The 288,358-nt window shown below is 44.1% G+C and overlaps 1 protein-coding gene across 1 annotated transcript; it reads right to left on the bottom strand.

The window, feature by feature from the left end:
- Positions 1-65,823: 65,823 nt before the first annotated feature.
- FGF5 (fibroblast growth factor 5) lies at positions 65,824-248,806 on the bottom strand. Its single transcript, XM_077274569.1, has 3 exons — positions 248,235-248,806; positions 215,927-216,030; positions 65,824-66,512 (listed from the first exon to the last, which is right to left on the bottom strand). The coding sequence occupies exons 1-3, from the start codon at positions 248,527-248,529 to the stop codon at positions 66,162-66,164; spliced, it is 750 nt and encodes a 249-aa protein (XP_077130684.1). The 5' UTR covers positions 248,530-248,806; the 3' UTR covers positions 65,824-66,161.
- Positions 248,807-288,358: the final 39,552 nt, after the last annotated feature.

Below are 288,358 nucleotides of genomic sequence, written 5' to 3'. Positions count from 1 at the left end.
CGTGCCATACTCCCTGCCTTCTTCATCTTGGTAGACTGATAAAGATAGGCAGAAAAGTACTAAGGGCTTGATGTGCTTATTCCTGAACAGCTGCTAACAGGTATAAGAAACATTAATTTTATAAAGTGTGGACTAGACTTTCATATGAGCTAATGTGGCCTACACAACTGTAAAGTGGAGTGTTTGGTGAACTTTATTAACTTTTTGTTTTTTTCACAAAAAGACATTGGATGTGCCCAAAGATGTAAAACCGATAGTATCACAAACTTTTTTGTAGCGATTACAATGCAGGAAGGTAACCTACAATGCAATAGATGAGCCTCCAAAAAATAGGCTAATACTAATCTGGCTGGGGCTGCAGGGCACAAGGCTGCAAAAAGGCTCCTCTATGTAATCCTGTATACTGTTTTTCCACAATCTAACAGGATACAGATGGAAACCTACTAATAGGATAAATCAGAAACAACATGCAGCAGGCAGCACTAATTGAAAAAGGACAATGGAACAGTATGAGGCAGTGAAGCACGCCGAGCTGACTACAACCAGCTGTGGCTGCAGAACAGACTACAGAGTGAGCTGCACTCATACAGAGACCTTGCAGACAGCCGTTAACAGCGCTGCAAGGCCAAAAAAAGCTCCTCTATATACTCCTATATAGTGTTTTTCCACAATCTAGCAGGATATGGATGGAAACCCACTAATAGGATAAATCAGGAAAAATGTGCAGCAGGCAGCACTAATTGGAAAAATGACAATGGAACAGTATGAGGCAGTGAAGCACGCCGAGCTGACTACAACCAGCTGTGGCTGCAGAACAGACTACAGTGTGAGCTGCACTCACACAGAGACCTTGCAGACAGCCACAAACAGCACTGCAAGGCAAAAAAAGCTCCTCTATGTACTCCTATATAGTGTTTTTCCACAATCTAGCAGGATACGGATGGAAACCCACTAATAGGATAAATCAGGAAAAATGTGCAGCAGGCAGCACTAATTGAAAAAATGACAATGGAACAGTATGAGGCAGTGACGCACGCCGAGCTGACTACAACCAGCTGTGGCTGCAGAACAGACTACAGTGTGAGCTGCACTCACACAGAGACCTTGCAGACAGCCGTGAACAGCGCTGCAAGGCCAAAAAAAGCTCCTCTATGTACTCCTATATAGTAGTTTTCCACAATCTAGCAGGATACGGATGGAAACCCACTAATAGGATAAATCAGGAAAAATGTGCAGCAGGCAGCACTAATTGGAAAAATGACAATGGAACAGTATGAAGCAGTGACGCACGCTGAGCTGACTACAACCAGCTGTGGCTGCAGAACAGACTACAGCGTGAGCTGCACTCACACAGAGACCTTGCAGACAGCCGCAAACAGCACTGCAAGGCAAAAAAAGCTCCTCTATGTATTCCTATATAGTGTTTTTCCACAATCTAGCAGGATACGGATGGAAACCCACTAATAGGATAAATCAGTAAAAATGTGCAGCAGGCAGCACTAATTGAAAAAATGACAATGGAACAGTATGAGGCAGTGATGCACGCCGAGCTGACTACAACCAGCTGTGGCTGCAGAACAGACTACAGTGTGAGCTGCACTCACACAGAGACCTTGCAGACAGCCACAAACAGCACTGCAAGGCAAAAAAAGCTCCTCTATGTACTCCTATATAGTGTTTTTCCACAATCTAGCAGGATACGGATGGAAACCCACTAATAGGATAAATCAGGAAAAATGTGCAGCAGGCAGCACTAATTGAAAAAATGACAATGGAACAGTATGAGGCAGTGACGCACGCCGAGCTGACTACAACCAGCTGTGGCTGCAGAACAGACTACAGTGTGAGCTGCACTCACACAGAGACCTTGCAGACAGCCGCAAACAGCACTGCAAGGCAAAAAAAGCTCCTCTATGTACTCCTATATAGTGTTTTTCCACAATCTAGCAGGATACGGATGGAAACCCACTAATAGGATAAATCAGGAAAAATGTGCAGCAGGCAGCACTAATTGAAAAAATGACAATGGAACAGTATGAGGCAGTGACGCACGCCGAGCTGACTACAACCAGCTGTGGCTGCAGAACAGACTACAGTGTGAGCTGCACTCACACAGAGACCTTGCAGACAGCCGTGAACAGCGCTGCAAGGCCAAAAAAAGCTTCTCTATGTACTCCTATATAGTGTTTTTTCACAATCTAGCAGGATACAGATGGAAACCCACTAATAGGATAAATCAGGAAAAATGTGCAGCAGGCAGCACTAATTGAAAAAAGGACAGTGGAACAGTATGAGGTAGTGATGCACGCTGAGCTGACTACAACCAGCTGTGGCTGCAGAACAGACTACAGCGTGAGCTGCACTCACACAGAGACCTTGCAGACAGCCGTGAACAGCGCTGCAAGGCCAAAAAAAGAACAAGGTTCTCACACAGCGGTTGCTAAATTAGCCTGGGTAAAGCACAATGAAGCAAATCGCCATCTCAAACTATCCCTCAGTCAGAACAGCAACATCCTGTCCCTAACTGAATTCACAGCAGAGTGAACCCAAATGGCGGCGGCGGCTTTTATAGTGCATCATGACATCATTTCAGCAGCCAATCACAGCCATGCCAGTAGTTACATGCCTAACATGCATAACAGGACATGCCCACACTTCTTAGGATTCCTCATTGGCTGAAATAAATCAAACTGGCTCATAGCATTATGGGAACTTCCGATTCCAGTATTCGATATTGCAAAAGTATCGGAACTCAGTATCGGAATTCCGATACCGCGAATATTGGCCGATACCCAATATTTGCAGTATCGGAATGCTCAACACTAGTGGCCATTATACAATATGGAGCACTATGAGTGGCCATTATACAGTATGGAGCATCATATGTGGCCATTACACACTATGGAGCACTGTGTGGTCATTATACAGTATGGAGCACTGTGTGGCTATATTTTTTTGTTTATAATTATTGTTTATGAAACAGTGTGATCAGCAGTGCTAAATAGGCATGGTTGGGGCGTGGATATGGGTGTGACTAGTTGTGAAATGGCTGTGGTCAGAGGTATGGCCCAAAATTTGCAATGGCGCACTGCCAATTTGTCCCTCTTTCCCTTCTTCAAAAGTTGGGAGGTACGCTACTGTGTCATTAAAATATACCTTTTTAATTATTACATATTTTTAGGTGGTTGCTATGCTCCATTTTCTTATGTTGTAATGTTATTTGGGAGCTCCATAGGATTATAGCCCATACAATTCCCGGTTGACAACCGCAGGACTATTTTGCATAATATGGTTCATGTATCTGAGATCTTGTATCATATTAGCTTCAGTGATGTAAAACCAGAATCGTTTTCCTCCAGCACGCTATGCACTGAGAGGGTTAAGTTATATTATGGGCTGGTTTTAGTGGACCTTCATAGAGCGGGTGGGAGGAGGTGCACCTTATCTCCACTTGCAGAGTCCTGACAGGACCTGTGTGAGGTAAAGGTCATGTGATCATCACATGCGTTGTTAAACACCTGGACATGAGAGTCAGTCTGGGTGGTGTATTTGGGAGAGGTGGAACTCCCACATGGCTCCCGTAAGAGCTAAGGGCACTGTGTGTGTTACCTGCAGTGAAGTCTGCAGGGAAAGGATGGACATTATCTTTTTTTTGTTTTACCTTTATGCCAGAAAGGCTCTGTTTTGCTGAACGCTGCTACTGTTTATGCTGTCTATAATAAACCAGCAGGTGAACTATTTCCAGGACTGTTCCTGAGTCTACCTCGTATATATACTTATCTATTTTTAAATATTGTTTAGAACATTTTTCAATTTCTTCTTTTTGGTCCCTTTAAGGGACTGCATACTGTATACTGCAATGCTACAGGGCTTTATATTAGGACAAAGATGACAGCCAAAGGGCCTTCAGCAGCATGTAGAGACTAATGAGAGCCAGTGCATAAGCACATTAGCAACCAGGCAAAATGCTTCTTTTGGTGACTTATAGTGATCAAGGTGTTAAAGGGGTTATCTGGTAATATCCTGTAGTATCCTATTTCAAAGCTACAATAACAGATGTCTACACATGTGTGGAGGTGTGTTACTGTCTCCTTAACAACATTTAGAGGACTATGTATAAATGATCCATCAATCGCAGGAGCCGCCTTGTTATAGTGAAAATGATTATCCTGGAACTAGCAATCTACTTTAAAGAAAGGCGTTTGGTGAAAATTCCCAGAAAACTAGTTTGAAATTTTATCTTGTTGAACATTAACTTACATCAACATTTTCTTCCTTCTCACATAACGCTTTTGCTATTATGTAAGAACAGATGGACAATGAAGTATACATATAGTACAATTTAAGATTATTATTATGAATGAATAGATAAAGAAGCCCTTCGGTGTTATTATTTTCTCTTTCACTGCTAGAGTGGAATCACTAATGTCTGTTTCCTGCCCCAGTAATATACTTACCAGCTACTGTCTTCTACACTTCCCAGCGCCGCACCTGTCCCATTCAGCCTTCTTGTGACCATGAGCTAACAGTCACAAGCACTCAATGAAAGTCTATGACAGCTTTGTTCTGACTCTTATTGACACATTGAGGAGTGATTTCCATTCCAACCAGCAAACCCTGGAGCAATCAGACTAGTCACAACTAGTAGAAGAAAACCGGTAAAGAAGACGCAGGCCGGTAAGTACAGGTCCTTCTCAAAAAATTAGCATATAGTGTTAAATTTCATTATTTACCATAATGTAATGATTACAATTAAACTTTCATATATTATAGATTCATTATCCACCAACTGAAATTTGTCAGGTCTTTTATTGTTTTAATACTGATGATTTTGGCATACAACTCCTGATAACCCAAAAAACCTGTCTCAATAAATTAGCATATTTCACCCGTCCAATCAAATAAAAGTGTTTTTTAATAACAAACAAAAAAACCATCAAATAATAATGTTCAGTTATGCACTCAATACTTGGTCGGGAATCCTTTGGCAGAAATGACTGCTTCAATGCGGCGTGGCATGGAGGCAATCAGCCTGTGACACTGCTGAGATGTTATGGAGGCCCAGGATGCTTCAATAGCGGCCTTAAGCTCATCCAGAGTGTTGGGTCTTGCGTCTCTCAACGTTCTCTTCACAATATCCCACAGATTCTCTATGGGGTTCAGGTCAGGAGAGTTGGCAGGCCAATTGAGCACAGTAATACCATGGTCAGTAAACCATTTACCAGTGGTTTTGGCACTGTGAGCAGGTGCCAGATCGTGCTGAAAAATGAAATCTTCATCTCCATAAAGCATTTCAGCTGATGGAAGCATGAAGTGCTCCAAAATCTCCTGATAGCTAGCTGCATTGACCCTGCCCTTGATGAAACACAGTGGACCAACACCAGCAGCTGACATGGCACCCCACACCATCACTGACTGTGGGTACTTGACACTGGACTTCAGGCATTTTGGCATTTCCTTCTCCCCAGTCTACCTCCAGACTCTGGCACCTTGATTTCCGAATGACATGCAAAATTTGCTTTCATCAGAAAAAAGTACTTGGGACCACTTAGCAACAGTCCAGTGCTGCTTCTCTGTAGCCCAGGTCAGGCGCTTCTGCCGCTGTTTATGGTTCAAAAGTGGCTTTACCTGGGGAATGCGGCACCTGTAGCCCATTTCCTGCACATGCCTGTGCACGGTGGCTCTGGATGTTTCCACACCAGACTCAGTCCACTGCTTCCTCAGGTTCCCCAAGGTCTGGAATCGGTCCTTCTCCACAATCTTCCTCAGGGTCCGGTCACCTCTTCTCATTGTACAGCGTTTTCTGCCACATTGTTTCCTTCCAACAGACTTACCATTGAGGTGCCTTGATACAGCACTCTGGGAACAGCCTATTTGTTGAGAAATTTCTTTCTGGGTCTTACCCTCTTGCTTGAGGGTGTCAATGATGGCCTTCTTGACATCTGTCAGGTCGCTAGTCTTACCCATGATGGGGGTTTTGAGTAGGGTTGAGCGAAACGGGTCGATCATTTTCAAAAGTCGCCGACTTTTGGCTAAGTCGGAGTCTCATGAAACCCGATCCGACCCCTGTGCTTGTCGGCCATGCGGTACGCGACTTTCGCGCCAAAGTCGCGTTTCAATGACGCGAAAAGCGCCATTTCTCAGCCAATGAAGGTGAACGCAGAGTGTGGGCAGCGTGATGACATAGATCCTGGTCCCCACCATCTTAGAGAAGGGCATTGCAGTGATTGGCTTGCTGTCTGCGGCGTCACAGGGGCTATAAAGGGGCGTTCCCGCCGACCGCCATCTTACTGCTGCTGATCTGAGCTTAGGGACAGGTTGCTGCCGCTTCGTCAGAAGCAGGGAGAGCGTTAGGCAGGGTCCACTAACCACCAAACCGCTTGTGCTGCAGCGATTTCCACTGTCCAACACCACCTTCGGTGTGCAGGGACTGTGGAAGCTATTTTTTTTTTTTTTTCCCCTCAGCGCTGTAGCTCATTGGGCTGCCCTAGAAGGCTCCGTGATAGCTGTATTGCTGTGTGTACGCCACTGTGGAAACCAACTGCTTTTTTCAAAGCACATATCCTCTTGTTCCTTCCTTTCTGCACAGCTATCTTTTTTGTTTGTCCACACTTTTTATTTAATTTGTGCATCAGTCCACTCCTATTGCTGCCTGCCATACCTGGCTTACATTACTGCAGGGAGATAGTAATTGTAGGACAGTTTTTTTTTTTGTTTTGTTTTTTTTTGTGGGAGATTAAGATTGGCATTTCTGCTACAGTGCCATCCCTGTGTGTGCCATCTCTCACTGAGTGGGCCATAGAAAGCCTATTTATTTTTTCCGTGATTTGTGTTCTAAAATCTACCTCAACACAAAAACACTACATCAATCAGTGGGAGAAAAATATTGGCCTCAGTCAGGGCTTGTGTGCCACTGCTGTGTGTGCTATCTCTCATTCAGTGGGCTATAGCAAGCCTATTTTTTTATTTTTTTTTTTAATATTATTTGGTTTCTAAAGTCTCCCTGAAAAAAAAAAAAAAACCTAAAAAAACAGTGGGAGAGTAATATTGCCCTTTCAGCTTGTGTGCCAGTCTTGACTCCTGGGTGTGCCACCTCTCTCTCTCATTCAGTGGGCTATAGCAAGCCTATTTTTTTTTTTTTTTTTTTAATATTATTTGGTTTCTAAAGTCTCCCTAAAAAAAAAAAAAAAACCTAAAAAAACAGTGGGAGAGTAATATTGCCCTTTCAGCTTGTGTGCCAGTCTTGACTCCTGGGTGTGCCACCTCTCTCATTCAGTGGGCCATAGAAAGCCTATTTATTTTTTTTTTAAATATTATTTGGTTTCTAAAGTCTCCCTGAAAAAAAAAAAAACATAAAAAAACAGTGGGAGAGTAATATTGCCCTTTCAGCTTGTGTGCCAGTCTTGACTCCTGGGTGTGCCACCTCTCTCCCTCTCATTCAGTGGGCCATAGAAAGCCTATTTATTTTTTTTTTTAAATATTATTGGGTTTCTAAAGTCTCCCTTAAAAAACAAAAAATACATAAAAAAACAGTGGGAGAGTAATATTGCCCTTTCAGCTTGTGTGCCAGTCTTGACTCCTGGGTGTGCCACCTCTCTCATTCAGTGGGCCATAGAAAGCCTATTTATTTTTTCCGTGATTTGTGTTCTAAATTCTACCTCAACACAAAAACACTACATCAATCAGTGGGAGAAAAATATTGGCCTCAGTCAGGGCTTGTGTGCCACTGCTGTGTGTGCTATCTCTCATTCAGTGGGCTATAGCAAGCCTATTTTTTTTTTTTTTTTTTAATATTATTTGGTTTCTAAAGTCTCCCTGAAAAAAAAAAAAACCTAAAAAAAACAGTGGGAGAGTAATATTGCCCTTTCAGCTTGTGTGCCAGTCTTGACTCCTGGGTGTGCCACCTCTCTCCCTCTCATTCAGTGGGCCATAGAAAGCCTATTTATTTTTTTTTTTAAATATTATTGGGTTTCTAAAGTCTCCCTTAAAAAACAAAAAATACATAAAAAAACAGTGGGAGAGTAATATTGCCCTTTCAGCTTGTGTGCCAGTCTTGACTCCTGGGTGTGCCACCTCTCTCATTCAGTGGGCCATGGAAAGCCTATTTATTTTTTCCGTGATTTGTGTTCTAAATTCTACCTCAACACAAAAACACTACATCAATCAGTGGGAGAAAAATATTGGCCTCAGTCAGGGCTTGTGTGCCACTGCTGTGTGTGCTATCTCTCATTCAGTGGGCTATAGCAAGCCTATTTTTTTTTTTTTTTTTTAATATTATTTGGTTTCTAAAGTCTCCCTGAAAAAAAAAAAAAAACCTAAAAAAACAGTGGGAGAGTAATATTGCCCTTTCAGCTTGTGTGCCAGTCTTGACTCCTGGGTGTGCCACCTCTCTCCCTCTCATTCAGTGGGCCATAGAAAGCCTATTTATTTATTTTTTTAAATATTATTGGGTTTCTAAAGTCTCCCTTAAAAAACAAAAAATACATAAAAAAACAGTGGGAGAGTAATATTGCCCTTTCAGCTTGTGTGCCAGTCTTGACTCCTGGGTGTGCCACCTCTCTCATTCAGTGGGCCATAGAAAGCCTATTTATTTTTTCCGTGATTTGTGTTCTAAATTCTACCTCAACAAAAAAAACACTACATCAATCAGTGGGAGAAAAATATTGGCCTCAGTCAGGGCTTGTGTGCCACTGCTGTGTGTGCTATCTCTCATTCAGTGGGCTATAGCAAGCCTATTTTTTTTTTTTTTTTAATATTATTTGGTTTCTAAAGTCTCCCTGAAAAAAAAAAAAAAACCTAAAAAAACAGTGGGAGAGTAATATTGCCCTTTCAGCTTGTGTGCCAGTCTTGACTCCTGGGTGTGCCACCTCTCTCCCTCTCATTCAGTGGGCCATAGAAAGCCTATTTATTTTTTTTTTTAAATATTATTGGGTTTCTAAAGTCTCCCTTAAAAAACAAAAAATACATAAAAAAACAGTGGGAGAGTAATATTGCCCTTTCAGCTTGTGTGCCAGTCTTGACTCCTGGGTGTGCCACCTCTCTCTCTCATTCAGTGGGCCATAGAAAGGCTATTTTTTTTTGTTTTTTTTAATATTATTTGGTTTCTAAAGTCTCCCTGAAAAAAAAAAAAAAAACCTAAAAAAACAGTGGGAGAGTAATATTGCCCTTTCAGCTTGTGTGCCAGTCTTGACTCCTGGGTGTGCCACCTCTCTCATTCAGTGGGCCATAGAAAGCCTATTTATTTTTTTTTTTAAATATTATTTGGTTTCTAAAGTCTCCCTGAAAAAAAAAAAAACATAAAAAAACAGTGGGAGAGTAATATTGCCCTTTCAGCTTGTGTGCCAGTCTTGACTCCTGGGTGTGCCACCTCTCTCTCTCTAATTGTGGGCCATAGAAAGCCTTTTTTTTTTTTTTTTTTTTTTTTAATATTATTTGGTTTCTAAAGTCTCCCTGAAAAAAAAAAAAACATAAATTAGGTGGGAGATTAATATTGACATTAGTGCTTGAGTGACAGTCCTGCGTGTGTGTCATCTCTGTGATTTTGTGCCACAGAAAACAGAGTGTGTAACATTGTGCCTGATTTTCCTTGTGGTCTCACCAACCTGTTAAGGGATATTGAAATCATACTGAAGTTATAGCTCACCGTGTAAGTTGTTTGACAGCAACAAATAAAGTTACTTTGGTTAAGATTTTAAAACAATGAGGAAGTCTGGTGCAAGAGGTCGTCGTGGGCGTTCATTGTCAGCTGGTAATGATGGTAGTGGTAGTGGAGCATCAGGTGGTCGTGGGGATAAAAATATTCCACCTAAGTCTGGAGCTGTGGAGCCAGTTTCGTCGTCAGGCTACACAAGGCCTCGAACGCTCTCTTTTCTGGGAGTAGGAAAACCGCTTTTAAAGGCGGAGCAGCAACAGCAAGTTTTGGCTTACATTGCAGACTCAGCCTCTAGCTCTTTTGCCTCCTCTTCCGAAACTTGTTAATTTTAAATTGTGGATGTTCACGGTCAGGGACAAGTCGCTTCCTTGTCCTCCTCAGCAAAAACTACAACAAGAGAGAAGGATGCAGCAGGCGACACAACGGGTCACTCCATGGAGCTCTTTACACATACCGTCCCTGGCTTAGAAAGTGAAACATTTAACAGGCCATGCCCATTACAAGTATATTCTGACATGGAGTGCACTGATGCACAGCCACAGCCAGAGTACTATGCTGCTCCTTTGACTCAGACCACCACATTGCCCTCTCAGGGTACAGATCCACAATCAGACCCTGATGAGACTATGTTGCCCCGCCACGAACGCTATACCACCGACCGACACAGTGACACAGACGAAGTTGCACACGAGCTCGAAGAGGAGGTAATAGATGACCCAGTTATTGACCCCGATTGGCAGCCATTGGGGGAACAGGGTGCAGGCGGCAGTAGTTCAGAAGCGGAGGTGGAGGAGGGGCCGCAGCAGGCATCAACATCGCAACAGGTTCCATCTGCCGGGCCCGTATCTGGCCCAAAACGCGTGTCAAAGCCAAAACCTGTTGGAGCACAGCGTTGCCATCCGGTTAAAGCTCAGTCTGCAATCCCTGAAAAGGGATCCGAGTCTAGGAAGAGTGCAGTCTGGCATTTTTTTAAACAACATCCAACTGATCAGCGCAAAGTCATCTGTCAAAAATGTTCAACTAGCTTAAGCAGAGGTCAGAATCTGAAAAGTCTAAATACTAGTTGCATGCATAGACACTTAACCACCATGCATTTTCAAGCCTGGACTAACTACCAAACGTCCCTCAAGGTTGTAGCACCCTCGGCCAATGAAGCTAGTCAGCAACGCAACATCCCTTCCGTCACTGTAAGGCCACCATTTTCCGCACCACCGGCAGTATCTGTGCAGGTTTCTTTGCCAGCCAAAAGCAGTCAGGGTCAGGGAATCACCAGTTTTGTAGGAGGAAATATTGCATCTAGGGCACCGGCGGAAACAATACCGTCTCCAACCGTCTCTCAGTCTGCCATGTACACCGGCACACCCGAAAGTTCCACGATCTCCAGCTCTCCAGTCCAGCTCACCCTACATGAGACTCTGGTTAGAAAAAGGAAGTACTTATCCTCGCATCCGCGTACACAGGGTTTTAACGCCCACATAGCTAGACTAATCTCGTTAGAGATGATGCCCTACCGGTTAGTTGAAAGCGAAGCTTTCAAAGCCCTGATGGAGTACGCTGAACCACGATACGAGCTACCCAGTCGACACTTTTTTTCCAGAAAAGCCATCCCAGCCCTGCACCAGCATGTTAAACAGCGCATCGTCCATGCACTCAGGCAATCTGTGAGTACAAAGGTGCACCTGACTACAGATGCATGGACCAGTAGGCATGGCCAGGGACGTTATGTGTCCATCACGGCACACTGGGTGAATGTGGTGGATGCAGGGTCCACAGGCGACATCAATTTAGGGACAGTTGTGCCTAGCCCACGGTCTAGGAAACAGTTGGCTGTAGGCGTTCGCACCCCTTCCTCCTCCTCCTCCTCGTCCTCCTGCAGAACCTACAGCTCTTCCACAGAACGCAGTCTGCCAACCACTCCATCGGCAGATGACACTGTTGCACACCAGTTGTCCCATTATGGGCCAGCTACTGCCAAGCGTCAGCAGGCTGTATTGGCTATGAAGTGCTTGGGCGACAACAGACACACCGCGGAAGTTCTGTCCGAGTTCTTGCAAAAAGAAACACAGTCGTGGCTGGGCACAGTAGATCTTGAGGCAGGCAAGGTAGTGAGTGATAACGGAAGGAATTTCATGGCTGCCATCTCCCTTTCCCAACTGAAACACATTCCTTGCCTGGCTCACACCTTAAACCTGGTGGTGCAGTGCTTATTGAAAACTTATCCTGGGTTCTCCGACCTGCTCCTCAAAGTGCGTGCACTTTGCTCACATATCCGACGTTCGCCTGTACACGCCAGCCGTATGCAGACCTATCAGCGGTCTTTGAACCTTCCCCAGCATCGCCTAATCATAGACGTTGCAACAAGGTGGAACTCAACACTGCACATGCTTCAGAGACTGTGCGAACAGAGGCGTGCTGTTATTTATTTGTGGGAGGATACACGGGCAGGCAGTAGGATGGCAGACATGGAGTTGTCAGGTGTGCAGTGGTCTAAGATACAAGACATGTGTCAAGTCCTTCAGTGTTTTGAGGAATGCACACGGCTGGTTAGTGCAGACAACGCCGTAATAAGCATGAGCATCCCCCTAATGCGTCTGCTGATGCAAAGTTTGACGCACATAAAGGAGCAGGCGTCTGCACCAGAGGAAGAGGAAAGCCTTGATGACAGTCAGCCATTGTCTGGTCAGGGCAGTGTACAGGACGAGGTAGCGGGCGAAGAGGAGGTGGAGGACGAGGAGGATGATGGGGATGAGTATATTTTTAATGCCGAACCTTTCCCGGGGGCACAGGAAATTGGTTGCGTGTCACGGCCGGGTTCTGGTTTTTTGAGGGACACAAGTGACGTAGATTTGCCTGCAACTGCCCCTCAACCAATCACAACCGGAGATTTGACAACTGGAACTTTGGCCCACATGGCGGATTATGCCTTACGTATCCTAAAAAGGGACACACGCATTACGAAAATGATGAACGATGACGATTACTGGTTGGCCTGCCTCCTTGATCCACGCTATAAAGGCAAATTGCAAAATATTATGCCACATGAGAACTTGGAACTAATATTAGCAACCAAACAATCAACTCTTGTTGACCGTTTGCTTCAGGCATTCCCAGCACACAGCGCACGTGATCGTTCTCACACGAGCTCCAGGGGGCAGCAGACTAGGAGTGTTAGGGGTGCACACATCAGAAGTGGCGTTGGACAGAGGGGTTTTCTGACCAGGTTGTGGAGTGATTTTGCTATGACCGCAGACAGGACAGGTACTGCTGCATCAATTGAAAGTGACAGGAGACAACATTTGTCCAGTATGGTTACTAACTATTTTTCATCCCTTATCGATGTTCTCCCTCAACCGTCATTCCCATTTGATTACTGGGCCTCCAAATTAGACACCTGGCCAGAATTGGCAGAATATGCATTGCAGGAGCTTGCTTGCCCGGCAGCAAGTGTCCTATCAGAAAGAGTATTCAGTGCTGCAGGTTCAATATTAACCGAAAAAAGGACTCGTCTGGCTACCCAAAATGTTGACGATCTAACATTCATTAAAATGAACCACAACTGGATTTCGAAATCTTTTGCCCCACCTTGCCCGGCCGACACCTAGCTTTCCTATGAAAAGCTCTTGCCTGTGAATTACTTTTCTAATGTCTAATTTGCTGCAGCTGATTGTACAGCATACGACATGTTTACACCTCCCTAAATGGCAAAACTCCCCACACGGGGCCGTGGTATCGCGACTTGGCGCAAGCACCCGTGAGACTGCTGTTTGTCTGAAGAGGTGGGTGTGCTCGCTTTTGGTTGACGGCATTGCTACTGGGTCCCTCATAGTACAATGTAGTGTCTCTGGCGGTGGTGGTGCGCACCCAACGTCAGACACACCGTTGTAACATGAGGGGCCCTGGGGCGGTCCCGCCGGCCTCAAGAGAGTTCCCCCCTACCCCAGCTCAAAATGTGCTCTACCACGTCCAAAATTATGTCGCACAGCTCCACCAATCTTTAGTCTATTCGCTGACATCATTCAATGTCTGGCACTGACAATACAAATTTGTAGACATCTATGATGCAACTTAAAGTAGTCTGTGTCTGTGTCCTATATTGGCACCATTAAATAGTTACTGCCAAATTACTATGTCAGAAACTCAGTAGATGAGCCCACCCCGGTACCTAAGTATGCCACCTTTTTTTTTGTTGTGGTTGTTTTGCGAGACATTAACATCTATTTATATTTTGGGAGTACTGGGACAGACACTCCTTGCACTACTCCTCCACTCACCACCAAGCTGCCTGTGTATCCATGTAACCGCTGTAAAGCTGCCATGAGCCTATTGTTTGTTATTTTAGGCCTTTGATAGCCTGTCTGCGGTCCCTACTTTAAATACTCCTCCACTGACCACCAAGCTGCCTGCCCGTGTATCCATGTAACCGCTGTAAAACTGCCATAAGCCTATTGTTTGTTATTTTAGGCCTTTGATAGCCTGTCTGCGGTCCCTACTTTAAATACTCCTCCACTCACCACCACCAAGCTGCCTGCCCGTGTATCCATGTAACCGCTGTAAAACTGCCATGAGCCTATTGTTTGTTATTTTAGGCCTTTGAAGCCTGTCTGCGGTCCCTCCTTCCACTAGTCCTCCACTGACCAGACCACTGCTGCCCGTGTACCCCTGGAACCAATTATTAAGTGCCTACAGCCAGCCCATTTTCTTATGTTAGGCCTTTGAAGCCTGTCTGCGGTCCCTACTTTAAATACTCCTCCACTGACCACCAAGCTGCCTGCCCGTGTATCCATGTAACCGCTGTAAAACTGCCATGAGCCTATTGTTTGTTATGTTAGGCCTTTGATAGCCTGTCTGCGGTCCCTACTTTAAATACTCCTCCACTCACCACCAAGCTGCCTGCCCGTCTATCCATGTAACCGCTGTAAAACTGCAATGAGCCTATTGTTTGTTATTTTAGGCCTTTGATAGCCTGTCTGCGGCCCCTACTTGCAATACTCCTCCACTGACCACAATGCTGCCTGGAGTGCCTGCCTGTGTATCCATGTAACCGATGTAAAACTGCCATGACTGCCTACTGTTTGTTATTTTAGGCCTTTGATAGCCTGTCTGCAGCCCCTACTTGCAATACTCCTCCACTGACCACACCAATGCTGCCCGTGTACCCCTGGAACCTATTTAAAAGTTCATAGAGCCTAGTTATATATTTTATTTACTATTAATAAGGCCATGATGGACTACGCTGTACCACGCTACAAGCTAACCAGTCGACACTTCTTTTGCGAGAAAAGCCATCCCAACCCTCCACCAGCATGTAGAAGACCGCATTGTCCATGCACTCTGGCAATCTGTGAGTACAAAGGTGCACCTGACAACAGACGCATGGACCTGTAGGCATGGCCACGGAAGATTACGTGTCCATTACGGCGCAATGGGTTAATGTGGTGGATGCATGGTCCACAGGGGACAGCCTACTAAGTCTGTCTGCAGTCCCTAATTCAAATTGTCCTCCACTGTCTAAATCGGAGCTTCCACCTTCTGGCTTTCGGCCTATAGTATCAGAAATTAAACTGCATTTGGCCTTCAACTTTGGTTAGGGCCTACTAACGGCTTCTGCCCCTCCCTGGTGTTGCCCTCAACTAAATAAAGCTGAGCTTCAACCTTCTGCTCCAAATTACCATTTTGAAAAATGCAATAGGCTTTTCCGGCCTACTAAAGGTGTCTGTCTGTGTGCCCCTGCCTGGTGTTGCCCTCAACTAAATAAAGCTGAGCTTCAACCTTCTGCTCCAAATTACCATTTTGAAAAATGCAATAGGCTTTTCCGGCCTACTAAAGGTGTCTGTCTGTGTGCCCCTGCCTGGTGTTGTCCTCAACTAAATAAAGCTGAGCTTCAACCTTCCGGCTCTCATTAAGTGGTTTTAAAAAAAAAAATGGTGGTTAGGGCCTACTAACGGCTTCTGCCCCTCCCTGGTGTTGTCCTCAACTAAATAAAGCTGAGCTTCAACCTTCCGGCTCTCATTAAGTGGTTTTAAAAAAAAAAAATGGTGGTTAGGGCCTACTAACGGCTTCTGCCCCTCCCTGGTGTTGCCCTCAACTAAATAAAGCTGAGCTTCAACCTTCTGCTCCAAATTACCATTTTGAAAAATGCAATAGGCTTTTCCGGCCTACTAAAGGTGTCTGTCTGTTTGCCCCTGCCTGGTGTTGCCCTCAACTAAATAAAGCTGAGCTTCAACCTTCTGCTCCAAATTACCATTTTTAAAAATGCAATAGGCTTTTCCGGCCTACTAAAGGTGTCTGTCTGTGTGCCCCTGCCTGGTGTTGTCCTCAACTAAATAAAGCTGAGCTTCAACCTTCCGGCTCTCATTAAGTGGTTTTAAAAAAAAAAATGGTGGTTAGGGCCTACTAACGGCTTCTGCCCCTCCCTGGTGTTGCCCTCAACTAAATAAAGCTGAGCTTCAACCTTCTGCTCCAAATTACCATTTTAAAAAATGCAATAGGCTTTTCCGGCCTACTAAAGGTGTCTGCCCCTCCCTGGTGTTGTCCTCAACTGAACAAAGCTGAGCTTCCACATTCTGGCTTTCGCCCTATACTATCAGATATTAAACTGCATTTGGCCTACTAGTGTGGTTAGGCCCTTGAAACAGTGTCTGCTGCTCTTGGGTTTGCTACTCCACTGAACAAAGCAATGCCGCCTGTTTAGTCCTGTTACCAATTTTGAACTGCATGTAGCCTACTTTATTCTTTGGCCCTATATCTGTTTCCTCCTCATCCTGCCCATTGCCCAGCCACTGCTAAATGAGTCTGCTGGTACATTGACCTAGACCACTACATTCCCCTTGTACTCTACACAGCCAGAATCTGTCCCTGCTGAAAGTAAGGTTCCCCTTCCCGCATGTTATACCACCTTACACAGGGACAAAGAGGAAGGTGCAGATGAAAGTGCAGGTTCCTTCATCAGGTGGGGGGGCATACTCGTTGGCGACGTCACTGGCACAGGGCCCCTCAGAGTACGCAAAAGTGTCGCTGCTGGTGGGAGGCGCCCCCGCCATGCAAACACACCGCCGTACTTTGAGGGGCCCTGTGCCAGTGGCAATGCGAACGAGTGGGCCCCCCCCCTGCTTGCTCAGGATCACAGCACTTGCAACTTTTAAATACTTACCTTTCCCTGCAACACCGCCGTGACGTAGTCCGCATTTCCTGGGCCCACGAAAAACTTGAGCCAGCCCTACTCCCCCCACAACTTTCCCCCAATTCCCTATGCCCAACTATTATTATACAGTTAATTAAGATTGGCAAGCTTCAGAAACAAGAATGGATGTTTTTGGCATTAAAATGGGCACTGTAGGTGTTTTCCTGGCCTCCACTCACTGCCGACTATGCTTCCCCATTGACTTGCATTGGGTTTCGTGTTTCGGTCGATCCCCGACTTTTAGCGATAATCGGACTGCACTCGACTCGACTCTGGACAAAATCGGGTTTCCCAAAACCCTACTCGATCTTAAAAAAATGAAAGTCGCTCAACCCTAGTTTTGAGTAATGAACCAGGCAGGGAGTTTTTAAAAGCCTCAGGTATCTTTTGCATGTGTTTAGAGTTAATTAGTTGATTCAGAAGATTAGGGTAATAGGTCGTTTAGAGAACCTTTTCTTGATATGCTAATTTATTGAGACAGGTTTTTGGGGTTATCAGGAGTTGTATGCCAAAATCATCAGTATTAAAACAATAAAAGACCTGACAAATTTCAGTTGGTGGATAATGAATCTATAATATATGAAAGTTTAATTGTAATCATTACATTATGGTAAATAATGAAATTTAACACTATATGCTAATTTTTTGAGAAGGACCTGTATATTACTATGGGCAGGGAATAAGAATTAGTGACACCACTCTGCAAGAAAAATAAAGAACTTGCCAGAGTGATGCTTTAAAGTTAGCATATTTCAATGGGGTAATCATGATTAGAGCTAGACTGGCCTTCTGGGAAATTCTGGCAAATGCAAGATAGGCCAGTGCCATAGAAATTATGGGGCATCACAACCTAATTGGGCTTTACCTCTTATAATAATAAATATTTGGTGGAGTTGATGGGGTCACGATCCATAATCCCAGTCACAAAAGGGCATACCTCCAAACCATTAAAGACAGGGAGGTGTATTGTGTTACACAGTAATTTGCATCTATTGAAGACGCTAATAATAATAATGTTATTTACAGTATAAGGCACCAACATATCCTGCAGCAATTTACTATTAAGCAGAGGCAAGTACAGACAATAAATACATCATAAAGTAACACATAGTTCAAGAGTAACAGGAGGAGGGAGGACTCTGCTCGCAAGCTTACAATCCATATGGAAATAAGGGGGACACAATAGGTAGAAAGTGAAGTATTTGTCACGTATGGTTCGGCCATCATTATAATAAATATGGCATTTCAAATAATGTGTATGATCCGGTCTTCAGTAGAGATGAGTGAACTTGTTCAGAAAAAATTTGCCAATTTCAAATACGGCACGAACGTAGCACATTCAGATTCGTGTTCTTGCTTTCATGAGAATTTTTACTCAAAGTTGGCAAAATTCAGTCACAGTTCGGTAAATCATTGCGTCTCCCCTGATGCTTTTGTTATTACTTTGGCTAGCATCGTGGTGCTGTACGATGAGTGGGAGGGATATGTTTGATGAGGGGAGTGGGTGTGGAGAGATTAGAGGAGCAGAGCGCTTTTTTTTTCCCCTTACATTCATGTGTGTCAATTCCTGCAGCTAATGAGGGATTAGAAACCTTCCACAATGTCATGACACAAGGTGTTCTGTGACTGGCTGCTGAAATCACATGTCCCTGTACATATAAAAGTGGATATCTTGTTTTGCTGGTGCCATTGTCTCAGTTTCACAGTGCAAAGAGGTCGCTTTTGTGCTAGTGCTGCTACTGAAACTGAACTTGTCGGTTAACTAGACCGATTTCTAAAATTGTTAGGCCTAATATAGTGTTGCAGCCACGAGGCCAAATTAGCTACTCCAAATCGTTTGTGATAAAACTGTGTTTCAGTGGCAAATCAGAAGGCTAGATTTCCACTTAATTATCGTTAAGCCTAATATTGGGGTGCAGCCTAGAGGGCCAATTAGCTAATCCAAATTGTTTGTAATAAAACTGTGTTTCTGTCACGATTCCCCTGCTCAGTGCCTGGGACAGTTTCAGCAAAAACATATGGCAGATAGGAATGTTTCGGCGGGTTCCACTTTCAAAGTTTGGGATAAGGTTTGGTTATCATCCAAGAATATAAGGTTAAAAGTACCTTTAGCAAAGTTGGGTCTGAAATTAATTGGCCTGTACGAGATTCTGAAGGTAGTAATTCCAGTTGCCTTTAGATTAAAGCTTCCGCAGACCCAGTGTTTTTCACAAATACCTGTTAGAAAAGTTTGTTCCTTCTGTGTTGTCTGTCTCTTCCCCTACTCCTCCAGTCTCTGATGATGGAGGTTTGGAGGTGCAGAGGTTTGTGGATTCTTGGAGGGTCTGAAATTCCCGCGAGCAGGTTGTTGGAGGGAATAATGCACTCTCCATTGCCCTCCATATGGTATAATGCACATTCCTTCATACAGTATTATGGTCACCACAATGTACTCACTCATTTAAAAATAAAATAAAACAATATGCACCTCTCCTCCTCGTTACCCCATTGCTTGGTCTCTGCGAGTGTTCTGAAGCTCCGCACATCTCAGCAGAACAGGCGCCATGTATTGACATAATCGTGCCCGCTGTGCTAAGAAGTCAGAATGAAGGAGGAAGAAGTGCATTGCCTGCCGCCATCAGCAATACATCACTGCTGGTGATCCACAGAGTCAAGTATCAAATGCTTCAGAAAGATCCAGGAGAATTAGCAAGGAGTAGTGGCCATTAGATTTTGCTATTAGTAAACTGATAGAGACTTTAGTTAGGGCAGTTTCAGTTGAGGGTAAAGAGTAGAAACCAGATTGCAAAGGGTAAAGAAGAAAGTGATATGAGAGATGATTAGAGGGGAGTGAACCAAGATTTTGAAATTAACGGCGTGAGTATAGGTCACCACCCTCATCACATCACAAGCTAACAATCCAAAACAACTCTTCAAAACTTTCAACTCCTTCCAGATCTCTAATGATAAGGCCCTGGTCATTAACTTTAACGCTTATGATCTGGCCACTTATTTCTTATAAAAAATAAACTACATCTACCATGACATTTTTGCACAATCCCCTCAGAGCCTGGATCCCTTCCCGTACCTCAAGCTCACTTTACACCCCCAAGCCCGAAGTTGCCAGGCTCCTTGCTTCTTCTTGCCCTACAACTTGCACCAGTGACCCTTTTCCCTCACATCTCTTCCAGTATCTTTCCCCAGTTGTCACTACCTACCTAACTAAAATATTTAACCCTTCTCTTTCTTCCGGTGCCTTTCCCTCTTCATTCAAAATCGTTGTCATAACCCCTGTACTTATAAATATATATCTCGACCAGAATTGCACTAACTATAGTTCTATTTCTTTAGTACAGGGGTTATGACAACAGAACAGATGCTCTGAGCAAAATACCCTGACTAGGGATAAGCTTGCTCTGAAACTCTACTGTGCTATCCGCACACAGGTAGGTAACAGATTCTAAGCCAAACGGTTAATTGCCCCATCTGATGCTAGCTGCCTGCCTATGTGTACAGTCCCAAAGGTTAGACAGACATACGACACTTGCAGACAAAGTGGGCACCATTGGGGATCTTTTATACAAAAAGCTTCTCACCACACACTCCAGAGCCTCTGAATTCAGCTGCCTATCACAGATTGCCATAGACTTGGCTGGAGAGCCAGCAGTAACCAAACGAGCACTGTGAACCTAAGCAAGATGCTGTGACCGATGTCTATGCTGAGCAGCACCCACAGTGGCCGAGTCCGAATGGGAGACCGCAGAGGCAGATAAGTCTTGGGATCTATCCTGTGCAGCGGGAGAATCCCGATGCTTAACATTACCCCCCCAGCGAGCTTCGCCGCAATAAGTTGGGGGGGAACGAATGTGCTTAATAGGCTCCTAGGTCCTATTCTCCAGGCCATGACCCCTCCAGTTAACACCTAGTTTTTCTTGCCGCGCACCACCTTGGACCCGACACTCGCATTGACTTCAAAATCATCCGAAGCTGTATCTGGACCCCCAACAGAGGTCTCAGAAAAGCGAGTCATATGCACAGGTTTTAGAAGTGACACATGGAAAGTATTGGTGATGTTTAAGTGAGGTGGTAGACGGAGGCGGTACACTACAGGATTTAACTGCTCAAGAACCTTGAAAGGACCTAAATATCGAGGAGCAAATTTAGTGGACTCCGCAGTCAGCTTGATAGTATAAGCAGACAGCCACACTAAATCTCTTGGGGCAAAGACTGGACCTGGACGAGGATGCATGCAAGCGGTAGCCCCCATTCTCTCCTTAGACAACCTAATTGCATCCTGCGTGCGATCCCAGATATCATGGGCCTCCACTGCCCAGTCCACCACCTTCGGATCAGAAGACAAGACGTGCATAAGCACAGGGAACATAATTCAAGAGAAAAGAAGTCTGCCCATGGAATCAGCAATGGCATTATTTAAGACAAACTCCGCCCCAAGGCAACAAGGAAGACCAGTTGTCATGACTGACAGGCACAAAAGTGCCATAAATAGGTGACTAATGACTGATTAGTCCTCTCCACCAGCCCATTCGTTTCAGGATGATATGCAGATGACAAATTGAGCTCTATACTGAGTAAGTGACAAAGTTCCCTCCAAAAACGAGATGAGAACTGGGAACCCCGGTCACTGACAATCTTCTCAGGCATCCCACGAAGACTGAATATAAGTTTAATAAATAAGACTGCCAGCGCCCGTGTAGAAGGTATATGGGGCAGAGGAACCAAGTGCACCATTTTGGGGAAATGGTCAGTAACAACCCAAATGACCTGGTTGTTACGAGACTTAGGCAAACCCACAATAAATTCCATCTCCCATAGCCTGTCTGCCACCGGCAAAGGATAGAGCTGCAGATCTCTGTCGATTCCTGGCACATGAGATACAGGCTTGGACATACTCTCTGATATTCCATGGCCACCAATAAGACCTCCCTAGGAGCTCAGTGGTTCTTTTAATGCCAAAATGACCACCCAATTTGGAGGTGTGTTCCCACGAGAGAACCTCTGACCACAAATTAGGTGGCACAAAAGACTTGCCTGGAGGCACCTGCTCTAAGGACACTGGGGCCACCGTTCGAAGACTCTCAGAAGGGACTATCAGACATGGTTTGTCCCCATTCTCGGAAGAGACTACCGAAAGAGACAGGGCATCAGCACGAGAATTCTTCTCCCTCAGGAGAAGAATAAGGACTACCTAGCCTGGCAAGAATTCAACCACTGGGCTGTCTGGAGGTAAAGCAAATTTTTTTTGGTCCATAAAGATCTTAAAAGGATGCTGTGTTCCCTCCAGGAGATGTCTCCACTCCACCAAGGCAAACCTCATGGCAACCAGTTCCCTGTCCCTGATGGAATAATTCCTCTCAGCTGGAGAAAAGGTCTTGGAGAAAAAGAAACATGGATGTTTCTGACCTTGAGCATCCTTTTGATATAGGACTGTTCCAGCCCTAATGAAGGAGGCATCCACCTCAAAGATAAAACAACATCAGGGCAATGCAGAACTGGCACCTTAGCGAAATAGGTCTACAGGGAGGTAAAAGCCTTGGAGACATCTACAGACCACTGCTTAGTATTAGCTCCCATCTTGGTGAGTGCTGCCAAGGGAGCCGCCAGAGTGTAAAAGTGGGGAATGAACTAGCAGTAATAGTTAATGAATCCCATAAAGCGCTGTACCGCTTTAAGAGATTAAGGCTCCTGCCAGTTCAATACCGACTCCAGCTTGGCAGGATCCATAGCTAGGCCCTGGGCAGAGATGATATACCCCAGGAATGGTAGGGACTCCTGCTCAAACATACACTTCTTGAGTTTGGCATAAAGGGAATTTGTGCATAGCAGCTCAAAAACCCTACATACATCTCTCCGGTGAGAGTCAATATCTGGAGAATAGATTAAAATGTCATCCAGATATACCACCACAGATGTGGTGAACAACTCCTGAAAGATGTCATTCACGAAATCCTGAAAGACTCCGGGAGCATTACCGAGACCGAAAGGCATTACTATGTACTCATAATGACCATCCCGAGTATTAAAAGCGGTCTTCCATTTGTCCCTTTCACGTATACGAATTCGACAATAGGCCCCTTGCAAGCTTAACTTGGTAAATATCCTAGCTCCTCGCAGTCTGTCGAAGAGCTCGGAGATTAAAGGCAAAGGATACTTATTCTTAATTGTGATAGCATTCAAACCCCTACAATCTATACAAGGGTGTAATTCTCCATTCTTCTTCTGGACAAAGAAGAGCCCTGCCCCAGCAGGAGACACCGATTTCCTAATAAAGCTCCTCACCAAATTCTCCCTGATGTACTCAGACATAGCCTCAGTCTCCAAGAGAGACAAAGGGTAAACATGCCCGCATGGAGGCTCTGCCTCAGTCAGAGGTCTATGGGGCAATCATAGGGGCAATGAAGAGGAAGAGTCTCTGCGGCCTTTTTAGAGAACATGTCAGCATACTGCCAGTAGTGCCTAGATAGGGACATTAGGTCAGTAGTGACCTCAGAGAACCCGATTGAAACTTGGGTCTCAAGACATTGTCCCTCACAAGAATTACTCCAGCCCAGTATGATCCCTGTTGCCCAATCGATACGGGTAAACCCAGAAGTACCTCATCTATGCCCTCAGAGAGTACTAAAAAAGAGATAGTCTCCTGATGTTTGGGGGACACCATGAGGGTAAAGGATATGGTCTGATGTGTAACTTGATTAGGAAGAGCGGACCCGTTAACCACCTGAATGGTGACTGGGCTATAGAGCCTGACCAAGGGAACTGTGTTCCGCAGGATGAAGGCAGAAGACAAAAAATTACCCTTGGCCCCAGAATCCACACAGGCCTACGCGGCAAGGGTAGTCGACCCATAAGATAAGGATACCTTAAAAGTCAACTTGGGAGACACAACTGCTGTGTCAAGTGAACCTCCCCCGACAGCCACTAGATGTGGATGTCTTCCCTGACACCTGGGACACTTATTGGCGTAATGTCCATCCTGCTCACAAAGAAAGCAGGCTGGCTGTGAACGTACAGGATGGGATTTAGATTCCACCTGAGAGAAGCCCTTGGACTCCACCAGATCGCCTGTCTGAGCAAGAGATCCCAAAGGATTGGTAAAATTTGGAGCTTTGTCTACACTGGGCTCGCTCCAATCTTCATTCAGCATGCCAAAGATCAATGTGAGTGGACACAGAAATTAAATCCTCCATTGTAGTTGGGATTTCTCTAGTGGTCAAAGCATCCTTTACGTGGTCTACAAGGCTCCTCCAGAAAACGGGAATGAGGACCTGATCGGGCCACTCCAACTCGGAAGCTAAAGTCCGGAATCGGATAGCAAACTGGCTGGCCGTGGAAGAGCCCTGAGTTAACGCCAAGAGTTGGAGTGTGACTTCATGGGTAACCTGGAGTCCTAAAAAGACATGCTTTAGTGCGCCCAGAAAGCGATAGACGCTCCGGACCAACTGGTCCTTACGCTCCCAGAGCGGTGTAGCTCAATCCAACGCTCTGTCTGTCAACAAAGACACCAAAATCCCACCTTGGCCCATTCAGATAATAAACGAGAGGCCAATAGCTCCAGCTGAATCGAGCACTGGTTCACGAATCCCTTGCAGGCCTGGCTGTCTCCTGAGAACTTATCGGGAAGCGGGAGGTATGGGAGAAACGGTACAGGAGTCACAGCAGAAACCTTAGTAGCGGCTTCTCTGGCTGCCTGCGCCGCTATTGCGGATGGATCCACATCTGAAGTCGCCCGCTCAAGCGTGGACATCGTGCCCTCCAGCTGCTGGATATTCCGCTGAAGCTGCTGCTCCACCATTACTAGACAGACCCTGATGCTAGTATACTGTTAGGGTTGGCAGATTGCGCTAAATAAAATAAACAATGAAGCGCAATTGCAACCCGGGGTCCACTGTGCAGAGATGGAAAGCTGCTGCTAGTGTACAATGACGGAACACACGGTGAGCGATTACCTGTGCACACTGGGTAAAACGTCACTCAGTGTGAACAGGATGCTGAGTTCCAAACTCTGTTACTCCACAGGTAGGAACAGTGCTATGAGTACAAAGTGCTTTGTCCTGTTAACCGGCACAGGATAAGCAAGAAAACTGAACTCCCACACAGAAACAAAGCAGATGCTCTGCAACTGAGCTGCATCACTTGCACACAGAAACAAAACAGATGCTCTGCTACTGAGCTGTATTGCTCACACAGAGAAACAAAACTGATGCTCTAAAAGTTAGCTGAGCTGTGTCACTCGCACTCAGAAACAAAACCGATGCTCTGCAATTGAGCTGTGTCATTCACACACAGAAACAAAACAGATGCTCTCAGCAAAATATCCTGATATCCTGGCTAGGGATGAGCTTGTTCTGAAACTCTACTGTGCTAACAGCACACATGTAGGTAACAAATGCTAAGCCAAATGGCTAATTGCACCCACAGATGCTAGTTGCCTGCCTACATGTACAGTCCTGATGGTTTGACAGACATGCGACACTTGCAGACAGAGAGGAAGGGTCTAGACTCACTTAGACACACACAAATGATACTAACATGACTGTGGGTGCAATTGGAGATCTTTTATACAAAAGGCTCCACCCCAAACACTTACGCACAGTCGGCCGAGACATCGCTCGAGGGCCAATCCGGGGCTGCCACATCAGCAGCACAGGAAGCGTCCGACCACCAATAGGAAGACGCCACATCATGGACATGCTTATTAAGGTGATTTCTGAACTTAGCCTCCAGAGCATCAGAATTCAGCTGCCTATCACAGATTGCCATAGGCTTCGCTGGAGAGCCAGCAGTAACCAATTGAACACTGTGAGCCTGAGCAAGACGCTTATGTCTATGCTGAGTAGCACAGGCAGCGGCTGAGTCTGAATGGGAGACTGTGGAGGCAGAAAAGGATTGGTATCTATTCCGTGCAGTGGGATAATCATGATGCCTAACATTGGTATAGTTATGTTTGTCAATTAAAAAAATGAAAAGTATAGTGGCGTTATTCCCTCACTATGTGGTGGTATTATATGATCACAACTTGAGTCTATTATTTATCTTTATATAGGAGTATTACCTGTATTGGTAATATTGGTGTTTCAATAATTGTTCATATTTTTGTTGATTTCATATTTGTAATAGAGACCCCCATCTTGAAAACTGTGTGTATACATCGGGGTGGGTGGGGTAGAAAGGGTAAATATTGAGGAGGGAGTACAGCATGTGCCTGTGTACTTTCAAATTTGCCTGGGCTGAATTTCGGTCCCAATTCAGCCCTGAACAACTATTTTCTGATACACTAGGTCAATTATAGGGTACAAGGCTATGAGTTGTTGAAAGTTGGGATACCTGCACAGTTTCCAATTATCACATCTTCTTTCAGCACACAGCATGTTACTGACACTCAGAGGTACGTCTGTGCATTATGTCTCGCACACTATCCCAAGAGATGAGATTCCTGGGAATATGCGTGGACATACTTGTCAATTTTCTTTGACACTGATGAACGATATATGACATAACCTACAAATTGATTATACTTCTCTCAATTTTTCAGGTTCACTTCTACCACATAATAAATCTACATTAGCAAAAATGTATTAAAGAGACTGGGGTCTCGATGAGAAGATAACAGGTTATGTCTATAACATTTTAATTGCATAACTCTGCTTTATACTTTTGGGAAATTAAAAGCTCGTTATCATAATATTGACCATGTCTAGCATTATATAGATTTTTAAATTGCCTAAAATAAAAGAAAAACAAAAAAATTACAAAACGTGTGAGAAGAGTTGTCTAACATATTTGCCATTTGGGGACCTTGTGTGGTGATGTCATCTTTTTAAACTGTGCAATGTTTGTCTATAGATTCGCTCTGCTTGCCATCTGCTTGCCCTGAGCATTTTTACAATGACCACTAACTCAGGGCACTTTAATACTGTGAACTGCAGCACTATGATGCTAGTATAGTATAGGAAAGATGAGCAATATTATATTTTCCGTTAAGGGAGCTCTGGCATATATGTGAAAGAGTTCCTTTGTAACCATTAATTATATCTTTCAAATAGCTCATTAGAGCAAATTAGACATTAGTGATGCACCATGTATGAAGCAGCAGTGGGTAGTGAGAGGCTTCATTCAGGATACAACTTTTCCAGATTGCAAACATTTGGGCAAATATATGGTCCAATACAGTATTTTCCTGTCTTCAATTTGGGGAATTAGGTTCACAATTTTACTTACTTAGTCTTCAAAAGTGCTAGAAGCTCCTTCAGAATGTAATGCTGAAAAGAATTATTAAAAGTGTAATTTTACAATACACATAAAATGAAATCAAGCACAGTTGAACTGCTGGCAGAGTGATAATATGCATTGACAAATTGCAGGAGCAAAATTAGGCATATTGTGAGCCAGCAGCAGGAGAGATAAACGAGGAAAGAAACGCTGAAAAGCTGGATATCTTAGTTTTTGTTACCATGTATTCTAGGTCTTGATTTTTAAGGATGCCAAATACTTTGCATCGAGGACTGGATGGGTGACACAGAGGAAGGGAGGGTGGAGAGGTGATTAGTATATTGTCTAAAAAGACAGAAGCAAATTATAAAAATCCACATTTTGGTTAATGCACATATTTGTTAAATCAATATAATCACTCATCTCTAGTTATAGGTAATGGTGATCATGGTACATGCAGTAGATACGGGGCTACTGTAGCATACTGAATCTTTTTTTCATTGTCGATAGAAAACCTACAAATGGCTATATAAGTCATGACAAAATCAAATGATTGTTGTCCAAAATAATGAAATGATCACTTCAAACTATTTAGAGTAATCTAAAAGACTACAGCTCTACTTGGTATAGTAACTATCAGGTGCCCAGCATGTGTTTGATGGGTCTGCTTATATGTTAAGGCTGGCCTTCATGAGTTTGGGATGCTCTGCTTGCCAATTCCTCCCTTAATTTGCTCTTTTGATCCAGTTTTATCCCATATTCAGAAACTATGAAAAAGCAAACATTTATTTAAGGCCCTGGAGTTTAGCCACCCATAGCCTCCTACTCCCCCTCATCAAAATCCTATGCTGGCTACAGAAGGAACTGTCTCACCTGATACATTGTCAAGCCACATTTGGTCTAGCCTTCTTTTCAAAATAGTTTACCTCTGTGGAGGACACCTTGGAACATAACACTTGCTAAGCAGATGCAAGAAGTATCCAGTAGGTATGAGCGACCCCTAACGGTAAAGCTCAAAGTTTGTACTAGATGCCTAGTGTCTGGTGCCAAACCCTGAACATGGACTTATTACTGTATGTCCATAATCCTGTTCAGTTTCGGCACCTAATAAAGCTTGTTGATAGACTGCAGAGCAGCTAATAAACAAGGTTTAAGGCTGTGGGTACTTGCGGCCCCATCACAGCCATGTCTAGTAGTACCTTGGCTGTGATTGGCCGAAGCACAATGTGACCCTGCTTGACAGTGTAAACTAAATAAATAAATAAATAATTTTAAGAAAAGATGTTCAGTTCCCCCTATTTTTAATAACCAACCAATGGAAAGCAGACAGCTGTTAGTCGGTCTTATAATAACTAGAAGAAGAGGGGACGGGAAGAAAAACATTAGACTCGAACAAAGAAGACCCAGGAAAACATACTCAGAAGGGAGGTAAGAACATTTTTAAAACAATCCACAGCGAGGAGATTGGAACAAAACAAAATCCTCTAAACTGCATGCTCGCAAATGCCAGAAGCCTGACAAACAAGATGGAAGAACTAGAAGCAGAAATATCTACAGGTAACTTTGACATAGTGGGAATAACCGAGACATGGTTAGATGAAAGCTATGACTGGGCAGTTAACTTACAGGGTTACAGTCTGTTTAGAAAGGATCGTAAAAATCGGAGAGGAGGAGGGGTTTGTCTCTATGTAAAGTCTTGTCTAAAGTCCACTTTAAGGGAGGATATTAGCGAAGGGAATGAGGATGTCGAGTCCATATGGGTCGAAATTCATGGAGGGAAAAATGGTAACAAAATTCTCATTGGGGTCTGTTACAAACCCCCAAATATAACAGAAATCATGGAAAGTCTACTTCTAAAGCAGATAGATGAAGCTGCAACCCATAATGAGGTCCTGCTTATGGGGGACTTTAACTACCCGGATATTAACTGGGAAACAGAAACCTGTGAAACCCATAAAGGCAACAGGTTTCTGCTAATAACCAAGAAAAATTATCTTTCATAATTGGTGCAGAATCCAACCAGAGGAGCAGCACTTTTAGACCTAATACTATCTAATAGACCTGACAGAATAACAAATCTGCAGGTGGTCGGGCATCTAGGAAATAGCGACCACAATATTGTACAGTTTCACCTGTCTTTCACTAGGGGGACTTGTCAGGGAGTCACAAAAACACTGAACTTTAGGAAGGCAAAGTTTGACCAGCTTAGAGATGCCCTTAATCTGGTAGACTGGGACTATATCCTCAGAAATAAGAATACAGATAATAAATGGAAAATGTTTAAGAACATCCTAAATAGGCACTGTAAGCGGTTTATACCTTGTGGGAATAAAAGGACTAGAAATAGGAAAAACCCAATGTGGCTAAACAAAGAAGTAAGACAGGCAATTAACAGTAAAAAGAAAGCATTTGCACTACTAAAGCAGGATGGCACCATTGAAGCTCTAAAAAACTATAGGGAGAAAAATACTTTATCTAAAAAACTAATTAAAGCTGCCAAAAAGCAAACAGAGAAGCACTTTGCTAAGGAGAGTAAAACTAATCCCAAACTGTTCTTCAACTATATCAATAGTAAAAGAATAAAAACTGAAAATGTAGGCCCCTTAAAAAATAGTGAGGAAAGAATGGTTGTAGATGACGAGGAAAAGGCTAACATATTAAACACCTTCTTCTCCACGGTATTCACGGTGGAAAATGAAATGCTAGGTGAAATCCCAAGAAACAATGAAAACCCTATATTAAGGGTCACCAATAGTGTTGAGCGATACCGTCCGATACTTGAAAGTATCGGTATCGGAAAGTATCGGCCGATACCGGCAAAGTATCGGATCCAATCCGATACCGATACCCGATACCAATACAAGTCAATGGGACTCAAGTATCGGACGGTATTCCTGATGGTTCCCAGGGTCTGAAGGAGAGGAAACTCTCCTTCAGGCCCTGGGATCCATATAAATGTGTAAAAGAAAGAATTAAAATTAAAAATATCGCTATACTCACCCTCCGACGCAGCCTGGACCTCAGCGAGGGAACCGGCAGCGTTGTTTGTTTAAAATTCGCGCTTTTACTTGGTTACGTGAAGTCCCGGCTTGTGATTGGTCAGGGCGGCCATGTTGCCGGGACGCGGACCAATCACAGCAAGCCGTGACGAAATTACGTCACGGCTTGCTGTGATTGGTCTGCGTCCCGGCAACATGGCCGCCATTAACCAATCACAAGCCGGGACGTCACGGGAGGCTGGACACGCGCCCATTTTAAAAAGCGCGCGTGTCCAGCCTCCAGTGACGTCCCAGCTTATGATTGGTCACGGCGCCATGTTGCCGGGACGCGGACCAATCACAGCAAGCCGTGACGAAATTACGTCACGGCTTGCTGTGATTGGTCCGCGTCCCGGCAACATGGCCGCCATTAACCAATCACAAGCCGTGACGTCACGGGAGGCTGGACACGCGCGCTTTTTAAAATGGGCGTGTGTCCAGCCTCCCGTGACGTCCCGGCTTGTGATTGGTTGCGCCGCGGTCAACCAATCACAAGCCGGGAGGCTGGACACGCGCGCATTTTAAAATTTTAAAATGCGCGCGTGTCCAGCCTCCCGGCTTGTGATTGGTTGATCGCGGCGCAACCAATCACAAGCCGGGACGTCACGGGAGGCTGGACACGCGCCCATTTTAAAATGCGCGCGTGTCCAGCCTCCCGTGACGTCACGGCTTGTGATTGGTTGCGTCTCCCATGTGACTGCGACGCAACCAATCACAAAGCCGGGACGTAATTTTAAAATCCTTAAGGACCTGAAATTACGTCACGGCTTGCTGTGATTGGTTGCGTCGCCCATGTGACTGCGACGCAACCAATCACAACGCCGGAACGTAATTTTAAAATCCTGAAGGACCTGAAATTACGTCACGGCTTGCTGTGATTGGTTGCGTCCCGGTCACATGGGCGGCACGCAACCAATCACAAGCCGGGACTCACGTAAAGGAAAGAAAAGCGCGAATTTTAAACAAAGAACGCTGCCGCTTCCCTCGGTAAGGTGCAGGCTGCGTCGGAGAGGTGAGTATAGCAATATTTTTTATTTTAATTCTCTCTTTTACACATTTTTACATTAATGTTGTTTCGATACCGATACCCGATATCACAAAAATATCGGATCTCGGTATCGGAATTCCGATACAGCAAGTATCGGCCGATACCCGATACTTGCAGTATCGGAATGCTCAACACTAGTCACCAATCTAACCCAAGAAGAGGTGCGAAACCGGCTAAATAAGATTAAAATAGATAAATCTCCGGGTCCGGATGGCATACACCCACGAGTACTAAGAGAACTAAATAATGTAATAGATAAACCATTATTTCTTATTTTTAGGGACTCTATAGCGACGGGGTCTGTTCCGCAGGACTGGCGCATAGCAAATGTGGTGCCAATATTCAAAAAGGGCTCTAAAAGTGAACCTGGAAATTATAGGCCAGTAAGTCTAACCTCTACTGTTGGTAAAATATTTGAAGGGTTTCTGAAGGATGTTATTCTGGATTATCTCAATGAGAATAACTGTTTAACTCCATATCAGCATGGGATTATGAGAATTCGCTCATGTCAAACCAATCTAATCAGTTTTTATGAAGAGGTAAGCTATAGGCTAGACCACGGTGAGTCATTGGACGTGGTATATCTCGATTTTTCCAAAGCGTTTGATACCGTGCCGCACAAAAGGTTGGTACACAAAATGAGAATGCTTGGTCTGGGGGAAAATGTGTGTAAATGGGTTAGTAACTGGCTTAGTGATAGAAAGCAGAGGGTGGTTATAAATGGTATAGTCTCTAACTGGGTCACTGTGACTAGTGGGGTACCGCAGGGGTCGGTATTGGGACCTGTTCTCTTCAACATATTCATTAATGATCTGGTAGAAGGTTTACACAGTAAAATATTGATATTTGCAGATGATACAAAACTATGTAAAGCAGTTAATACAAGAGAAGATAGTATTCTGCTACAGATGGATCTGGATAAGTTGGAAACTTGGGCTGAAAGGTGGCAGATGAGGTTTAACAATGATAAATGTAAGGGTATATACATGGGAAGAAGGAATCAATATCACCATTACACACTGAACGGGAAACCACTGGGTAAATCTGACAGGGAGAAGGACTTGGGGATCCTAGTTAATGATAAACTTACCTGGAGCAGCCAGTGCCAGGCAGCAGCTGCCAAGGCAAACAGGATCATGGGGTGCATTAAAAGAGGTCTGGATACACATGATGAGAGCATTATACTGCCTCTGTACAAATCCCTAGTTAGACCGCACATGGAGTACTGTGTCCAGTTTTGGGCACCGGTGCTCAGGAAGGATATAATGGAACTAGAGAGAGTACAAAGGAGGGCAACAAAGTTAATAAAGGGGATGGGAGAACTACAATACCCAGATAGATTAGCGAAATTAGGATTATTTAGTCTAGAAAAAAGACGACTGAGGGGCGATCTAATAACCATGTATAAGTATATAAGGGGACAATACAAATATCTCGCTGAGGATCTGTTTATACCAAGGAAGGTGACGGGCACAAGGGGGCATTCTTTGCGTCTGGAGGATAGAAGGTTTTTCCATCAACATAGAAGAGGATTCTTTACTGTTAGGGCAGTGAGAATCTGGAATTGCTTGCCTGAGGAGGTGGTGATGGCGAACTCAGTCGAGGGGTTCAAGAGAGGCCTGGATGTCTTCCTGGAGCAGAACAATATTGTATCATACAAGTATTAGGTTCTCTAGAAGGATGTAGATCTGGGGATTTATTATGATGGAATATAGGAATATAGGCTGAACTGGATGGACAAATGTCTTTTTTCGGCCTTACTAACTATGTTACTATGTTACTATGTTACTATAATGCTGGGAAGAGGCCCAGCCTATTACTATCAGACTCAATTTTCTGCTTTCCCTTAGCAGAGGAGAGTGATGGGGTGCTATGCCAGATGACTGGCCTCCACAGTCACCAAACCTGAACCCAATCGAGATGGTTTGGGGTGAGCAGCAGAGTGAAGGCAAAAAGGCCAACAAGTGCTAAGCATCTCTGGGAACTATTTCAAGATTGTTGGAAGACCATTTCCGGTGACTACCTCTTGAAGCTCATCAAGAGAATGCCAAGAGTGTGCAAAGCAGTCATCAAAGCAAAAGGTGGCTACTTAGAAGAACCTAGAATATAAGACATATTTTCAGTTGTTTCACACTTTTTTGTTAAGTATATAATTCCACATGTTTTAATTCATAGTTTTGATGCCTTCAGTGTGAATTTACAATTTTCATAGTCATGAAAATACAGAAAAATCTTTAAATGAGGTGTGCCCAAACTTTTGGTCTCTTCTGTATATTACATGTTGGTCTCCAATATCATTGATGTGAGAGTCACTTGAAATTGGAAAGGAGGCATGTTAGTTTTATAAACCACTAAATCTGAATTCCCAAGATCAATTTCCCCAAATATGATTTCGATAGGCTAATGTCATTAATGCTAGAAGGTGAAATGTTATCTTCTGCCCTCATTTAAGATTATGGCCTGTCATACTAATAGGGTCATCTTTACAATATTTGAACCACATCAAATTGGCTTAATGTCTGACAAACAAATTATCTATTATATGAGATGTCTCCCAGATTTATTATACTCTAATTATTGGTGTGTAATGACCAGGCCAAGCATTCCCTGCTTTCCTCCCCCACACGGTGTCAACAGCCGAAGGAATTATTACACACACCAGTCTCGGGGATAACAGTTGCATTTACTTCAGCAGGAATGGGAAATATAACTTGGAACAAATAAGGAACAGTCTCTTGTGGATAGTACAGGGCAAATACAGTTCACACTTAGATGCTGACACAGAATTTAATTCTGGAGCTTTACGAACCTGCATTAATTAGAAGCTGTACTTGCAGGTAGCTAAAATAGGGTTCAAATTCTTTGGGGGCATATAAGTAGAAAAGGAGATATATAGTCAGGGTATTTACAGACCTGGTGTCCTGTATGCATTTCACAGCTTGTCGTGGTATGTGCAGAAATATACTTGAAGTGAATAACAGATAATTTGCAGTGAAGCGGGAGACCCTCAATTTCCTCAACAAGCGGGGCAATAGGTTCTTCTGTGCACTTCAGTGCGACCTAATGCTGGAGAAGCATGGGTAAATCCGGGCAAAGCAAGACCCAAGGTTAAAAGAAAAATTTAAAAGTCTTTAGCCATCTTGGCTGTAGAAGCCAAGGGAAAAAGCCTATGCATTAGGCCTGGCTGTAAGTCATTAGATGGATAACTAGTGTTGAGCATTCCGATACCGCAAGTATCAGGTATCGGCCGATACTTGCGGGTATCGGAATTCCGATACCGAGATCCGATACTTTTGTGGTATCGGGTATCGGTATCGAAACAACATTAATGTGTAAAATTAAGAATTAAAATAAAAAATATTGCTATACTCACCTCTCCGACGCAGCCTGGACCTCACCGAGGGACCCGGCAGCGTTCTTTGCTTAAAATGCGCGCTTTTACTTCCTTCCGTGACGTCACGGCTTGTGATTGGTTGCGTGCCGCCCATGTGGCCGCGACGCGACCAATCACAGCAAGCCGTGACGTAATTTTCAGGTCCTCAATGCCTAATTCTAGGCATTCAGGAATTTAAAATTTCGTTCCAGCTTGTGATTGGTCGCGTCGCGGTCACATGGGCGACGCGACCAATCACAAGCCGTGACGTCACGGGAGGCAGGAGACGCTCGCATTTTTAAAATTACGTCACGGCTTGTGATTGGTTGCGTGCCGCCCATGTGACCGCGATGCGACCAATCACAGCAAGCCGTGACGTAATTTCAGGTCCTCAATCCAGAAATAGGCATCAGGACCTGAAATTACATCACGGCTTGCTGTGATTGGTCGCGTCGCGGTCACATGGGCGGCACGCAACCAATCACAAGCCGTGACGTAATTTTAAAAATGCACGCGTCTCCTGCCCCCCGTGACGTCACGGCTTGTGATTGGTTGCGTCGCCCATGTGACCGCGACGCGACCAATCACAAGCCGGAACGTAATTTTAAATTCCTGAATGCCTAGAATTAGGCATTGAGGACCTGAAAATTACGTCACGGCTTGCTGTGATTGGTCGCGTCGCGGCCACATGGGCGGCACGCGACCAATCACAAGCCGTGACGTCACGGAAGTAAAAGCGCGCATTTTAAGCAAAGAACGCTGCCGGTTCCCTCGGTGAGGTCCAGGCTGCGTCGGAGAGGTGAGTATAGCAATATTTTTTATTTTAATTCTTTATTTTACACATTAATATGGATCCCAGGGCCTGAAGGAGAGTTTCCTCTCCTTCAGACCCTGGGAACCATCAGGAATACCGTCCGATACTTGAGTCCCATTGACTTGTATTGGTATCGGGTATCGGTATCGGATTAGATCCGATACTTTGCCGGTATCGGCCGATACTTTCCGATACCGATACTTTCAAGTATCGGACGGTATCGCTCAACACTATGGATAACATGAAAAGAAGGATGACTCTCTAGTCATAAGAGCCTGGAGGGGGTGAAGAGACCCCTCAACTGAGGTCTGTTCTGGGTCACATCTTGTATCAGACTCCCTGGGGACTTTCCAGATCTCTGTCTTGTCTAGACAGAGACTGGAGGTAGCTCGTCCTATTGGATCTTGGTGACAGGGTCACTGACCAATAGGATCTATACCCAATTCTGTGTGAGATCCTACATTGAGAATAATATAAATCATGCATTTCACCAGCAAATGGTGCTGGAACCCACCAAATGAAAGTGCACTTAATAGAACACTGAAACACTTACCTGAGGAATACAGTGCCTACAAGTAGTATTCAACCCCCTGCAGATTTAGCAGGTTTACACATTTGGAATTAACTTGGCATTGTGACATTTGGACTGCAGATCAGCCTGGAAGTGTGAAATGCACTGCAGCAAAAAAGAATGTTATTTCTTTGTTTATTTTTTTTTAAATTGTGAAAAGTCTTTTCAGAGGGTCATTTATTATTCAACCCCTCAACCCACCAGAATTCTGTTTGGTTCCCCTAAAGTATTAAGAAGTAGTTCAGGCACAAAGAACAATGAGCTTCACATGTTTGGATTAATTATCTCTTTTTCCAGCCTTTTCTGACTATTTAAGACCCTCCCCAAACTTGTGAACAGCACTCATACATGGTCAACATGGGAAAGACAAAGGAGCATTCCAAGGCCATCAGAGACAAGATCGTGGAGGGTCACAAGGCTGGCAAGGGGTACAAAACCCTTTCCAAGGAGTTGGGCCTACCTGTCTCCACTGTTGGGAGCATCATCCGGAAGTGGAAGGCTTATGGAACTACTGTTAGCCTTCCACGGCCAGGACAGCCTTTGAAAGTTTCCTCCCGTGCCGAGGCCAGGCTTGTCCGAAGAGTCAAGGCTAACCCAAGGACAACAAGGAAGGTTGCTCCGGGAAGATCTCATGGCAGTGGGGACATTGGTTTCAGTCAATACCATAAGTAACGTACTCCACCGCAATGGTCTCCGTTCCAGACGAGCCCGTAAGGTACCTTTACTTTCAAAGCGTCATGTCAAGGCTCGTCTACAGTTTGCTCATGATCACTTGGAGGACTCTGAGACTGACTGGTTCAAGGTTTTCTGGTCTGATGAGACCAAGATCGAGATCTTTGGTGCCAACCACACACGTGACGTTTGGAGACTGGATGGCACTGCATACGACCCCAAGAATACCATCCCTACAGTCAAGCATGGTGGTGGCAGCATCATGCTGTGGGGCTGTTTCTCAGCAAGGGGCCTGGCCATCTGGTCCGCATCCATGGGAAGATGGATAGCATGGCCTACCTGGAGATTTTGGCCAAGAACCTCCGCTCCTCCATCAAGGATCTTCAGATGGGTCGTCATTTCATCTTCCAACAAGACAACGACCCAAAGCACACAGCCAAGAAAACCAAGGCCTGGTTCAAGAGGCAAAAAATCAAGGTGTTGCAGTGGCCTAGTCAGTCTCCTGACCTTAACCCAATTGAAAACTTGTGGAAGGAGCTCAAGATTAAAGTCCACATGAGACACCCAAAGAACCTAGATAACTTGGAGAAGATCTGCATGGAGGAGTGGGCCAAGATAACTCCAGAGACCTGTGCCGGCCTGATCAGGTCTTATAAAAGACGATTATTAGCTGTAATTGCAAACAAAGGTTATTCCACAAAATATTAAACCTAGGGGTTGAATAATAATTGACCCACACTTTTATGTTTAAAATTTATAAAAATTTAACTGAGCAACAAAACTTTTTGGTTTGTAAGATTTATGCATCTGTTAATAAATCCTGCTCTTGTTTGAAGTTTGAAGGCTCTAACTTATTTGCATCTTATTAAACCTGCTAAATCTGCAGGGGGTTGAATACTACTTGTAGGCATTGTATATGAGATTAGTGAGTTTTGGATTCATTTAAACCTTATAACAGTGAAAGATAACTTAGGAGTGAGTTGCAGTGTAAAGAAGCTACTCACAGTCCAGGGTTACTTAAAGGGACATACACAGTCTGGACCGGGTCACTACAGGTGTCCCTGAATACCACAGTCACAGAATCTTGAAAGCTAAATGCCTTGGTAGCCATGCTGTTCAAATTTGTATCCACACCCACATAATCATAAATTATCACCAAATGAAACAAATGATAGAAATCACATGGGTACAAAGAACAAATTCTTCATGTTCTTTGTAACTACATTTACTTTTATCTTTTCTTAAGCTGCCACATTGTTTAGATGGTTTAATTTGGATTTATTTCACCCGATACTACCATACACAAGAGCTTGCGCTATACCAAGCGCTTCTGTGCTCTCTATGAGAGAACTGCTGCCAGATATCTCTTGCGGCTTCTCTTGAAGGGATCAGCAGAAGTTCAGAATCAGATATGCTGGATCCTTCTGTCCCCAAATATCATCTGTCAGGAACCCCATACACTTTAGACTGTTGGCTGAACCCATTGATATTGGTGGGTTCAGCCGATGTTAATCTAATGTGTATCCAGCCTCAAGTGGTATATTGGCAGATATACTATCATGGAGGCTTGACATGAGGTACATTAAACTAAATGAATGGCAGCAAGAAAGCAACCTCTACATGCTTTCCGATCAGCAGCTGTTTATTAACATGTTTAGACTCTGTTTTCTATAGACATAAAGTGCATATATAGTTCTTTCTGTGCACATAGGATGCCAATGTTCTTGAAAGCAGATCTTCTGTTTATACAGAATAATGTGGTGTTGAGAACGGTGATTTTTAAGCAAGCTTACAAATGTTTAGCTTTTGCTCATTTTTCGAGTGATGGTAGCCATTTTATTATTATTATTATTATTATTTATTGTTATAGCGCCATTTATTCCATGGCGCTTTACAAGTGAGGAGGGGTATACATAATAAAAACAAGTACAATAGTCTTGAACAATACAAGTCATAACTGGTACAGGAGGAGTGAGGACCCTGCCCGCGAGGGCTCACAATCTACAAGGGATGGGTGAGAATACAGTAGGTGAGGATAGAGCTGATCGTGCAGCGGTTGGTTGATCGGTGGTTACTGCAGGTTGTAGGCTTGTCGGAAGAGGTGGGTCTTCAGATTCTTTTTGAAGGTTTCGATGGTGGGCGAGAGTCTGATGTGTTGTGGTAGAGGGTTCCAGAGTAGGGGTGATACGCGAGAGAAATCTTGTATACGATTGTGGGAAGAGGAGATAAGAGGGGAGTAGAGAAGGAGATCTTGTGAGGATCGGAGGTTGCGTGTAGGAAAGTACCGGGAGATGAGGTCACAGATGTAAGGAGGAGACAGGTTGTGGATGGCTTTGTACGTCATGGTTAGGGTTTTGTACTGGAGTCTCTGGGCAATGGGGAGCCAGTGAAGGGATTGACAGAGGGGAGAGGCCGGAGAATAGCGGGGGGACAGGTGGATTAGTCGGGCAGCAGAGTTTAGAATAGATTGGAGGGGTGCGAGAGTGTTTGAGGGCAGGCCACAGAGCAGGAGGTTGCAGTAGTCAAGACGAGAGATGATGAGGGCATGGACTAGGGTTTTTGCAGATTCTTGGTTGAGGAATGAACGGATTCGTGCAATATTTTTGAGTTGAAGTCGGCAGGAAGTGGAAAGGGCTTGGATATGTGGTTTGAAGGAGAGATCAGCGTCCAGGATAACCCCGAGGCAGCGAGCTTGTGGGACTGGGGAGAGTGGGCAGCCATTTACTGTAATGGATAGGTTCGTTGGGGGGGTCACGTGAGATGGGGGAAAGATGATGAATTCTGTTTTGTCCATGTTAAGTTTCAGAAATTTAGCGGAGAAGAAGGATGAAATAGTGGACAGACATTGAGGGATTCTGGTTAGTAGGGAGGTGATATCTGGTCCAGAGATGTAGATCTGTGTGTCATCAGCATAGAGGTGATACTGAAAGCCATGAGATTCTATGAGCTGTCCCAGGCCAAAGGTGTAAATGGAGAAGAGCAGGGGCCCAAGGACTGAACCTTGTGGGACTCCGACAGAGAGGGGGCGAGGTGAGGAGGTGGTGTGTGAGTGGGAGACGCTGAATGTCCGGTCTGTTAGGTATGATGAGATCCAGGATAGGGCCAAGTCTGTGATGCCAAGGGATGAGAGGGTCTGTAATAATAGGGAATGGTCCACTGTGTCAAAGGCAGCCGACAGGTCGAGGAGGAGGAGAACAGAGTAGTGTCGCTTGCTCTTGGCGGTTAAAAGGTCAGTGGTGACCTTAGTTAGGGCAGTTTCAGTGGAATGGTGTGGCCGGAAGCCAGATTGTAAGCGGTCAAAGAGGGAGCAAGAAGAGAGATGGGAGGACAGTTCAAGGTAGACGTGTTGTTCCAGTAGTTTTGAGGCATAGGGGAGAAGTGATATAGGGCGATAGCTAGATACAGAGGATGGGTCAAGAGAGGGCTTTTTGAGGATAGGTGTGATGGAGGCATGTTTAAAGCTTGAGGGGAAAACACCATTTGTTAGTGATAGGTTGAAGAGATGGGTTAGGGTTGGGATGAAGATTGTGGTGAGGTTTGGGATGAGGTGGGTTGGGAGCGGGTCAAGTGCACAGGTGGTGAGATGCGATCTTGAGAGTAGAGTGGCGAGTTGATCTTCTGTAATGGTGGAGTAGTTGGTTTTGGAGGTGGAGGGTAGGGAAGTTGGGAGGAAGGGCTCTGGGGCTTGTTGACCAAAACTGTCTCTGATGTTATCAATCTTCTGCTTGAAGAATGAGGCAAAGTCTTCAGCAGAGATAAGTGAGGAGGGAGGAGGTGCTGGGGGACGGAGGAGAGAATTGAAGGTGTTGAATAACTGTTTAGGGTTGTGAGACAGGGAGGATATGAGAGATGAGAAGTAGGTTTGTTTAGCTGTGGCGAGTGCGGTCTTGAAAGTAGTGAGGGACTGTTTGAATGCGATTAAGTGGTCGTTGGAGTGGGATCTTTTCCATCTGCGCTCAGCAGCCCTGGAAGCTCGCCTCAGTTCTTTGGTCAGGCTGGTGTGCCAGGGCTGTCTGTTGATTTTGCGAGCTTTGGTATGTGTAAGTGGGGCAGCAGATTCCAAAGCTACAGCTATTGTGGTGTTATATAGAGCGGCAGCGTCATCCGCATTGTGTATGGAAATTATGTCTGTGAGAGGGAGGAGGGATTCAGAGAATGAATGTAGGTCAAGATGTTTAAGATTTCTGCGAGGGTGTGAAAGTTTGTGGGGTGGGGACTCTAGACATGGAGTGGAGAGAGATGAGAATGTGAGAAGGTTGTGGTCAGAGAGAGGAAGAGGCGAGTTAGAGAGGTTAGATAGGGAGCAGAGGCGGGTGAAGATGAGGTCCAGTGTGTGACCATCTTTGTGAGTGGCTGCAGAAGACCATTGAGTGAGGCCGAAGGAGGAAGAGAGAGATAGAAGTTTAGTGGCAGCTGAGAGGGAAGTGTCAATGGGTATGTTGAAATCGCCCATGATACTGTTTTCATGGCATGAGTGACAAGAAAAGAGTATTCCCAGTAATCGTGCCATGTAAATTCAACTCTTACACAGTCCTCTGAGAAGTTGGTTTGGAGATGTATCTACCACTTGAACTTAGTAAAGCATTTCATTGATCTTCAATACGAAGTTCTATTAAAACACAGCTTATAAATATCCTGTGCAGAATAAGTTTTGATAAATAAACCAATTTATTACCCACCCTGATTTGTTATATCAAAATAAGAACTAATTGACATTAGACACTAACAAACAAAGCAATTCGACAAATTAATATTTAGTAGATGCATATTTATTATACTGTATATACCTTTTTTAAGATAATTTATTTTACATTCTGTCTTGGGGACATGTAAAGCTTATATTATGTGATTTTCACATTTTTAAAAATTCTTCCATAGGTATCATTTTGTTTGTATAAACAATTAGATCAAAATGATTTACTGGTAAACGCCATGAAAATTTTTGCTTCCAATTTAGTGACACTCTACTATCCCCTTATAAGTTGATGAACATATAACCCAGGCCCATTCTCCTACACGTAGGGTGAGCTACACTTCATTAAATATTCAAACATACTGACCATTTGGCTATTAAGCCAAATTAAATCAAGAAGTGTCGCTTATTTTTTCTTTTTAAAAAAGATAAACTTTTATTTACAAATGTATTAAAAGATTTACACATAACAATAAAATAGTGCCTCCAAACCAATAGCTACATGTAAGGTCAGCTGAACCATATGCACATCAAATCAGGAAAAATATGGGGCAAAAAAAATCTCTTATACCACTCATAATTCTGTGATGCTGACATGTGGATGCCTGTGGCACGCTGTCTCTCCTGACCCCGACGCGCGTTTTGCTCAAGCTTCTTCCTGGGCGCACCAGGGATCATCTGGTTAATTCCTTATACCTCTTTATTCAAATTGTCTAAGGAAGGTTATTCCCCATTGTGAGGACTGCAAATGCTCACCCCCACATGCTCACATTGATGTCTGGCAATATTTGTCTCCATACAGATATCAGGATATTACTGTGCAATATGGTTATATAATTATGTGCATGTTATGATTATTTCTGTGCATGACAGCTGGACACTGATTCAATTAGGAGTCTTGCCTAGCTACATATAAGGCATATATTTATTAATATGTATTTACATATTGCTGCAGCTGCTCTCTTTGTGTTTTTTTGTTTGAGGCACCCTTTTATATCATTACTGTATTGTCTTTCATGTATTTTAATATTTTTGAAATAAAGTGTTTTAATTTTATCTTGTTGCTATTAACACTTCTTAACCTCTATGCTGCATATCTGCTGCATGATCAGTATGGTTCTGTATAAATTATTATTATTATTTATTGTTATAGCGCCATTTATTCCATGGCGCTTTACATGTAAGGAGGGGTATACATAATAAAAACAAGTACAATAATCTTAAACAATACAAGCCATAACTGGTACAGGAGGAGGACCCTGCCCGCGAAGGCTCACAATCTACAAGGGATGGGTAAGAATACAGTAGGTGAGGATAGAGCTGGTCATGCAGCGGTTTGGTCGATCGGTGGTTAAGGTGTATTGATAAATGTTACAGAAGCTAACCTTAGTGGCTGATCTTGGCAGCTCCTTTCAAAACTTTTTAATCATTCTGTCAGGCTGGAGGAGCATGGAACAAAGAAAGCAAAGTAGAGGTGAAACACAAAGACAAGGAAGGAGGAGTGAGGGAACAGTTGCCAGCCTATGGAGCAAAAAGTTTCAGAAACCAACATGGAAAACTGCTTCCCATGGCATACAGCTTCTCTATCTGCATTATCTATGAGGAATATGATGTTGAAAGCATGGGCCCAGATTAATTAAACCCAGCGATTTTCTAGCCAGTCTTGATGAACGGGTGTGGTGAAGTCAGATGTTCATGATTCATGAAGAGGTGTATGGAATACCACATCACAACTCATCAGAAATTAGACAAGATGTGATGTCATGTCCCACTGCACCCTTGTCCCACACCAGCTTTGACCATTTTGGCGGAGCAGGGAGAAACTGGCATAAAAATGTCAAAATTTGCAAAAACTTTTTCAAACTTTTCAAAATTTTGCAACTTTTCCAGAATTCTGGCAAAATTGCTTTGATGAATTGCGGCCATCATGTTCACAATGAACACATTGCCTATGTATACTTTTACTTAGGTTTCCATAAAGTGTGTGCAGATGCCCTATAGCAGCCCTGCCTGCTGGGTTGCCAACCAGTTATAAATTTAAGGACATTCTACAAAATAATTTGGTTTTTTTTCTGCTGCCCATAGTCTCTGTCTGTAGTTTTTACTGTGCATGTGTTTTTATTGACATGTGCAATGCAAACAAGACCTGACATCAGAAGGAAGAGGCAGAAAGACTAGCATGGAGGAGGAACTTTATTATACACAAAACACTGCTTAACACTATGTGGACTCCTACATTTCAAAACTCTGCCTCAGTTCAGCAGAACTGCAGGTGATTGTGACTTACTGACTTTTTGTGTGTCCTTTATATGAAATGATATATTAGAAATGATGGAACCACTTGAAACTCACCCCCCAAAAAAATGTTTGCAATTTTACCGTAGGCATGCTTCAACTGTGAGAGACAGAATCTAAAGAAACATTTCTGAAAATCGCAATGTGTGATTTTTACATAATTAATTTTCATTTTATTGCATGAAATAAATATTTGATACAATAGAAAAATAGAACTCAATATTTGCAATTACAGAGGTCAGATATTTCCTGTAGTTCTGAAACAAAGATTTTAGCCCACTCCTCCATACAAATCTTTTCCAGATCTTTCAGGTTTCGGTGATGTCACTGGGAAACATTGAGTTTCCGCTCCCTCCCAAAAAATTTTATTGGGTTCATTGCTGGAGACTGACTAGGCCACTCCAGGACCTTGAAATTCTTATGGAGCCACTCCTTAGTTGCCCAGGCTCTCTGTTTCTGGTCATTATCATGCTGGAAGACCCAGCCGCAACCCGTCTTCAATGCTCTTACTGAAGGAAGGAGGTTGCTGGCAAAAATCTCGCGAAACATGACCCCATCCATCCTCCCTTCAATACGGAGCCAGTCGTCCAGTCCCCTATGCAGAAGAGCAACCCCAAAATATGATGTTTCCCCCGACCATTCTTCATGGCCGGGACAGTGTTTTGGGGATTTTAATCATCCTTCTTCCTCCAAACACGGCAAGTGGAGTTGATATACCAAAAGATTTTATTTTGGTTTCATCTGACCACATGACCTTCTCCCATGCCTCCTCTGGCTCATCCAGATGGTCATTGGTGAACTTCAAATGGGCCTGAACATGTGCTGGTATGAGCAGGGAGATAGGGATTTTAATCCATGAAGGCACAGTGTGTTACTAATGGTAATGTTTGAGACTGTGATCCCAGCTCTCTTGAGGTTATTGATATGGTCCTCCCGGGTAATTGTGGCCTGATTCCTAACCTTGTTCAGAATTATCCTTACTTCACGATGTGACATCTTGCATGGAGCTTCAGACTGAGGAATATTGACTGTCATATTGTGTTTCTTCCATTTTCAAATAATTGCGCCAACTGTTGCTGCCTTCTATCAATCAGGAGACGGATACTAAAATATTTTCAAGGCATTTATTATACTATGCCACAATTTGAAGACAGTTATCAGGAAGTGGTTTAAAGTTGGTACATTAGTGTCAATACTTTGAACTGGATGTCCCACAATCACTGATTAAAAGTCAAGAAGAAAATTGGTCCAGGGAGGCTGTCAAGAGGCCAACAGTAACATTAAATGTGTTGATGGAAGGTCTGGAAAATACTGGTTGTGTATTGCATGTGACAAGGATTTGCCATATTCTCAATATGTCTTGCCTGTGGGGTAGGGAGGTAAGAAGCCTTTTAGTAAAAATAAAAACATTCAAACATCCAAGGATATGTTTTGCCAAAACCTACTTTCATGATCCAGGTCGGGGTTTGCTTCTTGCTTCTATTTCCCCAGCCTGGTCATGGAGGGGTTAAGCTTTCCTGCCCCTCTTTGGTACTCGGGTGGCTATTAGTGATGAGCGAACGTGCTCGCCACTACTTGGCACTTGCCCGAGTATCACTATGCTCGGTGTGCTCGGCGAGCACCGAGTATTTCCGGGATTATTCGGCGGGAAGTTGGGTCTCCTCCTTTTAATTTTGGTGCTTTTGAGAGCGCCAATCAGTGTGCAGGGATTGTCTGCCATGCACTGTAATACCGCAGCCATATTTGTTGTGGTATTACAGTGATTGGCTGGCCACACAGCGTCATCAGGTCTATAAGAGACCTGGCGCCGCCCTGCTTGGCGCATTGGCGGACTCAGCTAGTGTATGGAGAGCTGCTGCTGAGATAGGGTCAGATTCATTCTTTTAATAGTTAGTGTGGGTCTGCTAATGTTCAGTCCACAAATCCTGATAAACCAACAGTCCTTTTTAGGTCTAATTCGGGGGTCCAGAGATTGCAGTGCTAGGTAGCCAGGTGAGTCTATGTGCACATATCCACATCAGTGCAAGGCCTGCAGGCACTGTATGTGAGTACATAGATCTCACTGCATACATATAAAGGCTCCATTACTGTCTGCTGCTGCGTATTTTGTATATACCTAGCTGCAGTTATCCATGGCAATTTTTTTTTTTTTGCAGCTTATACCTGCTCATTTTATTAGAATGCAATCCATAGCCCCCTTTTTTCTACATTTATTTGCTTGGTCATGCTGCAGAATACAGCCAGGTCATTGCAATACAAGAGCATCAAAATATAAATTTTTAAAAAAAAAAAATTGTTGTCTCAGGCATCAGATGTAAGTGTGCAGAAAAATCTGGCCTTTTTTTGGTACTATATAATTTTTTGTAGCATCTTACAACATTTTTGGACACCATTTTGCTGCCCAAAAAATGTGTACCTGGCCCAAAAATATTTAGCTACAGTTCTTATATTTATCACTGTGATTTGTGCACCACAAGCATTGCATCTTACAATTTTAGTACTCCAGTTTCTTTTTTAGTGTCATAGCCAACTTATTGACACAATTTTGGTGGCCACAAAAAAAACCAAGGCCACGTTTTGATCAGTCTGTTGTGTCTGGCTGATGCCTGGTGTATCTGTAGTGTCAAAATCCTTGCTTTGCAGGCATACATTGCATTGTTTTGTCTGCTAGCCTTGGTCTACTTAGCATTTAGTGTTTTCAAAAAAAGAAAAAAATGTATGCAGTCTGTTATCTCCGTCAGACGCCTGGTGTATCTGTGGTGTCAAAAACTTCACTTTGCTGGCATACCAGGTGTGCCATACTGGCATTACACCAACACGTGTCCCACAACATTACCTGTGCCCTCAACAATGCTGTCACTGGGAAAGTCCACCTAACCACAGACACGTGGACCAGTGCTTGTGGGCAGAAACTGTACATCTCACTGACGGCACACTGGGTTAACATAGTGGAAGCCAGGACCTAGTCGGACATTGGGATGGAACACATCCTCCCCATGCTGAGGATTGCGGGCCCTATGTCAATCAGGGTTGCCCCCACAGTCTACAGCTCCTGCACCTCCTCCTCCTCTTCAGCCTCCATCACTGAAATGAACACATCAGTCAGAAGCTGGAAGCACTGCAGCACTGCCTCAGGCAAGTGGCAACAGGCAGTCCTGAAGCTAATCTGCTTAGGTGACAAACCGCACAATGCTAAAGAGTTGTGGACAGCGATGAAAGGGCAGTCAGATATTTGGATGACACCGCTAAACCTACAGCCAGGCATGGTCATGTGTGACAATGGCCATAACCTGGTGGTGGCTCTGAGGCAAGGTGAGCTCACACACATACCGTGCCTGGCCCATGTGATAAACCTCTGTAAGAGTCATGTCGGTCTGGTAGTCGGGGGCAGGTATATCTCGCCCAGGTATTTGTCCTATGTGAATTAGGCCGCTCAGTATCTTCAGGATACCGAGGGGTTAATAAGTGCAGGAATAAAGGCTGACCAGCTGGAGGTTTCAGGTGTCAGCCTGGGGCACACAGAATGCCTGTCTGTGTGAGACAAAAGTGAGTGAGAGCTCTGCTCATGATCTGTGTAATGTTAGCTGGGAGGGAGAAGCCCCCCCAGTTGTTAGATAGCAACGTATTTGTTTAGTTAGCGCCGGACAGGCTAGGATTTATTTTTATGTTTTGTTTTCTGTATTTGCTTTCACTTTAATAAACCTGACCTGAGGTCAGTTAACTTGGAAACCTGCTGTCGCCTCAGAGTTCAATGCACAAACCACGTGACCTTTGACCCCAGCAAAGGCGATCCCGGAGTGTTTTGTCACATTGTGGTGGAGAATGCGGGCATCGCATGGCACAGGCGACAGTATGGAAGACGTGGTGAAAGCCCTAGTACAGTCCACTGCCGTACAGCAGCAGGCCACTGCCGCACAGCATGAAGCTAATCGCTTGATGGCCGCACAGCTAAAGGAGTTATTGGACATGACGGTTGCAGACCGCCAGCTTCTCCAACAGGTGGCGCAGCGCCTGGTGAGCATGCCTGAGGTAGACCCGGAAGCAGAGTCCAGAAGGATCCATGTGAGTCGGTACTGGCAAAAGTTGACTGCAGAAGATGACGTCGAAGCATACCTGACAACGTTCGAGCGGACGGCGTTGAGGGAGAAGTGGCCGAAGGCACGATGGGCCGATTTGATTGCTCCGTTTCTCTCCGGCGAGGCCCAAAAAGCTTACCATGACTTGGACCCGGAAGTCGCTCAGGACTTTGAGAAGCTGAAAGTTGAGATCCTGGCCCGGCTAGGTGTGACGACGGCTGTCCGTGCACAGAGGGTACACCAGTGGACATACCAGCCTGATAAACCGCCGCGGTCTCAGATGTTCAACATGATCTACTTGACAAAGAAATGGCTGCAACCCGAGGTACTGACAACCCCAGAAATAATCCAGCGGGTTGTCCTGGACAAGTACCTGAGAGTGCTACCTCCAGCACTGAAAAGGTGGGTAAGACAAGGAAATCCCATGACAGTGGATCAACTTGTGGAGTTGGTCGAGCGTTATTCCGTGGCAGAAGGACTTCCCGATGAAACCGCTAGCACCCGGTCTGTGCCTTCTCCTCGTGGAACCGGTAAGACTGTTCCAGCGACTGCGGGTGAAGGAAAATTGCCAAAAACTGTGGGGGAGGAACCCGGGACTGCTCGCACTCCGAGACCGAGAGTATGGGACGGTGGTCTCAGTAGGGGGCCTGTTAGGTGTTTCCGTTGCCGTGAGAAGGGCCATGTTTCTGCGAACTGTCCTGTTACCACTGAACCCATGCAGTGCGATGTTATAGACTCTAAGAAACGCATGTCTTTGGTTACACGGCTGGTGAATGTGAATGCGGGCCAAAATGATATAGCAAAACACCTGTGTGAATTATCTGTTGATGGGAAAAGTGTTGTGGCGTTACTAGACTCTGGAAGTGTGGTGACTCTGGTGAAAGCTAGTCTGGTGGCACTTCCGTCTGGTTCGTCTGACAAATTCTCTGTAACGTGTGTGCATGGTGACACCTGCTCGTACCTAACAGCGGTCATACCGATTTCCACTCCCTATGGGTCTGTGCAACACAAAGTGGGACTCGTTCCCACATTGTTACATGATATAATCCTGGGTAGGGATTTCCCCCATTTCTGGCAGTTATGGGAGAATCAGTTGCTCCTTCACGGTAGCTGTGAACCTTCCCCCATGCCATCTGGAGGTCCCGAGTTCCTAGACGGGACCCCACAGGAAGATGTTGCTGGGGAGGTTATTGAATCTAACCTTCAGTTCCCCTTCTCAGTTATGGCGGGGGAAACTGAGGAAACTGAGGAAACTCAGCGAGAGGCGGAGGCAGACAGCCATCCAGCACCCTGCCTACCCGATTTGGAAGTCCAGTTGGATGACTTCCACAGCGAGCAAATGAGAGATCCTACCCTGACTCCGGCTAGGAAAAATGTAAAAATGATAGATGGGGTACCCGTAGAACCTGACACTAGGCTAGCGTACCCGTACATGGTTCTTGAAAATGATTTACTCTACCAGGTAGAGAAAAAAGGGGAAGATATTGTGCAACAGTTAGTGGTACCCAAACCTTATCGGCGGAAGGTACTGGACCTGGCCCACGGACATATAATGGGGGGACATCTGGGGGTACAGAAAACCACAGAAAGGATATCGCATTGTTTTGTGTGGCCCGGAATATATAATGATGTGCGTAATTATTGTGAGTCCTGTCCAGAGTGCCAAGTCTCTGTGCCTAAAACTCGGTTCTGTAGCCCTTTGGTACCCCTCCCTATCATTGGGGTCCCTTTTGAGGGAATTGGGATGGATCTGGTTGGGCCCCTTCCCCGGTCCGCACGTGGGCACCAACATATCCTCGTCATCATGGACTATGCCACTCATTACCCAGAAGCCATCCCTTTGCATAACACTGCTACCAAAACGATCGCCAAAGAGTTGGTACAAGTGTTTAGTCGGGTGGGAATTCCAAAACAGATACTCACCGACCAGGGGACTCCCTTTATGTCAAGGGTGATGAAGGAGCTCTGCAGGCTCTTACAAATAGACCAGTTGCATACGTCTGTCTATCACCCTCAAACAGATGGGTTGGTTGAGCGGTTGAATAAAACCTTAAAACAGATGCTCCGGAAGGCGATAGACAAAGATGGGAAGAACTGGGATTACTTGTTACCCTATTTGCTGTTTGCCATTAGGGAAGTTCCCCAGTCTTCCACAGGGTTCTCGCCTTTCGAGCTATTATACGCCTGTCGTCCCCGTGGACTGTTGGACGTCGCAAAAGAAACCTGGGAAGGTCAAGTCACTCCCTTTAAAACGGTGATAGACCATGTAACGCAAATGCAGGACCGTATTGCTGCTGTCATGCCCGTTGTTAGGGAACATATGTTACAGGCCCAGGGAGCCCAGAGGCTAAGTTATGATAGAGGCGCCAAGGTCCGTACGTTTGCACCCGGGGATATGGTGTTGATCCTAATCCCTACAGTGGATAGTAAATTTCTGGCGAAATGGCAGGGCCCCTTTGAGGTCATGGAATGAGTTGGAGAAGTGAACTATAAAGTGCACCAGCCTGGTAAGAGAAAACCAGAACAGATTTATCATGTGAATCTGATAAAACCCTGGAAAGACCGCGCTGCCCTAACAGCGGATCTGCCCCGTCCGGTTTGCTCACCTACCATACCGGAGGTGCAGATTGCCGAGACTCTCTCTGAACGACAAAAATCTGAGGTTAAGCAGTTTTTGTTACAGAACCAACAGTTTTTCTCGGAAAAACCTGGCCAGACTAGGCTAGTGAAACATGAGATTGTCACAGATCCTGGTGTCACAGTTCATGTGAAGCCATACCGGATTCCAGAAGCACGCCGTGAAGCCATCTCCCGGGAGGTGAAGGCAATGTTGGACTTAGGAGTCATTGAAGAGTCGCACAGCGCCTGGTCCAGTCCAATTGTGTTGATACCTAAGCCTGATGGCTCTATACGGTTTTGCAATGACTTTAGGAAACTGAATGCGGTTTCTAAATTTGATGCCTACCCTATGCCCCGGGTCGATGAGTTGATCGATCGGCTGGGTAAAGCCCGATACATTACGACCCTGGACCTAACAAAGGGGTACTGGCAGATCCCTCTGGCCGAGGCGGCCAGAGAGAAGACGGCATTTGCTACACCGGTAGGGCTGTTCCAGTATATCTACATGCCATTTGGACTTCACGGAGCCCCAGCAACGTTCCAGAGATTGATGGATCGAGTCTTGAGGCCCCACAGGCAGTACTCTTCTGCCTACCTAGACGACATCATAATTTACAGCGTGGACTGGGAAGCTCACCTCCGGAAGGTACAGGCGGTGATTGATGACCTGAGAGACGCAGGCTTAACGGCGAATCCCAAGAAATGTCACATCGGCCTTGAAGAAGCCCGATACTTGGGCTACGTGATTGGCAGAGGAGTGGTTAAACCCCAGATCGACAAAATACAGGCAATTCAGGGCTGGCCGCAACCAGTGAACAAGAAACAAGTTCAAGCTTTCCTGGGCATTGCCGGCTATTATCGCCGGTTCATACCCAACTTTGCGGCCATGGCTACCCCCTTGACGGATCTTACCAAAGGAAGGGATTCCGTCATGGTAAAATGGTCCTCAGCGGCTGAAGAGGCCTTCCACAGTCTGAAACGGGCTTTGTGTTCTCAGCCCGTACTAGTGACTCCTGATTTCAGCAGCGAGTTTGTGGTGCAAACTGATGCTTCCGATACTGGTGTCGGAGCTGTACTTTCCCAGGTAAGGGACGGAGTCGAACACCCGGTCCTCTACCTCAGTCGGAAACTGAATGTACATGAGCAGAGGTATGCCGTGATTGAAAAAGAGTGCCTAGCCATCAAATGGGCTCTCGACTCCCTCAAATATTACCTGGCAGGTAGGACGTTTAGGCTGGTCACGGACCATGCCCCTCTCAAGTGGATGCATCTCCACAAGGACCGTAATAGTCAGGTAACCCGGTGGTTACTTGCCCTGCAGGCTTACTCTTTCACGGTGGAGCACCGCCCCGGGGTGCAGATGGGGAACGCTGATGCCCTGTCTCGAGTACATTGTTTGGAGAGTATTCTTGCTCGACCTGAGTGGTCTGAGCAGGGGGGGAGGATATGTAAGAGTCATGTCGGTCTGGTAGTCGGGGGCAGGTATATCTCGCCCAGGTATTTGTCCTATGTGAATTAGGCCGCTCAGTATCTTCAGGATACCGAGGGGTTAATAAGTGCAGGAATAAAGGCTGACCAGCTGGAGGTTTCAGGTGTCAGCCTGGGGCACACAGAATGCCTGTCTGTGTGAGACAAGCGTGAGTGAGAGCTCTGCTCATGATCTGTGTAATGTTAGCTGGGAGGGAGAAGCCCCCCCAGTTGTTAGATAGCAACGTATTTGTTTAGTTAGCGCCGGACAGGCTAGGATTTATTTTTATGTTTGGTTTTCTGTATTTGCTTTCACTTTAATAAACCTGACCTGAGGTCAGTTAACTTGGAAACCTGCTGTCGCCTCAGAGTTCAATGCACAAACCACGTGACCATTGACCCCAGCAAAGGCGATCCCGGAGTGTTTTGTCACACCTCGTTGTTCAAAGTTTTCTCAAAAGCTACCCGGAGCTGCCATATCTGCTAGTGACAGTACGCTGCCTGTCTGCCCATTTTAGAAAGTCAGCTACTGCTTCAGCCGCCCTTGCCATGCTTCAGCAGCATTTGCAGCTTCCAGCTCACTGACTGGTGTGTAATGTCCCCACGCGTTGGTACTCTACACTGCATATGTTGGAAAGGATTTGTGAGCAGAAGAGGGCAGTTGGTGACTACCAGAATCAACAAGGCCGTCGATATTCAGTTCAGACTCGACACATAAGACCTCAGGAGTGGACATGGATGTCAGACATATGTACCATCCTCCAAAACTTTGAGGACTGCACCAAAATGGTGAGCAGCGATGATGCCATAATTAGCATCACCATTAGTGTTGAGCGATACCGTCCGATTCTTGAACGTATCGGTATCGGAAAGTATCGGCCGATACCGGCAAAGTATCGGATCTAATCCGATACCGATACCCGATACCAATACAAGTCAATGGGACTCAAGTATCGGACGGTATCCCTGATGGATCCCAGGGTCTGAAGGAGAGGAAACTCTCCTTCAGGCCCTGGGATCCATATTACTGTGTAAAATAAAGAATTAAAATAAAAAATATTGCTATACTCACCTCTCCGACGCATCCTGGACCTTACCGAGGGAACCGGGAGCCTTCTTTGCTTAAAATGCGCGCGTTTACTGCCTTCCGTGACGTCACGGCTTCTGATCGGTCGCGTGCCGCCCATGTGGCGGTGACGCGACCAATCACAACAAGCCGTGACGTAATTTCAGGTCCTGAATGCCTAATTCTAGGCATTCAGGATTTGAAAATTAGGCACGCGACCGTAATTTCAGGTCCTGAATGCCTAATTCTAGGCATTCAGGATTTGAAAATTACGTCACGGCTTGTGATTGGTCGCGTCGCGGTCACATGGGCGGCACGCAACCAATCACAAGCCGTGACGTAATTTTCAAATCCTGAATGCCTAGAATTAGGCATTCAGGACCTGAAATTACGTCACGGCTTGTTGTGATTGGTCGCGTCGCCGTCACATGGGCGGCACGCGACCAATCACAAGCCGTGACGTAATTTTCAAATCCTGAATGCCTAGAATTAGGCATTCAGGACCTGAAATTATGTCACGGCTTGTTGTGATTGGTCGCGTCGCCGTCACATGGGCGGCATGCGACCAATCAGAAGCCGTGATATCACGGAAGGCAGTAAACGCGCGCATTTTAAGCAAAGAAGGCTCCCGGTTCCCTCGGTAAGGTGCAGGCTGCGTCGGAGAGGTGAGTATAGCAATATTTTTTATTTTAATTCTTTATTTTACACATTGATATTAATCCCGATACCGATTCCCGATATCACAAAAGTATCGGATCTCGGTATCGGAATTCCGATACCCGCAAGTATCGGCCGATACTTGCGGTATCGGAATGCTCAACACTAATCACCATCCAGCTTCTTAGCATTCTGAAAACCTCTCTGCTCACAATTAAAGAGGACGCATTGCAGGCAGAGCAGGAGGACATGGAGCAAGGAACTATACAGGGTGATTAAACAAAGATAACACAAGTAAACACAAAATGCAGTTTTTAATTGAAGGTTTTTATTATTAAAGGAAAAAGAAATCCAAACCTACAGAGTTCTGCATGAAAAAGTGATTGTCTCCCACCTTAAAGCATAAATTAACAGTGGCTTATCACATCTATGGGAAGCTGAGTTCAAATTCCCTAGCCACATGCATGCCTGATTACTGCCATACCTGATTTAAATCAAGAAATCACTTACGTAAGACCTGCCAGACAAAGTGAAGTAGACCAAAAATGTCTGCAAAAGCTAGAACACAGCAACGACTCATCCAAGAGGTCACAAAAGACCCCCACAACAACATCCAAACAACTACAGGCCTCACTTGCCTCAGTTAAGGTCAGGGTTAATGATTACACCATAAGAAAGACTGGGCAAAAATGGCCTGCATGGCAGAGTTCGAGGACAAAAACTACTGCTGAGCAATAATAACACAAAGACTCATCTCAGTTTTGTCAGAAAACATCTTGCTGATCCCCAAGACTTCTGGGAGAAAACTATGTGGACTGGCAAGACAAAAGTCTAACTTTTTAGAAAGTGTATATCCCATTGCATCTGGCATTGAAGTAACACAGCATGTCATAAAAGTAACATCATACCAAGAGTAAAATATGTTGGTGGTAGTTTGATGGTCTGAGGCTGTTTTGCTGTTTTAGGACCTGGAAGATTTGCAGTGGTAAATGGAACCATGAATTCTACTGTCTGCCAAAAAATCCTCAAGGAGAATGGCCAGCTATCTGTTTGTAACCTCAAGCTGAAGCGTACTTAGGTTATAAAAGAAAAGAATGTCCAGCTTCACCGAATCCGTAAAAAAGAGTTTTCTTTATTCACATACTATTGAGCATAGAGGATACAGACTTCAGCACAAGCCATATGGGTAAGAATCTCAACGCGTTTCTGGAGACTGAGCTCCCTTAATCATGACCATGGTCATGATTAAGGGAGCTTAGTCTCCAGAAACGCGTTGAGATTCTTACCCATATGGCTTGTGCTGAAGTCTGTATCCTCTATGCTCAATAGTATGTGAATAAAGAAAACTCTTTTTTACGGATTCGGTGAAGCTGGACATTCTTTTCTTTTTGGACTCTATACGCCTGAACACAGCGGGTCCGTGCTCCCGAGGATTGGTTTATGCATCACGGGTGAGCTGGTTTATATTTGTACTTAGGTTATGCAGCAGAACAATCATCTAAAAGACATCAGTAATTCCACCTGTGATTGGCTTAAAAAAATCAAAATTAAGACTTTGGAGTGGTCTATTCAAAGTCCTGACCTCAAACCAATTGAGATGCTGTGGCATGACCATAAAAAGGAGGTTCATGCTCAGAAACCCTCCAATGTGGCTGAATTACCACAATTCTGCAAATATGAGTGGGACAAAATTCTTGCAGGGCATTGTAAAAGACTCATTTCCAGTTATCACAAATGCTTGATTGCAGTTGTAGCTGCTAAGGGTGGCTCAACCAATTATTAGGTTTAGGGGGCTGTAGCATCCACACGGTGTAAGGAATTTAAGAGAGAGTAAGCTTTAACTGTATTTTATTCTTCTCCTCTTTTCCTCCAGCACACAACATAACATCTCCTCCTCAGGCTATAACAGAAACTGAAACTAAACTCAACTCCCGCCTTCACTTTCTTAAAGAGACAGATCTAATTCTTATACATTACATCATCCCCTTTTTTTTTTAAAATATATATATTAACAACCTAAAACAAATATTGACAATGCAACAACACGAAAATGTCCAAGAAAACCCATATGTCTGTATTGTCTAATTCCCCCCCTTTTTTTTAAATTATATCTCTTCAATAAGTCTCGATGGAGCCCTTCTTTCCCATGTAGGGTAATGTCTGGGTTCATTGGGGGTGTCCAGTGCTGACGGATCAGCCACCTCTTGTTGGACCTCTCCACCGTCAGGTATCAAATCTTCCACTGGTGGGAGTTCATTACCATTGTTCTGCGGTATGATTTTAAAATGTGAGGAATTTCGAGTGATGGAGTGTCCGTCTCGTTCAGCTGTGACCATATTGCCTTTTCTCTCAGTAACACTATATTTTGCAGGATTATATACAGCTGAGGTTTTGTTGGTTGATTTTTGACGCACAACAACCATATCACCTCTTTTGATGGCACATGGCTGTGCCCCTCGCCTTCTGTCTGCATAATGTTCCATGGCTTGCTTGTTAAAGAAATCTGTTGATCGCACTGAAGAGTCATTTGGTAAGGGATGACTGGTCACATCAGGGATCCATGTACGAAGAGTTCTGCTGAACATTAGATGAGATGGAGCAGCATTAGTGGTGGAATGTGGCGTGTTGCGGTAATTGCGCAGGGATTTGTATAGTGACTGTTTCAGTGGGGTGTGCTCCAGGCTAGCTGCCTTGATTCGTTTCCCCATGGTGCGCATGAAACGTTCTACAATTCCATTAGCTTGCGGCCAGCAAGGTGTGATCTTTCTGTGGTTGAACCCCAAGTATTCAGAAAACTGTGCAAACACATGTCCATTGAATGGAGGTCCATTATCTGTTTTGACCACTCTTGGGATGCCATATGCAGAGAATATGTCGTCCAGTTCTGGTATGACACTATTAGCAGACGTTAAAGAGATGAATGAAATGACAGGGTATCTAGAATATTCATCAATTGTTACTAGAATGTATTGGCCATTTGGTAATGGTCCATATATGTCGACTGCCACTTCCTCCCATACAGCAGTGGGTAACGGAGACATTTGTAATGGCTCTAGAGTTGACGATGGAGTAATTAATTGACAAGTGGAGCAATGTCTAATCTTCTCTTTCACCAATTTATCCATATTTGGGAACCACACTTTTTCTCTGAGTAACTTTTTTGTGCCAAACAATTCCTAGATGACCTTCGTGTGCTATCTGTATGACTAGGTTGCACAAGGCCTTAGGTACAACCAGTTTGGTACCACGAAGGATGAGTTGGTCTTCAGTGACTGATAATTCCTCACGTACATTTGAAAATAGTTTTAACTCCTTCAGATCAATCCCATCTTCAGGAAATTTTTTCTTTTGACTTGCATGCCACCTTCTGTTTTGGATAATTTGTATTAAGGCACAGAGTGTCTTGTCACTTGTTGTTGTATTCACAAACTGATCAACAGAAAGTGCTTTTGGCATGGCATGAGCTGTAACAAAGTGGATGTATTCTTCAATGGAGGAATGCACAGGTAAATCATCATTCGTAGGATGTCTTGAGAGATAATCAGCCGGATTGCTGTATTTTCCAGGTTTGTGAATAATTTTGTAATTGTAGTCCTGTAGACGTAGACCCCATCGTTCAATCCGTGCCGGCATTTTAGCTCTGGGATTTCCAAAAATTGTAAGGAGAGCTTGATCTGTGACAATAGTGAAGGGAGCTCCATAGAGAAATAAGTGAAAGTGTCCACATCCCCAGACGACTGCCAAGCTTTCTTTTTCAGGTTGCGAATACTTTCTTTCAGTACTTGTTAAGCTTTTACTTGCATAAGAAATGATGTGGGGACTTTGACTGTCATCCTTGTATTGTGCTAAAATTGCACCCAGTCCCACGGGACTGGCGTCCACAATCAGTTCGGTTCAAAGAGCTGGATCAAAATAGGCCATGGTGGTTGTTGAGCAGAGTTCATTTTTAATTGTTTCAAAAGAGGCCTGACAGTCTTGGAACCATTGAAAAACGCAATTTTGTTTCGTGAGTTCCCTTAATGGAGTGCTGATTGTCGAAAAATTTGGAATATATCTAGCACAGTAGCTTGCCATTCCAAGAAAAGAGCGCACTTCACTGGCATCCTGTGGAATTGAAGCTGCTCTGATGGATTCCACCTTCTTGGGATCAGGTCGTACTCCATCCGCTGAGAAAATGTGACCATAGAACTCCAATGAATTTTTATCAAAGTCACATTTTTCTTTGTTTAATGTGAGTCCAGCAGAGAGCAGACATTCAAAGATAGCATATAGAGCACGATTATGCTCAGATTGAGTTTTCCCAAAAACCAGTATGTCATCACTGTAATTAAAGGCATTTGGAATATGTTGAATGAAGCTCCTTATCGTATCTTGAAAAATTTCCGCTGCTGAGCAGACCCCAAATGTCAATCTTTTGTATCTTCTGAGACCCACATGGGTGGAAAACGTTGTTAAGTATCTGGATTCTGGACTCAATTCTAGTTGATGATAGCTCTTATTGAGGTCGAGCTTTGAAAAAACGGTTGCTCCATTTAATAAATGAATAATGTCATCAATTGTGGGTGAGATGTGTCTTTCCTTTTGAAAAGCAGTGTTGGGCAGGCGCATGTCAACACACAGTCTCACCTGCTCTGGAGTCTTTGGTTTTGGAACTACCACAAGTGGAGAGACCCACGGAGTGGGACCAGAAACAGTTTCAATGACATCATCATCCATGAGTAATTGGAGTTCCTTTTCTACCTTCTTTCTTAGGTGAAATGGAATATGCCTGTGAGCCTGGGCTACTGGACGAACACTGTCATCCACATGAAGATGCACTTGAGAGTCCTTTAATTTTCCTAATCCACTAAATAGGGAGGGAAAACTGTTCACCATGGCTTGTACATCCAGGTCCGCAGGGTCGGTTATGGTATGAACAATCTGGATGAGTCCTAGCTTCAAGGCAGTGTGATAGCTGAGAGGACAGCCTCCTGATCCTTGTAATGTGTGAAAAGTGGTTTTCTGCCTATTTTCTTTATAGCTAAGTTCAGCATCAAATTGTCCCATTGTAACTAGAGGTGTTTTAGATCCATATGGAAAGATTTTAGTATGCACTTGCTGTAAGACTGGCTTTGTTTTCAACTGTTCATAAGCATTGCTGTCTATGATATCCACCGAAGCTCCTGTATCTATTGTAAAGGTGACATCCGTGTTGCAGATGGTGAGTGTAACACATGGAGACTGTACTGAGCCAGTGACAGAAGTTGTGAACACATAGTTCTCAGCCACAGACATTTCTTCAATGTCCTGATTTACCATTTTTATATTTGCAGGCTTTGTCATTGGCAGAGGAGACTTTTGGGGTGCTGATTTGCAGACAACTGCAAAATGGTTCCCTTTTCCACATTTAGTGCAAGTTTGTCCTATAGCTGGACACTTGTTCATGTGGTGAGGGAAATCTTGTCCACATCTATAACATTTCTTCTGTTGCAGGGCCTGCTTGCCTTGTGCACTGTTATGTTTGAGATTATGCACATGTAAATTATCCCCATTCTCCATTTCAGTTGCCTGATGATCTGCTATCTCTATAGCACGGGCCATCTTGAGTAAATCATGCAGAGAGAGATCCTGCTGCAGAGCTTTACGCCTTATGTTATTAGACGAGCAGGTGACAATTACTTGAGTTAGGATTTCATCATCTACGTCAGTAAATGCACACCCATGTGCTAGTTCTTTTAGCCGGGTGACATAGGTGTCTATGGATTCTTCTGGAAGCTGCTTAGCAATCCTGAACTTGTATCTTTCATATCTGATGTTTTGTTTAGGGTTGAAGTAGTCAGTGAGAGCTTTGGAGCATTTGCTGTACGTGTCTGTCTCCGCTGCCGGTAATGTGCTGTATATGTCATAGACTCCTGTGCCCGCACAATGCAGGAACACGGCTCGCTTTCTTTTATCATCCTTTATATCTATTGCTTCCAGGAAATTCTCAAACCGATTTAACCATTTCTCCAGTTATGAGAGAGATTAGTAACATCAGTCATATCAAACTGTGGGAACGTGTGCAAGTATTCAGCCATGATGGAGTCTCTTAGTGGTGCTGGCGTGTGAAGCAGTAAAGCAGAGGTCAGTACTCACAGTAGCAAGTGATTGCATCCCATCCTCGTCGCCAGTTGTAACGTCCACACGGTGTAAGGAATTTAAGAGACAGTAAGCTTTAACTGTATTTTATTCTTCTCCTCTTTTCCTCCAGCACACAACATAACATCTCCTCCTCAGGCTATAACATAAACTGAAACTAAACTCAACTCCCGCCTTCACTTTCTTAAAGAGACAGATCTAATTCTTATACATTACAGGGCGATCACTTTTTCACAAAGGGCCCTGTAGGTTTGGATTTCTATTCCTCTTAATAAAGATCTTCATTTAAAAACTGCATTTTGTGTATAAACATATATAGGAAATCAGGAAGGGAAAAACACTTTTTCACACAACTGTACATGGAAAGTAATTTTTGGCAAAAGGCAGCAGTATTGAGAAGTACTGTTCAGCTATATAAAACATTGCAAGATCTCAACTTTAGTTTTAGCTATCTTTTCCTTCATCAAAAATGCAACGTAGCCCAAAATATTCCGTTGCAAAGTAGGTATATTTAAATTTCAATGAAAATGAAAATATGGCAAGATTGTGCACTATGGTTATAGACTAGTAGACTATTAAAACAGGTATTATAAAAATTAAAATGTGTCCGTTATAAAAGCTTTTAAAAAAAATGGAACTTCTGGTACTTTCCAATAAAAAGAATAAGGGCAAGAAAAGCTTGTTGGTTTCACATCTCAAAAGCATGAACCTACAACAGGCTGCTGTATTTGGGTTGCATAAACTGTTATAAAATTAGACTGCAACGATAAAAAAGTGTGTAAAAAATAAAAATAAAGACATTGCTTCTCTGTCTGTGACAAACAAGCTTAGATTTCATGATTCTTTATTAATATTAAAATTAAGACAGGATATTATTAAATGTCCCCCCCCCCCCGGTTTGTAATTTCAGTGTATTAACAATAAAAAGAAATGCTCTTAATAATGTGTTGCTCTGTTACTGGATTACATTATTTACATAATGACCACCACTCCCATTTTAATTAGTGACGGAGCCAAATTTGTGAAATCTCACCAGTATCAATTTATGTGGCAATAAATCTGGAACGCTTCAACAAATCCTAGTGATTTTGAGATTGTTTTCAATTTAATGCTGATGGTAAATTAAAGGTCAATATGTTTTGTGTTTATTCATAAAAAATATCCGAAATTTGAGAAAAATGTAAAAAAAATTAGCAATTTTCAAACTTTGACTGATTATCCCTTTAATCCAGATAGTCATACCACAGGAAAACATTAATAAATAACATTTCCCTCTTGTCTGCTTTACATCAGCACCATTTGTAAAATGTTACTTTATTTGGTTAGCATTTTAGGAGGTTTAAAAATGTAACAGTAATTTTTTATTTTTTCAAGGAAATTTACAAATTTTATTTTTTTAGGGACCTATCCATGTTTGAAGTGCCTTTAGGGTTCCTATATATTGGGAAACCCCCAAAAGTTATACCATTTTAGAAACAGCACCCCCTGACATATTTAAAACTGTAGTCAGGTAGTGTATTAACCCTTCAGTTGATTTTCAGGAATTAATGCAAACTGGCATGACAGAAATGAAAATGTGTATTTTTACCACCTAAATGCCGCTAACTTCTGAACAGGTTACAACAGCCTTCAGACTCTAAGGCCGCAAATTGGTCATGAATTGCCATGGCAAACATCAGGACCACACAATCATGATCTGAGGGCACCAATTGGGATAAAGAGGAAGCCCCCACACTCTGTTAACCATTCATATGATGTAGTCATTATTGACAGCAGCATCTCAGGGGTTAAACAGATTTGGACAGTGCCAACACTGATCATGGCTGATACAGCAAGCTGTCAGCTATAGTGTACAGCCGACAGCTAGCAAATTAGTACAGCACACTTCAATTTTGGACTTTTTCTGGAATGAATTGTGTGTTTTATCCTCTATCCCTTCACTGTAAAAGCATACAATGGTGCTGCTTGGCCAACTCTTATTTTTTACATTGGGTGTGACAGTCTATCCTGATTGGCTGTGATTTGATAGCTACAGGGCATTACGGGGAAGCTTGCTTGACCACACCTGATGTCATAGACCACTGACACCAGGCATTCTTTTGGAGGGTGATGATCAGCACAAATTGATTAGCAAACTGAATTCATGAAATTCGACTCCAAGTAGATTCTCCGCAAATCCACTCAATCATCTCTAATATATGTATATATACAGTACAGACCAAAAGTTTGGACACGCCTTCTCATTTAAAGATTTTTCTGTATTTTCATGACTATGAAAATTGTACATTCACACTGAAGGCATAAAAACTATGAATTAACACATGTGGAATTATATACTTAACAAAAAAGTGTGAAACAACTGAAAACATGTCTTATATTCTAGGTTCTTCAAAGTAGCCACCGTTTGCTTTGATGACTGCTTTGCACACTCTTGGCATTCCCTTGATGAGCTTCAATAGGTAGTCACCGGGAATGGTTTTCACTTCACAGGTGTGCCCTCTCAGGTTTAATAAGTGGGATTTCTTGCCTTATAAATGGGGTGGGACCATCAGTGGTGTTGTGCAGAAGTCTGGTGGATACACAGCTGATAGTCCTACTGAATAGACTGTTAGAATTTGTATTATGGCAAGAAAAAAGCAGCTAAGTAAAGAAAAATGAGTGGTCATCATTACTTTAAGAAATGAAGGTCAATCAGTCCGAAAAATTGGGCAAACTTTGAAAGTGCCCCTAAGTGATGTGGCAAAACCATCAAGCGCTACAAAGAAACTGGCTCACATGAGGACCGCCCCAGGAAAGGAAGACCGAGAGTCACATCTGCTTCTGAGGATAAGTTTATCTGAGTCACCAGCCTCAGAAATCGCAGGCTAACAGCAGCTCAGATTAGAGACCAGGTCAATGCCACACAGAGTTCTAGCAGTAGACACATCTCTACAACAACTGTTAAGAGGAGACTTTGTGCAGCAGGCCTTCATGGTAAAATAGCTGTTAGGAAACCACTGCTAAGGACAGGCAACAAGCAGAAGAGACTTGTTTGGGCTAAAGAACACAAGGAATGGAAATTAGACCAGTGTAAATCTGTGCTTTGGTTTCATGAGTCGAAATTTGAGATCTTTGGTTCCAACCACCATGTCTTAAAAGTCATAAAAGCAAAAGGTGGCTACTTTGAAGAACCTAGAATATAAAACATGATTTCAGTTGTTTAAAACTTTTTTGTATAGTATATAATTCCACATGTTAATTTATAGTTTTAATGCCTTCAGTGTGAATGTACAATTTTCGCAGTCATAAAAATACAGAAAAATCTTTAAATGAGAAGGTGTGTCCAAACTTTTGGTCTGTACTGTACAGTATTTTGCAAACGTTTTAGACAGGTGTGAAAGATGTGTTGCACAGCAAGAATGCTTTAGAAAATAGAAGTGTAAACTGCTTAACTTTTATCAGTTAATAAAATGCAATATGAATAGCCAAACTAAATCAAATCAATATTTGATGTGACCACCCTTTGGTTTCAAAAGAGCACAAATTATTTTAGGTATGCTTGCACAGTTTTTGGAGGTACTTGGTGGGAAGGTTGCTCCAAACATCTTTGAGAATTATCCACAGATCTGTGGATTCTGATTTGTGAAATTCCTTCTGTCTTTTCAGGAATTTTTCATATTTCCAGTGAAGAGAATTCTTTATATCATTGGCTGTATGTTGGGGATAATTACCCTACTGCACAATAAATTGTGCGCCAATCAGACACGTCCCTGATGGTATTGCATGTATCTGTCCTGGTATCTGCCTGTATTTCTCAGCATTGAGGACACCATTGATATTTGCAGAAATGCAGCCACAATCTTGCAAAGACCCTCCACCATGCTTCACTGCTGCCTCTAGATATTCATTGTTGCACTGCTCTCCAGCCTTCTGGTGAACAAACTTCCTTCATTTAATGGTAAATATTTCACATTTAAATGGGTTAGCTGGGATTTTTTTGTTATTGGGCTAAGAACTTACTGGCAGATAGTTGCTAACTGCCTACCTATTCTGCAATGTAATGATCTAATCAGGTTCAGAGGACATTTCCTACTGGTGATTCTCCTTCCAGTAATGTCAAGATGACAGAGCAGTACCTGTTATGATCCTAGTGGCAAGGATCGCAAGTTTGACTAGCTAAGTAACTAAACCGACGACCAGCTCTGGGGAAGTGGTATCTGGATTGACCGCAACCTGATCCTATCCGCAAACAACTATAGGCAGCCGTGGAACGTTACCTGAAAATCCTAGACGTCTCTTCACGGCCTGAGAAACTACCTATTCCTAGAGGGAAAGTAAAGTCCTTACTTGCCTCAGAGAAATGACCCCAAAGATATAGAAAAGCCCCCCACAAATATTAACGGTGAGTTAAGGGGAAAGCAGAAACGCAGAGATGAAATAGATTTAGCAAATGAGGCCCGCTAACACTAGATAGCAGAAAATAGGAAGGGAGCTGTGCGGTCAATAGAGAACCCTAAGCAAAATATCCACGCAGAGATTGCTCGAGCCCCCGCAACAAACTAACGGTGCGGGGGAAGCAACTCCGTACCCCAGAGCTTACCAGCAGCAAGAACTCACATATTAGCAAGCTGGACTAAACTCATCATACACTGAAATCATATTGCAGACTGATAAGGAAAAAATAATCAAACAGAAACTTAGCTTCTCCAGAAGAGACTGGAAACGAAGATAATCAGGGGAGATCAGAATAGCACTGAATACATCGACAGCCGGCAACAAGTGGAGGTGAAGCAGAGCTAAATAGGAAACTCCCTAGTGCATAACGAGGCAGCTGATTCAGCCACAGATCCGCAGGATAACAAACAAAGCCACCCGGGGGAGCCCAAAAACAAAACTCACACAATACCACCTGTGACCACAAGAGGGAGCCCGAAAACAGAGTTCACAACAAGTACCCTTCTTCCACTCTGATGGACATAGCTTGACTTCTGATATCATGCTGACAGCTGACTCACTGCTGCTTAACAATCAGCATGACATCAGCAATGATAACAGAGGATGTCAACATGATGTTAACAAATGAGACCAAAATAGAAGGTGCTGTTCTGTTTACCTGAGTTCAGAAGATCAAAAGAAACAGGGCAATCACTGCCTGAGGTGAGAGAGATCTCCACACACAAACATGTAACTAGCAACTCCCTGCCTTTGAGTTATTAGCCAAATAGAGAAAAAGCCCTATCCTGGAAAACCACTTGGAGAACTATCTTCAATGTAGAAAAGAACCAGGAGTCTTGCAAGTGATTATATGGCTGTCACAGAGATCCAATTTCAACATCGACAAGGTTATGTTGAATTACAAGAAGAATAAGAAGAATTTGCAGATGTCTAGATCCACAGAAGATCAGCAGTTAGCTCTCCAATCTGGTTGGAACAGCCTCCCTATCGATTTCCTATAAAAACTGTGTGAAAGTATATCTAGAAGAAATAATGCTCCTATGAAGCCAAAGGGTGGTCACACCGAATATTGATTTGATTTAGATTTCTCTTTTGTGGATCCACTTTACATTTTGTGCATTTTGTTAATTGATAAGTGCTTTCCCCAAGTGCATTGGGGACTGCTCATTTGTGTCCAGCATCCAATATAATAATAGACAAAGAAGTTGAATGCCGAGGAGATGGAGAGAGATGCTGGCAGCTTGCATCCCTTATGTGTGAGGTGTAATGTTGTCATAGTCGGGTGCATACTCCTGCTTACCTCTTGTCCTGGCACTGCATACCAGTGCCGCCTGGCTTTCATGTTTCCATATTCAGCACACACTTCAACAGATACTTTATAAAGAAGATCATGTTATCCATATCTTCACCAGTCTCATTTTTCATGTGTTAATATAGAGATCCATTAGAGGTCATATATTGCTCAAATATACCACAAAATGGCCATTTCTGTGAGGTATGATGGGATGTTTCTGTAATCTTTAGAATGATAAACTCTGAATAGTAAACTGAGGAAATGTAGGACTCCAAGGGACTTTATCGGATAAGGTAAATTTCATTTGTGGCTGGAGACTAAGTCCAAACTTTTAAGAAAACTTTATTCATGAGTGACATTTTTTGATAATTCTCAGATTTACCAGCAGTCTTGTGGCAAACTACACATTGAGGTACCCTTATGAGTTGTGTCCTATAACTAAGTTTGCTCTTTGACCTTTCTTGCAAATAAACACATATACAGGTGTAAATAGGTAAAAAAGAATTTGCAGTTGCAAATGTATATTTAACTAATGTTTTTATTTTTTTATTGTCAAGTGCACTGCATATAAAGCAAATGTGTGCTAGGAAATTAACTCCATTTGTAGCCTTTTATAAGGACTGTCATAGTCAAAGTAGTCCTTTTGCATTGTTGCGATAAATACTTTCTTAAATTATCTAATATATATGGGCTTAAGCCTTACAAAACCATAGTGCGCTACCGCCGCTCTGAATGCACATTTGCATTATTATATCATAGCCACCTTTGATATCAGCAGTTGATATTGGACCTTCTCACTGGTTAGAGGAATGTAGTGCAGAACACAACCTTCGTCTTGTGCTGTGTTGTCTAGTACGATATCTCCTCTCTATTATGAGATCATCACAATTTATCCAAATCTGAACTTCAGCCTATATCTGACAGGACTTGTTTTCTTCTTTGGAGGGGGCACCACAGGTTTCGGTTTGACAGGTGCTTGTGGAGTCTTTTTCTTTTCAGGTTTCGTAACTGTGAATGAGAAATCAGGTGGCTCTACGTGTTTGATCCTAGGAAGGAAGTGCGTTGATATGTGTTGTGGTTTCACTCGAGGGCTGGAACCTTTTTTGGCTTTTCCTCTTTTATTCAATGCCACATACCATCTTCTGCCTGTCTTTTCATTTCTATAGGTAGCTGAGGCATAAGTGTTATAGCTGTTTTCCTGATACCTTTCCATAAATTTGCAATCTTCTGAAAATTTAGACTGCAAAAGAAAAAAAAAAGAGTTTTACTTATGAATGGAGTTAAAAAATTGATTATATTCATTACTAAGTGCATGTAAATAAAAATGCATCTGCAATCTGCATAATGGCCATTAAACCCCACCAGGCCTGAATGGCAAATTTTCATTTTTGCATTTTCATTTTCTCCACGAATTTTTCCAAGAGCCATAACTTTTATATTTTTCCATTGATATAGCCATATGACAGCTTGTTTTTTTGTGTGAGGACTAGAACATTTGAATACAGAGATAGGGAAAGGAAGAAGGAGAGTCAGCTCACTGAAAAAGCAGAAGCACTAGAACTAGCTGTGAGTCTAGCATGGAATCACCCGGGATCGGGCCGAGTCATCAAACAAAAAGAAGGCACTCCAGCGAAGCAGCAGGTAAGTATGTATAAAATCCGCAATTTATTAGGGTACTTTAAAAATCAATAGTGGTCCCTCTAGTGGCACATAAACCTATGTGTTTCAGTTAAAGCAAACCTTACTAACTGATGGCTACCTGCTGCTTTGCTGGATTTCCTTCTTTTCGTTTGAGAACATTTGAATAACTCCATGCATTTTAACAATCAATGTACTGGAAAACAGGAAAGAAAATCCAAATGGTGGAATTGAAAAAAAAAGCAATTTCATAATTATTTTTAGGGTACTGTATTTCCAGCATTCAATACTGGCAGTACGATTCTCCAGATCAGTATGACTACAGCGATAAAAAACAGGCACAGTTTTTTTTTATTTAAGCAGTGAAAACAAATTTGGAAATTCAAAAGAAATGAAAAAAAAGTTGCTTACTTGTGTTCTGAGAACTGTAAAGCTCTACTTTTTTGACAATTTATAGTGTACTGTATACACATGGTCAATGAAATATATGGACAGAATATACTACAATATTTTGCTGACTATGAAGGCAGACTATGAGACCCAATTTTAGGACATCATTCGTCGGTCATTGCAAAGGGAGCAGCTAGCATTCGATCTTAACGACTTAGGTGCCCAAGTACACTAAGCATGGCAAAACATTCCTCATATAACCAATAATAATTTGATTTATAGCATGCCAAGACATGAGGAGGTGACAATACTACTGAAAAACCCCGGCACTGTGTCTCATTGGTGCAAGAAGACTGTCCCTGGCTGTTTGACTTGACCATGCGGAACGATCCAAAATATGAAGAGTTGCAGGGGGGACGAGATTGAATGCAAAATCTAGTAAGGTGCCATTGATGATGGAGTTCCTGAATTCATCGGGTCTGCACGCCAAACCATAGAATGTTTTGGCACCAAAGGAGAGAGCAGTAAAGATGCGCTCAGGAAGTGACGCTGCAGCCGGAGTGAAAGGCCAGGATGAGAAGTGGCCCCTGACCGGTTATATACAGGGCCCCAATGGCACCAAGTGAGACCCAGAGTTCTGACTGCGCCAGTCAAGATGCGAATCCCAGACCTGCACCAGACAAGACCCTGAGTCCAGACGACACCAATCAAGAGCCAGAGTCCAGCCCTCTTTTTCTCATATCTGGAAGACACCTGACTAGGGTTGAGCGAAACGGGTCGGCCATTTTCAGAAGTCGCCGACTTTTGGCAAAGTCGGGTTTCATGAAACCCGACCCCTGCGTGGGGTCGGCCATGAGGTCGGCGATCTTCTGAATCTGGTATCGGAATTCCGATACCTAGTTCCGATATGTTTGCGATATCGGGAATCGGTATCAGAATCCATATTTAAGTGTTAAATAAAGAATCAAAATAAAAAATATTGATATGCTCACCCTCGGACGCGCCCTGGTACTAACCGGCAGGCTTCCTTCCTAAGAATGAGAGCGTGAATGACCTGCGGTGACGTCGCGGCTTGTGATTGGTCGCGAGCGGTCACATGGACAAGCCGCGACGTCATCTAAGGTCCTTCACGCGCTCATTCTTAGGAAGGAAGGCTGCCGGAAAGAAGCAGGGCGCGTCCGAGGGTGAGTATATACCTAATAGGTCATTCACACGCTCATTCTTAGGAAGTAAGCCTGCCGGTTAGTACCAGGGCGCGTCCGAGGGTGAGCATATCAATATTTTTTATTTTGATTCTTTATTTTACACATTAATATGGATCCCAGGGCCTGAAGGAGAGTTTCCTCTCCTTCAGATCCTGGGAACCATAGTATCCCATGGCACTGCATTGGGTTTCGTGTTTCGGCTGACCCCGACCCCAACTTTTTTATAGGATCGGCCGATTTCACTCGACCCGACTTTTGAGAAAGTCGGGTTTCGTGAAACCCGACCCGATCCTATAAAAATAAAAGTCGCTCAACCCTACACCTGACATTTGTCAAGCACTGAAGATCCATGAGGAAACTCAGCCTAGAAGAGGACGCTTGCGATGGTGTACGTGAGACACGAGTGAGACGAGCCGCAGCTTCCAGCATCGATGTATGGTACAGAGGGTGGCTTTGGCTTCTTAAGTGAGAGAACTTGCACATTTGGTCACTGACTAAATACTTTTTTCCCCACTGTACCTGCTTACGTATGTGTCTGTGCTTAATGTTCATACTCAATATTGAATAAATTGAGATGTGTAGAAAATGTTTTTTTTTCATTGCTTGTACTGCTGACAGTGTTGGGAGGTGCAAGCATAGTCTTATTTTACATTATTTTTGTCTGCAATTTGTGGTCCTGCCCAGACAGGGTGTTTATGTCTTGATGTAAAGTGCTGATTATTTGTTGTAATCAGCTCCCTGTTATGAGCCACTCCGAATTTAAACCCTCAGTAGCTACTTCTAGCTGCCAGTTATAAGTTATACTTTCCCTGGTTCATACTTCTGTTAATCTGTACTTGCTCACCTTTTTTTATTCCTCTTACTGTGCCTAATATTCTTCTTACCATGTCCCTGATATTGTCAATGACTTTAATGTCTTGCATACGACTCGGCTGTCTGTGTGTGGAAGCTGTATTGGGAGCTGTCTGCCTTCCTTGGACTGTTCACTCTTGCACACACAATCTCTGATTTGTACACAGTTTATCATATATACACAAAACTTTCGCTATTTTACATGTAATGTTTGCTACGTACACATGCTATACTACAGTACTGTATATACACAATGAGAAGATAGAGGGCCCATCAGTCTCTCTCCTCCTGTTTTATTCCTCCAGATACCAACAGAATGAAGAACCTTTGGATATGTGACCAAGATGTTACCAGAAGCCCTTCTACCATTTTACCTCTGAAAAATCAGAAATTGCACTGAACGCAGGACAAGCTATTATCAGTGGAGTTTCTGATGTTTGAAGGCAGGTGGTCTATGGACTGAGTGGCCCACTGAATAACAAGTATAAACAATAGCCTGGTTTCAATTCATTTAATTTAAATTTGAAGACTAACATATACTGGTTTGCGAAAACATGCCATATTAACAATGTCGCTGTCTAAGAAGATATTCCTGCCATACAATTATATGGTGCTAATTGCACAGATATTCACACTAGCATTAGGTTGTTTTTATTGAAAATCCTGAGGATTACACATTTTCAGAAGTGTAAGGGGATACTTTCCCTAATTTGTAATCATTAAATGAGAAAATATAGTACGGTCTCCAGACTCATCTGTATCAAGTTACGCCTTTGTGCGTTCTGTGGCTATAGGCCAAAAGACATCTGCCTTCTAGTTTTCGAAAAATGGTAATGTGTATAAGTGATGACCTTTGTTCAATTCATACCTGACATTTGTGGGAAATGTATAATTATAAAAAAAAAAAAAAAAAATTTAAAACTGATTCCAATTCTGGTAACTAGCCAAAAATACACTTTTACATTTGTGCAGTTTATATAATATGAGCTGTCATAAGGAAGGTCTGTATAAAAGAAGTATGCATAAACTTGGTATACTGATGTCCTGTCACATTGATTTTAGAATAATAAAAAACTGAAAACATTCATGGACCAAAATCAGCATTAGTCATTTGCACACTAATGCCAATATGTTTTGTACAGCACTTAACCTGTGAAAATGAAGCATACTCTGTCTCCAGTATTATAAATATAATTAGCTAAAAACAATTTCTTATGTAAATTAACATCAGTTCGTTGATATGATAAGTTAATAACATTTCAATGGAAAACAGCGGATACAAGTTATCAGTTTGTAAAGTTACAACTTTTCTACAGTTTGTATTTATCATCATTATTGGGGTTTTTCCTTTCAGAAAACTTTCTATCCAAGGCTATGGTAGTTCTAAAGGAACAAACCAAGCATTACTTACCCACCCCAGATAGAACATTGTCTTTCCGCAGCTGCCTCCATCTCTGTTACTTGTCTGAAGTGCTGATGTTACATTCACAGTGCTGCAGCCAATCAGTGGGGTTAACAGCTTGTGCTGTCTATATGGGCAGAACCACTGAATTGATTGACAGAGACCATGGCAGAGATTGAAGGGTAATAAATACTTGGTTTGAGTTTTTATAGTACTGCAGCATAAGAAAAATAAAGTTTTCTGAAAGGTGAGAACACCTTAAAGGCAAAGATCTCACAAGCATACTGTCATGGCCTCGGATACTTACCTGCCTTCTCCCATCCCTCGGCGCTCTCCCGACTCGGTCCCTCGCCGCTCCTCCTCCGTCTTCTCTGGATCCCAGTGCGTCGTTCCCTCGTGCATGAGCGGTCGCATCTCCTCCATCGCTGGATTCTCTGGGAGGTCGCGACCTGGTGGCTCCTCCCCAACATGGCGGCGTCCATCGGTTATTTCTTCCCGGCGTCTTCCTAGGTAAGTTGCCTGTGCTTCTTAGGGAATATGTTGTGTTTCTTGCCAGCACCTTCTTTATCCTCAGGCCCCCTTTTGTCTCTTCTCTTCTAGCCCTGTATCTTTGCCGTGCATGCCTAGTGTCTCTACCATTCCTGCCCTGTGTCTCTGCCGTGCCTGCCTAGTGTCTCTGCCATTCCAGTCCTGTGTCTCTGCCGTTCCTGCCCCATGTCTCTGCCATTCCTGCCCTGTCTCTCTGCTGAGCCTGCCTTGTGCCTCTGCCTAAGTCACCCTAGTGCCTCTGCCGCACTAGCCCTGTGTCTCAGCCATACCAATCCCTTGTCTCTGTCGTGCTTGCCTCGTGTCTCTCCCACACCAGTCCTGTGTCTCTGCTGAGCCTGCCCTGTGTCTCTGCAGTGCCACCTCCGTGTCTCTACTGTACCAGTCTGGCATCAAGTCTCGTCTCCCAGTTCTCCCTGCATCTGTCCGTTTCCTTCAGTCCTCAGTCTCTTTTCCTCTCCTCCTTGTAGTCACCCCTTTGGCTCTAGCAGTTGTGTCTCCATCCCTCTTGGGCCTGCTCCTAATGCTCCCTGTATAGGGGGTGGTTCCATTTGGTCCGATCACCCTTGGGGGCTCTAAAGCCATGACCCAGAGGGTCCACTTTCGGATTCTTATTCTGAATCCTAATACATATAACAAGGCTGAGCGCTATGTGATAAAACATTGCATAGTACGCCGACTAGTGTTTTTCTATGGGCAAGTGCACACATGCGATTAGTTTCTGTTAGGGTTACTAAATAAAATGTTAAATAAGGAACGTTCACAACCTGGGGTGTACCGTGCAGAGATGGAAAACTGCAGCTAGCGTAAACAATGGCGAACAGAAAGTAGCTGAATGGCGACAGCCGCACACGGTGTTAACAGTCACACTGTGTGCACAGCAAACATATACAGTAAGCCAGCTCTGTTACTCCACAGAGCTGCGGCTTCGCTGTGTAAAACTGAGGACTGTATCCTGTTAAAGTATAATAAAGCAGCAACCAACAGCACCAGATTACCCGGATGCACGCTCCAACGTCCAGGGATCCAACTGGACCAATACTCACAAATATAGAAAAAGAAGCAGCATCCGTTCCAGGTGAAGAAAGTATCAAAAACAGTCTTTATTCTGCCATCATAACATACAACGTTTCGGCCATGTTGGCCTTTATCAAGTATACAACACAGATCACCTGGCCACCTTAAATAGTGTGGAGCCAAAAAAGGCCCCAATCACCAGCAAGGGGCGGCCTTTGTTTCTTTATACAAATAGGTGCAAAAAAATACAAAAAAAGCATAATTAAAAATCACGATACAATCAATATCTTGGTACCACATCATATAGTATAAAAAACTATCTACAGCAGACAATGGATATTACACTGTTACAGCCGTGAACCAATCCCAGCATTGTTATTTCGGCTGTCATGGCAACTGTCCGCCAATCGATTATTCCATCGTCGCTGTCTGATATAGCCTCTGATCACACGTGATCTCCCTGTTGGTACACCACCTATAATCAACAAATCACCCCATATCTTAAAAGAGCTTGAATACATACCACTAGGGTTGAGCGAAACGGGTCGGCAATTTTCAGAAGTCGCCGACTTTTGGCAAAGTCGGGTTTCATGAAACCCGACCCGACCCCTGTGTGGGGTCGGCCATGAAGTCGGCGATCTTCTGAATCTGGAATCGGAATTCCGATACCGATTCCCGATATGTTTAAGATATCGGGAATTGGTATCGGAATTCAGATTTAAGTGTAAAATAAAGAATTAAAATAAAAAATATCGCTATACTTACCCTCTGACGGGCCCTGGTACTAACCGGGAACCTTCCTTCCTTAGAATCAGCCTTCCAGGACCTTGCGGTGACATTGCGGTGACGTCGCGGCTTGTGATTGGTCGCGCGGCCGCCCATGTGACCGCTCGCGCGACCAATCACAAGCCACGACGTCACCGTGACGTCACCGAAGGTCCTGGAAGGGCTGATTCTTAGGAAGGAAGGCTGCCGGAACGAAGCCGAGGGTGAGTATATTCCTATTAGGTATATACTCACCCTCGGACACGCCCTGCTTCTTTCCGGCAGCCTTCCTTCCTAAGAATCAGCCCTTCCAGGACCTTCGGTGACGTCACAGTGACGTCGCGGCTTGTGATTGGTCGCGCGAGCGGTCACATGGGTGGCCGCGCGACCAATCACAAGCCGCGACGTCACCGCAAGGTCCTGGAAGGCTGATTCTAAGGAAGGAAGGTTCCCGGTTAGTACCAGGGCCCGTCAGAGGGTAAGTATAGCGATATTTTTTATTTTAATTCTTTATTTTACACTTAAATATGGATCCCAGGGCCTGAAGGAGAGTTTCCGCTCCTTCAGACCCTGGGAACCATTGGAAACCCAATGCACTGCATTGGGTTTCGAGTTTCGGCCGACACCGACCCCGACTTTTTTATAGGATCGGCCGATTTCACTCGACCCGACTTTTGAAAAAGTCGGGTTTCGTGAAACCCGACCCGATCCTATAAAAGTAAAGGTCGCTCAACCCTACATACCACTAGATCCGCCGATCCGACACCGCCAGAGCAAGCGCACAGGCACATCACGTGCACGCGGTCACATGACCGCAGCACCGACATATCCCACGGCGCATGCGCTAGCAGCATCGAAGCGGACAACACTCCCAGCAGTGCTGGGCATCGCACGCAACCACGTCAGAGCCAGGGAGGAGCCAAGGCAAAACGCCCTATCACACCCCCCGACATCCACATGACGCAGCGATCCCGCTTCTGCACGGTAGGTCCAGACTCAGCCAATTCCATGGCAACTAGCGTGTAAGCATACATGTCATACGTATAGCGATTTGGCACACAAGGGGAGGAGGAAGAGAAAGGCATATCATAACAAACCAAAACAAAAGAAAAAGCCACTCCAGTGTCTTCCAAGTCTCCCTGGATGTCTAATCCAAAACGCACTACAATAAAAGAAAAATAAAAACACAGCATTAAAATCAAATATACAGATTCAGGCGCCACCTGTAGAGAGAGGAATTAGGAAATACATATCTGTAAATTATATTCAATGTTCAACCCTTTCGGTTGTAGAGTCTCCAATGTGGAGATCCATCTTAGTTCTTTTTGTTTCAAAAGCTGCATCCTATTCCCTCCCCTTCTCAGTATAGGGACCCCATCAATCACTCTGAATCTGAGTTGATTAACAGAGTGCCGACACTCATCAAAATGTTTGGGGACTGGCAATTCAAGTAGTTTGGTTCTTATTGTGCTCTTGTGCTTATACGAGCTCGGATCTCCATCGTAGTTTCCCCTACATACATCAGTCCACAGGGACATACTATTAAGTAGATGACGAAACTAGAAGAGCACGTATATCGATCTTTAATCAAAAACTTTTTCCCAGTCTGGGGGTGATAGAAACTATCCCCCTTCAACATGTTACTACAACAAGCACAATTGAGACAAGGAAAATTGCCCATCCTAGGTGGACATAGAGTCCGTTGGAGGGCAACTCTCCTAGTCCCCATATCCGACCTTACCAGTCTGTCTTTCAAGTTCCGTCCCCGTCTATAAGAAAGAATAGGCCGTGAGTGAAATTCATAGATTTGTGGTAACCCTCTATTTAAGAGACCCCAATGCTTATTCAAAATATTAGCAATTCCACCACTCGCTGGACAATAAGTTGACACAAAAGGGACACGTTTCTGTTTTACCCTATTCTTTTGAGTTTGTAACTCACCAACTGTTAATTTGGTCACTCGATTCTTATGGGAAATGACCTTCTTTTTAGGATAACCTCTGCAAATAAATTTATTACACATTTCGTCCAACCTAACATCACATATGTCATCATCGGAGACAATGCCTCGTACTCGTAGCAGTTGACTCCAAGGAAGCGAATCCATCATCCTCCTTGGATGGTAGCTCCCATATTCCAAAAGACTATTCCTATCGGTCGTTTTTACAAACAAATCTGTATACAGCTTCTCATCCTGCTTGTATACCATAGTATCTAGGAACTGTACCCTGTCCATAGAGTGTGTGACAGTAAATTTCAATTGTGGATGTACATTATTCAACTCAGATATGAAGTCAAAGAGGTCAGTCTGAGTCCCTTCCCATATACAAAAAATGTCGTCGATGTAGCGCCACCAGGCTGGCTCGGACGTGGTGCCAGTAGCTGGAATTGTACACAAATTGGTCCTTGAGGACAATTCCAGCTACTGGCACCACGTCCGAGCCTGGTGGCGCTACATCGACGACATTTTTTGTATATGGGAAGGGACTCAGACTGACCTCTTTGACTTCCTATCTGAGTTGAATAATGTACATCCACAATTGAAATTTACTGTCACACACTCTATGGACAGGGTACAGTTCCTAGATACTATGGTATACAAGCAGGATGAGAAGCTGTATACAGATTTGTTTGTAAAAACGACCGATAGGAATAGTCTTTTGGAATATGGGAGCTACCATCCAAGGAGGATGATGGATTCGCTTCCTTGGAGTCAACTGCTACGAGTACGACGCATTGTCTCCGATGATGACATATGTGATGTTAGGTTGGACGAAATGTGTAATAAATTTATTTGCAGAGGTTATCCTAAAAAGAAGGTCATTTCCCATAAGAATCGAGTGACCAAATTAACAGTTGGTGAGTTACAAACTCAAAAGAATAGGGTAAAACAGAAACGTGTCCCTTTTGTGTCAACTTATTGTCCAGCGAGTGATGGAATTGCTAATATTTTGAATAAGCATTGGGGTCTCTTAAATAGAGGGTTACCACAAATCTATGATTTTCACTCACGGCCTATTTTTTCTTATAGACGGGGACGGAACTTGAAAGACAGACTGGTAAGGTCGGATATGGGGACTAGGAGAGTTGCCCTCCAACGGATTCTATGTCCACCTAGGATGGGCAATTTTCCTTGTCTCAATTGTGCTTGTTGTAGTAACATGTTGAAGGGGGATAGTTTCTATCACCCCCAGACTGGGAAAAAGTTTTTGATTAAAGATCGATATACGTGCTCTTCTAGTTTCATCATCTACTTAATAGTATGTCCCTGTGGACTGATGTATGTAGGGGAAACTACGATGGAGATCCGAGCTCGTATAAGTAAGCACAAGAGCACAATAAGAACCAAACTACTTGAATTGCCAGTCCCCAAACATTTTGATGAGTGTCGGCACTCTGTTAATCAACTCAGATTCAGAGTGATTGATGGGGTCCCTATACTGAGAAGGGGAGGGAATAGGATGCAGCTTTTGAAACAAAAAGAACTAAGATGGATCTCCACATTGGAGACTCTACAACCGAAAGGGTTGAACATTGAATATAATTTACAGATATGTATTTCCCAATTCCTCTCTCTACAGGTGGCGCCTGAATCTGTATATTTGATTTTAATGCTGTGTTTTTATTTTTATTTTATTGTAGTGCGTTTTGGATTTGACATCCAGGGAGACTTGGAAGACACTGGAGTGGCTTTTTCTTTTGTTTTGGTTTGTTATGATATGCCTTTCTCTTCCTCCTCCCCTTGTGTGCCAAATTGCTATACGTATGACATGTATGCTTACACGCTAGTTGCCATGGAATTGGCTGAGTCTGGACCTTCCGTGCAGAAGCGGGATCGCTGCGTCATGTGGATGTCGGGGGGTGTGATAGGGCGTTTTGCCTTGGCCCCTCCCTGGCTCTGACGTGGTTGCGTGCGATGCCCAGCACTGCTGGGAGTGTTGTCCGCTTCGATGCTGCTAGCGCATGCGCCGTGGGATATGTCGGTGCTGCGGTCATGTGACCGCGTGCACGTGATGTGCCTGTGCGCTTGCTCTGGCAGTGTCGGATCGGCAGATCTAGTGGTATGTATTCAAGCTCTTTTAAGATATGGGGTGATTTGTTGATTATAGGTGGTGTACCAACAGGGAGATCACGTGTGATCAGAGGTTATATCAGACAGCGACGAAAGAGTAATCGATTGGTGGACAGTTGCCATGACAGCCGAAATAACAATGCTGGGATTGGTTCACGGCTGTAACAGTGTAATATCCCTTGTCTGCTGTAGATAGTTTTTTATACTATATGATGTGGTACCAAGATATTGATTGTATCGTGATTTTTAATTATGCTTTTTTTGTATTTTTTTGCACCTATTTGCATAAAGAAATAAAAGCCGCCCCTTGCTGGTGATTGGGGCCTTTTTTGGCTCCACACTATTTAAGGTGGCCAGGTGATCTGTGTTGTATACTGGATAAAGGCCAACATGGCCGAAACGTTGTATGTTATGATGGCAGAATAAAGACTGTTTTTGATACTTTCTTCACCTGGAACGGATGCTGCTTCTTTTTCTATATTTGTATCCTGTTAAAGGTCACAGGCATACAACAGAATAGATGCTAGTTGGGGTCTCTATAACTCACCCCCCACTATGCTTGTGATTGAGCTTGCCCGGACGCGCGATCTGTGCAAATGGCACTTGCGACATCAGCCACCCGATGCAGGTGCTAAGCTCAAGCGAGACTTCCCACCCTACACTGCCTGAAGAAAACCAGCAGTAGCAGCACACATGCATACGGGGTGGTAACTGTCCCAGCAACACACACACACAGCATCAAACGTGATCTTAGCGCACCGCTGGGTGCCCCAAAGATCCTTTTATAGTCCACACTCAAGTCCAGTCAGAAAGGAGCTTGGCTGCGGACCAATCCGAAGTCAGCACTGGACTTTAGCAGCTGAGGACCGACTACCAATGAGAGTTTGCCACCTCATGAGCATGCTCAGTAGAGCAAGTCCTGGACTTAGCCTCATTAAGGGCTGCTCGCCACTGTCTATTGTTAGTTACCAGAGCTCAACCTGGAGAAGCAGCGGTAACACACACAGCCTGAGTCTGAGCAAGACGCCGGGATCAATGTCTTTGCTGAGCAGCATCTACTGTGGTTGAGGCTGAATGGGAGACCACAGGAGAAGATAAAGCTTGGGAACTACCCTGAGCAGAGGAAGAATCCCAACACCTAACAGTTTCTCATGCCGATCCGGCATGAGAGAACAACTGCAGCATGCAAGTCTACGGGTGTGAGTGAAACATCTGCCTGCACTCGAATGTCATCACAGTGCAGTTTGATATAAGCTGAGACAGGTAATGGAGGAGATGGAAAATTTACTTTCTCCATTTTCTTTGCACCTGTACTGCAATTGTCTGATGCAGAGGATCGGGGCACAGTGCACTGACACTTGGCTCACGCTTGCAACAGAGCGAGTATCATAGCATATTGCATTCCATGCTCTCGCATCCATTGCTACAGTTGTACTCAAAAGTTTACATACCCCGGCAGAATCTTTGCTTTCTTGTCCTTTTTCAGAGAATACGAATGATAACACCAAATCTTTTTCTCCACTCATGGTTAGTGGTTGGGTGAAGCCATTTATTGTCTACTGTGTTTTCTCTTTTTAAGTCATAATGACAACCTAAAACATCCAAATGACCCTGATAAAAAGTTTACATACCCCATGTCTTAATACCGTGTATTGCCCCCTCTAACATCAATGACAGCTTGAAGTCTTTTGTGGTAGTTGTGGATGTGGATGTCACATCAACCAAAAAACCTAGGTAGGGTGTCAGTTCTGCAAGTTTTCCATTAGGATGGTAGGTGAGAATGAAGTCAAATAAAGGAGAGTGGCTATTGGGCTTGATGGAGATTTAGCTTATGGGTAGTGTTGAGCGATACCTTCCGATATTCGAAAGTATCGGTATCGGATTGGATCGGCCGATACCGGCAAAATATCGGATCTCGCCGATACCGATACCAGATACCAATACAAGTCAATGGGACACAAATATGCAGCCTCCGTTCCTAAGAATGCAGAGTGAATGACCTTCGATGACGTCGCGGCTTGTGATTGGTCGCGTGACCGCTCATGTGACCGCTCATGCGACCAATCACAAGCCGCAACGTCATCGCAGGTCCTACACTCACTGCATTCTTAGGAACGGAGGCTGCCGGTTACACCGCTCAGGTCCAGAGTCCGCCGGAGGGGTGAGTATATCCATATTTTTTATTTTTATTCTTTATTTTTTACATGAATATGGATCCCAGGGCCTGAAGGAGAGTCTCCTCTCCTCCAGACCCTGGGAACCATACACTGGGAACTTCCGATCTCCGATATCACAAAAATATCGGAACTCGGTATCGGAATTCCGATACAGCGAATATCGGCCGATACCCGATATTTGCAGTATCAGAATGCTCAACACTACTTATGGGTAGACTGAGGATACTCAAAGTTTTTATAGTCCAGATTGATGGTCACTGGAAACGTAGATCCTTTGAGTAGATTCTGCTATTCATTTAGAGCTATTTTTTGCTGAAGAGTTCAGAGAGAAAAGATTTTTTGGAGAGGAACAGCAGGAAGAATTTTTAGATTATGAAAAATTGTGTCATAAAATTGCTCTTACACAAATAGCAAAGGTACTCACTTCAATACACAGGGTGGGCCATGAATATGGATACACCTAAATAAAATGGGAATGGTTGGTGATATCAACTTCCTGTTTGTGGTACATTAGTATATGGGTGGTCATCATGGCGGCCATTTTCAAGTCGGTCATTTTGGATCCAACTTTATTTTTTCCAATTGGAAGAGGGTCATGTGACACATAAAACTTATTGAGAATTTCACAAGAAAAACAATGGTGTGCTTGCTCTTAATGTAACTTTATTATTTCATGAGTTATTTACAAGTTTCTCTTTGTTTACAGCCACTGACTGAGGATCCTGTTCCAATTTTTGTTTTGCCCATTCTGCAAATTCAGTATGCTGATCTGGCATCAGTTGAACATCCCTTCGATGGATATTAGCTACTCACAAATGGCACCCTTACAAAATCCAGCTGCTGCAGCATCTCAATGAGGATGAGCCAGATTGGCGCACTGAATTTGCAGAATGGGCAAAACAAAAATTGGAACAGGACCCTCAGTTTACACAGAACATTATGTTCAGTGATGAGGCAAACATTTTGGGTGGGCCATTTATATGGATACAACTAAATAACATGGGAATGGTTATAGTTTTCTTGCGTAAGGTGTCTTGCATTGAAATCTGCTGTAATGACCCAGGTACTGCATTCACCACCCATCTTGAAAATTTTCCCTCTCCCACATACTAATGTGCCACAAGCAAGAAAATTTTCAAGATGGGTGGTGAACATGGCGACCATTTTGAAGTTGGCCATTTTGGATCCAACTTTATTTTTTCCAATGGGAAGAGGGTCATGTGACACATCAATCTTATTGAGAATTTCACAGCCATTGACATGTCGCAGAGGCTAACACGTGAGGAGTTGATAGAAATAGTATTGATGTCTGGTGAACGCAGTACCTGGGTCATTACAGCAGATTTCAATTCAAGACACCCTACGCAAGAAAACTATAACCATTCCCATGTTATTTAGTTGTATCCATATAAATGGCCCACCCAAAATGTTTGCCTCATCACTGAACATAATGTTCTGTGTAAACTGAGGGTCCTGTTCCAATTTTTGTTTTGCCCATTCTGCAAATTCAGCAGGCTGATCTGGCTCATCCTCATTGAGATGCTGCAGCAGCTGGATTTTGTAAGGGTGCCATTTGTCAGTAGCTAATATCCATCGAAGGGATGTTCAACTGATGCCAGATCGGCATACTGAATTTGCAGAATGGGCAAAACAAAAATTGGAACAGGATCCTCAGTCAGTGGCTGTAAACAAAGAGAAACTTGTAAATAACTCATGAAATAATAAAGTTACATTAAGACCAAGCACACCATTGTTTTTCTTGTGAAATTCTCAATAAGTTTTATGTGTCACATAACCCTCTTCCAATTGGAAAAAATAAAGTTGGATCCAAAATGACCGACTTGAAAATGGCCGCCATGGTGACCACCCATATACTAATGTACCACAAACAGGAAGTTGATATCACCAACCATTCCCATTTTATTTAGGTGTATCCATACACATGGCCCACCCTGTATAATAGCCTGTAAACATGAAGATGATGTAGAACTGGAGCAGTAAGGAAACAAGACTAAAAGTGAACCAAACAGCTGATGCATGCTGACCTATCCATGGGCAACATGTGTCAGGCACTGGCTGTATGGTCCGAACCAGATATGTTTGGCTCTAAATGCCGCAACATTTAAGAAAGAAACATACTTTATAAGCCATTGGGACCAAGCCACACAGGAGACTAGTTATACAAGCGGGTCCCTGGCAGCTTCACTGAGCCTGATGCTTTGGATTGACAGGTCTCTGCCTACATGCTTGCTGAGATCATACAGCCAGTGCATGACATATACTGCCCATGGATTGGGTAGCATGTATCAGATGTCAGGATCGTTTTAAAATGCTTCAAAGATTGATCTACAGTTTTCACGCTTCAGAGTGAGGGCAATAAGATGAGCTACAACTTGGGAATAGTCTTTAATAAACTGGTAGTAGTAGTTTTAAATATTAGGTTCATTTTAAAGCTTTCCAAAGATGCCTATTTGTGGCCAACCCTAAATAGCTGAAACTTTGCCTGGGTCAATATGCAGACCTCCATAACAAATGATATCACAGAGAAATGGCAGTTCATGATGCTAAAAAAACCCATTTTTCTAGCTTGACATAAAGATGGTTTTGTCTCCGTCTATTCAAAACACAGCAGACATAAAGATAAGTTGAGTCCAGGTCCATGGAGGTTAGGATTTCCTAAAGGCATGATGAGATGTTCATAATGACCATCATGGATGTTAAATGTGGTGTTTCATTCATCACCCTTTTAAAGGGAATCTGTCAGAAGGATCAACCAACCTAAGCTGTCTAAATACAGATCTGGCAAAAATTAAGAGACCACTGCACAGTTTTATAAAAATCAGCTTCTCTACATTCCAATGTCAGTTGAATTCCAACCAGAGTACACCTCATTCTACTTAATGTGCTTCTGATTAGGTGATCACCTGAACCAAATCTTATTTAACGAAGGAAAGTATAAAAAACACTGCTTTGGTGTTCACAATCCTCTTGCAATAGGACAAGCTGGATGGTAAAACAAGTGCTAGTAATATCCTGATATGCAACCGGGTTGTTTATCTAGACGTCATGAATCTTCTGACGCTTTTGTTTCCTTGTGACTCCTGATGAACTTTTATCATGGAAGTGAAACGTGTTGAGGCTGTTATAAGCATCTCCAATGAATGACAGATAACCTTTTCTATTTTCTTTACGATGTGGTGTCTCTTTGGGACCAGTGCAATAATTGATGTGTAATTTTTGACAAACTGATCACATTTATAGAATTATGTGGGACTTAATGTGACATTGAACATTATGTTGGAAACCGAAAATTGTGTGACTCATTAGTGAGCAGTGTGTTACCACATCAGAGATAGCTATCGCTGGTGGATTGTCATATGCACTTAGCATATTTTATTGCTATCACCATCTAAAGATATCTTCTCATCTGTGTGATACTGTGTCCTTTATCTGATCCCATGTGATCAGGTCTGTGAAAATGTCAAGTATCCCCTATTTTACATTGATTATATGAACTTTTGACAATCTTTGCTGTTACTAAGTAAGCATCAATCTTTGGTCTATCATAAATCCCTACTATATTGTCCTTTCCCTCCCCTCTATTGCTTTCACAATTCCCTCCTGGTCTTAGTATTTAGACAGTTGAAGGGATAGTGTTCAGGGTAAGATAGGGTGAGCCGTTGGTGAGTGGGGGCGCCATATTGCCTACAAGTTAGGGTGCCAACCTCCGCTGAAAGGAAGGTACAACTAATATGGTTTTGGAGGGTAAGTTATTTTAGACTATTAGTTTTGAGACAAACCTTTAAAAACGTATCTGTCTGATTTACATAGGATTTGTTTAAATTGTGGCAAAGGTTTTGCCCTTGGTTAAATATTGTATTGGTATTGATTTGAACTTTCTTCTATTGGGATTGCCCTTTAGACAGGAGTCCAGTACTTGGACAAAAACCATCTTCTTTACCCTTGTAACCTACCCCCCTTCAAAAAGGGTGTTCTGTATATCTCCCTCTACACACTGGGTACTAGGTTTGATTTTTCTGGAATTGTTTTTCTGGCTGGTTTAGGCTTGATGGTGTGTCTGGTTGGTCCAACCAGACTTTGTCTTTGACTAGTAACAGGCCAACAGGGTTTATCATGGATAGCCATCATTGAGCGGGGGCGCCACATTGCGACAAAGCTAGGGAGCCAACCTCCGCTGGAAGGAAGGTGTTTATTCGGGTGTTATTGGGTGACATAGATCACATATTGATTTAGTACCATTTTTTTGGCCTGGACAGGTGTATTGTATTTTATTGCTTTTTTGAGATTTGGGTAATTTTATGGATATTAATTAAATGTTATATTTTAAGGTATAGTTTTCTGTGAGCCAGTTGTTTTATATACTTATCTATCACACACTATTTTTTGATAATATCCCAAAAGTAATAGGAATGAAAAAATAACTTTTAGGCTAAGTGCACACGTTGCAAAATTGCCGCGGAAATTTCCGCGGCAATTCTGCAACTCCTGCTGCGAGTATATCGCATGCGGAATTGGCATGTGTATTCCCGCTAAACACTAGCGTATTGCAAGCGTAATTAGCTTGCAGAATGCTAGCGTTTTCCAAGCGATCTGTAGCATCGCTTGGAAAACTGATTGACAGGTTGGTCACACTTGTCAAACATAGTGTTTGACAAGTGTGACCAACTTTTTACTATTGCTGCTGCCTTTGCAGCATCAATAGTAAAAAATAGAATGTTAAAAATAATGATTAAAAAAAAATGGTTATACTTACCTTCTGATGACCCCGGATCTCCTCAGCAGCTTCCGTTTCTATAGATGCTGTGTGTGAAGGACCTGCGATGACGTCACAGTCACGTGACCACGATGTCATTGCGGTCACGTGACCATGATGTCATCACAGGTCCTTCACACACAGCATCCCTGGGAATGGAAGTGGTAGCGTGCACCGCTGAGAGGCGGGAAGACTCCGGGGCCATCAGAAGGTGAGTATATCACGATTTTTAATTTTAATTCTTTTTTTTAACAATTATATGGTGTCCAGTCTGTGGAGGAGAGTCTCCTCTCCTCCACCCTGGGTACCAACCGCACATGATCTGCTTACTTCCCGCATGGTGGGCATAGCCCCATGCGGGACATAAGCAGATCAATGCATTCCTAGGTGTGCGGAATCCCTGCGATTCCGCAAATTTAATGAACATGCTGCGTTTTTTTCTGGAATGCGATTCCGCTCAGGAAAACAATGCAGCATGTGCACAAAATATGCGGATTGTATTCTATTAAATAGGATGCTTAATGTGAGCATTTTTTTCGCGGTTTTATATCGTTTTTATATCGAAAAACCATGAAAAAAACCGCAAAAATCTGCTACGTGTGCACACAGCCTTAAGCATGCCAAAGGAGTTGAAAAGAAAAGTCTTGAGTGAGGAAAATAAGGGCTCAATTCTAGCTTTACTAGCAGAGGGACACAGTGAGCATTATGTTGCCTCCATCCTTAAAATTTCTAAGATGGCAGTCCATTACAATAAGGTCAAGCAGCAGACATTGGGGACAACACAGCTACAGACCGGCAGAGGGCGAAAATGACTCTCCATTGACCGGGATGACCGTCATCTTATTCGAATGTCACTCAGCAACCGCAGGATGGCATCAAGTGACCTACAAAAGAAATGGCAAATGGCAGCCGGGGCGGCTGGGGTGAAGTGCACAGCAAGAACAGTTCGTAACAGGCTCCTAGAGGCAGGGCTCAAGTCATGTAAAGCTAGAAAAAAGCCTTTCATCAATGAGAAGCAAAGGAGAGCCAGGCTGAAGTTTGCCAAAGACCATAAGGATTGGACCATAGAGGACTGGAGTAAGGTAATCTTCTCTGATGAGTCTAATTTTTAGTTTTGCCCAAATTCTGGTCATCTAATGCTTAGACGGAGACCTGGAGAGGCGTACAAGCCACAGTGTCTTGCCCCCACTGTGAAATTTGGTGGAGGATCAGTGATGATCTGGGGATGCTTCAGCAAGGCTGGAATTGGGCAGGTTAATCTTTGCCAAGGACGTAAGAATCAAGCCGCATACAAGGTTTTCCTGGAAAAACTGTTGATTTATTCTGCTCAGGCAATGTTCCCCAACTCTGAGGACTGGTTTTTCCAGCAGGACAATGCGCCATGCCACACAGCTAGGTCAATCAAGGAGTGGATGAAGGACCACCACATGAAATCCCTGTCATGGCAAGCCCAATCTCCAGACCTGAACTTCAATAAAAACCTCTGGAATGTAATCAAGAGGAAGATGGATAGTCAAAAGCCATCAAACAAAGAACTGCTTACATTTTTGTACCAGGAGTGGCATAATATCACCCAAAAGCAGTGTGAAAAACTGGTGGAAAGCATGCCAAGATGCATGAAAGTGGTGATTCAAAATCATGGTTATTCCACAAAATATTGATTTCTGAACTTTTCCTGAGTTAAAACATTAGTATTGTTGCTTCTAAATGATTATGAACTTTTTTCTTTTTGCATTATTTGAGGTCTGCAAGTGCAGCGCCCCAGAGACCTGGTCATTGCAGTAACGTTGCTCTGCCACTAAGGGGAGTGATGGTATGTCTGATTGCACTAAAAGAGTTCACCTGACCAGGTATCACAGTCACACATTACACTTCACACTCTGGCCACCAGGGGGAGCAAAAGGTTCTATGTATTAGGCCACTCCTCACACTCTGGTAAAACTGGGGGTTGGATAGGAAGTTAGGGAGAAGCTGACTGGGTTTTGCCCAGGTAACATCTAGTGAGAGGAGAGCGTTACTTGGGAAGATTCAGGGGGGTTCCTGTCAGGGGTGGGATCCTGACAGAGGCCTAGCAAAGGACAGATCGTTACAGAGCTGTGCCTGCACCTCATTGCGGCGGTATCTTAAGAAAGGACACGAAGCGAAGGATATTGCGGAGAAGTGAGAAACGAGATCACAGCACAAAGGCGATAGAACCAGTAGGAGTCGTGCCCCGAGATCGGCAACATCCTACTGAGGCGCGTAGCCGGCGGCCGGAACGCCGAGGAAGTAATAGACTCTATGCATTACTTTGAACCAACAGCAGGGGCAGTTAACTTTAGGTTGGCTTTCTCACCTTTTACACCTAATGAAGACAACGGAGGCAATTGTGGGAGAGGGGCGTCTCTAGGGTCCCTATAAAATAACTCCAGGCCTACCCCGTCATACGGGTGCGTCCTATCCATATCATCTGGGGGACGGAGAGAGAAAGAACATAAACATACATGACAGTTGTGAGGACTATCCTGTGGGGCTCAGCAGGGAAGTACTACAACACCCAGGAGCTAGTAGGTAGGCTACTGATTTCCACTTGCAAAGAGAACTCTGGATGTGCCTTCGGACCGGCCGGTCTCAGCCAGCCCTGTTAGCAGTGCTCTGGATTGTGGATGCTGAAGCCTTCAGTAAAGAGGTAAAGAGACTGCAACCCTGTGTCCTTGTCATTTACTGCGACCTACACCGTCACCTACATCTTTAATTGGGCGCCCCTTAGCAGGGCCACGGACCGGGTCAGGCCACCGTGACATCCCCAGAACCGAGAGAGACCCGGTACCGAGTACCCCGCTGCCCTGCGTCTGGGAGCGCTGCCAGAGTTGTATAAGCATGCAGGTCAAAGGAATTTGAATAAAATAATACTTTAATATCAGCAATCTGACGTCTTATTCCCGATAAATTAACTTTTTTTTAATATGTAAATGAGCTGTTAAGATCTATAGGTCGGACACATATGTCCCCAAGAATTTGCCAGAGCTTATTTTAACATGAAAAGGGGAGTTACCAGAGATATGTAGATCAGAAGATCAGACTGTCAGTCTTTACATATGTCTCACTGGTTAAGCCCCTTTTTATTAAAAATATGCTCTTGAGGCTAATTCTCTTGGAGATCTTTGTCCATCTCATAGCTCTAACAGCTCATTTACATATTGAAAAATATGTGGAGTTCACTGGAATAAAACATTAGATTGAACATATCAAAGTATCATTGTATTGAACTTCCTATGACGTGCATGCCCATATAGAAAGCTTAGGAAGGTTGATCCTACTGACAGATTCCCTTTAAGGAGGATTAGGTTATAAACTCCATGTAGATCTAATTTGGTGAATATGGCAGCACCCGTAGTCCTATCAAATAGTTGATAAATGAGGGGAAATAAAAAATTGGCCTTCAAGCAGGATTTTATTCAAGCCCGGATAGTCTATGCATGGTCATGTCTTTGCCTGATAAACTATACAGAGACCCATCTGTCTTCTTTAAAAAAAAAATACTGCAGAGGCCAGAGATGTAGACCTTCGAATGCCTCAGTTTTTAAGTTTTTGTTTTTATCATTTAAACAGTCATGGCCATAAACTCATTGAGAAATAGAGGATAACTTCTCCCTCAAGGTGGTTCAGAGCCTTGAAAAAGGGATACATGCATAGTCAATTAAAAGATGTGATGGTAGTGACTCAAAGTTCTGCTTGGAGACAACAGCTGCAAATTCCTGGTAAGGAACAAGCATTGTTGGAGGAAATTGAGGAGAGCAGAGTTTAAGAGAAGGTATTGGAGGTAGAGGGTAAGTTATCAAGCCTTTCTTCGCACCAAATTTATCTTTTTAGACCAAAAAAATTTTCACAACAGCAATGATAAATTTCCCAGTGGTTCTTATTTATTTGTTATGGCTGCTTATATAATGACAGGATATTTTGAAACATCTCACAGACACTGCCATCACTGTCCTCATTGAGGCTCACAAACTAAGTTCACTAACAGTATGTCTTTGATGTGTTGGAGATAACCAACAAAAACTGGTTTCAGATGCTTGATACGATGTGACCCAAGGACCAAAGTGCTGCAAAGCAACAAAGTGAAAGACAAAGCAATCATCCTTTTCTTACAAATACAAATTATTTTCTCACATGACTGCTTGAATTTTCCAGGACTGCCTAGTGAATGATCAAGTCCTGCTTATTTGACACTTTTTTAAAAATGAATGTGTTCCATTTCTTCTCCTATCATTAATAAGTGTGTCAATTGTAATTTACCACCTAAAAACAATCTTAGGTAGGTAAATCAGCTTTACAGTATGTTCTAAAAGATAAAGGAATGTAATGGATTTTTAAAATGCTTTGCTTTAAAAATTATTTAAAATTACATTTTAACTTACACACGTGGTCAAAATTGTTGGTACCCCTCGCTTAATGACAGAAAATCACACAATGGTCACATAAATAACTTGAATCTGACAAAAGTCATAATAAATAAAAAATCTATGAAAATGATCAAATGAAAGTCAGACATTGCTTTTCAACCATGCTTCCACAGAATAAAAAAAAGTAAAACTCATGAAATAGGTCTGGACAGAAATGATGGTACCCTTAAAGGGAACCTGTCACCTGAATTTGGCGGGACCGGTTTTCGGTTATATGGGCGGGGTTTTTGGGTGTTTGATTCACCCTTTCCTTTCCCGCTGGCTGCATGCTGGCTTCAATATTGGATTGAAGTTCATTCTCTGTCCTCCGTAGTACACACCTGCACAAGGCAATCTTGCCTTGCGCACGCGCAGTATGCTTTGCCCAACTGTGGGCAAATCCTAAAAGCATTAGTGCGCATGCGCCGATGCACTATGTCCCGAAAGTATTTAGCTGTGTTCCGGGACATAGTGCGCCGGTGCATGCGCACTAATGCTTTTTGGCTTTGCCCGCAGTTGGGCAAAGCATACTGCGCGTGCGCAAGGCAAGATTGCCTTGCGCAGGCATGTACTACGGAGGACAGAGAATGAACTTCAATCCAATATTGCAGCCAGCAAGCAGCCAGCGGGTAAGGAAAGGGTGAATCAAACACCTGAAAACCCCGCCCATATCCATATGACCGAAAAACTGGTCCCGCCAAATTCAGGTGACAGGTTCCCTTTAACTTAATATTTTGTTGCACAACCTTTTGAGGCAATCCCTGCAGTCAAACGATTCCTGTAACTGTCAATGAGACTTCTGCACCTCTCGACAGGTATTTTGGCCCACTCTTCAACAGCAAACTGCTCCAGTTGTCTCAAGTTTGAAGATTGCTATTTCCAGACAGCATGTTTCAGCTCTTTCCAAAGATGCTTAATAGGATTTAGGTCAGGGCTCATAAGGCCACTTCAGAATGGTCCAATGTTTTGTCTCTTAGCCATTCTTGGGTGTTTTAGCTGTGTGTTTTGGGTCATTATCCTGTTGCAAGACCCATGACCTGCGACTGAGACCAAGCTTTCTGACACTGGGCAGCACATTTTTCTCTAGAATCCCTTGATAATCTTAATATTTCATTGTACCATGCTCAGATTGTAGACACCCTGTGCCAGATACAGCAAAGCAGCCCCAGAACATAACAGAGCCTCCTCCATGTTTCACAGTAGGGGCAGTGTTCTTTTCTTGATATGCTTCATTTTTCTGTCTGTGAACATAGAGCTGATGTGCCTTACCAAAAAGTTCAATTTTTGTCTCATCTGTCCGTAGGACATTCTCCCAGCAGTTTTGCGGCTTGTCAACATGTAGTTTGGCAAATTCCAGTCTGGCTTTTTTATGATTTTTTTTCAACAATGGTGTCCTCTTTGCTCATCTCCCATGAAGTCCACTTTGGCTCAGACAATGACGGATGGTGCGATCTGACACTGATGTTCCTTGAGCTTGAAGTTCACCTTTAATCTGTTTACAAGTTTTTCTGGGCTCTTTTATTACCATTCGTATTATCCATCTTTTTGATTTGTCATCAATTTTCCTCCTGCGGCCACATCCATTGAGGTTGGCTACAGTTCCATGGATCTTACATTTCTGAATAATAGGTGCAACTGTAGTCACAGGAACATCAAGCTGCTTGGAGATGGTCTTATAACTTTTACCTTTAACATGTTTGTCTATAATTTTCTTTATTCGGACTCCCATGACAGCACCACGAGAGAGGAGATCTGCCCTTCAGGAACAGGAAACCTACAGATACAAAAGGGCGGCACCTCTCCCACGCATCAGTTGGTTTCCTGTTCCTGATGGGACTCGTCCTACAGTTACCTGCAGGAGACAATCAGATCCCAGGCCTGACTGTTCGGCTCAGCTAGCAGGGGGATCTCCTCTGAAGGATACAATTAGAACAGGAGTAAAGGAGTCCATAAAGTCCCTGACTCAAGGGGAGAGTTAAAAGTGGAAGGAGCAGAACATAGATCTTCCAGAATCAGATTCGTTGGCTGGCTGGAGGAGGAAGCAGGATTCCTCTGATTCATTCCCCTCATCTTTGTCATCTGAGGAATCGGTCGCTTCTCCTGCCCCTGGACTGTGTGGATAAACTAGTAAAGGTGGTCAGGGGAACAATGGGGATAGTGGAGCCCAGGCCAGAGCTGTCTAGGCAAGATGTCATGTTTAAGGTATTGGACCAAAGGAAGAGTAGATTATTTCCCTTGAATGAGAAAATTCAAGGTCTGATTCTCCGGGGTTGGAATAGGCCGGAAAAAAGGAGTTCCTTGCCTCCGGCCCTCAAGCAGAGATACCCCTTGGATGACACGGTCATTAACACTTGGGATAAAGCTCCTAAATTAGATGCAGCAGTAGCTAAAGCATCAAAAAAATCCTTTCCTTTTGAAGACATGGGGACCCTGAAGGAACCCCTAGTTAGAAAGGCGGACGTCTTCCTTAAAGGGACTTTGGAGATGGCGGCTGGATCCGTAAGACCACCGGTGGCATCCACTTGCACGGCCAGATCAATGATGGTCTGCTTGGACCAACTCGAGTCTTCAGCTAAAAGAGGGAGCTGTTATGGTTCTCAATGGCAAGAGAACATAGCCCAGCAAACATAAGAACTAGCTCTTGGAAGGATGGAAACTAAACTGACCATGAACTAAACCTGCCGCACAACTAACAGTAGCCGGGTAGCGTAGCCTGCGTTTTATCCCTAGACGCCCAGCGCCGGCCGGAGGACTAACTAATCCTGGCAGAGGAAAATATAGTCCTGGCTCACCTCTAGAGAAATTTCCCCGAAAGGCAGACAGAGGCCCCCACAAATATTGGCGGTGATTTTAGATGAAATGACAAACGTAGTATGAAAATAGGTTTAGCAAAATTGAGGTCCGCTTACTAGATAGCAGGAAGACAGAAAGGGCACTTTCATGGTCAGCTGAAAACCCTATCAAAACACCATCCTGAAATTACTTTAAGACTCTAGTATTAACTCATAACATCAGAGTGGCAATTTCAGATCACAAGAGCTTTCCAGACACAGAAACGAAACTACAGCTGTGAACTGGAACAAAATGCAAAAACAAACAAGGACTAAAGTCCAACTTAGCTGGGAGTTGTCTAGCAGCAGGAACATGCACAGAAAGGCTTCTGATTACAATGTTGACCGGCATGGAAGTGACAGAGGAGCAAGGCTAAATAGCGACTCCCACATCCTGATGGAAACAGGTGAACAGAGAGGATGATGCACACCAGTTCAATTCCACCAGTGGCCACCGGGGGAGCCCAAAATCCAATTTCACAACAGTACCCCCCCCTCAAGGAGGGGGCACCGAACCCTCACCAGAACCACCAGGGCGATCAGGATGAGCCCTATGAAAGGCACGGACCAAATCGGAGGCATGAACATCAGAGGCAGTCACCCAAGAATTATCCTCCTGACCGTATCCCTTCCATTTGACCAGATACTGGAGTTTCCGTCTGGAAACACGGGAGTCCAAGATTTTTTCCACAATGTACTCCAACTCGCCCTCAACCAACACCGGAGCAGGAGGCTCAACGGAAGGCACAACCGGTACCTCATACCTGCGCAATAATGACCGATGAAAAACATTATGAATAGAAAAAGATGCAGGGAGGTCCAAACGGAAGGACACAGGGTTAAGAATCTCCAATATCTTGTACGGGCCGATGAACCGAGGCTTAAACTTGGGAGAAGAAACCCTCATAGGGACAAAACGAGAAGACAACCACACCAAGTCCCCAACACAAAGCCGAGGACCAACCCGACGCCGGCGGTTGGCAAAAAGCTGAGTCTTCTCCTGGGACAACTTCAAATTGTCCACTACCTGCCCCCAAATCTGATGCAACCTCTCCACCACAGCATCCACACCAGGACAATCCGAAGATTCCACCTGACCAGAAGAAAATCGAGGATGAAACCCCGAATTACAGAAAAAGGGAGACACCAAGGTGGCAGAGCTGGCCCGATTATTGAGGGCAAACTCCGCTAAAGGCAAAAAAGCAACCCAATCATCCTGATCTGCAGACACAAAACACCTCAAATATGTCTCCAAGGTCTGATTCGTCCGCTCGGTCTGGCCATTAGTCTGAGGATGGAAAGCAGACGAGAAAGACAAATCTATGCCCATCCTAGCACAGAATGCTCGCCAAAATCTAGACACGAATTGGGTACCTCTGTCAGAAACGATATTCTCCGGAATACCATGCAAACGGACCACATTTTGAAAAAACAGAGGAACCAACTCGGAAGAAGAAGGCAACTTAGGCAGGGGAACCAAATGGACCATCTTAGAGAAACGATCACACACCACCCAGATGACAGACATCTTCTGAGAAACAGGAAGATCCGAAATAAAATCCATCGAGATGTGCGTCCAGGGCCTCTTCGGGATAGGCAAGGGCAACAACAATCCACTAGCCCGAGAACAACAAGGCTTGGCCCGAGCACAAACGTCACAAGACTGCACGAAGCCTCGCACATCTCGAGACAGGGAAGGCCACCAGAAGGACCTTGCCACCAAATCCCTGGTACCAAAGATTCCAGGATGACCTGCCAACGCAGAAGAATGAACCTCAGAAATGACTTTACTGGTCCAATCATCAGGAACAAACAGTCTACCAGGTGGGCAACGATCAGGTCTATCCGCCTGAAACTCCTGCAAGGCCCGCCGCAGGTCTGGAGAAACGGCAGACAATATCACTCCATCCTTAAGGATACCTGTAGGTTCAGAATTACCAGGGGAGTCAGGCTCAAAACTCCTAGAAAGGGCATCCGCCTTAACATTCTTAGAACCCGGCAGGTAGGACACCACAAAATTAAACCGAGAGAAAAACAACGACCAGCGCGCCTGTCTAGGATTCAGGCGTCTGGCGGACTCAAGATAAATTAGATTTTTGTGGTCAGTCAATACCACCACCTGATGTCTAGCCCCCTCAAGCCAATGACGCCACTCCTCAAAAGCCCACTTCATGGCCAAAAGCTCCCGATTCCCAACATCATAATTCCGCTCGGCGGGCGAAAATTTACGCGAGAAAAAAGCACAAGGTCTCATCACGGAGCAATCGGAACTTCTCTGCGACAAAACCGCCCCAGCTCCGATTTCAGAAGCGTCGACCTCAACCTGAAAAGGAAGGGCAGCATCAGGCTGACGCAACACAGGGGCGGAAGAAAAGCGGCGCTTAAGCTCCCGAAAGGCCTCCACAGCAGCAGGGGACCAATCAGCAACATCAGCACCCTTCTTAGTCAAATCAGTCAATGGTTTAACAACATCAGAAAAACCAGCAATAAATCGACGATAAAAGTTAGCAAAGCCCAAAAATTTCTGAAGACTCTTAAGAGAAGAGGGTTGCGTCCAATCACAAATAGCCTGAACCTTGACAGGATCCATCTCGATGGAAGAGGGGGAAAAAATATATCCCAAAAAGGAAATCTTTTGAACCCCAAAAACACACTTAGAACCCTTCACACACAAGGAATTAGACCGCAAAACCTGAAAAACCCTCCTGACCTGCTGGACATGAGAGTCCCAGTCATCCGAAAAAATCAAAATATCATCCAGATACACAATCATAAATTTATCCAAATAATCACGGAAAATGTCATGCATAAAGGACTGAAAGACTGAAGGGGCATTTGAAAGACCAAAAGGCATCACCAAATACTCAAAGTGGCCCTCGGGCGTATTAAATGCGGTTTTCCACTCATCCCCCTGCTTAATTCGCACCAAATTATACGCCCCACGGAGATCTATCTTAGAGAACCACTTGGCCCCCTTTATGCGAGCAAACAAATCAGTCAGCAGTGGCAACGGATATTGATATTTAACCGTGATTTTATTCAAAAGCCGATAATCAATGCACGGCCTCAAAGAGCCATCTTTCTTAGCCACAAAGAAAAAAACGGCTCCTAAGGGAGATGACGAAGGACGAATATGTCCCTTTTCCAAGGACTCCTTTATATATTCTCGCATAGCAGCATGTTCAGGCACAGACAGATTAAATAAACGACCCTTAGGGTATTTACTACCCGGAATCAAATCTATGGCACAATCGCACTCCCGGTGCGGAGGTAATGAACCAAGCTTAGGTTCTTCAAAAACGTCACGATATTCAGTCAAGAATTCAGGAATCTCAGAGAGAATAGATGATGAAATGGAAACCACAGGTACGTCCCCATGCGTCCCCTTACATCCCCAGCTTAACACAGACATAGCTTTCCAGTCAAGGACTGGGTTATGAGATTGCAGCCATGGCAATCCAAGCACCAACACATCATGTAGGTTATACAGCACAAGAAAGCGAATAATCTCCTGGTGATCCGGATTAATCCGCATAGTTACTTGTGTCCAGTATTGTGGTTTATTGCTAGCCAATGGGGTGGAGTCAATCCCCTTCAGGGGTATAGGAGTTTCAAGAGGCTCCAAATCATACCCACAGCGTTTGGCAAAGGACCAATCCATAAGACTCAAAGCGGCGCCAGAGTCGACATAGGCATCCGTGGTAATAGATGATAAAGAACAAATCAGGGTCACAGATAGAATAAACTTAGACTGTAAAGTGCCAATTGAAACAGACTTATCAAGCTTCTTAGTACGCTTAGAGCATGCTGATATAACATGAGTTGAATCACCGCAATAGAAGCACAACCCATTTTTTCGTCTAAAATTCTGCCGTTCACTTCTGGACAGAATTCTATCACATTGCATATTCTCTGGCGTCTTCTCAGTAGACACCGCCAAATGGTGCACAGGTTTGCGCTCCCGCAGACGCCTATCGATCTGGATAGCCATTGTCATGGACTCATTCAGACCCGCAGGCACAGGGAACCCCACCATAACATCCTTAATGGCATCAGAGAGACCCTCTCTGAAATTCGCCGCCAGGGCGCACTCATTCCACTGAGTAAGCACAGCCCATTTACGGAATTTCTGGCAGTATATTTCAGCTTCGTCTTGCCCCTGAGATAGGGACATCAAGGCCTTTTCCGCCTGAAGTTCTAACTGAGGTTCCTCATAAAGCAACCCCAAGGCCAGAAAAAACGCATCCACATTGAGCAACGCAGGATCCCCTGGAGCCAATGCAAAAGCCCAATCCTGAGGGTCGCCCCGGAGCAAGGAAATCACAATCCTGACCTGCTGAGCAGGATCTCCAGCAGAGCGAGATTTCAGGGACAAAAACAACTTGCAATTATTTTTGAAATTTTGAAAGCAAGATCTATTCCCCGAGAAAAATTCAGGCAAAGGAATTCTAGGTTCAGATATAGGAACATGAACAACAAAATCTTGTAAATTTTGAACTTTCGTGGTGAGATTATTCAAACCTGCAGCTAAACTCTGAATATCCATTTTAAACAGGTGAACACAGAGCCATTCCAGGATTAGAAGGAGAGAGAGAGAGAAAGGCTGCAATATAGGCAGACTTGCAAGAGATTCAATTACAAGCACACTCAGAACTGAAGGAAAAAAAAAAAAAAAAAAAAAATCTTCAGCAGACTTCTCTTTTCTCTCCTTTCTCTGTCAATTAATTTAACCCTTTGTGGCCGGTCAAACTGTTATGGTTCTCAATGGCAAGAGAACATAGCCCAGCAAACATAAGAACTAGCTCTTGGAAGGATGGAAACTAAACTGACCATGAACTAAACCTGCCGCACAACTAACAGTAGCCGGGTAGCGTAGCCTGCGTTTTATCCCTAGACGCCCAGCGCCGGCCGGAGGACTAACTAATCCTGGCAGAGGAAAATATAGTCCTGGCTCACCTCTAGAGAAATTTCCCCGAAAGGCAGACAGAGGCCCCAACAAATATTGGCGGTGATTTTAGATGAAATGACAAACGTAGTATGAAAATAGGTTTAGCAAAATTGAGGTCCGCTTACTAGATAGCAGGAAGACAGAAAGGGCACTTTCATGGTCAGCTGAAAACCCTATCAAAACACCATCCTGAAATTACTTTAAGACTCTAGTATTAACTCATAACATCAGAGTGGCAATTTCAGATCACAAGAGCTTTCCAGACACAGAAACGAAACTACAGCTGTGAACTGGAACAAAATGCAAAAACAAACAAGGACTAAAGTCCAACTTAGCTGGGAGTTGTCTAGCAGCAGGAACATGCACAGAAAGGCTTCTGATTACAATGTTGACCGGCATGGAAGTGACAGAGGAGCAAGGCTAAATAGCGACTCCCACATCCTGATGGAAACAGGTGAACAGAGAGGATGATGCACACCAGTTCAATTCCACCAGTGGCCACCGGGGGAGCCCAAAATCCAATTTCACAACAGGGAGCATCTCGAGAGACGGTTCTGGGAGCCTTTCCAGTAATTCAAGGGACCGCAGCCTTCCTGTCAGATGCCTCAGTAGATTCGGTCAGGATGGCGGCGAGAGCAGTGGGTCTTTCCAACACGGCCCGCAGAGCTCTGTGCTTAAAATGCTGGCCAGGGGATATCCAGGGAACATCTAAGCTCTGTTCTATTCCATATGAAGGGGAATAACTTTTTGGCCTGGTCTTGGTTGAGCTGATGGATAAGGCAGGAGACAAGAAAAAGAGATTCCCCTACTTATCATCCTCTTCTTACCAACATTCCTTCAGCAGGAGAAAGCTTGGTCAAGGAAGACCTACAAGGACCGTTCTAAGTGGGATGACAGGAAGAAGAGAGGTACAGGCTTCATGTTTAGACGTTCTTCACGGGAATGCAAAAAACCATCCCAATGGCGAGTGGTCCCCGTAGGGGGAAGATTGTCGGCCTTCTATCCAGCCTTGTCACGAATCACCAACAACGTCTGGGTGCAGAGCATGATATCTTCAGGACTCAAACTTGAATTCCTTTCAGTTCCAGGGGATAAATTCAAGCTAACTCCGCTCTTCACACCTAGAGCAGTCTGCCCTGGAGGCAGAAATCGTCAAACTGTGTCATAAAAAGGTCCTGTGGAGGTTCCAGAATACGAGAAGGGTAGAGGTTTTTACTCTCCCCTATTTTTGGTTCGGAAACTGGATAACTCTTACAGAACATCATCAATCTCCTGTCCCTCAATAAGTTTCTGATCACTTGCCCCTGTAAAATGGAACAATTGGCTCGGCAATAAAAATTATATTTCAAAGCTGTTTGATGGCGGTTTTAGATTAAAAGGACACATATTATGTGCCTGTTCACGCAGACTGTCAGCGTTTCCTGAGAGTGGCAGTATCCATAAGTGGCTCAGTCTATTATTTCCAGTTCAGAGCCCTGCCCTTTGGCCTGTCAGTCGCTCCATGAGTCTTCACGAAGTTAATTGTGGAGGTCATGGCCCACCTTCGGGAGTTAGACATCCTGCTTATCCCCTATTTAGACGATTTCTTAATTATAGGCAGTTTGGCTGATCACTGCCTTTCACAGGTAGCAAGGTCTAGGTCCACTCTAGAACAATTAGGTTGGCTAATAAACTCTGAAAAATCCCGTTTACAACCCTTGAGGGTTCAGCAATTCCTCAGTTTCGTGTTAGATTCAGAAAGTCAAGAATGTCATCTGCCGCTGGGCAAAATTATTCGCCTTCATCACCAGGTCCCACTATGACCCTCAGGCAAGCCATGTCCCTATTGGGTTCCCTAACATCCTGTATCTTGGCCATCAAGTGCGCTCAGTTTCACACAAGCGCCCTTCAGAGGGATATTTTACATAATGATAGAATCCTGGGGGGTTCCTGTAGGGAAAAATTACATTGGGTCCAGTCCTTCGGAGTGGGGGGCCCATATGGGGATATTGTAGTCCAGGGTCAATGGGATCCCCAGGTAGAAATCTCATCTAACCTGAAGGAACTATCAGCGGTAGAGCTGTCAGTTAAAAAACTCCTTGTGTACCTACAGGGTCACAATGTCAGAATTCTCTCGGACAACCAGGTGGCGGTGCCCTACATCAACCACCAAGGTGGGACCCGATCCGAGGCCCTGATGGAAGTAACAGAATGTCTTTTTGAGATAGCGGAAAGGAATTTTCTATCTTTGACAGCGCTACACATTAGAGGAAGAATAATTTCAAAGTGGACTTTCTAAGCCACAACATACTAAGGCAGGGATAATGGTCTCTAAATGGAGCCGTCTTCAACCAGATTGTACGCATGTGGGGTCATGTTCTCTGAATCCGGGGGAAAACCTCTTATGGTGGACACCTTCCTGAGGAAGTGGGACTTCAACCTGGACTACGCATTCCCTCCATTATTCCTCTGGCCTCTGGTAGTGAAGAAGATCAAAGAAGACAGGGCAATTATACTAATTGCTCCCTCCTGGCCCAGAAGGGCTTGGTTCTCGTGGCTATCCCTTAATACTTCCAGATCTTCCGGATCTCCTCTCCCAGGGCCCAGTCAACCATCCACATGTAGCAAGACTCCACTTGACGGCATGGAGTTTGAAAGGGCATTATTAAGGGTTAAAGGATTCTCCCTGAATCTAATAATCACCCTGCTAAATAGTAGGAAGTTAATTACAAACCAAAATCTATGCTAGAACCTGGAAACAACTTCTAGCCACTTCTGACTTTAAAGCCGAGGAGGGGGTACCTATAGGGCAGGTTCTAGAATTTCTTCAAAGGGGTCTGGAATTAGGTCTTTCCACTAGTACCCTTAAAGTGCAAGTTTCGGCCCTTGGTGCTTTAATTAGCTGTGATATCACGAATAATTACTGGGTCTCCAGATTATTAAAGCAGCTGGCAGATCTAGGCCTATACACTAAGATGCATTCCATGGGACTTGAACTTAGTCCTTACGACTATGATGGAGGCTTCGTTTTAACCCATGGTATCTGCCTCAATTAAGGTTCTATCCCTCAAGGTGGCCTTTTTGGTAGCAATAACATCAGCACATAGAATAAGTGATATTCAGGCACTCTCTATAATTCTTCCTTATATGCAGATTTGGGATGGCAGGATAGTGTTTAGGGCAGACCCTGCCTACTTTCCCAAGATTGCCTCAGACTTCCACAGGTCACAAGAGATAGTCCTTCCCTCCTTCCTCCCTAATCCTACTAACCAGCAGGAGGAGAATCTTCACACATTAGATGTTAGAAGATGTCTGCTAGAGTATCTACCTGTCACTAATTCCTGGAAAAGGACAATGCCTTATTTATATCCTTCCAGGGCTCTAGAAGGGGACTTAAGAGTTTTGAAGTGTACATTAGAAAGATGGATTAGGGAGGCTATCTCTCTAGCTTACACAGCAGGTGACGGTCTGGCTCCACAGAACTTAAGGGTGCATTCCACTTGAGTCATGGCATCCTCTTGGGTAGAAAGATCTGGAGTTTCCATGAACCAAATATGTAAGGCAGCTACGTTGTCATCCCCTTCCACCTTCTTTAATCATTATAGACTGGACATGGGTGCTTCCTCAGATCTCACCTTCATGTTAAGGGTGCTGCAGGCTGTAGTCCCTCCCTAAGATAGTTTTTACATCTCTGTAATTCTCTCGTGGTGCTGTCATCGGAGTCCGAATAAAGCATTAAGTTACGTACTAGTAATGGTATTTTTTGGAAGCCCATGACAGCACCGTTAGTTCCCTCCCTTAACGTATTGATGCACATTTCTTCCGCTTATAAGTTTCCACATGGATGAATTGTTCAAGTTGTGTATATTTTATGTGCCATTAACCATGGAGGTCCTATCAAGCTCTGTAATCCAACTGATGCATGGGAGAGGTGCAGCCCTTTTGAATCTGTAAGTTTCCTGTTCCTGAAGGGCGGATTCCCTCTCTTGTGGTGCTGTAATGGGCTTCTGAAAAATACCATTACCGGTACATAACTTAATGCTTCCTAATCTCCTGAGACAACTCTTTCCTTCGCTTCCTCTGGTCCATGTTGAGTGTGATATACACCATGTCACCAAACAGCACAGTGAGTATCTGTAGCCCTATATACAGGCCCATTCACTGATTCCAAGATTGTAGACACATCTGATGCTAGTTAGTGGACACGCCGTGATTTAACATGTACCTTTTGTCACATTATTTTCAGGGTTACTGTCATTTCTGTCCAGGCCTATTTCATGAGGTTTAGTTTTTATAAAATTCTGTGGAAGCATGGTTGAAAAGCAATGTCAGACTTTCATTTATTCATTTTCATAGATTTTTAACCCCTTTACCATCAAGGGGTTTTTGCATGTTAATGGCCAGGCCAATTTTGACAATTCTGACCACTGTCCATTTATGAGGTAATAACTCTGGAACGCTTCCATGGATCCCGGTGATTCTGACAGTGTTTCTCATGACATATTGTACTTCATGATAGTGGTAACATTTCTTTGATATTACTTGCTTTGCCTGCAGCAGAGCTGCTAATGAACCATTCCTAAGAAGAACCCTGTTTGCTGTCCACTAGAACTGTTGTGCACGTACTGCTCCCACGTTTGTGCATTTGAATATTGACTTTGGCTACAGCAGAGCTGCAAGGAACTTATCCTGATTTCACCTTATTTGCTGTGTTTTTGAACTTGCTCATGCATTGCACCAGTGTTTGTTTTTTGAATAATATGGACTTATCACTATACTTGGTTCTGCTGCTTATTTGTCTCAAGCCAAGAGATTCCTGAGTGTTCCACTATAATTGTTACACACTTAGTACCAGGTGTCAGCTGTGACAATCAGCTGACACTCGGTCGTGATCGACCGCACAACTCCCCATATGCCTGGCCGATCGGTAATGATGTACTATTCCGTCCAAGAGAATTAATTCCCAGGTCACAATGATGGAATAGTACGTCTGAGGTCAGAGAGGGGATAATTTATTATTACTTTTGTCAGATTCAAATTATTTATGTGACCATTGTTGGTTTTTCTGTCATTAAACGAGGGGTACCAACAATTTTGACCACGTGTGTACATTTGTAAAATGTTGACCCTATCTAAAATGTAGAACAAGGGACTTAAATAACTCTCCAGTATTTGCACCCACTTATCATTTGGTCTAAGGATTTATAATGTTAGAGAGTTAACCAGTCTAGACAGGTGCAAGCAAAGTCACATAAACAGAAGTGACCTGGTACATATCCATTTCATCTTTCCGTACATAAGTAAATATATTATGTACCTAATATATATAATTGATGTGCTTTATTTAGTGTCATGAAGACTTAATGTCACGATTCATTATGGGATTTGTGGCAGCTCTGGTTCTGCTGAAATTTAAATGTTTTTTTTTAGTTAATGTTTGTCTCTTGCTGGCTTTTCTTTTAGTTTGGTTAGCTAATGTTGGTTGCTAACCACTCCCACCTTCCTTTAAATAGTCTCATGACCCATCAGCTGATAGTCGGTAACAGAGCTACTTCTTTGCAGACTAGCTAGGTTTTGGAGCTATCCTGTTTTGGTGGTGCTTCTCCTGTGGGTGTGCAGATTCCTGGTCCCATATTCTCTGCTGCTTTGGAGCTTAGAAGCAGAGCCTGAAGCTGAGCATTTCTTCCTTTTTCTATGTCTGTCCCATGTTTGTCACTTCCCCTGTGTGTTACCATCTGCAATGGTGAGGCTAGCGTCCTTGCCAGCTAGTGGACTAGCCATGGTATATTGAGGTGACAATCAGCGACTAGACACGTTATGGCAGCAGACGGAAGGACCTGCATAAGGCATTAAGGGAACTTAGTGATAGGCACAGGTTGGTGTCAGGAGTAGTGTTGAGCGATACCGTCCGATACTTGAAAGTATCGGTATCGGAAAGTATCGGCCGATACCGGCAAAGTATCGGATCTAATCCGATACCGATACCCGATACCAATACAAGTCAATGGGACTCAAGTATCGGACGGTATCCCTGATGGTTCCCAGGGTCTGAAGGAGAGGAAACTCTCCTTCAGGCCCTGGGATCCATATTAATGTGTAAAATAAAGAATTAAAATAAAAAATATTGATATACTCACCTCTCCGACGCAGCCTGCACCTTATCGAGGGAACTGGCAGCCTTCTTTGCTTAAAATGCGCGCGTTTACTGCCTTCCGTGACGTCAGGCATTCAGGACCTGAAAATTACGTCACGGCTTGTTGTGATTGGTCGCGTCGCGGTCACATGGGCGGCACGCGACCAATCAGAAGCCGTGACGTAATTTTCAGGTCCTGAATGCCTAGAATTAGGCATTCAGGACCTGAAAATTACGTCACGGCTTGTTGTGATTGGTCGCGTCGCGGTCACATGGGCGGCACGCGACCAATCAGAAGCTGTGACATCACGGAAGGCAGTAAACGCGCGCATTTTAAGCAAAGAAGGCTGTAGGTTCCCTCGGTAAGGTGCAGGCTGCGTCGGAGAGGTGAGTATATCCCTATTTTTTATATTAATTCTTTCTTTTACACATTGATATTAATCCCGATACCGATTCCCGATATCACAAAAGTATCGGCCGATACCCGATACTTGCGGTATCGGAATGCTCAACACTAGTCAGGAGGTGTCCCATCCCTTGCTCCCCACTGTTAGGGCCTTCCTCTTTTCTTTCCCGTCATTTTTGTCTGCTCTGTCATCCGCCGGACTTACCCATGTCAGAACGTGACACTTGAAATGAGATTTTAAAATTTGAATTTGCCACCTTTCCTCAATTTTTCCCCAAAATTTGATTTGCATTCTTTTTTTCCCCACAAATCTCAATACTGCAAAGTCTATAATTATAAATAACACTTTGGGATGTACTGCACCACTTTTGAGCCCTGTAATGCAAACACAACCTTATTAATGCCTAAATGTCCTTGACTAATATGGCTTGTGGAAAATGGTTGGTAACCAATTTTAACCAATAGGCTATTTAACAATACACTGCTCTATCAGACTTTTTCAGCTGCTTCAATTGTAGAAAAGTTCTAAAAATTATTCTTTTTTGAAGACAGATTCCTGACTTACTGCTGTTTATACACAGGTGGTGTAAATGGAATGAACCACTGCTTTTTCACAAGGAATAATGCTAGGTGGACTCACATCCCAAAAGGAAGCACCAGATACAGGTCACATAAGAGATGAGCAAACAAATTACGATCACAGCTGTGGGCCCACGCTGTCATCTGATAACGTGGGGAATGCAGCTGTCTGACCAGCAGTAATAATTTTAGCAGTAATGCGCTGTCATGCACTGTCAAACACTGGATGTTCGAGCTCCCCATTCAAGTGAATGGGGTCTGGGTTCGGTTTCGGTCTGGGTACTGTTCTGGTACCCAAACCCAAACTTGCTTTTAACTGTTCGGCCATACCCACTGGACCCAAAATCCAGGGGTTTGCCCATCTCTACTGGTAAATACTGTTTTTTCTTTTTTCTGACAAATTCTCTTTAAAGAAGGACACCTGTCATTTCAGCCAGGTACAGATGCTTCTCACAAAATTTAAATATCAAAAAGATCATTTATTTCAGTTCTTCAATACAAAAAGTGAAACACATATAGTATATAGAGTCATTACAAACAGAGTGATCTATTTCAGTTGTTTATGTCTGTTAATGTTGATGATTATGGCTTATAGCTAATGAAAACCCAAAAGTCATTATCTCAGTAAATTAGAATAATCAATAAAAACACCTGCAAAAGCTTCCTAAGTGTTTAAAAAGATCCTTTAGTCTGCTTCAGGAGGCTCCAAAATCATGGGGAAGACTGCGGACTTGACAGATGTCCACATGACACACTCCACAAGGAGGGCAAGCCACAAAAGGTTATTGCTAAAGAAGAGTGCTGTATCCAAGCATAATAATGGAAAGTTGAGTGGAAGGAAAAAGTTTGGTAGAAAAAGGTTCACAAGCAACCAGGATAACTGCAGCCTTGAAAGGATTGTTAAGAAAAGGCCATTCAAAAATTTGGAGGATATTCACAAGGATTGGACTGCTGCTGGAGTCATTGCTTCAAGAGCCACCGCACACAGACGTATCCAGGACATGGGCTACAAGTGTTGCATTCCTTGTGTCAATCCACTCATGACCAATAGACAATGCCAGAAGCATCTTACCTGGGCCAAGGAGAAAAAGAACTGGACTGTTGCTCAATGGTCCAAGGTGTTGTTTTCAGATGAAAGTAAATTTTGCATTTCATTTGGAAATCAAGGTCCCAGAGTCTGGAAGAAGAGTGGAGAGGCACACAATCTAAGCTGCTCAAGGTCTTGTGTGAAGTTTCCACAATCAGTGATGGTTTGGGGAGACATGTCATCTGCTGGTGTAGGTCCACTGTGATTTGTCAATACCAAAGTCAGCCCAGCCGTCTACCAGGAAATTTAAGAGCGCTTCATTCTTCCCTCTGCTGACAAGCTTTTTGGAGATGGAAATTTCATTCTCCAGCAGGACTTGGCACCTGTCCACACTGCCAAAAGTACCAATACCTGATTTAAAAACAACAGTATCACTGTACTTGATTGGCCAGCAACCTCACCTGACCTTAACCCCACAGAGAATCTATGGGGTATTGTCAAGAGGAAGATGAGAGACACCAAACACAACAATGCAGACGAGCTGAAGGCTACTATTTAAGTAAACTGGGATCCATAACACCTCAGCAGAGCCACAGGCTGATTGCCTCCATGCCACACCGCATTGATGCAGAACTTGATGCAAAAGGAGCCCCAACCAAATATGAGTGCATTTACTGAACATACATTTCAGTAGGCCGACATTTTGGATTTTAAAATCATTTTTCATGCTGGTGTTATAAAGTATTCTAATTTACTGAGACAATGACTTTTGGGTTTTCATTGGCTGTAAGCCATAATCATCAACAATAACAGAAATACACACATGAAATAGATCACTCTGTTTGTAATGACTCTATATAATATGAGTTTCACTTTTTGTATTGGAGAACTGAAATAAATAAATTTTTTGATGATATTCTAGTTTTGTGAGAAGCACCTCTATATTTTACTGCTTACTATGTGTGTGCATAGGCTGAGGACTTATACTCAGTGGATTCAGGACAGGAAGAAGCCACTGATGACCTGCCCCATTGGACTATTCAAGCAACTGAACAAAAATTAAGCCAATATAGGAAAAAATACAATATTAGAAATAAATCACCTCTATTGAACAATGTGGCTACACAACAAAAAACATGAAACATAATAGTACAAATTTAATAATAATTGAAGCGGTATTGAGGCCAAAAATAAATCAGTATGATGGATGTCATAATTATTGCAAAGGGAAAAAAAACTTAATACCATATATTAGAGTTCTTTTTTTTTTTTTTACTTCCATGATTTATTGTACAACAACATTTTCACAATGTAAGACTGGGTAATAAATAATAATTTATTACAATTTATTATTGCCCAGAGAATAAGAAAGCAAAGAAAAACTAATAATAATGAGCCAATGAAAATTATAATATAAAGTGACAAGTGCTGCAGGTATAGTGGTATTCTAAGAGATTGCTTCACCGACTAAAGCACTAAATTATCAAATAATTCCAATACACATTAAAACGTAACATTTACTAATATTAAAGATAAAAATTACAACACACACGACCTAAAAAGGCTACTGTTTGGCTAAATATAGATACAGGGTGCTCTCAGTCCCTAATGCGTAGGCTGTCTGTGCCCTACCTTGCTGCGGAGGTTGGCACCCTTATGAAAACCTGCGCAATGGCGCCCCCGTTCAACGTAGACTCACCCTAACTCACCCTAAACAACCCTCAAGTGCGGAGTGATAGGCAAACAGCAGACCATACAAACAGACAAACAAACAACAATGACTGGTGTGTCTTGTACTAAACGCACATAAAATAGTGCGTACGTGTGTTCTTTCTGAATCAACAGTAACACATGTTTAGTACATAATTGCACATAACCCTATCCAGCCTCTCGACTCCCTATGGGATAAACTGTACCTATGTCCGCCCTGCCTGTCTGCGGGGGTTGGCACCCTACAATTCCTGCGCAATTGGCGCCCCCGCTCCCGTTGGCTGGCCCTAATGTGCCCTAACGCTGCCAGATGGTAACCACTGTAAAATTGCAAACTAGTTGCTAGACAGGGAAGAACATGTTAGAGGCTAAAAGACTATGGCACCCAATCAAATAAATAAGAGCACACCAAAATAAGTGTAAGCCCACACTCTAGTATATAGGCATATAGTTAAACAGTATGTTCATCTCGACGCGTTTCTCCGAGGTCGGTTCATCAGGAGACATACTAGAAAAAAATCAATCACTTATCTGAATGAAGGATAAGGAGGTAAACCGCTTAGAGGTAATGTGCGGTACAGTGGTGGGGAACAATGTCCATCCCAAAACCACAGGTTCCGGAACAGCCAACGGGAGCGGGGACGCCAATTGCGCAGGAATTGTAGGGTGCCAACCCCCGCAGACAGGCAGGGCGGACATAGGTACAGTTTATCCCATAGGGAGTCGAGAGGCTGGATAGGGTTATGTGCAATTATGTACTAAACATATGTTACTGTTGATTCAGAAAGAACACACGTGCGCACTATTTTATGTGCGTTTAGTACAAGACACACCAGTCATTGTTATTTGTTTGTCTGTTTGTATGGTCTGCTGTTTGCCTATCACTCTGCACTTGAGGGTTGTTTAGGGTGAGTTAGGGTGAGTCTACGTTGAGCGGGGGCGCCATTGCGCAGGTTTTCATAAGGGTGCCAACCTCCGCAGCAAGGTAGGGCACAGACAGCCTACGCATTAGGGACTGAGAGCACCCTGTATCTATATTTAGCCAAACAGTAGCCTTTTTAGGTCGTGTGTGTTGTAATTTTTATCTTTAATATTAGTAAATGTTACGTTTTAATGTGTATTGGAATTATTTGATAATTTAGTGCTTTAGTCAGTGAAACAATTGTCTTTGTGGGCACCTACATTAATTGCTTCTGTGATACTATTCTAAGTGATAAAGAATCACTCCTCCCATCAAAGTTTTTATCAGCTTAATATACTGGAATCATCATATTGTATGGTACTGTGTACTTACAATTGCTCATTTTGCCTTTCTACCCAGTTAAATCTTCTCTTTTCTTTGCTCTATGTAGAAACATGAAGTCTTTTTTCCCAGTATGAATCATCCCCCTCTCCAACTCCTGACCAAGCCACTCCACTCCTCCCCCTGCCAGGGACTTTTGCAGTGATGACTCATGCAGGGAAAAATAGACCTCCTATTTCTACACAGAGCTTAGATGGATTAAGTCTGTTTTTAATTACATGATATAATAGACCTAATGGAAAAGAGAAGAATTAACTGGGTTGAAGGTCAAAATAAGCAATTGTAAGTACACAGTACTATATAATATACTGAGGGCAATATATTAACGTATACAAATTATGATGGGAGGGCTTCTTTAAGTTGAAATGGGATAGCTAAACATCCCAAATAGATAGCACATACTAACCAGATTGCATGATACTGCCTGCTGTTCGTCAAGCACACTATATTGCTTCATCAGGTGATATGGTCCCCAACCAACTTTTAAAATGAAATTAAAATATGCTTGGTTGAAATGGTAGAGCCCATGTTTTGGGCAACATGTATCAGATTCCTCTTAAGATTTGCCATTTTGCACCACAATTTTGACATATAAATAGAAAGTAAGACAGCAATGAGGTAGAACAATGTTAAACTCAAGTGTGTGTCAAATCTGTCACCCAACACAAGCCACTATGATAAATTTGATGCATATATTGAAATTCTATGCTGTCTAAAATTAGGAGTCTATTAGTACATCTGCCCCATTTTCTTTACGAATAAACCGTAGGCATATGCTATGTAGAACACAACTGCTATATCCCAAATTTCCCTAGCTTTAAGCAGACTCAATTATTACAGCTTCGACTGGAGACCTCATTGTGTCCATATGCTTGCCTACTGTACATACATCAATATTATATTTTTATCTATTAATAAGGTCCTAGTTATTGCTCCATAGCCTTTAGGTGACAACTATACTAGATAAATGGAAGCCTAAAATAAGCTCACACCTGTCTGAAGTCATCTTTTCCACTGTAGCAGCAGTAGATTATAGGATTAGCAGTGGTGAAATTATTTTATAGTCCATAAACTTCCGCTTAATAGACAGAAAGCATCAAATAGCAGAATACTTGTCTGGATTAGGCATTATGACCTCAGATGGAGGCTCTGTAACCTGATCATTGAAAACCGGAAAGATCCCTTGAATCCGAAAAATTTAATGTTGCTTGAGAAGATGCAGATTTCATTGATCAAAAGAATGAACCTATTTATTTTGCAGCATGGCTTAGTATTGCATTGCTATGCTGATCCCTGTGCTGAACAAAGGTTACATCAAACTTTCCCCAAAAAATAGATTTTTATGTTTGATAATTGTTTTACATGGATATATGGAAGTCAATGCAGCACAATACATCTGTGCCTCATGACAAAAATAATGTGCAATCTGTAAAATATTTTATGCATCAGTGCTAACTAACTATGCACAATGTGTTATAATATTTACATATACGGTGCTCAGCATAAATGAGTACACAGCCTTTGAAAAGTAACATTTTAACAAATATCTTACTGAACATAAGAACAAATTTCCTAAATTTTGACATGATTGAGTTTCATAGAACATGTTTTTAACTCATAATGTAAAAGTAAGGTTAGTAATACAACTTTTATTACAAAATCTTCACAGCGATGAGGGAATAAGGTCCCTTAGCGACAGCCATTTTAATGCGCATCGGCGATCTTTAAGGGGTTAAACCTGACAATGATCCAAAACAGAAGTGTGGCATTTCTGAAGAACAGGGCAAAAGTGATTCAGTGGCCAAGCATTTTTTTTATCTAAATCTAATTAAACACCTGTTGGTGTGGTGTGTTGGTGTTGATTCTGAAGAGACAACGCACTAAAAGAGGTCATTCTTGATGAATGGAAAAAAATAGATGTTGCAATATGTCACCAACTTGCCCATTACATGCTTTGTTGTCCTTAAAAATCAAATTGGTAATACAAAATACTAGATGTAATTATTTTTCATGAGGGGTCTATTCATTATTGAGTAAAAAGTCCTGGCTTGTGGGGGAGGGTCTGCCACATGGGAGGATTGTAATCCCCTCTGCTCCTGGTTTCTCCTCCCATGATATGTCGTAGCAACCTCCCCAGAGAAACAGCACTAGGCCAAGCTCTGCATGAGGGTTTAACCCCTCTGGGTCACTCCCCTTCTGCTCTCTGGGCTGAACCTAAATCCCCTCCCTTTGCCTCTGAAGCTCTATCCAGGCCGCTGTTACACATTAAGACCAAACACAGCTTTACTATCTGGTTTCTACTGGTTGTTCTAGGTATCTCCATGCCCCTGGATGGCAGAATAGGTGAAGACCCAGCAAGGCGCTCGTCATGTTCTGGGGATCTCGGCAATATAACCGGTGTGTGGCTAGAACATAGCGTATGCCCATATTCTGCTCATGAAATCCTAGTTGTCTGAACAAAGCCGACTGCATGATTTGAATCCACAGGGGGTCTTCCTGTACGACCACTATTCTACCTGCTGGTGGGGGTGTGAATTCTGACTTTGCAGCTGAAAGGTGGGATCACCTGTGGAGCCAGGTGTCTTCTTACAGCTATACATGCTTACAGGATGATATAAAGCTGCCATTACATCCACCCCATCCTTCACAGTAAGGCCATGTGCACACGTTCAGGTTTTTTCGCGGTTTTTTTGCATTTTTTCGAGCTAAAAACGCAATAAAAACTCATTAAAAATGCATGCATTATGCATTCTATCATTTAGAATGCATTCTGCATGTTTTGTGCACATGGATGCGTTTTTTTCAGCAAAAAAACACGCATCGCGGTAAAAAAATGAGCATGTTCATTAATTTTGCGGATTTTCTGCGTTTTTCTCGCAATTCTATGCATCTGGGAAAAACGCATCAAAACCGCATCAAAACCGCTTCAAAAAAGCATCAAAAAACGCAAAAAAACCGCATGCGGATTTCTGGCAGAAATTTCCATTTTTTTGTCAGGGAAATTTCAGCAAGAAATCCTGACATGTGCACATACCCTTAGGGTTAAGGTTAGGCTTGTTAGGTTTAGGGTTAGCGTCAATAGGGTTAGGGCTAGGTTAATTAGGATTAGAGTTAGGCTTATTATGGATAGGGTTTGGCTTGTTAGGGTTAGGCTTGTTAGGCTTACAGTTTTTTCAAAAGTTAAAAAAAATTCTATTGTTAGATTAGGTTTAGCTCTAGTACTGTTAGGTTAGGTTTAGGTCTAGTACTGTTAGATAAGATTTAGGCTTGTTAGACATTCAAATAAAATAAAACAATGGCCAGCAGAATGTTCACCGTGGAGCAGGTGTTCACCCTGATTTACTTTGGCAGTTTCGGGAGTGAAACAGAATCTGCCTCTGAATCAGAACAGTTTTCAGCCAGTGACGATGACTCTTCCTCCATGGGATCTGATAGCCTGATGGTAGTGGAGTCGGTCGTTACTGCTAAAGCATCAGAAGCAGGATCAAATTCCGCAGTTCTCCCTTCACTCCCAAAAATTCCCCCCCCAAAATTCCCCTTTTAGCAGCCCCTAGTATAAAAGCTGATGTAACTAATTTTTGATCATTCCAAATTTTCATTACCCCAGAAATCCTACAATTAATTGCCCCCCAAACAAATTTATATACCGGTCAATACATTTCCCAAAAACACACATCCTTTCATTCCCATTCCTGAATCCCCAAAAATGTCCCTGAAATATTTTTTTTTTAGGTATTAAGCTGAACTTGGATTTAGTAAAAAAAAAAAAAACACTCCGCTCCTGTTAGACAACAAAATCTGTCCACATTACCCCTGTATTTCAAGCTGTCATTTCCTGAGTCCGTTATTATTGTCATTATTTATATAGCACCATTGATTCCATGGTGCTGTACATGAGAAGGGGTTATGTATAAATTAAAGATATCACTTACAATAAACAAACTAACAATGATAGACAGGTACAGAGGAAAGGAGGATCCTGCCTTTCCAAGCTTACATTCTGCAGGATGATGGGGAAGGAAACAGTAAGTCGAGGGGGTTGCAGTAGCTCTGATGGTGTTGAGGTGGCAACTGCAGGCTGCAAGCTTTCTTGAAAAAATGGGTTTTCAGGTTCTGTTTGAAGGATGTGAATGTGGTAGATAATCGGACTTGTTAGGGCACAGAATTCCAGAGAATGGGGGATATTTGGAAGAATTCATGGAGGCGACTGGGTGAGGATTGAATATGTCTGGAGGAGAGACGAAGGTCTGGGGAGGACCGGAGATTACGTAAGGGAAGATATTGGGGGATTAGTTTGGATATGTACAAAGGAGGAAGATTAAGTATGGCTTTGTAGGTCAGTAATAGTAGTTTGATCTGGATACGCTGGGGAATTGTGAGCCAATGAAGGGATTTGCAAAGGGGAGAAGCAGAGGAGTAGCGAGGAGAGAGATGGATTAGTCGGGCAGCAGAGTTAAGAACAGACTAGTGCAACAGTGTTAGCAGGTAGGCCACAGATGAGAATGTTGCAGTAGTCGAGGCAGGAGATGATGAAGGCATGCACAAGCATTTTAGTAGATTGAGTGTTGAGAAAAGGATGGATTCTGGAAATATTTTTAAGCTGGAGGCGACAGGAGGTGGCGAGAGCTTGCATGTGCAGTTTAAAAGACAGGGCAGAGACAAGGGTTACTCAGAGGCAGCGGATTTCTGGTACAGAGGAACATGTGATGTCATTTATTGCGATAGATCTGATAGGGAAGATATATCAGATGGAGGAAAGATAATGAGTTCAGATTTGTCTGCATTGAGCATAAGGAAGCAAGAGGAGAAGGAGGAGGATTTGGCTGACAGACACTCTGCGATTCTGGACAGCAGGGAGGTGACGTTGGGGCCAGAGAAGTAGATCTGAGTGTTATCAGCGTATTGGTGGTATTGGAAGCCATGGGACTTTACGAGTTGTCCCAGGCCAAGGGTATAGATGCAGAAGAGTAGGGGGTCCTAGGACAGAGTCTTGAGGGACACCAACAGAGAGAAGGTGGGATGAGGAGGTAGTATGGGAGTAGGAAACACTCAATGTGTGGTTGCAAAAGGTATGAGGAGATCCAAGATAGAGCAAGGTCTTTGACGCCAATGGAAGAGAGGACCTGTAGTAGGCGGCAGTGGTCAACTGAGTCAAAGGCAGAAGACAGGCCTACAAGGAGGAATATAGATAATAGTCTGTTAGCTTTGGCTGTAAGTAAGTCATTAGGATAAAAAGGGAAAAGAAAATGGGCACTCCAACCCATGAATAAAGAGAAAAAAACTTTATTATGGCATGTTAAAAACATGAAAAAAAAAAAAAAAAAAAAAAGAAAATTGGACCAATCACAAATGAATAAATGATTACACAATTAAAGTACCAGCTGATGTCAAAATGGAAAAAAGGGGATTAGAAAAAAAGAAAAGACTGCAAAGAACACTAGTAAACATAAAATAAATAATTCTTTAGATTCATACCTTGAGGATATCTCGTATTTAGCTTGAAAATCCAAAAGGCTTCCCGGATGGTTAAAAGTTTTTGTTTATTGCCACCTCTTAAAGGGTTAGAAATTTTTTCAAAGCCAAAAAATAAGCAAATTGTGATGTATCCCCATTATGAACACTAACAAAATGTCTGGCGGCACCTGAATTGGTTGTGTTTCTATTATGGATATTAGTCAAATGTTCAGCAATGCGTTTTTTCACTTTGTGTGTTGTACACCCAATGTACTTAATCTTGCATGTTAAACAACAAATACAATAAATAAAATATTGAGTATCGCAATTCATTAAGGAAGTGATATCATAACATTGGCCGTGGAAGATAGAATAGATTTAGTCTTATCAGCTGCATATGCAAATGCATTACACCTTGTTCCCAAACATTTATAGAAACCAGAAACATGAAACCAAAATCAAACTTTTTGTCAACAATGCCAAACGATATGTTTGTTGTAAAGGCAACACAGCTCATCACCTTGAACACACCATCCCCACTGTCAAACATGGTGGTGGCAGCATCATGGTTTGGGCCTACTTTCCTTCAGCAGGGATAGGGAAGATGGTTAAAAATGATGGGAAGATGGATGGAGCCAAATACAGGACCATTCTTGAAGAAAACTTGTTGGAGTCTGCAAAAGACCTGAGATTGGGATGGAGATTTGTCTTCAACAAGACAATAATCCCAAACATAAAGCAAAATCTACAATGGAATGGTTCACAAATAAACATATCCAGGTGTTAGAATGGCCAAGTCAAAGTCCAGACCTCAATCCAATCGAGAATCTGTGGAAAGAGCTGAAAATTGCTGTTCACAAACGATCTCCATCAAACCTCACTGAGCTCGAGCTGTTTGCCAAGGAAGAATGGGCAAGAATTTCAGTCTCTCAATGTACAAAACTGATAGAGACATACCCTAAGCGACTTGCAGCTGTAATCACAGCAAAAGGTGGCGTAATAAAGTATTAAGTTAAAAGGGCCTAAAAATATTGCACGCCCCACTTTTCAGTTTTTGATTTTCCACAAAAATTTAAAATAACCAATAAATTTCGTTCACCTTCACAATTGTGTTCCACTTGTTGTTGATTCTTCACCAAAAATTTACATTTGGTATCTTTATGTTTGAAGCATGATATGTGGGAAAAGGTTGAAAAGTTCCAGGTAGCCGAATACTTTTGCAAGGCACTGTAAATACTCCTGTGCAGGAGCACAATGCCAAGCAGAAGTTTATAATGTTTTCCCTCAAAAATCTTTTTTAGCTCCAAATTTCTTTTTTTACAAGGGTAACAGGAGAAAATGGACCCAAAATTTGTTGTGCGATTTTTCCTAAGTTTACCGATACCTCATATGTTGTCAAAAACTACTTTTGAGTCACAGTGCACAGCTCAGAAGTGAAAAAATCGCCTTATTATAGTGCAGATATTGCTGCACTTGTTTGAGGGTGCCATGTTACATTGGCAGAGCCCCTGAGGTGCTGACACAGCAGAACCCCCCATAAGTGACCCAATTTTACAAATTAAACCTCTTAATGAATTCATCTAGGGGTGCATTGATTATATTGACACCACAGATGTGTCACAGGCTTTTATACCATTGGGCAGTGAAGACAAAATAATTTACATTTTTACCACCAAGATTGTGTGCTAGCCCCAAATTTTACATCTTCTTCTTGGGAAATGGGTAAAAATTACACCCAAATTTGTCCCACAATATTTATTCAACTTGACAACACTCCATATGTGGATGTACAACTACTTAGTCATACGGAGCGACTTCGGAGGGACGGAATTCTATTCGCCTCCTGGAACGCAGATTTTCCTAGAATAGTTTGTGAATTCCATATAAATAGTCCAAATGTGATAGAAAAGCAGAATCCCATTCAAGTTATACCACTTTGGGAATTTATCTACAGGTGTAGTGATGGTTTTGACTCCATGGGTGTTTTCCAGAAACAAGCAGCAGCAGATGTTGCTGAGTGAAAATTGCAGACTGCTGTTGTAGTGACCAGTACGCTGTAGTGACCAGTACATTATGACCAGCTCATGCTTCTGGAGAGACACACCTGTAAATTAGGCAGGACCTCATCACTACAGAAATTCCAAACATGTGGGCACCAAATGTGGTTTAGGCACACTGGGGCATAAAAAGGAGGGGGGGGGGCATTTGGATTTGTGAGTGGAGAATTTGTTGAATTTTGGGGGGGGGGCGAGAAGCTATTTTGCTTTTCCAGAGCCTTTGTGCTTCCAGTAGCGTGGAAGCCCCCTATATTTCCGTTAACAGATGAAGGACCTGAGTGTAGGCTTGCTTTTTTGGTGGATTGAGTTGAAGCATTTATTGGGAACTTTTTACATAACATTTATGATCTCATTTATCCCCTGAGCACTTACATCGGGGTTTCCATCTAAATCTCTGGGTGATGTGACAGCTGAAACCACTGATGGATCCATTCACTATAATGAGGCAACAGAGTTACTCTGGACTCTGTCTGGCCTCTGTTCAGCTGTGTCCTTTTCATAGGTGCATAAAACTCTGCCCTAAGGCACATTTATGCAATCCTAAAAAAGACTGAAAATGCTGGATCACAGGTCCTATGGCATCCACAGTGCCTCCATCTGCCTCATTATGGGGAATCTTCCGCCCGAGGTTATTGAATCACGTATTTCAAAGATTTACACGGAAATCACGATGTAAGCGCTCAGCGCAGAGCACAGGATAAATGTGCACCAAGCCTTACTGCGATCTTTGGGATACTGCATACCTGGGCATGCACAGTGTTCCGATGAAGCCAAGGTGTACACCTGGCTTACAATGCATGATCAGGGATGCTGAAATTTACAAGAGTTGTTGGTGACACTGCTATTGCAAATAATGTCACTCAAATTCACAGGGCATTATAACATGATTAATGGGACTGTGGAACAATTAGTCTAAGGAAAACAATCTCTACCAGACCAGTCACCCACTAGTTAGCATATTGCAAGCTCAGTTACAAAACTGGTTTCTTGGGTATGCAGCAACAGATAAAAGATATAAAGGTGTCATAGGATTTAGCGTTCAAGGACCTGCATGCCTATATATGTGGTTTGGGCCAAGTTCATCTTATTCAACGATTTCTTTTAAAGAGGAACTAGATATTTCACATTCAAGTGGCTGAAGATATGAATAAATCATTGTTTCTTTTATTTTATTTCTCATCTCCATTGCAGAGATATTAAATTGTAAACTTTATGTCAATTTCCCCTTAAACTAAGGGGGCATTTATTTTTCCCCTGTATTACATTGTCTAATAAAATGCAGGAGGTGTTAGCCAGAGGATAAAGCGCATAACCCCAGAGGATATCAGAACCATCTTTCTCTGTATATGATGTGATAATACCCATGTCTAACTAGATAAAAAAATCTCACTTCCAGCGATTCTATGCAGGGGTGTGTGAGTCTATATATTGCTCTGTATCAATCACAGTCTTTGGGGAATAAGTTCCCGGTAGCTGAGATAAATGCTGAGTGCTGTATGTGACAATTACTGATCGCACGCTACAGTTCTTGTCTCACAGCAAGACAGCACTGAGATCACAGCTGTAGAGTCCGATCAGAACTTGGCACATACAGCGCTCAGCATTTGCCACAGGTACCAGGATGTTATCCCACAAATCCTGGGATAGATACAGAGCAGTATATGGAATCACACACCTCTGCTCTCCCGCTGTGTGACCTGGTAAAATCACCACTCCAGCAGTTTTTCTTCCATTTCTGAGCTGAAGTGGTGCAACTAAAGTAAGTTCCTTGCCCCTATTATTATACTGACCAGTCACTGTCTTCAGCTCTTCCTAGCGTAGCTTTAGTTCCGCAGCCAAGTTGTGACTGCAACCTTTGACTGACCTGAAGTCAGGAGTAATGGTCAGAAACTCTCAGTGTAAGTGTATGAGAGCCTTTTGCTGGCAAACACTGGAGCTATCCGGCAGGTCATAAACTGCTGGAGAACAACAGGAGCTACGCCGATAACAGATGAAGATGGCAGCTGGTAAGTATAAGGGGCAAGGAACTTGGCTTGGATTAATTGCACCACTACAGTACTGCAACACAAAGAAAAGCTGGAGATGTGCTTTAAAGGGAACTTGTCACCAGGTTTGGCCACTATGAGCTATGGCCACTGCATTTTAGGGCTGATATGCAGCATTCTATAATTCTGTATATCTGCCCCCAACCTGACCTGTAAGAGAAGAAAAATAACTTTTAATATACTCACCTGCGTGGTGCTCCGGTCCGAGGGTGTCGCTCTTCTTGGTCCAGTGTCTTGGTTCACGTGGATGACGCTTCCCTGCATCATCCACACAGTCTGCTTGGCACCGCGCTCCTGCGCAGGTGTACTTATCGGCCCTGTGGAGGGCAGACCAAAGTCCTGCAGTGCGCAGGTGCCGAGCCTCTCTGACCTTTCCGGGCACCTACGCACTGCACGACTTTGCTCTGCCCTCAACAGGGCAGTGCAGATAAGTACACCTGTACAGGAGCGCGATGCCAAAGAGACTGTGTGGATAATGCAGGGATGTGTCATCCACATGAAGCAAGGAGGACGGCATCGCAAGAAGATGGGAGGCGCCAGACCAAGAAGAGCAACACCCCTCGGATTGAACCATCCCGCAGGTGAGTATAATAAAAGTTATTTTTCTTCTCTTGCAGGTTGGATTGGGGGCAGATATACAGCATTATAGAATAAGCCCTGAAAGGCAGTGGATGCAACTCGTATTGGCCTAACCTGGTGACAGGTTCCCTTTAAACATGTGTCTAATATTACACAGAAAAGGAGGAGTTTTACCTAATCTGGGGGTGCTTTCTTATTTCCTCCATGTTGCCTCCAGTTTGATTGGTTAACATTATACAGGGGAAAAAGGTAACACTTCCAGAGACAAATCTCTACTAACACCCCTTGGTTGAAGGTGAAATTAACCCCTTTACCCCTAAGGGTGGTTTGCACGTTAATGACCAGGCCAATTTTTACAATTCTGACCACTGTCCGTTTATGAGGTTATAACTCTGGAACGCTTCAACGGATCCCGGTGATTCTGACACTGTTTTCTCATGACATATTGTACTTCATGATAGTGGTAACATTTCTTTGATATTACCTGTGTTTATTTGTGAAAAACACAGAAATTTGGCAAAAATTTTGAAAATTTCGCAATTTTCCAACTTTGAATTTTTATGCAATTAAATCACAGAGATATGTCACACAAAAAACTTAATATGTAACATTTACCACATGTCTACTTTACATCAGCACAATTTTGGAACCAAAATTTTTTTTTTAGGGAGTTATAAGGGTTAAAATTTGACCAGCAATTTCTCATTTTTACAACACCATTTTTTTTTTAGGGACCACATCTCATTTGAAGTCATTTTGAGGAGTCTATATGATAGAAAATAACCAAGTGTGACAACATTCTAAAAACTGCACCCCTCAAGGTGCTCAAAATCACATTCAAGAAGTTTATTAACCCTTCAGGTGTTTCACAGGAATTTTTGGAATGTTTAAATAAAAATTAGCATTTAACTTTTTTTCACACAAAATTTATTTCATCTCCAATTTGTTTCATTTTACCAAGGGTAACAGGAGAAAATGGACCCCAAAAGTTGTTGTACAATTTGTCATGAGTACGTTGACACCCAATATGTGGGGTTAAACCACTAATTGGGTGCATGGGAGAGCTCGGAAGGGAAGGAGTGCCGTTTGATTTTTTCAATGCAAAATTGACAGGAATTGAGATGGGACGCCATGTTGCGTTTGGAGAGCCACTGATGTGCGTAAACATTGAAACTCCCCACAAGTGACACCATTTTGGAAAGTAGGCCCCCTAAGGAACTTATCTAGATGTGTGGTGAGCACTTTTACCAATTAAGTGATTCACAGAAGTTTATAATGCAGAGCCGTAAAAATAAAAAATCATATTTTTTCACAAAAATGATATTTTCACCCCCAATTTTTTATTTTCCCAAGGGTAAGAGAAGAAATTGGACCCCAAAAGTTGTTGTACAATTTGTCCTGAGTATGCTGATACCCAATATGTGGGGGTATACCACTGTTTGGGCACATGGGAGAGCTCGGAAGGGAAGGAGAGCCGTTTGACTTTTCAAAGCAAAATTGACTGGAATTGAGATGGGACGCCATGTTGCGTTTGGAGAGCCACTGATGTGTCTAAACATTGAAACCCCCACAAGTGACCCCATATTGGAAACTAGACCCCCAAGGAACTTATATAGATGTGTTGTGAGAACTTTGAACCCCAAGTGTTTCACTACAGTTTATAACACAGAGCCGTGAAAATAAAAAATCCTTTTTTTTTCACAAAAATTATTTTTTAGCCCCCAGTTTTGTATTTTTCCAAGGGTAACAGTTGAAATTGGACCCCTAAAGTTGTTGTCCAATTTGTCCTGAGTACGCTGATACCCCATATGTGGGGGGAACCACCGTTTGAGCGCATGGCAGAGCTCGGAAGGGAAGGAGCGTCATTTGGAATGCAGACTTAGATGGATTGGTCTGCAGGCATCACATTGCGTTTGCAGAGCCCCTAATGTACCTAAACAGTAGAAACCCCCAAGTGACCCCATATTGGAAACTAGACCCCCCAAGGAACTTATCTAGATGTGTTGTGAGAAATTTGAACCCCCAAGTGTTTCACTACAGTTTATAATGCAGAGCCGTGAAAATAAAAAATCCTTTTTTTTTCCACAAAAATTATTTTTTAGCCCCCAGTTTTGTATTTTCCCAAGGGTATCAGGAGAAATTGGACCCCAAAAGTTGTTGTCCAATGTGTCCTGAGTACACTGATACCCCATATGTTGGGGTAAACCTCTGTTTGGGCGCACGGGAGAGCTCGGAAGGAAAGGAGCACTGTTTTACTTTTTCAACGCAGAATTGGCTGGAATTGAGATCGGACGCTATGTCGCGTTTGGAGAGCCCCTGATGTGCCTAAACAGTGGAAACCCCCCAATTATAACTGAAACCCTAATCCAAACACATCCCTAACCCTAATCCCAATGGTAACCCTAACCACACCCCTAACCCTGACACACCCCTAACCCTAATCCCAACCCTATTCCCAACTGTAAATGTAATCCAAACCCTAACCCTAACTTTAGCCCCAACCCTAACTGTAGCCTTAACCCTAGCCCCAATCCTAACCCTAACCCTAGCCCTAACCCTAGCCCTAACCCTAAACCTAGCCCTAACCCTAGCCCTAGCCCTAACCCTAGCCCTAACCCTAGCCCTGGCCCTAACCCTAATGGGAATATAGAAATAAATACATTTTTTTTATTTTTTTTTATTTTTCGCTAACTAAGGGGGTGATGAAGGGGGGTTTGATTTACTTTTATAGCGGGTTTTTTATCGGATTTTTATGATTGGCAGCCATCACACTGAAAGATGCTTTTTATTGCAAAAAATATTTTTTGCGTTACCACATTTTGAGAGCTATAATTTTTCCATATTTTCGTCCACAGAGTCATGTGAGGTCTTGTTTTTTGCGGTACGAGTTGACGTTTTTATTGGTGACATTTTTGGGCATGTGACTTTTTTGATCGCTTTTTATTCCGATTTTTGTGAGGCAGAATGACCAAAAACCAGCTATTCATGAATTTTTTTGGGGGAGGCGTTTATACCGTTCCGCGTTTGGTAAAATGGATAAAGCAGTTTTATTCTTCGGGTCAGTACGATTACAGCGATACCTCATCTATATAATTTTTTTATGTTTTGGCGCTTTTATATGATAAAAACTATTTTATAGAAAAAATAATTATTTTTGCATCGCTTTATTCTGAGGACTATAACTTTTTTTGTTTTTTCTTTGATGCTGTATGGTGGCTTGTTTTTTGCAGGACAAGATGACGTTTTCAGCGGTACCATGGTTATTTATATCCGTCTTTTTGATCGCGTGTTATTCCACTTTTTGTTTGGCGGTATGATAATAAAGCGTTGTTTTTTGCCTCGTTTTTTTTTTTTGCGGTGTTCACTTAAGGGGTTAACTAGTGGGACAGTTTTATAGGTCGGGTCGTTACGGACGCGGCGATACTAAACATGTGTACTTTTATTGTTTTTTTTATTTAGATAAAGAAATGTATTTATAGGAACAATATTTTTTTTTTTTTGGAATTTTTTTGGGAATTTTTATTAATTTTTTTACACATGTGAATATTTTTTTTTACACTATAACATTGCCCCAGGGGGCATCATGTTATAGTGTAAGATCTCTGATCTGACACTTTGCTGTGCACTGTGTCAGATCGGCGTTCTGACGTGCACAGCTCCTGGAGGCTTCCCGGCGCCTACTCTAAGCAGGCGCTGTGTAGCCACCTCCCTGCTGCAGGGAGGAGGGGGTAAGGGGCCCTCAGAGCAACGCAATCACATTGTGTTGCTCCGGGGGTCTCAGGGAAGCCCGCAGGGAGCCCCCTCCCTGCGCGATGCTTCCCTATACCGCCGGAACACTGCGATCATGTTTGATCGCAGTGTGCTGGGGGTTAATGTGCCAGGGGCGGTCCGTGACCACTCCTGGCACATAGTGCCGGATGTCAGCTGCGATAGTCAGCTGACACCCGGCCACGATCGGCCGCGCTCCCCCGTGAGCACGGCCAATCTCATATGACGTACTATCCCATCGATGGTCATACGGGCCCACCCCACCTCAACGGGATAGTATGTCTAATGTCAGAAAGGGGTTAATATATAAAATGTAATAACTAATTAACCCGAAACTATGCATCGCGTGCTTGAGCTTGAGCTTAGTGAGAGGATACATTGATTTTAGAGTTTATGGTTCAGGCAGCTTTTGAGATATGTATGTAAATATATATATATATATATATATATATATATATATATATATATATTTATACTGCTCAAAAAAATATAGGGAACACTAAAATACCACATCCTAGATATCTCTGAACGAAAAATTCCAATTGCAAATTTTTATTCATTGCATAGTGGAATGTGTTCAGAACAATAAAACATAACAATTATCAATGTAACTCAAAATGAATATCCCATGGAGGTCTGGATTTGGAATGGTACTCAAAATCAAAGTGGAAAATCAAATTACAGGCTGATCAAACTTCAGTGGAAATGCCTCATGACAAGGAACAGATGATCAGTATTGTGTGTGGCCTCCACGTGCCTGTATGACCTCCCTACTGTACAACGACAGGGCATGCTCCTGATGAGGCGCCACATGATCTCCTGAGGGATCTCCTCCCAGACCTGGACTAAAGCATTCGCCAACTCCTGGACAGTCTGTGTTGCAACGTGATGGTGGATGGAGTGAGACATGATGTCCCAGATGTGCTCAATCGGATTCAGGTCTGGGAAATGGGTGGGCCAGTCCATAGCTTCAATGCCTTCATCTTGCAGGAACTATTGACACACTCCAGTCACATGAGGTCTGGCATTTTCCTGAATTAGGAGGAACCCAGGGCCAACCGCACCAGAATATGGTCTCACAAGGGGTCTGAGGATCTCATCTCGGTAACTAATGGCAGTCAGGCTACCTCTGGCGAGCACATGGAAGGTTGTGCGGCCCTCCAAAGAAATGCCCTCCCACACCATTACTGACCCACTGCCAAACCAGTCATGCTGAAGGATGTTGCAGGCAGCAGATCGCTCTCCATGGCGTCTCCAGACTCTGTCACGTCTGTCACATGTGCTCAGTGTGAACCTGCTTTCATCTGTGAAGAGCACAGGGCACCAGTGGCGGATTTGCCAATCCTGGTGTTCTGTGGCAAATGCCAAGCATCCTGCACGGTGCTGGGCTGTGAACACAAGCCCCATCTGTTGATGTCATGCACTCAGACCATCCTCATGTAGTCAGTTTCTAACTGTTTGTGCAGACACATGCACATTTTTTGCCTGCTGGAGGTCATTTTGCAGGGCTCCAGCAGTGCTTCTCCTGTTCCTCCTTGCGCAAAGGTGGAGGTAGCGGTCCTGCTGCTGGGTTGTTGCCCTACTACAGCCCCCTCCACATCTCCTGGTGTACTGGTCTGTCTCCTGGTAGCACCTCCAGCCTCTGGACACTACGCTGACAGACACAGCAAACCTTCTTGTGTCTTTGTACGGAGAATACCACATCTCCTGGGCAGGGGACATTACAGGAGGGGATCACAGTGGGTTTATTTTGTGAGGTAAAATATTTCACTGACTGTTTTTAAAAAATATTGTACCTCACAAAATGTATCCTCTGCGATCTCCTGCTGTAAAGTCAGTATTGTCTTTTGATCCTCCCCTACCCAGGAGCTGTGGTATGTTGGGTACATGGTCAGACATAGACAATTTTAAAAATGAACTTTTGTTCATGGGAAAACTTTGAAAAGCAAATATCAATGCCAACATGGCTCCTCCTAAAAAGTACACCAATGACAATGAAAGGAAAGCTGCAAAAGCACAACGTCGAAGAAAACAAAGGGCAAATGAGACTCTTGAAGATGTAGAGCATCACTGGGACAAAAACAATGCATCTAAGCATAGGCATCAAGCACACAAGTCCCCTGATGAAAAAGTCATTAGATTATCACAGGATGCCATTAGACAACAACAGCACCGCACGCCCGCCCCCATCGTGACATTACAGCCTTCCCGATGTGATAGCATCGAGCCTCCATCTAGTATATACACTCACTGGCCACTTTATTAGGTACACCTGTCCAACTTCTTGTTAACACTTAATTTCTAATCAGCCAATCACATGGCGGCAACTCAGTGCATTTAGGCATTTAGACATGGTCAAGACAATCTCCTGCAGTTCAAACCGAGCATCAGTATGGGGAAGAAAGGTGATTTGAGTGCCTTTGAACGTGGCATGGTTGTTGGTGCCAGAAGGGCTGGTCTGAGTATTTCAGAAACTGCTGATCTACTGGGATTTTCACGCACAACCATCTCTAGGGTTTACAGAGAATGGTCCGAAAAAGAAAAAAAATCCAGTGAGCGGCAGTTCTGTGGGCGGAAATGCCTTGTTGATGCCAGAGGTCAGAGGAGAATGGGCAGACTGGTTCGAGCTGATAGAAAGGCAATAGTGACTCAAATCGCCACCCGTTACAACCAAGGTAGGCCTAAGAGCATCTCTGAATGCACAGTGCGTCGAACTTTGAGGCAGATGGGCTACAGCAGCAGAAGACCACACCGGGTACCACTCCTTTCAGCTAAGAACAGGAAACTGAGGCTACAATTTGTACAAGCTCATCGAAATTGGACAGTAGAAGATTGGAAAAATGTTGCTTGGTCTGATGAGTCTGATTTCTGCTGCGACATTCGGATGGTAGGGTCAGAATTTGGCGTAAACAACATGAAAGCATGGATCCATCCTGCCTTGTATGGAGCATCTTTGGGATGTGCAGCCGACAAATCTGCGGCAACTGTGTGATGCCATCATGTCAATATGGACCAAAATCTCTGAGGAATGCTTCCAGCACCTTGTTGAATCTATGCCACGAAGAATTGAGGCAGTTCTGAAGGCAAAAGGGGTCCAACCCGTTACTAGCATGGTGTACCTAATAAAGTGGCCGGTGAGTGTATATATATATATATATATATATATATATATATATATATATATATATATATATATAAACTTATGCATTTAACACTTTTTATTGATATAATGACTGATGTTTCTATTGTAATGGAAATGTGATACTCTAAATGTTTTCGACAGTATTCTGTTTGTTGTTTGTGTTGCACTGTTGATATGAAATTCTTGTGGAAAAAAAAGACTTGTTTACAAATTAAAATTGGTCTTTTCAATACTACGGCTTAAAGTATTTTTTAAATGAAAATAAATTTATTAGATTAATGAATTTTTTTAGGGTATAGTATCACTCAGCAGCTATATTTTAAGAAATAATCTGTTTCAGGTATATGATGATGATGACATTGGTCACATGATCTGTCAGGAGGCCCACATGATCTGAACTGACAGGGTTCCTGGCTATCCTTAATCTACTCCTCCTGATATGGCTCAAACATGATGCCATTATCTGCATGAACTAGGATGGCATTAATTAAGATTTGTTTTTTCTGTAGGCTTATGATCAGCATTATAGGGCACTCTATCCTATATAACTGTATATATATATTTGAGTGATCGTATGCATTAATATATTAGAAGATTCACAATTCTAATTTAACCCTCTCTTGCTAGGCAACATGACTTCAATGACACTATGCATAATTCATGGATATGGAATAGTCTTGACCTCTATTATTGAAGGGACCTAGGAAAGAGATCCATTAAACAATAAATACCACCTAAGGCATCTTGAAAATACAATCGGAACCTCAGTGGGTCACATTTCTTAAATTCACATAACAACTCATACACACCAGTAACATCTAGAATTTGGCTGTATGTAATTTTATTGCTACTTTATGATACTTAATACAATTAAATAAAAGTTATGTTTCATTCACATACCCCTTTTTTCCCTCATTATCTTCCTATTTTTCTCTACAAAATACATTTCAGATACCCACTCATTTACTTCTATGGGAGAAATATTTAAAATCAAGAGTCATCTCACATGTTATAGTAATGGAATTATATACAGTATTTCATTCAGTGCCCTTGTGCAAAATTATATGTGAGACAGACGAAAAGGGAACTGTGAGTGAGTCGTAAAGAACATGCTAATAACATTAAAAAAGGTTTTACAGATCATTCGCTATCCATACATTTTAAGGAGGTCCATAATAAGTGGCAGGATTCCTTTCTATTAACTGTTAGATTTCAGCTGGTGTCTTTTTTTTCAAATGTTCAATACGTTTTTAATGTGCCATTTCTCATTATTAAACATATAATAATTTATGGTCATCTATGGTTTAATTTATTTGCCTGAGTGGAATGGATGGGTTGTTACCGACATTGGGTGAGAATTTCATGTCAATAGCTCAATCAGAAATATATTTACTTAGAAAATTGGTGGCATGTTCAATATTTACAATAATCGAAGAAAATAAGGAGGCGATATGGCGTTCATGATTTAGTGTGGTTAACCTCATTTCATCATTTTGAGGTAAAGGCGACGCAGTGGTGCCCAACACTCTTCTGCTGTTGGCTTATGTTTAATATTTATTTCACCCGCTGTATATACCCTGATAAAATCACTGCTAAACTCCACAATAACAAATAGAACTAGCTGTCATCACCAATGGTTTTTACAGGCCGATTGGACAACGGTTAAAGGTATTGCTTCAGGGGTGCGGTTTATAGAGAAAGAGGAACAAAGCTATTAAATTTGATATATTTTTTTATCCAAAAAGTAGGTTGTGTTTATAAAGCTATACAAAGATGTTACAAAATGGGAACAAAACAATGCAGCATATACAAATACATAAAATAAGAAGGATAATCAACAGAAATGTACTAAACCTGATGTCACAGGATTGACTCTGACTCTTATGAAAGGGAGCATTTTGGGGATAAAGTTACAAAACTACAGGAAATGGTATCCTCCCAGGGCTAAAAATGGTTATAGTTTGGCATTTGCTTTTATTAACAGAAGCCAAGCCCACATACCTCTCCTTTGAAGACTTAAAACAAGACTGGTCATTAATGTCATATTTCCTATCACAATTTTATCATTCTATAGATAGAAAACATGGCATGGATATTGTCATCCATCTGACCGATATTAATTTGGAGGTGCTGCCGTTACCACCCCCAGTGATGAAAGACAATGAATTACGTTTGCCACTTTATCCCAACATCAAAAATTTGTCTCTCATATCTATGTCGTTCATAAAATTGCAATATTTATAATTTGAAAAGAAAAGCAAAGCAGCTCCTAGTAGTCTGTCTGCCTTTCTGGTCACAGTGAGGCCAGGGGTGATAGGTTATCGCCATAAATCTGTCATCTTTCGAATCCCTCATCCAACAGTGTGGGGTCTATGATCCATCATATAACAAACTTTAATAACAGTTGCAGATAAATGTCTCGATTTTTGTTAATTTCCTTTTGCATTTACCCTTCATCAAAAAGTATGACACAATAAATGCAAAAACTCAGCACAGTGACTTGATTTTGACAAGCACATTTTTACTGACACTGAGTTCAGAATTTTTCTTTCAAAAATATTGTTTTGGCTTGTTGCCTTCTAGTATATAAAAAATTAAGAAAAAACATATAATTGAAATGTAGTAGGAAAAGTTGACAGCCAAGTTAGACTACAGCACTGCTCAATCACACAAGCACCTCTCCTATCTCTCACTCTATCCTAAAATTTGATTCTGTGTATTATTCACAGACTACTACATTCATGTTCTCCAGATCTAGAGTTGTAGAACACACAATGTCTGGAGTACTTGTCCAATGTTTTAAGACTTTCTCTGTCTGTCAATTGCAGAATTTTTGAGCTTTGATATGCTCTCATTTTCTTGAATCAGTTACTCTAAAAAAATATTGCTGTATTCCCTGTCTCAGCTTTAATAGGGCTATGATAGTCCAACCTGATTGGCAGTGCTATAGTATGTGCATAATGGAGCCAGTTTCTGGCCACTCCTGAGGTCATATGAGCCTACTCTGACAATGTGATGTTCTACAATGTGCAAAATGGTAGAATGCACTGGTTTTACAGATTCTTACAAATTAAATCGCAAATTGTTAAAATTTGCAAGGACAAGTAGATTTCCTAAAATTCATCATGAATTCAATTTGCAAAACATTGTTTCAAAACAATTCACTCATCTATAGTTGGTAAGCTATCACAGTTACCTTTTAAATACTTTCGTCAAGATTATGGGACTGCAGCATGATAATGATTATGGAACTGTTCAAACTTACACTCTTATGACCAGAAATATGAACAGAATATTATGTCCAGCAACCTCTATTTTATCAAATATTGGGTTCAGTATTAGTAGGCACCTAAGGACAGTTATATTTCTCAAACAAATACAATGTCTTAATAAGTTTGAAAGAGAATGATAAGGATCTTTATGCCACCTTTGAAATCCATATATAGACACATTTAATTGCTTAGTTCAATCCTATTGCCATACATGTATAAAATTCAGTTGCTGTTAGGGGTCGAGATCCAGCCTCTGCACAGGGGGAATCTCGAGCCATCTCTGCTGCGGTCTCCCATTCTTCTTCTGCCGCAGTGGAGCCTGCACAGCGGAGATGTCGGTCCCAGCGTCTTGCTCAGTCTGACTCTGTCCAAGGGGTTGCTGCTGCTTTTCCAGCTTCTGCCATTGGAGCCAGTGCTGGGCAGCGGCGAGCAGATGCTTCTGGGACTAGGTCCTGCTTTTCTCGTTCTGGGCATGCCCAGAGTGGGATCTCTCGGTGGAGATCGAGGGTCACATGTTCAGATACTGCAGCTAAATCCATTGGTCCTCCAGGAAGGTCCTGAAGGTGCTCAAGCTCTGTTGCAGCCTCTCATTGGTCCTTCTAGGAAGGTCCTGTTCTTGCTGCAGCTATTTAAGGTTCTCATGACCGCACGGCCATGCGCTAGTATTGAATCAGTTTTGTGCATGTGCCAGTGTGGTCACATTTATGTGTGTGTTCAGGGACTTGGCTGAAATAAGCCCCTAGAATGCCGGCATCTCCGGCGAGGAGATTGTGTGTGTGGATCTAGGGCCCCGGCTGAAATAAGCCCCAAGAATACCGGCTTCTCCGGTGAGGAGATTGTATGTTTGCGTGACCACAGACTGCCTTCAGCTCGGCAGTTAGCTGTGAACTCCTGTGGGGTTAACAGGGCACAGCGTCTTGTTTCCATGCGACTCTGTGAAGTAACAGAGGTCGCTTAAACCGCCATATAGTGCCGTCATTTGCTAGCAGCAGGTTCCTCCTGCACGGTGGACCCCGGGCTGCAAACGCACCAATAATAACATCTATATTTACTCGGTGCGTTCCGCTAGCCCTAACAGTTGCTCACCACATTTGTGAAATGATTCAGCTATATAAATAATAATAATAATAATAATAATAATAATAATAATAATAATTCTAAAGAGTTCTCTTACTTTGAGTGTGGTAATGTAATAGGATGCCACCATTGTAGTAAGTCAGTTTATGACATTCTTTCCCTCCTAAAAATTATAAGATCAACTGTGAATTATCAAAACGAACCAATACTCATCCTCTATTGCACCAGTGAAATCTCTTTGCCGCTACTTAGATCTCTGTTTGCAGCTAATCGCTGGGTTTTACCGCTCCGCCAATGTAGGGAGGATAAGCTCCGAGATTAGTATCCAAAGCATATTCCAGGTCAGGCAGGTCCGTTTTAAAATTATTTTGTTGAAATTTTTATTGAAAAAAGTTTTCCATCAAAAAATGATCACATAGCATAAAAAATCACAACCCCCATGTGGGAATAATAACATGGGCAGACGCATTTCGAACAGTAGTTCTTAATTTTTGCAAGGATAGGTAGCCAAATACAATCCACATGTGATAAATTGACACGTTTCAGCAAGGAGCATTACACCATGAATAAGGCTACTTGCTGAAACACATTGGTTTGTCACATGTGGATTGTCTTTTGGTTACCTACCTTGGCTGTATAATTTTTAATGGATTAATTAAAAGCTAAGTATCTCATTTTTATTACTGCCTTTATGCCAATTTCATCGCTGGAGACACCTTTTTCTTCCTTTGCCTTTTCTTTTTGCGTCCTTGACTGGGACGGCTCTGTGCGAACTATACATAGCTGACAAGGTGCATCACAAAACGGTGAGCTGACTTTCCTCGTCCCTTTTACCTTTTTTATATAGTATAATGCAGCCGCCATATAGAGTATAATGTAGCTACCCAATAAAGTATAATGTAGCCACCAAATAGAGTATAATGTAGCTACTCCATAGAGTATAATACAGCCACCCAATAGAGTATAATGCAACCACTCCATAGAGTATAATGCAGCCACCCCTTAGAGTATAATGCAGCCACTCAAGAGTACAATGTAGCCAGCCAGTAAAGTATAATATAGCCACCCGATAGACAGAGTATGATGCAGCCACCCCTAGTGTACAATGCAGCCACCCCATAGAGTACAATGCAACTCCCTCATAGAGTGTAATGCAGCCCCTTCATAGAGTATAATGCAGCCACCCCATAGAATATAATACAGCACCTTAAAATATACATTAATGCAGTCCCACAGTCCTGCAGCATTACGGCCTCACACCCAATGCATTCCTCCCACACCCAATGAGCACCGTTTTGCAAAGTGCTTGTTCTGGGGGAATTTTGCGAAATGACACTCATCATGCTTGGGGGGAACACAGCAAACAGCTGCATTGACCCTGATACCACTCTCTCATAGGTAATAACCTACATAACTTATTCAATTCTGTACTTGCATTTACTTAATATGGATGTGTGGTTCATGTGGTCTGAAAGGTGAAAGGAGGAAATTCTTTTAGGGTATTGTCTCTTTCTGTATAGTGAGAAACACAGCTTTTACTGCATCTATGCAATTAAAGTTTATCACCTACTACAGGTCCTTCTCAAAAAATTAGCATATAGTGTTAAATTTCATTATTTACCATAATGTAATGATTACAATTAAACTTTCATATATTATAGATTCATTATCCACCAACTGAAATTTGTCAGGTCTTTTATTGTTTTAATACTGATGATTTTGGCATACAACTCCTGATAACCCAAAAAACCTGTCTCAATAAATTAGCATATTTCACCCGACCAATCAAATAAAAGTGTTTTTTAATACCAAACAAAAAAACCATCAAATAATAATGTTCAGTTATGCACTCAATACTTGGTCGGGAATCCTTTGGCAGAAATGACTGCTTCAATGCGGCGTGGCATGGAGGCAATCAGCCTGTGACACTGCTGAGATGTTATGGAGGCCCAGGATGCTTCAATAGCGGCCTTAAGCTCATCCAGAGTGTTGGGTCTTGCGTCTCTCAACTTTCTCTTCACAATATCCCACAGATTCTCTATGGGGTTCAGGTCAGGAGAGTTGGTATGCCAATTGAGCACAGTAATACCATGGTCAGTAAACCATTTACCAGTGGTTTTGGCACTGTGAGCAGGTGCCAGGTCGTGCTGAAAAATGAAATCTCCATCTCCATAAAGCATTTCAGCCGATGGAAGCATGAAGTGCTCCAAAATCTCCTGATAGCTAGCTGCATTGACCCTGCCCTTGATGAAACACAGTGGACCAACACCAGCAGCTGACATGGCACCCCACACCATCACTGACTGTGGGTACTTGACACTGGACTTCAGGCATTTTGGCATTTCCTTCTCCCCAGTCTTCCTCCAGACTCTGGCACCTTGATTTCCGAATGACATGCAAAATTTGCTTTCATCAGAAAAAAGTACTTGGGACCACTTAGCAACAGTCCAGTGCTGCTTCTCTGTAGCCCAGGTCAGGCGCTTCTGCCGCTGTTTATGGTTCAAAAGTGGCTTTACCTGGGGAATGCGGCACCTGTAGCCCATTTCCTGCACACGCCAGACTCAGTCCACTGCTTCCTCAGGTTCCCCAAGGTCTGGAATCGGTCCTTCTCCACAATCTTCCTCAGGGTCCGGTCACCTCTTCTCGTTGTACAGCGTTTTCTGCCACATTGTTTCCTTCCAACAGACTTACCATTGAGGTGCCTTGATACAGCACTCTGGGAACAGCCTATTTGTTGAGAAATTTCTTTCTGGGTCTTACCCTCTTGCTTGAGGGTGTCAATGATGGCCTTCTTGACATCTGTCAGGTCGCTAGTCTTACCCATGATGGGGGTTTTGAGTAATGAACCAGGCAGGGAGTTTTTAAAAGCCTCGGGTATCTTTTGCATGTGTTTAGAGTTAATTAGTTGATTCAGAAGATTAGGGTAATAGGTCATTTAGAGAACCTTTTCTTGATATGCTAATTTATTGAGACAGGTTTTTTGGGTTATCAGGAGTTGTATGCCAAAATCATCAGTATTAAAACAATAAAAGACCTGACAAATTTCAGTTGGTGGATAATGAATCTATAATATATGAAAGTTTAATTGTAATCATTACATTATGGTAAATAATGAAATTTAACACTATATGCTAATTTTTTGAGAAGGACCTGTATATCAATAGCACTGCCTATTGAAGGACATTATTCAGCAACTTACTTCCAACCCCAGATTTGAACTCTCAGCGCTCACTAGGGCTGTCAGTAATTAATAGGATTCAGCAGTGCCCTTGACATTGCAATACAACTTCATTGGACACCTCAACTCCCCCTCCCCCTCATCACCACCGCAAAGGAGGCAGGAGCCAGTGGCTGCGGCTAAAGCCTGTGCCCGCTGCTAAAGAGAAATGAATATTAATTTCTCCTATAGCATGCACACAGTTACAGCTGCAGCTGCTTGCTTCCAGCAGCTGCCGGGCTGTCATGGGTGCACTCTCTGAAGCCAGTATCCAGCCCAGGATGGGAGGTGCGTTCTGGAGGAGGGCATGGTGCAGTGTGAGGCACGGCCCATCGGGTGGAAGATGGCAAAGGCAGGAGGTGTGGGAGTGACTGGTGATGTGGTGAGCATGTCAGACGTCGGACTCCAGAAGAGGCAGCGCCATATAGACAGGAAATGTGCAGTAAGTGAGAGGCCAGCACCTTTTTTCCTACAGTTTGTGAAGAGGGAAGATGTCAGTGGCGATGGCACACCGTGACTGTGATGCAAAAGTACGGGCTGCATAGTGGTGATGAGGAGGAGATGGAGGATGTCAGTGGTAAAAGACAATATGGGGACCAGTGTGCAGTAGATGAGTATTGGCGGGGATTTGTTGTCTTTTGCCTGTTCCGGACCCTGATTACAGTGATCAAGTAGTTCTGGAGACATCACCAGTTACTGTGGCTCAGCCTGTTCTGAAGAGAATTTCACCCCATGTAAGGACCATGCCCCCAAGGGACTGTGTGCTTTATGTGTAGGCAGGACTGTGCAGTTAAAGGACTGTGTTCCCAAGTCTTAAGGACTTAAGGACTTAAGGTGGGGTAAGAGGATGACCCGATGTTCCGATTGGGTCAGGAATGTTAAGAACTGTGTCCTTTTACAGGAAGGGCTGTTGCTGTGTGGCCTATGGGCCTCTGTTAAGCATGGAAACAGACACTTTGTTTTCAGGCCCATAACTGAGATGGGCCAGGTTTCCAGTGAGGGTAAGACATCCAGATGAAGACGCCTATTGTAAATGTTTTATTGTGTGATAACAAGAGGCGGCAGCAATAGGGAAGTGTCATTAGTCTGACAACTGGCACATTACAGAGAAACAGGATCCTTGGATGTGTGTGTGATGCAGTTCCTATAGATACCTTCAGGTTCTTTCTTGCCACAGTTTGGGTGGCATAGGACCCCTCCATTCCCATGATGAGGAAACTAGACAGCTTGTTGAAAACAAAGTCCATAGCAGTAATTACAATTGTTCACTTCTGCACTAAACAGAGCCATATTCTTGATGGTTACTGGCGACAGCACAATACTTGTGATAAACACTGCTGATTGCTCACAGTTCAAAGAAAGGACCTTCAAATTACTAGTGCAGCACCACCTGGGTCAACATGTTTCGCCGTGTAATCTTTCCTTGGCAAAAGAAGTAAGGGAGATTCTCCCACTATCTTCTTCCTATATATGTGGAAAGTGGAGGAACCCCCGAAGATTACAGAGATGGCGGGCATAGAAAATGTTAAAATGGTGGATGATGGCACATGGGTTGGTGATAGCCCTGCCCATCATGGGCATCCTAACTTTAAAACTGAACAAAAATCTATCTGGCATGGGTGCTGGCCTGAGCCTAGGTGGCAGCCCACTGTGAGATGTGCCCGCCCGCCGATGGCGTGGCAAAGAAAGAAGACTCGTCCTTTGCTGTGGATCCCTGAGGAACGAAAGGAAACAGAGGCCAAACAGGCGGAACAACCGGAAATGGCTCCACCCACAGTAAAGCAGAGTCTGGAAGAAATAGCCCACGTGTCTAGCAGTGCAGCACTATTGCAAGACGTGGCATGAAATATCGCTGTAGTGTTGGCCGAGTGGAGTGGAAGTGGGAGGCTCATGGAGAAGAAGGAGTGACCTAGAGGCCTGTTCATCTCAGATAAAGAACCCTAAGCTCAACAGCTTCCCTTTCCCACTGCAGAAGAACGTGATTGGAAGAATGATGTGGTTGAGGCACCCAGATCTAGCGGTTGAAGAGCGGTCATGGCGGCTAACCTGAAACCATGGGGTCATGGCACTGCAACACATCTAGTGAGTGACACTCAGCCCCAAACCACTAACCGCCGGCCCAAATTCATCAACGGGATCACCCCCCAGTGCCGGGGCCCTGAGCAGGCAGGAGGGCCACTTGCCACATGGGGACACTGGTGTGCTATGGTGCCGGCCCCCGCGAGTGGACCCCCGCCTGCTCTGGGCCCCGGCACTTGCGATACTTACCCCTCCCAGTTCCAGCGATGCAGCATCTTCCATCCTCTCACTGTGTCATTCAGGTCAGAGGGCACGATGACATCACCAGTGTGCGCCCTCTGCCTGAGCAGTCACAGCACAGAGAGCAGGAAGACGCTGAGGAGTCCAGAGCAGCGACAAGCAACGAGAGGTGAGTATTTCATTTTTTTTTATATTTGGAGCAATATATGGGGACCATCATAAGGGGCCCATATATGGAGTATCTTATGGGGCCAGAAATATAGGGAGCATCTTATTAGGCCAATAACATAGGGAGCATCTCATGGGGCCAATTTAATATGGAGTATCTTATGGGGCCAATTCTTTTTGGAGCATCTTATGGGGCCTATTCTATAGGGAGCATCTTATGGGGCCAATTCTATATGGAACATCTTATGGGGTCTTTTCTATAGGGAGCATCTTATGGGGCCAATTCTATATGGAGCATCTTATGGGACCAATTCTATATGAAGCTTCTTAATGGGGCCAATTCTATATGGAGCTTCTTAATGGGGCCAATTCTATATGGAGCATCATATGGGGCCAATTCTATATGGAGCTTCTTAATGGGGCCAATTCTATATGGATCATCTTACGGGGCCAATTCTATATGGAGCTTCTTAATGGGGCCAATTTAATATGGAGCATCTTATGGTGCCAATTATATATGGAGCTTCTTAATGGGGCCAATTCTATATGGAACTTCTTATGGGGCCAATTCTATATGGAGCATCTTATGGGGCCAATTCTATATGGAGCATCTTATGGGGCCAATTCAATATGGAGCTTCTTAATGGGGCCAATTCTATATGGAGCATCTTATGGGGCCAATTCTATATGGAGCTTCTTAATGGGGTCAATTCTATATGGAGCTTCTTAATTGGGTCAATTCTATATGGAACTTCATATGGGGCCAATTCTATATGGAGCATCTTATGGGGCCAATTCAATATGGAGCAGTATATGGGGCCAATTACATATGGAGAGGTATATGGGGCCAATTACATATGGAGAAGTATAGGGGGCCAATTAGATATGGAGCAGTATATGGGGCCAATAATATATCAAGCATCTTATGGGACTGTTAAAGGGTATTGACTTTTAAGATTGCTACTTCCAATAGGTGGCACTAGAGTTCAAGTCCTCTTTGACTAAGCAATTTGCATAACAATAATGTAAAATGCATAAGGATAGAGTGAAAGTGAAAATCTGCATGTTATTATTTGTGCCTTCTCTAGGTTTTTCTATGACTTTATCTGCATTGTGGCTCTCGACCAACTTTCATAGTGGAATGTGGCTCTCAAGGTAAGAAAGGTTGGGGACCCCTGCTCTAGACACACTGTTGTCGAGGAGACTTATTCTTGGTGCAGGAGACACACGCCTGAATATAGTCTCCAACGTCATGGGCCATATATACGGCCACCAGTACGTCCTCGCCAGAAGCTCAGATGTCCTCTTGGTCCTAAAATGTCCACCCACCCTTGGCGAGTGAGCCCAAGAGAGAACCTCCGGTCGCAAATTAGATGGCACAAAGGTCTTGCCCGGGGGGACAGACTCAAGCAAAAGTGGGGCCACGGTCCTCAGGCTTTCCGAAGGGACAATTAACAATTAACCGAGGCTCCTCCTCTACTGATGACACTACGGAGCGGAAGAGAGCGTTGGCATGGATATTCTTCTCCCCGGAAAGATAGTGGAGGGTGAAAAGGAAGCAGTAGAAGAACAAGGACCATCTAGCCTGGTGAGAGTTTAGCCGCTGGGCAGTCTGTAAATAAACCAAATTTTTGTGGTCAGTATACACTTGGAAGGGAAAACGAGCCCCCTCCAGGATTTGTCTCCACTCTAAGAAGGCTAACTTCATAACTTCATAGCTAGCAACTCCCTGCCTCTCCGCTGGTGTGAAGGTCTTGGAGAAAAAGAAGCAAGGATGCTTCTGACCTTGAGCATCCTTTTGGAAGAGGACTGCCCCAGCACCGACTGAGGAGGCATCCACCTTCATAATAAATGGTTTATCTACACCGGGGCGATGTAGGATGGGAGTGCTAGCAAAATGAGACTTAATAGAGAGGAAGGCCTTGGAGACTTCCTCAGACCACAATTTGGGATTAGCTCCCTTCTTGGTGAGGGCAACCAGGGGAGCTATCAAAGTTGAGAAGTGGGGAATGAACTGGTGATAATAGTTAATGAACCCCATAAAGCGCTGCACCGCCTTGAGAGAATTGGGTTCCTGCCAGTCCATCACAGCCTGTAGCTTGGCAAAATCCATAGCCAATCCCTGGGCAGAGATGATATAGCCAAGGAAAGGCAAGGACTCCTGCTCAAACACACACTTCTACAACTTGGCATAGAGCGAGTTTGCCCGCAGGAGGTTGAAGACTTTGCAAACATCTCTCCGGTGGGAATATAAATCTGGAGAGTAGATGAGAATATCATCCAGATAGACTACAACTGAGATGGTGAGCATATTCTGGAAGATGTCGTTCACAATGTCTTGGAAAACGTCAGGAGTAGTGTTGAGTGATACCTTCCGATACTCAAAGGTATCGGTATCGGATGGTATCGGCCAATATCCAAAAAAAATCGGATATCGCCGATACCGATATCCGATACCAATGCAATTCAATGGGACACAAGTATCGGAAGGTATCCTGGATGGTTCCCAGGGTCTGAAGCAGAGGAAACTCATGCGACCAATCACAAGCCGCGACGTCATCGCAGGTCCTAAACTCACTGCATTCTTAGGAACGGAGGCTGCCGGTTACATCGGTAAGGTCCAGGGGCCGCCGGATGGGTGAGTATATCCATATTTTTTATTTTTATGCTTTATTTTTTACATGAATATGGATCCCAGGGCCTGAAGGAGAGTCTCCTCTCTCTCCATGGGAACCATACACTGGGAACTTCCGATTCCGATTTCCGATATCAGAAAAATATCGGAACTCGGTATCGGAATTCCGATACAGCAAATATCGGCCGATACCCGATACTTGCGGTATCGGAATGCTCAACACTAGTCAGGAGCATTACAGAGCCCGAAGGGCATCACCAGGTACTCATAGTGCCCATCCCTGGTGTTAAATGCCATCTTCCATTCATCCCCCTCACGGATGCGAATCAAGTTGTAAGCACCCCGCAGGTCAAGCTTAGTAACTACCCTCGCTCCCTGCAACCTATAGAATAACTCAGATATCAGGGGCTTGTTCTTAACGGTGATGGCGTTAAGACCCTTGTAATCTATGCATGGACGTAATTCTCCATTCTTCTTCTGCACGAAGAAGAACCCCACCCCCGCAGGTGACACTTCCTAATGAATCCTCTTGCCAGATTCTCCTGTATGTATTGGGTCATCGCCTCTGTCTCTGGGAGAGACAGGGGATAGACTCGACCCCGGGGAGGCTCTGCACCAGGCAAGAGGTCAATAGGACAGTCATAGGGTCGGTAGGGCAGAAGAGTCTCCGCAGCCCTCTTGGAGAACACATCTGCATAGGGCCAATAGTGCTTGGGGAGAGAGGAAAGATCTGTGGGTACTTCAGTAGTAGCAACCTGAACGCACACCCTCAGACATCTACCCTCACAAGATTCACTCCATCCCAGAATTCTCCCCGAGGACCACTCAATATGAGGAGAGTGGTAGTGTAGCCATGGTATCCCTATCAGGACCTCATCAATTCCCTTGGGAATGACTAGCAGGGAGATAATCTCCGGATGGGATGGAGATATGGATAAGGTAAATGGGATGAACTAGTGTGTTATCTGTGAGGGCAGTGTCCACTCGTACGGTCACAGGTTTGGCGAGCATCACCAGGGGTATTGCATGCTGTTGGGTGAAGGCAGATGACATAAAATTGCCCTCCACTCCGGAATCCACGCAAAGCTCTACCGTAAGAGTGGATGGGCCTATGGTAATTGCCCCCTTGAAGGACAGTTTGGAGGAAAACGTCGCCATGTCTAGTGTACCTCCTCCTACAACCACTAGACGCTGACGTTTTCCCGACCGCTGGGAACATCTGGAGGCAAGATGTCCTGACTGCCAACAGACATGTCAGACCTTGTGTACAAGAGCGGTCCGGGACTTCGTTCGTGACACCTCCTTGGCCTCATTGTCAAGAATCCCCAATGGCTAGGGATAGCACAGGACAAGCAAAGTATAACAAATATCGGACGAGCTCTAGGGTGATGGAACCTGGGCTGACCGCTGCCCTATGCCTGACAAACGCAACTAGAGATAGCCAGGGAGCGTTCCTACGTTGGTTCTAGACGCCACGCACCAGCCTAAGAGCTAACTAGTACTGCAGAGAAAACAAGACCTCACTTACCTCCAGAGGAATTAACCCCAAAGGTATAGTTGCCCCCCACATGTATTGACGGTGAAATGAGAGGAAGGCACACACATAGAGATGATGTATATAGCTTTAGCAAATAGAGGCCCGCTGAAAACTAGAAAGCAGAATGATACAAAAGGGGACTGAGCGGTCAGCAAAAAACCCTAATCAAAAAAACCATCCTGAGATTACAAGAACCCATGTGCCAACTCATGGCACATGGGGAGAACCTCAGTCCACTAGAGCAACCAGCTAGCATAGAGACATTCTAAGCAAGCTGGACCAAAAACCAAACAACTGAAAATCAGCACTTAGCTTATCCTGAAAGATCTGGGAGCAGGTAGGCAGGAACCAAACAGAGCACATCTGAACACATTGATAGCCGGCAAGGGAAATGACAGAAAGGCCAGGTAAAATAGGAAACACCCAGCCTCTGATGGACAGGTGGAAACCAAAGGCCGCAACCCACCAAAGTCACCCAGTACCAGCAGTAACCACCAGAGGGAGCCCACCAACAGAATCCACAACAGTACCCCCCCCTTGAGGAGGGGTCACCGAACCCTCACGAGAACCCCCAGGGCGATCAGGGTGAGCTCTATGGAAGGCGCGGACCAAATCAGTCGCGTGAACATCGGAGGCGACCACCCAGGAATTATCCTCCTGACCATAACCCTTCCACTTAACCAAATACTGGAGTTTGCGTCTGGAAACACGAGAATCCAAGATCTTTTCAACAACATACTCCAATTCTCCCTCCACCAGCACCGGAGCAGGAGGCTCGACCGAAGGAACAACGGGCACCTCATACCTCCGCAACAACGACCGATGGAACACATTATGAATAGCAAACGATGCTGGAAGATCCAAACGAAAAGATACAGGGTTAAGAATCTCCGAGATCCTATAAGGACCGATGAACCGAGGCTTGAACTTAGGAGAAGAGACCTTCATAGGGACAAAACGAGAAGACAACCACACCAAGTCCCCAACAAGAAGTCGGGGACCCACGCGGCGACGGCGATTAGCAAACTGCTGAGTCTTCTCCTGAGATAACTTCAAATTGTCCACCACCTGATTCCAAATCTGATGTAGCCTGTCCACCACCACGTCCACTCCAGGACAATCCGAAGATTCCCCCTGACCAGAGGAAAAACGAGGATGAAACCCCGAATTACAAAAAAAAGGAGAGACCAACGTGGCAGAACTAGCCCGATTATTAAGAGCAAATTCGGCCAGTGGCAAAAAAGCAACCCAGTCATCCTGATCAGCAGAAACAAAACACCTCAAATAAGTTTCCAAGGTCTGATTAGTTCGCTCCGTCTGGCCATTCGTCTGAGGATGGAATGCAGACGAGAAAGACAAATCAATGCCCATCTTGGCACAAAACGTCCGCCAAAATCTAGACACAAACTGGGATCCCCTGTCAGAAACGATATTCTCCGGAATCCCATGCAAACGAACCACGTTCTGAAAAAACAAAGGAACCAACTCAGAGGAGGAGGGCAACTTAGGCAAGGGCACCAAATGAACCATCTTAGAAAAGCGGTCACACACAACCCAGATAACGGACATTTTCTGTGAAACCGGGAGATCAGAAATAAAATCCATGGAAATGTGCGTCCAAGGCCTCTTCGGGATGGGCAAAAATAACAACAACCCACTAGCCCGTGAACAGCAAGGCTTAGCTCGAGCACACACTTCACAAGACTGCACAAAGGTACGCACATCCCTAGACAAGGAAGGCCACCAAAAAGACCTGGCCACCAAATCTCTTGTACCAAATATTCCAGGATGACCAGCCAACACAGAAGAATGGACCTCGGAGATGACTCTACTGGTCCAATCATCCGGAACAAACAGTCTTTCTGGTGGACATCGATCCGGTTTATCCACCTGAAACTCCTGCAATGCGCGTCGCAAGTCTGGGGATACGGCGGACAATATTACCCCATCCCTAAGGATACCAGCAGGCCCAGTGTCTCCAGGAGAATCAGGCACAAAACTCCTGGAAAGAGCATCTGCCTTCACATTCTTTGAACCTGGCAGGTATGAAACCACGAAATTGAAACGAGAAAAAAATAATGACCAACGAGCCTGTCTAGGATTCAAACGCCTGGCAGACTCAAGGTAAATGAGATTCTTGTGATCAGTCAAGACCACCACGCGATGTTTAGCACCCTCAAGCCAATGACGCCACTCCTCAAATGCCCACTTCATGGCCAAAAGCTCCCGATTACCCACATCATAATTGCGCTCGGCGGGCGAGAATTTTCTAGAGAAGAAAGCACATGGCTTCGTCACCGAGCCATTAGAACTTCTCTGTGACAAAACCGCCCCCGCGCCAATCTCGGAAGCATCAACCTCCACCTGAAAAGGAAGTGAAACATCTGGTTGACACAACACAGGAGCAGAAGAAAACCGGCGCTTAAGTTCCCGAAAGGCCTCCACGGCCGCAGGAGACCAATCAGCAACATCAGCACCCTTTTTAGTCAAATCAGTCAAAGGTTTAACAATACTGGAAAAATTAGCAATGAACCGACGATAAAAATTAGCAAACCCCAAGAACTTCTGAAGGCTCTTAACAGATGTAGGTTGTGTCCAGTCACAAATAGCCTGAACCTTAACGGGATCCATCTCAATAGTAGAAAGAGAAAAAATGTACCCCAAAAAAGAAATCTTCTGGACTCCGAAGAGACACTTTGAGCCCTTCACAAACAGAGAATTGGCCCGCAAAACCTGAAACACCTTCCTGACCTGTAGAACATGAGACTCCCAGTCATCAGAAAACACCAAAATATCATCCAAATACACAATCATAAACTTATCCAGATATTCATGGAAAATATTGTGCATAAAGGACTGAAAGACTGACGGAGCATTGGAGAGTCCAAAAGGCATTACCAAATACTCAAAATGGCCCTCAGGCGTATTAAATGCGGTTTTCCACTCATCACCCTGTTTTATCCGCACCAGATTATACGCACCACGAAGATCTATTTTAGTGAACCACCTAGCCCCCTTAATGCGAGCAAACAAATCCGTAAATAATGGCAATGGACACTGGTATTTGACTGTAATCTTATTCAGAAGGCGATAATCTATACAAGGCCTCAGGGAACCATCTTTTTTTGCCACGAAAAAAAAACCTGCTCCCAGAGGGGACGAAGATGGATGAATATGTCCCTTTTCCAAGGACTCCTTAATATAATTCCGCATAGCAGTATGCTCTGGCAGTGACAGATTAAATAAACGACCCTTAGGGAACTTACTGCCAGGAATCAATTCTATAGCACAGTCACACTCTCTATGAGGAGGGAGCGAATTGAGCTTAGGCTCCTCAAAAACATCCTTATAATCTGACAAAAATGCAGGGATCTCCGAAGGAGTCGATGAAGCGATAGAAATCGGAGGTGCATCATCATGAACCCCCTGACATCCCCAGCTTAGCACAGACATTGTTTTCCAGTCCAGGACAGGATTATGAGTTTGTAACCATGGCAGACCAAGCACTAGTACATCATGTAAATTATACAGTACAAGGAAGCGAATCACCTCCTGATGAACGGGAGTCATGCGCATGGTCACTTGTGTCCAATACTGCGGTTTATTCATAGCCAATGGTGTAGAATCAATTCCCTTCAGAGGAATAGGAACTTCCAGAGGCTCTAGACTAAAACCGCAGCGTTTAGCAAATGACCAATCCATAAGACTCAGGGCAGCACCTGAATCCACATAGGCATCGACGGAAATGGAAGACAGTGAAAAAATCAGAGTCACAGACAAAATGAACTTAGACTGCAGAGTATCAATGGCAAAAGATTTATCAACCCTTTTTGTGCGTTGAGAGCATGCTGATATAACATGAGCTGAATCACCACAATAAAAACACAAACCATTTTTCCGCCTATAATTTTGACGTTCACTTCTGGACTGAATTCTATCACATTGCATAGTCTCAGGTGCCTGTTCAGAAGACACCGCCAACTGGTGCACGGGTTTGCGCTCCCGTAAATGCCGATCAATCTGAATGGCCATAGCCATAGACTCATTCAGACCTGTAGGCGCAGGGAACCCCACCATAACATCCTTAATGGCCTCAGAAAGACCATTTCTGAAGTTTGCAGCCAGGGCGCACTCATTCCACTGAGTAAGCACCGACCATTTCCGAAATTTCTGACAATATATTTCCGCTTCATCATGCCCCTGAGAGAGGGCTAATAAAGCCTTTTCAGCCTGAATCTCTAGGTTAGGTTCCTCATAGAGCAATCCCAATGCCAGAAAAAACGCATCCACACTGAGCAACGCAGGATCCCCTGGTGCCAATGCAAATGCCCAATTCTGAGGGTCGCCCCGTAGGAACAATATAACAATCTTGACCTGTTGAGCAGGGTCTCCAGAGGAGCGAGATTTCAAAGAGAGAAACAATTTACAATTGTTCCTGAAATTCAGGAAGGTAGATCTATCTCCAGAAAAAAACTCTGGAATAGGAATTCTAGGTTCAGACATGGGAGTGTGAACAACGAAATCCTGTATGTTTTGAACCTTTGCCGCGAGATTACTCAGGCTGGAAGCCAAACTCTGGACATCCATGATAAACAGCTAAGATCAGAGCCATTCAAGGGTTAAGAGGAGGTAAGAAGCAGCTAGACAGCAATTAAGGGCTAGGCAGCAAAACTCTGAAGGAAAAAAAAAAAAAAAAAAAATTTCCTTGAACACTTCTATTCCTCCTGCTTCAGCCCAAACAATTAACACTTTGTGGGCCGGCTATACTGTCATGAATCCCCAATGGCTAGGGATAGCACAGGACAAGCAAAGTATAACAAATATCGGACGAGCTCTAGGGTGATGGAACCTGGGCTGACCGCTGCCCTACGCCTGACAAACGCAACTAGAGATAGCCAGGGAGCGTTCCTACGTTGGTTCTAGACGCCACGCACCAGCCTAAGAGCTAACTAGTACTGCAGAGAAAACAAGACCTCACTTGCCTCCAGAGGAATTAACCCCAAAGGTATAGTTGCCCCCCACATGTATTGACGGTGAAATGAGAGGAAGGCACACACATAGAGATGATGTATATAGCTTTAGCAAATAGAGGCCCGCTGAAAACTAGAAAGCAGAATGATACAAAAGGGGACTGAGCGGTCAGCAAAAAACCCTAATCAAAAAAACCATCCTGAGATTACAAGAACCCATGTGCCAACTCATGGCACATGGGGAGAACCTCAGTCCACTAGAGCAACCAGCTAGCATAGAGACATTCTAAGCAAGCTGGACCAAAAACCAAACAACTGAAAATCAGCACTTAGCTTATCCTGAAAGATCTGGGAGCAGGTAGGCAGGAACCAAACAGAGCACATCTGAACACATTGATAGCCGGCAAGGGAAATGACAGAAAGGCCAGGTAAAATAGGAAACACCCAGCCTCTGATGGACAGGTGGAAACCAAAGGCCGCAACCCACCAAAGTCACCCAGTACCAGCAGTAACCACCAGAGGGAGCCCACCAACAGAATCCACAACACCTCATGTGGCTTGGACGCCTGGACCAGAAATACCAGAGGTTTGGCGAAGGTGGGAGCCAGCCGAAACCTCTGCCTACACTGGGCTTGTTCCAACCTTCGCTCATTAAAACAGAGGTCGATGTGAGTTGATACAGCTATTAACTCCTCCAATGTGGCGGGAATCTCCCTAGTGGCCAAAGCGTCCTTCACAGGATCAGCCAGCCCCCTCCAAAATACAGGGATGAGGGCTTTATCCGGCCACTCCAGCTTAGACGCTAAAGTCCGGAAGTGGACGGAAAAATGGCTGTCCAAGGATGAGCCCTGTGTCAGTGTCACAGCTGGAGCGCCATATTATGGGTGACTTGAGGTCCCAAAAAGACCTGTTTCAGAGAGCTCAGGAACCGCAGAGCACTCTGCATCACATGATCGTCGCGCTCCCACAGCAGCGTAGCCCACTCCAACGCCCTGCCCGACAAGAGAGAAATAATAAATCCCACTTTAGCCCACTCTGAGGGGAAACGTGCAGCCAGGAGCTCACGAATCCCCTGCATGACTTGCTATCGCCAGAGTATTTATCTGGGAGCAGGAGGCGGGATAAAGTCAGAACAGGGGTGGCAGTGGACAAACTAGCTGCAGCCATGCTAGCAGCCTGAACAGCTACTGTGGTAACATCCACAGCTGAGGTTGTGTGCTCGAGAGACGCCAACCTGCCCTCCAGCTGCTGGATGTACAGCTGCAGTCACTGTTCGTCTGCCATTACTAGCCAGACCCTGGCGCTAGTGTAATGTTATGGCTAGCGGAATGCACCAAATAATTATAAGGATGGTATAAGGTGCATTCGCAGCCCGAGGTCCACCGTGCAGAGATGGAACCTGCTGCTGAGTAATGACAGACTATATGGTTGTATAATATGGATACACACACGGGTTAGCTTCACCCTGTATGAAGGAAGCGAACACTGTTGCATCACAGGGCCGCAGTACCACACAAAGAGCACAAGCAAAGAGTCACAGAACTCTGTCCCAAGACTCAGGGAAAGAGTTCCTCTAGACCTCTTGTGCTCGACACTGCTACTGGGGTGTCAGAGATTAATAGAACTAATAATTTTCTGCACAAGAGTGCGTGCAGTGCCGCTCTGGCGGACACCAATAACCACCCAGACTTGGGCCAGGAAAGAGCTCTATTAACGCACGGCGTAGTTCTGGCGGTCACTGCTATCAGACACTGTATCGTGTACTAGCTGTGCGGGATAGCACTGTCAGGCGCTAGGTAGTTTCCACCGTTCGCGAACAGTCAACAACACTAGGGATGGGAATGATTCGGAGCTTTCATCCATCGACAGGCATACATCCACACACACACGATAATAAGTTTACACTAGCGCATGGCTGTGCGGCCATGCAAACCTTTTATAGCGGAAGCTCTCCAGGACCTTCCTAGTGGTTCAATAGGAGCTGCTACAGGACCTGAGCATGTGACCCCCGACCTTCAATGAGAGGTCGTACCTTGGGTATGCTCAGAGGAAGAAAAGCAGGACTTAGTCCCAGGGATGCCCGCTCGCCGCTGATCAGTACTGGTTACAATGGCTGAGCCTGGAAGGACAGCAGTAACCAGCTGCACAGTATCAGCTTGAGCCAGACGCTGGGACCAATGTCTCTGCTGAGCAGGTTCCACTGCAGCTGGAGGAGAATGGGAGACCGCAGTGGAGATGGTTTGAGATTCCCCCAGTGCAGCAGTGGGAACTTGACACCTAACACACTAGCGTTGAATATGGATGAGTGCTATGCGAGAAAACATTGCATAGCAATCAGACCATTGTAAATCTATGGGGCAGCTCCCATCACGTTTTTTTCTTGGGCGTATTCAGCGTGCAAGTGAAATCACAGCATGCTGTGATTGTACGCGTATATTGCCAAAGTCTCGCCATTGCAAGTCTATGGGTGTAAAAAAAACTCGGACACCACACAGACCATCCGTGTGACTTGCGAGAAATACGCACACATTTTTCTAATTTCAGCCCATTGAGCTATTAAATTCAATGACGAAAAGCAGTGTAAAGCCATACGCATGTCAGACGGATGTCATACGGATACTTAAATGCGAGGAAATCTCATCATTGTATTGCAAGCGGATTACACACGGATCACCTTACGGAGAACACACGTGCGACTCTCGAACCAATTTTTCATACATTAAGTGGATGCCGGCCTAACTGAAAATAAAGAATAAACAACAACCATAAGAAGGATTTCATGAACCAAGGTGTCATTTTAATCAGTTTAATAGCGCCAACCTGACACTGTCTATAGTTTAGTGAACAAAATACTGCTGACAGGTCCTTCATTTTTGCAGACTAGGTGTATTTTATTTTGGAACATATTTGGGGTTTACAAGGCTTTCTATCTTTTTTAATTCTATTTTTTGAAAGGTACAGTGACCAAAATACAGAGATTCTGCCAGTACAATTTTTTTTCTTATTTCGGTGTTCGCCCCGGACCTGATAAATATAATCAAGCTTTATTAGTTCAGGCAATTTCACCATGCAGATATAATTTTGAGCATTTTACACTTATTAAACCTATTAATAGTGATGAGCGAATAGTGAAATATTCGGATTTGGAAAATCGAAACAAATAATTTCTAATATCCGTTTATTTGTAACAAATAATGAATCCAAAGCAAGTCAATGGGAAAGCCAAGTATATTTCTGCTAGACTCAACAAACAGGTCTGGGGGCAAAAGGAAAAAGGTGAAATGGAAGGGAAAGAGCTAAAACTAAATGGAAACAGCATGGAGAAAATGCCTGCATGCCTTTTTGACTCACGTATGGTATCTGGGAATAGTGTTGTCAAACTATAGCGCTGGTTTAATGGATTTATAAAAAGACCTACCAAACCAAACCTAATTTTTTTTAGAGGGAAAAATGCTAAGAATCTTTCTTTCCTTCAAAGTTACATGTAAATGAGTCGCCCGCCAGGGCCGTGGGGTATTCTGTACCGAGTCCATTACTTAAAGGGATGTGTCACGGCGGCGACCCTATCCATGGCCCTGGGCGCCCATGTTAAAGGAAAGGTCTTTAAAGGGGTTTTTGAAATAAAGGAAGTTTGTGATGCCACCTGTGGTATTCAGATGGTATAACTTCCCACAAATGAAGTAGATTCCCAGGGCTCCCGTTGAATAGATGGAAGATGGTGAGTGGTGCAGTACAGAAGCAAGGACGCAGTTGTGCAGTCTTTTTGCCTGGTTTACTGATGGTAGCAGGCAGCCACAGTCCAGGGCACCAGATCACAGGTACAGGCAGAGTCCGGCTGGCTTGGAAGCGAGTTCAGAGTCCAGCTTTATCAGGTGGAGTTAAAAGCCTTCCTTCTAGCACTGTGTTGTTATAGTCCCTTACTGCCTATGGCTTTGTAGCAAGGTCCTCTCAGTTCTCTCTTCACTTTGTTGAAGTGGGACAAAAACCCGTATGACAGGTGACTCAAGCCTTTTTACAGGATCTCTATCATGACCCGGGCTCTATGTGTCACTGTGTCTACTGGGTGTTAGGGCGGACAGGTTACATGTAGTCTATCTGTCCTACCGATTTCTGCTGTGCCTCTTAAGAGTATGACACAACCTCGGTCTTCCAGTTACCAGTATCTGCACTCAATCAGGGAGGAAGCCCAGTCGCTGCTATTCTCCCGTTGTCACTCTCCTGTGCTTCGCTCTCTGGCACGTTTGCTACATGCTGTTCTTCCCTCTGTCTCGCGCTATCTAGGGGCTACAGCACCTCAGGCTGTGTGGCCCTTCACCCGTTCTTTTGCCTCAGACTGCTCCAGTCTGCTGTCCGGCACCAACTGTCTAAATCTTCCTAAATGCCAAGCAACTGCCTAGGAGCTAACTCCTCCTCCCGACGATAGAGAGCAGCTCCCCTGAAGTCAGGTGTAGAGCTCCCCCTTCTGGCCTGGAGTCAGAACAGTGTTGTATGTGCTAATTACCTGAAAAAAACACCTTCACACAAGACCAAAAAGTCATAAAACAATATAAATGTTATTAGAAAACACATAACCATAAAAGCTGGGCAGTAACCACAAGCGCAGAAACACAGGTGGGAAACCCACAGGAACAACCTCTACATGAAAATGTATACTGAATGATGCAATCACAATAAATACATCAGCAACAGTAATGGCATAAGTATAAATAGTGAGCAATCACTTATAGATAATTAATTAATCTGCACACACAGATATAAAATAACATCCACATAGTACAAAAAATGCGGTAAGTGAATAACAATATACAACGTCAGCTAACCAGCCTAACAAAAGATACGTGAACAAATTTATATTGTTTTATGACTTTTTGGTCTTGTGTGAAGGTGTTATTTATGGTAGTACCTTCATGGCCCTGTAAGGGAAATTATTCGGTGTTTCTTGTGCTAATTACCTGTTAAGAGGAATCTTCGATCGCTTCCATGCGTGACATCAACTCTCCCTGTGAGGAAAGCAATGCCGCTGTGACAACCAGGACCCTGGGGCGTCACACTTATAATGCAGAATAAAAATAAAAGAAATAACAAAATATTATACCTCCCCATTAGCATATGTTCACACGGAGCGTTTTGGTTTTAGTTTTTCCTTTAACATTTGAGAGGGCTCTCATTCCTACATTTGGGAGGTTCCTCCCTTATTTCAAATTGTTAGCAAGATAGTGGAATGCATAATCCCCATCCCTTTACAATGCCAGTTCAAACATGAATTTTGGGTTTTGCCCACCACCACCACCATGTCCACCACCATGTCACATTTTCAGAGTGCCAGCAGGTGCCATGAAACCTGAATTTGGGAAGGGCCCTCAGGTGGCCCTGTAGCATACATTTGGGAGGTCACTCCCTCATTCAACATTGTTAGCTAGAAAGGAGAAACAATACTTCTTGGATATTAGCTAGAAAGTGAAATATATATTTCCCATCAATTTACAATGCCAGCTAAAACATGCCCATCAGAATTTTGGGCTTTGACCGCCATGACCACCATGTCCACCACCATGTCATTATGCGGCCCTCACTTCACATTTTCAGAGTGCCAGCAGGTGCCGTGAAACCTAGGTTTGGGAAGGTTCCTCAGGTGGCTCTGTATCCTACATTTGTGAGGTCCTTTCCTCGTTCAACATTCTTAGCTAGAAAGTGGATTATATATTCCCCATCAATTTAAAATGCCAGCTAAAACATGCCCATTCTTAATTTGGGGCTTCACCCGCCACCACCGCCATGTCATTATGTCATCGCTTCACTTCTTCAGAGGGCCAGCAGGTGCCATGAAACCTGAGTTTTGTGAGCTCCACAGTTCATTGTGGCTACCGGATCCCAATAGAGCCACTATCATAGCGGGTGAAACAGCTGTAAGGTGAATATAATACAGACGTTGAGGGAGATGTGTGATCAATGTCAGTAAATTGGATTCTACCAGACACCAAAAGTATTAGAATCAACTTCTGAATACAGTGTAAGCAAGCGAGGGCCTGTATTCAGCTCAGTCTGTCAGGCCTGAAACCCATGTCAGGGACATGTACAAGCCTCATTTTACTTTGAAGCAGCCTCCTCAAGGGAAAGAGACAGGAGTGCCATTGACCAATCTGCACAAGCCTACGCAGTTCATCTGGAATCTACCCAACCAGGCAGAATGTATCTTTTGCTACAGAGCTCAGGTAAAGGCCTTAGCGTGGCAATGGCCATGTTGCAATATGGGAAAGGCTGCTGTCTGAATAGGTCTGTGGAGCATATTAACCCAGTCTCTTAGGGTATGTGTCCACGGTCGGTAAACGCTGCGTGTTTGACGCTGCAGCATCAAACACGCAGCATCCAGATGTTCCAGCATATTGGAGGGGATTTTTTGAAATCCCGAGACCACTATGCGTGGAAACCTGCACGCGGTGGGCCTGCGACTCCGGACATGCTGCGCGTCTTTTCAGATCGCAGCATGTCTGTACACCTTGCGGGGACGCAGCGTCCCCGCAAGGCATAACACAGGGCCCTATGGGAGGGGGGCGATGATCCCGGATGTGTACAGTTAACACATCCGGCATCATCGCATCCCAGAAGGGGGCGGGGCTTAGCGCCGAGCGGATTCGCCGCTCCGGCGATACCGCCGGCCATCCTGAACGTGGACACGCAGCCTTAGACGGGCTTAACCCCTTACTGACCTCGGACGGGATAGTACGTCCGAGGTCAGCTCCCCTGCTTTGATGCAGGGCTCCGTGGTGAGCCCGCATCAAAGCCGGGACATGTCAGCTGTTTTCAACAGCTGACATGTGCCCGCAATAGCGGCGGGTGAAATCGCGATTCACCCGCCGCTATTAACTAGTTAAATGCCTCTGTCAAACGCAGACAGCGGCATTTAACTACCGCATCCGGCCGGGCGGCCGGAAATGACGTCATCGCCGACCCCCGTCACATGATCGGAGGTTGGCGATGCTTTAGAATGGTAACCATAGAGGTCCTTGAGACCTCTATGGTTACTGATCCACGGTAACTGTGAGCGCCACCCTGTGGTCGGCGCTCACAGCACACCTGCATTTCTGCTACATAGCAGCGAACATAAGATCGCTGCTATGTAGCAGAGGTGATCGAGTTGTGCCTGCTTCTAGCCTCCCATGGAGGCTATTGAAGCATGGCAAAAGTTAAAAAAAAAAAGTTAAAAAAAATGTGAAAAAAATAAAAAAATATAAAAGTTTAAATCACCCCCCTTTCGCCCCAATCAAAATAAATCAATAAAAAAAAATCAAACCTACACATATTTGGTATCGCCGCGTTCAGAATCACCCAATCTATCAATAAAAAAAGCATTAACCTGATCGCTAAATGGCGTAACGAGAAAAAAATTAGAAACGCCAGAATTACGTTTTTTTGGTCACTGCAACATTGCATTAAAATGCAATAACGGGCGATCAAAAGAACGTATCTGCACCAAAATGGTATCATTAAAAACGCCAGCTCGGCACGCAAAAAATAAGCCCTCACCTGACCCCAGATCACGAAAAATGGAGACGCTATGAGTATCGGGATATGGCGCATTTTTTTTTTTTTGCAAAGTTTGGAATTTTTTTTCAACACTTAGGTGAAAAATAACCTAGTCATGTTAGGTGTCTATGAACTCATAATGACCTGGAGAATCATAATGGCAGGTCAGTTTTAGCATTTAGTGAACCTAGCAAAAAAGCCAAACAAAAACAAGTGTGGGACTGCACTTTTTTTGCAATTTCACCGCACTTGGAATTTTTCTCCCATTTTCTAGTACAAGACATGGTAAAACCAATGATGTCGTTCAAAAGTACAACTCGTCCTGCAAAAAATAAGCCCTCACATGGCCATATTGATGGAAAAATAAAAAAGTTATGGCTCTGGGAATGAGGGGAGTGAAAAACGAACACGGGAAAACGGAAAATCCCAAGGTCATGAAGGGGTTAAAGGGAATCTGTCACCTCAAATTGGCAGGCTATGTAAATGCCTTGTGTCTGGTCCTGCATGCACCAGCGCGCTATGTCCCGGAAGTATTTTGCTGTGTTCCGGGACAGTGCGCCGGCGCATGCGCAGTAATGCTTTTCGGCTTTGCCCGCAGTTGGGCAAAGCGCACTGCACATGCGTGAGGCAAGACTGCATTGCACACGTGCAAACTATGGAGGACACCTACTCAAATTCATGAAAATATTGCGGACAGCGGGGAAGGATGGGGTGGAGAAAAGAAGATGAAACACCGCTCATTGGACCAGACACTGGGCATTTACATAGCCCGCCAATTTGAGGTGACAGATTCCCTTTAAAATGTACAGAAACTAGCCAATATCCCACCACCATTTTTTTGTAAGGACCAAAATTTTTAAAATGTAAACGAAGCAACAGTTTAATAAAGGATGCATCCTTCCTGGACAGCAGATTGGGAAGGATGTAACATGGCAAGGGCCAGTGATTTCACCGTCAGACACAAATTTTGTACTTAGGCATTCCGCCTACCTACTGGGGTGCTGCGCATATTAGCAAAATATGGCATATGCTATCAGAGGTATTATGTTGAATTTCCCTTTATAAAGGGCAGTATGGGTAAGATTTTTGAACTAGCAGCATATATATAGAGCATGTTTCATTACTCATATTATTACTCTGTGTAGGCCCGAAACCTGATGAATTGTGTGGAGCACATTAATGTATTGATGTTCCAAAATGTCCAAGTGCAGACTCAAACATCAATATCAGGCTACCAGAAACATGCTTAAAGAGACCGTGAGAAGGACAACACAATGAAAAAATTATAATAATATATAGAGATTGAAAATAGAAATTTGACCATTGCGCAATGCACAAAGTTTTCCAAAAAACACCCCAAGAGGTCTGTATCACACACACTGAAAAAGGCCGTGATGGGGACCACAAAATACATTTTGCAGTTATTAGAATAAGTATAGATAGGGAGTACAAGTTTTCTCCATTGCACAATGTGCACAGTTTTAAAAAAAATAACCAAGGGGTCTCTATCAGACCAGCTGAAAGACGCTGTGATGGGGACATCACAATACACTTTTGCAGTTATTACAAGAGGTAGAGATAGGGAGTACAAGTTTCACCATTGCACAAATGTGCCAAGTTTTCAAAAAGGAAACAAAACATTACCCATGTGGGATATACATAGATGACCACTAAGTAGTTGTGGCAGAAGCAGGAGGAGGAGGAGGAGGAGATTATTTCTTGAAAAAATGGGTTTGGATGGTAAGGGATGGACATTAAGACAACTTGCAAATAAAACCATTTGGGCTGCATTTACATTGCATTGCTTACAAAGTCGGAGGAAATCCAGGCCTTGCTCAATTTTAGAAGAGTCATACTGTCTGCAAAGTCGCGGCCACCCAAAAAATTAAATTTTGGCATTTTGACTTTATTTCTCGCTACGCTGTTTAGTGATCAGGTTGATACTTTTTTTATTGATAGATCGGGGCGATTCTTGCCTCTTGTGTCTGTATGATCCTCTTGTTTTAAAGTTCACTGTGTCACCATCCTCACCATGGGTGGGGTTTGCCTAGATTGACATCGTGGTGGTCTTTAGAAAAAAGCGGCGCTGCTCAGATTACGATCTTGAGCTGAGATTTCAATCTGCACATGTGCCACCACCAGCAACATTTTATTGAAGACCGGCCAAGAAATCAAACTGCACACGCGCCGTCCAGGCCAATGATGGCTTTGGTGCAAAATTTCAAACAGAAGGAAGGTCAATGAAAAATCAATGACCTGCCATTGAAACACAAGAGGCAGGCAGAGCGTCCGGAGCAGAAGGAGAAGTCCCTACCCCCATGCCAGCCCCTGTGCACTGAAATATCATTAAAAAAACCTTCAAATCCTGATTACACAAGAACCACAGATTGGATTCCTTCCCTCAAGGTGTGAATTTTTTTATCAGTGTAACCGAGTCATTATGGCCACATCTTTACTTTATATTGCTAAATCCTGCTGACAGTTTCCCTGTAAAATATATTCAATATAGAAAATGTATTCTTGCAAAGATACCTAGAATGTTATCAACTTTTGAACATCAATTAAAGAGAACCTGTCACCTCTCTAAGAAATGTCTGTTTTAGTAGGTACTTGAAATAACGTTTAAAACACCTTTGCCTAGAATTCACCATGGTGTTATTGCTCTGTAATTCCTTTCAGAAATGTATAAATATATACCATTCCCCTTTGTCCCTACATATCAGCACTGACTGGATAGCATCAGACTATTTAGGGGTACACCTCCATCTAGTCACACTCAGTTGTCATTTCATTCATCAATTTCTAGGAGAAATAATAAAGGAACAGCACAACACAGAGTTCTAAAAGAGGGGGGGCTGTAGGAACGGAGTTAACAAAAGCCCCCCATAACTGCGTTGCCAAGGGAACGCAGGGGAGCAATTTTTAAATAATAATGCGGGTGGAGGTGATTGGTTTAGAGGAGGGGGGAGGAGTAAGGGGGTGGCTAGAGTTATGGGCGGGCTATAGGAAAGTGCGGGAAAAGGGGGCCATTATTGTTAGACATTCTGACATGTGAAGACGTGCAGGATGTCCTCCGTCAATGAGATCCTCGGACAGCTGCGGGAGATGGCGAGGTCGCGGCGTGGAGGCTGGCTGGAGGACCAGCTGGCGTCGTTACTGGGCAGTCCGGGTGCCCAGGGGACCAGATCCAGGAGGACCCGTCCCCCGGAGCGCCTTTCACCGGAGCTGGGACGGCGCGGCAACCGCCGGCCACGGAGCCCCTCCCGGGACCCTGCGGAGGGTGTGGGCCGGCGGTCACCTACCCTCCCCGGCCCGCCCTCCGGCAGGAATCCACAGGCCGGCGCTGCTGGCGCTGGACGTCGGACGGGAGGAGCAGCGGCGCAGGCCCAGAGGGAAGCACGCGCCGCACCAGAAGTACCTGCAGGAGTTCCGGGTCACGGATCCATCATGGCGGCGCCCAGCAGGAGCGGTACCCGGCGTGCAGCGGCGGTGTCTGCAGCGCCGGCGGCGTCACCGGCAACAAGAAGGAGAGGCCAAGGAGCGGCGGCGGGGTAAGTGAGGACCAGCGGAGCGGTGGCGGGTACCTCAGGGTTGGAACCCCCCCGGGGGCCCGCCAGGGGCGGCGCGACGAGAGGCAGAACGGGCAGGCGCACCTCAACACCACAGCCTGGCCCAGCACGGCGGGGGCGATCATTGGCAGCGGCTGGGGCTCGTGGCAGAGCTCAGCAAGAAGACAGGTCAGGAGTCGGGCTGGCGGCCGCCAGGTCCAGGTCATCCAGAAGGTCCAGGGAGAGTTCCAGTTCGCCTGCTCCAGTCCCCCCTGGTGACGAGGAGGCCAGGGGCGCGGGCCTGGAGCAACACAGCGGCGCGGAGGATTCCGGTTCCAGGAGCGACCCGCGGGAGTTCGGTGATCGCACGGCTGGCGGGGACGCAGCACCCGCGCAGCTTAGTGAGTATGAGAATAATTCTGTTTTGGGGGGGGATAGTGGTGCTCGGGCTGGGGATAGTTGGTATGGGGGGGTTGCTTTGGCAGGGAGTGGGGGGCCTAGCACCGGGGAGGTCCCGGGGGTCAGGGAACTCTTGGCGGGTATGTCCCAGATTTTGAGGAGATTGGAAGGGGAGGGCCGGGATAGTGTGCGGCCGCCCCCGTTAGGTGCTTGGTTGCCGGCTTCAGGTACGGGTTCAGGAGTGGTAGTCGGATCTGGTAGGGATAGTGAGCAGGTGTCGGCGGCAGGGGTGTCGGTGTCGGTACAGACCGACAAGGATAAGGAAGACAGGATTAAGCTGGATGATAGAGCCAAGGGGGAGGTTTACGTGTGTTTTGAGGGGCCATTGGGGGCCCATTTAAAGAAAGAGGTGAAAGAGAAAATATGGAGGGACGAATACGTAGAGATTTTCTCCCTGTTGCCCCTGGAGAAGTTCAATCTGGATAAGGGTAAGAAGGAGGACAGCAAGAAGGAGGAGGAGGAGAAGAGGCGTTGGCGATTGATACCGCAGATGTTCGTGAATTGGCAGCAGGCCTTTTTCATTTTGGCAGGAGTTATAGGCGAAAAGTTTCCGGAGAATTGTGCTGGTTTGTTCTGCTATGTTGATGCAATTGGGGAAGCATACAGGGCGTACGGAGGCCAGGCGTGGTTACGCTATGACGAGCAGTTCCGTCAAAGGAAGGCGATTAGACCCGAGATAAAATGGGAGCAGAAAGACATAGGTTTGTGGTTAAAGGTGATGGCTCCAACACGGTTTGGGCAGTCCTTTCATGGGGGAGGAGGGAGTAGCGGTCAGCAGTCAGGGCAAGGAAGTGGGGGACAGGGGTCACAAGGGGTTAAGGACAAAACAGGGACGTGTTGGCAGTTTAATGACGGCCAATGCAAATACGGCAGTACATGCAAGTTCAAGCATGTCTGTTCCCACTGTGGAGGGGCCTCACATGGAGTGGCCAAGTGTTTTAAAAAAGCAAGAGGCAAGCCAGCAGTGGGAGGCAGTCATGGGGGTGACTCCGGTGAAGGTTCAAAAGATGGCCCCTTATCTAAGTAGGTATCCGGATAGGGAAAAGGCTACGTTGTTGTGGGATGGTTTTTCGGAGGGTTTTAGGATTCCTCACCCGTCTCATGTGATCCCCCTTTTCAAAAAAGAATTTGAGGTCGGCTAACCTTCAGGCAGATGTGGTTACGGCTAAGTTGGCGAAGGAAGTTGAGTTAGGGCGCATGGCTGGTCCGTTTAGCGATTTACCTGTGGAGGGGGTGGTTGTTTCGCCTCTGGGGGTTGTTCCAAAGAAAGAGCCTAATAAGTTTCGCCTTATTCAGCACCTGTCTTACCCAAAGGGCCAGTCAGTTAATGACGGGATAGCGGAGGAGCTTTGCTCTGTGGTTTATACCTCCTTTGATGCTGCGGTGCAGTGGGTTCGGAGGTATGGCAAGGGTGCACTAATGGCTAAGACTGATGTTGAGTCGGCTTTCCGTCTACTTCCGGTTCATCCTGACAGTATCCCGTTGTTGGGGTGTTTTTGGAACGGGGGGTTTTATTTGGATAGGTGTTTGCCTATGGGTTGTTCAATTTCTTGCTCGTTGTTTGAAGCTTTTAGTACTTTTTTGGAGTGGGTTGTTCGGGATGTTTCTCAGGTTCCGTCTGTTATTCATTATTTAGACGATTTTTTGTTTGTGGGCCCCGCGGATTCGTTGTTGTGCGGTAATCTGTTGGCCGCGATGGAATGGGTGGCAGGACATTTTGGTGTCCCCTTAGCGCGTGATAAAACAGAGGGTCCTGTTACGGTGTTGAGTTTTTTAGGCATTCTCATTGACTCGGAGAAGATGGAGTGTCGCTTGCCTGAGGAGAAGTTGTTGGCTTTAAAGCAAGAGGTGTTGAGATGCGAGAAGTTGCGCAAGGTTACGTTGAAAGAACTTCAGTCTCTGTTGGGGCGGTTGAACTTTGCGTGCTGCATTATGCCGATGGGCAGGATATTTTGCAGGAGATTATCAAGGGCTACGACCGGAGTGCGTTCAGCACATCATTTTGTACGCTTGAACAAAGAGCACAGAGAGGATTTGGCGGTATGGAGGCGTTTCCTGGAAAATTACAACGGTAGGGCCCTGATTCAACGGGAGGATTTGAACGCTTTTGATTGCGAAATTTTTACGGATGCGGCTGGTAGTGTCGGATACGGGGCTTATTGTGCCGGAAAGTGGAGTGTTGGGGAATGGCCTGATTGGTGGCGCGAAGCGGGTTTTACAAAAAATTTGGCGTTGTTGGAGCTGTTTCCAATTGTTGTTTCGGTGTTCATTTGGGGCAGTATTTTTAAGGACAGGCGGATACGTTTTCATTGTGACAATTCGAGTGTGGTGTCAGTGATAAATAGTCTGTCGTCATCATCTCCTCCGGTAATCAAATTGGTTAGGGAGTTAGTTTTGCGGTGCTTGGAGTTGAATGCGTGGATTTCGGCGGTGCATGTTCCCGGCATTCAAAATTCCATAGCCGATGCTCTGTCTCATTTACAGTGGGAACGTTTCCGGGAGTTGGCTCCAGAAGGGGAAGATGCCGGAACGACATGCCCTTCTCATTTGTGGCGGATTGTTGCGGACGAGGAGGTCGGCTGATACAGTCTTCAGTATCCGCAAGGACGTGGTCAGGTTATGAGGCGTCTTGGCATTTGTGGGTAGGGTGGTTGGAATAGTTGGGTTCAGTTGAATCGGATTATGACAGGGTTATGGCTATTTTGCTTTTGATTGGATCGGCGGAGGAATGGGGTTGGTCAGTGTCGAAATTGAACAAATTTATAGCTGGTGTTGCTTTTGGTTTTAGGCTCCAGGGTTCCGTCGATGTCACTAAGGATTTCTTGATTCAGCAGGCATTGAAAGGTTTTAGGAGGGGTTTTTCAACTTGCGATACTCGACGGCCCATATCTTTCGGGATGTTGGAGCGTCTGGGAGTAGCATTGGGGGAAGTTTGTAGTTCTGACTACGAGGCTGTTCTGTTTCGATTGGCGTTTTCGTTGGCCTTTTTTGGGGCGTTGAGAATAGGGGAGTTGGTTTCTCCTAGTAGGTTTGTGGCTGGGGGTTTGTTGGCGGATGATATTGAATTTTGGTCAGGTGGGGTTGCCTTTTGGATTCGGCGGTCAAAGACTGATCAGTTTGGGAAAGGAAGACGTGTGGTGTTAGGAAAAGTGATTGGGGGGGCGATGTGCCCCTTTCGGTGTTTGGTGGAATATTGTGGTTTGGGTCCTGACAGGTCTGGCCCACTTTTGCGGCACCGTCAGGGTGATTTTTTATCACGGTTCCAGTTTACGGCGGTTTTGAGACAAGCGTTGACATTTTTAGGCCTGGATCCCTTGTCATTCGGGACGCATTCATTTCGAATTGGGGCAGCATCTGAGGCGGCTGGTTTGGGGCTGGGTCCGGAGGTTATTCGTCGTATTGGTAGGTGGTCGTCGAATCGTTATTTATCTTATGTGCGGAATTGATTCTGTTGGGGTATTAATTATCGTTGTGTTTTTCAGGTCGGACCCCACTTCTGGCGTGGATTTTCGGACATTCTTTTGTGCATTGGGGGGCGATTCGTGCTGATGTTAGACAAGATGGTAGAAAATTGGGATTTCAGAGGGCGGTGTTGGTGGTCCGATGGTTGGGTTTTCGGGGTATGTCGTGGCGAGGGTTTTTGACAGAGTTTTCCAAATCGGTTAGTTTGGATCGTTCCCCGGATATTGTAGTGGTACATTTGGGTGGTAATGATTTGGATTCTAAGCCGGTGAGAGAATTAATTCGGGATATACGGTATGATTTTTTACATTTGTGGGCATCCTTCCCAGGTATGGTTACAGTGTGGTCCGACATAGTGCCCAGGAAAACGTGGAGGGCGGTACGCTCTATGAAGGGTATCAATAGCGCCCGGGTTAAGTTAAACAGGGCTGTGGCGAGTTTTGTTTCTCGCAATGGGGGGGTGGCGGTTCGCCACTTTGAGTTGGAAGCTGGTGTTGGAAATTATTGGAGGAGTGATGGCGTTCATTTGAACGATATTGGTCTGGATTTCTGGTTGCTGGCAATTCAAGAGGGGGTTGAGAGGGCCATGGCGGTGGTGGGGCACTCGCGAGCCTGAGGTGTTCAGTGCTGCTCGTGGTTGGCGGGGGGCGGGGTTCTTGGAGTTGGTTTTATGGGGCTGATCTGGCTTTGGTTTACTGGCTCTGGACGGGGATTTTACCTCGGGAGCTTTGGGGTTGGTTTGCCCGGTAAACGGGTTACACGGTGCCCTCGAGCTGGTGGTTACGGCTGAGGGTAAAGAAGGGTTTTTTCATGTTGGTTTTGGGCTTTTGCCTATTAGGTGCCAGATTTATTAGCTCCAAGAACCCTCCCCTCAAGTTTTTATACAAATGTATAAATGGTTGTATATGTTTGTTATTAATAAAATGGCCGCTGTGGCCAAATTATCCAAAAAGAAATAATTGTCGTGTTTTTAATTTTGGGGGGTATTTATAGTTACGGGGTATAGGGATCAGGGGGTAGGAGATAGGCCGGGTATCTCGGAGGTCCCATCTTGGAATGCGCAGTCAAGAGGGGGGGCTGTAGGAACGGAGTTAACAAAAGCCCCCCATGACTGCGTTGCCAAGGGAACGCAGGGGAGCAATTTTTAAATAATAATGCGGGTGGAGGTGATTGGTTTAGAGGAGGGGGAGGAGTAAGGGGGTGGCTAGAGTTATGGGCGGGGTATAGGAAAGTGCGGGAAAAGGGGGCCATTATTGTTAGACATTCTGACCTGTGAAGCCCACCCACCCTCCCTTTGTTTTTGGTCCTTTCCTTGGGCGTTTTTGTAAGGGTAACGGAGGTATAGTTGGGAGAATTAGGGGCTAATTTTGTGTTTTTTGTTGGGGTATATGTCATACTGTCGTCACAGTGGCTGGTTTGGCGGGGGGCGGGGTTCTTGGAGTTGGTTTTATGGGGCTGATCTGGCTTTGGTTTACTGGCTCTGGACGGGGATTTTACCTCGGGAGCTTTGGGGTTGGTTTGCCCGGTAAACGGGTTACACGGTGCCCTCGAGCTGGTGGTTATGGCTGAGGGTAAACAAGGGTTTTTTCATGTTGGTTTTGGGCTTTTGCCTATTAGGTGCCAGATTTATTAGCTCCAAGAACCCTCCCCTCAAGTTTTTATACAAATGTATAAATGGTTGTATATGTTTGTTATTAATAAAATGGCCGCTGTGGCCAAATTATCCAAAAAGAAATAATTGTCGTGTTTTTAATTTTGGGGGGTATTTATAGTTACGGGGTATAGGGATCAGGGGGTAGGAGATAGGCCAGGTATCTCGGAGGTCCCATCTTGGAATGCGCAGTCATGGAAACAAATTGTTATTTCTCAGATAATAAAAGTATTTAACAAAATAGAAACGTCAGCGGAAATGACCTGCGCTCTTTAGAGAAGATTGCATCGTGAGTGACAAGCAACAAAATATATCCTTTCTACAGTATATATTTCTATGTAAAATGTTGAATACTTTATTCTATCAGAACTCTGCTACTGGAATGCTATGAAGATTGCTTATAGAATTCACACTTTGCTGTTAAATCTTAGGATCACCGCACGGCTGAGCAAAACTCCTGCTATGAGCTTTTATAAAGCACTTAGCTGTTTAGAAATAATTAGACCATGAAATAACTTGCTGCCAAACCAGAAGAAAGAACATATGTCATTTTTGCTTTATCTTATTGTTTAGACCTACAATCATTAAACATTTGGGTCATGTTTCTCTATTATTTGTGTTGTTTCTGATGAGCTGAAGAATTGCACTTCTTAACCTTGGAGTGTAACCTGTCTAATTGGAATCCACTTCCAGCATTCTGCTCTCTGTGATAATTAACCAGAAGGTGGATGGTTTAATTTAATTTTACTTAGTGTCCTTGACATAAATCATTCTGCAAAAGGAATAATTAAGTCTGTAAATGGACCCACTGTAGATCACTGGCAAATTAGTAAGGTATCATTTGTTATTATAATGCACATCTCGCTTCTTCTAAAAGGTAATGTGTAAAGCTTTTGCTCCAAGGAAAAAATCTGTTTAGGATTAAATTATCTGCTCCAGTTTCACAGCAACAATGTTTTTACACAAAACTATAAAATTACACCCAGGTCAGAGGAGAAGCAGTCACTCCAACAAATTCATAGAGAAGAGACTGTAGTCTTTTCAGAGAAGAATAAAAATAGTTCCACTCATTTCAGATGATTGTTCATGACAATATAGTGTGAGAGACCATCTACGGCAGCACACAGTATTATATGGCTCCATATTACAGACTATATGACATCTCCGTGGTGCATCTTATTTCGTCCTGGAAGCAGTACATTCGGAGTACAAAGTAAAGGATGGAGCAGAGCCGACCACCCCCCATGGCATGGGCAGAGGCCGGCATGACAATAGGTTGGAGTAAGTGGGGGCAATAACCGCTTAATGACAGGAGCTTTTTTCGGTTTTGCGTTTTCGTTTTTTGCTCCCCTCCTTCCCAGAGCCATAACGTTTTTAATTTTTACAGCAATATGGCCATGAGAGGGCTTATTATTTGCAGGATGAGTTGTTCTTTTGAACGACACCATTGGTTTTACCATGTCATGTTCTAGAACACAGGAAAAAAATTCCAAGTGCAGTGAAAATGCAGAAAAAGTGCAATCCCAAACTTGTTTTTGTTTGGATTTTTTGCTAAGTTCACTAAATACTAAAAATGACCTGACATTATGATTCTCCAGGTCATTACGAGTTCATAGATGCCAGACATGTCTAGGTTCTTTTCTATCTAAGTGGTGAAAAAAAATTCCAAAATTTGCTTTAAAAAAAATTGCGCAATTTAACGTTAACCGTAGCATCTCCATTTTTCGTGATCTAGGGTTAGGTGAGGGCTTACTTTTTGCGTGCTGTGCTGAAATTTTTAATTATACCATTTTGGTGTTCTTTCGATCACCGGTTATTACATTTTATTGCATTGTCGCGGCGACCAAAAAAAGGTTATTAATTCTGGCATTTTGATTTTTTTTCTTGCTACGCCATTTAGCGATCAGCTTAACCCTTTTTTTATTGATAGATCAGGCGATTCTGAATGCGGCAATACCAAATATATGTAGGTTTGATATTTTTTTAATTGTTTTATTTGAATGGGGCGAAAGGGGGGTGATTTAAACTTTAATATTTTTATTCATTTTTTTCATATTTTTAAACACTTTTTTTTAAAATTTTGGCATGCTTCAATAGCCTACAAGGGAGGCTAGACGCTGCCACAACTCGATTGCCTCTGCTACATAGTAGAGGCGATGCTCAGATCACCCCTGTGTAGTAGAATTGCAGCATTGCTAAGAGTGCTGGCCACAGGGTGGCGCTCACAGCAATCTGGAATCAACAACCATAGAGGTCTGCAGGAGACCTCTGGTTGTTATGCTGATGCACCGATGACCCCCGATGATGTAATGGGGGTCACCGATGCAAGCATGGCCGGAAGCGCTTGTTAAATGCCGCTGTCAGAGTTTGATAGCGGCATTTAACTAGTTAATTGGTGCAGGAAGTTCGCGATTCCACCCGTGCCTATTGCGGGCACATGTCAGCTGTTCAAAACAGCTGACATGTCCCGGTTTGATGCAGGCTCACCGACGGAGTCCGCATCACAGCGGGGGTTCTGCCATCGGACGTAATATTCCGTCCGATGGCAGAAAGGGGTTAATTAGTGGGATAGCCCTTTGTGGGATCATTTATAGGGCCAGGCTAGGGGTGGGGACTCTCAGTTCCCGCTCTCTGAGGGTCAAGTCTGGTCACCCTATAAGCACGGCTCACCATGTCTGACGTGGAACGGGTCCTGGAAAGCCTCAGGGCTGCAGCGCTGTTGCAGTCCCCTGGCTGGCTGGAGAGGCAGGTAGCCAGCATCAGCTGAGGAGGGTTCCCCACACAAGCGACATCCCTGACAGGTGAGGCCTCCGAGCGGCTATTGCAGGATGCAGGTCCTCGGACCCAGGGAAGGTGCAGGAGCCCCTCCGGGGACCCTCCACGCTGGGCGCCGGTCAGGAAACGTGCCAGCAGGCACGCATCTAGGAGGAATCCTACTGCCAGGCAGAGTCTGCCGGCGGTGAGCTGGCCTTCACCTCGGAGTGTGTTGGGGTGAAACCTGCACGCGCCAGTCATCATGGGGCAAGTGACGTCACAAGGATCCTCCATGATGATGCTCCTGTCAGGCATCCTGCCTCTTCGGCACAGACTGACATCGGAATTGGACCAGGAGATTTGGCGGTGGGCGGTATGTCCCTGTTACAGGGGTTACTGGCCCATTTACTTCCCTCGGTGGAGTGCTCCCCCATACCTGTTGGAGGATTTATGGCAGCCTCTTCCCCTTTGTTGCGGAGCGAATCCGACAGCAGGCTGTATGCTGCAGGGTCCTCAGTGCAGACACAGCTTGCTAGTTCGGGACATCTGTCGGGATCCCCCTTTCCAGTGTGGCTTGGCTCCCCAGGGTATTGTTCTCCGCAAGGGCACAGCACCTTGGTCATCAGGCACCGGAAGGCTCAGCGAGTCGGGTCAGCGCCCTGGACAAACGTTGGGATTTTGGATTTCCCGCTGGAGGGGTCACAGCTCCCTTGCAGCCAGGTGAGCATTACTCTATGTCTTATCCGTTTCCACAGATTTTGATGTCTCCTGGGTTAGGTTGGAGTAAGGTAGAGGAAGCAGGAGGTGTAAGCGGCGAGGTTGGGGTTCAGTCAGATCTGGCTAGTGAGGGAGTAAGGGGTATTCTTGAAAATGTGCGGGATTTTCTCACCCGGTTGGAAGGGGGAGCTGCGACAGCGGGGGAATTTAGCGGCATGGGTTGTTCCGCAGGTTAGTGGGTACATTTTTTCGTGGAGGGCGTCACAGGTGTCGGGTAGGCTTTTTGAGCCCATTTCGGTGTCAGTGCAGACAGAAAAAGGAGTGTAGGATTCATTTGGATGATAGAGCGCATGGGGAGGTTTATGTTTGTTTTGAGGGTCCTTTGGGGGCTCATCTTAAAAAGGAAGTTAGGGAAAAGATCTGGAAGGATGAATATGTCAAGATTTTTTCTCTGCTTCCGCAAGAAAAATTTAATTTAGATAAAAGCAAGAAGGATGACAGTAAGAACGAGGAAGAGGAGAAGCGCTAATGGCGTCTGATCCCTCAAACGTTTGTCAATTGGATATAGGCTTTCATCATTTTGGCAAGTGTTATAGGAGAGAAGGCGCCGGAGAACTGCTCTCTCCTATTTAGTTACATGGACTCCATTGGTGAGGCCCATAGGACTCACAGGGGACAAGCATGGCCCCTGTATGATGTGCAATTCTGGCAGAGGAAAGCAATTAGGCCTGCAATTCAGTGGGATCAAAAGGATACAGGCCTATAGTTGCAAGTCATGACTCCTACTAAGTTCGGCCATTCTTTTCCCGGGGGGATGGGAGCGCTGGCCAAGTCAATAGTCAGTCCAGCACACAAGGGACTGTGGGACAATCAGGTCAGTCGGGTGTGCAGAAACCAAGCTTATGCTGGCAGTTTAACCCCTTTCTGACATTAGACGTACTTTCCTGTCGAGGTGACCTGGGCCCGTATGACAATCGATGGGATAGTACGTCATTTGCGATCAGCCGCACTCACGGGGGAGCACGGCCGATCACGGCCGGATGTCAGCTGATTATCACAGCTGACATCCGGTACTATGTGCCAGGAGCGGTCACGCTATCAAATATGATCGCAGCATTCCGGTGCCATAGGGAAGCATTGCGCAGGGAGGGGGCTCCCTGTGTGCTTCCCTGAGACCCTCAGAACAACGCGATGTGATTGCGTTGTTCCAAACGTCTCCTCCGTTTTCCTCCCTGCAGGTCCCAGATCCAAGATAGCCTCAGGGGTCCTTTCGGGTCTTGCAGGGAGGTGGTTTGCGAGCGCCTGCTGAGAACAGGCGCCGGCAAGCCTCCAGCACTGCCTGTCAAATCGTTGATCTGACACAGTGCTGTGCAAAGTGTGAGATCAGAGATCTGACAATATATAGTGATGTCCCACCCTGGGACAAAGTAAAAAGTAAAAAAAACCACACTGTGTAAAAATATATTATTTAAAAATTCCGTAGAGACCCGACCTATAAAACTGTCCCACTAGTTAACCCCTTTATTGAACACCGTAAAACAAAATAAATAAAAACGAGGCAAAAAACAATGCTTTATCATCATACCGTCGAACAAAAAGTGAACTAACACACAATCAAAAGACGGATAACAAATAAACATGGTACCACTGAAAACAACATCTTGTCCCGCAAAAAACAAGCCACCATACAGCATCATCAGCAAAAAAATAAAGAAGTTATAGCCCTTAGAAGCTAATGCAAAAATTATTTTTTATATAAAATAGTTTTTATTGTATAAAAGCGCCAACACATAAAAAAATTATATAAATGAGAAATCACGCACCCCCGCAGGAACCTCGCACACCTAGACACCAACACACTCTCTGACTCTATCCTACCACTGTCCTCTATATCCTCACTCCACGACACAGACACTGCCACTGCTTTCTACAATACCACTCTTGCATCAGCTATTGACACGGTCGCCCCTGTCATGCATAGCAGAGTGCGACGAACCAATAGACAACCCTGGCACAATAACATCACTAAAAAGCTTCGGCAAGTGTCCAGAATTGCAGAACGGCGTTGGAAGAAAACGCATTCACAAGATGATTTCACTGCACTCAAACAAGCAACACTGGCATTCAAATCAGCTCTCACCTCTGCTAAACAGGCCTACTTCACAACCCTTGTATCTCCCTTATCCCACAACCCCAAACAGTTGTTCAACACTTTTAACAACCTCCTCCGCCCACCACTGCCCCCTCCGAGTTCCCTAATCATTGCCGAGGACTTTGCCACGCACTTCAAAAATAAGATAGACCAAACAAGGCAAGTCTTTGTTGTCCAACCACCACACCCTCTTTGTATGAGACCAATGCCCAAACCCCATAACTTCACTCTCCAAAATCTCTGAAGGGGAGCTTGCTCATCTCTCCAAATCACACCTCACCACTTGTGCACTTGACCTGAAACCATCCCACCTCCTCTCCAACCTCCCCACCACACTAAACCCATCACTAACCCATCTCTTCAACCTTTCACTAACTTCAGCTACCTTCCCCTCTGCCTTCAAACATGCCACAATCACACCTATCCTCAAAAAGCCTTCCCTTGACGCGAGCGCTATGTCCAGCTATCGCCCCATATCTTTGCTCCCATTTGCCTCCAAACTCCTTGAGCAGCACGTCCATGCTGAACTTTCCTCTCACTTTGCATCTACCTCTCTCTTCGACAACCTACAATCTGGCTTCCATCCCCACCATTCCACTGAGACTGCCCTGACCAAAATTACTAACGACTTACTTACAGCCAAAGCTAACAGACAATTCTCTATACTCCTCCTCCTAGACCTGTCCTCTGCCTTTGACACAGTTGACCACTGCCTCCTACTACAGATCCTCTCTTCCTTTGGGGTCAAAGACCTTGCCCTATCCTGGATCTCCTCATACCTTGCCAACCGCACATTTAGCGTTTCCTACTCCCATACAACCTCTTCATCTCGCCCCCTCTCTGTTGGAGTCCCCCAAGGCTCTGTCCTAGAAGCCTTACACTTCTCAATCTACACACTCGGCCTTGGACAACTTATAAGGTCCTATGGCTTCCAGTACCATCTATATGCCGATGACACTCAGATCTACCTCTCTGGCCCAGATGTCACCTCTCTGCTCTCCAGAATCCCAGAGTGTCTATCAGCCATATCCTCCTTCTTCTCCTCTCGCTTCCTCAAGCTCAATGTGGACAAATCTGAACTCATTATCTTTCCTCCATCACGCATATCTTTCCTACCTGATCTATCTATCAAAATAAATGAAATCACACTTTCCCCTGTCCCCAAAATCCGCTGCCTCGGAGTAACCCTTGACTCTGCCCTGTCCTTCAAACCGCACATCCAAGCTCTCTCCACCTCTTGTCGCCTCCAGCTCAAAAATATTTCCAGAATCCGTCCTTTCCTCAACCCACACTCTACCAAAATGCTCGTGCATGCCCTAATCATCTCCCGCCTAGACTACTGCAACATACTCCTCTGTGGCCTACCTTCTAACACTCTCGCACCCCTCCAGTCCATCCTTAACTTTGCTGCCCGACTAATTAATCTCTCTCCTCGCTACACTCCTGCTTCACCTCTTTTCAAATCCCTTCACTGGCTCCCAATTTCCCAGCGTATTCAGTTTAAATTACTAACACTGACCTACAAAGCCATCCATAACCTTTCTCCTCCGTATATTTCCACACTAATCTCTCAATATCTTCCCTCACGTAATCTCCGGTCCTCCTAAGACCTCCTCCTCTCCTCCACACTTATTCGCTCCTCACCCAATCGCCTCCAAGACTTCTCCCGAATATCACCCATCCTCTGGAATTCAGTGCCCCAACACATCCGGTTATCCACTACTTTGGATCCTTCAAAAGAAACCTGAAAACCCACCTCTTCAAAGAAGCTTGCAGCCTGTAAAGACCACACGGCCACCTAAACACCATTGGAGCTACTGCAACCCTCGACCTACTGTCTCCTTCCCCATAATCCTGTAGAATGTAAGCCCACAAGGGCAGGGTCCTCTTCCCTCTGTACCAGTCTGTCATTGTTAGTTTGTTTACTGTAAGTGATATTTGTATTTTGATGTAACCCCTTCTCATGTACAGCACCATGGAATTAATGGTGCTATATAAATAAATAATAATAATAATATCGCTGTACTTGTACTAACACGAAGACTAAAATTGCTTTATCAATTTTACCAAACGCAGAATGGTATAAACGCCCCCCCAAAAGAAATTCATGAATTGATGGTTTTTCTTCATTCTGCCTAACAAAAATCGGAATAAAAAGCGATCAAAAAATGTCATGTGCCCGAAAATGGCACCAATAAAATGGTCAACTCGTTCTGCAAAAAACAAGACCTCACATGACTCTGTGGACCAAAATATGGAAAAATTATAGCTCTCAAAATGTGGTGACGCAAAAAATATTTTTTGCAATAAAAAGAGTCTTTCAGTGTGTGACAGCTGACAAACATAAAAACCACTATAAAAACCTGCTATAAATAGTAAATCAAATCCCCCTTTATCACTGCCTTAGTTAGGGGAAAATAATAAAATAAAAAAATGTATTTATTTCCATTTTCCCATTAGGGTTAGGGTTGGGGCTAAAGTTAGAGTTAGGGTTGGAGCTAAAGCTAGTGTTAGGGTTGGGGCTAAAGTAAGAGTTAGGGTTGGAGCTAAAGTTAGGGTTAGGGTTGGAGCTTAAGTTAGGGTTAGGGTTGGGGCTAAAGTTGGGGTTAGGGTTTGTTGGGGCTAGGGGTGTTGTCAGGGTTATGGTTAGGGATGGGATTAGGGTTAGGGGTGTTTTGGGGTTAAGGGTGTGTTGGGGTTAGGGTTGGAGTTAGAAATGGGGGGTTTCCAATGTTTAGGCACATCAGTGGCTCTGCAAACACAACGTGACGCCCGCAGACCATTCCATCAAAGTCTGCATTCCAAAGCGCCACTTATTCCCTTCCAAGCCCCGACGTGCGCCCAAACAGTGGATTACCCCCACATATGGGGTATCAGCGTACTCAGGACAAATTGGACAACAACATTTGTAGTCCAATTTCTCCTGTTCCCCTTGGGAAAATATACATTTGTGGGCTAAAAAATCATTTTTGTGGGAAAAAATGATTTTTTTATTTTCACGGCTCTGCGTTATAAACTTTAGTGAAACACTTGGGGGTTCAAAGTTCTCATAACACATCTAGATAAGTTCCTTTGGGGTGTCTAGTTTCCAATATAGGTTCACTTGTGGGAGTTTCTACTGTTTAGGTACATCAGGGGCTCTGCAAACGCAACGTGACGCCTGCAGACCATTCCATCAAAGTCTGCATTCCAAAACGGCGCTCCTTCCCTTCAGAGCTCTGCCATGCACCCAAGCGGTTATTCCCTCTCACATATGAGGTATCAGCGTACTCAGGACAAATTTCACAACAATTTTTGTTGTCCAATTACTCAGGATACCCTTGGGAAAATAAAAAATTGGGGGTGAAAAGATCATTTTTCTGGAATAAAAATGGTTTTTTAATTTTCACGGCTCTATATTATAAACTTTAGCGAAACAATTGGGGGTACAAAGTGCACACCACACATCTAAATTAGTTCCTTAGGTGGTCTAGTTTCCAAAATGGGGTCACTTGTGGGGGTTTCCACTGTTAAGGCACATCAGGGGCTCTCCAAACGCGACATGGCATCTAATCTCAATTCCAGCCAATTCTGCTTTGAAAAAGTCAAACGGTGCTATTTCCCTTCCGAGCTCTGCCATGCGCCCAAACAGTTTTTTACCCCCACATATGGGGTATCAGCGTACTCAGGAGAAATTTCACAACAATTTTTTTGTTCCATTTTCTCCTGTTACACTTGGGAAAATAAAAAATTGGGGGCGAAAATATCATTTTTGTGAAAAAAATATGATTTTTTTTTCACGGCTCTACATTATAAACTTCTGTGAAGCACTTGGGGGTTCAAAGTGCTCACCACACATCTAGATAAGTTCCTTAGCGGGCCTACTTTCCAAAATGGTGTCATTTGTAGGGAGTTTCCATTGTTTGGGCACATCAGGGGCTCTCCAAACGCGACATGGCATTCTATCTCAATTCCAGCCAATTTTGAATTGAAAAGTCAAATGGCACTCCTTCCCTTCCGAGCTCTGCCATGCGCCAAAACAGTGGTTTACCCCCACATATGGGGTATCGCCGTACTCAGGACAAATTGTACAACAACTTTTGGGGTCCAATTTCTCCTATTACCCTTGATAAAATAAAACAAATTGGATCTGAATTAATTTTTTGTGAAAAAAAGTTTAATGTTGATTTTTTAAAAAACATTAAAAAATTCCTGTGAAGCACCTGAAGGGTTAATAAACTTCTTAAATGTGGGTTTCAGTACCTTGAGGGGTGCAGTTTTTAGAATGGTGTCACTTTTTGGTATTTTCTATCATACAGACCCCTCAAACTGACTTCAAATGTGATGTGGTCCCTGAATAAAATGGTGTTGTAAAAATGAGAAATCGCTGGTCAATTTTAATCCTTATAACTCCCTAGCAAAAAAAAAATTTGGTTCCAAAATTGTGCTGATGTAAAGTAGACATGTGGGAAATGTTAGTTATTAAGTATTTTGTGTAACATACTGTATCTCTGCGATTTAACGGCATAAAAATTCAAAGTTGGAAAAATGCAAAATTTTCGCCAAATTTCCATTTTTTTCACAAATAAATGCAAGTAATATCAAAGAAATTTTACCACTATCACGAAGTACAATATGTCACGAGAAAACAATGTCAGGGATCCATTGAAGCCTTCCAGAGTTATAACCTCATGAAGGGACAGTGGTCAGAATTGTAAAAATTGGCCCGGTCATTAACGTGCAAACCACCCTTGGGAGTAAAGGGGTTAATGGAAGCTAGTGTAAGTTTGGAGCCAACTTTAAATCTCAGCACCTTTTCTCTCATTGCAGTGGCTCCTCTCATGGGGTCACTAGATGTTTTAAGAGAATCAAGCCCAAAGCAGGGGGCAACAATACACAAGGAGGAGTCACCAATGAAGCTGGCAGAGATGGTCCCTTTTCTAAATAGGTATTTGGACAGAGGCAAGGTGGAATTGTTGTTTTCTGGTTTCGAGGAAGGTTTCGTAATTCCTGCTCCTCCTTTTGTCATTCCCCGGGTTCTTAAAAATTCAGTTGGTTGAGATTTATGAGATCATGGTTTTGGAGAAATTGGGTAAGGAGGCCACCTTGGGCCATAGTGGGTCCATTTAGTGATCCTCCATTTGTGGATCTAGTAGTTTCTCCTCTGGGGGTTGTGCCTAACAAGGAGCCCCTGTATCCTTGGGGCATGTCAGTTTATGACGGGATTGATCTGGAGCTTTGCTCTGTGGTCTATGCATCATTTGATGAAGCAGCATGATGTGTTAAGAGATGTGGAAAGGGGGCTCTGATGGCGAAGACAGATATTGAATGTGCATTTTGGTTGTTGCCGGTTCATCTGGACAGTGTTAAATTGTTGGGTTGTTGTTGGAAAGTGGAGTTTTTCGTTGACAGATGTTTGCCTATGGGCTGTTCTTTATCGTGTGCTTTCTTTGAAGCGTTCATTTCTTTTTTGGAATGGGTTATACGTGATGTTTCAGGTTTTGATTCTCACATTCATTATTTGGATGTTTTTTTGTGCATTGGCCCAGGTGATTTGACTTGCTACGAAACAATTCTGAAGACGACTGAATGGGTGGCCGAGCATTTTGGGGTGCCTCTGGCAGCAGGAAAAATGGAAGGTTCGAATACATGCTTGCGTTTTTTGGGCATTGTCATTGACACCATCAATTGGGAATTCCGATTACCGGAGGCGAAGGTGGTTGCTTTGAGGGAGGAGGTGGCTAGGGCATAACATGTAAAGAAATTGTCTCTGCGTGATCTTCAGTCGCTGTTAGGGAAGCTTAATTTTGCATGCTGGATTATCCCGATAGGGAGAGTTTTTACGCGGGGGTTAGCCAGCGCTTTTTTCTGGCTGTCAGCGGAACACAGAGCGGAGTTGGTGGCTTAGGGTAAATTTTTGGACCAGTGCATTGGCCTTTCATTGCTCCTGGAGGAGGTGGTGGACAATGGCACTTTGGATTTGTTTACGGATGTGGTGGGAGGTATTGGTTTTGGAGCATACTTTAGGGGCCAGTGGTGTGCAGCAAAATGGCCTGCTGATTGGAATACATCGGGTTTGGTTAGAAATATTGTGCTATTGGAAATCTTTCCCATTTTGGTGGCTGTGCATATGTGGAAACAGGAGTTTCGGGACAAACTGATTTGTTTCAATTGTGACAACATGGGGGTGGTGTGCACAAGCAATAGTCTCACTGCATTGTCACTCCCTGTTATTCGACTGCTTCAGCAGTTGGTTTTGATGTGCTTGTCGATGAATTCACATGTGAAGTCTCACGTGGCGGGGGTTCGGAATGCCATTGCTGATTCTCTTTTTCAGTCACAGTGGGAACGCTTTTGGTTATTCGCTCCAGATGTGGAGGTCGAGGGGTTAGAGTGCCCAGTGAAGCTTTGGAGTTTGGTCTCCAAGCCGCGGAGTCTCTAATTCGGTCTTCATTGGCTCCCAAGACCTGTGTGGCTTACCAGTCAGTATGGTGTTTAGAGGAGGGGTTTTTGGCAGTCAGCATGGGTCAACTGGCAACTGAGGATCAGGTAGGAGTGTTGCTTTTGTGGTTAAGTCGTGGGGCGGCGGAAGGTTGGTCGTCGGCAAAGGTGACACGGATTATGGCAGCTATGGCCTTTGGTTTTAAGTTACGGGGCCAGAAGGATTTGACTAAATAATTTTTGGTTAAGAAGGTAGTAAGGGGGATTCGGAGGAGTAATTGTCATGGGGATGGTAGGCATCCTGTTTCTTTTGGTTTATTGGAGAGACTGGGGGGTGCTGGGAACATTATGAAGCTCAGACTTTGAGGTTTGCCTTTTCAGGTTGACGTTTTCCCTTGCCTTTTTTGGGGCTTTGAGAGTTGGGGAAGTGGTATCGCCGAGCAAAAATTAGATAGGAGGGCTCAGGGCTAAGGATGTGGTGATTACATCTAATGGCTTGGAGTTTTGGATATGGAGGTTGAAGACTGATCAGAAGGGCAAGGGTAAGCGTGTATTTTTGGGAATGGTAAAGGACTCTTATGTGTCCAGTGAGGTGTTTTCAGTTGTTTAGTGCTTTTCAGCCCAGTCGGGAGGGTCCCTTGTTCTGTCACGTAGACGAGTCTTTCTTATCTAGGTAAAAGTTTACGGCCATATTCAGAAAGGCTTGCAATTGCTGTGTTTGGGCGAATCACACTTTGCAGCTCATTCTTTTCATATTGGGGTGTGACGGAGGCGGCAATGTGTGGCCTTGGTGCGGAAGCTGTACAGTGGATTGGGTGGTGGCATTATCGCAGTTGTGTTAGGCCTCAGGGGTTAGTTGTGGAATTTGATGGCTGAAGGTCTTCATTTTAAATGGTGTTTTGTTGTGTCGGCGGGTGTTTTAAAGCCTGTGTTTCAGTCCAGGTTCCAATCCGTTGTTAATGTGGATTCTTGTCCATTCGTACATCCATTAGGTAGCGTTGCAAGCAGACTTGAGCAAGAGGGTAGACAGCTTGGTTTTCCCAGGAGTACGGTGGTGATCAGGTGGCTCGGTTTTAGGGGGATGGGTTGGAATAAGTTGCTAGGGGAGGTACATAACAGTGCTAGATTTACACGTGGGTGGTAATGATCTTGGGGGTTGGCCATTTAGGAAATTGGTGAAAGACATAAAGCACAATTTGTTAAGGCTTTGGTTGTCATATTCAGGGATCATCATAGTGTGGTCAGAGATCATGCTGTATAACTGTTGGCGGATGGCGAGGTCGGTGGAGAAGATTAATAAAGCCAGAATAAAGGTAAGAGGGCAGTGTCCAGTTTTGTTAGTCAGAATGGGGATGTTTCGGTTCAGCATTTTGAGTTGGAAAAAGGGATGATGATTTTTGGTGGGTGATGGGGTTCATTTGAATGCAGTTAGTAGTGACCTCTGGGCACTTGGTTTACAAGATGGTATTGAAAGAGCCATAGCATTTTGGTTTAGGGGAATCTCCAGCCTTTGAGGTGTTCAAAGGTCCTCGCGGTGGCGGTTGAGGGGGTCCTTGAGTTGGTTCTAAATTGGTCTGGGGGATCCATTGGGATATGGATTCCTCCTTTTGGAATTTAATATGGTACTGGATCTGGTGAACTGTGGACGGGATTTTCGGCAAGTGTTTGTCGGATCCCCAGGAAGTTCAAGTGTTCAACTGCCAAAATAATCAGTTTTGTAATTTGTCCAAAATACCTTGTCTTCAGTCAAGGAGGCAGGCGTTTCCCCCCCTGCTGCAGAAGCCACACAGCCGTCACTCAAATCTTCTTGGTGCCGAGTGCCGCCTCCTCACCGCTGTTTTCAAATGATCCGGCGCCTGCGCTCTTTTCTCCTGCCTTGGGCAGGCGCAGTGAGCGCTACCCGTCTGTCCTCATATGCAGTCTAGCTGACTGCGCCTGTGCGGACGCCCTTCCTGTGAATCCCAGCCCCGCAGTGTCTTCGGATTTATTCACATTGCGGGGCTGGGATTCACAGTGCAGGCTCCAGATCATTTGAAAACAGCAGTGAGGAGGCGGCGCCCGGCGCCAAGAAGATTTGAGTGACGGCTGTGTGGCGTCTGCAGCAGGGGGGGAAACGCCTGCCTCTTTGACTGGAGACAAGGTATTTTGGACAAATTACAAATCTGGTTATTTCAGCAGTTACAGCACCCAGAACTAAAAGAGCCACCTTGTCAGAATGCAGCATTACTGCTGCACAAGGCTCTTTTAGTTAAAAACGCCTGGGGGGTGACAGGTTCCCTTTAATACAGGCTGCTGTAACTATCCAAAGAATTATGGTGTCACAGCTTGCTTTAATGGTTAGTAATTAAGGGGTGGTATAGTAAAAAGGGTGCTACATTGTTACAGGTTATCCCTCACAAGTGAAACTCCAACAATACCAGTGTCAAGTAAAGGCTGGAGCAGAGCCGACCACCCCCCATGGCGTGCGCAGAGGCCGGCATGACAATGGGTTGGAGTAGGTCAGAGCATTAGTGTGATGGCTGTGGGGTCATTTATAGAGCCAGGTTAGGGGTGGCCCCTTAGTTCTCGCTTTCTGGAGGTCAAGTCTGGTCCTGCCTGCCCTTATGGTTCTTGAGTATGTACTTGGCAATCTTTTTAAGGGAATTTTGGGTCATATTGGCTTTTGGCGGTTGGGGGAGTCCTTGAAGTTGGTTATAAATTAGTCTGGGGGAATCATTGGGATCTGGATTCCTCCTTTTGGAATTTAATATGATTCTGGTTATGGTGAACTGTGGATGGGATTTTTGGCATGGATTTGTTGGATCCCCAGGAAGTTCAAGTGAACATTGGAACCCTTGTGGTTATGGTGCTCCCTAGCCAATGGGGCAACGGTTGGAAGCAATTGATGCTACAATTTATGTTCGTTGAATGTTAGTAAGAGCAGGGCACATCCTCATGTGAGTGCAGGAGGTGTCCATTCCCCGTTCACTACCGACAGGGCCCTCCATTGTTAAAGTTTCCCTGGTGTGCTGTGCCATCTGGTGACTGATCAATCACTTCAGTCACATCGTGACATTAACACCGACCGTCACATTTTTTCTGGTGAGCCATGGCCCAAATGCAGGCCTTTGCCCAACTGCTCCAGACTCTCACCATTGAGCTAAAGGAGCTGCGTGGTGAGGTGGCGCAGCAGTTGTTGGGGTTCTAGGCCTCAGCTCAGGTACAGGCTCAACCAGAACCTAAGATATCTCTCCATGACAGGTTCTCAGGAGGGAGAGAGAAATTTTTGTTTTTTAAGGAGGCCTGCAAGCTATACTTCAGGCTCTGCCCTAGTTCATCAGGGAGTGAGGAACAACTGGTGGGAATCGTTTCCCTTCTTAAGGGTGATCCCCAATCCTGGCCGGTTCTCCATCTCTGTGGTCAGTGGATGATTTTTTTGCAGCTCTGGCGCTGGTGTATGGTGATCCTGATGGCATCTCTGTTATGATCCGGTGACCTTGGAGCCGCATGAGAGACTTTCTCAGGAGTAGGTGGTACCTGTAATGATCGCAAACCCTAAACTAACACCTCAACTAGAAGTAGCCGTGGGATGTACCTAACACGTCCTAGACACCTCGACACAGACGGAGGACTAAATACCCCTATAGATGGAAATGGGAATTCTATCTTGCCTCAGAGCAGAACCCCAAAGGATAGGCAACCCCCACAAGTATTGACTGTGAGTATAAGAGGAAAGACATACGCAGGCAGAAAAACAGGATTTAGCAAAAGAGGCACTTCTAGCTAAATAGAAAAGGATAGAACAGAATTCTAAGCGGTCAGTATTAAAATCCTAAAAATATCCACAGCAGATAATACAAATATTCTACATCTAACTAAAGACATAGAAAGTATATCTGCATCTCCTGAGAATCCAGCATGACTGAAAAATCCAAACAAAGTCTAAGCTGGACAAAAACACAATGAATTGCACTGAATTGCAAAGCACACTGCATGTGTGCACAGAGACAAAAAACCAGACACTTATCTTAGCTGAATTGGCAGCAGGGCATGAGGAACCAGAGAGAGATGCAATCCCTCCAAGAACAATGGACAACTGGCAAGGACTCATGGATACTGCACACCTAAATACCTAATAGAGCTGCAATCAGCAGAAACACCTGCCCTGGATTACAACCCCAAGACAACTGCAGTACCACAAACAAACACCGGAGGGACCCCAAGAGCAGAATTCACAACACATCTCCCTGTCGGAATCCCGACTACGTAAAATCAAGCAGGGGGGCCGGCTGGATGAGGAGTACTGTTCAGAGTCCAGGAGGTGGGCCACTGACACATAGTGGAATGACCCTGCCTTAAGGAGTCATTTTATACAGGGTCTGTCCCCAAGGTTGCCGGATACTGTTGTGCAGTACGCCGCCCCCAGCTTGTTGGAGGCCACCATGTCCCTTGCCATCCAGGTGGAATGACGCTTGAGGGAGAGGCATACACCAAATTTTCCCCCTGTAGTCCTTGCTAGGGAGGACACATCTGAGCAGGCAGACGAACCATGCAGGTGGGAGGAGCTGGTTCCCAAACAGGGTTGCCTGCGGTAAACCTGAGGGTCAGGTGATTGCCAAGGTGAACTCTGGTGAATCGAGACATCCTCACCGTAGGTTTTTTTCTGGTGAGTTCCGGAGTTGAGGGTCCAGAGGACCCTTATTGAAAGGGGGTTACTGTCTCAATTCAGTTTTGGATCTGTGGCAGATTAAAACTTTTTTCCTTTCAGGCCATCGGGGGTTAATGTCAGTGTTTTGTTTCCTCGGTGGCCTGTTGGTGTAATTGCATTGTTGCTGGGTCAGCTGTTGTCAGTGGTGACCACTCCCACATCCTTTAAAAGGTCACCTGATGCACCAGCTGACTGTCGATGTTAGTTCATTCAGCAGCGACCTTGCTGGGAGGAGCTTTCTGGGAGCAGTGGTTCTACAGCTGTGTTCAGTTTATCTGGTATCGTTATCTTGCTGTGCAGTGCTTTGCAGCAGAAAGCTAAGAGTGGTATTTTTAATACCCTGTCCCTTTCAGTGTCCGTCTTATATTATACTGTATGGAGCAATATAAGGGGCCCATTACACTGTATGCAGCAATATAGTGGGCCCATTGTACTTTATGGAGTAATATAGGGGGCCCATTATACTGTACGGAACACTATATTGGGTTCATTATACTGTATGGAGCAATAGAGGGGGCCCATTATACTGTAAGGAGCACTGCATGGGGTCCATAGTGCTGTATGGAAGACTATGTGGTGGCAATAATACTGTTTGGGAGGACTATTTGGTGCCTATAATACTGTATAGAGGACTATGTGTTGCCCATAATACTGTATGAAGGACTATGTGGTGCCCATACTGTTTGGAGCACTATGACGTGAATCAGCAATAGACCCTCCTGCTCAAAATACCATTGATAAACATCGGGAACAGCGATGATAATGTGTGCAAACTGTAAAGCGCTGCGGAATATGTTCTATGCGCTATATAAAAATAAAGATTATTACTATTATTATTCCCTCTACTAAATGGTTGGTGAGATGTTCTTTTCCTGAAATTCTGTGCCTTTTTTGCTCTAAACATACCTTTGATCATTGTGGCCAAATAGTTCTATTTTAACCACATCAGTCCACAGGGGTTCTAATTTGCCTCTATAACTATCCAATGAGCAGCTCTCACTGAAATGTTGCTAGGTCTTCCAGACCTTATCTTGACATCAACTGTTCCTGTTCACTGGCATTTCTTAATTACATTTTGAACTGAGGAAAGGGCAACTTGAAAATTCATTGCTATCTTTTTATAGCCTTCTCCTGCTTTTTTTTTTTTGTCTCCACCGTTTTCATTTTCAGAGGTCTAAGCAGCTGCTTAGAAGAACCCATGGCTGTTGTTTTTTGGCACAAGGTTAGATTAGCCAGGGTTTTTCTAAAGCTGGGAAATTTGCATCAAGTCATAGCCCTAACAGGCTAATTAAAGTCTGAAACCTTGGTCAAAGTTATCTGAGCACACAAATCTCCAAAGGTGCCCAAACGTTTGCATTGGCCTAGTTATGGCTGTGGGTGCATGATTTCTAATTTGCACTATGAAAGGAGTTATCCAATCTTATATTAAAAGTCTATATTCACTCTGTGATTGCAGACTTATGAATTGTTACAGCATATGCACAGCACACTGTTAGAATTCCCCCTGTATTTCCGGTATGAGCTGTGCCATAAATATGTAATTCACATACATCTGGCTACTAGTGTTGAGCGATACCTTCCGATATGCAAAGGTATCGTATCGGATTGGATCGGCAGATACCGGCAAAATATCGGATCTCGCCGATACCGATACCCGATACCAATGCATATCTATGGGACACAAAATATCGGAATGGTTTCCAGGGTCTGAAGGAGAGGAATCTCTCCTTCAGGCCCTGGGATCCATATTCATGTATTAAATAAAGAATACAAATAAAAAATATTGATATACTCACCCCTCCGGCGGCCCCTGCTCTTAGCGGTGCCTCCGTTCCTAAGAATGCCGAGTTAAGGACCTTCGATGACGTCGCGGCTTGTGATTGGTCGCGTGACCGCTCATGTGACCGCTCACGCGACCAATCACGTCATCGCAGGTCCTTCACTCGCTCATTCTTAGGAACGGAGGCTGCCGGTTGCAGCGGTTACAACCAGGGCGCGTCAGAGGGTGAGTATATCCCTATTTTTTATTTTTATTCTTTATTTTACACATGAATATGGATCCCAGGGCCTGAAGGAGAGTTTCCTCTCCTCCAGACCCTGGGAACCATACACTGGGAACTTCCGATTCTGATTTCCGATATCACAAAAATATCGGAACTCGGTATCGGAATTCCGATACCGTAAATATCGGCCGATACCCAATACTTGCGGTATCGGAATGCTCAACACTACTGGCTACATTTCTACTAAATGTGCTCGGTCTTGCTCAATACAAGTAAATTGAGGATGAGCAGGTCTAGTCCAAATGTGGCCAGAAGTATTCAAATAGCATACCTGCAGTCACATGACAAACAGCTCTTGCTGAAACTATTGTAGAATCCTGACAGTAAGCGGTGTGCGTTTTGGGAGTATTCAGAAGTCTGCAGTCACATTCAGTGAGTGCAGACTTTTATAAGAAAACCAGACAACACCTTTAAAACAGGCATTTAAAGATTATAATGTAGCCCTTCTTTAAAAGATTTTAGATAAAAAAAAAACACTGAGCCTTTGCAAAAAAGCATGTGACAAGAAAAGTTAGGTAGGCTCACTTTCCAAAAGCAATCATGCTGAACATGGCTCTCATCATTCGCCTCTGCTCTGCTGGCAATCGGCGCGAGCAGGGGAGAATGTTGAGAGTTATATTTAAGTAATAAAACAGAAAGCAGGTGGCGGCTGATGGGACTATTACTCCCATCAGCCTACCCCTGCAGCTGCTTATAACAGTGACAGCAGGAGAAGCTGTTTCTTTGAATTATTTAAATAAATAATTTTTAAAAACCGGCATTTTTGACAACCAGCCTTGCTAAAGCTCACAGCTGGGGGCTGGTATTCTCAGGCTGATAAGGGGCCATGGATATTGACCCCCCAGCCTAAAAATAGCAGCCTGCAGCTGCCCAGAAAAGGCAGATCTATTAGATGCGCCAATTCTGGCGCTTTGCCCGGCTCTTCCCACTTGCCCTGTAGTGGTGGCAAGTGGGGTTCATATTGTGGAGTTGACGTCACCTTTATATTTTCAGGTGACATCAAACCCACGGATTAGTAATGGAGAGCCATCAATAAGACACCTATCCATTACTAATCCTATAGCTATGGGGTAAATAAAGACACAGCTAGAATAAAGTCTTTTAATTGAAAAAAATGACACAGACTCCTCTAATATTCTCAATTAAACCATACTTACGGTCTTGCCTAATTCCATCGAAGCCCTCGATCTCCTGTAATAAAAATAAAATATAAAAACAACAATATACCATACATGTCCGTCGCTCTGTCCCACACCATAATCCATGTCTGGGGAATAATTAGTTTTCAACCTAGACGGTGCCAAGATGCGACCATCCAGGCTGAGAACCACTGGTGAATGAGCTGCTGGGAATGCAGCCTCAGTGACTGGGGGTGACATCATAGAGGTTACCTCCGGTCACTGGGCTCCATTCCCAGCTGGGCTGAGCTGCATTGAGCCAATATCCATGTCCCCTTACCAGCCTGAGAATACCAGCCCCAGCTGTGAGCTTTTGCAAGGCTGGCTGTCAAAAATGGGGGGGACCTCACGCCATTTTTTTAAATTATTTATTTAAATAATAAAAAAAACATCATGGAGACCCCTCTTTTCTTGCTAACCAGCCTTCCCTTCCGTGCTCTGCCATGCACCCATACAGTGGTTTACCTGCACATATGGGGTATCAGCATACTCAGGACAAATTGCACAACAACTTTTGGGGGCCAAGTTCTCCTGTTACCCTTGGTAAAATAAAAAAAAATTGGATCTGAAGTAAATTTTTTGTAAAAAAAAAAAGTTAAATGTTCGTTTAAAAAAAAAAAAATTCCAAAAATTTCTGTGAATCACCTCTGTAGCATAGCTACTGGGGGGGGGGGGCAGAGAGAGCTATGGCCCTGGGCCCCATCACATGAAGGGGCCCACTGGGAGGAGCCATTGCCAGTTCTGTCACAAGGTAGAGCACAGCACAGGAGGAGAGCAGCAAAATGCCTGCTCCTGTCTGACGGGTACACTGGTAGCACAGTCAGTGGCCAGTTGTAGAGTCTCACTCCTAAAGTCCTAGTCCTAGTGCCCACCTAGCATCTCAGACACTTCCTGGTTCTGCAATCAAACTCATTGGTAGGTGAGTATATTGATTAAATGTAGGCATGCCATATAGTCACTGTGGGGTGAATGTGAGAGGATGGGAGTATTGTGAGGGCTGAAGTGGGTGAGGGAGACAGGGCACTGGTGGGTGAATGTGACAGGATGGGGGTATTGCGGGGCTCAAATGGGTGAGGGAGACAGGGCACTGGGGAGGTAATGTAAGAGGATGGGGGTATTGTGGGGGCTGAGGTGGGCGAGCGGGATAGGGCACTGGGGGTGAATGTGAGAGGATGGGGGTATTGTGGGGGCTAAGGTGGGTGATGGTGATAGGGTGCTGTGGTGTGAATGGGAGAGGTTGGGGGTGTTTGGGGGCTGAAGTGGAGGTGGGGGAGGGGGTACAGGGCACTGGGTGCTGATTATTATACTGTTTTGTTATGAGATTATATGCACTTCATCACATGTTGTTGTCTGGGGAGGCTGGAGATAGGGAGGTTGTGGGCTTTTGATCCTTGCTGGGTCTTTTACAAGTATTATTATAAGAAGCCCGCATACAGTAGCCATGAGCTGCATCACATTGAAAGCACCTCTCCAGCATTTTTTTCACTGATGGAGCAGCGCTTAAAATCCAACTCCCCTGCCCCCTGTCTGATACTCACCTTCCAGCATTTTCATCTGTTTTCACGGTCGCTCGGCTCCATCTCCTGCAGTTTGTGACCTGTCTGTTGATCCAGTGTTTCATGAAGTGGCACGGAGGTTACAACTCAATGTAAGTCTATGAGAGGCTCATTCTAACCACATTCTGGCCTCATTCTTGCAGCTTTCTGTCTTTCATAGACTTACAGTTACATCCATATATATTTGGACAGAGACAACATTTTTCTAATTTTGGTTATAGATATTACCACAATGAATTTTAAACAAAACAATTCAGATGCAGTTGATGTTCAGACTTTCAGCTTTCATTTGAGGGTATCCACATTAAAATTGGATGAAGGGTTTAGGAGTTTCAGCTCCTTAACATGTGCCACCCTGTTTTTAAAGGGACCAAAAGTAATTGGACAGATTCAATAATTTTAAATAAAATGTTCATTTTTATTACTTGGTTGAAAACCCTTTGTTGGCAATGACTGCCTGAAGTCTTGAACTCATGAACATCACTGTTTTCCTCCTTTTTGATGCTCTGCCCGGCCTTCACTGCGGTGGTTTTCAGCTGTTGTTTGTTTGTGGGCCTTTCACTCTGAAGTTTAGTCTTTAAAAAGTGAAATGCATGCTCAATTGGGTTGAGATCAGGTGACTGACTTGGCCATTCAAAAATATCCCACTTCTTTGCTTTAGTAAACTCCTGGGTTGCTTTGGCTTTATGTTTTGGGTCATTGTCCATCTGTAGTATGAAACGACGACCAATCAGTTTGGCTGTATTTGGCTGGATCTGAGCACACAGTATGTCTCTGAATATCTCAGAATTCATTCAGCTGCTTCTGTCCTGTGTCACATCATCAATAAACATTAGTGAACCAGTGCCACTGGCATCCATGCATGCCCAAGCCATCACACTGCCTCCGCCGTGTTTTACAGATGATGTGGTATGCTTTGGATCATGAGCTGTACCACGCCTTCACCATACTTTTCTCTTTCCATCATTCCGATAGAGGTTGATCTTGGTTTCATCTGTCCAAAAATGTTATTCCAGAACTGTGCTGGCTTTTTTAGATGTTTTTTAGCAAAGTTCAGTCTAGCCTTTTTATTCTTGATGCTTATGAGTGGCTTGCACCGTGCAGTGAACCCTCTGTATTTACTTTCATGCAGTCTTCTCTTTATGGTAGATTTGGATATTGATACGCCTACCTCCTGGAGAGTGTTGTTCTCTTGGTTGGCTGTTATGAAGGGGTTTCGCTTCACCATGGAGATTATTCTGCGATCATCCACCACTAGTGTTCAGCGATACCGTCCGATACTTGAAAGTATCGGTATCGGATAGTATCGGCCGATACCCGAAAAGTATCGGATATCGCCAATACCGATACCCGATACCAATACAAGTCAATGGGACACCAAGTATCGGAAGGTATCCTGTATGGTTCCCAGGGTCTGAAGGAGAGGAAACTCTCCTTCAGGCCCTGGGATCCATATTAATGTGTAAAATAAAGAATAAAAATAAAAAATATTGATATACTCACTCCTCCGACACAGCCTGGACCTTACCGATGTAACCGGCAGCTTCCGTTCCTAAGAATGAGCGCTTGAAAGACCTTAGATGACGTCGCGGCTTGTGATTGGTCGCCACGCGACCAATCATAAGCCGCGACGTCATCTAAGGTCTTTCAAGCGCTTGATTCCCGATATCACAAAAGTATCGGATCTCGGTATCGGAATTCCGATACCGCAAATATCGGCCGATACCCGATACTTGCGGTATCGGAATGCTCAACACTATCCACCACTGTTGTCTTCGGTGGGCGCCCAGGTCTTTTTGCATTGATAAGTTCACCAGTGCTTTCTTTCTCAGGATGTACCAAACTGTAGATTCTGCCACTCCTAATATTGTAGCAATTTCTCGGATGGGTTTTTTCTGTTTTACCAGCTTAAGGATGGCTTGTTTCACCCGCATGGAGAGCTCATTTGACCGCATGTTTACTTCACAGCAAAACCTTCCAAATGCAAGCACCACACTTCAAATCAACTCCAGGCCTTTTATCTGCTTAATTGAGAATGACATAACAAAGGGATTGCCCACATCTGTCCATGAAATAGCCTTGGAGTCAATTGTCCAATTACATTTGGTCCCTTTAAAAACATTGTGGCACATGTTAACCCCTTCATGACCCAGCCTATTTTGGCGTTAATGACCTTGCCGTTTTTTGCAATTCTGACCAGTGTCCCTTTATGAGGTAATAACTCAGGAATGCTTCAACGGATCCTAGCGATTCTGAGATTGTTTTTTCGTGACATATTGGGCTTCATGTTAGTGGTAAATTTAGGTCGATAATTTCTGAGTTTATTTGTGAAAAAAACAGAAATTTGGCGAAAATTTTGAAAATTTCGCAATTTTCACATTTTGAATTTTTATTCTGTTAAACCAGAGAGTTATGTGACACAATATAGTTAATAAATAACATTTCCCACATGTCTACTTTACATCAGCACAATTTTGGAAACAATTTTTTTTTTTGCTAGGAATTTATAAGGGTTAAAATTTGACCAGTGATTTCTCATTTTTACAACAAAATTTACAAAACCATTTTTTTTAGGGACCACCTCACATTTGAAGTCAGTTTGAGGGTTCTATATGGCTGAAAATACCCAAAATTGACACCATTCTAAAAACTGCACCCCTCAAGGTGCTCAAAACCACATTCAAGAAGTTTATTAACCCTTCAGGTGTTTCACAGCAGCAGAAGCAACATGGAAGTAAAACATGAACATTTAACTTTTTAGTCACAAAAATGATCTTTTAGCAACAATTTTTTTTATTTTCCCAAGGGTAAAAGGAGAAACTAGACCACGAACGTTGTTGTCCAATTTGTCCTGGTACGCTGATACCTCATATGTGGGGGTAAACCACTGTTTGGGCACACGGCAGGGCTCGGAAGGGAAGGAGCGCCATTTGACTTTTTGAATGAAAAATTGGCTCCAATCTTTAGCGGACACCATGTCGCGTTTGGAGAGCCCCCGTGTGCCTAAACATTGGAGATCCCCCACAAGTGACCCCATTTTGGAAACTAGATCCCCCCAAGGAACTTATCTAGAAGCATAGTGAGCACTTTAAACCCTCAGGTGCTTCACAAATTGATCCGTAAAAATGAAAAAGTACTTTTTTTTCAAACAAAATTTTTTTAGCCTCAATTTTTTCATTTTCACATGGGCAACAGGATAAAATGGATCCTAAAATTTGTTGGGCAATTTCTCCTGAGTACGCCGATACCTCATATGTGGGGGTAAACCACTGTTTGGGTGCACGGCAAGGCTCGGAAGGGGAGGCGTGCCATTTGACTTTTTGAATGGAAAATTAGCTCCAATCGTTAGCAGACACCATGTCATGTTTGGAGAGCCCTTGTGTGCCTAAACATTGGAGCTCCCCTACAAGTGACCCCATTTTGGAAACTAGACCACCCAAAGAACTAATCTAGATGCGTGGTGAGCACTTTGAACCCCCAAGTGCTTCACAGAAGTTTATAACGCAGAGCCATGAAAATAAAAAATAATTTTTCTTTTCTCAAAAATGATTATTTAGCCCACAATTTTTTATTTTCCCAAGGGTAACAGGAGAAATTGGACCCCATAAGTTGTTGTCCAGTTTCTCTTGAGTACGCTGATACCCCATATGTGGGGGTAAACCACTGTTTTGGCACACGTCGGGGTTCGGAAGGGAAGTAGTGACGTTTTGAAATGCAGACTTTGATGGAATGCTCTGCGGGCGTCAGGTTGCGTTTGCAGAGCCCCTGATGTGCCTAAACAGTAGGAACTCCCCACAAGTGACTCCGTTTTGGAAACTAGACCCCCAAGGGAACTTATCTAGATGTGTGGTGAGCACTTTGAACCCCCAAGTGCTTCACAGAAGTTTATAACGCAGAGCCGTGAAAATAATAAATGTGTTTCCTTTCCTCAAAAATATTTTTTTAGCCTAGAATTTTTTCTTTTTGCAAGGGTAACAGGAGAAATTTGACCCCAAAAGTTGTTGTCCAGTTTCTCCTGAGTAAACCACTGTTTGGGCACATGCCGGGGCTCGAAAGGGAAGTAGTGACGTTTCGGAATGCAGACTTTGATGGAATGGTCTGCGGGCATCATGTTACGTTTGCAGAGCCCCTGATATGCCTAAACAGTAGAAACCCCCCACAAGTGACCCCATTTTGGAAACTAGACCTCCCAAGGAACTTATCTAGATGTGTGGTGAGCACGTTCAACCCCCAAGTGCTTCACAGAAGTTTACAACGCAGAGCCGTGAAAATAAAAAATCATTTTTCTTTCCTCAAAAAAGATGTTTTAGCAAGCAATTTTTTATTTTTACAAGGGTAACAGGAGAAATTGGACCCCAATATTTGTTGCCCAGTTTGTTGTGAGTATGCTGATACCCCATATGTGGGGGTAAACCACTGTTTGGGCACACGTCAGGGCTCGGAAGGGAAGTAGTGACATTTGAAATGCAGACTTTGATGGAATGGTCTGCGGGCATCACATTGCATTTGCAGAGCCCCTGATGTGCCTAAGCAGAAGAAACACCCCACAAGTGACCCCATTTTGGAAACTAGACCCCCCAAGGAACTTATCTAGATGTGTGATGAGCACGTTGAACCCCCAAGTGCTTCACGGAAGTTTACAATGCAGAGCCGTGAAAATAAAAAATCATTTTTCTTTCCTCAAAAAAGATGCTTTAGCAAGCAATTTTTTATTTTCACAAGGGTAACAGGAGAAATTGGGCCCCAATATTTGTTGCCCAGTTTGTTGTGAGTATGCTGGTACCCCATATGTGGGGGTAAACCACTGTTTGGGCGCACATCAGGGCTCGGAAGGGAAGTAGTGACATTTGAAATGCAGACTTTGATGGAATGGTCTGCAGGCGTCACGTTGCATTTGCAGAGCCCCTGATGTGCCTAAACAGTAGAAACAGCTCACAAGTGACCCCATTTTGGAAACTAGACCCCCCAAGGAACTTATCTAGATGTGTGGTGAGTACTTTCAACCCCCAAGTGCTTCACAGAAGTTTATAACGCAGAGCCGTGAAAATAAAAAATAATTGTTCTTTCCTCAAAAATTATGTTTTAGCAAGTAATTTTTTATTTTTGCAAGGGTAACAGGAGAAATTGGACCCCAACAGTTGTTGACCAGTTTGTCCTGAGTACGCTGGTACCCCATATGTGGGGGTAAACCACTGTTTGGGCGCACGTCGGGGCTTGGAAGGGAGGGAGCACCATTTGACTTTTTGAACGCAAGATTGGCTGGAATCAATGGTGGCGCCATGTTGCGTTTGGAGACCCCTGATGTGCCTAAACAGTGGAAACCCCTCAATTCTAACTCCAACACTAACCCCAGCACACCCCTAATCCTAATCCCAACTGTAGCCATAACCCTAATCACAACCCTAACCCCAACACACCCCTAACCACAACCCTAACCCCAACACACCCGTAACCCTAATTCCAACCCTAACCCTAATCCTAACCCTAATCCCAACCCTAACCCTAATCCCAACCCTAACCACAACTGTAACCCCAACACACTCCTAACCCTATCCGTAACCCTAACCACAAGCCTAATCTTAACCCTATTTCCAACCCTAGCCCTAATTCCAACCCTAACTCTAATTCCAACCCTAACCCTAAGGCTATGTGCCCACGTTGCGGATTCGTGTGAGATTTTTCCGCACAATTTTTGAAAAATCTGCAGGTAAAAGGCACTGCGTTTTACCTGCGGATTTACAGTGGATTTACAGTGTTTTTTTGTGCGGATTTCACCTGCGGATTCCTATTGAGGAACAGGTGTAAAACGCTGCGGAATCCGCACAAAGAATTGACATGCTGCGGAAAATACAACGCAGCGTTTCTGCACGGAATTTTCCGCACCATGGGCACAGCGGATTTGGTTTTCCATAGGTGTACATGGTACTGTAAACCTGATGGAAAACTGCTACGAATTCGCAGCGGCCAATCCGCTGCGGATCCGTGGCCAATCCGCTGCGGATCCGCGGAAAATCCGCTGCGGATCCGCGGCCAATCCGCTGCGGATCCGCTGCCAATCCGCTGCGGATCCGCAGCCAAATCCGCACTGTGTGCACATGCCATAACCCTAACCCTACCCCTAACCCTAACCCTACCCCTAACCCTAACCCTACCCCTAGTTCTAACCCTAGTTCTAACCCTAACCCTAGTTGAAAAAGAAAAAAAATATTTTCTTTATTTTAATATTGTCCCTACCTATGGGGGTGATAAGGGGTGGGGTTATTTATTATTTTTTTATTTTGATCGCTGTGATAGAACCTATCACAGCGATAAAAATGTACTTGTAATGAATTTGAATTTCGGCGGGCGCACTGCGCATGCGCCCGCCATTTTGGAAGATGGCGGCGCCCATGGAGAAGACGGAAAGACACCGGGAGCCTCGGTAAGTATAAGGGGGTGGAGATCGGGGCACGGGGGGGCGTCGGAGCACGGGGGGGTGGCATAGGAGCACGGGGGGAGCGGACAGGAGGACGGGGGAGCGGAGCACAAGACGGAGGGGAGCGGAGCACAGATCGGTGGCTTGGGGGGGCGATCGGTGGGGTGGGGTGGGGGGGTCACATAAGTGTTTCCAGCCATGGCCGATGATATTGCAGCATCGGCCATGGCTGGATTGTAATATTTCACCAGTTTTTTAGGTGAAATATTACAAATCGCTCTGATTGGCTGTTTCACTTTCAACAGCCAATCAGAGCGATCGTAGCCACGGGGGGGTGAAGCCACCCCCCCTGGGCTGAAGTAACACTCCCCCGATCTGCAGGGACGTGATCATTCTGTGACACAGCATATGCATCACAGGTCGGATTGGCACCGACTTTCATGATGCATACGCTGTGTCACAGGTCGGGAAGGGGTTAAGGAGCTGAAGCTCCTAAACCCTTCATCCAATTTTAATGTGGATACCTTCAAATGAAAGCTGAAAGTCTGAACTTCAACTGCATCTGAATTGTTTTGTTTAAAATTCATTGTGGTAATATCTATAACCAAAATTAGAAAAATGTTGTCTCTGTCCAAATATATATGGACGTAACTGTACATTGAGGGCTTGTGACATAGCATATAACTTCTGGCCATTCAGAGGCTGCGCACGCAAGATGGAGCCGCAGTACTGGAGCTGTGCCAAAACCCAGTCATATGCCAGACGATGAGTATATCACCGGGACAGGGGATTTGCACTTAAAGCATCACTCCAGCTATGAAAAAAAATAACTCTGCTGGAATGGTGCTTTAATAATTTAATAAGCAATTTATTATATAAAGTTAGTAAAGGCTTGGAATGAATGTCTGCAGTCACTTTATGTGACTGCAGACTGCAAAATCATGACAGGGAGCGCCTGCTGCATGAGACCCCAACATCACTGGGGTTATCAGGTGGTCATGTGACCATGTTTGCTATGTGCATGTGTCTGCTAGAAAGGTTTGGTTTCTCTCGATAGAAGAGAATTGAGAGAAGTCAAATGAGTCATCACATAACTGCATTCTGACATCAGCGAGGCTGGGGCCATTGTTACTGTACATGGCGGGACTCAGAGGACATTAAATGTCAAGTGGGCTCTTAAGAAGCATTATTGGTTATAGGGGCACCAGTAGCATAGCTACCGGGTGGTAGAGAATTGTGAGCTGGCTGTCAGTCAGTACTCGGACACGGTTACAGCTGCCTCTCTCTATACACAGAGTGGTGACTGAAACCGTGCTGAGGCGGCTCCTATGACTAGAAGAACGAGGCTCCCGGGAGGAATAAAATTAATTTCCCCCTTGCAGTGGGACTCTCAGTGCGTGCGCTGCATGGTGTCAGAACCCTATTAACTATTATATTGTGTTTTGGGGTAGCAGTGGGAACATCATTCTATGTGTAGGGGAACTCTGTTGGACATCATACTGTATGTATAAGAGCTGTGGGCCCATCCTATTGTGTATAAAGAAGTTGTGGGCCTGCCATACTATGTGTAGGGTAGCTGTGAGGACATTGTACTGTGTATAAGAAAGTGGTTGGCCCATTATACTGTGTACATGGGAACTGTGGGGGACATCATACTGCATGTACAGAAGCTGTGGGTCCACCATACTGTGTCTAAGAGGGCTGGTAAGGCATTATACTGTGCATAAGGGAGAAGTTAGCCTATTATACTGTATATAGGGGAGCTCTGGGGGGCATAATACTTTCTATAATGGACCTCTGGTGGCATTATACTGTAAATAGGGGAGCTGTGTACTTATCATACTGTATAGAGTGGATCAGTGAGGACATCATACAGTGTATAGGGCACTTAGGCATAAGCATTTTATTGTAATCTAATTTATTGAATGTAATCAAGAGGATGATGGATAGTCACAAGCCATCAAACAAAGAACTGCTTAAATTTTTGCGCCAGAAGCAGTGTGAAAGACTGATTGAAAGCATGGCAAGAAGCATGAAAGCTGTAATTAAAAATCATGGTTATTCCACAAAATATTGATTTCTGAACTCACTGATCCTCCACCAAATTTCAGTGGGTGCAAGACACTGTGGCTTGTACGCCTCTCCTGGTCTCCGTCTAACCATTAGATGACCAGGTGTTGATCTGGGGATGCTTCATCAAGCTGGAATTGGGCAGGTTAATCTTTGCGAAGGTTGTAAGAATCAAGCCACATACAAGATTATCCTGGAAAAACAGTTGATCCTTCTGCACAGGCAATGTTACCCAACTCTGAGGACTGTTTTTTCCAGCAGGACAATGCACCATGCCACGCAGCTAGGTCAATGAAGGTGTGGATGAAGGACCTCCACATCAAATTCCTGTCATGGCCAGCCCAATCTCCAGACCTGAACCCCATTGAAAACCTCTGGAATGTAATCAAGAGAAAGAGGGAGTCACACAAACCATCAAACAAATAAGAACTGCTTAAATTATTTCACCAGGAGTAGCATAAGGTCACCCAAAAGCAGTGTGAGGGTGGGAAAGCATGCCAAGACGCATGAAAGCTGTGATTTAAAAACATGGTTATTCCACAAAATATTGATTTCTGAACTCTTCCTGAGTTAAAGCATTAGTATTGTTGTTTCTAAATGATTATGAACTTGTTGGGTTTTTTTTTGCATTATTTCAGGTTTGCAAGCAATGCATTTTTTGCTATTTTGACCATTTCTCATTTTCAGAAAATAAATACAAAATTTATTGCTTGGAAATTTGGAGACATGTTGTCATTAGTTTATAGTATAAAAGAACAATTTACATTTTACTCAAAAATATGCCTATAAAGAGAAAAATCAGACAAACTGAACACTTTGCAGTGGTCTCTTAATTTTTACCAGTGCTGTATATATGCATTTTATGTGTATATTTCGATTCTATCTATTCTATTCTAACCTGTCAGCGTGATTTTACTGTACACTGCCATGAATTACCGGCTTTTCAAAGGAAACCGGTGAGTAAAAAACGGACCGCACTCGCATGCTGCGAGTGTTGTGCATTTTTTTTCTCGCACCCATAGACTTGCATTGGCGAGACTCGGCCGATATGCACGTAAACTCGCACAAAGAATATACCCAAGAAAAAAAAGGTGATGTGAGCTTCCCCATAGATTAACATTAGTCTGAGTGCTCTGCGATGTTTTCTTGCATAGCACTCGTCCGTATTATACGCTAGTGTGATGCCGGCCATAAAGGGACAGTGGTCAGAATTGAAAAAATTGGCCCAGTCATTAACATGCAAACCACCCTTGGGGGTAAAGGAGTTAAAGTCCCATAAAGGAACTAGGTAAAATAATTATTTTTTAAAAACATAACAAAAAAAATGAAAAAAAATATCATACCAATGGAATGACCCAACCTATAAAACTGTCACACTAGTTAACCCTGATCATACTGTTAAATAAAAAGTGGGCTAAAACGCAATTAAAAGGTCGAATGGATATAATATTGGAAGTGCTGAAAATGTCACCTTGCCCTTCAAAAACGCTGCCTCCCGAACGACCTGACCTATAAATCTGCCCCATCAGATAACCCCTTCAGTGAACACTGTAAATAAAAAAACAAATGATTTGTTTTCATCGTACTGTTGAACACAAAGTAGAAAAAAAGCGATCAAAAAGATAAATGTAAAAAAATTGTATCACTGAAAATGTCATCTTGTACCACAATGTGAAAAAAACACCGTGAGCACAGCTACAAAGTGGTGCGAAAGTTAGGCTCCCACGCCATACACTTAATCTACATATAACTTAGCACTCAACTTGGGATGCTTGAACAGAGGAATTTACTTTGCAGTATACACAAATGCTTCGGTTCAAAGCGAACCTTCTTCAGTTACGTATACAAAAGTGCATATGATGCAATGAACCCGGATGTAATCGGGCTTAATCAAATCTATGTAGGGGAAAGAAAGCCCTAGTATGCGGAGAGAAGTACTTTTAGAAATCTGTGGTGAGGGCATGCATACCGCCAGACGCGGCGTCCACCGCTAGTGACAGGGACAGAACGCTGTGTTCTGAGTGAGGGCCAGTTTGAGATAGCGATTTGCTTCATTGTGCTTTACCCAGGCTAATTTAGCAACCACTGTGTGAGAACCTTGTTTTTGCCTTGCAGCACTGTTCATGGCTGTCTGCACGGTCTCTGTGTGAGTGCACATCGCTCTGTAGTCTGTTCTGCAGCCACAGCCGGTTGTAGACAGCTCTGCATGTGTCACTACCTCATACTGTTCAATTGTCCTTTTTTCAATTAGTGCTGCCTGCTGCACATTGTTCCTGATTTATCCTATTAGTGGGATCCATCCGTATCCTGCTAGATTGTGGAAAAATACTATATAGGAGTACATAGAGGAACTTTTTTTGGCCTTGCAGCGCCGTGCACGGCTGTCTGCAAGGTCTCTGGGTGAGTTCAGCTCACGCTGTAGTCTGTTCTGAGAAAAAAACGAAAAGTTAATAAAGTTCACCAAACACTCCACTTTACAGTTGTGTAGGCCACATTAGCTCATATTAAAGTCTAGTCCACACTTTATAAAATTAGTGTTTCTTATACCTGTTAGCAGCTGTTCAGGAATAAGCACACTAAGCCCTTAGTACTTTTCTGCCTATCTTTATCAGTCTACCAAGATGAAGAAGGCAGGGAGTAAGGCATGTGGTCGTCGGCGTGGAGTTTCTGCAGGGAGAGGATGTGGGGATTCTGTGCCTGCTGCGGGCACCGGTGACTCATCATCCCCCAGTTTTAGCAGGGAACAGTCCTTCATGTGCAGCTTTGTAGGAGCTCGCCGTACCCCACTGCTACGGGACGAACAAATTGAAGCTGTTGTCGGATGAATGCCAGCTAATGCATCGACTTCAATTAGTACCACATCCTCTCAGGCACAGAGCACTGAAGAGCACCCATCTGTCTCTTCACCACCTGCCAAATTGCCCAGGCAGTCAGAGAGCCCTGTACAGGAGCCATCTCTACTTCTGTTCTCTGAATCTCTTGGCTTGGAAAGAGGGGGCCAGCCAAGCAGCATTTGAGAAATGGAAGAAGAGGCAGTATGCAGTGATGCCCAACTGCTTTGTCTCTCTGAATCTGAAGAGGCGGGTGGGCCAGTGCCTCCGGTCAGCACACCTCAGTAAGCATCTGATGATGAGACTCAGGTGCCACTTTCTGGTGGGTACTGTGCTCCTGAGACTACCCAGGAGAAACAGTTGTTGGAAGAGGGTAGTGTAGATGATGAGGTCCTTGACCCATCATGGCATGAGGTACAGGAAGTTGGTGGGAGCAGCTCTGAGGAAGAGATTCCCCAAACGGCCCAAAAAGGAGGCAGAGGGGGAAGACTGTGTTGCCTGTAGCATCCACTTTGGGACCCATTAGGAGCATGCCTCTTCCAAAACCCAAAACGGGTGCTCCCAAGACTTGCAGTGCCTGGTCCTTTTTTGACACAGTTGCAGATGACATTTGCTTTGTCAAATGCAAGCTGTGTAATCAGAAAGTCAAAAGAGGGAAAAGTGTCAGCAACCTCAATACCACAAATATGTGGAAACATGTGCGGACCAAGCACATGGTGGAGTTACAAAAACACACTGAAGACCTAGGCCAACCTACAGCGGCACCTACCACCTCTTCAGCTCATGTTGTAGCCTCTTCCTCCAGCTCACACACAGCTGCTTCGGCTTCCTCACAGGATCACCATGGAAGAACCTCTGGCACTGTTGTACAGAGACCCAGTGTAATTCCACCCACAGTACCACATTCCCTGTCATCCTCACACTCCCAGACCAGTCTACAGCCATTGGTAGCACAGGCATGGGAGAAAAGGCGGCCATTCTTGGCAACCCACCCCTGAGCACAGGCTCTGAATGCTGGCATTGCAAAACTACTGTCCCTTGAAATGCTGTCATTCAGGCTGGTGGAGACTGACACCTTCCGTAACTTGATGGCATTGGCAGTCCCACAATACAACGTGCCCAGCCGCTTTTATTTCAGCAGGCAAGCCATCCCTGCCCTGCAAAAGCATGTGGAGGGAAACATTAAACATGCGCCACTAAACGCCGTCAATAACAAGGTCCACCTCACCACCGATGCATGGACCAGTCACCATGGACAGGGACGATACCTTTCCCTCACTGCCCATTGGGTAAATGTTGTGGAGCCGGGTACAGATCTTGAGAGTGGCGCTTTACGCGTTCTGCCAACTCCAAGGATTGCAGGAATCCAGTCTGTACACATTGACTCTTCCTCATATTCCAGTTCCTCTGAATCAGCACAGCAGGAGCCGTCACAGTCCACCTCCACATGAACCCGTGAACGTTTACCTGTTATGACCGATATGAGCACAGCCGTGGCCAAACGTCAACAGGCCGGATTGAAATTAATTTCTTTGGGGAATCAAAGCCACACAGCGCAGGAGCTCTGGAATGCCATCAAGCAGGAGAGCAACGTGTGGTTTGTGCCAGCGAATCTCCAGCCAGGCATGGTAGTGTGTGACAATGGCCAAAATCTGGTGGCAGCTCTGGGCCTAGGTAACCTCACTCACATCCCATGTCTGGCACATGTGCTCAACTTGGTTGTGCAGAGTTTTTTGAGGGACTATCCGGATCTTGATGCACTGCTGCACAAGGTCCTCCTAGAGTGTGCTCACTTGCGGCGTTCCAGCATGACAAGATTGCGCCTTGCAGCTCTGCAGTGCCGATTCCGCCTTCCGGAACATCGCATCATATGTGACCTACCCACCAGATGGAATTCAACGTTACATACTGTATGTTGGAGCGGTTGTGTGAGCAGCAGGCAGCAGTAATGGAGTACCAGCTGCATCAGGCACAAAGTCGCACTGTGCACCATTCGGACTTCACAACCACTGAGTGGGCCACTATGAAGGACATCTGCCTGGTTTTGCATGCCTTCGATGATTCCACACGGATGGCGAGTGCAGATGATGCACTAGTCAGCATGACTATCCCCCTTATCTGCCTGGTTGAAAAAACACTGCAAGCGCTAAGGGATGAGGTTGTGGAAGAGGTGGAGGATGAGGAGTCACAAATGCCATCTGCTTCAGGACAGTCTGCGCAACGTGGTTCCTCACAAAGGCCTAGGCAGGGGACACTTTGTGAGGAGGATGAGGAGGAGTCAATGGAGGAGGAAGACATCTGTCCAGAGGAGGGAGTTACACAATGCTCCAGTAGTCAGTATGTAGAGCGAGGGTGGGGTGATGCAGAGCGGGCAGAGATCACGCCTCAAGCAGGGGACAGCGTTTCTCGGCCAGTTGGCAGTCTGCAGCACATGGTTGATTTCATGCTAAAGTGCCTGAGAAATGACCACCGCATCGCCTACATTCTCAACATGGCTGATTATTGGGTGTACACCCTCCTAGATCCTCTCTACCGGGACAACTTACAAAGCCTCATAACACCGTTGAACCGGGAGCGTAAAATGCGGGAGTACCAAGACACACTGGTGCATTCCATCATCTCCAGTCCAACCGAGAGCAGTGCTGCTAGTGCTTTACAAAGCAGCTCAGTGCGTTAAGGCAGTGGAGGAGGCTCTGCACAAAGAGGGAGCAGAAGCAGTGCCTCAGCACAAGGCAAGACCAGTATGGCCCAACTGTGGCAAAGTTTTGTGTGCCCGCCACAAATGTCTACACCATCACAGACGGCTCCAGTCAGCAGTAGGCAACGTTTCCGTCAGATGGTGACAGACTACATGTCTTGCCATCTCAGTGTACTCCCAGACGGCTCTTCCCCCTTCAAGTTTTGGGTAGGGTTGAGCGACTTTTATTTTTATAGGATTGGGTAGGGTTTCACGAAACCCGACTTTCTCAAAAGTCGGGTCGAGTGAAATCGGCCGATCCTATAAAAAAGTCGGGGTCGGCCGAAACACGAAACCCAATGCAGTGCAATGGGATACTTTGGTTCCTAGGGTCTGAAGGAGAGGAAACTCTCCTTCAGGCCCTGGGATCCATATTTAAGTGTAAAATAAAGAATTAAAATAAAAAATATTGATATACTCACCTCTCCGACGCAGCCTGGACATCGCCACCGGCATCTTCCGTTCCTAAGAATGGTGCTTGAAAGACCTTTCGATGATGTCACGGCTTGTGATTGGTCGCGGCGGCCCACGTGACCGCTCAGCGACCAATCACAAGCCGTGACGTAATTTTCAGGTCCTAAATTCCTCATTCTAGGAATTTAGGACATGAGAATTATGTCACGGCTTGTGATTGGTCGCTGAGCAGTCACGTGGGCCGCCGCGACCAATCACAAGCCGTGACGTCATCGAAAGGTCTTTCAAGCGCCATTCTTAGGAACGGAAGATGCCAGTTACCAGCGGCGATGTCCAGGCTGCGTCGGAGAGGTGAGTATATCAATATTTTTTTATTTTAATTCTTTATTTTACACTTAAATGTGGATTCCGATACCGATTTCCGATATCGCAAACATATCGGAACTCGGTATCGGAATTCCGATACCAGATTCAGAAGATCGCCGACCTCATGGCCGACCCCACACAGGGGTCGGGCCGGGTTTCATGAAACCCGACTTTGCCAAAAGTCGGCGACTTCTGAAAATGGCCGACCCGTTTCGCTCAACCCTAGTTTTGGGTCTCTAAGCTGGATACATGGCCAGAGCTTAGCCAGTATGCATTGGAGGTGTTGGCTTGCCCTGCTGCAAGTGTATTATCGGAACGCGTCTTTAGTGCCACAGGTGGTGCACTAACGGACCTCCATCCTCAGATAACGTTGCCCGGCTTACTTTTCTGAAACTGAACAAGGCCTGGATCTCGCAGGAATTTGCCACGCCTCTTCCAGATTAAATAATTGGTTGGCAACAGTATCCAGGTCTCCTGTTGTGTTCATGTTTCTATCACCTGAACTGTAATCCCTGGGCTCCAACACCGCCAGTTGCTGCTTAGAAGTGCCGTCTGCACAGTCAACACATGACCCAGTGTTATATGGTTTCAGTAACGTCAGCTGATCCCCAACTGTGTATCTGGCAATTTCTCCTGCTCCGTCCACACTCACACTACAACTGATATTAAACTAGCTCAAATTAGGCCTCTGCCTACACTCTGCTTCTCCTGGATTCCCTGGGCTCCAACACCGCCAGTTGTTGCTCAGAAGTGCCGTCTGTACAGAGAAAAACAATAGCTCCCGTGTTAGTGGGGTTCAGTAACATCAGCTGCTCCCCTACTGTGTATCCGGCAATTGCTCCTGTTACCTCCACACTCACAATACTTCAGATATTAAATTTGCTCCAATTAGGCCTCGGCCTACACCCTGATTGACCCTGGGCTCCACCACCGCCAGTTGCTGCTCAGAAGTGCCGTCTGCACAGAGAAAAACACTAGCTCCTGTGTTAGGCTGGTTTCACACTTGCGTTTTGATCTGCAGCGTTTTTTTTAAAAACGGTGAAAAAACACATGTAAACGCATGCAAACGCTGCGTTTTTTAGACGCATGCGTTTTTGCATGCAGAAAAAAAACGAGGCGTTTTGACGCGTTTACATGCTTTTTTTCTGCGTTTGCATTTTTAAAACGCATGCTGAGAAGTGTGTGACAGCTGCCAATCATCAAAATCAACTAGAAAACCCACTATTAATAGAATTACATAGGGTTAGGGTTAGGGTTAGGATCCCTAGGGTTAGGGTTAGGGGTAGCTTTTTATTAGAAGAATATCCTGGTCACCAGGTTACTGATAAGCCACCCCCCACCATCAAGGTGATAAAGGGATCCAAACCCTAACCCTAACCCTACCCCTAACCCAAACCCTAGGGATCCAAACCCTAACCCTAACCCTACCCCTAACCCTACCCCTAACCCTACCCCTAACCCTAACCATAACCCTTGGGATCCTAACCCTACCCCTAACCCTATCTTTAACCCTAGGGATCCAAACCCTAACCCTAACCCTAACCCTAGGGATCCTAACCCTAACCCTAACCCTAACCCTAAGGGTTAGGGTTAGGATCCCTAGGGATAGGGTTAGGGTTAGGATTCCTAGGGTTACTAGGGATCCTAACCCTAACCCTAACCGTTACCCTAGGGATCCTAACCTTAACCCTAACCCTAAGGGTTAGAATCCTAACCCTAACCCTAAGGGTTAAGGTTAGGATCCCAAGGGTTAGGGTTAGGGTTAGGATCCCTAGGGTTACTAGGGATCCTAACGTTAGGGTTAGGATCCCTAGTAACCCAAGGGTTAGGGGTAGGGTTAGGGTTTTCATGTTTTCCTGTGTTTTTCTATAGAAACGCATGCGTTTAAAAACGCATGCAAACGCATGTGCTTAAAAACGCATGGGTTTACATAGACAGCAATACATTTTTTTGCCGCGAATAAACGCATGTGTTTTTTTGCGGCAAAAAAACGCAGCTAGAAATTACTACAGGTTGCATTTCTGCAACTTAACGCACGCATCAAAAAACGCATGCGTTGCCGAAAACGCGTCAAAACGCATGCTAAAAAACGCATGCATTTTTAATGTTAAGTATAGAAAAAAACGCATGCGTTTTTTAGCGCTAAAATGCTGCAGATCAAAACGCAAGTGTGAAACCATCCTTAGTGGGGTTCAGTAACGTCAGCTGCTTCCCTGCTGTGAATCCGGCAATTTCTCCTGCTCCCTCCACACTAAGACTACAACAGATATTAAACTTGCTCAAATTAGGCCTCGGCCTACACTCAGTTTCTAGCATTGACCCTGGGCTCCAACACTGCCAGTTGCTGCTCGGAAGTGCCATCTGCACAGTCAACAGTTGCTCCTCTGTTATTGGGGTTCAGTAACGCCAGCTGCCCCCCTTCTGTGTGTGTGGCAATTTCTCCACTCAGTTTCTAGCACTGACCCTGGGCTCCAACACCGCCAGTTGCTGCCCGGAAGTGCTGTCTGCACAGTCAACAGTTGCTCCTCTGTTATTGGGGTTCAGTAACGCCAGCTGCTCCCCTGCTGTGTGTGCGGCAATTCTTCTCACAGTTTCTAGCATTGACCCTGGGCTCCAACACCGCCAGTTGCTGCTCGGAAGTGCTGTCTGCACAGTCAACAGTTGCTCCTTTGTTATCGGGGTTCAGTAATGCCAGCTGCTCCCCTGCTGTGTGTGTGGCAATTTCTCCACTCAGTTTCTAGCATTGACCTGGGCTCCAACACCACCAGTTGCTGCTCGGAAGTGCTCTCTGCACAGTCAACACTTGCTGCCGTGTTAGTGGAGATCAGTAACGTCAGCTGCTCCCCTGCTGTGTATCCGGCAATTTCTCCTGCTCCCTCCACACTAAGACTACAACAGATATTACACTTGTTCAAATTAGGCCTCGGGCTACACTCAGTTTCTAGCATTGACCCTGGGCTCCAATACCGCCAGTTGCTGCTCGGAAGTGCTGTCTGCACAGTCAACAGTTGCTCCTCTGTTATTGGGGTTCAGTAATGCAGTTGCACCCCTGCTTTGAGTGCAGCAATTTCTCCACTCAGTTTCTAGCATTGACCCTGGGCTCCAACACCGCCAGTTGCTGCCTGGAAGTGCCGTCTGCACAGTCAACAGTTGCTCCTCTGTTATTGGGGTTCAGTAACGCCAGCTGCTCCCCTGCGGTGTCTGTGCTGCAATTTCTCCACTCAGTTTCTAGCATTGACCCTGGGCTCCAACACCGCCAGTTGCTGCCCGGAAGTGCTGTCTGCACAGTCAACACTTGCTGCCATGTTATTGGGGTTCAGTAATGTTAGCTGATCCCCTGCTGTGTATCCGGCAATTTCTCCTGCTCCCTCCACACTCACAGTACTACAGAAATTAAAGGGAACCTGTCCCCCTAGGCGTTTGTAACTAAAAGAGCCACCTTGTGCAGCACTAATGCTGCACAAGGAAAAGGTGGCTCTTTTAGTTATGCTCCTTGTACATACTGAACTAAACACCTATAAAATGTGTCCCCTCATACCGTGAAAGTCCCGGAGGCGGGACTTTCCTTCCTAATCAGACGTGGCACAGCTGTCATTCATACCCCTTTGGCGCCGTGCGCCGCCTCCTGAGCATTGTTTGAATCTGTCCCGGAGCCTGCTCTGCTATGTTATCCCTTGGCCATGCGCAGTTAGCACTGCCTGTCTTCTGACATCATTTGATGTCAGGCTGACTGCACCTGTGCGGCCGCACTGCCCGAGATCCTGCCCTGCAGTGTCTTCCGATTTATTCACACTGCAGGGGTGGGATTCATGGGCATGCGCAGTGTATATCTTCGCCTATCACTCATCTCCGTCCACCTTCTTCAGACTGTGCGGCGTCAGCTGATCCCTAATTGCCGTGACATGCACTTAGGGATCAGCTTACACTGCACAGTCTGAAGAAGGCGGAAGGAGATGAGTGAGAGGCGAAGATATGCACTGCGCATGCCCATGAATCCCAGCCCCACAGTGTGAATAAATCAGAAGACACTGCGGAGTGAGATCTCGGGCAGCGCGGCCACACAGGCGCAGTCAGTCTGACAACAAATGATGTCAGAAGACTAAGAAGGCTAACTGCGCATGCCCAAAGGATAACATAACAGCGCAGGCTCCGGGACAGATTCAAACAATGCTGAGGAGGCGGCGCCCGGCGCCATGGGGGCATGAATGACGGCTGTGCTGCATCTCATTAAGAAGGAAAGTCGCACCTCCGGGACGGTTTCACAGTATGAGAGGGCACATTTTATAAGTGTTAACTTCAGCGTGTGCAAGGAGCATAAATAAAAGAGCCACCTTTTCCTTGTGCAGCATTAGTGCTGCACAAGGTGGCTCTTTTAGTTACAAACGCCTGGGGGGGGTTACAGGTTCCCTTTCAATTTGCTCCAATTAGGCCTCAGCCTACACTCTGTTTCTCCTGTAATCCCTGGGCTCCAACACCGCTAGTTGCTGCTCGAAAGTGCCGTCTGCACAGTCTACACATGCTCCAGTGTTTTGGGGTTCAGTAATGTCAGCTGATCCCCAGCTGTGCGTGCAGCAATTTCTCCTGCTCCCTCCACATTGACACCACTACAGATTTTAAACTTGCTAAAATTAGGCCTCAGTCTACACTCTGTCTCTCATGTAATCCCTGGGCTCCAACACCGCCAGTTGCTGCTCAAAAGTGTCTTTGGCATGGGTACTCCCTCCTGCCCAGCCTGGTTCCAGCACGCCAGCTGTTTCTTGGTAGTGCCAAGGTCACTTTGCCTCCAATACATTGTCCTGTCGGGTGCGGTCAGGTTATCCAACTCTATGGTGCCTGCAGTTTAGGTGCTTCCTATGTGGGCTGCGGGAACTGGCAATCAAGGCTGGTTCCATAGTGCCAATAGGACAAGCTCCCCCTGTAGAACTGTGGGTTTTCGGTAACTACGGCCGGCTCACGGCCTAGCAATTTTTTTTTCCTGTGGACCTTCTGCTGCCTGAGTTCCAGCACCAATAGCTGGTTCTTTGGAATACAATCTTGAATAGGTCCCCTTGGTTCCAGTACCGTCAGCTGGTTCCAGGCAGAGCCTTTGGCTTAGGTGCATCCTTCTGAATATCCGAGTTCCCCAAAGTCTGGTGGTCCTTGGTAGTGCTTTCTGGCACAGGTACCTCCTGCTTAGTAACCGGGTTCCAGTACCGTCAGCTGGTCCTCGGCAGTTCCATTGGCTCTTGTACCTTCTGCTACCCATCCGGGTTCCAGTACCGTCAACTGGTTCTCGGCAGTGTCTTTGGCTCTTGTACCTTCTGCTCCCCATCCTGGTTCCAGTACCGTCAGCTGGTTCCAGGCAGAGCCTTTGGCTTAGGTGCATCCTTCTGAATATCCGAGTTCCCCAAAGTCTGGTGGTCCTTGGTAGTGCTTTCTGGCACGGGTACCTCCTGCTTAGTAACCGGGTTCCAGTACCATCAGCTGGTCCTCCGCAGTTCCTCAGCCTTCTTGTACCTTCTGCTACATTTCCAAGTTCAAGCTTTTGGAAATGGTTTTTGCTAATCACTCTGGATCTCCCTGACGATGACCCTAAAGACGACGACCCTGAAGACCACCCCGAAGAAGACGACAACCCCGGAGACGACGATCCCGGAGACGACGACCCTGAAGACCACCCTGAAGAAGACGACGACCCTGGAGACGACGACCCTGGAGACAATGACCCTGGAGACCAAGAAGCAGAAGAACAAGAAGCTGCAGAACAAAAAGCAGAATAACATTAAGCATAAGACTAAAAATCAGATCAAAAGATATTATCTAAATTATAAGCAGAAGAAGACTAATCAGTGTATGGGGGTGAGTCCGTTCCTCCTCGTGGTGCCCCTGGAAAAAACCTGCTGCTGCAGGCCAAACTGAACGCGGATAAATCCTGTTGTAAATCTTTTGTGACAGGCAGAACGGAAGGTGTAATCTTCAAACTTTTATAGATAACAACTACAGAAATGCCTGTCACAAATGTGAATATGATGAAGAAGAAGAATATGAAGAAGATGAAGAAGTAGAATATGAAGAAGAATAATAGTTGAATAAAAAGAATATGAAGAATGTAAAAAAAAAGAATAATAAGAAGAAGGTGAAGAAGAAGAAGATGAATAAGGTGAAGGAGAAGTTGATGAAAAAGATGCTGCTGCTGAGAATGATGAAGAAGAAAGTGTGGGAGAAGTAAAAAAGGTGAACAGCATGGAAGTAGTGAAACATAAATATCTGACAAAATATAAAAAATCTTAACATAGTCAATATCTTTGTAACTCCGAACGTCGTAAAAAAACAATGAATTCCTGCTATTCCATTTGATTGGGCTAAACCTCTATGCCTTTAATGTCTCCTCCACCTCCCCCAATACATCCTATATTATTCTTAGTTGTTTTCCTTCATGTAGAATTAACCTACAAGGAAAGAAAGGGTTTATTTTAATTCCGATATTTTTGTCCCATTGACTTGCTTTGGTATCGGGTATCGTATCGGTGATATCCGATATTTTTTGGATATCGGCCGATCCAATCCAATACCGATATTTCCGAATATCGGAAGGTATTGCTCAACACTACTTATAAGTTATGAGGAATGGTGTAAAAAATAAATAAAACCAATTCTTCACCTGCTGTAGATTTTTTTTCAATCTGCCTCCCACATTTCACCTGCGCTCTGCACTGAATTCTTACACAGGGGCTTCCACGTATAAATAAGTAAATCTCTAAAATATGTGACTCAGATGGAACCCCATTCAGATGAATCCCTATAATCAGGCAGATGGAGGCCCTGTAGACACGCTTTTTAGGTGAGCATAAAAGTGCTGATGACTAGTGTTGAGCATTCCGATACCGCAAGTATCGGGTATCGGCCGATACTTGCGGGTATCGGAATTCCGATACCGAGATCCGATACTTTTGTGGTATCGGGTATCGGTATCAAAACAACATTAATGTGTAAAAGAAAGAATTAAAATAAAAAATATTGCTATACTCACCTCTCCGACGCAGTCTGGACCTCACCGAGGGAACCGGCAGCGTTGTTTGCTTAAAATGCGCGCTTTTCCTTCCTTCCGTGACGTCACGGCTTCTGATTGGTCGCTTGCCGCCCATGTGGCCACGACGCGACCAATCACAGCAAGCCGTGACGTAATTTTCAGGTCCTTGTAGGCATTCAGTATTTTAAAATTACGTTCCGGCTTTGTGATTGGTCGCGTCGCGATCACATGGGCGACGCGTCCAATCACAAGCCGTGACGTCATGGAAGGCAGGAGACGCGCGCATTTTAAAATGCGCGCGTGTCCAGCCTCCCGTGACGTCACGGCTTGTGATTGGTCGCGTCGCCCATGTGACCGCGACGCGACCAATCACAAAGCCGGAACGTAATTTTCAAATACTGAATGCCTAGAAGGACCTGAAAATTACGTCACGGCTTGCTGTGATTGGTCGCGTCGCGGCCACATGGGCGGCAAGCGACCAATCAGAAGCCGTGACGTCACGGAAGGAAGGAAAAGCGCGCATTTTAAGCAAACAACGCTGCCGGTTCCCTCGGTGAGGTGAGTATAGCAATATTTTTTATTTTAATTCTTTATTTTACACATTAATATGGTTCCCAGGGCCTGAAGGAGAGTTTCCTCTCCTTCAGACCCTGGGAACCATCAGGAATACCGTCCGATACTTGAGTCCCATTGACTTGTATTGGTATCGGGTATCGGTATCGGATTGGATCCGATACTTTGCCGGTATCGGCCGATACTTTCCGATACCGATACTTTCAAGTATCGGACGGTATCGCTCAACACTACTGATGACCACTGTTTTGTGCACTCCTGAAAACAAGTACACCGCTGAAAGGGGGCCAGACGGAGTCGAGATAAATTTTGCTGCCTCATTATAGTGAATGGATCCATTAAGGGTTCCATCTGAATCATGCAATTCAGAGATTTAGATGGAAACCCCGATGTAAGCGCTCAGGATTTTGCTCTTCTAGCATTTAGGTGCTTTGTATATGGAGTCTGTAAACTATTCTAGGAAAATCTGTGCTCCAGGAGACAAATAGCGCTCCGTCTCCCCCAAGACTTGCTGTATGGCTAAGCAGTACTGTTAGCCACATATGGGGTATTTCTACATTCAGCAAAAATGTAAAATATAATATCGTGGGTTAAAACAAAATGTTGGTGGCAAAAATGTAATTATTTTTTTCTTCCCTGCCCAATGGTGTAAAGCTGTGACTCACCTGTGGTGTCAAAGTGATCACTACACCCCTACAAAAAATTCATTAATAGGTGAATTTTGTAAAATGGGGTCTTTTATGGGGGGGTACTGCTGTTCTGGAACCTCATGGGTTCTGCCAATGGGACATGGCACCCTCAAACCAGTCCAGCAATATCTGAATGCCAATATGGCACTTCTTCTTTCCTGAGCTTTGCGCTGTGCCTTATGTGCCATATCATATAGTATCAACATACTCAGTAGAAATTGTACAACAAATTTTGTGGTCCATTTTCTCCTGCTATCTTTGTGAAAATGAAAAAATGTGGGGCTAAAACAGCATTTTTGTGGGAAAAAAATCTTTTTTTCATTTTCACAGATCAACGTTGTAAAATTCTGTGAACCATCTGTGGGTTTAAGTTGCTCATCAAAAAGCTAGATAAATTCCTTGGGGGGTCTAGTTTCCAAAATGTGGTCCCTTGTGGGTGTTTTCTACTGTTTAGGCACATTAGGGGCACTCCAAATCCGACATGACACCCGCATATCATGCCATCAAAGTCTAGGTTCAAAATCGTCACTCCTTCTTTAATGAGCCCTGCAGTGCACCCAAACAGTAATTTACCCACACATATGGGTTATCTGCATACTCAGAAGAAACTGAAACAAATTTTGGGTACCATTTTCTCCAGTTACCCTCGAATATTTTTGTGGTAAAAATGTGATTTTTTATTTTTTATTTTTAAGACTATATGTTATAAACTTCAGTGAAGCACCTGGGGATTCAATGTGCCCACCACACATCTAGATAATGTCCTTGATGGGTCTAATTTTAAAATGGGTTCACTTGTGAGCAATTTCCACTGTTTAAGCACATCACAGGCTCTTAAGAAGTGACATGGAATCCGCTAATTATTCCAGCAAATTTTACATTCAAAAAGCCCAATGGCACTCCTTCCCTTCCAAGCCCTGCCATGCACCCAAACAGTAGTTTTCCCTCACACAGGAGAAATTGCACAATAAATTGATGACAAATTGTGATTTTCTGTTTTTTTTTAAATATTTTATCTCTCAATGTTAAAATTAACCTACCTTTAAAATTATAGACAGTTCATGTCTTTGTCAGTGCGCAAAGTTAAAAAATCAGCAAGGGATCAAATACTTATTTCCTCCACTGTATGTATATACAGCACTGGCAAAAATTAAGAGACGACCACATCAAAACCCTGTCATGGGCAGCCCAATTTCCAGACCGGAACCCCATTGAAAACCTCTGTAATGTAATCAAGAGGATGATGGATAGTCACAAGTAGTGTTGAGCATTCCGATGCTGCAAGTATCGGGTATCGGCCGATACTTGCTGTATCGGAATTCCGATACCGGGATTCCGATACTCTTGTGGTATCGGGTATCGGGTATCGGAACAACATTAATGTTAAAATGTGTAAAATAGAGAATTAAAATAAAAAATATCGCTATACTCACCTGTCCGACGCAGCCGGGACCTCAGCGCAGGAACCGGCAGCGTTGTTTGTTTAAAATTCCCGCTTTTACATGGTTACGCGAAGTCCCGGCTTGTGATTGGTCAGGGCGGCCATGTTGCCGGGCCGCGGACCAATCACAGCAAGCCGTGACGAAAATACGTCACGGCTTGCTGTGATTGGTCCGCGTCCCGGCAACATGGCCGCCATTAACCAATCACAAGCCGTGACGTCACGGGAGGCTGGAAACGCGCTCATTTTAAAAAGGGCGCGTGTCCAGCCTCCCGTGACGTCACGGCTTGTGATTGGTTGCGTCGCGGTCAACCAATCACAAGCCGGGAGGCTGGACACACGCCCATTTCAAAATGAGCGCGTCCAGCCTCCCGGCTTGTGATTGGTTGATCGCGGCGCAACCAATCACAAGCCGTGACGTCACGGGAGGCTGGACACGCGCCCTTTTCAAAATGAGCGCGTCCAGCCTCCCGGCTTGTGATTGGTTGATCGCGGCGCAACCAATCACAAGCCGTGACGTCACGGGAGGCTGGACACGCGCCCATTTTAAAATGAGCGCGTGTCCAGCCTCCCGTGACGTCCCGGCTTGTGATTGGTCAGGGCGGCCATATTGCCGGGACGCGGACCAATCACAGCAAGCCGTGACGTAATTTCGTCACGGCTTGCTGTGATTGGTCCGCGTCCCGGCAACATGGCCGACCTGACCAATCACAAGCCGGGAATTCACGTAACCAAGTAATAGCGCGATTTTTAAACAAACAACGCTGCCGGTTCCCTCGCTGAAGTCCCGGCTGCGTCGGACAGGTGAGTATAGCGATATTTTTTATTTTAATTCTTTCTTTTACACATTTATATGGTTCCCAGGGCCTGAAGGAGAGTTTCCTCTCCTTCAGACCCTGGGAACCATCAGGGATACCGTCCGATACATGAGTCCCATTGACTTGTATTGGGATCGGGTATCGGTATCGGATTGGATTCCGATACTGTGACGGTATCGGCCGATACTTTCCGATACCGATACTTTCAAGTATCGGACGGTATCGCTCAACACTAGTCACAAGCCATCAAAGAACTGCTTACATTTTTGCACCAGAAGCAGTGTGAAAGACTGATGGAAAGCATGCCAAGACGCATGAAAGCTGTGATTAAAAATCATGGTTAGTTCACAAAATATTTCTTTCTGAACTCTTCCTGAGTTAAAACGTTTGTATTGTTGCTTCTACATGATTATGAACTTGTTTTCTTTGCAATATTTGAGGTCTGAAAGCACTCTTTTTTTTTTTTTTTTTAATTTTGACCATTTTTCTTTTTCAGAAAAAAATACAAAATGTATTGATTGGAAATTCAGAGACATGTTGTCAGAAGTTTATAGAATAAATGAACAATTTACATTTTACTCAAAAATGTACCTATAAAGAGAAAAATCAGACAAACTGATCATTTTGCAGAGGTCTCTTAATTTTTGCCAGAGCTGTATATTTGGAGGAAAATTGCATTTGGGGACATAACATGTTCATTTTAACTTACTACTAATGTTACAAAAAATATGTACACGTGTCAAAAAGTCATCTCAAAAGTAATAAGTAATTGGGATATGCTATTTTTTTTTATAATAAATTAGATATCTTATATTACTTTTCCTTTGTTTTACTAGCACATCAGCAGCTTACAATGTGTTTAGCACTGATTATGGAGTTCATTATAACAACTCAGTATGTTTTCTCAATGCAGGAGGTGTGAGGATCTATCTTGTGCTTTTATTTTGGGCTCCATGATTTGGGATCAGGTGATTTGTGGCAACAGCCAGCAATATTGTTGTGGCACCTATAATTGTGAAATGCAAATTGTCAAACTGTTGCAAAACTTTAACCTTTGAATTTTTTTATTGTTTTCTATATACATTTTTAATGCTTTTATAAGTATTGATGATTCTCCTTCACCCAATCTAAAATAAAATGTAAGGAAAATGCTAGGCTATGGAGTTGCTATACATAGGTTTATGACTGAAAACAAGGATGCAGCCACAGCAGACAGTATGGTTGTGGGGTTTTCAATATCTAAAGTAGACAATTTAAAATAGACACTAAAGCAATAAAAAGAAGCCTTTTGTTATAGATTAAAAAAACATGGCCATGAGGCTGTACAAAATAGGATAAGACCTAATATTTAGGTAGAATCACGTCCCAAAAAGAAGCATCAGCAAATGGCCACTGCCTTCAGATGGTGTGTGCACGCTTCTAATGAAGAGAGCTAAAAAAATATATATATTTTAACCAACGCACATACTTGAGTAGGCAAACAGTTGTGTTTAAGTTTCAGGATTATGGAGATTTTTCTTACAATAAAATTTGATTTACACATGCTAATATACAGGATTTATATTTTCAGTAACACCCAAGCAGCACTGAATTCAGGTTTTGATATGTTTAAAAACTAGCAAGGAGGAGCTTAAGGACAGGGTCACACCTGCGTGTGCAATTATTATTATTATTTATTGTTATAGTGCCATTTATTCCAAGGCGCTTTACATGTGAGGAGGGGTATACAAACTCACGCAATCTCTCATCAATACCCGGCACTTGGGACCAGAGCGTTCAGCTGCATAGAAATACATGCAGCCGCACACTCCAGTCCCGAGTGCTGGCGGCACTGCTGGGTATTGAGGAGATAGACTCGTGCGAGTTTGTCACATTGCACATGAAAGTGTGACCCCGGCCTAATACTGATCTCCTTGTTTTCCCTGTGCAAAGAAAAAGAATGCAGCTGTTAGGATGCTGTAACTGTAGTATATTTCATGTGTATTAATTTGCTCGTCATTTTCTGTGTGACACAATTATTTTGTTCTGACGAACAGTATTTTGAGGCACTTTGCAACACAATTGATTAAGTAAAGTACAAGTGCAACTATAAGAATAGACATAAGATGCAGAATTTGTCTAGATGTTAGAGAATATGAGGACAGAGCTTGAATATATTCAAGTGGAAGTGAATTCTTTGAGAATTTTAGAAAAATCCACATTTGCCAAAATTAGGATTTTTTAAATTCTTCTTCCAAGACCATTTAGCATATAGGTGGCCTCCGACTACCATTTTACTACGAAGAGACAAAAAAAGTTAAAAAATAAAAAATACTTATACTCAAGTTACCCCTCTCGTCTCCAGCCTCAAGTCACCCGACTGTTCCTTGTTGCATCTTCTGATTGTTGCTGTGAAGACTGGAACCCTGGGGCACCTCACATCAGGCAAGGACTTCTGGCTCTGATGAGGTCCTTGAGAGTTCTGCCCCTGCACATTATGCCATGGCATCTGTCATTACATTATGAACTCCTGCGTGTTTTAGCAGAACAGTCCCAGATCTCATCAGAGCCATAATTCCAGACCTAGTGTGAAGATGTCCTGGGTGGTGATGAGAAGATGTGATGAGGATCAGACAGTTGAGAAGCGAAGGAGAAGCAGAAGTGAGTATAAGTATTCTTTTTTATTTTTTTCAATTTGTCATTTATTATTCTCTGGCGTCTTGATCATGGATCATGGAGAATACTTTCTTTGTGAATCATATTTTTTTGAATATCGATATATATATTTGATATATCGATCAGACAAATTCAAATTGTGCCTTATCCTCTTATCCCTAGTTGTGAGGACATCGCAATACAATGTTCAGCAGGGACTACATTTGCACATTTGGTCCATCAAATTGATAAAACTGCTCTCATTATGCGCATTGGCATTTTACCTTTTTGCTCTGCATGACCTGTTATATTTATATCATTTGGCGCTAGGATTTGCTCTGTATGATTCTTTAATTTTATTCACCATTATATGTAAACTGTTAATCTCTCTCAGTATGCCATTATTTATTGTTAATTGGCATTGAAAAATTAGGATCATTAGGATCACAGCATTTTTTAAATATTTTTGTGAAAACGGCTTATTGTGATTAATCCCTTTTTATAATGATATGAATATAGTTTCACTAGCTCTGTTTCTTAGGAACATGTACTCTTAATATACTGGAAATATTTTACTTTCAAATACAAATACTATTACACTTTATGATCAAAATGTGAATACATACTGTTACTTGGGATTCATGCGACTTATATGAAACTGTAGATTTATGACGAAAGTTAGCAATGTTTACAATAGGATCAAGAATTTTGCAAAGTACTCTATTACCAGCAGGAAAAACATTTAGGTATTTGCTGATTTTATACTAGTTAAATCCCCCATATATTCTGTATCACTTTTTGTCACTATAAATCATATATTTATTTTCTTAAGGCAACTGTCATGCAGCAAATTTCCTTCTGCAGATTCTGCAGCCACCTGTCCATTACTAATCCTACCCATGAGGGTTACTCATTCACAGTAAAATGATGAGAAGCAGCAATATTTACTGCCTGCCTTATGTTGTAAAATGAAGGCAGTGGAAGACGTAACATGTGATATGAGCCTTTTAATTATTCTTTGATCACAGTGCAAACTGCAACACTATGTCTAATTAATTGGACATGACATCATTACCACAAAGAGATACAGTTCTTGAAAGGAAACATAGATTGATGTTGCAGATCATCTTGGTGCCAAGCATATTTTTTGAGATATTGTACCAACCTAAAGCTTTACTATGATTATATATAGTTAGTATATTTATTATTAGCTTGTATGCTAATTATTTTCAAAAATGTAAATTACAGTATTGTGCAAAGGTTTATTCAGGAGTTCAAAAAAAGTTAGCAAAATATCTATGCTTTCCAAACTAGGAACGTTAATTATTTTAATTGATTAATACAATTCTAAGTAAATGAACAAAAGGGAAATATAAATAAAATAAATGTATGGTGTGACTACCCTATGCCTTCAAAAAACCATCAATTCTGCTAGCTATACTAGCATTTAGTTACTGTAGAAACTCTTCTGTGGATCTAGACTTGTGTAAATCCTTCCGTCTCATCAGGTAAATCTACACAGACTTGATGATGTTGAGATCGGGACTTTGTGAGGGCCATTTCATCACTCCGTGGACTTATGCACTCAATCTTCTTTATAATAAAGATAGCTCTTAATGTTTGGGGTCATTGTCCTGATGCAAATAAATTTAGAGCCAATCAGACATCTCCCTTTATTTTTCAGTATTGAGGATACTAGTAATATTGACCAAATCCTCAACTCCACTTTCTGAAATGTAGCCCAATCTTGGAAGAAACCTCCATGATGCTTAATTGCTACTGCAGATATTCATTATTGTAACCCTTTCCAGCCCTTTGAAAAACAGCTTTCTTTTACAGCCAGCAATTTAAAATTCTTACTAATGAGTCCAGAACAATTGTTGCTAATTTTTTTTTCTCCCAGTTCCTAGATTTTCTTGCCTATTCCCATGTTAAAGGCATGGCTTTTTGGCTGCAATTCTTCCATGATGACCACTTCTGGACAGTCTTCACCAAGCTGTAGATGGTTGAAGCTGCATCCATCTGGTTGTCAATAGCAAGCTGATTCAAGAAAAGCACATCCAGCCCATGAATGGCAGCGCTTCCCAGGACTCACACTCAAAGATGATATTTCATATTTTTTTTTATTTTTTATTTTTTATATTTTTATAAGCGCTGCCATTCATGGGCTGGATGTGCTTTTCTTGAATTACTCATCCTGTGTGAGCCTTACTCTGGCTCTTTCACTTGGATCCACCCGAGGCAAGCTGCAAGCCCTGTATATTGAAAAGTATCTCAGAGGGAATTTTGAGGATACATAATCCAAAGCCATTTCAGTCTTTTATCAGGTGAGTGCATAGAATTGTGCACCCTTTAAAGACTATAATATTGTGTTTACGCACTTAGGGCGCCGCAATTTGTCTGTTCTTCTTTCCCAAACAGGGTTTTTTTGTATAATAGCAAGCTGATGGCATTGGTGGACATCTTCTGTTTTTGAAGGGAAATAAACATGATGTATCTTTCAACTGCTCCACAAGTTTCTTTGGCTGACCACTTCTTCTATGGTCCTGAACGTTGAACATTTCTTGGTGGTTCTCCAAAAGAGCTTGAACGTATCTTAAAATCTTAAAATCACATTCTGCTTTGAAATCTATGCCTAGGAGAGACTTTGCTAAAGAAATAAACCTATCTTGTGTCTTGATGCTGTGTTCACTTTTGCTGTGTGATATGAAACTGTCTTTCACAGCCTCACACTTCTAGCAGACTTTGGCTGGAACCGTTGAAGTTGTTGTCCCGATGCAAAACGGCCATTGTCCTGCAGGAACTACTTGTAAGATTGTGGTAGCATCGTACGCAGTGAAGAGGCAGTGACCCACAAAGTTCCAACACAAAAGTCTCTTTAATGTGTTTCCTCACAGCATTAAAGTCCAATTCACAAAAATGCACATAACTTCAGTGTATATTATCAGTATTCAGTTCACACCAGTTCATAGCAATACATATCATATGGCTTTAGATTTACAGTCCTTAAACAGTCCAGACTTCCCTTGTCCAGTTTCCATGGGCGACCACACGCCATATTACAGTCTCCATATACACAGATTCATATGTTGCAGACACTACACATGCCAGCCCTCCTCTGACTAGTTCCCGTGGGTGTCCTGCATCACTGTATCACAGTCTCTTTACTCACACAGTCGTACACAGACCAGAATATCCTCCGGATAGCAGCTGGGCACAATATCCACCTGTTTGCAATCATTACACATGCTAGTCCTCTTTCTGGCACAGGACATCTACCTCCGAGCACAGGACTGTCCACATCTGTCTCTTTTGGGCGCAGTACATCCACCTCAGAGCACAGGACTGTCCAATTCTGACTCCTTTGGGCACAGGACATCCACCCCCGGACACAGGACTGTCCACATCCACTTGCATCGCTGTATACGCTGTGGGTGCCAGGCTATTCAGCTGCTTTGGGTGCTAGCTCCGCTGGCCTGTGCCTTATGCACTCAGCCAGTGCTCTGCAGGCCTCTGCTCTGCACACCTGCACACAACAGACTGGCACTGATGTACACCTGACCCCTGACACACCTATACCTCTTACTGCAGGACTTTTAACACACACACCTGTGGCCTTCAGCCACATGGAAAACCTGGACTGGAAATCTGTGACTCCCATGCACACCTATGGACTTCATCCATCTGCATGCACTACCTTGGGGAGAACACACAGTGACCCCTACCTGTGACATGAGTCACGGCCTCATATTGCAGTCACAGCTACACCTGCAACTGTCATGCACACTTATGGACTTCATCCGTCTGCATGCACAACCTGGGGAGAACACACAGCGACCCCTACCTGTGACACAAGTCACTGCCTCACATTGCAATCACAGCTACACCTGCAACTGCCATGCACACCTATGGCCTTCATGTGCCTCTGTGCGTATTCTGGGGAGCACAAAGCAGCACCCCCTAGCTGTAACAGAGGTCACAGCCTCACACACTGTACTTCCAAGGAAAAAAGTTTAAGGCCATGTGCACACGTTCAGGATTTTTCGCGTTTTTTTCGCGTTTTTTCACTATAAAAACGTGATAAAAACGCGAAAAAAACGCTAACCTATGCCTCCTATTATTTACAGTGTATTCCGCATTTTTTGTGCAAATGTTGCGATTTTTTCCACGAAAAAATCGCATCGCGGAAAAAAAAGCAACATGTTCATTAAAAATGCGGAATTGCGGGGATTCCGCACACCTAGGAGTCCATTGATCTACTTACTTCCCACACGGGTCTGTGCACACCATGCGGGAAGTAAGCAGTTTATGTGCGGTTGGTACCCAGGGTGGAGGAGAGGAGACTCTCCTCCACGGACTGGGCACCATATAATTGGTCAAAAAAAAAGAATTAAAATAAAAAATAGTGATATACTCACCCTCGATGTCTTCCCGCCTCTCAGGTGCATGCTGCCGCTTCGGGTTCTGTAGCTGGTGTGCGGTGAAGGACCTGCGATGACGTCACTGTCCTGTGATTGGTCGAGACCGGTCATGTGACCGCTCACGTGACCGCGACGTCATGGAAGGTCCTGCGCGCACACACTATCTATACGGAACGGACGCCGCTGAAGTCTGCAGGTGAGTATAAGCATTTTTTTTATTTTTTTTATTATTTTTAAACATTCTATCTTTTACTATAGATGCTGCATAGGCTGCATCTATAGTAAAAAGATGGTCACACTTGTCAAACAGTATGTTTGACAAGTGTGACCAACCTGTCAGTCAGTTTTCCAAGCGATGCTACAGATCGCTTGGAAAACTTTAGCATTCTGCAAGCTAATTACGCTTGCAGAATGCTAAAAAAACGCGAAAAAAACGGAAAAAAAACGCAAAAAAAAATGCGGATTTCTTGCAGAAAATTTCCGGTTTTCTTCAGGAAATTTCTGCAAGAAATCCGGACGTGTGCACATTCCCTAACAGTGTTTTACTGTGAGTCGGCGTGCTGCCCTCTTTTCTCCTGTTGTCTGCTATCAAGACTCATTTGCTATGGTGAAGCACCTACTGGTCACACTGTAGGCCAGCTGTCAGAAAGCCTCATCTGATAACAATGCAAGGTATGCAGTCAGAGTAGTGTAAATTGCTTCTTTTCATTGCCAAATGGGTTATTGTCTACTGTAGAATTGCTGTCCTCTTCTTCTCTGGCCGGTGGCTCTCACTCCAAGCAAGTGGTTCACAGTGTACTTTTTGCACTACACAGTCATCTACATGTGGGCCAATTTTCTCTTTCTCTTCACAAATTTCTGGACATACTCATCAGCATCCCCTTATCACCTATGATCTTGTAGGTACTAACACTACCACCTTCTCTATTCAGATACTTTCATCTGTAATCTGATACTTTTTAAAATACAAGAACATTTCAGTTAATGCACTTACAAACTATTGTTATCAACTTATGTTTGGGCTACACCCAGATTTTGATGGAGGCACAAGTTTGTGTGGCCAAAAAGTATAGTGCAAATAAATGGAGTCTCTTTGTGACCCAGTGGCATGCAAAAAGTCACAAAAAGACTAACTCCTTTGAATTGCTTATGACCTGTTGAGGTATCTTGCAAGTTCATAACATTACCCTCTTCATTTGTAACCTTATCATTTGTCATCATGTAACCTTAGCTTTCATTTGGAACTTCAACTTACTGCATGTACTGACAGAACCTCAGACCCTGCTGGGGGTGCAGAATTACTTGTTACTTTCTTAGAGAGTTATTCCCATTTTGTAAAGTAATGGAATACCAGTTTTGCAAAATAATGAAGGGACTATGGCGCTGGATTTACTTATCTCTGTTCTTTGCATGCCTTTGTTTTCATTTATATTTCCATAATGTGATGAAAATCATAAATTCGTTTATTTCTCTTAACAATGTCCTGAAATATTACATATACTAGAAGTCTTAATCTTAATCATTGTTTGGCTCATAAACAAATTAAAAATTAGGAGAGCAATATATACAGAATTGTGTAGAAAATTACAATAATAGCAATAATTATATCTAAAGCGATCAACCAATATACAAATTTCCATGATGAATGCCACTTTCAATACCTAATACAAACACGCGTGTATTTTCACTGAGTATATTGTTACTTACAGTTGCATGAAGTTTTCCCTTTTTTGACATGGCAAGAAATGAGTTGCTGAAAACTCCTCTTATTCCCACAATCCCTTGAGACACAGCAAATATTTCCAAAATACCTAGAATGACAGAAATCCCAAAATAAAGCACTGCTCATGGCTCTTGGAAAGACAGAATGGAAAAGAATAACAACTCTCATTTTCAATAGCTGTGTGTATCTATCTTTCATGAAGCCTGTGTAAATCCATCACCCATTTTATTAGCACTCACTTGAAACTGAAGACTGCTCAGATATCTGGGGATATGCCTGGGCGCTTTCTCTTGATGAACTGTAACTTCTAAGCCTCTGCCATTTGTTGACTTGCCCAAACCAAGAGGATGATATCCAGAGCTCCTAAGAAGCTGTTTCTATCTTAGAATTATAGATCACAGTTTACTTTTGCATTTAAAAGGTTGGATTAAGCATTATAAATAAAGAAAAGTGATTATTACAGCTGAGCACAATATGAACCTTGGTGAAAAAAGAATCAAAAAGCATTGTAAGCATTATACACTTGCCATTTTGTACCCACAGGTTTGTCATTAAGGCTTTGTCTGTCCGCCCAATATTGTCAACTTTTCGGGGCCAATAACTGGAATGCAGCTGAAGCTTTAAGGCCAGGAACACACCACCTAATTTTCTCTCATCATAGAGAATTGGGTTGATTATGCTAATCACATTTTGATCAAATTCTTATCAGAGTTTGATCAGAGTGTGATCACAGTGCGATCCGATGACGAGAAGATGGAAAAGTAAGATTCTCCATTTTCTCCATTCTGTCAGTCCCTGAAAATCAGATCACAATCAGATGTTATCCGTGTACAGTTCGATGATTTCCATAGACTCACTGCCTTGCATGGCCGAGTTCAATCCAATAATTGCATCTAACTCGGGCATTCTGTGATTTTTTTCCCCCGGACCAGCTCTGTCAGAGGAAAAAATCAGACAGATGTATGGTCCTACAGAATAACATTGGTCAATCTTGTCGGATTGTATGCGAACTGATAATGTAGTCATCTGCATGAGCCCTTAAGCTGAATTAAGGGCTTAAGGGTAAAATCTGTCATAACAATCCAGCTGTGTCACAGATTTCTGAGGGAAGGTTACATTGGTGATGGTCACAAACAATAGATTCCCAGAATGAAAGGACATTTTAGGGCATTTAATCCCTTTTTCTACTGTCCATATATTTCTCTTATTTAAAGTCCAATACTACAATTTAGTAAATGAATCAAATCAAGTTTTTTAGAATATTTTCTGAGATTTCCAATAGGATCAAACTAAATGGTCATATGACTCACATCACTGTTGGACACAGACAGAAGAGGGCCCCCATGCAAGAACAGTATGCGAATCCTTTATAGCCCAATAGTTTATCATAATGCACAATTCCATCCGCTTTGGAGGTAGAAGTGGGCCACCTCACCTGCACAGGTTGCATAAATAATATACATTAATATAATCTGAAAGCACCACTATATATTGAGGCCGAGAGCACTGTGTACCAGGTCTCCCAAAATAATGAAAGAATATAGATTCAACTGGACTGCTCCAAATAGTTACCAACAAAACAAAAAAATAGAGCAAAAATGTCCCAAACAACATCATAGAAGTATAAAAAGGTTCATTTATTGAGAAAATCACATATAAAAAAATCTTTTAAGTATACTTAATATATATCAAGAAAACTTAACCGGAGGAGATCTGCAGATATGCAGGACTGAGGGAGAACAATACAATTTACCCCAGGGAAGCAAGTATATAACGCACAAACTATAAAAAGAAAGAGAAAGATCTGATGGCTTTAAACAGTCAAAACAACCCATAGTACCTCAGTAAATTATAAGCCTGTTCAGACCAAAAATAAATCCAAAGATGTGCTTACCCATTATTCGTAAGGGGAATATCCCCACCTCGCCCCGCAGCCCCTGATGCGCGTTTCAGCTTTTTTTTTTTTTCGCCCCTTTTGAAATACATCACTCTGTCATACCAAACAGTATTTCAAGTGTTTATTTCTGTTAATGTTGATGATTATAGCTTACAGCCAATGAAAAGCCATAAGTCATTATCTCACTAAATTAGAATACTTTAAACACTAACTTGAAAAAATGATTTTAAAATCCGAAATATTGGCCTACTGAAATGTATGTTCAGTAAATGCACTCAATACTTGATCGGGACTCCTTTTGCATCAAGAACTTCATCAATGCGGCGTGGCATGGAGGCGATCAGCCTGTGGCACTGCTGAGGTGTTATAGGTTGCTTTGATAGCAGCCTTGAGCTCCTCTGCATTGTTGGGTCTGGTGTCTCTCATCAGTCTTGACAACACCCCATAGATTCTCTATGGGCTTAAGGTCAGACGAGTTTGCTGGCCAATCAAGCACAGTGATACTGTTGTTTTTAAACCAGGTATTGGCACTTTTGGCAGTGTGGACAGGTGCCAAGTCCTGCTGGAGAATGAAATGTCCATCTCCAAAAGCTTGTCAGCAGAGGGAAGCATGAAGTGCTCTAAAATGTCCTGGTAGACGGCTGTGCTGACTTTGGTTTTGATAAAACACAGTGGACCTACACCAGCAGATGACATGGCTCCCCAAACCATCACTGATTGTGGATACTTCACACTAGACCTTGGAAATCAAGGTCCCAGAGTCTGAAGAAAGAGTGGAGAAACAGACAATCCAAACAGAGTGATCTATTTCATGTGTTTATTTCTGTTAACGTTGATGATTATGGCTTACAGCCAATGAAAACTCAAATGTCATTATCTCAGTAAATTAGAATACTTTATAACACCAGCTTCAAAAAATGTTTTTAAAAACCGAAATGTTGGCCTACTGAAATGTATATTCAGTAAATGGGTTCTTTGGCATCAATTCCTGCATCAATACGGCATGACAAGGAGGCGATCAGCCTGTGGCACTGCTGAGGTGTTGTGAATGCCCAGGTTGCTTTGATAGCAGCCTTGAGCTCCTCCGCATTGTGGGGTCTGGTGTCTCTCATCTTTCTCTTTACAATACCCCATAGATTCTCTATGGGGTTAAGGTCAGACGGGATTGCTGGCCAATCAAGCACAGAGATACTGTTGTTTTAAAACCAGTTATGGGCACTTTTGGAAGAGTGGACAGATGCCAAGTCCTGCTGGAGAATGAAATGTCCATCTCCAAAAAGCTTGTGGGCAGAGGGAAGCATGGAGTGCTCTACAATTTCCTGGTAGACGGCTGCTCTGACTTTGGTCTTGATAAAACACAGTGTACCTATACAAGCAGATTATATAGCATCCCACACCATCACTGATTGTGGAAACTTCACACTAGACATCAAGCAGCTTGTAATGACTCTATATAATATGAGTTTCACTCTTTGTATTGAAGAACTGAAATAAATTTATTTTTTGATGATATTCTAATTTTGTGAGATGCACCTGTATCTATGCGGCTGTAAGTTCAGGTTAGAAGATCTCCAGTAAGTCTGGCCTATGTGATTAATAAATAGACCATGAAATACGCTTGTGTGAACCTGGCCTTAGGGCATAATTCAAAAAAGAGTCACGAAAAAGTCCAATCCACCTATGCATATAATGAGTCTTGCAGCTTGCGTCCAGCTTAGTACAGAAAAAAACTGTCAATATAAGGAAGTGAAAGAACTTTTTCTACAACTACTATAGCAAAAAATAAAAAAAAATAAAATCTATGAGACATAGAGACATACAGTACCCATAATGTTTTTTTTTTCCAGGATTCATTTGACTGGAAATGTGATCAATGTGAACGCAGTAAGATGGGAGCTACGCTGGATGTGAAAAGGCAAGTATCAATCGTTTTCTTATTTGATACCAGTCTAAGCCCTTTTATTTCTTTTTCCTTGACAACCCCTTTTGGTTTACCATATTGTTAAGTCTTAACACCTAATTTCATGTTTGGTAACCAGGTTTCTCAGTTACGCTAATATTTTGGATATCTGTTTCTCTTGGAATGCTGCCATACGCTTAATGAGTATAGGGTGTATTAAAGCCTAGGGCTTTAGAATGGGTTAGTTACACAATATATGAATGGAGAATGAATCTTTAGTAGCTTGCTATGTCATCACACCCTGCAAACATTGATAATCATTAGACCCACACTTTATTTTGGAAAGATTTATTATTTAAATTTATGGTAAGGTTGGTAAAAAATTAGTGCTATTCTTCATTACAAAATGCATTTAAATAGAACAAGCAAAATCCTATTGTAATGAAAATTTTGTATCTGATTACTGCCTTCTCAAATTGAATTCTCAAAATCCCACTGATATTTGAAGAACTGCAGAATTTGGTTCGTTGTATGTTTTTTGTTAGGGTTGATTACGAGATACAGTAAAAGTCTAAAAAAGTTGACAATATGAATGTAGTCTATGCAATTCAAGAAGAAAATAGAACTTGACACTCCTTGAAGGAGTGCCAAGTTCTATTTTCTTCTTGTATATGGGGTGGAACCCTACTTGAGCACCCTATAAGAGTACCACATAAGCCTGATATAGTCTATGCAGTTCAAGCACCAGTGCAGGGCATTGGTTCAAAGCAAGAACTCTGTATTGCTAGTTCATTTTGCTCATCTGCTGTTCTGTTCTCGGACTTGGTGCTGATGATTTCCCTTAAGGAAGTATTTTCCTGCCAGCTCTGTGCACTGCGTTGTGTAGTGAGTCGAGCACTCCCATCACTATCTCCAGGTGGCACATCTCTTCAGCTTCTTCCCTAAGTCTCCGTCTGCTGTCACAAACAAATCCAAATAGGATGGACCTCCACATCTGCCATAGAGGCTTATGCACTTTCCTGTACAGACTAAAAGTCAAGTTTCGTCTAAAGATTCAGCTGAGCCTCAAAAACTGAATGTTCCAAGAGCGGCCACTCCGAGGTAGCATTTTTGTCGGGAAGTGTCACTGTTTTCTTCAGTGCAGACAAATTGGAGTATGATTCTTCATTTATGCAAATATTGAGGAATAACAAGGGCCAGCATATCTGTATACTAATCCATTATACTGCACATATACCGATTGCAGCCTTTCTGCCAAAGTTAAATAGTTACAAGTAAGCTTTTGAATCTGTTTTTGGGAAAGTCCGACTGTAGTATTTGTTCTCTTGCTGCACTGCAGTATTTTATGCCCTTCGGTAGGTATTTAACAATGCTATTTGGATTTTGTCTGGCACTTCTGAAGAGGTACTAAGTAGGTTTTCCCCCTTTCAACTATTTTTAGGCCACGGTTCAGTGATGCCTTTTCCCATGTGTTTGCTGATCGGCTACAGCAGTGCAATTCTATCAGCCGGGCTGCAGCCAGTCTCTGAGCTCAGCTGATGCAGATATTAACTGGCTGCAATACCTTCAGGGCTCAGTCAGCTGTCAGTATAACACGGGTGACGATTGCATCGCAATGCTCGGACTGGCCTTTGGCTCCTCAGGCCTGAATGTGACAACTGCATGGAAATACATGTTCTCACGCTCAGGTCAGAAGAGCTGGCGGCCAGTCAAAACATTGCAATGCAATCGTCATCTGTGTTATACAGCCATCTGAATGCACCATTAATACCTCTGCAGCTGATCAAAAAAGGGCAGCATCAGCAAGGCAGCACTGGACTCAAGGAGGGTTAAAAAAAGATCACTTTGCTATTTTATACATCACTGACCCTGTGGGCTAAAAAAAAAGTTGAAAGGGAACACCCCCTTTATCTTCTGCACTGTGGTATTTGATTCTTTTGAGGAGGTAAGTTCTGCTGCAATGTGGTATTTGTTTCACATTCTTGACATTCAATCTTCTAAATGGTACTTGCTTGGCACTTCTAGGGTGGCATTTAGCTCACCAGTGGAGGTAAGCTATTGTTATTTGTGCAACTGCAAATTTCGGGATGGCATTTCTCCATTAGTGCTCGGAAGTCATTTTGTGCTGCACTGTGGTATTTTTTTCATGTCTCTGAGTAGATATATTGTGCTGCGCTGTGGTATTTTTTTCATGCCTCTGATTAGATATTTTGTGCTGCACTGTGGTATTTTTTTCATGCCTCTGAGTAGATATTTTGTGCGCCACTGTGGTATTTTTTTTATGCCTTGAGTAGATATTTTGTGCTGCTCTGTGGTATTTTTTTCATCACTGAGGCTGAATTTTGTGCTGCACATTGGTATTTGTTGGCATTTCTGGGACGGTATGTTGTGCTGCACTATTTTAATTGGTGCTGTTAGGTGGCATTTTGTGTGCTGCAAGGTGGTGTATATGATACGCCTATGGCTTAACTAGTGATTTGGTCAGAGGTATTGTTTTTATGTCATTTATACCCTGTGATCCCTTTTCCCTTTGTAGCAGCTGGTTGATGGTGGTTGCTACAGTACATTTTTATTGTCATTGTGTTTACAATAGTGATATTTGGTTCTTGCCTTCTTAAGTCCACTGCCTTATATTTATTAAACCTCATCATTCTCCAAATCCTCCAACTTGTCCATATCCTTATGTGGCATAATATTGTCTTTTTTCTGTGATAATTGAGCATATTTAAGTATCCTTAAATACTAAATTAAAATGTTTCAGGGTCCTGGTTGTCACAGTGGCATTGCTTTCCTCATGGGGAGAGTGATGTCACTCTTGGAAGCGAAGGAAGATCTCTTTTATCAGGTAAACACAATGCACACAACATGTTCACACTCCAGGCCAAATGGGGGAGCTCTGAACCCGGATTAAGTGGGAACTCCCCTATAAATACATTCTGATCTGGGAAAGTAAAGTAAGTAGTCAGTGCCAGACAGCAGACTGGAGCAGTCTGAGGTAGAGAGACGTGTTTGGGGCCGTGCACCCAGAATTGCTGCAGCTCCAGGATTGAGAGATACCGAAGGAAGAACAGTGTTAGAAAGCATGCAGGAGAGTGGAGCACAGGAGAGAGACAACAGGTGAGAATAGCTGCATTTGGGCTACCTCCCTGGCCGAGCGCAGATTCCGGTAGGTGGAAGACCGAGGTTGTGTCGGACTCTAAGAGGCACAGCAGAAACCGGCAGGACAGCTGGATTTCATATCACCTGTCTGCCCTAATACACAGGACCAGGAGGCACAGTGGCACATAGAGCCCGGGTTGTGATAGAGACCCTGTATAAAGGCTCGAGCCACCTGTCATATGGGTTAGTGTCCTAATCTTCATGGAGGACAGAGAAAACTGTAACGACCTTGCCAGAAGCCATAGGCAGTAAGTGACTACAACATCACCGTGCTGATAGGAAGGCTTCTAATGCCACCTGGTAAAGGGCACTCTGAATTCACTTAGTACCCCATGGCCCAGGCAGGCAACTCAACTTATCTTCTCCTAATCTTATTAAAGTGATGTTCACAAGTTGTTAAATTGCTTTAATTAGTTAGACAACCAGCCTAAAAATTAGCAAGTTGTAACTGACTTGCTTTTTCTATCTACTATCATTCTTCTGTAATGAAAGCTTTTAACTTTTGTAGTGTACAACTTCTTTCCTTGGAGCTAGGCCATCAGCCCCAGGCCAAGATTGTGCAGTAGGTATGTTCCATGAGAGAGGGTTAACTCTTAACATCCCAGTTAACTCTTTCCAGCCTATTGAGTTCTATAAAGAACTTCTCTTCTCACCTTCTTCACCCTCTCTACTCTCTGTCTGTCCTGTTCTGAAGAGTTGCAGTTATAAATCAAAAGCCTGACAGCTTTCACAGCCAGACTTCTAATCTTGACACTCTGTTCTTGCTGTCTGAAACTGTGTGATTGTTCAAATGCCTTGTTATCTCTATGAGTAAATACAGGTATAACAGTGTAAACTCAGAACAAACCACTCAGGGTATGTGCACACGTCAGGATTTCTTGCAGAAATTTCCTGAAGAAAACCGGAAATTTTCTGCAAGAAATCCGCATTTTTGTTTTGCATTTTTTTCCCGTTTTTTTCGCATATTTTTCAGCATTTTGCAAGCGTAATTAGCTTGCAGAATGCCAAAGTTTTTCAAGCGATCTGTAGCATTGCTTGGAAAACTGAGTTGGTCACACTTGTCAAACATAGTATTTGACAAGTGTGACCAACTTTTTACTATAGATGCAGCTTATGCAGCATCTATAGTAAAAGATAGAATGTTTAAAAATAATAAAAAAAACAAAAAAATGGTTATACTCACCCTCTGCAGACAGCCAATATCCTCAGCGGTGTCCATTCCTATAGATGGTGTGGTTCACGTGACGTCGCGATCACGTGAGCGGTCACATGACCGGTCTCGCGACCAATCACAAGACAGCGACGTCATTGCAGGTCCTGAACCACACCATCTTTAGGAACCGAAGCGGCAGCATGCAGCGGTGAGAGGCGGGAACACTCCGGGGGCCATCGAAGGTGAGTATATAACTATTTTTTATTTTAATTCTTTTTTTTTGACCAATTATATGGTGCCCAGTAGGGTTGAGCGACTTTCATTTTTTTAAGATCGAGTAGGGTTTTGGGAAACCCGATTTTGTCCAGAGTCGAGTCGAGTGCAGTCGGCCGATTATCGCTAAAAATCGGGGATCGACCGAAACACGAAACCCAATGCAAGTCAATGGGGAAGCATAGTCGGCAGTGAGTGGAGGCCAGGAAAACACCTACAGTGCCCATTTTAATGCCAAAAACATCCATTCTTGTTTCTGAAGCTTGCCAATCTTAATTAACTGTATAATAATAGTTGGGCATAGGGAATTGGGGGAAAGTTGTGGGGGGAGTAGGGCTGGCTCAAGTTTTTCGTGGGCCCAGGAAATGCGGACTACGTCACGGCGGTGTTGCAGGGAAAGGTAAGTATTTAAAAGTTGCAAGTGCTGTGATCATGAGCAAGCAGGGGGGGCCCACTCGTTCGCATTGCCACTGGCACAGGGCCCCTCAAAGTACGGCGGTGTGTTTGCATGGCGGGGGCGCCTCCCACCAGCAGCGACACTTTTGCGTACTCTGAGGGGCCCTGTGCCAGTGACGTCGCCAACGAGTATGCCCCCCCACCTGATGAAGGAACCTGCACTTTCATCTGCACCTTCCTCTTTGTCCCTGTGTAAGGTGGTATAACATGCGGGAAGGGGAACCTTACTTTCAGCAGGGACAGATTCTGGCTGTGTAGAGTACAAGGGGAATGTAGTGGTCTAGGTCAATGTACCAGCAGACTCATTTAGCAGTGGCTGGGCAATGGGCAGGATGAGGAGGAAACAGATATAGGGCCAAAGAATAAAGTAGGCTACATGCAGTTCAAAATTGGTAACAGGACTAAACAGGCGGCATTGCTTTGTTCAGTGGAGTAGCAAACCCAAGAGCAGCAGACACTGTTTCAAGGGCCTAACCACACTAGTAGGCCAAATGCAGTTTAATATCTGATAGTATAGGGCGAAAGCCAGAATGTGGAAGCTCAGCTTTGTTCAGTTGAGGACAACACCAGGGAGGGGCAGACACCTTTAGTAGGCCGGAAAAGCCTATTGCATTTTTTAAAATGGTAATTTGGAGCAGAAGGTTGAAGCTCAGCTTTATTTAGTTGAGGGCAACACCAGGGAGGGGCAGAAGCCGTTAGTAGGCCCTAACCACCATTTTTTTTTTTTTTAAAACCACTTAATGAGAGCCGGAAGGTTGAAGCTCAGCTTTATTTAGTTGAGGACAACACCAGGGAGGGGCAGAAGCCGTTAGTAGGCCCTAACCACCATTTTTTTTTTAAAACCACTTAATGAGAGCCGGAAGGTTGAAGCTCAGCTTTATTTAGTTGAGGACAACACCAGGGAGGGGCAGAAGCCGTTAGTAGGCCCTAACCACCATTTTTTTTTTTTAAACCACATAATGAGAGCCGGAAGGTTGAAGCTCAGCTTTATTTAGTTGAGGACAACACCAGGGAGGGGCAGAAGCCGTTAGTAGGCCCTAACCACCATTTTTTTTTTTTTTAAAACCACTTAATGAGAGCCGGAAGGTTGAAGCTCAGCTTTATTTAGTTGAGGACAACACCAGGGAGGGGCAGAAGCCGTTAGTAGGCCCTAACCACCATTTTTTTTTTTTTTAAAACCACTTAATGAGAGCCGGAAGGTTGAAGCTCAGCTTTATTTAGTTGAGGACAACACCAGGGAGGGGCAGAAGCCGTTAGTAGGCCCTAACCACCATTTTTTTTTTAAAACCACTTAATGAGAGCCGGAAGGTTGAAGCTCAGCTTTATTTAGTTGAGGACAACACCAGGGAGGGGCAGAAGCCGTTAGTAGGCCCTAACCACCATTTTTTTTTTTTAAACCACATAATGAGAGCCGGAAGGTTGAAGCTCAGCTTTATTTAGTTGAGGACAACACCAGGGAGGGGCAGAAGCCGTTAGTAGGCCCTAACCACCATTTTTTTTTTTTTTAAAACCACTTAATGAGAGCCGGAAGGTTGAAGCTCAGCTTTATTTAGTTGAGGACAACACCAGGGAGGGGCAGAAGCCGTTAGTAGGCCCTAACCACCATTTTTTTTTAAAAACCACTTAATGAGAGCCGGAAGGTTGAAGCTCAGCTTTATTTAGTTGAGGACAACACCAGGGAGGGGCAGAAGCCGTTAGTAGGCCCTAACCACCATTTTTTTTTTTAAAACCACATAATGAGAGCCGGAAGGTTGAAGCTCAGCTTTATTTAGTTGAGGACAACACCAGGGAGGGGCAGAAGCCGTTAGTAGGCCCTAACCAAAGTTGAAGGCCAAATGCAGTTTAATTTCTGATACTATAGGCCGAAAGCCAGAAGGTGGAAGTTCCGATTTAGACAGTGGAGGACAATTTGAATTAGGGACTGCAGACAGACTTAGTAGGCTGTCCCCTGTGGACCATGCATCCACCACATTAACCCATTGCGCCGTAATGGACACGTAATCTTCCGTGGCCATGCCTACAGGTCCATGCGTCTGTTGTCAGGTGCACCTTTGTACTCACAGATTGCCAGAGTGCATGGACAATGCGGTCTTCTACATGCTGGTGGAGGGTTGGGATGGCTTTTCTCGCAAAAGAAGTGTCGACTGGTTAGCTTGTAGCGTGGTACAGCGTAGTCCATCATGGCCTTATTAATAGTAAATAAAATATATAACTAGGCTCTATGAACTTTTAAATAGGTTCCAGGGGTACACGGGCAGCATTGGTGTGGTCAGTGGAGGAGTATTGCAAGTAGGGGCTGCAGACAGGCTATCAAAGGCCTAAAATAACAAACAGTAGGCAGTCATGGCAGTTTTACATCGGTTACATGGATACACAGGCAGGCACTCCAGGCAGCATTGTGCTCAGTGGAGGAGTATTGCAAGTAGGGGCCGCAGACAGGCTATCAAAGGCCTAAAATAACAAACAGTAGGCAGTCATGGCAGTTTTACATCGGTTACATGGATACACAGGCAGGCACTCCAGGCAGCATTGTGGTCAGTGGAGGAGTATTGCAAGTAGGGGCCGCAGACAGGCTATCAAAGGCCTAAAATAACAAACAGTAGGCAGTCATGGCAGTTTTACATCGGTTACATGGATACACAGGCAGCTAGGTGGTGAGTGGAGGAGTATTTAAAGTAAGGACCGCAGACAGGCTATCAAAGGCCTAACATAACAAACAATAGGCTCATGGCAGTTTTACAGCGGTTACATGGATACACGGGCAGGCAGCTTGGTGGTGGTGAGTGGAGGAGTATTTAAAGTAGGGACCGCAGACAGGCTATCAAAGGCCTAACATAACAAACAATAGGCTCATGGCAGTTTTACAGCGGTTACATGGATACACGGGCAGGCAGCTTGGTGGTGAGTGGAGGAGTATTTAAAGTATGGACCGCAGACAGGCTTCGAAGGCCTAACACAATAAAATGGGCTGGCTGTAGGCACTTTAAAATTGGTTCCAGGGGTACACGGGCAGCAGTGGTCTGGTCAGTGGAGGCCTAGTGGAAGGAGGGACCGCAGACAGGCTTCGAAGGCCTAACACAATAAAATGGGCTGGCTGTAGGCACTTTAAAATTGGTTCCAGGGGTACACGGGCAGCAGTGGTCTGGTCAGTGGAGGCCTAGTGGAAGTATGGACCGCAGACAGGCTTCGAAGGCCTAACACAATAAAATGGGCTGGCTGTAGGCACTTTAAAATTGGTTCCAGGGGTACACGGGCAGCAGTGGTCTGGTCAGTGGAGGACTAGTGGAAGGAGGGAGCGCAGAAAGGCTTCAAAGGCCTAAAATAACAAACAATAGGCTCATGGCAGTTTTACAGCGGTTACATGGATACACGGGCAGGCAGCTTGGTGGTCAGTGGAGGAGTAGGGACCGCAGACAGGCTATCAAAGGCCTAAAATAACAAACAATAGGCTCATGGCAGTTTTACAGCGGTTACATGGATACACGGGCAGGCAGCTTGGTGCTGAGTGGAGGAGTAGTGCAAGGAGTGTCTGTCCCAGTACTCCCAAAATATAAATAGATGTTAATGTCTCGCAAAACAACCAAAACAAAAAAAAAGATGGCATACTTAGGTACAGGGGTGGGCTCATCTGCTGTGTTTCTGACATAGTAATTTGGCAGTAACTATTTAATGGTGCCAATATAGGACACAGACACAGACTACTTTAAGTTGCATCATAGATGTCTACAAATTTGTATTGTCAGTGCCAGACATTGAATGATGTCAGCGAATAGACTAAAGATTGGTGGAGCTGTGCGACATAATTTTGCACGTAGTAGAGCCCAGTTTGAGCTGGGGTAGGGGGGAACTCTCTTGAGGCCGGCGGGACCGCCCCAGGGCCACTCATGTTACAACGGTGTGTCTGACGTTGGGTGCGCACCACCACCGCCAGAGACACTACATTGTACTATGAGGGACCCAGTAGCAATGCCGTCAACCAAAAGCGAGCACACCCACCTCTTCAGACAAACAGCAGTCTCACGGGTGCTTGCGCCAAGTCGCGATACCACGGCCCCGTGTGGGGAGTTTGGCCATTTAGGGAGGTGTAAACATGTCGTATGCTGTACAATCTGCAGCAGCAAATTAGACATTAGAAAAGTAATTCACAGGCAAGAGCTTTTCATAGGAAAGCTAGGTGTCGGCCGGGCAAGGTGGGGCAAAAGATTTTGAAATCCAGTTGTGGTTCATTTTAATGAATGTTAGATCGTCAACATTTTGGGTAGCCAGACGAGTCCTTTTTTCGGTTAATATTGACCCTGCAGCACTGAATACTCTTTCTGATAGGACACTTGCTGCCGGGCAAGCAAGCTCCTGCAATGCATATTCTGCCAATTCTGGCCAGGTGTCTAATTTGGAGGCCCAGTAATCAAATGGGAATGACGGTTGAGGGAGAACATCGATAAGGGATGAAAAATAGTTAGTAACCATACTGGACAAATGTTGTCTCCTGTCACTTTCAATTGATGCAGCAGTACCTGTCCTGTCTGCGGTCATAGCAAAATCACTCCACAACCTGGTCAGAAAACCCCTCTGTCCAACGCCACTTCTGATGTGTGCACCCCTAACACTCCTAGTCTGCTGCCCCCTGGAGCTCGTGTGAGAACGATCACGTGCGCTGTGTGCTGGGAATGCCTGAAGCAAACGGTCAACAAGAGTTGATTGTTTGGTTGCTAATATTAGTTCCAAGTTCTCATGTGGCATAATATTTTGCAATTTGCCTTTATAGCGTGGATCAAGGAGGCAGGCCAACCAGTAATCGTCATCGTTCATCATTTTCGTAATGCGTGTGTCCCTTTTTAGGATACGTAAGGCATAATCCGCCATGTGGGCCAAAGTTCCAGTTGTCAAATCTCCGGTTGTGATTGGTTGAGGGGCAGTTGCAGGCAAATCTACGTCACTTGTGTCCCTCAAAAAACCAGAACCCGGCCGTGACACGCAACCAATTTCCTGTGCCCCCGTGAAAGTTTCCGCATTAAAAATATACTCATCCCCATCATCCTCCTCGTCCTCCACCTCCTCTTCGCCCGCTACCTCGTCCTGTACACTGCCCTGACCAGACAATGGCTGACTGTCATCAAGGCTTCCCTCTTCCTCTGGTGCAGACGCCTGCTCCTTTATGTGCGTCAAACTTTGCATCAGCAGACGCATTAGGGGGATGCTCATGCTTATTACGGCGTTGTCTGCACTAACCAGCCGTGTGCATTCCTCAAAACACTGAAGGACTTGACACATGTCTTGTATCTTCGACCACTGCACACCTGACAACTCCATGTCTGCCATCCTACTGCCTGCCCGTGTATCCTCCCACAAATAAATAACAGCACGCCTCTGTTCGCACAGTCTCTGAAGCATGTGCAGTGTTGAGTTCCACCTTGTTGCAACGTCTATGATTAGGCGATGCTGGGGAAGGTTCAAAGACCGCTGATAGGTTTGCATACGGCTGGCGTGTACAGGCGAACGTCGGATATGTGAGCAAAGTGCACGCACTTTGAGGAGCAGGTCGGAGAACCCAGGATAAGTTTTCAATAAGCACTGCACCACCAGGTTTAAGGTGTGAGCCAGGCAAGGAATGTGTTTCAGTTGGGAAAGGGAGATGGCAGCCATGAAATTCCTTCCGTTATCACTCACTACCTTGCCTGCCTCAAGATCTACTGTGCCCAGCCACGACTGCGTTTCTTGTTGCAAGAACTCGGACAGAACTTCCGCGGTGTGTCTGTTGTCGCCCAAACACTTCATAGCCAATACAGCCTGCTGACGCTTGGCAGTAGCTGGCCCATAATGGGACAACTGGTGTGCAACAGTGTCATCTGCCGATGGAGTGGTTGGCCGACTGCGTTCTGTGGAAGAGCTGTAGCTTCTGCAGGAGGACGAGGAGGAGGAGGAGGGGGTGCGAACGCCTACAGCCAACTGTTTCCTAGACCGTGGGCTAGGCACAACTGTCCCTAAATTGATGTCGCCTGTGGACCCTGCATCCACCACATTCACCCAGTGTGCCGTGATGGACACATAACGTCCCTGGCCATGCCTACTGGTCCATGCATCTGTAGTCAGGTGCACCTTTGTACTCACAGATTGCCTGAGTGCATGGACGATGCGCTGTTTAACATGCTGGTGCAGGGCTGGGATGGCTTTTCTGGAAAAAAAGTGTCGACTGGGTAGCTCGTATCGTGGTTCAGCGTACTCCATCAGGGCTTTGAAAGCTTCGCTTTCAACTAACCGGTAGGGCATCATCTCTAACGAGATTAGTCTAGCTATGTGGGCGTTAAAACCCTGTGTACGCGGATGCGAGGATAAGTACTTCCTTTTTCTAACCAGAGTCTCATGTAGGGTGAGCTGGACTGGAGAGCTGTAGATCGTGGAACTTTCGGGTGTGCCGGTGGACATGGCAGACTGAGAGACGGTTGGAGACGGTATTGTTTCCGCCGGTGCCCTACATGCAATATTTCCTCCTACAAAACTGGTGATTCCCTGACCCTGACTGCTTTTGGCTGGCAAAGAAACCTGCACAGATACTGCCGGTGGTGCGGAAAATGGTGGCCTTACAGTGACGGAAGGGATGTTGCGTTGCTGACTAGCTTCATTGGCCGAGGGTGCTACAACCTTGAGGGACGTTTGGTAGTTAGTCCAGGCTTGAGAATGCATGGTGGTTAAGTGTCTATGCATGCAACTAGTATTTAGACTTTTCAGATTCTGACCTCTGCTTAAGCTAGTTGAACATTTTTGACAGATGACTTTGCGCTGATCAGTTGGATGTTGTTTAAAAAAATGCCAGACTGCACTCTTCCTAGACTCTGATCCCTTTTCAGGGATTGCAGACTGAGCTTTAACCGGATGGCAACGCTGTGCTCCAACAGGTTTTGGCTTTGACACGCGTTTTGGTCCAGATACGGGCCCGGCAGATGGAACCTGTTGCGATGTTGATGCCTGCTGCGGCCCCTCCTCCACCTCCGCTTCTGAACTACTGCCGCCTGCACCCTGTTCCCCCAATGGCTGCCAATCGGGGTCAATAACTGGGTCATCTATTACCTCCTCTTCGAGCTCGTGTGCAACTTCGTCTGTGTCACTGTGTCGGTCGGTGGTATAGCGTTCGTGGCGGGGCAACATAGTCTCATCAGGGTCTGATTGTGGATCTGTACCCTGAGAGGGCAATGTGGTGGTCTGAGTCAAAGGAGCAGCATAGTACTCTGGCTGTGGCTGTGCATCAGTGCACTCCATGTCAGAATATACTTGTAATGGGCATGGCCTGTTAAATGTTTCACTTTCTAAGCCAGGGACGGTATGTGTAAAGAGCTCCATGGAGTGACCCGTTGTGTCGCCTGCTGCATCCTTCTCTCTTGTTGTAGTTTTTGCTGAGGAGGACAAGGAAGCGACTTGTCCCTGACCGTGAACATCCACAAGCGACGCGCTGCTTTTACATTTACCAGTTTCGGAAGAGGAGGCAAAAGAGCTAGAGGCTGAGTCTGCAATGTAAGCCAAAACTTGCTGTTGCTGCTCCGCCTTTAAAAGCGGTTTTCCTACTCCCAGAAAAGAGAGCGTTCGAGGCCTTGTGTAGCCTGACGACGAAACTGGCTCCACAGCTCCAGACTTAGGTGGAATATTTTTATCCCCACGACCACCTGATGCTCCACTACCACTACCATCATTACCAGCTGACAATGAACGCCCACGACGACCTCTTGCACCAGACTTCCTCATTGTTTTAAAATCTTAACCAAAGTAACTTTATTTGTTGCTATCAAACAACTTACACGGTGAGCTATAACTTCAGTATGATTTCAATATCCCTTAACAGGTTGGTGAGACCACAAGGAAAATCAGGCACAATGTTACACACTCTGTTTTCTGTGGCACAAAATCACAGAGATGACACACACGCAGGACTGTCACTCAAGCACTAATGTCAATATTAATCTCCCACCTAATTTATTTATTTTTTTTTCTCAGGGAGACTTTAGAAACCAAATAATATTAAAAAAAAAAAAAAAAAAGGCTTTCTATGGCCCACAATTAGAGAGAGAGAGGTGGCACAACCAGGAGTCAAGACTGGCGCACAAGCTGAAAGGGCAATATTACTCTCCCACTGTTTTTTATGTTTTTTTTGTTTTTTTCAGGGAGACTTTAGAAACCAAATAATATTAAAAAAACCAAAAAAAAAAAAGGCTTTCTATGGCCCACTGAATGAGAGGGAGAGAGGTGGCACACCCAGGAGTCAAGACTGGCACACAAGCTGAAAGGGCAATATTACTCTCCCACTGTTTTTTTAGGTTTTTTTTTTTTTTTCAGGGAGAATTAGAAACCAAATAATATTAAAAAAAAAAAAAATAGGCTTTCTATGGCCCACTGAATGAAAGGGAGAGAGGTGGCACACCCAGGAGTCAAGACTGGCACACAAGCTGAAAGGGCAATATTACTCTCCCACTGTTTTTTTATGTTTTTTTTGTTTTTTTCAGGGAGACTTTAGAAACCAAATAATATTAAAAAAACCAAAAAAAAAAAAGGCTTTCTATGGCCCACTGAATGAGAGGGAGAGAGGTGGCACACCCAGGAGTCAAGACTGGCACACAAGCTGAAAGGGCAATATTACTCTCCCACTGTTTTTTTAGGTTTTTTTTTTTTTTTCAGGGAGAATTAGAAACCAAATAATATTAAAAAAAAAAAAAATAGGCTTTCTATGGCCCACTGAATGAAAGGGAGAGAGGTGGCACACCCAGGAGTCAAGACTGGCACACAAGCTGAAAGGGCAATATTACTCTCCCACTGTTTTTTTATGTATTTTTTGTTTTTTCAGGGAGACTTTAGAAACCCAATAATATTTAAAAAAAAAAATAAATAGGCTTTCTATGGCCCACTGAATGAGAGGGAGAGAGGTGGCACACCCAGGAGTCAAGACTGGCACACAAGCTGAAAGGGCAATATTACTCTCCCACTGTTTTTTTAGGTTTTTTTTTTTTTTTCAGGGAGAATTAGAAACCAAATAATATTAAAAAAAAAAAAAAATAGGCTTTCTATGGCCCACTGAATGAAAGGGAGAGAGGTGGCACACCCAGGAGTCAAGACTGGCACACAAGCTGAAAGGGCAATATTACTCTCCCACTGTTTTTTTATGTATTTTTTGTTTTTTCAGGGAGACTTTAGAAACCCAATAATATTTAAAAAAAAAAATAAATAGGCTTTCTATGGCCCACTGAATGAGAGGGAGAGAGGTGGCACACCCAGGAGTCAAGACTGGCACACAAGCTGAAAGGGCAATATTACTCTCCCACTGTTTTTTTAGGTTTTTTTTTTTTTTTCAGGGAGAATTAGAAACCAAATAATATTAAAAAAAAAAAAAATAGGCTTTCTATGGCCCACTGAATGAAAGGGAGAGAGGTGGCACACCCAGGAGTCAAGACTGGCACACAAGCTGAAAGGGCAATATTACTCTCCCACTGTTTTTTTATGTATTTTTTGTTTTTTCAGGGAGACTTTAGAAACCCAATAATATTTAAAAAAAAAAATAAATAGGCTTTCTATGGCCCACTGAATGAGAGGGAGAGAGGTGGCACACCCAGGAGTCAAGACTGGCACACAAGCTGAAAGGGCAATATTACTCTCCCACTGTTTTTTTAGGTTTTTTTTTTTTTTTCAGGGAGAATTAGAAACCAAATAATATTAAAAAAAAAAAAAATAGGCTTTCTATGGCCCACTGAATGAAAGGGAGAGAGGTGGCACACCCAGGAGTCAAGACTGGCACACAAGCTGAAAGGGCAATATTACTCTCCCACTGTTTTTTTATGTATTTTTTGTTTTTTCAGGGAGACTTTAGAAACCCAATAATATTTAAAAAAAAAAATAAATAGGCTTTCTATGGCCCACTGAATGAGAGGGAGAGAGGTGGCACACCCAGGAGTCAAGACTGGCACACAAGCTGAAAGGGCAATATTACTCTCCCACTGTTTTTTTAGGTTTTTTTTTTTTTTTCAGGGAGAATTAGAAACCAAATAATATTAAAAAAAAAAAAAAATAGGCTTTCTATGGCCCACTGAATGAAAGGGAGAGAGGTGGCACACCCAGGAGTCAAGACTGGCACACAAGCTGAAAGGGCAATATTACTCTCCCACTGTTTTTTTATGTATTTTTTGTTTTTTCAGGGAGACTTTAGAAACCCAATAATATTTAAAAAAAAAAATAAATAGGCTTTCTATGGCCCACTGAATGAGAGGGAGAGAGGTGGCACACCCAGGAGTCAAGACTGGCACACAAGCTGAAAGGGCAATATTACTCTCCCACTGTTTTTTTAGGTTTTTTTTTTTTTTCAGGGAGACTTTAGAAACCAAATAATATTAAAAAAAAAAAAAAAAAAAAAAAAATAGGCTTGCTATAGCCCACTGAATGAGAGATAGCACACACAGCAGTGGCACACAAGCCCTGACTGAGGCCAATATTTTTCTCCCACTGATTGATGTAGTGTTTTTGTGTTGAGGTAGAATTTAGAACACAAATCACGGAAAAAATAAATAGGCTTTCTATGGCCCACTGAATGAAAGGGAGAGAGGTGGCACACCCAGGAGTCAAGACTGGCACACAAGCTGAAAGGGCAATATTACTCTCCCACTGTTTTTTTATGTATTTTTTGTTTTTTTCAGGGAGACTTTAGAAACCCAATAATATTTAAAAAAAAAAATAAATAGGCTTTCTATGGCCCACTGAATGAGAGGGAGAGAGGTGGCACACCCAGGAGTCAAGACTGGCACACAAGCTGAAAGGGCAATATTACTCTCCCACTGTTTTTTTAGGTTTTTTTTTTTTTTCAGGGAGACTTTTGAAACCAAATAATATTAAAAAAAAAAAAAAAAAAAAAATATAGGCTTGCTATAGCCCACTGAATGAGAGATAGCGCACACACAGCAGTGGCACACAAGCCCTGACTGAGGCCAATATTTTTCTCCCACTGATTGATGTAGTGTTTCTGTGTTGAGGTAGATTTTAGAACACAAATCACGGAAAAAATAAATAGGCTTTCTATGGCCCACTCAGTGAGAGATGGCACACACAGGGATGGCACTGTAGCAGAAATGCCAATCTTAATCTCCCACAAAAAAAAAACAAAAAAAAAAAAAAAACTGTCCTACAATTACTATCTCCCTGCAGTAATGTAAGCCAGGTATGGCAGGCAGCAATAGGAGTGGACTGATGCACAAATTAAATAAAAAGTGTGGACAAACAAAAAAGATAGCTGTGCAGAAAGGAAGGAACAAGAGGATATGTGCTTTGAAAAAAGCAGTTGGTTTCCACAGTGGCGTACACACAGCAATACAGCTATCACGGAGCCTTCTAGGGCAGCCCAATGAGCTACAGCGCTGAGGGGAAAAAAAAAAAAAAATAGCTTCCACTGTTCCTGCACACCGAAGGTGGTGTTGGACAGTGGAAATCGCTGCAGCACAAGCGGTTTGGTGGTTAGTGGACCCTGCCTAACGCTCTCCCTGCTTCTGATGAAGCGGCAGCAACCTGTCCCTAAGCTCAGATCAGCAGCAGTAAGATGGCGGTCGGCGGGAACGCCCCTTTATAGCCCCTGTGACGCCGCAGACAGCAAGCCAATCACTGCAATGCCCTTCTCTAAGATGGTGGGGACCAGGATCTATGTCATCACGCTGCCCACACTCTGCGTTCACCTTCATTGGCTGAGAAATGGCGCTTTTCGCGTCATTGAAACGCGACTTTGGCGCGAAAGTCGCGTACCGCATGGCCGACAAGCACAGGGGTCGGATCGGGTTTCATGAGACGCCGACTTAGCCAAAAGTCGGCGACTTTTGAAAATGATCGACCCGTTTCGCTCAACCCTAGTGCCCAGTCCGTGGAGGAGAGTCTCCTCTCCTCCACCCTGGGTACCAACCGCATATAATCTGCTTACTTCCCGCATGGTGGGCACAGCCACATGCGGAAAGTAAGCAGATCAATGCACTCCTAGGTGTGCGGAATCCCCGCAATTCCGCATTTTTAATGAACATGTTGCTTTTTTTTCTGCAATGCGATTTTTTCGCGGAAAAAAATGCAACATTTGCACAAAAAATGCGGAATACACTGTAAATAATAGGAGGCATATGTTAGCGTTTTTTTTGCGTTTTATCACATTTTTATAGCGAAAAAACGCGAAAAGAACGCGAAAAATACTGAACGTGTGCACATGGCCTCATAACTAAATGGGTTACAGCAGGACTTGTGCTGGGCTTTATAGTTCTATTAATACTACAGTTCTATTCTCCAAAACTGTCACTCAGGAAGGAAGAGCCCACCTTGCTAGAACCCATGAAGTAAGGAAACTGTAAGAAGACTGCATAGGTCTCAGCTGCTGGAGAGATGACTTGAGAATAACCCTTTCTGTATTCTACATATGCATTCAATCATGTACAAATGATATTGTATGCAAAGGTATAAATCAGCATTTAGTATCAAGTGAACTGCAGACATTTCTTTAACTGTGAAATGAAGATATACAGTATAATGTAGTTTCATTGAGGGCTTTCATTTTCATACCTGCTGTCTTTCCACAGAGAGTATTATATTCTAGGCTGGAATACAGTAATATTCTATACCATCAAATTCTTAGGCTGAACAAAGAACACATAATATGTCTTAAGTTAATTGAGACATAAAAGGAGTAAGGTGGAAGGCAGTGAGATTTTGAAGTTCTTAGAAGACCATGTGAAAAGTATATGACTACTTTAAAGAATCAGCTTCTAATAAATCTAATCTTCTAATTATATAGTACATATCAATGGAAATGTTCTAACAAATAACATTTTCCATATATTATATAACTATAATGATCAGAATTTGACGTCAAAACCTGTAGATTATTTATGATTCTATGCGCTGGGAGCTGCTCATCTGTTCCTTCTGATATAATCTATCTATCTATCTATCTATCTATCTATCTATCTATCTATCTATCTATCTATCTATCTATCTACCTGTAAGTCTATCTTCCTATCTATCTACAGTTGTGCTCAAAAGTTTAAATACCCCAGCAGACTTTTTGCTTTGTTGGCCTTTTTTTCAGAGAATTTGAATGACTAGATGGTAGCCCGATTCTAACGCATTGGGTATTCTAGAATATGTATGTAGTTTATTTATGAAGATTTTAGAATAATTCATTGAATACACAGGATTCGGCTGGCCGCGACCAATTAGCGAAGCGTGGTTCAAATCCTGTGCCAATTCGCAGCCGGACTGCGCCTGTCGCTGATTGCTCGCGGCCGGCCGTCTAGTATATAACAGCCCACGTAGTAAATAGCACAGCCCATGTAGTAAATAGCACAGCCACGTAGTATATTGCACAGCCACGTAGTATATAGCACAGCCACGTAATACATAGCACACCCCACTTAGTATATAGCACAGCCCACGGAGTATATAGCACAGCCACGTAGTATATAACACAGCCCACAGAGTATATAGCACAGCCACGTAGTATATAGCACAGCCCAAGGAGTGTGTAACAGCCCACATAGCATATAACACAGCCACGTAGTTTATAACAGCCCACGTAGTATATAACACAGCTCACATAGTATATAACAGCCCACGCATGCAGTATATAACACAGCCCATGTAGTGTATAACACAGCCCATGTAGTGTATAACAGAGCCCACGTAGTATATTGCACAGCCTACGTAGTATATAGCACAGCCCACGTAGTATATTGCACAGCCCACATAATACACTGCACAGCCCACGTATTACACTGCACAGCCCACGTAGTATATTGCACAGCCCACGTAGGATATTGCACAGCCCATGCAGTATATTGGACAGCCCACATAGTATATTGCACAGCCCACGTAGTATATTGCACAGCCCATGCAGTATATTGCACAGCCCACGTAGTACATTGCACAGCCCACGTAATAAGCAGTATATTGCACAGCCCACGTAGTACATTGCACAGCCCATGTAATATATTGCACAGCCCATGCAGTATATTGCACAGCCCACGTAGTATATTGCACAGCCACGTATTATATTGCACAGCCCACGTAGTATATTGCACAGCCCAAGTAGTATATAGCACAGCCCACGTAGTATATTGCACAGCCCACATAGTATATTGCACAGCCACGCAGTATATAGCACAGCCCACGTAGTATATTGCACAGCCCACTCAGTATATAGAAATGTGGGCATCATATCCCTGTTAAAAAAAGAATTAAAATAAAAAATAGTTATCTACTCACCTTCCGTTGGCCCCCGGATGCAGGCGAAGCGGTTATCGATGCTCCTCATGCGCTCCGGTCTCAAGAGTGCATTGTGGTCTCACGAGATGATAACGTAGAGGTCTCGCGAGACCGCTACGTCATCATCTTGCGAGACCGCAATGCATGGAGCGGTCACCGGAGCGTCGTGAGGAGCGGGAAAGGCCGGTTCTGGATCCGAGGGGCCGACGGACGGTGAGCATATAACAATTTTTTATTTTTTTATTTTTTTTAACATTAGATCTTTTTACTATTGATGCCGCATAAGCAGCATCAATAGTAAAAAGTTGGTCACACAGGGTTAATAGCAGCGGTAACGGAGTGTGTTACCCGTGGAATAACGCGGTCCGTTACCGCTGCCATTAACCCTGTGTGAGCACTGACTGGAGGGGAGTATGGAGCGGGCACTGAGCACTGACTGCGGGGAGTAAGGAGCAGCCATTTTGTCACCGGACTGTGCCCGTCGCTGATTGGTTGTGGCCATTTTGATGTGACCTATCAGCGACTTGGATTTCCATGACAGAGGCTGCGACCAATGAATATCCGTGACAGACAGACAGAAGGACAGACAGACGGAAGTGACCCATAGACAATTATATTATATAGTACAGTACATAACACCAAAACCTTTCTCAACTCATGGTTAGTGGTTGGGTGAAGCCATTTATTGTCAAACTACTGTATTTTCTCTTTTTAAATCATAATGACAACCCAAAACATCCAAATGACCCTGATCAAAAGTTCACATACCCTGGTGATTTTGGCCTGATAACATGCACAGAAGTTGACACAAATGGGTTTGAATGGCTACTAAAGGTAACATCCTCACCTGTGACCTGTTTGCTTGTAATCAGTGTGTGGCTAAAAGCTGAGTGAGTTTCTGGGATCCAGAAAGACTATTGCATCTTTCATCCAGCCACTGACGTTTCTGGATTGTGAGTCATGGGAAAAGCAAAAGAATTGTCAATGGATCTACTGGAAAAGGTAGTTGAACTGTATAAAACAGGAAAGGGATCCAAAGAATTATAATGCCAGTTATCAGCATTCAAACTGTGATTAACAAATGGAAAATCAGGGGATCTGTAAAAACAAAACCACGGTCAGGTAGACCAGCAAAAATGTCATCCACAACTGCCAGGAAAATTGTTCAAGATGCAAAGAAAAACCCACAAACAACATCAGCTGAAACTGCAGGACTCTCTGAAAACTAGCGATGTGGCTGTTTCAAGATATACAATAAGGAGGCACTTGAAGAAAAATGGGCTGCATGGTCGTGTCGCCAGAAGAAAGCCATTACTGCGCAAATGCCACAAAGTATCTCACCTACAATATGCAAAACAGCACAGAGACAAGCCTCAAAACTTCTGGAACAAGGTAATTTGGAGTGATGAGACCAAAATTGAACTTTTTGGCCACAACCATAAACGTTACATTTGGAGAGAGGTCAACAAGGCCTATGATGAAAGGAACACCATTCCTACTGTAAAGCGCAGAGGTGGATCGCTGATGTCTTGGGGATGTGTGAGCTACAAAGGCACAGGAAACATGGTCAAAGTTGAAGGAAAGATGAATGCAGCACGTTATCAGAAAATTCTGGAGGCAAATATTCAATCATCAGCTTGGAAGCTGCACTTGAGACGTGCTTTGATGTTCCAACGTGACAATGATCCAAAACACAAGGCCAAGTCGACCTGTCATTGGCTGCTGCAGAACAAAGTGAAGGTTCTGGAGTGGCCAGCTCAGTCTCCTGACCTCAATATCATTGAGCCACTCTGAGGAGATCTCAAGTGCGCAGTTCATGCTAGACAGCCCAGGAATTTACAGGAACTAGGGGCTTTTGTGCCAAGAAGAGTGGGCAGCTTTACCATCTGAGAAAAAAAAGAACCTCATCCACAACTACCACAAAAGACTTCAAGCTATTATTGATGTTAGAGGGGGCAATACACAGTACTAAGAAATGGGGTATGGGAACTTTTCATCAGGATCATTTGGATGCTTTGGGGAGTCATTATGATTTAAAAAGAGAAAACTCAGTGGTTGGACAATAAATGGCTTCACCCAACCATTAACCATGAGACAAGAAAAAGTTTTAGTATTATCATTTATATTCTCTGAAAAAAGGGCAAGAAAGCAAAAATTCTGCTGAGGTATGTAAACTTTTGAGCACAACTGTATCTATCTATCTATCTATCTATCTATCTATCTATCTATCTATCTATCTATCTGCCTATCCCATATCTATCTACTTATCTATCTGTCTAGCTATCTAACTACATGTTTATCTACCAATACCACCTCAGCTCAGATGTAATAAATTTTATCTTGTGTGCTCAGGGATAATCATTGCAACATATATTAGAGTGTGAATAATGTTTTAATTACTTTCTTTATTATTATGCTATTTACATTTAATGGCGATCCCTGTAATATCTAGAAGCCTTTCACTCGTCACCCAGGAGACATTATTTTATCATTCACTACGTACTGTTCCTCCAGAGTGCAGATGAGTAAAGCTGAGTCCAGCCCGGATAGCGTGTATAGTGCTGCTGACAATTCAGTAAGAAAGCCAAGCGGAGGTATTAGCTGAGCGCACACTATATTAAATGCTCATTTTCAGCTAAAAGGCACCATGGGAACTTGTTTTATTTGTGTTTACTAGACAAAAGCCGATGCAGAACAGGATCCTTATTCTCTCAGCTCTGCAGCTTGTCCAAGGAATCATTTATCATGTGTTTTAGCACTGAACGTACATGCACACAGCAATAATACCACAACTCCTGACAGATTCACTATAATATACAAGGAAAACAGCAACTCCTTCCAGAATTCACAATTGCAAGATCTGTGTTTGCTGGAAACATTAATGTTCAAAAGGGAACATGTTTCCAGTAGTATTTCATTTTTTTTTTAGTAAATGGATGTACCATCATGTACATGGATTTTAAATGTACACCAAAAGTATTTTGGCCCATTTTTGGGTGTGGTTTTTGAACCAGGTTTTCTGTATGGGGCATTTTTGTCTGTTTCTGATGATTCACAAGTTAATTTAGGAGTGGCTTTTCTACCAGAACTGCAAATATAATTGTCATGTTGCTTCCATGTGGAAATAACACGAAAAAAAACCATCACCATGTGCTGTATATTTATGCTGAAGTGAATAGATAGCGTTTTCATAGAGAATTTGAAATTGATTAGGATCAGAAGAATCTGTTCTACATTACACTTTAAAAAGCTATGTGCTAACATAACATTGGTGTATATTCACACTGAGGATTTTTGCTGAGTTTTTGTAGGGGAAATTTGAGTTTTTCTATTTACTGCACAGGTTCTGCATTAAAATATTAGCAAAAAAGCTCAGTGTAAACGCACCCAAGCCTCATTCAGACGTCCATGTAAGATGGTTCTGGTACAGATTTTGATGCACAGCTGGCCGATGGTCTCCAGACCCAAATTTGTCAGCCTCATCACAGGGATATATGAGGCCTCTCAAGTTCAGGTTCGGAAACCCATGGCCAGTCCGTGCATTTTGGTCTTGTTACACGAATATCTAACTGAGGCTTAAAGGTATGATTACACAGTTGTTTTATTTGGATGTTTCTGGATAAAAATCCACATAGAAAAAAAACATTTTTTGGAGTGTCTACGGCATCACTGATGCGTTTTTTGGACGAGGAGAATTGTATTCAGCTTTGAATGATAAGTACTCAGAGTTGGAGTGTTTTTGATTTTAAGAAGGAATGCCTTATAGGGGTTGTCTCACGAACAAAAGTTAATTTTGTTCTCTAGATCTTGGAACAATAATTTCCACAATAGGAAGTGATTAAAAAAATGTGTAATGGCCCTGTCTGACCGTGGAGGGACATAGTCTGATCATACAACATCTCCTGTGCAGAGGAGGAAGCAAAAGAGAGTATACAGACAGGATAGCAGGGGATCACAGATTATTGTAAGAGATAAAGCATCATTAAAAACAGGCAGATAAATGTTTTACCTCACAAAAATGTAAAGCTTCCTCCCCTGCCCAGGAGCTGTGGTATGATCAGACCTTGTTCCTGTCAACTCTGACACATGGCAAGGTTAATATTAGACAGCGTAGGTCCCGTCCCGATCAGAGTCACCTTGTCGTGGTGGGATGGCTTTCATTTTATTTTTGATCAAACACAGTATCACTAAGAACTGTTATTTAAATGCACTTTTGCTTTTTACTTTAGTTACAGCTGGGTTTTTGCTCATTTTGTTTCATGTAGGTTGTGCATATTCCTGCACTGTCAGTCACGGCCATTAAACAGTACACAGCAGGGGAACATTTATAAGATTATTTCAGCAGAGGGACATTATACTTAAACACATCCAATTGTGGAACTTATTATTCCAACATCTATTGATGGGACAACCCCTTTAAGGATGGACAAGTTGCTTCTTTTTCTATACGCACGTTTTCCCATTGAAATTAATAATAAGCTTATTCAGAGAGTATTTAAAATGTTTTCTTTTATTTGATTCTTGGAGCAGAATCTACTTTGAAATCCAAGTAAAAAAAATCAATGTGAGCAATAGTATTATTATCAAAGGTAGCAAAAAGAACTAAAACAAATGATGTTACTCATCTACTTAGAATGCCAGCATGTAATAAAATAGGTAAAGTGACAGCATTGATTATTTAGAATATTTACATAGTTCCTTTATGCTTCAAAGTGAATGTGTCATGCTGACCATGCAATGCAGTCAGGAGGCACCTTGCTTTAGAAACATTTGCTGATCAAATTGTTTCACATATTATTTGAGAAAAATGATTCAGTATAGCTAATAATTTAATCATTTAATTCTCAGATTGTTCCTAGCTTAAATATCTAAACTTAGACAAGGAAGGATATAGGACCGCCCACTGGACTCTTAAGAATAAACAGATATTTCAATGAATAATTTACTAAGTATATAAAATATTCTACCACAATATGTATATAAATATTTCAGCTCCTCCTGCTCTTTACAATACTAAATGCAAGTTGGATGGCATTTTCAACATCATGGGTTCATTTTAAATATTTTTCTTATGGAAAGATTCCATATCTGGAAAAAAACTTTTAACTTGGTTTATTCTTATCCACCTGGTGCATAAATATAATAGCAAAACTAAAAAGACTGAGACTGAAAAAGAGAAGGGGTCTCTGTATGAGGGCTCATGTAGACGTGCGTATAAATCGGACGTGTGCTGTCCAATTTTTTGCGGACAGCACACTGACCCATGTTATTTAGTAGTGCTGTTTAGAGCAACAATTTTTTTCTCGGCCTGACTGTCCATGAGAAACATTGCAGCATGCAATAATTTCATCCGCGTCTCAGTTGAGACTTTCACATTGAAGCTTATGGGTGCGAGAAACAAAATTGGATCCCATACGGAACATCCGAGTGGCACACAATTTCTACGGATAGATTTCTATTATGAACCTAGGAAACTGTATTCGATTATGTACACTTTTCAATGTATTTGTATGAAAATGGATCACACACGGACATCACATGGATGTCACACCAACGTAAAAAAACAGAAAATGGATAACACATTGATGAAAATCTGATGGAGCCTAGAAAAAAATCATCCAAATCAGATGATTTTTCATACGTTTGTCTATAGCCGGCATAAAGCTATGTAGCAACACCCATGGCCGTTTATAATGGTTGATATTAGAGGTTGTCATTTAGTTGTCATGTTGTTACCATGTAGCAGACATTGTAAAGCTCTGTTCACACTAGTATCATGATTTCTGATCATAAAAGAGCATTTTATTTTGCCTTGAAAAATTAGGGTTTCCGTATTTTTGACAGCAAGAATAGTGCCGCATATTACTGGATTATTACCACCCTGGCGGAATGGGAATCTATTCCAATGTGAACTGTTCTAATTAAAATAATAAAACAGATTTTTAGTACTGTCATTGTTTTATTATGATTGCATAAGAATAGGAACAAATATTTCAATTGCAGTTAGGCTCGGCTATAAACAAATAGATAATGTGTGCAAACTGTAAAGAGCTGCGGAATATGTTAGCGCTATATAAAAATAAATATTATTATTAGTATTATTATTATTATTAATCAATAGAATTAATTTTTACTTTAGAAAAAAATGAAATAAAAATCTGTTTTCACATGACTACTGACTGGCCACCAGTGCCATCATTGGGTCTAATTCTGTGCCGTCATGTATTGTCCACCATACACTATGGTTCTTCCCTCTCCTTGTGTGTTCTTGTCGGAGCACAGATTTCTCTCCTTAGACGGCGCTCACCGTGTGGCCCTGTATCCATGCACTGAATGTCATTTTGTTAAATGCACCTGTTAAGCAGGGCTCCTAAATTCCCAGAATTGTTTCACTGACACAAACACAAGTCTCCATGTTTCAGTGGCCTGTCAAACATCTCAATCACAGCTCCAAGTCAATATAATACTGCTCCCATCCAGGGTCAACAGTGATAGTTTTACTTTAGTAGATAAATTAGGTCCCAGCTTGTCGTATCGAAGAACGTAAAGTGCGACTCAACCAGACGAGATATGAGAGGATCTCATATATCTTCTCATTTACTGGAAACTGCACCACATTCACCATGTTTGGTATCTGAAATGGGGCCACTAGGAAGTACGCCACATAATCTGCCGGCGTGTTGTTGGAAGAACTTGCAGTGTCCCGATAGAAGCCAAGAATGTTTCAGGGAAAACATGCAAACTCCGTGTTATTATTCAGTTCATACTGAAAGGTTACAAGCGGCATAGTATTAGTAATGATAAGGCCAGAAAGCCACTCATTAAACGAGCTATAAACTACTAGGGTTGTTTCAAATTGCTCCTATAATGCTGGAGTCATACTGGTGCTGCTCCTTATATCACCTGCACGGCCCTTTGACGAATCGTATTAATTTTTATGGGATGTAAACCGATGCCAGGAAACCTAAGTTTGCCTAAGTTATTCTTTTCATTTATTTTAAAAGGAGCTGTAGAAAATTCTCCTTCATTCCTATGGGACAGAACCCAAAATGCTAATGTGATCAAACCACATCGTATACTTGTATATATCAGTGTGTTTAGATCAGTTGTAAAAAAACAAACAAAAATAATCTAGAAGAAAATTTTGCCAATGTAAATTTTACCGTAATGGCAAATTACTATCATATGCCTTGTATATATATATATATATATATATCTTCTATTTCCCTTTGCATAATAATGATAGGTTACAAACTAGGAGGCATATGTTACTTTATAAACTTTTAATTAACTTGACTTTTTTACGGTAATAATTGAGCACTGCAAACTGATGCAGTTAGGCAATATTTTGTCCTTCAAAAGCAAAAAGGGTCGACAAAAATCGCAAAAAATACTTTTATTTATTTCCCCTATGAAAAACTCTCCAAATCAGTCAATATGAATATCACCATATGTATTGTTACAGAAGATTTTATGTTATGCTACCGGCAATATATAAATTACACGATATGGGAGAATAATATTAAAAATAACAGTAAAATAATAAAGGTTATATATTGCCTTAAATAAGGATGGGTTTAATATGAGTAATCTTTTACTTTTATTTGACCCATACTTATCCCGATCCTATTTTGGTAGTTTACAAATATAAATAAATTTAGTTTTATTGTATTATTTAATGTATTTTCTAGGTAATTCATGGTTCTAATTGGTCTAGAACATTACTAAAGATTGTAAACTAGTGGATTCCTAACTTTTACACTATTAAATCATTTTAATATTTAATTTATTCACAAATAAACAATATAAATACACAAAAAAAATAAGATAAAAGTAAACATTAAACAGTAATGTCTAACAAATGACTTCACGGAATGTAGAATTACACATTACAGTATCTGCTCTTGCTTCACAGATTAGAACACTTCTAAATACTTTCTACCTGTAAATTCTCCAGTAAAACTCATTTTAGATTGTCCTGACAAGTGGATAAGTCCTTTTTATTTGGACTGAATAAAACATAAGTTTCAAAGGCTTCTAATCCATTCCGAAAGCCTCGCATTTCCGTCTCACAAGGCGGAATCCATCATGCTGAGCTACTTACTGAAGTGTGGAAAGATTATATGAATCTGATAAAGTCTCCAGCGCTCATGTAAAATAATAATTGATATGCAGTATAGTTAGCTTACTTGTCCAGAAATAAACATCAAGAGGTATTGAAGATAGGGAGTCTACACTCGATAAACCCCAATTTATGCACAATCAGATGAATGAGAAAGAGAACAGAACGAAGAAATGAAGAAATATAGGAGAGAGAATAGCTATGTGTACGCTATACATAGGCATTGTGATAGCTCAGGTCAATCTCTTAAGGACCTCACAAGTGCAATGAAGGCTATAATGTGCGTTGTCTGCTGTGTTAGATGATTATTATGTTTGTAAGGAAACCAGGCTTTAATAATTAATAAGAGGCTTTTAAACTTTATGCCTGATATAGAATATACAGGAAGATCTTATAGAATGCTTCATGCTTTCTCTCAATTTGTATCTTAATAACTTGTATGACTTTTCTTTCTTACAATATATTATTACTAATAATATTGTAGAAAAATGAACATAATAATTAGTAGTATAAGGTATACTTATATACTGATAAATATATATATATATATATATATATATATATATATATATATACCTTCACATTCACCGTGTTGACTAATATTTAGTAAGTGATCAAGTTAGATATATATATATAGTAAAAAGTAATAAGTTAGCTTGGATATATATTTATTTATATAATATATATAAAACATAAAAACTAAAAAGTTATTAACTTGGATATATATTATGTAAAATAATAGACATATGATCTTGGACCCACTAAATAAAGTAACAGTGAAAGTTTGGGTGTAAAGAGAAAAAGTCATAATAGAGCGTATGTCTATATAGGTGTAAGTGTGTGTGTAAGTATATATATGAGTCTCACGTACAGTGATTGCTATATACATTGCTACATATTTCTACTGAAGTGGTGTAAAATAAAGGGAAGAATGAAGATTTCCTTGATGAAAAGTGTCAGTGCCAGAGCAGAAGAGTAAAACAGAACAGAATAGTTTAGCTGTATTTTTTCTTGCACTGGAGGAAGCCAGCAGATACATTTCTCATCTTTAAGAAGTATAACAGACAAAATCAACTTACTTAAATGGTCAGCCTCATGTGAGCCATTGACTTTGCCATCTGGGTGAATCTGGAGATGGAATCCAATGCCCACTCTGCAGTACAAGCTGCCAGTCCTGCGCCCTGCTGTGCTCCACTGGGACCTGCTGAGCTCTGATCCCAGGGATGGTAAGGTGGCACCTGTGATGTGGTTACTGGAGCCCCTCAGGAGATGCCCCTTGGCTTTCTTCTGCTTGGGAGCTGCTAACACTTCTGCCCAGAGATGAGACGTGGAGAGGAGCAATAATGTGACAGAGCACAGTGAAGGTAAGCTCATTCTTTCAATAGGGAATATCCCAAGTACATTTTGCTGCCCCAGGGGCTCCTGCAGCAGCTGCCAGTGTGTCTGTAGCCTGGTATCTGAGTGTCCAGATGATAGGTATGGCTGGCTGCTAACCTGAGCACTGGCACTGCTAGAGATATTTATAACACTGGTGATCTCACAGCAAGGATGCCTGCCTGCAGCTCACAGCAGATCAGCAAGGTAATGCTGCTGTCATGTTCTCTTGGTAGAGGTCTCCTAAGAAGTAAGAAGTCTCCTTCAAGTTGGATCTGTTAGCAAAACTGTGGTGGGTACAGTGCCACCCCTGGGGGATTGGAGAAACTCCATAGATCACATGGAGGGGGATCCCAGCTGGACACAGATGTCTTCCATCTCACCAGAAAGAAAATGTGGGCGAATTCCAAATCCACAACAGGAGTGGTGGTTTCCTGTAGATCCCCAGGGGATGGCGCTGTTCACTGCTGTGCATTATCATTAGCTTACCTGGCGATCAATAGGGCAAGCTGATACAGGAGCATCCTATTAAGTGCTGTCCATAAAGAGGGATACTGGCTGTGCTGGTCTTATTAATTACTTGTTTTATTCATAGAGCTGTCAGTCATTCTTTAGCTTCCAACTAGATGCATGCATCTATGATGATATATTTTATAGGAAGTCAAGACATTCTCCATTGTATTATGCAAGACGTTCTGCAGCAGCTGCAATCACTGCTTTTTCTAGAGTGCATGGCATAAGGTTTCTGTACCTGTACAACACGTCTGTGTCATCATTTATGGTCCATTCATCTGTGGAAGCTCCATCCCAGGTCTCTGATCATAACTGTAATGTGCAGAACGAATGAGGTGCAGCCTCTCCTCAGAGCCATGTGAAGGACCACGATGAATGATTGATGACAAATCACACTGGACTCATCCTTAAGAAACCTGAGAGTAAAGAATCCTCTTCTCTAAAAAAAAAATCAATCTGTCATTTTAGCAGTGAAAGCAGAATTTTTCAAATACTTAAGTAAATATGTTTCTTGCAGCCATAATAACCAGTCCGGCGTTTATATGAAAATCTATCACGTAATCTCAGCATTATTAAGTCTATAACCTCTGTGTATGTTATGTATGTATTGTGCACGCTGACATAAAAAGTAACCTAATATTATCAGCGAGATGAGCTTCTTACAACTGACCTTGGGGAAATTTCAAGCTTATATTCATTCTCATATTACATATCAATAAAGTCTGACTGCAATATCGTAACCCTGCATGTTATTATGGCACTAGATGGTGGCCCGATTCTAATGCATCGGGTATTCTAGAATATGTATGTATGTATATAGCAGCCACATAGTATATAGCACAGCCACATAGTATATAGGAGTCACGTAGTATATAGCAGCTATGTAGTATATAACACAGCCCACGTAGTATATAGCATAGCCACGTAGTATATAACACAGCCCACATAGTATATAGCACAGCCACGTAGTATATAGCACACCCGCCACGTAGTATATAGCAGCCACCAGCCACGTAGTATATAGCAGCCACGTAGGATATAACACAGCCACGTAGGATATAACACAGCCACGTAGTATATAACACAGCCAACGTAATATATAGCAGCCACGTAGTATATAACACAGCCATGTAGTATATAGGAGCCACGTAGTATATAACACAGCCCATGCAGTATATAGCACAGCCCACACAGTATATAACACAGCCCATGTAACAGACAGCCACGTAGTATATAGCATAGCCACGTAATATATAGCAGCCACTTAGTATATAGCAGCCACTTAATATATAACACAGCCCACGTAATATATAGCACAGCCCACAAAATATATAACACAGCCCACGTAGTATATAACACAGGCACATAGTATATAACACTGCCCCCGTAGTATATAACACAGCCCACGCAGTATATAACACTGCCACGTAGTATATAACACTGCCCACGTAGTATATAACTCTGCCCACGTAGTATATAACACAGCCTATGCAGTATATAACACTGCCCACGTAGTATATAACACAGTCCATGCAGTATACTGTATAACACTGCCCAAGTAGTATATAACATTGCCCACGTAATATATAGCACAGCCCATGTAGTATATAGCAGTCACGCAGTATATAACACAGCCCAAGTACTATATAGCAGTGTGGGGACTATATCCCCATTAAAAAAAAATTTAAATAAAAAATAGTTATATACTATCCAGGCGAGGCGTTTAGCGATGCTCCTCTGATCCCAAGAATGCATTGCGGTCTCACGAGATGATGAGGTAGCGGTCTCGCGAGAGCGCTACGTCATCATCTCATGAGACCGCAATGCATGGCCCGGAGCATCGCGAGGAACGGGAAAGGCACCGGAAGGTGAGAATATCGTGATTTTTTATTTTTTAAATTATTTTTAACATTAGATCTTTTTACTATTGATGTTGCATAGGCAGCATCAATAGTAAAAAGTTTGTCACACAGTGTTAATAGCAGCGTTAACAGACTGCGTTACACCGCGTTATGCCACGGTGTAACGCAGTCGGTTTAATGGACTGCTACAACGCTATGTGTGTGGCGGGCGCTGACTGGGGAGAGTATGGAGGGGGCACTGAGTGCAGGGGAGTAGGGAGCAGCCATTTCGCGCCCGTCGTTGATTGGTCGCGGCCATCTGGCCGCGACCAATCAGCGACTTGGGATTTCCGTGACAGACAGAAAGACGGAAGTGACCCTTAAAACAATTATATAGTAGATGACGTCTTAGGGAAATGTTATTAATGCTGCTTCTGGAATATACTCTAAAAGTTGTTTGCAAAGGTGTTAAAGGTATTTTCTAATTACTAAAAGCAGTATAAAAAATGAGAAAGTGCATGCATGTAGGAGAACAGATTGTAAAAGCAGATAAAACTCAGAAGAGAGTGATAAGGCTACCTGGTCCAGGGATAGTGAGGCTGTGTTCATAAGCATTGGTTTCTCTAAACCTTGTGCTGCTGCAGTCTTTTTACTGTTTTCTGTTAAAAGGAACCTGTCATGTAAAAAAAAAGTGATATGGGGTTAATCTGCAGGTTAATAGGGATTTGCAGCTGCCTGGCATCCACACTGAGAGCCCCACTGCCTGGAGGAAATGAACTTTATTACTCCAAACAGCCTTTTCTTGGGTGCGGCGGCGGGGCTTCAGTCACCGCCAGAGTTTACATGACATGTTTCCTTTAATCTTGCAGGAAAACATCTGTTCACCTGCAAACTGTGCGGGCATCATGATTGCCCCCTGTGGTCTTGCAGGTGGGTCTTTCCACATCAAGTGGACCAGTTTTAAAACTCGTCCCCACTCGACCTTCTCCGATTTTGCTGAAAATTTATAAGGATGTACATGTATGTTTGAAAAGAGGTTCTGTAAATTTTTAGGGCCAGATCTCAAATACATTGGGCACTGTTGACCTTTCACTGGAGGTTCCACCAAGCCTGCGGCTTCAGCTAAGAGGATTTTGCAAACTTTGGCACATAGCCATTAGAGTTCTATACTGGCTATGATGCTGAAATTTGGCATGCTAGCTCAACTTTTGCCGCTAAACATGATAAAATTATTACCGGCTATGACAAAACAATATTTCGGCCACAATTTTGTGTCAAAGTAGCTTGAAAAACGCGTTGCATAAAATTTATGCCAAACTTTGCCCATATATAACTCAAGACCAAAAACCAATAGTAACTGGTGCTTTGCCCTGTACACCAAACATCTACATGACTTTGCATTGCTGCAATATTACGGTCAAAGCATATGTATTTTTGGAAATATTCACACCCACATACTGTATGATGAAAAACTTTAAAAAAATGAATTTTACCTATTTTTAGGTCACATTTCTCAAAAAGGGTACCCCTAAAATATATTAATTCTGATATCATTAGAAAGAGCACATTTTTCTCTACAAGGATCATTGTTTGTTTTTTTTGAGTCTCTCAGTTTAAGAAATGAAAAATGCCACTGAACATGGTGTTATTTATTAATACGCAATGAATGGTAACTGCACTATTCAAACCCTTGCGTTGGTCCATGGTGGTTATACCACAACCAATTCCCTAAGAAATTGTATTATAATCCTATTAAGAATTGTAATAATGCTGTCTTTCGAGAATTGGCAGCCCCATCGCCTAGGAGCCATGGCCGATAGCCGTGCAAGGCGAGCCTCGGGCGGTCTGTTTATCGCAGGTTCCGAAGCCTGAGGGAGGGTGTCTTTGCCTAGGATCCCAAGCCTAATATTGGGTATCTTTTGTTGGTTCCCAAGCCTTAATGTTCAGTCTAAGTGGTCTGGAATTGTTGCTGAATTTGCAACATAATCGGTTCAGAGAAGCTATATTGTCGGCTCATTGCTGTCCAGAAAGGTCCAAAAATCTTGACACTGGCACCTAAAAGTTGGTCTATTAAGGCTATATCAGACGAATTCGGTGTCTCTGAACGAATGGTCAAACAAGCTCGAAAGCTTAAATGTGAACATGGGATCTTAGCCTTACCTAGAATCAAGTGTGGCAAGAAAGTTTCTGAGGAAGTGAAGAAAAAGGTGCAGGCATTTTTTGAGGATGATGAATTCACTCGAATGTGCCCTGGTAAAAAAGACTATGTATCAGTGCGAATAGCAGGAGAAAAAAAGCAGATGCAAAAGCGACTATCAGGGGTGGATTAAGGGTAGCCAGGGCCCCGGGCTGTTCAGACACACTGGGCCCCCCCCCGGTCATGTGACTGGGGTCATGTGACGGGGGTCATGTGATACCCGAACCAGATTATTCCAGAAAAATGGCCGGGCCCTACTCTACTGTAATCTATTAAATATTTGTTAAAATCTGCAATACAATTTAGGTATATTTTGACCAATAATATCACATACAAGGAACAAATACCACCGCGCCATGACCAGACCACAAATTACAACCACAGTGATCGAATAATATCACATACAAGGAACAAATACCACTGCACCATGTCAAGACCACATATTACCACCACTTGGTGACCAAATAGCACATACTAGGGACAAATACCGCAACACCATTTCCAGACCACATATTACCACCACATAGTGACTGAATACTACAATACTGATCAGTAATAAAAAACAATACTGGTGCCATAAGTGCCAGTATTCATAGGAGATCTGTACTTAGTATGCAGTGTCTGTGTAGAGGTAATACAGAGATCACTGGTGGTATTATACACAGGAGCTCTGTATATAATGTATAGGTAATACAGTGATCACTGGTGACATTGTACACAGGACCTCTGTATATAGTATACAGTGTATAGTGTCAGTGTATAGGTAACACTGACTCACCAGTGACGTCTCTAGGTGAAGTCCTTCATCTTTCATCCAGCACAGACCGCCATCATTTCTTCCAGCCAGGACTCGTTTCTGCAGGAAATAACACAGTTATCTCGAGCTCTGCTTGCAGAACACATTACTTAATTTTTCACAACTTCTACATTACACCACATGGAGAAAAAAAGGCGATATAGTGTCACTGCACAGTAACAGGACCGCACCCCCATTTAAAACAGTATACTAAAAAAATAAAATAAATACATCACTGCAGTACTAATATCCCTTAATTAGCCCCTATGGTAATAATATTCCCCACCCTGGCCCCGTGTGTCTCATTCCTGGCTCCAGCCAAATGTTCTCCCATCCTGCACTCATGAGTATCCATTCTACACCATATGATCTCCCCATCTTGCCCCATCTGTCTCCATCGTATCCATCCTGCACCATGATCCAATCCTGCCCCATGTCTTTCATTCTGCCCCGTGTCTCCAATCATGCCCCGTATCTACATTCTGCCCATGCCTCCAGTCCTGCCCCCAGTGTGTCCAGCAATCTGCCCCAGTGTGTCCAGCATATTACCCCCAGTGTGTCCAGCAATCTGCCCCAGTATGTCCAGCATATTGCCCCAGTGTCTAGCAATCTGCCCCAGTGTGTCCAGCATTGCCCCCAGTGTCTCCAGCAATCTGCCCCAGTGTCTGACTCCAGCATATTGCCCCCAGTGTGTCCAGCATTGCCCCCAGACAGTGTGTCCAGCAATGTGCCCCAGTGTGTCCAGCATATTACTACCAGTGTGTCCAGCAATCTGCCCCAGTATGTCCAGCATTGCCCCAGTGTGTCCAGCATATTACCACCAGTGTGTCCAGCAATCTGCCCCAGTATGTCCAATTGTCCAGCATTGCCCACAGTGTGTCCAGCATTGCCCCAGTGTCTCCAGCATTGCCCCAGTGTCTCCAGCATTGCCCCCAGACAGTGTGTTCAACAATCTGCCCCAGTATGTCCAGCATATTGCCCCAGAGTATCCAGCATTGCCCACAGTGTGTCCAGCAATCTGCCCCAGTGTCTCCAGCATATTACCCCCAGTGTGTCCAGCAATCTGCCCCAGTATGTCCAGTATTGCCGTCAGTGTGTCCAGCAATCTGCCCCAGTGTCTCCAGCATTGCCCCAGTGTCTCCAGCAATCATTTGCCCCAGTGTGTCCAGCAATCTGCCCCAGTGTCTCCAGCATTGCCCCAGTGTGTCCAGCAATCTGCCCCAGTGTCTCCAGCAATCTGCCCCAGTGTCTCCAGCATTGCCCCAGTGTCTCCAGCAATCTGCCCCAGTGTGTCCTGTGGCATTGCCCTAGTGTGTCCAGCAATCTGCCCCAGTGTCTCCAGCATTGCCCCAGTGTCTCCAGCAATCTGCCCCAGTGTCTCCAGCACTGCCCCAGTGTCTCCAGCTATCATGATCTGCCCCAGTGTCTCCAGCAATCTGCCCCAGTGTCTCCAGCATTGCCCCCAGCGTGTCCAGCAATCTGCCCCAGTGTCTCCAGCATTGCCCCAGTGTCTCCAGCAATCTGCCCCAGTGTCTCCAACATTGCCCCCAGTGTGTAAAGCAATCTGCCCCAGTGTCTCCAGCATTGCCCCCAGTGTGTAAAGCAATCTGCCCCAGTGTCTCCAGCATTGCCCCCAGTGTGTCCAGCAATCTGCCCCAGTGTCTCCAGCAATCTGCCCCAGTGTCTCAAGCATTGCCCCCAGTGTGTCCAGCAATCTGCCCCAGTGTCTCCAGCATTGCCCCCAGTGTGTCCAGCAATCTGCCCCAGTGTCTCCAGCATTGCCCCCAGCGTGTCCAGCAATCTGCCCCAGTGTCTCCAGCATTGCCCCAGTGTCTCCAGCAATCTGCCCCAGTGTCTCCAACATTGCCCCCAGTGTGTAAAGCAATCTGCCCCAGTGTCTCCAGCATTGCCCCCAGTGTGTAAAGCAATCTGCCCCAGTGTCTCCAGCATTGCCCCCAGTGTGTCCAGCAATCTGCCCCAGTGTCTCCAGCAATCTGCCCCAGTGTCTCAAGCATTGCCCCCAGTGTGTCCAGCAATCTGCCCCAGTGTCTCCAGCATTGCCCCCAGTGTGTCCAGCAATCTGCCCCAGTGTCTCCAGCAATCTGCCCCAGTGTCTCAAGCATTGCCCCCAGTGTCTTCAGCAATCTGCCCCAGTGTCTCCAGCATTGCCCCCAGTGTGTCCAGCAATCTGCCCCAGTGTCTCCAGCATTGCCCCAGTGTCTCCAGCAATCTGCCCCAGTGTCTCCAACATTGCCCCCAGTGTGTAAAGCAATCTGCCCCAGTGTCTCCAGCATTGCCCCCAGTGTGTAAAGCAATCTGCCCCAGTGTCTCCAGCATTGCCCCCAGTGTGTCCAGCAATCTGCCGCAGTGTCTCCAGCAATCTGCCCCAGTGTCTCAAGCATTGCCCCCAGTGTGTCCAGCAATCTGCCCCAGTGTCTCCAGCATTGCCCCCAGTGTGTCCAGCAATCTTCCCCAGTGTCTCCAGCATTGCCCCCAGTGTGTCCAGCAATCTGCCCCATGTCTCCAGCATTGCCCCCAGTGTGTCCAGTAATCTGCCCCAGTGTCTCCAGCATTGCCCCCAGTGTGTCCAGCAATCTGCCCCAGTGTCTCCAGCATTGCCCCCAGTGTGTCCAGCAATCTGCCCCATGTCTCCAGCATTGCCCCCAGTGTGTCCAGTAATCTGCCCCAGTGTCTCCAGCAATCTGCCCCAGTGTCTCAAGCATTGCCCCCAGTGTGTCCAGCAATCTGCCCCAGTGTCTCCAGCATTGCCCCCAGTGTGTCCAGCAATCTGCCCCAGTGTCTCCAGCAATCTGCCCCAGTGTCTCAAGCATTGCCCCCAGTGTCTTCAGCAATCTGCCCCAGTGTCTCCAGCATTGCCCCCAGTGTGTCCAGCAATCTGCCCCAGTGTCTCCAGCATTGCCCCAGTGTCTCCAGCAATCTGCCCCAGTGTCTCCAACATTGCCCCCAGTGTGTAAAGCAATCTGCCCCAGTGTCTCCAGCATTGCCCCCAGTGTGTAAAGCAATCTGCCCCAGTGTCTCCAGCATTGCCCCCAGTGTGTCCAGCAATCTGTCCCAGTGACTCCAGCAATCTGCCCCAGTGTCTCTTGCATTGCCCCCAGTGTGTCCAGCAATCTTCCCCAGTGTCTCCAGCATTGCCCCCAGTGTGTCCAGCAATCTGCCCCAGTGTCTCCAGCATTGCCCCCAGTGTGTCCAGCAATCTGCCCCATGTCTCCAGCGTTGCCCCCAGTGTGTCCAGTAATCTGCCCCAGTGTCTCCAGCATTGCCCCCAGTGTGTCCAGCAATCTGCCCCAGTGTCTCCAGCATTGCCCCCAGTGTGTCCAGCAATCTGCCCCATGTCTCCAGCATTGCCCCCAGTGTGTCCAGTAATCTGCCCCAGTGTCTCCAGCATTGCCCCCAGTGTGTCCAGCAATCTGCCCCAGTGTCTCCAGCATTGCCCCCAGTGTGTCCAGCAATCTGCCCGTGTCTCCAGTATTGCCCCCAGTGTGTCCAGCAATCTGCCCCAGTGTCTCCAGCATTGCCCCCAGTGTGTCCAGCACTGCCCCCAGTGTGTCCAGCAATCTGCCCCAGTGTCTCCAGCATTGCCCCCAGTGTGTCCAGCAATCTGCCCCAGTGTCTCCAGCAATCTGCCCCAGTGTCTCCAGCAATCTGCCCCCAGTGTGTCCAGCAATCTGCCCCAGTGTCTCCAGCATTGCCCCCAGTGTCTCCAGCAATCTGCTCCAGTGTGTCCTCCAGCATTGCCCCCAGTGTGTCCACCGTTAGGTTATCAAAAAAACAAAACAAAAAAAAACAAACAGAGTCTCCTCACCTGACCAGCGCTCCAGGCGGCGAGCTCCCGAGTCCCTCCAGCAGCGCACACTCGCCGGCGACTGACAATGACGTCAGACGCCGGCGACGTGTGCGCTGCGGCCGACTTCAGCTGCCAGCCTCCAATTGGCTGGCGGCTGTTGTTAACTATGGACGTGCGGGCGCACGCCCGCACGTCAATAGGAAACCGCTGCAGCGTCGGAAGGGGCCCGGTGAGCAGATGAGAAGGGGCCCGATGCGGGCCCCTTCTCTCTGCCCACCGGGTCCGGGGGGCGGGGGCACATAAATGCATTCACAGTGACAGTCACTCTCGGGCGGATTATTAGAGGGTCAATCTGGGCGGTAGCCCAGGGCCCAGTGGTGTGGGGGGGCCCTGGGCTACCGCCCACATTGACCCTCTGATAATCCGCCCCTGGCGACTATTACTGAGCAATATGAGGGAAATGTTTGTTGCCTATCGGGATCGGAATGGCCCTGAAATTGGATTTTCCAAGTTTTGTGAACTTCGGCCAAAGTGGTGCGTAACCGTTGGATCTGCTGGAACACATTCCGTTTGTGTGTGTACCATTCACCAAAATGTCAAACTAATGCTTGCAGCATGCCCAATCAATGATGACTACAAAAAGCTCATATGCAAAATGGTCTGTGGAATTGAATCCAAGGACTGTATGCTTGGCCGTTGTGATAAATGCCCGGGTCCTGAAGTTTTAAAAGAATTTCTAGTCAATGTGTTTGTCAACAGTGACCCTGAAGATATTATTGAGTTCAAACAATGGATTCACACTGATCGAGACACGCTTGATACCAAACAACTGACTATAGAAGATTTCATTGAAGAATTGGTTTTGAAAATTTCTAAACTTTGTAGCCAGCACTACATTGCCAAGCATCAAAGTTGATATCTGAAATCGTTGAAGGAAAATCTGAGACCTGGAGAGCTTGTGATTAGTGTTGAGCGATACCGTCCGATACTTGAAAGTATCGGTATCGGAAAGTATCGGCCGATACCGGCAAAGTATCGGATCTAATCCGATACCGATACCCGATACCAATACAAGTCAATGGGACTCAAGTATCGGACGGTATTCCTGATGGTTCCCAGGGTCTGAAGGAGAGGAAACTCTCCTTCAGGCCCTGGGATCCATATTAATGTGTAAAATAAAGAATTAAAATAAAAAATATTGCTATACTCACCTCTCTGACGCAGCCTGGACCTCACTGAGGGAACCGGCAGCGTTCTTTGCTTAAAATGCGCGTTTACTTCCTTCCGTGACGTCACGGCTTGTGATTGGTCGCGTGCCGCCCATGTGGCCGCGACGCGACCAATCACAGCAAGCCGTGACGTAATTTTCAGGTCCTCAATGCCTAATTCTAGGCATTCAGGAATTTAAAATTACGTTCCGGCTTGTGATTGGTCGCGTCGCGGTCACATGGGCGACGCGACCAATCACAAGCCGTGATGTCACGGGAGGCAGGAGACGCGCGCATTTTTAAAATTACGTCACGGCTTGTGATTGGTTGCGTGCCGCCCATGTGACCGCGACGCGACCAATCACAGCAAGCCGTGACGTAATTTCAGGTCCTGATGCCTATTTCTGCATTGAGGACCTGAAATTACGTCACGGCTTGCTGTGATTGGTCGTGTCGCGGTCACATGGGCAGCAGGCAACCAATCACAAGCCGTGACGTAATTTTAAAAATGCGCGCGTCTCCTGCCTCCCGTGACGTCACGGCTTGTGATTGGTCGCATCGCCCATGTGACCGCGACGCGACCAATCACAAGCCGGAACGTAATTTTAAATTCCTGAATGCCTAGAATTAGGCATTGAGGACCTGAAAATTACGTCACGGCTTGCTGTGATTGGTCGCGTCGCGGCCACATGGGCGGCACGCGACCAATCACAAGCCGTGACGTCATGGAAGGAAGTAAAAGCGCGCATTTTAAGCAAAGAACGCTGCCGGTTCCCTCGGTGAGGTCCAGGCTGCGTCGGAGAGGTGAGTATAGCAATATTTTTTATTTTAATTCTTAATTTTACACATTAATGTTGTTTCGATACCGATACCCGATACCACAAAAGTATCGGATCTCGGTATCGGAATTCCGATACCCGCAAGTATCGGCCGATACCCGATACTTGCGGTATCGGAATGCTCAACACTACTTGTGATCCTTACGGACTTTGCTGAAAATTACTCATTTATTGTTCAAGATGCCATTCAAGGTTTCCATTGGGAAAATAGTCAAGCTACAGTACACCCATTTGTAATTTACTTCAAGGAGTTAAATGGTGAAGCTGCGCAGAACATCAGCTTGTGCATAATCAGTGATTGCTCACAACATGACACAGTTGCAGTCCACACTTTCTTAACAGTAATTGTGGAGTATCTCAAGACTTTCATCTATGGGATTCGTCATATCCACTACTTCAGCGATGGATCTGCAGCCCAGTACCAAAATTTAAAAAATTTTCTTTACTTGTGCCACCACAATGCTGATTTCAATATCAGCGCTGAATGGAATTTTTTTGGTACCAGTCATGGAAAGTCGCCCTGTGATGGGATTGGAGGGACAGCAAAGAGGTTGACAGCTCGTGCCAGTCTTCAACGCCCAACTGAAAACCAAATACTGACCCCGGTGGATTTATTCAACTTTTGCAACGAGCAACTGCATGGAATCAAGTTTTTTTTTTGTTCCAAAAGAAAAAATTGATGAAATACGGGTAGTTCAAGAGGAAAGGTTCAAAGATGGACATACAATTGCTGGAACAAGAGAAAATCACCAGTTTGTGCCAATTGATGACAAAAAGATTCGCATTTCAAGGGTGTCAAATGACCCATCATCTTTCATTGCCCATATAGATAGATCTGTCAGATCAGAAATGCCTTTTGTGCCAATTGCAAACCTCCAGCCAGGGCAATACATTGCCTGCATTTACGATAGGAACTGGTGGATTGGAAATATTTCAGAAATTTCAGTCGACTATGCATCCTCATGGACCAGCTATGTTCTTTCACTGGCCTGTGAGAAATGATACATGCTGGATTCCTGAGCAGTCAATCATTGCAATAATTCCAGCACCAGCTGCAACAGCAATGGGCCGACAATACAGCTTCTCTGAACCGATTATGTTGCAAATTCAGCAACAATTCCAGACCACTTAGACTGAACATTATGGCTTGGGAACCAACAAAAGATACCTAATATTAGGTTTGGGATCCTAGGCAAAGACACCCACCCTCAGGCTTCGGAACCTGCGATAAAGAGACCGCCCGAGGCTCACCTTGCACGGCTATCGGCCATGGCTCCTAGGCGATGGGGCTGCCTACCCTCAAAATACAGCATTATTACAATTCTTAATAGGATTATAATACCAATTCGTAGGGAATTGGTTGTGGTATAACCACCATGGACCAACGCAAGGGTTTGAATAGTGCAGTTACCATTCATTGCGTATTAATAAATAACACCATGTTCAGTGGCATTTTTCATTTCTTAAACTGAGAGACTCCAAAAAAACAAACAATGATCCTTGTAGAGAAAAATTTGCTCTTTCTAATGATATCAGAACTAATATATTTTAGGGGTACCCTTTTTGAGAAATTTGACCTAAAAATAGGTAACATTTGTTTTTTTAAGTTTTTCATCATATGTGGGTGTGAATATTTCCACAAATACATATGGTTTGACCGTGATATTGCAGCAATGCAAAGTCATGTAGATGTTTGGTGTACAGGGCAAAGCATCAGTTACTATTGGTTTTTGGTCTTGAGTTATATATGGGCAAAGTTTGGCATAAATTTTATGCGATGCGTTTTTCAAGCTACTTTGACACAAAATTGTGGCCTAAATATTGTTTTGTCATAGCTGGTAATAATTTTATCATGTTTAGCAGCAAAAGTTGAGCTAGCATGCCAAATTTCAGCATCACAGACAGTTTAGAACTCTAATGGCTATGTGTCATGATTCCCCAATGGCATGGGAACATCAGAAACACAAAATAACAGACTAGCCCTCGGGAGATGGAAACTCAAGCTGACCGTGACCTAAATCTACCACACAACTAACAGTAGCCAGGAAGCATTCCTACGGCTGCCTAGATGCCATGCGCCAGCCGGAGAACTAACTACGCCTGGAAGAGGAAGGAACAGACCTGGCTTACCTCTAGTGAAATTCCCCAAAGATGATAGTAGCCCCCACATATATTAACGGTGAGTTCAGAAGAAAAGACATACACAGTATGAAGGTAGATTTAGCAAAGCGAGGTCCACTTACTAGATAGAGGAAGGATACAAAAGAGGACTTCACGGTCAGCTGAAAAACTGTTTCAAAAACCCATCCTGAAATTACTTTAAGACTCCTGTGTCAACTCATGACACAGGAGTGGCAATTTCAGTCCACAAGAGCTTCCAGTAACAGGAAATGACAAACTGTAAACTGGACAAAAAATACAAAACAAAAAGGACAAGAGTCCACTTAGCTGATCAGCAGACTGGTAGCAGGAACATGCAACTGAAAGACTCAGGTTACAATGATGACCGGCAAGGAAGTGACTGGAGAGCAAGGCTAAATAGGGAACTCCCAAAACTGATGGAAGCAGGAGAGCTGAGGCAGAAAAGAACACACAAGTCTCCAGTACCACCAGCCACCACTAGGGGAGCCCAAAAAGCGGATCACAACAGTACCCCCCCCTTAAGGAGGGGGCACCGAACCCTCACAAGAACCGCCAGGGCGACCTGGATGAGCCCTATGAAAGGCACGAACCAAATCCGAGGCATGAACATCAGAGGCAGTTACCCAAGAATTATCTTCCTGACCATAGCCCTTCCATTTAACCAGATACTGGAGTCTCCGCCTGGAAATACGGGAGTCCAAGATCTTCTCTATAACGTACTCCAATTCACCCTCAACCAGCACAGGAGCAGTAGGCTCAGCAGAAGGAACCACCGGCACCTCGTATCTCCGCAACAACGACCGATGGAACACATTATGGATAGTGAAAGATGCCGGGAGGTCCAAACGAAAGGAAACAGGGTTAATAATCTCCAAAATCCTATAGGGACCGATGAACCGAGGCTTAAATTTAGGAGAAGAAACCCTCATTGGGACAAAACGGGAAGACAACCACACCAAGTCCCCAACACGAAGGCGAGGACCAACCCGACGCTGGCGGTTAGCAAACGGCTGAGTCCTCTCCTGGGACAAATTCAAATTGTCCACCACTTGTTCCCAAATCCGATACAACCGATCCACCACAGCATCTACTCCAGGACAATCCGAAGACTCCGCCTGACCAGAAGAAAAACGGGGATGAAACCCCGAATTGCAAAAGAAAGGGGAAACCAAAGTGGCGGAACTAGCCCGATTATTAAGAGCAAACTCCGCCAACGGCAAAAAGGCAACCCAATCATCCTGATCCGCAGACACAAAACACCTCAAATACGTCTCCAAAGTCTGATTAGTTCGCTTCGTCTGGCCATTAGTCTGAGGATGGAAGGCAGACGAAAAAGACAAATCAATGCCCAACCTGGCACAGAATGCCCGCCAAAATCTAGAAACGAACTGGGTACCAATATCAGAAACGATATTTTCAGGAATACCATGCAAGCGAACCACATTTTGAAAAAACAAAGGAACCAACTCAGACGAGGAAGGCAACTTCGGCAATGGCACCAAATGAACCATCTTAGAAAAACGGTCACACACCACCCAGATAACAGACATCCTCTGAGAGACAGGAAGATCAGAAATAAAGTCCATCGAGATGTGCGTCCAAGGCCTCTTCGGAATAGGCAAGGGCAACAACAACCCGCTAGCCCTAGAACAACAAGGCTTGGCCCGAGCACACACATCACAAGACTGCACAAAAACACGCACATCTCGAGACAGAGATGGCCACCAGAAGGATCTAGCCACCAAATCCCTGGTACCAAAAATTCCAGGATGACCCGCCAGCGTAGAAGAATGAACCTCTGAGATGACTCTACTGGTCCAATCATCAGGAACAAACAGTCTACCAGGTGGACAGCGATCAGATCTATCCGCCTGATACTCTTGCAAAGCACGTCGCAGATCTGGGGAAATAGCGGATAATATCACCCCATCCTTAAGGATACCTGTAGGTTCCGAATCACCAGGGGAATCAGGCTCAAAACTCCTAGAAAGGGCATCTGCCTTCACATTCTTAGAACCTGGTAGATATGAGACCACAAAATTAAACCGAGAGAAAAACAACGACCAGCGCGCCTGTCTAGGATTCAGGCGCCTGGCAGACTCAAGATAAATCAGATTCTTGTGATCAGTCAAAACCACCACCTGATGTCTAGCACCCTCAAGCCAATGACGCCACTCCTCAAATGCCCACTTCATGGCCAAAAGCTCCCGATTACCGACATCATAATTTCTTTCGGCGGCAGAAAATTTTCGAGAAAAGAACGCACAAGGTCTCATCACTGAGCAATCGGAACTTTTCTGCGACAAAACCGCCCCTGCTCCGATCTCGGAAGCATCGACCTCAACCTGAAAGGGGAGAGAGACATCAGGCTGGCGCAACACAGGGGCAGACGAAAAGCGGCGCTTAAGTTCCCGAAAGGCCTCCACAGCGGCAGAGGACCAATTGGCAACATCAGCACCCTTCTTAGTCAAATCCGTAAGAGGCTTAGCAACACCAGAAAAACCAGTTATAAATCGACGATAAAAATTAGCAAAGCCCAAGAACTTCTGAAGACCCTTTAGAGAAGTAGGCTGCGTCCAGTCACAAATAGCCCGAACCTTGACAGGGTCCATCTCAACAGAAGAAGGGGAAAAAATGTACCCCAAAAAGGAAATCTTTTGAACCCCAAAAACACACTTAGAACCCTTTACACACAGAGAATTCTCCCGCAAGACCTGAAAAACCCTCCTGACCTGCTGAACATGAGACTCCCAGTCCTCAGAAAAAAATCAAAATATCGTCCAAATACACAATCATAAATTTATCCAGATATTCACGGAAATTATCATGCATAAAGGACTGAAAAACTGAAGGTGCATTAGAAAGGCCGAAAGGCATTACTAAATACTCAAAGTGGCCCTCAGGCGTATTAAATGCGGTTTTCCACTCATCCCCTTGCTTAATTCGCACCAAATTATACGCCCCACGGAGATCAATCTTGGAGAACCACTTAGCCCCCCTTATGCGAGCAAACAAATCAGTAAGCAGCGGCAACGGATACTGATATTTGACAGTAATTTTATTCAGGAGTCGATAATCAATACAAGGCCTCAGCGAGCCATCCTTTTTAGAGACAAAGAAAAACCCAGCTCCTAAAGGTGATGAAGAAGGACGAATATGTCCCTTTTCCAGGGACTCCTTAACATACTCTCGCATGGCAGCATGCTCAGGTACAGATAGGTTAAACAAACGACCCTTTGGAAATTTACTGCCTGGAATCAGATCTATGGCGCAATCACACTCTCTGTGGGGAGGGAGAGAACCAATTTTAGGCTCTTCAAAAATATCCCCAAAATCCGACAAAAATGCCGGAACCTCAGAGGGAATAGATGACGAGATAGAAACCAAAGGTATGTCCCCATGAGCCCCCCGACATCCCCAGCTTAACACAGACATAGTTTTCCAGTCCAGTACTGGGTTATGAGATTGCAACCATGGTAATCCAAGCACTAACACATCATGTAAATTATGCAACACGAGGAAGCGAATCATCTCCTGATGGTCTGGAGTCATACGCATAGTCACTTGCGTCCAGAACTGTGGTCTATTACAAGCCAGAGGTGTAGAATCAATACCCTTCAGAGGTATAGGAACTTCCAGAGGCTCCAAATCAAACCCACAGCGCCTGGCGAAGGACCAATCCATGAGACTCAGAGCGGCGCCAGAGTCCACATAGGCATCCACGGTAATAACTGATAATGAACAAATCAGAGTTACAGACAGAAGAAATTTAGACTGTAAAGTGCCAATAGAAACAGACTTGTCAACCTTCCTAGTACGTTTAGAGCATGCTGATATAACATGCGCGGAATCACCACAGTAGAAGCACAAGCCATTTTTGCGCCTATAATTCTGCCGCTTGCTTCTTGACAGAATTCTGTCACATTGCATTTTCTCTGGCGTCCCTTCAGAAGATACCGCCAAATGGTGCACGGGTTTGCGCTCCCGCAAACGCCGATCAATCTGAATCGCCATTGTGATGGACTCATTCAGACCTGTGGGCGTAGGAAACCCCACCATGACATCCTTAACGGCATCAGAAAGGCCTTCTCTGAAAATTGCCACTAGGGCACACTCATTCCACTGAGTAAGCACAGACCATTTACGAAATTTTTGGCAGTATATCTCAGCTTCATCTTGCCCTTGAGACAGGGCTATTAAAGCTTTTTCAGCTTGAATCTCCAAATTAGGTTCCTCATACAGCAACCCTAAAGCCAGAAAAAACACATCCACATTGAGCAACGCAGGATCCCCTGGTGTCAATGAAAATGCCCAATTTTGAGGGTCACCTCGCAGCAAAGAAATCACAATCTTAACCTGCTGAACAGGATCTCCAGAGGAGTGAGGTCTGAGAGAAAGGAATAATTTACAATTACATTTGAAATTCAGAAACCGAGATCTATCTCCGGAAAATACCTCTGGTGTAGGAATCTTAGGTTCAGAAATAGGAGTACGTATAACATAATCTTGTAAATTCTGAACCTTCGTAGCAAGATTATTTAAACCTGCAGCCAAACTCTGAGAGTCCATCCTTAAACCGGAGAGATCAGAGCCATTCAAGGATTAGAAGGAGAGAAAGGCAAGGCTGTAAATAGAGCAGAAATACAACTGAGCCAACTAAGTAGCAAACATGTGAGGAAAAAAAAAAATAAAAAAATCTACAGACTTCTTTTACTCTCCTTTCTTCTGCCAATTACTTTAACAGTGGCCGGTCATACTGTCATGATTCCCCAATGGCATGGGAACATCAGAAACATAAAATAACAGACTAGCCCTCGGGAGATGGAAACTCAAGCTGACCGTGACCTAAATCTACCACACAACTAACAGTAGCCAGGAAGCATTCCTACGGCTGCCTAGATGCCATGCACCAGCCGGAGAACTAACTACGCCTGGAAGAGGAAGGAACAGACCTGGCTTACCTCTAGTGAAATTCCCCAAAGATGATAGTAGCCCCCACATATATTAACGGTGAGTTCAGAGGAAAAGACATACACAGTATGAAGGTAGATTTAGCAAAGCGAGGTCCACTTACTAGATAGAGGAAGGATACAAAAGAGGACTTCACGGTCAGCTGAAAAACCCTTTCAAAAACCCATCCTGAAATTACTTTAAGACTCCTGTGTCAACTCATGACACAGGAGTGGCAATTTCAGTCCACAAGAGCTTCCAGTAACAGGAAATGACAAACTGTAAACTGGACAAAAAATACAAAACAAAAAGGACAAGAGTCCACTTAGCTGATCAGCAGACTGGTAGCAGGAACATGCAACTGAAAGACTCAGGTTACAATGATGACCGGCAAGGAAGTGACTGGAGAGCAAGGCTAAATAGGGAACTCCCAAAACTGATGGAAGCAGGAGAGCTGAGGCAGAAAAGAACACACAAGTCTCCAGTACCACCAGCCACCACTAGGGGAGCCCAAAAAGCGGATCACAACAGCTATGTGCCAAAGTTTGCAAAATCCTCTTAGCTGAAGCCGCAGGCTTGGTGGAACCTCCAGTGAAAGGTCAACAGTGCCCAATGTATTTGAGATCTGGCCCTAAAAATTTACAGAACCTCTTTTCAAACATACATGTACATCCTTATAAATTTTCAGCAAAATCGGAGAAGGTCGAGTGGGGACCACTGGTCCACTTGACATGGAATGACCCAGCTGTGAAACAGTTGTGTGTCTGCATAATTAAAATAATCTTTCATTTTCAGGACAATCTAAAATTCCAAAAATAACAGAGTAGGTACTCACTGTATTTTGGTCCCTGACGTTGATCAGGTCTTGGTGTTTTGGCTGCAGCAGTGACATCATGTTGCGAATATCACCACTGCGGTCAATCACTAGGATTGACAGCTCATGCCATCTACCTCTGCACAGCTACTAAGCTCAGTGGTTGGCTAAAGCAGAGATGCAGGCTATCAACGTGACATCACTGTTGATGCCAAAACAATGAGACCTGTACAGCCTCAGAAAGCCAATGCTGGACCCATGGATGATTAGAACTTGCTCTAATTGTTGTTATAGAGATTTTGTAATATTTTCCTAAAAGTGGAAAACCACTTTAAGTGATTATGCAAAGGAACAGTGGAAAATCCACAGCGGCACAGGGCAGTGTGTGAACACAGCTCAATAGATTAAAGTCACAGAGGAAATATGTGACGCTAAATGTGCAAATAATATCAAGGCAAGTCCATGAAAGAAATAACTAATACAAACATTACATCAATTATGATGCTCTTTGAACAAAGCCATGATGGCATCTATAAAGCGAAAAATGGAGTTTGTGAACTTGATATACTAGCTGGCCCGTGCAAAATTTTCACACATTGGTTGTCGGGGGCGCAGGCAATTTCAGGAAAATCAAGCTGATCAAATGTTAATGTATTTAATGAGATGATGAACACAGAGAGGTATTCATATATGCAGATTGGTAATACAATAAATTGGTTTGATAGGTAGAGGCTAAAAATATGTCTTGAGGTTGTGGTGCCACCTGCAGGTTATTGTTTTTTTCTGCATGTTTCTGAAAATGAATGTTTAAACTGTATTGATCAAATCGTGAATGTGTGGTTTGTGTCTTTTCTTGCTGAAGGGGCAAGTTTACCTTTCAAATGGTGTATTATTTGTGTGTGTTGTGCGAAGTAATAGCCGAAAAAGCAGTTCATGTTTACAAATGTGTTTGCATATGTGACTCACCTGCAGTGAAGTGTGCAATCCTCGAACTTACCTGAAACAGGCTGGGCAAGCACTTCGGCAAGCTGGAAAGACCACAAGTAGTGTTGAGCATTCCGATACTGAAAGTATCGGGTATCGGCCGATACTTGCTGTATCGGAATTCCGATACCGAGATCCGATATTTTTGTGGTATCGGGTATCGGTATCGAAACAACATTAATGTAAAAATGTGTAAAAGAGAGAATTAAAATAAAAAATATTGCTATACTCACCTCTCCGACGCAGCCTGCACCTTACCGAGGGAAGCGGCAGCGTTCTTTGTTTAAAATTCGCGCTTTTCTTTCCTTTACGTGAGTCCCGGCTTGTGATTGGTTGCGTGCCGCCCATGTGACCGGGACGCAACCAATCACAGCAAGCCGTGACGTAATTTCAGGTTCTTCAGGATTTTAAAATTACGTTCCGGCGTTGTGATTGGTTGCGTCGCAGTCACATGGGCGACGCAACCAATCACAGCAAGCCGTGACGTAATTTCAGGTCCTTAAGGATTTTAAAATTACGTCCCGGCTTTGTGATTGGTTGCGTCGCAGTCACATGGGAGACGCAACCAATCACAAGCCGTGACGTCACGGGAGGCTGGACACGCGCGCATTTTAAAATGGGCGCGTGTCCAGCCTCCCGTGACGTCCCGGCTTGTGATTGGTTGCGCCGCGATCAACCAATCACAAGCCGGGAGGCTGGACACGCGCCCATTTTAAAATTTTAAAATGCGCGCGTGTCCAGCCTCCCGGCTTGTGATTGGTTGACCGCGGCGCAACCAATCACAAGCCGGGACGTCACGGGAGGCTGGACACGCGCCCATTTTAAAAAGCGCGCGTGTCCAGCCTCCCGTGATGTCACGGCTTGTGATTGGTTAATGGCGGCCATGTTGCCGGGACGCGGACCAATCACAGCAAGCCGTGACGTAATTTCTTCACGGCTTGCTGTGATTGGTCCGCGTCCCGGCAACATGGCCGCCCTGACCAATCACAAGCCGGGACTTCACGTAACCAAGTAAAAGCGCGAATTTTAAACAAACAACGCTGCCGGTTCCCTCGCTGAGGTCCAGGCTGCGTCGGACAGGTGAGTATAGCGATATTTTTTATTTTAATTCTTTCTTTTACACATTTATATGGATCCCAGGGCCTGAAGGAGAGTTTCCTCTCCTTCAGACCCTGGGAACCATCAGGAATACCGTCCGATACTTGAGTCCCATTGACTTGTATTGGTATCGGGTATCGGTATCGGATTGGATCCGATACTTTGCCGGTATCGGCCGATACTTTCCGATACCGATACTTTCAAGTATCGGACGGTATCGCTCAACACTAACCACAAGGCAAATGCCACCTGCAGGTAATTTGACCTTTTAAAATGGTGTATCATTTGTGTGTGTCGGTGGAGTATAAATGGAGCAAGTGTGCAATTGAATAGGCAGTGCATGTTTACAAATGTGTTTGCATATGTGACTCACCTGCAGTGAAGTGTGCAATCATCCAATGTGCCTGAAATCGGCTGGGCAAGGAGGTCGGCAAGCTGGAAAGCCCCCAAGGCAAATGTTAGGATTTGTTTGTGATGTCTGTAAGCAGCTTTGGGGTATTGTGCTTTGGGGTAGTGTGCCACCTGCAGGTTATTTTTCCTTACTGCAGGTTTATTAAAATTAATGTTTAAACTGCATTTTGTGATCACATCGTGGATGTGTGATTTGTTTGACTCTTTTCTTGCTGAAGGGGGCAAGTTTACCTTTCAAATGGTGTATCATTTGTGTGTGTGGGTGAAGTTTGAACGGAGATACAAAGTAATCACCACAAAGAGAGTTTAGAAATAATATATAAGGATTAACAAATGGCAAGTACTAATATTTTATATTCAATATTTTGCTTTGTCTGATTGTACACTGGGCGTATACAGTAAAGACCAAAAGTTTGGACACACCTTCTCATTTAAAGATTTTTCTGTATTTTCATGACTATGAAAATTGTAAATTGACACAGAAGGTTTCAAAACTATGAATTAACACGTGGAATTATGGAATTATATATTTATCAAAAAAGTGTCAAACAACTGAAAATATGTCTTATATTCTAGGTTCTTCAAAGTAGCCACCTTTTGCTTTGACTGCTTTGCACACTTTTGGGATTCTCTTGATGAGCTTCAAGAGGTAGGCACCGGAAATGGTTTTCACTTCACTGGTGTGCCCTGTCAAGTTTAATAAATGGGATTTCTTGCCTTATAAATGGGGTTGGGACAATCAATTGTGTTGTGCAGAAGTCTGGTCGATACACAGCTGATAGTCCTACTGAATACACTGTTAGAATTTGTATTATGGCAAGAAAAAAGCAGCTAAGTAAAGAAAAACGAGTGGCCATCATTACTTTAAGAAATGAATATCAGTCAGTCTGAAAAATTGGGAAAACTTTGAAAGTGTCCCCAAGTGCAGTGGCAAAACCATCAAGCGCTACAAAGAAACTGTCTCACATGAGGACCGCCCCAGGAAAGGAAGACCAAGAGTCACCTCTGCTTCTGAGGATAAGTTTACCCGAGTCACCAGCCTTAGAAATCGCAGGTTAACAGCAGCTCAGATTAGATACCAGGTCAATGCCACACAGAGTTCTAGCAGCAGACACATCTCTACAACAACTGTTAAGAGGAGACTTTGTGCAGAAAGCCTTCATGGTAAAATAGCTGCTAGGAAACCACTGCTAAGGACAGGCAACACGCAGAAGAGACTTGTTTGGGCTAAAGAACACAAGCAATGGACATTAGACCAGTGGAAATATGCGCTTTGGTCTGATGAGTCCAAATTTGAGATCTTTGGTTCCAACCACCGTGTCTTTGTGCTACGCAGAAAAGGTGATCGGATGGACTCTACATGCCTGGTTCCCACCGTGAAGCATGGAGGAGGAGCTGTGATGGTGTGTGGGTGCTTTGCTGGTGACACTGTTGGGGATTTATTCAAAGTTGAAGGCATACTGATCCAGCATGGCTACCACAGCATCTTGCAGCGACATGCTATTCCATCCGGTTTGCGTTTAGTTGGACCATCATTTATTTTTCAACAGGACAATGACCCCAAACACACCTCCAGGCTGTGTAAGGGCTATTTGACCAAGAAGGAGAGTGATGGGCAGCGACGCCAGATGACCTGGCCTCCACAGTCACCAGACCTGAACCCAATCGAGATGGTTTGGGGTGAGCTTGACCACAGAGTGAAGGCAAAAGGGCCAACAAGTGCTTAGCCTCTCTGGGAACTCCTTCAAGATTGTTGGAATACCATTTCCGGTGACTACCTCTTGAAGCTCATCAAGAGAATGCCAAGAGAGTGCAAAGCAATCATCAAAGCAAAATGTGGCTACTTTGAAGAACCTAGAATATAAGACATATATTCAGTTGTTTCACACTTTTTTGTTAAGTACCGTATTTTCCGGCATATAAGATGACTTTTTAACCCCTGAAAATCTTCTTAAAAGTCGGGGTCGTCTTATACGCCGGGTATCGTCTTGTACGCCGGGTGTATATGGTGGGTGGGGGGGGAGTGGTCCTGATGACGATGAGGGGGCGTCTCACAGGAAAGTGCGTGGAGTATCCCCCATTACCTCATCGTAGCGCTGCAGCGTGGGGTCTCTGTGCTGGGAGCGGCGGCTGCTGCTCCTCTTTGTGCCGTGTGGGTGCTGTGCTGTGGGGTGGCGGCTCCTCTTCTGCAGTGTGGGGCCTCTGTGCTGTGGGGCAGCGGCGGCGTATTTTCATGCAGTCAGTCGGGGCTCCTCCGGCATCTCCTTAAAGCCCGGAGGCCCCGCTGGCAGCTCCATTGCTATGATGCAGTGGCCTCCGGGAAAATGGCCGCTGCTCAGATTCAGATCTCGTCTCCTGAGATCTCAGGATGAGATCTGAATCTGAGCATGCGCCGCCCCCAGCGGCCATTTTCCCGGAGGCCACCGCATCGCAGCAATGGAGCTGCCTCCGGGAAAATGGCCGCTGCTCAGATTCAGATCTCGTCTCCCGAGATCTCGGGACGAGATCTGAATCTGAGCATTCGCCGCCCCTAGCGGCCATTTTCCCGGAGGCCACCGCATCGTAGCAATTGAGCTGCCGGTGCCTCCGGGCTTTAAGAAGATGCCGGAGGAGCCCCGACTGACTGCATGAAAATACGCCGCTGCCGCCCCACAGCACAGAGGCCCCACACTGCAGAAGAGGAGCCGCCGCCCCACAGCACCCACGCGGCACAAAGAGGAGCCGCCGCTCCCAGCAGAGACCCCACGCTTCAGTGCTACGATGAGGTAATGGGGGATAGTCCACTCACACTTTCCTTTGAGACGACCCCTCGTCGTCATCGGGACCACTCGCACCCAAAAGGCACATTAGTCACCGGCCCTATAAGACGACATACGGCGTATAAGAAGACCCCCGACTTTTAAGAAGATTTTATATTTTAACTGGAAATGTTGGGGGGTCGTCTTATACGCCCAGTCGTCTTATACTCCGGAAAATATGGTATATAATTCCACATGTGTTATTTCAGAGTTTTGATGCCTTCAGTGTGAATTTACAATTTTCATAGTCATGAAAATACAGAAAAATCTTTAAATGAGAAGTTGTGTCCAAACTTTTGGTCTGTACTGTATATACTTATAGCTGGAGACAGTGTAACTAATCCCGGATGAAGGAGTGAAGTATGTCACTAACTGGAATAACTGATAACTAGGGATGATCAGATATAATACAGTGGAATTAAATTCTACCTGACTATTCAAAAAAATCACATTCAACAGAATAAAGATTTTTTTTTGTAATTCGCTTTCGCATGGATTTAGGAAAATGGCGACCTGTGGCTGACATTTTTTTTAACTGTAATAGACCATCAAAACAGAAAAAAAAATCTTATACCTTTCTGAACCCTCAACTCACTGCTCCTCAACGTCACCTGTCCAATTCTAATAACATCTTATCAGGGCTGCAAGTGCTGAAGTCTACAGGCCTCTCCACACTAGACCATAAATTCTGGTTGTGACGAGGTCTGGGATGGTTGTGTTCATGCGCGTGCAAGGTCACAGCGTACGTTGTGCGACGTGATTCAGACGGATGATCGTGAGGAGCTAAGGGGTCATAGACACTAGCGATATGGTGAGAATAAGAAATAAGCGAACACTAAAATGCTTGAGTGCTCATTACTGGAATGAAGCATGTCAGACTGTTCAGGTGCTCAACTCGAGTAACAAGTATAATGAAAGTCAATAGAAATCTTGAGCATTTTTCCAGCAGCTCCTCATGAGGTTTTGTCTATCTCCTTACACTGACATAATATCAGGCTGCACTGCTGTAATAAAGAATCCTTAGGACCAAGACAACTTAATTATTTTTTATGTTCACAACGCGTTTCAACGTTGAACTGTCATCTCATTTTCAAGTGAAAATACAAATCGCATACAGTTACATGCAATTAATATTTTCACTTGAACAGACTATAGTCCAGCATTAAAACGGGTTGGTGAAGTAAAAAAAAATTCAACTCATTTTAGTCCTAAAGAGTCTTCAATAGAGCAGCTCAATCTGATATCGTATTATTGTCCAAATTGGTCAACTATCATGGAGGAGATCATCCCCCAACCATGAGGCAGCAGAAGACGATAACTTGAGGCGTTCATAGGACTTGTGCCTGCACGCAACCTACATAGGTGAGCACTTTCTTTTTACTTTTCTTTGCACCCAAAAGTGTTTCACTCGATGGTCTTGTGCGCTTTTGTTCCTGTATAGTTTTTCTACCATCGCCTTACTCTATCATAGTCTGGGTAAAACCTGAGAAGAAATGCAGCAGCTGTTTTAGGATTGTGAGTTGACATCAGTGCTTAGTATTAGAGATAGAAAGATAAAGCCCTAGACATTGGACAAATAATTCAGACAGTAATGTGTTGTACAACTGCATCACTGAAGATGTAAGAAGTATTCTGTAAATATTACAGAGTTTCAGTTGATATATTTAGAGAGAATTAGGAAATGTGCTGCAGCTTACCTTGATGACATTGTGGTCTTCAGCCCTGACTTGGGTAGTCATCTACTAAAGGTACAGATTATTCTGGATGTTCTGAGAAAAGTGAGGCTTTTGGTTACTCCCAAAAAAATGTGCTATAGGGAAGGAAGAGGACAAGTTTTTAGGCTATATCATCATAAATGAAGGCACAGAAATAAGGTTGAGGCAATTCAAAAGTAGCCACAACCGCTTTCAAAGAGGCAGGTGAGGGCGTTTCTTAGAATTGTGGGATTTTACCAGCGGTTTATCCCAAGTTTCGCCATAATTGCCACAACATAATTGGATCTACTTAAAGGCATCAAGTTGGCGATGGTCAAATGGACTTCTGAGACAGAGATGGCATTCCAGGAGCAGAAGCGGGCTCTGTTTAAACATCCGGTCCTAGTTGCACACGACTTCAGCAAAGAATGCAGCAGATGCTTCAGAAGTCTGGTTGGGAGCCGTTCGGTCTCAAGAAATAAACAGGGAAGAAGTTCCATCCTGTATCTGAGCCAAAAGCTGTCTTACTGTGAGAAAAATTATACTTTTTCGAGACATAGTATTTAGCTATAAAATGGTCCATGAATACGCTGATACACCTCTGATATGGTTAAGGGAAAAGAAGGGTAAAAATGCCCGGATAACTAGGTGGTTCTTAGGCCTCCAGGACTTCAGTTTTCAAGTAGAACATAGACCCTGGAAGTTACACGGTAAGTTGGGGTCACACTTGCGAGTGCAATGCGAGAAACTCACGCGAGTCACTCGCATCAATACCCAGCACTGCCGCCAGCACTCGGGACCGGAGCGTTCAGCTGCATAGAAATACATGCAGATGCACGCTCTGGTCTGAGTGCTGGCGGCAGTGCGAGTTTCGAGCATTGCACTCGCAAGTGTGACCCCGGCATAATGCAGATGCTTTCTTTCAAATTCCCTGCTTGGTGTATGAAGGTGCCAAACTGCCCAGGCTTCGGGCTGTGGGGGGGATACGTGACAGGGTCACTGACACTGTATGTGTGGGGAGAAATGTGTAGAGTTGAGCTAATTTCTTCGGGTCCCTGCTTATTCGGCAAGCTATAGCCCTTACCGAATAAGCTGCAGAGGGAATACATGGAGCGTGCCTGCTGATCAGCTGTTCGGCTCCACAGCTGCATGTGTCGTGGCTGTGTCACTATCACAGCTCATGCATAGAGAGTCCAACACACAGGTTATAGCTTGCCGAATAAGCACTGACCAGAAGAAATTCGCTCAACTTTAGATATGTGTCACAAAGGATGTTATCTTCTGTGATGTGAAACCCAGAAGTTTTTCTTCAGTATGCTATATGCTGAGAGGTTAATCAGCCTTTACAAGGGTTTGGTTTTTCGTGGGTAGGTGTAAGAGATGGGCGGGATGCCTACTCACCATATGTCCACCTCAAGAGTGTGGTTGGGGAGTTGAATGTCCAGCTGCTTTTTTTCTGTGTTGTGTGTTTGGAGACAGGGAAGTCTCTAGACAGTAGCTCGAGGTGGAGCTGAAGACTTAGGCTATGTGCGAATGTTGCGTATTTGCTTGCAGAAATGTTTGCCAGGTCTCTGCATGTCTTTTTTATGCATTTTTGCATGTGTTTTTGCATGCATTTTTGTAAATCCATACAGCTAAATAAAGATATATATACATAAAAAAAAGAATTGTGATGTCATTTCTTTGTTCATCCTCTTCAGCTAGATACCCTCATTACTATTAAATAAAGACACACACCTGCCTATGTAGGAGCATCAACATAATTAACCAACATATGCTGTAACAAAAAAGCAACTTTCAGAAATCTGCGTGAAATGCAAAATGTTTATTTAAAACAAAAATTAAAAATTGCGTCGGCTCACACATAATTTTCATAACCAGCAGAGGGAAAGCCGACAACAGAGGGCTGATTTTAATATTCTGGGAAGGAGCCAATAGCCAAAGGCTCACAGGCTATTAATATTAGCTCACAGCTGTTTGCTTAGCCTTTACTGGCTAATTTTGCAGGGGAACCCCAGAAAAAGATTGACATTGGGTTCCCCTATAAAAATCAAACCAGCAAAGGCTAGGCAGACAGCTGCGGGCTGATATTAATAACCTGGGAAGGGACCATGGATATTGGCATCCCCAGGCTAAGATAATCAGCTCTCAGCCGCCCCAGAAATGACGCATTAAAGATGATCACATTGGGAGATATGACTGCTCTACCCGGCTGCCGGCAATACACTGCAGGAGCAATTACCTCCTGTCAGTGTATCACTTAGCTGCCATAAGAGTTCACGGAGTTCATCAGCTCCGCTGCTCTCATGGCACTACCACTGTGGGAGAACTTTCCCACGCAACGGTGCCGTAAGTGAAAGCACCGGAGCTGATCAGCTGGCGAACTCCAGTGAACTCTCACATCAGCTAAGAGATACACTGCAGGAGTGATTACCCCCTGTCAGAGTATCGCCGGCTGCCGGGTAGAGCGGTCACATCTCCCGATGTGACTGTTCTACACTTGAGATCGCCGTGGAACACTCGGTATTAAATGGACTACGGTGGAAATATGAGTATATGTTGGTTTATTATGTTTGACTGTTTGCAAGAGATGAGGGCATGGGATTAGGCGTTCGGTGAGTATGTATTTTGTATGTGAATATGTAAATGTTGTGATTTTTTTTACAATTGAACACAGGTGCCGGATGATGAGACTATTCTCCAATCATTGGCTCATGCTGTCTCTGCTATATGATATAGGGCGTAGCCGGATGGGAGTAATAGTCCCATCAGATGAGGCCTGTGTTCAGACGATGCCTGGGTACACATGTTGCATGGGTACATACACACACACAGACAGACACACACAGACACGCACATATTCTCCGTCAACACACAGAGACATGCACACATATTCTTCACCCACACACTCTTCCTCCTTCTGACATAATTTCCCTTTGACAAATTGCAGTGTTTTTAGCAGCAAATCTGCAGCAAATATGCATACTTTATTACACCTGCATTTTGCTGAAGATTAGACTGACTCAATTGAAGTCAATGAGTCAGAAATGCTGCAGAAACACAAAAAGAATTGACATGCTGCAGAAAATAAAATGCTGTAAATACGAACGGAAATTTACTTTTCATGTGCACAACACTTCAGATTGTCATTGCTTTAGTTTTTCCATGGCGTTTTTCGACCTATTACGCACGTAAAAAAAGCATCAAAAACGCATCAAAAACGTATCTTGCACACATAGCCTTATGGCATTCTGAGTGGGCGAATCCCACAGATATAAGGAATCTGCTATACATTATCTTTTGTTTTGTTGCTATGCCTGAAAGACCATGTTTATGTTGGTAAATCCTGCCAAAATGGTTTATGTGATGCTTAATAAACCAGCAGGCGATTGACCCAAGAAGTGTTCCTTCATACAGAATAATGGGTCCCACATAGTTTTGTATACAGAGAAATTGGCCCCACATAATCCTCCTTACACAATAATGGGCCCTACATAGTCCTACATGCAGTATAATGACCCCACATAGTCCTCCATACAGAATATTGGGACCTACATAGTTATATAATCACCCTGTGGGCCAAATTTGGCCCTCGGGCCAGAGTTTGGCATGTGTGTTCTAAGGTGTGTAAGGATAAACTGCTTCTATAACCTATAAAGTACTAATAAAAATGCTTCCAATTACGGTATGTTTATATTGAGGACATTTTCATTGGATTGTACATTATCCATACCTTAGCTGATCTTGTGTTATGTAAAAATTGGTAACTTTAATGAAACAGTTTTGATCTATTGACAGACATACAGTATATGCCTGGTGATTAGAGACAGGTAATTAGCTGACTATTTTATTCATTGACTTGTGGCCTTGGAGATGTCTGCTCATTTTATTACCTCTATGCCACTGTTCTTTAATGTGTTGGAGGAAGTACTTAAAAGCACTTTCATTTATTGCATTTGGCAATTACTAGTGAGAAGGAACCAAATTAGATTGCTGTAGGCACCTATAGTAAAGTTGTAAACTTGGTGATAATTCATGCACATTAGCAGGGAGCAACATTTTTTAATATGTACAGTTTGCATAATAAAATATGGTGTATGAACACCAAGAAGACACAGAGCTAGGAGTGACACAAAGTTCTGGATTTTTAACAGTATATCTATCCAAATCCAGAGAAAACAATTGACTATCGACTATAAAACTATCTAAAGGTACCGTCACATTAAGCGACGCTGCAGCGATATAGACAACGATGCCGATTGCTGCAGCATCGCTGTTTTGTCGTTGTGTGGTCGCTGGAGAGCTGTCACACAGACAGCTCTCCAGCGACCAACGATGCCGAAGTCCCCGGGTAACCAGGGTAAACATCGGGTTACTAAGCGCAGGGCCGCGCTTAGAAAACCCGATGTTTACCCTTGTTACCAGTGTAAATGTAAAAAAAAAACAAACACTACATACTCACATGCCGGTGTCTGTCGGGTCCCCCGGCGTCCGCTTCCCTGCACTACACAGGCTATACGACATGACATACTGCGTCAGGACTTGTTGTTGCTGCCACAGTTGCTACAACATGTGCAGTGTGGAATTCCACCATGTCGGCACATCGCATATCAACCTGTTAACTGGCATGGACAAAGACCTCTGTATCGATGCAAGTCGATGACCAGAGGGGTGCGAATGATGAAAATGAGCTCACAGCTTATAGGCTTTCTAGAGAAGCTCACCCGGGTCAGGCTATTGGCAGAGAAAATTCTGTACCACGAAGGTTGAGGACGTGAGCCATGCAAGGCATGTGTTTCAGCTTGCTTCGCCATAGGGCCGCCACCAGGTTCACACTATTATGGGACATGGTCTTCCCTGGATGCAAGTCCAGCAGAGACAGCCATTGATCAAACTCAGCCGGGATAGCTATCCACAACTCTTCAGCTGTATAACTGCGATCTCCAAGGCATATCAATTTAATATTGCCTGATTGTGGTGAGCCCTGGCTGGAGGTGGTGGGGATTCGCTCTGCACTGTTGTAACATGTTTATCGTTCAATCAGAGCTTGAGGGTGCAGGTGGAGGCCCTAGAGATGATAGAGGAGGCAGAAGCAGTGGAGGAAGTGTTAAATGTAGAGGCTTGTCCTGCAAGCCTTGGGGATTCCAAGACTTGTGGAGCAGGGCCTGTCCCCACAGCCACCAGAGTCACCCAGTGCACAGTCAGCGAGATGTAACGCCCTTGGCCATGCTTAATCATCCAAGTGTCTGTGGTAAAATGCAACCTCTGCCTTAATGAGACACACCTTCCAACACTGCAGAGCGAATCTCCACCACCTCCATACTGCACAGCCAGTTTTTACAACCAGGAGCGACAGCTGCATTAGCAGGCTCCTGGTTGTAAATTTATTTAACCCCTTCAGATTGATTTAGTAGCGTGGGACATGACTGTACGACGGACAGATATGGGATATTGTTGCTTTTTTATTTTATTTTTTTTACAGAACGAGGGTCTACAGGTGGATAAAGCATACACTAAAGATTTTAAAACCACATGTGTATATTTATTTCAATAAAATACTTTATTCATAATGTGTGTGTGTATTATTAACCCTTTACTACTATTGGATTAATAATGGATAGGTGTCTTATTGACATCTCTCCATTATTAACCAGGCTTAATGTCACCTTACATTAGCAAGGTGACATTAACCCTTTATTACCCCATATCCCACTGCTACAGGGGAGTGGGAAGAGAGTGGCTAAGTGCCAGAATAGGTGCATCTTACAGATGTGCCTTTTCTGAGGTAGCTGGGGGCAGATGTTTTTAGCCACAGGGGGCAATAGCCATGATCCCTCTCTAGGCTATGTAAATCTGCCCTCAGTCAATGGCGGAGAAAATTGCGTTTTCAGACTGTTAGAATTTGTATTATGGCAAAAAAAACAGCTAAGTAAAGAAAAACGAGCGTCCATCATTACTTTAAGAAATTAAGGTCAGTCAGTCCGAAAAATTGGGAAAACTTTGAAAGTGTCCCCAAGTGCAGTGGCAAAAACCATCAAGTGCTAAAAAGAAACTGGCTCACATGAGGACCGCCCCAAGAAAGAAAGACCAAGAGTTACCTCTGCTTCTGAGGATAAGTTTATCCGAGTCACCAGCCTCAGAAATCGCAGGTTAACAGCAGCTCAGATTAGAGATAAGGTCAATGCCACACAGAGTTCTAGCAGCAGACACATCTCTACAACAACTGTTAAGAGGCTTTGTGCAGCAGGCCTTCATGGTAAAATAGCTGCTAGGAAATCACTGCTAAGGACAGGCAACAAGCAGAAGAGACTTGTTTGGGCAAAAGAACACAAGGAATGGACATTAGACCAGTGGAAATCTGTGCTTTGGTCTGATGAGTCCAAATTTGAGATCTTTGGTTTCAACCACCTAGTCTTTGTGCGGCGCAGAAAAGGTGAGCGGATAAACTCTACATGCCTGGTTCCAACCATGAAGTGTAATGGTGTGGGGGTGCTTTGCTGGTGACGCTGTTGGAAATTTATTCAAAATTGAAGGCATACTGAACCAGCATGGCTACCACAGCATCTTGCAGCGGCATGCTCTTCTATCCGGTTTACGTTTAGTTGGACCATCATTTATTTTTCAACAGGACAATAACCCCAAACACACCTCCAGGCTGTGTAAGGGCTATTTGACCAAGAAGAAGAGTGATGGGGTGCTACGCCAGATGTCCTGGCCTCCACAGTCACTAGTCCTGAACTCAATCGAGATGTTTGGGGTGAGCTGGACCGCAGAGTGAAGGCAAAAGGGCCAACAAGTGCTAAGCATCTCTGGGAACTCCTTCAAGATTGTTGGAAGACCATTCCCGGTGACTACCTCTTGAAGCTCATCAAGAGAATGCCAAGAGTGTGCAAAGCAGTCATTAAAGCCAAAGGTGGCTACTTTGAACAACCTTGGCGGATTTTTTGCGCAATATGCTGAAAAACGCAGCATGCTGCGATTTTCTCAGCCGAAAAAATACAGCTGTGAAATATACGGCAGATAGGAGCTGCCCCATAGAGAATCATTGGTCCATGTGCAATGCTTTGTTTTTTCGCCTCTCACCTCTCATACATCCGTAAAACTCTCTAATGTGACGCCGGCCTAAATGAACATGCTACTAGGAAAGAGAATGAACCCTAATAACCTCTACAATAAGAGGCATATATGCTATGCAATCAAGTAGAAAAATCTTTCTCAAGGTAAACAAAATAAATCAACCTCCGAATATAAAGTACACAGATCACATATAGAGATGGGACCTACTGTATACAGCAAGGTGCATGTGCAATATAGTGAGGCATATAATAATTAGTAGAATAACCGACAGTTCAAAATAGGTAATAATCCCATAAATTGACATAGAAAAGCATATACTGCTGGCACAAAGATTAAAATATCAAGCAGCAGAAAACTCTCCTGCCTGATAAAAAATGCACACAGGACGAGTATAAAGATATTAAGGCTAAATAGTAATCGGTAAGGGTATGAAGACTAGGAAGGATGAACCCTACGCATAGCGCCACTCAGGGATGTGGCTTCATAAGGGGTGAAGATGTATCTGAGTTGTCTGTTTAATAAATATATTTATATAAACCTGATTACCTAAATTTATTCCAACTATGGAGAGTGGAGCTCAGAGTCATTAATTTGATCATTTGGTGACATTGTAAGTTTCGATAGAGCATGCGTGCATCGGAAGTGCTATCGAGTCACTGCCGTAGAATGCACGGCATGGCCTGGAATACCTGTCCAATAAGGCAGATAGAAACTTCCCAAAAATGTATAAAGGCGTGTGTAAGATGGCATAAACATGATTCCATTTATAATTAAGTAAAATTTCTTGTACTCATACAATGCTTTTCGGAGTGTCTCTTCCGCATCTGGCAGTGGGGAGGGTATGATATCTGATGTGTCCTTATCCTCACCAAAAGCCTCTGTCAAACTTCCAGATACTTTTTCTGGGGGTAAGAAAAAATTCTGGGTATTTAAAGAGAGTTATAAATTGCTTTTTTTTCTATGTCCTCGGTCCTCGGGTGATGAGAGCCAAAGGGGGGATAGTTATTTCCCTGGGGGGGCGCAATCCTGGGCTTTCTCCTTATCTCCTCTGAGAGAATGTCTGTGGATCGGTTCTTCGAGGTCTTGGGTCTTAGGGTACCGTCACACAGTGGCATTTTTATCGCTACGACAGCACGATTCGTGACGTTGTAGCGATATCGTTACGATCTTGCAGTGTCTGACACGCTACTGCGATCAGGCACCCAGCTGAGAATCGTACGTCGTAGCACATCGTTTGAAACTTTCTTTCGTCGCTGGATCTCCCGCTGTCATCGCTGGATCGTTGTGTGTGACAGCGATCCAGCGATGCGTTCGCTGGTAACCAGGGTAAACATCGGGTTACTAAGCGCAGGGCCGCGCTTAGTAACCCGATGTTTACCGTGGTTACCAGCGTAAAAGTAAAAAACAACAAACGGTACATACTCACCATCTGATGTCCGTCAGGTCCCTTGCCGTCTGCTTCCTGCTCTGACTGAGATCCGGCCGTACAGTGAGAGCAGAGCGCAGCGGCGACGTCACCGCTGTGATCTGCTCTCACTTTCCGGCCGGCAGACAGTCACAGCGGGAAGCAGACTGCAAGGGACCTGACGGACATCAGATGGTGAGTATGTACTGTTTGTTGTTTTTTACTTTTACGCTGGTAACCACGGTAAACATCGGGTTACTAAGCGCGGCCCTGCGCTTAGTAACCCGATGTTTACCCTGGTTACCCGGGGACTTCGGCATCGCTCCAGCGCCGTGATTGCAACGTGTGACCGCAGTCTACGACGCTGGAGCGATAATCATACGACGCTGCGACATCACGAATCGTGCCGTCGTAGCGATGAAAATGGTACTGTGTGACGGTACCCTTATATACCATGAACCTGATAGGGTGAGATTGGCAGAGTACACGAGAATGAGTCTTACCCAGGGAAAGTAGTACTGTTCCAAGTACAATTGATGGGCACCTGAAGTTTCCTGGAACAACTCAGCACTCAGGGTGCTATTCCGATGGGGTCTCTCTGAGCATCTATAGGATGCCCTGCACACACCGCCTGACTGTCTGGAGGAGGCTATGCCTCAGGCCGTCCATATGGACCACAGGCTGAAAGAGGTGTTTTGCAACGAGATGCTCCTCTGTTGCCAGTGAGGTCAGAGTCTTTGGCATCAGTTGAGCCTATGGAGGTGGGGTCTGTCTGCATGAAAGAAAAGGGAGAGGAGATGTTTCACAGAGAAAAAACTCTGCTTCTATTGTGGAGAGCCGGGTCATTGGATAAAGGACTGTCCCTCCTGCCCCCCTGGATTTCAAGGTCTCAGGAAACAACTAGGTCTGGGTAACTGCCGAGGAGGATATCTAGACCCACAGGTACTTTTTTCCTCAGCCTTCTAACTATTGTTAAAAGTGAAAGTTGGTGTGAACATTTTTTTTCCTCTTCTGCTTTTGCGGATTGCGGGTCTTCAGTGAACTTGATTGACTCGAGGTTGGTGGCCCACTGTGAGATAGGGACAGTCAGGTTGGACAAACCCATGAGTGTGATGGCTATTGACTCAACCCCATTCACCAAGGATGGGATCTGCTCTGTTACTAAAGAATTCGTCCTTATGGTGGGGTCTGTTGATTTGGAGCAAATAGCCTGTTTCATTCTGGAACACTTCCCTGCTGGTTTGGTCTTGGTGTTTACTTGGCTGCAATGTCATAATCCAGTCATTGAATTGTTAAATGGGGGTCCAACTGTGAAAACAAATGTCTGAATTCTGTGTCTGTATCATCCATCGGTCTGGAGGGTATTCCGGAGTACCTGAAGGACTTTGAGGACGTGTTCTCCGAAAGTCAGGATGAGGGGTTACCACCGCACAGCCCTTTTGATTGTGCCATTAACCTAATTTGTGGGGCTCAATTGCCAAGAGCCTGATCGTTTAACCTTTCTGATCCTGAGCGAGTCGCCATGAAGGAGTACATATCTGCGAGTCTCCACAAGTGGTATATCTGCCCTTCCGTGTCTCCTGTTGCTGAAGGGTTTTTTTGGGAAAAAAAAACAAAAAAAGACAGTGGTCTCCGTCCATGCCTTGACTTTCAGGAACTAAATGAAATTACTGTAAGAAACACATATCCCCTCCCACTCATTCCTGATTTGTGTAACCAATTGTCCGGGGCAAATGGTTTTCAAAATTAGATTTGCGGGGGGGCATACAACCTCATCCGGTGCGGGAGGGGGATGAGTGGAAATCTGTATTTCTCGGAAGGGCTGTTTGAAAATGTATTTATGCCATTTGGTCTGACCAATGCCCCTGTGGTTTTTCAAAACTTCATCAATCATGTGTTCTCTGATTTTATTGGGAGGTTTGTGGTTATATACTTGGATGACATTCTGGTTTATTCACTTGTTAAGTAGTGTTGAGCGATACTGTCCGGTACTTGAAAGTATCGGTATCGGAAAGTATCGGCCGATACCGGCAAAGTATCGGATCTAATCCGATACCGATACCCGATACCAATACAAGTCAATGGGACTCAAGTATCGGACAGTATCCCTGATGGTTCCCAGGGTCTGAAGGAGAGGAAACTCTCCTTCAGGCCCTGGGATCCATATTAATGTGTAAAATAAAGAATTAAAATAAAAAATATTGATATACTCACCTCTCCGACACAGCCTGCACTTTACCGAGGGAACCGGCAGCCTTCTTTGCTTAAAATGCGCGCGTTTACTGCCTTCCGTGACGTCACGGCTTCTGATTGGTCGCGTGCCGCCCATGTGACCGCGACGCGACCAATCACACAAGCCGTGACGTAATTTTCATTTTAAGCAAAGAAGGCTGCCGGTTCCCTCGGTAAAGTGCAGGCTGCGTCGGAGAGGTGAGTATATCAATATTTTTTATTTTAATTCTTTATTTTACACATTATATCGATTCCGATACCGATTCCCGATACAACAAAAGTATCGGATCTCGGTATCGGAATTCCGATACAGCAAATATCGGCCGATACCCGATACTTGCGGTATCGGAATGCTCAACGCTATTGTTAAGCAATCACATATTGTTCACCTTCTGGCGGTTCTTCAGAGACTCAGGGTGAACCAACTTTTCACCAATCTATAGAAATGCTTGTTTTTCACCCAGGAACTGCCTTTCTTGGGGTTCATCATTTCTAGTGAGAGCTTTTGTATGGATCCCAAAAAGGTGCAGGCCATCGTTGATTGGGTTCAACCCCGGGTCCTGAAGGGCCTTCAGTGCTTCTTGTAATTTGCCAATTACAGCCGGAGGTTTACTAAAGGGTTCTTTCAGATGGTCGAGCCCCTCACTGACTTGACACAAAAGGGGGCTAATGTTAAGAACTGGTCTGCCTCAGCGGTAGCAGCGTTTCTCATTCTCAAAAAATGTTTTATGACTGCATTGGTTCTGGTTCAACCAGATCCACCAGAACCTTTTGTGGTGGAGGTTGACGTGTCGGAGGTGGGGGTGGGGGCGGTGTTGTCCCAGGGGGCTGCCACCTTGACCAATCTGAGACCATGTGCCATCTTCTCCAGGAAGTTCTCCCAGGCAGAAAGAAATTATGACGTGGGTAATCGGGAACTTCTTGCAGTTAAGTTGGCCTTTGAAGAATGAAGCCATTTTTTGGAGTGGGCAGTTCATTACTGTTGTTACTGACGATAAGATCCTGGCGTATATTGAGCCTGCTAAAAGGTTCACCCCGGGCAGGCCAGATGGTCTCTTTTTTTTCCCGGTTCCAGTTCTCGAACACTTTCGTCTGAGATCTAAGAATGTGAAGGCTGAGACCTTGTCCCGGAGTCTGGATCCACCTTCTCCCCCCCGAGCCTCCATCCTCCATTCTTCAACCCAGGGTGATGGTGGCTGATGTGTCTGCAGGTTTGGAACAAGAGATTCGGGAAACCCAGTCCCAGGCCCCCCAGTCCAAGCCGGTGGGAAAATTGTTTGTTCCTGTCCAACTTCAAATCAAAGTCCTCCAGGAGTTCCATGATTCGGTGCTGATTGGAAATCCAGGGATTTCGGCCACTTGTGGGGCCATCACAAGGGATTTTTGGTGGGCTTTGCTTATATCTCATGTTAGAAAGTTTGTGTTTGCCTGTGAAGTTTGTGCTCGCACTAAGAGCTCTCATAAATGGCTGGCCGGCGAATTGGTGCCTTTACCAGTTCCTGATAGACCATGGACACATCTGTCCATGGAACTCATCAGAAATCTTCCTCCCTCCAAAGGTAATACTGTTGTCTGGGTGTTGGTAGACAGGTTTACTAAGCAAGCACACTTTGTACCCTTAGTGGCACTACCCTCTGCCGAGACCTTGTCTAGGTTGTTCATTCAACATGTGGTTAATTTGCATGGTGTGCCCTTGAATGTGGTGTCTGACCGAGGCGTGCAGTTTGTGTCCAGGTTTTGGAGGGCATTCTGTAAAATGTTCGGTATTGAGTTGTCTTTCTCATCTGCTTACCTTCCAGAGACTAATGGTCAGACTGAATGGACCAATCAGTCATTAGAACAGATTTTGCACTGCCTTGCCACTTCCAATCAAGAGGACTGGCTCAATGCCTTACTTTTAGCTGAATTTGCATTTAATAACCATTTTAACCACACCACATGTAACTCCCATTTCCAGGACGTCCCTCCTGACAGCACTGTGGAGGTTGTCCTTCCATCCTTATAGGGACAGGAAACACGAGAGCTTAAAAGACCCTTCCTACCCATACACCACAGTGTTTTTCCTGTCCCTGCAAGGATGGGCACGAGAGAAGACATGGAAGGTTAGAGGGGAACTCTGACGCTTCCAAGATTGCCTGGCAGGCTCAGTGGGATTGGGGGTCCAAACTCTGTCTTCTCCCTGTCAAGAGGTCTGGGGCCAACACCCCCAAAGGGGTTTCCTCAGCCATATGTTCCGACGAGCAGGGCTCTGGGACTTGGGTCCGCTTCCCTCCCAGTGGGGTCACTTCCAGGCGCTACAGATGATGACTTCCGGTTGCATTCCAGGCACGAATTCAATAGGATCGGAGGTTAGAGGTGGCGCTTCCGGTGATGTCAGATGCGGCAGAAGCTGGCATGCTGCCAAAGAAAGAGGACTAATGGTTCAGGCAAGACAAGGTAGGGTATATAATCTACCTTGATTGGTCGCGCTGAGAGAGAGTGTACCTCTTGAACAGCATGGAGAATTCTGCAAGGACAGATGTTCACCCTGAACCACCAATGACTGTAAGTGGGCATAAGGGGCACAACCTGTCTGTGATAGTAAAGGCAGGGGTTAATTAAAACTTCCTGTGCTTCACATTAGGAGGATGCAGGATCAGTAGCCATGGCACCTAAAAGAACCAGCAAATTCTCGGGGAAATCTAGGAGGTGTGACATCTGTTCAGTTATGCTTCTAGAAGCATGGGCTAAGCAGTTATGCGAAGGATGCATCCTTAAAGTTATCAAAAGAGAAAAAGCCTCCTTCTTGGCTGAGATGCGCACCATGACTAGAGAGGAGGTTCAGGCCTCCGTCTCATGTCTCCTGCCTGCTTAGCCACCCCAACAGGGAACCCGGCCTAAGAGACTGAGGTGGGAAATGGAATAGACCCTGGATAAGGAGGTCTAGTCAATAATTTCAGACCTTGAGGAAGAAGGAGAAATTACCTCGGAGCCGCCAGAGGTGGGGAAGAGGTACCTTTTTTCATCGGAGGATACAGTTGAA

The sequence above is a fragment of the Ranitomeya variabilis genome, chromosome 1 (genome assembly GCF_051348905.1).
Source record: "Ranitomeya variabilis isolate aRanVar5 chromosome 1, aRanVar5.hap1, whole genome shotgun sequence".
NCBI lineage: Eukaryota > Metazoa > Chordata > Amphibia > Anura > Dendrobatidae > Ranitomeya > Ranitomeya variabilis.
Note: the sequence above shows the minus strand (reverse complement) of the source record. Positions and strands in the feature narration are given on the sequence as shown.

Excerpts from the sequence above, each read along its gene's own strand:
- FGF5 (XM_077274569.1), bottom strand. The coding sequence starts at position 248,529 with ATGAGCTTACCTTCACTGTGCTCTGTCACATTATTGCTCCTCTCCACG. Across the intron at positions 216,031-248,234 it reads ACATGAGGCTGACCATTTAA|GTATTTTGGAAATATTTGCT; the intron begins GTAAGTTGATTT and ends CTGTCATTCTAG. Across the intron at positions 66,513-215,926 it reads AGGGAAAACTTCATGCAACT|TCTAAATTTTCAGAAGATTG; the intron begins GTAAGTAACAAT and ends TTTCTTTTGCAG.